Source organism: Tympanuchus pallidicinctus, unplaced genomic scaffold, assembly GCF_026119805.1.
Source record: "Tympanuchus pallidicinctus isolate F22 unplaced genomic scaffold, pur_lepc_1.0 scaffold8, whole genome shotgun sequence".
Taxonomy (NCBI): Eukaryota; Metazoa; Chordata; class Aves; order Galliformes; family Phasianidae; genus Tympanuchus; species Tympanuchus pallidicinctus.
Window position 1 is genome coordinate 27,347,323 of NW_026294802.1, and position 280,954 is coordinate 27,628,276.

Sequence of the window (280,954 nt, forward strand, 5' to 3'; positions counted from 1 at the left end):
AGGATGCTTCCAGGGTGGCTGTGCAGCTTGTCTCACCTGCTTCAACTCCCCTAGAGAGGTCTATATAGTAGAAAAGGGAAGGACGAGGCCCCTTTTGGAGGCAGCACACCCTAGCCTTCCATTGTTCATTCAACATACCAGGATCCCATCTTAATGTCAAGCCTCCATACCAGCTTCCAAGCCAGCTCTTCGGATGTCCTGTATTTCTGTGTCAGAACTGAAGTCAGGAGAAAGACATGAAGGATACATTTCCATAGTTCAAAGACAGGTGCACATAGAAGGTCACAATTCTAGCCTCACCATAACCCTGTGAAGTGCTCTATGGGTAGGATGCTATGTGCTCAGGTAGGACCCAGCTCTGCTTACCCGCGCTCAAACTACCCGTTGTGCTTTGCAAAATCAGGACCATACAGATTCTTATTTATTTTTTTTCAGCACGCTAAGGTGTGCAAACACAGAAGAAAACATCTTTAATGTAAAAGAAAGACATTCTGTTCTTGAAAAGTGTATTCTGAAAAATACAGTGTTGGCTTTTACTGCCAGTGATGTCAATGTCAAAGCTCCAATTGAATTCAGTGAGAACATGATTTGATCCAATGGGTAAATAATTGCACATATTTCACATCTCATTGTTACCGAAAACTGTTCTTCAAAAAAGGAAAATAATCAACTGAATTCAAGCACTCTATTAAAAAATCATTTGATTTGCATTCCAGTTGAAATCACTTTTAGCAATGAAAAGATCTTTTTGCTTATTCAAAATTTACATAATTAGAAAACCACAAAAGACAGGCACTGCTCTCTATTCTGGTCTCAGCTTAAAAATATTTCCAAGCCCAAATTTTGTATTTTCTTAGGATCTTTGCTTTTTACTAGTCTCAGCATTATAATGCTTTGAAAAATTCCTCTTGTCAAAAAAATACATTTTCTTGCACGTTTTGCTTTGTAAAACCTCAGTGTATCTATTCAGCATTATTAAACTGTTATCTCAACTGAAATGGGAACATAATCAAAAGGCTGGGTATTATTTATCTTAGTTGTGTCTCCACGTCAGAAAATTAAGACAGTGATGAATTACACATTCCTGTACAAAATTTTATTATCAGAGACAAAATTCAGATTTGTTCTGCTAAAAATACAGAAGATAAAGCTTCTCATTAAAAAAAAAAAAAAAAAGAAAAAAAAAAGACCCATTTAGTCAGTTCTTGATGTGAAATAAAATTTTATGTTGAGAGTTGTTTATGGAGTCATTTTTGAAGGCATATCATAGAAGAACACTGTTCTGATAAACTGTAACATAAATTCATATATTGTATCTTGTTAGTGGTTTAATTTGCTGATTAGCGTTGTATATTCATTAACTAACATTGTAAGAATAATTTTGTTCATATTCCCAAATCCTAGGATGTTTCAAACACTAAATGAATAACGCTGTTAAAATTGGCATTTTTAGATAACTGAGAATCAATATCTTCTCTTTATATGCAAAATATGTTTTCCTACAAAAAATGAAAAGACAAGAAAAGCTCAGTAAAAAGAAACTAACGACTCTAAATTGAGCAAAACCACATCATTATATTCTGAGCTTGAAACCAGTAACTACATCACTTGCCAGCTTTACATAATTTGAATCACATGATTAACTCCACAGAAATTAGGGGTACTGCCTAGCTGCCTACATACATGGCTGAGCTGTGGTCAACTGCTTTGCTGAGCTGACACTTTTAAGTGAGAGGTCTAAGTTTTAATATGCAATAATAGCTTTGTCAAAGCAAATGATCCAGAATTAGAAGCTGTATATGCATGTACAACTGGTACATAGAGACAAAACTGACATAATGCAGTGATCTGTGTTTCCTATAAATGAAAATGGCATTCTGATCTTGCAAACACTTATTTGTGTGAAACCACCAGTGAACTGTATCTCAGCTGAACGAGCTCCACCTCTTACTTGACAAAGAACTGAATTCCATAAGAGTACAGATTTGAGAAGTAATGCGAAAATATGTTCTTCTAATTACAGTATTCAGAATTAATCTAAGGGTGAGACAGAATTAATAAAGGGATTCATCTATTATAACCAGCATTAATAGCTGCCGGACTTTTTCTTTCTTCTTAAGGTATCAAAAGATCTTACGTGTGGAGTCTCTTGGGAAAAATTGCAATTTATTACCAAGCCTTTATTTTCAATATTATAGTCCATTATGTCATTGAAGCATATGTAGTGGAATAGATCATTACTTTTCAGGGAAATAGTTTATGTATGTGTTTATCTTCTTCAAAAATAGAGCAACAAACACCTTTCAGTAAAACATCAGACAGAAACTGCACTCTCTGTTTTTATAAGGCTATATGTCTCACCCATACCAAAGTCTATTGTCCCTTGAACATAAAAACAACATAGCAAAATTACATTTACACATATAATAAAGCTGTCTTTGTACAGGATAGTTATACAGTAGTTACAATGATGTTTCCGTTAGGAACTGCTCGGAATGTTTCTCCACAGAACGTCCAGGGAACTTCATCGTTGCTGAAATCTACTGTTTGCAGGAAAGAGAGGGTCATTGCCACACTCTTCACAATACAGTATTCCGCAGTTCTCCAAACATCTTATTATAAAGCTTTATCACACTGGAATCAATCGCAAAGTATTACTCTAATTTAAAAAAAAAAAAAAAAAAAAAAAGCAAAGGAAAGACTAAACAAAAAAATCTGCCATCAAACACGTGCTACTGAAGCGTACACACAAACATGTGAATCAGTCTGTACACCAGCCTAGCAGGCACCTCAGGGCTGCTCTGACAGCAAAGGGTTAGATCCTCAGCTGCAGTTCACATTGGTTACTTCAAGGGATCTATCTCATGCTGCGCTGTCTGAGGAGCCATGGCCACACGTGTGCCATCAGTTCAGTGAGACTTCATTTTGAAATTACAGAGATGAACAAATTACCTGTATCAAAACGGATTGCACAGAACAGATACTGCATCTCAACTCTTGGCCTCCTCCATTGCATCAGGGACATCCTTATCAGGCAAACCCACACAATGCTGAGCAAGAAACATTAGGGCCTTGTGGCTCACACCCCGGCTGCACTGCATACTCTTACAGTGCTGCCCACCCACGTGCTGTCCAACATCACTCCATTATAAACAGTGTACATAAAATAAGCAAAGTATTCAGCAATACTTCTTTACCACTCCACACTTAATCACTCAATACGAATCAGGAAAGTATAAATGCTGTTTTCAGAGAAAGGACACCAGCTCCGAATCCACAGAACTTGTGCATATGGGTGGTTCTCCTTAAACACAAAGTCACACTGAAACCATTCCACATAGAAAGTGTTTTATACAAGCCGACCTCAACTGTGTTACAATGTAGGGTATACTGTAGTGAAGCTGCCTTCCACTGCCAGCATGAAGACATAAGATGCACTCCAGATCCACCAGATTCTTCAAAATACACTTGACATTAAAATTCTGCTCCAACCAGGGCATATGGCCTTACTTCAGTAAAAAATCTTCATGCACAACACTGCCTTCCTCTCCTTCATTCTCTTTGAAAAATGAATTCCTTATGTCAGGAGGGACCGCTCACTCAAGTCAAGGTGGTTTTATTGGATTTCAGAAGATAGGCAGAGGCTCCTGAAGTTGCATGAAAAATAAAATGGCTCATTTTTTAAAGTTTTACATGTAAAAAGGGAACTGCACAGACACCAGTGTCACACGTTTGTACAGAATTTTTTGGTGGTATTAGTACAGTAAGTACTATTACAAGCACAAAGAATTTGTAGTGACATCTTTCCAAATCCTATGTTAGAAAATGGGCTGAACTCATGGCACATTCTCAATATTAACAAAAAATATCATAAAGATTGTCTGCATTCTTATGCATATTTGAAAATTTAATGTATTTTTTGACTGTTTGAAATGATTTCTCAACAACAGACACTACAATATTTGAGATCTTTACAAAGATTTTGGTCAACAATTTCCGGCTGCGGTGGCTGCAGTGCAGGGATTTGGATTTTTCCATTCAATGCAGACTCACTAGCTGGACCTGTTTCCAAGGTCACACAAGGCAATGATGCAAATCTCCGAAGACCATCCACAACCCATAGCCAGCAGAGACCTTCTTTCCCTGCCATCTAGCTGACAGAAACTTGGATTGAGATTCTTTGCACTCCAGCTGCCCTCCTGATGCAGGCAGGCTCATGGGCAGTGGATGATACAGCCTGCAGTTTTCAGGCTGCTCGATGTAAGGCTGGGAGAACAGTCTGTATTCAGGATGCTTAGCAACAGGACAGTGTTTTTACTCCCTCACACTCATACTGACACTGTGGCTATAAGCCCTGCTTTAGGACAGGTGGCCTGATATGCTAAGTACTTGTATCAGAAGTTACATACATAAACAGTTTCCAAAGACACGTTGCTTTTCCTCAAAGAGAAAGTTTCACATTTGACTCAGTCTATTTTCTCTGACTGCAGTATTGACTATGGTCATGTGGAAAACAAAGATCTTATTACACAGGTACTTAAACAAAGCCACCCTCTTCATCAAATATTCACTCTATTCTATCCAAAGAATTAGACTGATTAACATTTTATGGGAAAATTATCTCTACAGAGGACCTTTCACACACATATACATACATACACATGACATTTTCTTCTTTTATTTTTTGCTATTTAGATTTAGGTTTAGTTGTATGGTTTAAGATCCTTGCTGTGAAAAGTCCTCTCTGCATCACTGGTGATATTTCCTTTGACACTCTAAAACCCAATGAAATCAATGAAATATCCACAACAGCCAAAAAGCTACGTAAAATTCACCTGCAGTTCCCATCATAGTATCAGAGTTCTTGCTATATTCAGTGAAAAGATCATCAAAGGTCACAAATTTGAAAGAACTTAATACATACGAAGTTTTTCCATCTAAATCAGTCAAACTTAGTGTTCAAAGTACTCTCAGTAATGGCAGAAGTGACATTTCATTTCAGAAGCAAACTTCCTCATTGTTCTGCTCCAGCCACAATTAGCAAAAACTATCGTTTCAATAGCTGTCAGCAGAGGATATAAGAATAGTATTTCTACCAGCTACAAAGTAGTAAGTTGAGAATTTTTGTAGTGGACAGTGTTAAAGAAGTACAAAGGTTGCCATATTATTATGACAGCATAACATCGTGTCATGCCTTCGTATATGATTTAGTAAGCTATAAGAATTAGTAAGTGCAAGGAATCTCAAGTCTTGCAAAGGCCTCATCAAATCTCTATAAAATGACTTCTAAGCTTGAATAAGGGACACATCCACACTGGTTTCACATTTTGCAGCATCTCCTCTCACAAAAAAGAACAGATTTACATACTGTATTTGAAAATGCTAAGAAGTTTGGGGTATTTGGTTTATTAATCCTAATCCAAACCATAAAAATGTGCCCATCTTTAAATGAGGACAAAGGAAGAAAAGGACTGGTAAAGGAGAAAAAATATCAATCAGATAAATAGATATATATATTTTTTTTTAAGAGGACTATTAGTTTCCCATGAGGTATCAACTATCCTTTTAACACATAGCTGTGTGAAACTTCCTACAGAAAAAAAATTCTTAAGAAATATAATTAAATACAGGGGGATTGAATATTGTAAAAAACTTAAAAAAAAAAAAAGCTATAATTTTGTTGGATTTAGTCCATTTAAACTTCATCCTGATTCAGTGTGAAACAGTTTAAATAAAAAATATAAAAAGAATAGAATCAATCAATACAATGGAAAGACTAAGTCAACCTTAATTAGATCTGTAATACAAACATCATTATAATACAACAATTATAAGCAATACATCAATAGGTATGTATAATACATACATGTAGGGCTTAAAATTTGTGATAGACCAGTTGTTCAAGGCCACTACAATATTAATTTGCATCCAAAACTAGATAAATGTGTAAGAACTTAAATTCTAATGAACAACAATGGAAATTTCTGCGCACTGTGCAGAATACACAGGCTGAATTAAATTTTCAACTTTGAAATGCATTGTTAGTTTGCCCTTTATCAGTGGAAAGGCCTAAAACTTCTATGTGCAGTCTGGAGGTATGTGGCTTAGTCTGTGGTGATGAAAAACAAAAGTCATCAAAGACAATCTTGAACAGAATTTGAAATGGGAAAACCATTATTCAACTTTCTTTTCTCTGAAATCCCCAAAGTAACTCATGTTTGAGTGCTTGGCTTTCTGTGCACTCTTTGGAGATTATAACTTCGGGCTTCATTACAAATATAAAGAGTATTTGGCTTGCTTTTTTATAATAATAAATCCACATACAATTTCATTCAGTAGAAATTAAAAGTGTGACAGCTACATAGTGGCACTGAGGCTGAGTTTGGTCAACCACATAAAATAATACTCAGCACTTTTAAATGCCTTTCTTTAGAGGATATTCAAGAACTTTGCTAACATTAGTCAAGCCTCACAACATGCCTGTGAGGTAGGTAAAATACATAGGAGGAGGAAGAGGATTTAATTCAACATGGACACAATAATGCCTCTGGGCACTAGGTTCACTAGTACTGCAACACAGCACAGAGGTTTAGGGATTACTATAAGGCAAAGAGTTAACAGTACAAGAGAACAGGATTACCCCTTCTTTTCATTGTATGTGGTCAAGCTAACGTACCCTGGAGCAGATGACCACCCAAGCGTTTTATACACTTAGTCTGCAAAGAGTACCCTGGTAATAACACAAAATAAGAGGCTCAAAATGGGTGATAGGCCCATGATAGTGGTAGGACAGCTTAGTTACGAGATATTTACCAGTTCTTGAGGGAGAGAGTGGCATGGGAATGTGAGCCCAGAAATCAATACTGTCTCCACACAACTTAATAAATCTAATAAATGAAGATGCTGGGTTTTGGTTCTTTTTTGCAATAATATTTCAATTCACAAACAACTCACTAGAGTTAAGAAACTGATAGTGTAAAAACATTTTGATAATTTCCATGCCCTGTGAAGGAAACAGCATGATAAAACGTGCGTCTTCTAATTTGTCTGACCACATGTTTCCAGTATACAGGCAATGATGTGACCAGATGGTTGTAATGGACTGGGCTGTGATAAAGAAACACTTTTATACATCTATAACCACCCTCTGAAATTGCTGCAACCTGCCTCCTGTAAACTCAGTAGCTTTATTAATTTTCTGCTTGTTCATCTTCCTCCATGGCGGAGAGGAGAGCATTCAACCCTAAGATGAATCAGTTTTGTCCTCATCAAATAGCACCAATGGTGCAGATGGGCACTGTGCAACTAATTTCCAATTCATCACTGACCACTCAAATTAAAAACTGAGAAAAAAGAAACAAGCAAGTAAGAAAAGTATCACCCATTTAGAACACTTCTATGTGAAATACAAGGAAAGAGAAAAACCGTGTTTGTGTGGTACTATCTTATACGAATACACACACACACACACATTTCTTTCTCCATATTTCAGTTTTCTAAGTTGGCATAAATGGCACAATCCATATTTGCAAAGACACTGCCCACATAGAGCACAGGATTTGTCTGTTAGTAAATCACTACCGAGGCTGGTCTACTGCATGGAGACAGCTGTTGGTTAATTTTGTGTCTTTGAATGGAAGATATTCTCCTCTTTTCCTAATTTCCATTTAAATCCTATGTCGACTTATAATATTTGTGCATTATCAGCTGTGTAAGTTATTACTGCACAGGTTAGGTGACCCATCATGAATATCTCTGCCTTGTAAATTTGCTCAGAAGAAGTGATTCATGGATTCTATAAAATCAATGCAAAGTTCTCCTCATAGAAACTGACTATGTTCACAGCTAAAGTTACACAGTTTCACTGATCAGCAGTGAATAAATTTATAATTATAGCGCATGAATGAATGAATGACGTCCTTCTCTCTCATTTTCTCTCTCTCTTCCCCTCCAAGATGACAATTTAAATGCAGGAATATGGAAACTGCAGCTACAACAACTAGCAACTCAAAAAATGAGCTGGCACCTTTGTGACAATCAAAAGACAGTCTAAATGGTGGAGTAATTGGCAGCTAGTGGGAAAGCTGAATTTATATCTCATACTGCCCTAAGATGGAATCCTTCTGCATTTCCTCTTCCTTCCCTTCTTTTTGTTCATTGCAACACTGATTGTCGTAGAGAAGTCTTTGTGCTTTGTACAATGCCCATCTTTGACGTAACTGGAATTCACATATAAAATGTGGCTGTTATACATAAGCATGCTAGAATACAGGCAGAGACGGTAAAAGCATGCACAAAATAGTCTTTGAAGGGTTTTTTGTTTGCTAGTTTTTCTTTAACATTTACATGCACCACTTAATATCATGTTTGGTTGTGTACACTTAGGATCAGATTTCACAAGCACTCATGACCTTTTCTTCTGAAAAGCTTATTGACAGTTTCAAAACAGCCCGGTGTAAAAAATAAACAAACAAACAAAACAACCCATAATTAAAAAAAAAAGGAAAAAGAAAACTCCCTGCAATTTGATCTTGTCTTCATGATTTTAATGCTGATCACTTCTTAAACTTCTTTTCCTTTTGTAGTGCTTCTGGTTAAAAGTTCAGCTGGAAAGACAGATTAGTGTGTCAAGGATTTTCTTAACCACTGGAATAGTTCTTCCTTATAAAGTCTTTGCCACCGCACATTGGCTTCCACTGTTTCCACAGCACGAGAGAAAGAGGCAGCAGCTCCCTCCTCATAACTCTTTATAAAGTTCTTTAGCTGGAAATACAATTTAACAAGTTAAATTTGCAAGAACTAAAGAAAGCAAAGATTTCCAGTTCACATAAACAAGTCAAGCATTTAGGACAAATCTACGTAATCACTACTGAAGTATATGTACTATTACATAAAAGGATTTAATAGGAAATGTAATAAGACAGTAGATTATCAATTATGTATGAAGTAAATGCTTCAAATGGCACTGGAAGGTATTGACATGTCAGTGTTGGATCACAACATTATTTCCTCTTTCTCTCCTATAGCCCAGTTGCTGCACTGCACAGACAGCTGGTCCGCTCTGAACTTATATTTTTACCTAGAAAACTTAGCTGGAAGCACTGTAAAAGACTCTAACCCAGATTTATTTGTAAATGTCAGTAGAATGCAGCCTTGATGTTCTTTGGTTTAACCAAATTTTATACCAAATTTCTTTCAAGAGTTTATTTACCAAATTGATTTGCAGAATCCTTTTGATGATATAATGTAAATTGGTTGTTTAGAAAAGGAGTGGCTGGTTACAGAGGGAAGCGAATGGCAACAAAGCAAGTAGTGTGCATTTGATGAAAGCCTGAAACAGATTCTTTCCCTTATGATAAAACTTTGATCTTTTTTCAACAATGTGGAAAGGTCTCTACTCTGTTCTCATGTATACTCAAATTATAACCCTAGCCTCTGGGCTATTTTAGCCGATGGCACTGGTGTGCTTTGCATTACTGTTCTTTTTAAGTGAGAGCTGCAAGGCTGTTCTGCACAGTACACTGCCAGTTATACTGACTTGTACAAAATCAGGTAGGTTTAGCCACTGTTATTCACAATTAGTAAACCTTTGTTTCCTGATGATGCCAAATTCACCTTGTGTATTTAAATCTTAGTTTCAACAGCTTTTCTATGGGTTAAAAAGTGAAAAAGCCAGTCCTTTTCAGCTTCTCTGACCTTAGCAGCTGCTAACACATTCTTGCTCCTGCCCTGCTTTATCCTTAAAATAAGAACAGCCTCGTGGTCTGGAAGTCATTCAAAAATTACCTCTCTTAGTTCTTCTTCGGTATTAAGGAATTCTGTGACTCCACTGATAAGCTTTGAATTCATAAATAATGCTTCTCCATACCTGCAAGGGCAAAGAAGATGCATGAAGTCAGTGCAAAAGTCAGGCCAGATGAAATTGAGAAAGTAGTCTTCTGTTACGCAAGGGAGAGGACATGGGATCAATTCTGGAGATCCAATACAATAGTAGATAACTTTTAGTCAGCCACTATTAAGCAGAATGGGCTTAACCCAGCCACAGATGAGATTTCCAAAGGAAGGAGAGGACCAAATTGGAAAAAAATCCCAGGTTTAACAAAACAGCCTTCCACATCATGACACCAAGCAGCTCAAAATACAAGCACTATTGAAGAAGAAGAGCAGCATCGATGGAGAAATATTCTGAGGAGCCCTCCTAGCTCTACCATCACAAAAGACTTTTGAAGTGCTGCAGCTAAATGTATTTTCCATTTATCCATGTCATCTGCATTACAATTAACCACTGGTAAGTGAACTGAATCAAATCCTCTTGTTCCAGTACCAGATAATTAAAATAAACAATGTTGATAGAAAATAATAGTGCTAAAATAATCCCCTGGGCTATCATGTAGCATCTTCAAAGAATCAACTTGTCAATGAAAATTCAAAAGTTTGGGCAATGAATATTTAAAAGCTGATTTGTAGCTGGGTAGGATGTTCAATAACAATCAGCAATGGCATTCTGTGGGCAGCTGCTTTGAAACTGGCCATTCAAATACTATCCTTCCATCTTGTTCTCCACAAGCTTTTTTCAGCTTCTCAAACAAAGCAACTCAAATGGTATTACACCTGAAGTTTTGCATCACGTGTTGGAATAGTCTGTGGGTTGTTGTTTTTTTTTTTTTTTTCTAATGTCTTCAGTATGGTGTATGCAATTTCATTGTAAACCAAAAGCAATTCTTTTCAAGTTAGCTGTCATTCAGCACAGCAAGAAGCACTTCACAAATAGTTATCTTTATCTTTATCTGCGCATATATCCGAAGAAATATGTAGCTAATTTGAACATGACTGTTTTGAAGATATGGAATTCAGCTCTCCTGTCAGACATGCAGAAATAATGCCAATAGACCTCACTGCAATTAAGTTTCTCTGAGAGAATAATTCAGTTCACACCTTGCTTTTACAAAATGACTGAGGAATTCAAAGTTCAAAATGAAATGAACTAGCACAGTCACAGCTTTCTGTTCTGCTTCTATTAGCCTGAAATTAATTACTCTTACATACCTGGCTACTGTAAGCCGGACAGTCCTTCCAAAACGGAAGAGAGAAAGGGAAAGGGACAGCATGGGGAGAGGATTAAGAGAGGGAGAGAGAAGGGAAATGCTATTTTCTGAGAAATTTCTGTTTTGAGGAAGGCATGTACCTTGTTTCTCTCTATCTTGAGCTTGTGTGAAGGGAAACACTGGTGCAGGGATCAAAAATCCTATTCTATGAGCACTAATAATTGAATTACTCATGGATATTTCAGAAAGTACCCGTTTCTTTTTAAAACCTCAGCCACACTAGTGTATAGAGTCATCCAGAGGCAAACACCTCTTATGGGAAGTATGGATTTCATGGTCCTTTAAGCAAGTTTAGGCTTCCTAACAAAGGAAAAGCCTTTATTATTAGGTTCTCAGTTTAGAATCATAATTGACTGCTTGGAAAATTGGAACCTCCTTTTGATGGAGTCTTTTGACAAGGTTACCAATCCACTTTACAGAAGTGACCTCATAAAAACCATTTGGGGGGGTTTATTTTTCTTCAATTCTCTACTGAATCCACAGTGTGAACAAAAAGTAGCAAAATTCCTTCCACTGAAAACTATAACTTCATGTAGAACTGACCATTATGTATATTTGTTACAAAGTCAGTCACTAATAGCAATTATAAAATGGGCTCTAATGGCAAAAATTACAGTAAAGCTACAGCCTAAGATGACATCTTGCAAGTGTGATACAAAAATACACACATGTATGTGAGAAATCTTGCAAATATCAGTCTTTCTACTTTTCATGGAAAAAACAACAGCACTGTAGAAGCAAAACCTTAAAGCATTTCAGCTCCCGAGTCAGGGGCTCTCCACATGCTCCTTTACTTCTGCAGAAGCAATCCTCTGACTCCTTACAATTGTAAAGGCTCTGTGTTTGTCTGAACTGAAACTGAGAAGTAGCATATTCCATCCACTTTGGACAGACGTAAATGGTTTCCCAATTATTGACAAATTTCCCAAAATTGAGAAATGACTCACGAAGGAAAGGAGGAATTCCTATAGGTGGCTGTCAATTTTTCACACACAGACAGTATGTGCATGCATGATCAAAATAATTTAGAAGTCCAATTGCTCAGGTAATAGGAACTTGAGCATAATGTTTTCAGTTCTCTTTTTCAGAATTTTTTAAATCCTTACAGACTTACTCCCTTACTAACTTCTCACAAAGACTGGGCACCTTAATTTGTAGGTAGCCTATGTAAAAGCAACGAGTGCTTTTTAAGACTTCAGACATTACTGATATCTTCCGTGCAATGTGAATACAAGCATGATGTATAAATAAGAAGGGATGACATTATCAAAGAGTTGGAATGACAGCCAGATATGTGGTGTTTTAAAGTTAAAGGAAATATCATTATAGCATAATTCTATTGCCCTCAGCTATTTCTTATTATCTCATACATCAACATCTTCTCTAGTAAATTCAATGGAAAATACCATAGAGATATCACCTTATTAAATTAATGTTTATTACAGAGTATTATAGTTTTACATAAAATTAAATGATTAATTATAATGGTAGAAAAAAAATGTCTTGAGACAGAGTACACTTGAGCTATAATTCAGCAATAAAGCTTGCATTTTAAAAATGTAGTAGTGTAGCAAGCTTAAATCAGAAGCCTAATTCTGCATTTTATTATGTGTTTCACTGGATATTTTAAGGAATAAAGCATTAGAACAATTCCTCATTCTGAAATACTTTCATGGAAGATTTTAATCTGTAATTACAAATTGAAGTTATTTTCAATAAACACTGTGTAAGTGCAGCTTGTATGAAGCATTTCACACCACTGCATTGAATCCTTCGGCAATTATAGAAACGCCATTGGATGTCCCTGACAGAAAAAAATGCACAGGGCGAAGGGCAACTGTTACAATCCTTTTGTTGATTCTGAACAGTGTTTGGAGATCAAACTCTTTATGAAATACAAAGTCAGTGTTGGGCAAAGAGATAGACTTTGTTATTTTCTCATTAAAAAAAAAAAAAAGGCCATTAAAAGGTTTTCAATGAGGCCTTGCTGATTGCTATGAGCTCAGAAAAAAGCAATGCTTACCAAGAGAGATAAGTAAAATTACAATTTTAAGCACAGATAAGCTATCAAAAATTAAAACACACTAAAAAAAAAAAAAAATCTGGCATCAAACTTTGTTTTCTAAATCCATTTGTCTACACCATCTAACTCTGACCATGGCTAATACCACAGCTGTTAGCTAGGTTGTCAGATGAGCGTACCCAATACAAATTTTGACAAATTTATGCCCAAATAGTTTAGACATAAATCCCTATACGAATCCCTGAAGGAAGAAAAAATACAAGCTGCTACTCTGAGCATATTAAATTGCACTGGGTTGCATAATAATAATGGTTTTGCCATGAACTTTCTGAGTAAAAGTCCAGTTCTAGAATAATCAAACCAGCAGTGGAGGACTATTAATTTTTAAACTCTTAGTAGTCTTACAGCTTTCACAAAATATCCTCCTGCAATGTAAATTCCCCAAACCAAATTTCAGCTTAAACCTGCTTTCCTAGCCAAACTTCCTCTACAACCTATAAAATATCATCCAAAACAGCATGAACAAGTTTTTTAATTTTTGGGGAAGTTGCATAGTTTCTGAGTTTCCTTCGCTCTTCTTTTGATTATATGAAACATTGGAAGTTTGTGCATGTAGTTAGTAAGGAGAAGGATTTAGTTAATAAAAAACAGCATTTTAAATGCATCATTTAAAATACTCTGTGGTACAACAGAAGGCTTCCCATGGGTCCAGAATAGAACAGTTCTCCTGTTTCGTCTGGCAATATCTACCAAAACCATGAGGGTGGCCTAGCCTGAGGTCCTAATTTCTTGGACATCTGCTTTTGAGATCTTCAGCTTCATCTGAGCTACGGTCCTTTCTAGTCTGTCAGCATGAGTTGTGAAATCTTTCAGACCATCTGGCTGTTCATAAATAACTAAATAAACTTCTTATTCATTGAATTAATATCAAAATCTTCATCAAAAAATGAATTTCAAACATTCACTACGCATCTGAGTAGGAGCATGTTGCACATATTCAAAGGATTCACAGTGCTCATGGTATAAGGAGCAAACCTATCTTCTTCCTGCTCATTTATATTTAATTCCAAATGTTGCTCTTCAGTTACTTAGAACTCAACTGAAACACAGCACGGAAGGAAAGCATCAGAAATCCTTTTGAAAACAGAAAACAGTTTGGCTTTGTTCCCTACCCTCCACGTCCTCAATGGCAGTTGAACTACTGTGCTTGAAAAGATTTTTTTCTATCAGACTTAAAACCAGCTAAATTCCTTTGGGAACTCCTGCTTTTTTATCTATGTAGAAGTAAAATTGCAGCAATTTGACACACAGGCAGAATTCATTATCTTAAGCACAGACACAGTACAGTAATAGATGTACAGATGATCATTAAGGGAGAAATGTTTCTAGCTGTGATAAGAATAAATGTATTTGTCACTTACATGTATGTATTTCATATTTACATACATTTCTATACATAGAAAAAGAGAATGGATTTGGTTCAGGAACATACATACATAAATATATACACATACAATACTTACATAGACTACATAAAAACAAGAAAATGAACATAATTTTTTTTTTTTTTTTTTTAATATTTACCTGGCATTTAATATTTTCCATTTTTCTCGGAAAAACTTCCAAGCAAGGTCTCTTCCATGTGGATTTCGAGCAACATGGATTATCACATCAATTGCATCCTGATCCAGGACAACTTCTGAGTTGAGAGACAAATTCAAAAGTCTGGTAGGAAAAAAAATGAAAAAACATCCTATTTAGTTCAGTCAACACATACTCTAAAAACAGCATATCTAAAAGCTCTGAAAATAAATAGCCACTGTCAAATGATTTGTTTAAGTCTCCAAGCAAGTTTTGTGGTTTATTTCTGAAGACCAGACACATCTATGAATCAGATGCATCTTGAGTTTTGGTACTCAATGTCGGTACTTCTAAAGGTAGCATAATTGGAGGGATGCAAAATATTTCAGTAAAAGCTGAGTAGAATCTTCCATGTATAGCTTTACGAAATCAATAAGATCAGACTGGTCAATACATTCACAAAAAGAGTATACCAACAAAATTAGAAAAAAATTATAAGATTTCAAACATTGCTAATGAACATAAGACAATTCAGAAATGAAATATTTTATTTTTTATATTTATTAATAAAATAACATGAAAATTTAAATAGAAATCTGTACATAATTTTTTGTACCTGTTAAGCAAGTTTCTGTCATCACTGCAAGTTAAGGCTTCTAATAATATTTTCTTCTCAGAAACTGCTAGTGTAGAATGAAATTTCATCCAAATGAACTCCCATACATCTTCATCCATCAGTGAAACTCCTGTACAGTAGACAATGTCTCTCACATTAAGTGGGATTCTGAAAAAGAAATCAGCAATTGTACTCTGATAAATAAGCAGCCTCCTGATATTGGAAACTAAGGAAGAACATCACTACTTTTAGGAGATTCCACCTGTTTTTGTGCAAAACTGCATTTATATCTACTAAATGCCCAAAAATTTTCTTAGACATCCTGATGGATTTTCTAATAGATAATGCATGTTTGCTAATCCTTTCATAACTCTGTCATAGTGACAGAAGAACATAACTGATGAACTGTCCAGTTCATCAACGTGTAATGCATCATGTAACCTGCAGGACAGGTAACATAAGCTCTGCAAATTAATATGGGATCTTATCAGCCTGCTGCTGGGCTCTGTGCCAGAACTCCTCCTTCTTTCCTTAGTACAGAGGTTTTAAAATGAGAGATGACCAGTTCTCATTGCTTGTGCTGCAAACTGCTTCATCTTCATACAGTAACATATAAGTCCAGAAAAAATTATATCCAAAAAATGATGTTTTCAGGAGTAAAGAGATGTAGAGATCTGGTCATTTACTCAGCTTATTAACACTAATACAAAAACCACTGTGCTATAGGATGGCAGTAAAACAATATGTTACTCCAATAATATAAACTCAGACTACAGTTCAATGAAACAGCCTCTTGAAGCCAAATTCAGAACTTACATCAGATGTCCATTTATACCATTTTCTCCTAACAAGATCTCAGCTGAGCTTTCAATTTCCTACTCTGCTTATGCTTCCTATACAAGCATAGAAGTTAAAACAATTGCAACTGAAGGGTGTTCCTACAAGTAAAGCTAGCCTGTTCTCAGCCTTCATTTCCTGGTAAAAATTGTACCAAAATACCATTCTCTAGTTACTAATAGCTAATCACTTCTAGAAGTTCACATGCAAGACCTCTTCAGAGAATCTAGAAGTACAAAACACTGCTGTCATCATCTGGGCACTAATATAGTCAGATAGAGAATTAAGTTTCCACTGTAAAATTTGATGTCAAATCTTACACAGCACAGAAAGAAGGTTTCATCACAATTTTAAGACTTTTGCCAATGTCTCATACCATGGAGTACACCACATCACTCAAGAACCAAAAAAGTTCTTTAACTCTGGTCTATTTGACCTCCAGAAAAAAACCTTCCCACTGAAACTTTCTATTGTCAGCCTTCTTTAGTGGTGCTTTTGTAAAAATAAAAATAAAAAGCTTCAGCTGATCCTTTCAATCATGCTTGAATCCATGGAGAATGAGAACAACCTTGTTTTTAACATTTTGAAGCTTTGGCTGCTCATCACTTCTGGAGGCAGGAGGCCATATAACAATGATTGTGAAGGGATGAAGACTGTTGTTGCCTCTAAGGAGTTAACCAGTCCCAACAGCTATGACCACTCTTGAGAAAAAAAATAAGAAGAATATGAAGCTAAATAAAAGCAAAATGGAAAGAAAAAGTGGACCCCCTTCTCCTCCTGGATGAAGACCCTTGGGTAATCAATGCCCACTGCTTTTCTGCTATGCTTTTTTGGAGAAGCTACATTTTGAGGTTTTATTCTTGTTCTCTGGTAAGCAGTCATCAGATCTGCAGATGCACCTGCAGGTTCAGATGCAGACTGCCACATGAATTTTGCTTATGCAGAATGGACAAAGCTCATGATACAGCTGTTTTTTGGAGAATTTTTCCTCACAGGGCTTACTGTTATTGTATTACTGTTACTTGTATTACTGTTGAGGTATTTTGCATTTTACACAGACAAACTCAAATACTTATTCAAGAGAAAACTCTCCAAAGACAAGCTAAAAGAGTAAGCAAGAGAAATGGAATCGATTATAAAATTCCTAGTAATATGAAACATCTAATTATACTTACCACATACTCCCAATTTTGCCTTCTAAGGAAAAATTAGAGGTGCAATGGCTAACCTTTGTAATGAACTTCTGCCACGTAGCCAAGGCAGATTGGTGTTATACTATAAATCCTGACATGGCTCAAGATCTGTTTGTTTCCTCTTCTCCCACCACCAAATCACTGTGAAAACAGTCCCACCCCCAGCTGTCCCACATAATCACCATCGTTGGGATATTTCAAACATTAATGATTCTCAACAGAACAACTTACTTACCATCTAATATCTTTTTTTTTTTTTCCTTTTAATTTGGGATTTAGGTGTTAATACATTGGAAAGAAACATAAGAGTAGATGACAAATTAAAGAAAGTAGGGCACCAACAACTGGTTGTCCCAACTCCGTCTTAACAGGTGGTATCCTATATGAAGAACAACTGAACCCAGCCAATCCTTACTTCACTGCCAGATGGGCTTTATATCTTGACACACAAACACTAAATCATTTTTTAAAAGCACATGTAGTTTTTGCTGAGCTTTGCCAGAAGAAATACTTTCATTTGCTGCAAGAGATGCAATTTAGCCAACAGATACTCTAAGGAACCATTAGGCACCTGGAAAAGGCAATTCTTTTTAGGCTGATTGTGCCATTAATTCAGGTAGGAAGGAAGTGTATGCTGAAGGGACCGTATGCTGGAGGGTCACTCTGTTTTTGGGTACAGTCAGCAACAAAGGTAACTCAAAGCAGAGGCTTTGAACCCCAGAAAAGTTGGCATTCCTCACTCATGAGGTTTATATTGTTTCAATTTGCAACAAAACATATCAAATCCACAGGCTTTTCCAGCAAGGCCATACTAAGGGATGCCCCTTATGTCTGAAGGGATTAAAGTCAGGGAACATATGCTCAGTTGCATGCTCTGAGAAGGAGGAAGGACTTAGACAAGTGATGGCTCTGATTCCACGCTTGCAATCTGGTCTCCAGGCTTCACGCTAAAAAAACTCTACTGTGACTGCAACTGAATTTGGTCATCATATTCTCAGCTCTGCAGTCACTCCAGGGAAAATTTTAGGTCTCCATGAATAAGTTACTAGGACAGTACAAAAAAAAAAATAAAAATCAATCCCCCACAAGCCATGATATCAAAAAACAAATATTGATTTTAAAAGTGCTATCTTTAGAAATCATGAAACTTACAACTATGAAAAGCTACAAATTACTCCTCTGAGAGTTCTGTAATCAGATCCATAGACAGTGAGTTCTTTTTTGTGGAAATGAAAATTGTTTATGAAAATGTGAATATCCCCAAAGTAATTTCTCTTTAACTATTGCCTCAACAGAGAGCCTTCTAATTGAATTTTCTCCATTTGTAGAGATTTTTGCTCTTTCTCCTCTGAAATCATTATGGGCCAGTATTTCATCATCATATTTCAACGTGCGAAACCTCCCTAGTCTATAGTCTTTTTAAACTATATAGCTTAATGGAAAATGTTTTTCCAAAATTGCAGTTCCATGCCATTGGATCAGCACATGGAACGTTAGCCCACTGTTTTAACTGAATCAAGTGGATAAAATTAACTATTGTTTCAATACTGCTTAGGAAATAACACTGCAGAACGTATCCCCTTGTTACATTAAACCTAATCTGGGCCTTCAAGAATGCTTTCATTTTTAAAGAACTAACATGATTGATGGATGCTTCAGAAGAATAAAAATAAAGATTAACTTTTGAAAGCATCACTTTAAATGGCTTTTATTTGAACACTGATTCAATTTACTTAACTTTATTTTTCTTGCTTAACAGATATGAGTCTGAGAATGAAATATGTGGCTAGCAGAGCTCATGTTTAAAAATTAAATACTTTGGGAAAAAATTGAAAATTTAAACAGCTAGAAAAAAATTAATTAAAATCGTGCTGTGCCTTTACAGGGATTTTTTTCAACAGCAAATAATAAGGCTCTACAATGAACTAAGAATAATCTTCTAAGTTATAATTAATTGGTACATACTTGCTCCCATTTAAAGTATGTTCTAACAATTGGAGATACATTTATAAAATTGAACCATTTATCTTCTGGGCAAACTGTGTTCTAATTTTTTAAAGTGTAATTGCACACATTTTAGACTTCTTTGATTAAGAGACAAATTTCAATACCATTTAGGGTAATATTTGACAAAGAAAATTAATCAGAAACATTCTTCTTTATTTTTGGAACTGTTTAACATCTAACTTACGTCTATTTTTCTTGATGACTGTATTTATAGTTTTGTTTAATAGGCTACAATGCTCAGATAAGAACGGAACAATGGAATATTATTTCTTTGCACGCAGATAGTTAATCCAGATTCTGTTACAAGTAGTAGCACCACACAAATTCTATTTTCTGTTAGGGCAACCCCAAAGTTTGTACTTTTACTCGCTATTACAGACTCTGGGAGTACCACTGTGCACACAAAGGAGAGGAATGCTCTCTGCCACAGAACACCTTCAGCCAGATAACTGAGGATACAACTTTCCCTTGAAAACCAAAGCAGAGTTGTGATGAACTTGATATTTAATTGCTATTCTGACACAGAATCCCTGGGATATTAACTGACAACTCCACTTTGTCTGCGATACATTGCCTAGAGATGTTGTGGAGTCTCCCTCTTTAGAAACATTCAAGAGCCACCTGGACATAGTCCTGCGTAATCTGCTCCAGGTGGCCCTGCTTGGGCAGAGGTTGGACCAGATGACCTCCAGACATCTCTTCTAACCTAACACTCTGTGATTCTGTTGTTACGTGGCTGCTCAGGGTGGCAATGCTATGAATACCGTATCTCCTCATTCCCAGTGTGCTTCAGACCTTCAGGCATCATGTGGGTCTGACTGACGCCTGCAGAGAACACAATTCCTCAGGTGATGCTTACTGCTATTGGTCCTTTCCCTTCCTGCAGCAGAAATCCCACAACTGAACATGGTGCTAGCACACCGAATATATTCAAGACCAATTTAGTGAGTTAGTGGTGAGTTAAGCACTTCATTGTGAGACTGAGCAAAAAATAGACAATTCTTCCTTTGTCCTTTATGAATGTTTATTGCAACAAAAACTATGGTCCTTTCTGTTCAATTTTTTTACCAAGTTGTGAAGAGCTCATTCCTGAAAAGTTGGAGGAGAAACAATATAGTTTCTAAAGATCTCAGGCTAGTTATTGCTAATCCATAATTGCTACATATAGGTTTTTTGTTTGGTTGGTTAGTTGGTCTTTTTGTGATCACATACAGAAGTAAGCAGATAAAAATGTTACCTGAACCCCAGAAAACCCAGTTCTGCCTTTCACAAGACTAAATCCTCCCACTTTTCAGGCATACTACCCAGATGGTCTTTCAGAGTGTTAACTTCTTGATTAACTTGCACACTCAGCACTGCTTTCTTCCTCCTTAAACAGTTTTATTGATTGGATTGCAAGATTCTACTCAAATGTAGCAACAACCTATTAATTAGCTAAATCATTTCAGCAACATCAGCTGACATTAGCTGGAAAAGCTCCAATAACATTTCAAAATGCATGAATAGCTGTGCCTGATTTTTTTTTCAGTAATTAAAACTTCTAAGGGTTGAGAACACAACAAGGGATGCATTTTATTGTTTTATATTTATCAGACATTCATGTGTGAAAAAAAAAAATAAAATAACTCTCATTTTTTTTCATGTTTGCTACTAATGATATCCAAAAATAACTGGTGGGTATCAAACCTGTAAAAAAAAGTTAGTCGCTTTTCCAAGCAACTAACAAAAATAATTAACTTGCTGGCCACATTTCTACAAATATTTATGTAGGTTGCTAAACTCTGGTACATTTATAAGTTGTTGCAAGATGGTAGCACTAAAGCACACCTGTGAAACAAAGCAACACAACTGCATGTCTCAAACCATTAGAGAGGGAAATAAGGCAGGAGGAATAGGAAAGAAAAAATGCTTTGTTTGGGAAAACATTTGATTTTCTACCACTTAAGCCAGGCTTCATTGAAATTGATCTCAATTAATGACTGGTAATTTGCGTTATTTACCATTCCCTCAGATCTATGCACAGTATCATTTATAGACATGTTGCAAACTCTCCTGCAGTGTAATTTGCTTTTTTTTTGGTGGCATTTCCATTGAGCAGTTAAAGGTCCATCCAAGTAAGTAGACTGTCAATTTAGGCAGCTGGATTAACGTGAATCCATTGTCCCTAGCAGAGTAAATACAAATTCTGCACAGCAAGTGTGGGGATTTAGTCAAATAAGGCTCATTGGTTACTTCTGCCTTTGTTCAAATTATGTGAGGGAAGTCATCTTACTTCATTACTTCCATCCTTCTTATGACTGATAAAGAATTAACTAGTGTTCCAAACAGTCACAGCCATGTTTAATGATTAAAGTCCTAAAAATGGCAAACATAAAAGCTCACACATGCATTATTACACTTAAAAAGATAAAATGAGGTAGTTGAGTTGCAGAATGCAATGATCCAAGACCCTGATTTTATTTTACTAGTAACCAAAACCAAAACAGGTTGATCTAATCTAAGTAAAGACACTTACATTTTTCCTGACTTATAACTCAAAGACGGAACAAGAAAATTCATGGCATATTCTCATTCCGTATCTCTGGCCCATATCAGTACCTTAGAAGTCCTCAGAACTGATTAAAGACCAGAACAGATTTGAAACATCTGGATTTGCATTCAGCATTTTCTGGCTCACTCAGTTTTTTCCTCAATCATTAAGATAGAAGAATGCAACTTTAATTGACTAATGGGGAACAGAATGGATGCTGACTTCAGTTCACTCCAGTACAGCAGTCAGTACTCTTCCACAAACATTATCTATTCATGTAAGCACTGCTTTTATTAAAAAAAAAAAGAAAAAAGAAAACTAATACCTTCTTATCTCTTGTTAGAAAGAGTATACTGAAAGTATACTCAGAACTGCAAAAAAAGAAAAAAACATATTAAAAATAAGTATTTTACGTTACCTCTGCTTATGAAATAACACAGTAAAGCTTAGTTCTGTTGATTAACAACTAGTAGATTGTTATCAATCTAAAACCAGCCCAGCAGGTCCAAGGACAAGAGATACCAAATATGCAAACATCAGAATTTCTCTCAATTTATGCAAGGTTAAAATATTAAATCTTCCCATTGTTTTCCACTGATCTGCAAGGCAGTATTCTTATGTTTAAAAAAAAAAAAAAATCTGATCATAGCACTTGTGACAAAATAATTGAAAAACATGTAAAAACTGCATTAAATCTAAAATCTCTCCAGAATGACATAAAGTCCAAATAAAAAATTGAATCTATTAGAAGTTTTCAAGGTATTGAGGAACCATGGCAATTAATTATGGTAATTTGTTTGTATTCAGAAGACAGCAACTAGTAAATAGTATTTTTATAGCAAATTTGTAACAAAGAAAATATAAGAGCAGATCAAAGTTGCACTGAATAGATATGGGCCTTCCAATGACTTGAGTAGTGTCTTAGAGAAACATCAACACACAATTCAGTCTGTTGCAATACAGTAATCTCCTACTGCTCACTGCTGCACATTAGCAAAACAATAGCATCATCATAGCCCTAGCAGAAAAAGAATACAAGGAGGTCTTTAATTGCTGAAAGCAAAATCAGACATCTCAGTTCAAAGCAGCTTTTTCACTTGTTCACATATTCACACTAACCTGTCTATCACTAGTATAGCATATCTCCACAGTCCATTTTGCAAGCAGAAATACATCTGTGGCAACTTGCAGCTAATGGACAGTAACAGCAACTGGATGAAAATCAAACCTGCAACTCACAGACAGTTCTGCAAAAGCACACTTGCATCTATGGATAAGTTATTATTTGAGACCTCCTACTGCGTATCAGCATGTTAACCATTGTTCTGATACCTCCTGTCAGGAGTTTACAGATTTTACAGTTCCCCCATACATTCTTGCCTGAACCTCAGAAATACACATTTACTCAGTCTACCCAAGGCAGAAAGTCTGAAAATGCTAATCCTCTTAGAAATGTGTTTTTCTTTCAGAATAGAAATGCAGTGAAGGTTAAAGGGGTTAACAAGGATGATTCTCAAGCTCAGGCAGGCATTGTATGGTAATTTTGTTAATTTTTTAGGCTGAACCACAACGCTGTTATATCTAAGGAGTGTGAATAATGTATTTCTTCACACATGAAAGAGCTTCACAGGGATGAGCCCCATTAAATGAAGGTAAAAGCAAACATCTTAATTGTCAGCCAACAGTAGATTCTCTTGTATAGCATTCTGCTGTTGACTAAATTCCAGTAACCTTATGTTCTCAAACTACCAGGGAAATTTTAATGTGCTTACATGTTTTGAACTGAGCTTATATTCTTCTAAACACCAGCAAAGAAGCTTCAATTGTCTGTAGTGCATCAGTATAAGATTGGCATATATCCCAAGCTGGCAGAGCAAAAATGTTGGTCTTTGTATTAAGTCAGAAGTCAACGCAGGCTTTCAAGCAAAACATTTCAGAGTGTTCAGCCATTTCAGAAGAGAAAAATTCTTAAATTCCATGACTAAAAAGACAATAGATCATAACCTCAAGTCTAACCTCAGATTTTCAGCTAAAAGAAATAACTGCATCTTTTTAACTGTAGGGATTAAAATATAAAGATAGACCGGTACAACCAGATGTCTTGTCCTATTAGAACTACTTAAATGACATGTCTTTGGATTGCTGCTTCTATCTCGAGCTACAGTTTTTTATGTTTCTTATTTTTTCTTCTAAAAATGGTAGTGAGTAATACCACCTCAAATCCTTTACATAATAAGTAATCTTGATATTTCAGGTGTTCAAGCCCTCTTCTTTCAGATGAACACTCTCATTTTTAGGCAGGAGAGATGAATTATTTCTCTTGCTAACTAAATAAGACACAGTAACAGAGCTTCAGTTAGAGGAGTAAAGTGTGCTGCGATGCCTTAAGCCAGCCCCAGACATCAACAGATAAAAAGCTTGAGATGAGTCAGCACCATGTGCTTGTAGCTGGGAAGGCCAACTGTATGGTGAGCTGAATGTTGCAGATCACTATTATTCATTAATTCCTTAAGAAAATCTGAACTGCTATGGTTGGAATGGAAATTTAATGGCTTTTTCCAAATAATGCTGGAAATACAAAGAGGATTTTTGGCTTTGTGTTATGAATGACCACTATTTTACTTCATGAACAGTGGTAAATTATTTGCACAGTAAAGACCATGTAATTACAAAGTACAAACAGTAACTGATAATTATGATTATTTCAGTACCCTACAGTGAAGAGTAGCTGGTAATTAATTTTTGGACCTACCAGACTAAATATAATTACTAGGAACAACAGAAACTGCAGGCAAATGCTGATAAAACAGAGTTAGACATCACTGTGTTTTTCTATATTACGTAACACTTTATCCACAATTAAATTATACCAGTAAAATAGAGACTCATTTCATAAGAACTTCTAAAAATCTATAGATCAAAAACATGGCAAAAAGTTATGAATTTTAGCATTTATACGGCATTAATAATTAGGCATTCTGTTATGCTCGTTCAAAATTTGACTGAAGTAGCTGCCAGAGAGTCAACAACCCCCTTTACATGGTTTACTGCCTGTACACTTTCATGAACATTTACACTCAATATTACACTGATTTTGTATTGATTAAGATCGTGGGACACAAGCCTAATTCACTAGTCTCATTCCAGAGTCTGTTGCTTGTGAATTACTTCATAGTATGAAGTTTGGATTACCAAACCTCATGAAGCCCTTCTGGGCCCACTGCTCAAGCCTGCCTAGGTCCCAGTAGATGGATTTCCATTCCCATGAGTGCCAAATGCACCCCACAGGTTGGTGTCATCAGCAAACTTGCTGAGGGTGCACTTGATCCCACAGTCAATGTCATCGATGAAGATATTTAAGAGTATTGGACCCAGTACTGAACCCTGAGAGACAACACTTGTCACTGATCTCCATCCAGATGTGGGGCCATTGACCACAATTCTCTGGATACTACTAACCTTTTCAATGTGAGTAGATACTAAATGAATCTGCTCATTTGTTAGTTACATTCAGCATGTGAAACTGCTCTGAGAATAGAATTTGGGTGAGGAATAGAACAAATACTATAATCTTTATAAATAAACAAAAATGTATTTCTGTCTTCTTTGCAGACAGTATCTCTATTTATCAGCTGAGTGTCAATCCATATTCTATAATTACATTACTTGTTGCAGCTATTTTTCAAAAGCATGCAGTTCCTTTGGAGAAATGTACCGCTTTAGCTTAGTAGCTATTCTCTTCCTCTGCCCTGCTGTGATGCTTTTATCATAATACTAGTCATATGCTGGCAGCCACAATCTTGTGCTCCTGAGAATGGCCTCATAGAAAGTCTAAGATGAATCTTCAGACGGCTCCTTAAATTTATGCCTTTCCTCTCTTGCTATTGTTAGCAAAGCAATAAGGTGTTTTTTTTTTTTTTTTTTCCTTTTTCTTATGACTCCTTCAATTCTTTTGGAAGGAATGAAGACACAGGCTAGGAGAAAGCTTTGCTGGGTGGCAGCATCTTAACACTGAATAATATACCACTGTGCATACTAATAAATGGTGTTAGGTTTGATTATACAATTTTGTAAATGAATATCTAAGTAAATTACTTTTCCAGATTGTTTTCAATCATTATTTCTCCACAATTTCCTTTTTGAACAGTTTAATACATATCATTGCAGCCTAAGGGTATATATAACTTAGGGCATATATTTCACTGTGAATGTATCTGAAATCATCTTACACAAGAAAATTTTAACCCAATCATACAATATTTAAAGGTACATAGTCATACACAGGGCTGAGGTCCTCAATGCCCTCTTTACATCTGCCTTTAATAGCCAGATCAGCTATCCCCTGGGCTTTTTATGCCCTGATCTGGAAGTCTGGGACGCTACTCAGAATATGCCCCCAGTGATTCAGGTGGAGACAGTCAGAGAGCTCCTCCTCCATCTGGATTGTCACAAGTCCATGGGACCGGATGGGCTACACCCGGTGCTGAGGGAGCTGGTGGAGGTGATTGCCGAGCCGCTCTCAGCCAACTATCAGCGCTCCTGGTTAACTGGTGAGGTCCCAGAGGATTGGAGGGTTGCTGATGTGACTCCCATCTTCAAGAAGGGCCGTAAAGAGGATCTGGGGAACTACAGGCCTGTCAGCCTGACCTCGGTACCAGGAAAAGTTATGGAGTAAATAATCTTGGATGAGATTTCATGGCATGTGCGTGGTGTCCAGGGGATCAGACCCAGCCAGCACAGGTTTGTGAAAGGCAGGTCATGCTTGACCAACCTCATCTCCTTCTATGACTGCGTGACCAGACTGGTAGATGAGGGAAGAGCTGTTGATGTAGTCTACCTAGACTTCAGCAAAGCTTTTGACATGGTCTCTCACAGTATTCTGGGGAGACTGGCTGCCTGTAGTCTGAACAGGTATACCCTTCTTTAGGTAAGGAACTGGCTAGAGGGCTGTGCCCAACAGGTAGTGGAGAATGGAGTTAAGTCCAGCTGGCAACCCGTAACAAGCGCTGTCCCCCAGGGGTCAGTACTGGGACCCATCTTGTTTAATACCTTTATTGATGACCTAGATGAAGGAGACTGAGTGTACCCTCAGTAAGTTTGCAGATGACGCCAAGTTGGGAGGTGGTGTCGATCTGTCTGAGGATAGGGAGGCCCTTCAGAGGGATTTAGACAAGCTGGATCACTGGGCTGAGGTGAATGGGCTGAGGTTCAACAAGGCCAAGTGTCAGGTCCTGCACTTTGGGCACAACGACCCCATGCAGCATTATAAGCTTGGGGATGAGTGGCTGGATGACTGTGAAGAAGAGAGGGACCTGAGGGTGTTGGTTGATGCTCGGCTGAACGTGAGCCGACAGTGTGCCCAGGTGGCCAAGAGGGCCAATGCCATCTTGGTCTGCATTAGAAATAATGTGGCCAGCAGGAGCAGGGAGGTGATCATCCCCCTGTACTCAGCACTGGTGAGGCCGCACCTCAAGTACTGTGTTCAGTTTTGGGCCCTTCACTACAAGAAAGATGTTGAGGCCCTGGAGCGTGTCCAGAGAAGGGCAACAAAACTGGTGAGGGGTCTGGAGCACAGGTCTTATGAGGAGCGGCTGAGGGAGCTCGGATTGTTTAGTCTGGAGAAGAGGAGGTTCAGGGGAGACCTCATTGCACTCTACAACCTCCTGAAGGGGGGTTGTGGTGAAGACAGATTTGGCCTCTTCTCCTAGGCAACGAGCAGGACACGGGTAATGGCCGCAAGTTGTATCAGAGGAGGTTTAGATTGGACATAAGGAAGAACTTTTTCTCTCAGAGAGTGGTCAGGCACTGGAATGGCTGCCCAGAGAGGTGATGGAGTCGCTGTCCCTGGCAGTGTTCAAGAGGCGTCTGGATGAGGAGGTGCTTGTGGTGGCAATGGTGATGAGGAGACGGTTGGACTAGATGATCTTGTAGGTCGTTTCCAATCTTGTGATTCTATGATTCTATGATTCTAATTCCAAGATATCTGTGGATGTTTCAAGTTCTTATGGAAATACAATTTCCAGTCATTCCTATTTTGATGGTTGTTTTTTAAAAAACACTGAGGTACTATCAAGTACTATGTAATTGGATATGCCTGCAAAGGATTTTTAAAGATTACAAAGGGAGAGAGAGAGACATATTTCAACTGCAAATAAACACCTGATGGGCTGAGATGTCTTTGATAAATCCTAAATGCCTGTATGTCTACAGAGATCTGATCCTTTTGAAGTTCTAACACAAGATTAGGACTAAAAAAATAACACTTTTTTTCTCATTTTTATGAAAGGCTATTTTAAACCAAATTGTCATATTTACACAAATGCATACCTCTACACCCATATGCTACAGAATGAGAAAATCCATTGTTCTTTCTCATGAACTCGTAGTCTTAATCTACAGTCTGTACTTATCTCACTGTCTACTGATTGCTACTTGTATTTTCAGTAATTTAAAAGTATTTGTTTTTTCACACTTAAAAGATAAATTTCATATGCTGACCATGGCCTGTGTTCCCTTCTCAAGCTGTATAACCCCGTGCCAGGACAGCCTAACAAATTTTCTGTCAGACAAGCTCTATGCTGTTATTGCTCAATACATCAGTTATCATCCTACCCTCTGTGAAACCCTATGTGAGCTTTTCCATCTATTTCTGAATCACATTTAACTTCCAACTCTTCCCCTTTAAGTACAGTATAGTATTTCCCTTACATATGTTGTTCCAACTCCTTCTTACTCCTCAGTCCTTCTGCCTCTAGCCTCCCTCACTTTTCCTATCATTTGGCACATTCTGCTCTCTGGATTAGACAGACCTGTATTTGTCTGCTGATGCAATGCTCTTTTATCTTTCTTCCTTTCAACTCCTCCTGAAAACTCTGGTTTTTTGCCCTCTAGCATATCATTATTTGACGGCAAGTTATCAGGAGTGAGCAGAGGCTGCATTGGTGTCCCCTCCACTCAGTCATACATGTGAATAAAATTATTCATTTTGAAGCCCCACAGACTTTTAATAATGGCTGATGACCTCTTCTTCATCCCATATCACTCTGCAGAGTTGGCCACTATGGGGGGTCATGAAAGGAAGAGGAGGCCAGCTATACTGACTCTGAGTAGGAAAAGAGGAGTAATAACATTTATTTTCCACTTACCGGTTTCTATTGCTAGAAATCCAATCTGAAATTAATGTTGCAGCCTGCTGGTGACAGTGTTTGTTACCAAAGCTGCAGGCCAACATGATGACTTCCCGGCGCAACTCTCTGCCCAAATTAAAGAAAGCAATAAGGTTCCATTAATAAATGCAGTAAAAAATTTACAAATATGCATTTCTTATAACATAGTGGCAGCAGATAGTTGTGTAACAAATCAAAGATAATAATCTAGTTACAAAAGCAAGCCTATAGCTGCTGCAACAGTAAAAGAAAGGTTATGCATCAAAATTAGATTTCATTTACATTTATTCAGTCTTCAGATCTCTTGTGGTCAAGAGTCCAAGTTCTTAAATATCCAGTGCAGACAAATATTAAATTAATGCTTAATGAATAGTGTTCTTCAAACTAAGGAAGACAGAATTCATCTCACAGCATCTCACTGCTCTCTTTTTAACCCCAAAAGAAAAAACAGAAGGAAGAGAGAGCTAGGAAAGTATGACATGCTGAAGATCATTTTGTGCAATATTACACCTACATTCTGTAAGAAAACAAACAAATAAAAAAAAAACAATAACAAAGAAATATAACAGTACTCATGTTGGTAGGATGCTTGAACAAGCGATTTGTTTAAATTATTCGTTGGCCATCCAAGCTTGAGATACATTGATGCGACTTGTCTTAAAATATACTCCTGAAGAGGAAAAGAATATTCAGTGTTAACATTTAGTTTTGGTCTTTGTTTCAAACTTGAAATACAATCAACAGTAAGCAAAGTCCACATAAAATTTTCCTTCATTGGTGTAGTGAGAAACAATCTGTAGAAAAGCTAATTGATCAGATGCCTCATATTAGCCAGCTTACTGTCATAATAAATATAACAATTTAGGGTTTCCTACATGCTATTTTGAACTCACAGTATATGGCTGGGAAGTTGCAAGAATGCCAACAGCTTTACATCTAATCTACAGTTAATCTCAACTATACCGCGTATGTTCATTTTTAAAAGAATATTGTTTTGATAGTCACAGCCAGGGCAAAAATGGTCCATAGGCACAGTCAATTGACCTCAGAATATTGAATAACGTGGCTGCAAATGAGCTTTGTACCATTTAATTACACTATATTTTAAGCAACAAACCCAGCACAAGATGTATTTTAGCTTATTTTATTTTTTACACAGGAGATGTATTTACATATTCTGACCAGTTGTAAAGAAAACAACTGTCGTATTCAGCATAATCTTCTGCCAGTAAAATTCACCAATTTGAAAAACAGAACCGAAATATAAAGAACTGCACAGAATAGCATCTGCTTTATTATTATAGATGCATGGGCACGTATATGTGATGTTAGGACAAAAGGAGATTCATAGCGCCACTTTCTCTAGCAGATATGTTATTCTGTGACTAAAATTACTTTTTATTTCCTCTGCTATCACCTCTGCTTTCAAAGCTCTCATCAGTAGTGATAAAACACAAGCCAGCTGTGAATTTTACTGTTTTTATTTATTAAAATTGTCTTTTCTTTACACAGGTATGTTTAAAAGTGAAATACCAATGGCAGTCTGGTAAGAATTTTTCTGTGTAGTTAACAACAGACTGCAAATGCAAATTAATTCAACATCATTTCATGATACAGCTCTGGTTTGCATGAAAGCCTACAATGCAGAGAGCAGGTAGCTCTGCATATATATTTATGTGTGTATGGATTTATATATACATAGTCACCTCTAGCTTCCTGCTTTCTGAGCATGTGTGTATAAACACATGTACACACACAGAAACAAATACACATCTAAGAAGAAAAAAACACATCTAAACATTTCAAGCTTTAGGGTGTTCTCACTCAAATATCTTTATTAAATTACACAACATTCAAAATATGTAAACTACATAAAATTCACTGTACTTTCATTAAACACATTTCAGCATAGCTAGGATTTTCTTTTTTTCCCTTGGTAAGATATTTGTCATGTCCATCTTAATTACCTATTGCTAGTTGCTACTGCTGTCCCTTCGGACCCAATTATGAATGGGCTTCTGATTCAATGGTGATCTAATCCTTGTTAATTAAGGTAACTGAATCGAATTCACAATGGCTTTTTGGAGAAAATAATGACTACAAATCTTTACTTCAGTGGCATGCATCCTGTGTAAGTTGTGCCTGCATTTGATGTTCTTGCTGAGCTTGGGTATCAATCCAAATACAGCTGAGGGGCTCCACAACAGATAAAAATCTGCAAATAGATTACTTTGGCTCTTTTAAGTAGAATACTTTGTTTGTTGTAGTATTCTGTAGGAGAAATAATTACTTGTCCTTCCATTTATCATATGCGTCTCAAACAAGTCATTACTGTTCAAAAGCAAATGAACCAAAGCTTGACAACTGGTATGTTTAAAAAGGGAACAATTAGGAAGGAAGTTAGTATCCCTAGGTCACTTACAGAATCTAACTGGAGGATAGTTCAATTCTTGGTAATAAAAGGGAGTGAGGGAAGAGAAAAAGAGATAGGGAGACTATGCATCTCTTACACTGAAGATGTTGTAGTTTTCTGTGCGGTCCAGTAATTTATCTAGAGGATAAAGAGCTTGGCTGGCTGCATGCCAAGGTAGAAAATCCTTCTCCTCTGAAAGGTATCTGATAATCTCCAAAGGAATATTCTGAGGCAAATAACCAGCTCTGCGCAATAAATGAAGTTAGTATTAAATTGATTTTGCAGGAGATACATTATAAAGCAAAAATGACTTTTTTTTTTTTTCCCAAAAGACATTAAAAGGCAGACAAACGTGATAAACTCATCACACTATAATGACATAAAAGACAACTGTATAAAAAGCAGAACACACCGTCTCTCTCAACACATGGGAAAACCTACATACTGGATGAAGGAAGGTATGAAAAAAACATGAAAGAAGACTAAACAAGCTATCCTTAATACATATAGATTTTAGCAGCTATAGAAAATACAAACAATGAAGTAAAGTTGTCTGCATAAAATCAACAAGTCAAGGTATATTGTTTCAGAGATCATTTCAAATGGCCTCAGTCATCTCGGAAGAACTAATAGTGAGTAGGGTTCCTTTAGTTTCATAGTTTTCCTCCCCACACTTTTCTCTCTCCTTCATAGCTGCCTTGTCTTCTAACTGTAAGCCATTTTAGAACAACTTACTGTATTAAACTGAAGTAGCATCCAATGACATATTTTGGTTAAGAGTTTTTCAGCACCTTCCATGAAAGCAATTTTTTTTCCATAGGTTTATCAATCAATCAATCAGGTAGAATTTTGCCCTGCTCTTCAACTGACATAAAAAATCTCTCCCCGAAAGGAAGAGTTTAGTAGGGTTTCAAGAACTTTTTTTTTTATATATTTAGTTTTAGATTTGCAAGTAAAGTGCTATACAGCATTTGGAAGCTGCTTTTTAGAACTCAGTACTGGAAACATCACATTTTAGGATTTGTACTCATTTTCTTTTTCAAAACAGTATTTTTTCTTAACTACCCAGATTGCAAAAACAAGGTGTAACACTGTGGGTGTGAACTTGCCAGAACACACAAGTCTGTTCTTCTGCTGATGCATGTATTTAAATCCCACAGGAGTTCTCTACCTGCCTAGAAAGGAGATAATGATTTCATTTTCATTAAACACTTAAACTCAGGAAGCTGGAGTCCACAAGTTTCAGTTTAACATAGGCTTCAGTATGATACATATGTTTTGTCCTTGTTGGTCACCAATGGTTCTCTTAATTTCCATCACATGGAAAAGATGCATACGTGACTGCTTGTTATAGCAAATAAAGACAATTACAGATACATACATACATACATAAATTGTGATCTCAATTGTAACAACAGTTCTTTTAAGAACTACTTTGCTTAAATCTTTGAAATAGACTGATCCAAAACCAGTTTTCTTGTAAAGTGCAGCATATCCATGTAAGTCTTTGTGTTTCATAATCCTTTTCCTTTCAAATTCTTGTGGAAGAAGAGAGTTCATACATGATATTTCAAAATTATCTATGCCACATGCTCATAATATGCTTTCCACTATGCTGTCATCTTTGTCTCCATATTGTCAGCAAGGTCCTGTTCTCAGCTCATTACAGAGCAGACTCAAGCAAGGAAAGTTGAGATTACTTGAGTTCACTAAGTCACTCAGCCACTTAACAGATGTGAAAGGAGAATGGGCCTCTCAGAGTGGATAGTGACAGAGTTCAGTACATCTGAAAACTGAGAAAGTAAGCTGAATAGGAATTACTTCATCTTTACAAGCCTTTCTTATTTCTGAAGCAGTATGAATTTTAGGTCTCAACACTTTGTAAAGATGTGTAACTATAATAATGTGAGCAGAAGCAAGCTTGATTGACTGCAGAGTTAAACATCTTGGAGGTAATATTAGCAAAGAGGTAAACTTGCTCAAAGTTCCACATATATAATTAGATCCCAGTGGGATTTGTGATTATTGTACTGATAATTTGATTGACATGAGAAAGGTGGATCAAAGAACAAGAAGAATGGCTCAGAAAACATGCTGCATAAAAAATAAACACATGAATGTTTATTGTAGCTGCACTAATGGACATTTAGGATCATGACTAAATTGAGTCTCTCTATGCTAATCACAAAAGGGAAATCATCACTGCAAAACAGATTATTTCCTTTTCTTTGTAAGTTTAACTTCTCCATAACAAAACAAAATCACTGAATTCCGAGATCTATTACTTATTCATGAGCTTCTGGCTTTCCTAATCAGTTTTAGAATTGTGATTTTAAGCTGATGCTACTCATTCTGTTCACAATGGAAACTGCTGCTCTCATCATCTCACCATTTTAAACTTCCATAATCTGGAGAAGAGAAAGCTGTTGGAGGACCATATGGTGGCCTTCCAGTACTTGAAGGGGACCTACAGGAAAGCTCGGGAGATACTTTTCAGAAGGGCAGGTAGTGACAGAACAAGCAAAATTGGTTTTAAACTGGAAGAGGGTAGATTCAGCCAAGGTATCAGGAAGGAATTCTTTACTGTGAGAGTGGTGAAACCCAGTGAAGTAGTGGATGCTCTCTCCTTGGAAGCATTCAAGGCCAGGCTGGTTGAGGCTTGGAGCAACCCGGTCTAGAGGGAGGTGTGCCTGCCTATAGCAGGGGGTTGGAATCAGAGGATCATCCAATCCAAACCATTCTGTGATTTTATTATTCTGCATCTTCACAAAACCAAGCAGCTATTTCTCAAGCTTTGCATTTTTTGTATAATCACATTATTTACATTAAAAGTTTGTCCAGCACTGATTTCAAGACTCCCCCTGGAGACACTGAATCCAGGAAGACTTACTGGCTCACTTGAGCAGTGGCAAATTCATCTATTAGCCAACGTGTCCTGTTGTGCACCTAGGATTCTCCTTCACTGTCTGTGAATAGTGAATAGTGAAATAGTTTCAAAAATGGTTATGTAGAATCCAGTCAGCAAAAGCAAAATATTTGTCCCTAGTAAAATAGGAAGGAATGGTCAAAGGAATGAAAGTCAAAGGACTTGTGACAAAGAAATACCATCAGTTGGCTGACAACTGCTAATTGAAACCACTTGTCTCATTTATGGAGCAGGATAACAACTAAGATGAAGAAAGAAGGCAGAATACAGAATGAGCCTGTTCTACATTTCTCTGCAAACTCATATTCAGACCTCTATAAATTTTTAACAAAATGTTTAACAATTATCATTACAACGAAAGGAAAAGTAATAGTAGCAACTTTCCCATCAAGGGGAAAAACATAAAATAATTTCCCTGTCATATAATTGTCTGGTATTATTTATTCAAAGGTACAAATATCCTATGTTAAGTTTTTCACTCTACACATGCAGCTTGATTTGCAATCTTTTCCATCAGTGTCAGTGGAACATCAGTGACAAAAATCCGTATTATTCTTGTGTGCTTTTAGCTATCATATTTCTGTCCTTAAAGCCCAGCAGAACTACCATCAGATATTGCCTACCAAATGCACCAGAGCAAAGAAATGAGGTTCTTTTCCAGTCTATCCATGTTAGAAGAAAACTGAGAAATCATCTGTCTTACAGGAAATAATTGATTATAAGCTATACCAAAGCCATGTAACAAACAGAAACACCACAGGCATACTGTGATGTGAAATCATATGACTGGTCTGAGACATCATACTGTTTCTCCAGGTGTCTCAAGCAGCACAAATCTACAACCTAGAAGCACTACAGTTTTGGCACTCCTTTTCCCAAGGGCACAGTGATATTTTAATTCTGGTCCTTCTCCCAGTAACTCTTCAAGGAAGAGTATTAGCAGACCCATGTACATGTTCTAAAATGAAATGTTATTTAAGTAACTTCACTGCAAAACATAAAAAGCTGGAGTCTTTACTGCATTCTAGATTAGAAGTTTTTGACTGGAATCACTGGTCACACAGAGAAGAAACTGTTTAGTAAAAAACCTCTTCAAGTTCTAAGCCAGCCTTCTTTGTACTGTAAACTTTGGACTGAATGTAAAAAACATGCCAATGAAAGCAAAATTTGACCAAAACAATTACATTTGAGATGATTGATTGTTTTATTACTCTTTATGTAACTGTCCTAATCAAACAGCTTTACCAGCATGTAAACCTTTCCTGTTGCAAAAAAAACTTTAGCATCAGTCAGAAACAGGGCAAAACATTATGTTTGTCTTATCATCCATGTTCCTGGATTTCACTTTTTCCTAATGAACTAAAGAGGAGAACAAGAACACAGGCAAGCAAAGAAATCTGTTTTAGCCATTAGACAAATTATTTCTAGAAAAGAATTCTGACTAAGCAGGTTTTTCATGCCTAAAGAGGCTGCTGACAAATTGTAGTAAAAAGGTTGTTCCTATTTTTATGACAAGAGCAGAGACAGACAAAGACCTCTCAAAAGTAATATGAATATAAAGTTGTGTAGGACATTACATAATATCATAAGCACCGACCCTTGAACAAGCTACTATTCTGCTTACACTGAAGAAACTGCTACAGTGACCATTGCTATAAAGAAAAAAAGACAATAAATAGAAAGCAATGAATGAGGTAATGAAATATTCATCACAAAAATATCCCACTAAAAATCCTTTACCAATCCAAAATAATCTTTATGTTACATGAGCTCTTAACAAGTCAGATAAAAGCTAGAGATCTAGACTATATTATGAAACATCAGTGTGTATTCAGCTGCATTTTGACCTTGATTTGTTCTTTACACTGAGCCACTGAACTTATGGACAGATCCCAGCACATTCGTTTTCCCCTTAGGGACAAAATACCAAATGGTAGTGTAATTGCCAAGGGAAAATTATTACTCTGTTCTGAATTATTTCTATCATAAATCCAGCACCAGTCAAACAGACTCTGTCACGAAAACGACAGTGTTGCCTTACAGTGATGAGAATCCCACATACACGTGTACCATCAATCCCTTAGTCCCATTGCCAAACAAAGCCATTATAAATCTTGTGCTTAAATCAAAATTAGAAAATCCAAGCTGGCAGCAAACTGGTCAACATTGTTGAAACAATGGAAATGAAGTGATTTACTTGCCACTGGTTTAAAACTCACCCTGCATCATCTGTTTCCTATGAAATAACATATGACTAGCTTTCTGTTTAAATAATTCTAAAGAGGAAAAAAATGCAGCTCTTCAGAACATAGATGTGCAACTCAGATTAACTTCAATTACATTTCTGTGCATACGCAATGTATGAATAACTGGATATATTCATTAACCCACAATGGGGTATTTTAAAATAAGTCAGACTCTCATTCACTGACTCATTCTTTTACCTTTAAGGTCAAGCGTCTGGATTAGTTTATGTATTCAGGATATATTTTCCCACATTGCTTTAACAGCAATTCTGTGGCAGCTTAGTAGAAGCAGTAGGTTGAACACTGGCATGGAAAAAAAGCTTTGAGCAAGACAACCTGTGCAAGAGTGAAATGAACTCCTGAATTCACGTAAGTCACCTTACACTTCTAAAAGTCTAAATATTCGAATAATAAAACCTTAGAGACATCTGTCATCCATATTCAGGAAAGGAAGCTGGAAAGTAATGCTTTTGTGTAGAAAGCTGATGAGCAACCTGTAAAATGGGCTCAAGGACCTTGAGAATAAAAGCACCATTTTCCACTCCCAGCGGTGGGCTGACTTAGGTACAGATGACGACTTTGCTTTTCTAAGACATCCGAAGTGGCATAATGGAGGCATTATGATTTGTACCAGCTGTGGACTTCCACATAAACAGGACAAGAATGCACATCTGCTCTTTGATAAGTACAGCAGCACCATTTGGCTTATAAGCTCACTGTAAGTGCTAAATTTAATCAGCATTCAACCTCTCTAACATCAAAAGATTCACAAAGTATGACAACGTTAAGTGAAGTATGCTTATTATTGTTTTCTTACATGCATAATATTTGAGGACTTTTCAAGTGACGTTCAACTCCACACAAGAGCATTTTAAGCATCCTGCACAGAACAGCTCAAATTCAATGCAATTATCAGTATAATCACATGATTTAAATTATCTTTCATAGATTCTGAGTTGCTACATAAGTGAAGGCTAGTGTTAATTTTAATTAATCACCTTTGTCAAAAAGAGAAAAAAAAAAAAAAAAAAAGCAAACAAACAAAAAAAACCACCTTTGAAATCCAGCATTTGTAAAAATAAAACAACAAAACATCCTCAGATTGGGCTTAATATCTCTTCTTTCCTCTTTTTTTCCATATGAAAAAAAAAAAAAATTAAAACAAAAGCAGAGGAGTACAAGATAAAAAGGAATGATCTTACAGCTGAAAATCAACACTTAGCAGCAAGTTGGATAATGTAATGTTTTTCATCACTGCCAAAACCTGATTTTGTAGGTGTGTCTGTCACTTAAATTAACTGATGAAATTTGAATATATTTCAGGAGCTGATGGAGGTCATTTTCTGATGGCTAGGTTAAAAAAAGTGTTACTTATTTTATTTCACAATGATTTTTTTGGGGGGTAGAATGAAACAGCCCTTCTACTCCTAAAGTTGTCAATGAGCAATGATACCTATGAAAGCATGTTTGAGCACATTCAGAATTGGATTCATTTATTATTATGCACCAAACTTTTTCATATCTCTCTTTCCTTTCCTGTTCTAATGTTTACAATTCATGCATCAATCAGCCAAGTGAAATTTGTGTTTAAAAGCCAGGAACTTCACATGGAAAGTACAAAAGTGTGATCTTGAAAACAAGCATACAATCTGAATTTTGTTTGCCAGAATATCTACACAGTTGTGTATTATGTCTGTAAAAGCAATTATCTAAAAACATATTTATAATAAAAGAGTCTGTGAAATTCTTATAACCCCTCACCTATTCTCTTATCTTCATTTTACAGAGAGAAAACTGACACACAAACAGTTTAAGTGATTTTACCAAGGTCACCGAACAATTCCATAGCAGAAACAGCACCTGAGATTTCTCTAGTCTCTATCCAGCATACTATTCCTTACACAGTTCTTCCATTTACTGCTTCACTTAGAGAAAAATACCATTCTAGCCAAATATGATGAAGACAAATTCATAAAACATTAATTCTGAAGAATTACATTTCACTGAGAAAAGAGACCTTACTCTTCTATGTGAAACACCAATAAATCCTAGCATACACTTTTGAAAGCTGCTTTATAAAATCACCAAATGATAACAAAAAAACTTGAAAGCACAACCTGCACTTTCAGTTCAGAAATGTATCCTGGCAGGTAGTTGGGTATGTTCTGCCAAGCAGACAGAGCATATACTGCCAAAGATCAAATCTCTTCCAGATGATAACAATCCTGGCATAGCGTAACTGGGTGAGCCCAGAAAGTAGCATAGTTTCTGAGCTCCAAACTGCAGGCAAAGCAGTCAGCAACCTAAGGTGGCAGATTTTCGTTTACTGATGATAGTCCTCTCTAGCTAGAAAAATTAGTCCTAATTCATATGCCTTTGTTGGTGCTGTTAAAAAGGGAAAAGACGGGATATTTAGAGTGGCACTTCCAGCCTCCCTGCCACAAAGAGAAGCAGGGTCTCTTGCTTTCTGCTCTGGTCAGAAAGTAATGGCATTCTAGAAGGAAAAAAAGCTACTTATTATAAGAGCAGAAGTGAAGGAGATGGGGAAAGGCAGTGAACACACTTGCAGGAAAGAAAAAGGGTGTTATAGATAAGAGCAGAGCACACAGAACAAACACAACTAAGAAGGAGACAGCAGACCTCCCATACAGTGGCAGAAGTTGTGAGGATGGGCAAAGACTTGAACTGCATCACAAACACACAAGTTATATTTGCATTTTTCAGCCCCCTTTCCACTACCCAAAGTTGCTAAGAAGCCTTCAAGAAGCTCCACTCACAGCACCTTTCTCATTCAACTCGAAACACCAAGCTGAGCATTCTCTCAAAGTACAATTCAGAACTGTTCTGATTAACCCTCCCAGAGCGGATTCCACAGACTGTTCCTTTCTGCTATCATTATGCAACAGTCCATAGCATCTGCACTGCAACATGAATACACCCATATCAAACTAATTTCGGCAAGCATCTTGAACAGACCATAAGCATGAGTTGAAAAGACAACAGGCAGACAGCCAGCTGCTAAAAATAATTCTTGCACTCCCTTGAAACTACTGTCATGTTTTCTTGAAAGCATTTGCTCTGCTCTTCTGTTAAGGTCAGAGTTAACATAGGTTACAGAACAAAAATATTGCTATAATTGTACAAGTAATGAACAATGCATAAGAATTTTGTGGGAATGTGGATTAACAACATCACCCACTTCTACAAGATAGATGCACGCTACACCCATACCTACCGACGGCACTAAACTCTCTGCAAAGAACTGAGACCTCCAGCTTCTCTTTTGTGCATGCCGAAGACTCTTATTCAACTTCTTCAGCTGCTCTCACTAGGTTTTTCTATTCTCCAGAACGCTCTTGTAGTGCCAGTGATTCCCTGAAATGTGTTGTACAATTTGCTGCATTGCTCTTATCTACACAAGAAAATCAGATGCAAAAATGATACATAACTCCAACAACAGAACTGACTTTTAGAATGCTTACTGTCAAGAATTAGTTTGATTCTTCTTTTATGAACATATGTAAATGTAAGCTGAAAAGTGTATCTCCATGTAAAGCAGATACCAAGGCTGTGATATGTCAAAGAACATATGGATGGATACAGAGTATAAGGAATGAATGAAGGCTACCTTAAAGTATTTGTGGCTATTATCTCTAGGAAAGGTACAACTGCTGTGATTCACCGAGAGAGTATTTATATCAAAGGAAAACAAAAAACTCTTCTAGGAAAACGTATCTAAATCAAGCTCACGTGTAGAACCATCACTAAAATTTTCGACACTGAAAAGTTACTATAGTATCTGCTGAAATAATTTTAATGAGGCCTTATTTATTAAAATACTAAGTCCATACCACTATTAATCAAGCATGAGCAAACTATCTATCTAATACTTGCTCCATTAGCTAGTTACTAACTCAGAGGCATTAATTAAAGGAGCTACTTAACATATCTGTTGTTTTTCTCTGTTGAATTACCAGCAAATGGTATCAGGAATAGTAATGAGGGCTAGAGTTAAACTTTACAGTTTATTCATTTAAATGAACTCTCTATGATTGTTTATGAATGACCCAAGTCAAACAAGGTCAATAACCCCGGATAGGGCTGCTAAAATTTGGAAACAATCTGAAATTCAGTACTTAGCCTAGATGAGAACTTCTATCTTTGTTGCCTACTTGTTATCTAGACACAGAGTTTTAAATGGGGCCTCAAATGCCTTGACTTTTCCTGACACTACACTGAACAGGACTCTAAGTAACATAATCAAGTGTAACATGGAACTAATTATCCTAGACATGCTGGAAGACTTGCAACAAATGCTACCGTAAATGACATCTTCAGCTGTGGAAAATGACAATGAATATCACTTCATTAATTTTGATATGTACATATTTCATAGAATCATAGAATCAAGAATATCTTGAGTTGGAAGAGATCCACAAGGAACATAAAATCCAACCCCTTGTTCCACAGAGATTGATAGTTTGTATCATGCTTTTCCCTATGTCTGAGAGCATTGTTCAAATGCTCCTTGATCTCTGGAAGCTTGGGGCTGTGTGCACTGCCCTGGCAGCCCATGCCCACTGCCCTCTGGTGAAGAACTCTTCCCTTACACCCAACCTGACCCGACCCTCACACAGCTCCACACTGTTCCCTCTGGCCCTGTTGCTGTCACAAAGAGAGAAGCTCAGTGCTGCCCCTCTGCTCCCTGTGTGCAGCTGCAGGACACCATGAGGCCTTCCTTCAGCTCTGTGCTGAGGTGACATGAAGGGACTTCAGCTGTCACTCGTACATCTTGCCTTCCAGACCATCTCTGTAGCGCTCCTTTGGACATTCCCCAATACTTTACGTCCTTATAGTACTGGGGTGCCCAAACTGCACACAGTGTTCAAGAAGATGTCAAATCAGTACAATGTAGAGAGGGACAATCACCTCCTTCTTCAAGAAAATATTCTTCAAATTTATCAGTAAGCATTGTGGATTCGTAAGCTTTCATACGAATTAGATCATACAAATTAGAGATTAAGTTACATGATAACTACAGTCAGGAATTCCATTGGTCAGCAGTTGCTTCTGTGTGAATGTTGGTCATATTGTTGTAGCTTATTTCTGAATTTTACTTTTGGAACCAACCTTGTAGTCAAACCTCATGTGTTAAAGACAAATTTGTGTCAAGTTAGAGAATTGGATTTTGATCTGAAAGTCAGGTTGACACTGTCCTTTCCCTTACCTTCAGAATTTGATTTTCTAGAGCTAGCAGAACTCAGAACTTCGAACAAAGCAAGCCAAGAACTGATTAAAGGCAGGAAAACAATTAGCGTAACTTATTACCTGCCTGCATCAGGCTCCTGATTTTGGTCTGGTGTGTAAGATTATAAGAGGAACTTTCATGAAAGCTAACAAAAAGGAAAGCTCTTTAGTTCACAGCTAATTCTGAAAGTGTGCTTTTTTTCTCATTGCTTATTTCCGACGTCATTCTCTGTATCTGTGAAGTCTACAGGAGCAGGCTTGCTGTCCTAAAAAGAACTTATACCGGATAGACAACAGCTCCCTCTCTTCATAAGCTGTCAAATAGGCAACACTGCAGTATGGTCAAGCTGTTTCTTATTCTGCCAGTAAGAACAGCCTTTCCTCACTTTTACTAATTTACTCATCTACTTCTGCAAACACTGAGTGACTGTCACACCATTTATTATCCCTCAGTTACATAGTTTCTAGGTTTTGTTTTCCTCTGCTCTATGTTGATCAAGGACATACAGGTTTTCTCTGCTGTTCTCTAATGCTCAAAAAGGGCTCTCAGAAACACAGACTTCCATGGACAGCGAAGAAACCCCGCAGCAGAAAAACAATTAGTTAACAACACCACTTCATGATTTTTCATGAATCCACTTAAGGAGTAGTGGTAAGAAATACTCAAAATGTACCACCAAATTTTATCTCTGGCCTTTATTAATGTGTAATCAATGAGTTTAGTCTTGGCATATTCCACACTGTCACTAGGCAATTTGAACTGTCAGTATCCAAAGAACCACACAATCTCTTCAGTGACAGAAGGCAAGATATTGATCAGTAGTAAGGCAGACTGTCAGTATCAGAAGCTCATTCCTGAGAAACTGTCCTGCAAGCCAAGCACCTATCACTTTAACATGACTGTAAGTGAAAGCAGGAAAGAGGGGTATTAGATACATTTTGGGTTTCAAGAGAAATACAGGTGGCTTCTTCCAAACAGGAAGGAACAATATTTTAATTGAGAGTAAAATAGGTATCCACATTCACATCTGATCATCTGATTAAACACTGATTAGCAATGAATAAAACCAGATATTTTTCTTTGACATAACAATGGATTAATTCAACCAGCTTAATGAGTGGAAGTGAATATGAAACTTTAGGGCTCTGCAAATAAGAACTAGAGGTGGCACAATGCTGTGGACATCAGGAGGGTAATTTATTTAGGTCTGTATTAAGTGGCTTCAAGAAGTCAAGTGCACATTTCTCTCCATTATCTGTCAGTGCAGTCCAGGATGATGAGCTCAGATTTACAGGTCTACCTTTGGGATGTCTAAAGTAAAGTGAGAAGCATCCCATCTCACATATTCACCAATACCCTACTCCAAGGAAAGAGAAAGAATGAACAACCTGACAGCATTATTCACACTCTCAAGCAACTCTTTCTTCCTGTTATACTACCTTTGTTCAATCAAAGCTCAGAGGAAATACACAGTTCCATTTGTCTTCTCTTGTCTATCTCAGTCTATTATCAACACATCCAGCTCATTTAATACTATCAGCATTATTTCAAATTGTTCTGAAATCTCACAAAAAAGCATTCTAAAAAGATCACAGAATCACAGAACTGTAGGGGTTGGAAGAGACCTCCAGAGATCATCAAGTCCAACCCCCCTGCCAATGCAGGTTCCCTACAGCAGGTCGCACAGGTAGGCATCCAGGCAGGTCTTGAACATCTCCAGAGAAGGAGACTCCACCACCTCCCTGGGCAGCCTGTTCCAGTGCTCCGTCACCTCACTGTAAAGAAGTTCTTGCGCACATTTGTGTGGAACTTCCTATGCTGCAGTTTCCAGCCGTTTCCTTGATAAATAAGGCCGATATTTTTCCTTGATAAATAACAGCCAATAAGGATCATCAATGAGATGGAAAGACAGAGCACTAAGGTTCTGTTCCAGCTCAAGAATTTTGGGCATATATTTCCCTAAGTGATGTTACCGCCAAAGCTACAGCACTTGAGATCCTCAGGGTGCACATATGCACTACAGCTGAGAACAAAATAATGCTTAAAAATTTCAAAAAAACAAACAAGTTTGTGAGAATTCAAACACAGTGGGCAAGCTGTAGCTTTCCTTTATTGTTATTATTCAGTTCAATTCTGCTTGATTGATTTTATGGAACCAAAATACACAAAGAAGAAGGAATATATTTACATAGAAAATGCGCAAAGGTTTAGGAAGTTAAATTTATAGAGCTTAAAATATTCCTTGAAGTTATCAATTCATTTATACTTATTTTTGAGAAATCATTATACTGGACAATAAAAGGATAAACATTTTGGAGCAATAAAATCAAACACTTCTTCTGAAAAAAAGAATTTAAATATGTGCTCAAAATAAATGATATTTTTCAGCTTTCTTCAGATCTCAATGTTTTCCTAACAATAAGACATGTACATGTTTCAGAAACAAAATCAGTTTGCATTAATAGTATATAGAAATACCACATTATGACTTATCATACTAGGACACTGGAAAATTAGAGTTGAATCTTTCTGCTGTGGAGAGGACATTATCAAGTTCAACAGCACACTAGGGGGTACTTCAGAAATCTCTAAGTACAGGGCATTTTAAAGAAATACAGTATTTAATACAGTAAAAAAGCTGCTTGCATTGGAAATTGTTTTAAAAGGAACATGCACAGATTTAAGAAGTTATGTTTTCATTTATATATTATTTTATCATAGAAAATAATATCTAGGGATTAATATAAAAGTATATGTTTCAGAGCTGTGTCCTCACTCAAAATGTCTATGTTCATAGAGGTAGACAAGAAGATAATATATCTGTACCACCAGGGACTACATCAGAGGACAGAATTAGCCTTAAAAACAGCAGTTTTCCCCAAAGTCAGGTCTGAACTACCAATTACTACCTCTGTGCTTGGTCAATAAGGTTACTCACCTTTTCACATGTTGCAGTCAAAGACAATTGTCTGTGTTTAATCTCCTTATCACATAACATTATATGGAGAGGGAGAAACACAGTCTGTGCATCAGACATTAGATTGAATCAGTGCTGCATCCACAAGGCAGGTAACATCCAAAGCATGGCTCTGCTCTGATAAAAAGCAAAGCAACTTTCTGCAGAGTCCCTTGCAGCCAAGAGTAAAAGCTAGGCTGCTCTTAGGCTAATGATGGCCTTCTGAACATGGACTTTTGAGAAAACTGAGAACGTCAGTGTCATCTAGATAGTCCTCAGAGCTTGTTTTGGAACACTGCTGAGCATCTGAAACAGCAAGACCACTGCATTGTACTGTAGCGCAGTGTGCAAGTCCCCACCACTTGCCCCCACAAGAACTTCCACACATGCTTTCATATTCCCAGAGGTGCTCAGCTATGTAGGCCTGTCCCAAAACACTCCTAACTCTCTCAGTGCCTCACTAGTCCTGCTCACGATAAGGCAAGGAGTAGGTCTGTCCCTGGTCTTTATTTGTCTCAGAGAGGGGAAATGAGAACAAAAAATACCAAAGTCTTCTTACAAAGCTATACCAGACAGCCAGCTAGCCAGTAAGAGTATTTTAAGCATGACTATAATCAATTGTGGATTTTTTTTTCTTTAGAAAAGTGATAGATAAATGAAGCAAGAAAAGATTAACAGTAAAGCCTACATGCCAAGTTTAGCCAGGTCTATGTAACTTATTGCTACCCTTTGAATACTGCCTATAAATTTACTAGTTGCAAACATGCGCATCTCTACATCTCTATTTCAGCCAATTCTGTCACAGCAAGACTGGCTTGTGAGTTGTATATTCAAAGTAGCATTAGTGACATGAGTCTGTCAAAAAATTTCAAAGAAGCAGGAATCTATATGTGTGTCCCTGTTAAAAGAGCATTACCACTTAAGTACAGATACATATGAGTATACAGTGCAAATATTTAGCACAACTGATATTTTTTCCATTGTGCATGATTAGCAAATGCAGTAGATGACCACTGCAGCTCAACATTAAAAACAAAATGTTAAGATTTTACAACACAAAATCTTGTGAACAAACTCACAGTGTTCTCACAAAACTACTTGTAGAAAAAACACCTTGATCCAGTATTATCATCAACATGCTTTGGAAAGCAGGTTGGGAATGAGCTTCTTGTCTATGTCTGGGTGTTTTTTAGGTAGGAAAATTCGGCCAGATTATGCAGGTTGCAACATTAATCAAGACCTTGTCCTTATGTTTCATGAAGATGACATTCTAGAGCATTGGCTCAGGATGAAGAAAAACCACAACCTACAAGAATCAGCTTCAGAAACAGGCTTTTTTCAGTGCTTAGATTTTCAGTAAAGTAAAATCACGTCTGAATGCATTCAGTTCATGGAAAAAGAGAAAAGCCACACACTGATTCCGTACAACCATAAATTACTTCAGCTTTATTAGATAAAAACCAGCTCAGAGGTGCCAAAAAGTCAAAAATTAAAAAATAAAAAACAAATGAAAAAAACTGGAAGAGACTGTTACATTGCTAAGCACACATCAGTTTTTGCAGTAGTTTACGTATTTTGGAACATTCTGTAGTATTCTTCTGGCCAAGGAGTACATGGGTCACAGTCCACTGAAAAACTGAAATGGCAACCTACTTCTAATCATGCAGCATTCATGAAGAAGCTAGAAGACAAGAATGAAGAGCAGTGCAAGAACAAAAAGGGTGCTCATCTTCTCCCTGCGATGCCTTCTTCTCTGCTACATTGTTGGACTGTTAAATAAGGGCTAATACTAGTTTATGTGATGTGTATGGGTTAGACTGGCTGCAAGAATTGAGTGATAGGGTACACAGCTATTCTTTACTGCAAAGAAGCTGGAACAACACAGCCATAATTTGTGTGACATTGTGCCTGAATCTCAAAAATTTCTGATGACCATTTCTACTGAAATGTACCTCCATCCTGCCAATGCTTTCAAGCTATAAATACATTGGGTAAACATAAAATCCAGTCATATCAGGAATTCTTCTCACACAGACTTTGACATCACAGCGTTTCATTGATGCAGTGTTCCCAGGAATCTCTAAAATCTCAAAGTTTGAAAAGTTGCTCTACTTTTCTCTCATTTTTCACTTTGACTACCAATGTACTGAACATTTTGAGTTCAAAACGAGGATGATCCAATTGTCTCAGTTCATAAAGAAAGCATTAACCAGCACTGAGTGCGTTAATTTACATAACTCTAGTCATACTAAAACACAAAAAAGCTGTATAAATTCCAGAAACAATCAACAAAACTCAAACTTTCTATTCCAAGTGAAAAACATAATACAGAAAAATAGTCTCTTTTAACAGATTACAAGAAAAGAAAGATATTGGAAAAATGATATAACACCGTAAGTCAGAGCAAAAAAAAAAACTCCTGGAGCTTGAAGGTGCTTTCCAACACAAATAAAATATAGCAAAAGGGTCACTTATAAGAAGAAAAAAAAAGAACAAGGAGAAGGAGGGAGGGAGTTTTAGGGAGAAAAAGAAGAAAAAAAAGAATTCATTCCTTGTACATCTGAGAAAGTGGAAGGTGATTATTTACTTCCAAAGTGTTAAATTGAACTAGGTGCAAAATTGATCAGACCTCTCCAGACTGGAAAATACCCTACAGCAATTATTGATCAAGAGCAGTGAATGTGCTAGAGACCACATTTATGCACTACACACACACACACACACACACACACACACACACACAAAAAAAAAAAAAAAAAAAAAAAGTGCATTTAAGACATATTTAACTTCAAAACACACTCTACTGCTGAGTTAGTGATTGCATGACTTGTGTATGAAGATAGATCATCTGCAAGCAAACATACCTGGCTAGATTGAATGCATCATCTATCAAGCCTGCTCGATCGCTGACAGAGATAACCTATGAGGAGCAACCAGAAAAATGGAACCATTTAGGGTGATAAAGTAATGAAAGTTCACATATCAAAGCAGGTTTTAGGGTTGAGAAGAAGAGCTTACCTCATGGTTCCTTGTCAGCTGATTAATCAGCAGCCTCCAATTCCTAATATCATAATTAACTCTGAAGTAGCCAGTCTGGTTGATGTTCCCCAGCAACCAACTTGCCTCTTCCAAAGCAGGAATTCTGTGGTGTTCTGGAAAGAGAGAAGAACATGGGAATGGGACTTAGTTTTATCTTTAAAAATTCTAAAGATGTATTTGTTAAATTCTGTCCTTTTTTAAATACTCATAAGTTAGGAAGACAAATTTACTAAGCTAGTAAGATAAAACTAACAAAATCATTGGGGTTAATCATTTTTTTTTATCTGTACTCATATAGAGACAGTAGTTGAGGCTCCTACAGAGATCCCCACAAAAATCTGCAAGGGCTCCTTTTTCTGGCTACTAATATTTATCAAAGACATGCCCATTTAAATCTGGTACCTGATGCTAGCCATGCTACAATACTTTATACAGTTCTAGTCATTCAATGGATTTGCTACATCAAGAGATTAAACCTGTGATTCAAAACAAAAACAAAAACAAAAAAAAACCCTTAACTCTTTCTGCATGTAGTCAATGACACTTTTGTTATTGGATTTTCCAGTTGTGTAGTTTCTAGCTAACTAATCACTGAGAGGCTCTCTTCTAGAACTATACCAATTAACCTTGCATTTATTAACCTGCTCTTCATCTTTCCCCTCTTTTTAAGTAATCACCTAGGGACTGAAAGCATATATCCCAGTACTTTTACAAGCAAGAATGTAGCCAGTCCATCACTATTTGCACTATTTGCACTATTTGCACTATTTGCACTATTTGCACTATTTGCACTATGACGAAGGATGCCCACAACAAAAATACGCTGAAATCACATCACATGCTTCTTTCACTACAGGACGAATCATCATGGGCTGAAGTGTCAGACATCTATGTCTCTTGAATAATCTCTCAATTCAGTACATTAATCTGATATAACTGATTATGAAACAGCTCGAAAAATTCAGCAACACCTTTTTTCTGCTATAATACAGAATCACACAGAATCACACACAGAATCACAAGGTTGGAAACAACCTGCAAGATCATCTAGTCCAACCACCCTCCCATTTCTGTTAGTACCACTAATACCAAGTACTAGTACCAATAAAACTAGTATGCATGCTTCTGACAAAAGGAATGGTCTTCTCATGAATTTCAAAAGCAAGCAAAAACACACAAACAAACAAAACAAAAAACAAAAAGCCAAATTTGTTTCAAATGTAATTCCAAAAGGAAATTGTTTTGAATGCTTCAATTCTTTGAAAGTAACAAATGAAAAAAGACAAGCTTGCAATATAGTCTTAACAATTCAAATACACTATCTCATACCTAGACCTACTAAAGAAATGAAATTGTTTACAGCCTTTCTTGGAAAAAAAAAAAAAAGTAATTTCTGAGGAAATAATAGATGATTAGAACTACAGATAAAAGTTATGGTTCTCTCTTGGCTAAATAACAGCATCGAAAAGAAACAGCTATGGTATAAAGGTGCAAAAAAATGCAGAAAGCAATGAGATCCAATTCTAAACACACCAAATAATCTGTTTATCCTTAAATTCATGGAGCAGTTTTTCACATGTGAATTCAGAGTAAAGGCTGAGGGATTAAAAATGGAAGTCTTCTTCTCATCTAGGTGGTCCTAACATCATTAATATTTCTTCAAAATACCCTGCTTTGAAATATTATACCTAGAAAACTCAGTTGTTGCCTATTCAATTTAATTTGTTACTGTTCTTTTAGGGTTTGTCTAACTGATTTGCACTAGCTCAGTCTAATTATGCAAATGATTGAGAAAAAAAATAAACATTCTTTTATTTAGTTAAGATATTTACTTTATCCACTTAGTTACCTTAGATAAAGTACCAACATAGTCTTCATATGCTGAAATAAGAGTAGTTGAAAAAAACAAACAGAACTAAGTCATAGAATGGCTTGGGTTGGGTTAAATCTCATCTACTTTCAATCCTTATACCACCTCCCACTAGCCCAGGTTGCTTATAGACCAGCCTTGAAAAAGGCAAGCCCAGCGTTAGGTGGAGAGACATAGCTAGCTAAGACTAGCAGGTACAGGGTAACTAAACTGTAGGAGGATCTGTAAGAACTCATTATCGGGGTATGCCAAGCTCTAGCCTTCCAGGAGTAACAGGGCATCTAAACTGTACATATATAGCTCTCCAGCTCACAATTTACAACCTGTGCCCTGCAGACTCCCGGCTTCCAGCATACCCAGTGTATAAATACTAAGCTGCTACTGCCACAACCTGATTTGGGAGAGGATTTAACATCAGGTGCCTTCTCTTCCACAGAGGTTTGTTAAACACTGGGCTGCAGCTCAGTTCTAAAAAAAAAACTCTCTAAGACTGTTCAACTGAGGTTGTTCTACTTAAGTACACTGAATACTGAACCTGAAATCATAATCACCAGCTGTTCACATCTAGCCTCCTCACAAAAGACTCAAATCCTGGTTCCTGGTTTGATTGCATAAGATTCAATTATTTTATACAAAGAAAAACACATGTAGACAAATAAAAAATAAAAATAGTAACGATTTACACCACAGTGCTAAGAGCACTTCCTTATAGAGGATTTGGCTCATACAACTGCTATAAAACAGAGAGAGAAAAAGGAATTTGAATCTGGATCTACCCCTATCCTATTTATTATACCCAGAATGGTGCTGTGAATAAAGTCTATCACTGTTAAATCTCAGCTATGTCTTGAATCAAACTATTGGATTTCTTAAAAGCAACAGCAAAAATACCCACTTCTTTATCTTGGAGAGGCTGCTGAGGGAAACAAAAACTTTTAGAATATCCCTAGGTCTTCAGGGATGTACTGTCTTGTAGAGTCAAGAGGAAACTGTTTTTACATGGCAGAAATTCATCCTGTGCTAATGTTGTGCTGCTTTCTGTCCATGTTTTTCTATTGCAAACTAGCCTTTAAATGCCACCGTAGCTGGAAAGAGCTACTTGTAACTGGATGATCCCAGCACTTCTCTGACACCTAAAAACCTATCAAAACAGCAATGGGCACACAGTAATCCATTCTGGGTAAAAAGAAAACCAAAAAACAATGAATAGAAATTTTCAAGATCAGATGAAACACATACTTGTATTTTTTCTCATTTCAGTATGTGCATTGTTGTGCACTCTGTAGTGAGGAAATCACTTTTACTTTAATACAGTACTGAACGATACTTGTCAGTCAAACAAGAAAACTTAAAAAAAAACCTATCTTGTAAATAACAGCTGAGGAACTCCTCCAACACATAGAGCTTTAATGGAGAATGGTATCATTTCAAAGCCTGATGGCATTATTGTTATTTTGGTCAGTTTAAATCCAACCGTTACCACTTGCTATTATTTTTTGATAAGACCACTCAAGTGTTGACCTCCTCCTGAAATATGGAACAGAAATCATTCATGCCTTTCTAGTTCATGTAAGCAGGTGGTTATTTTAAGGGACTGCAGTCGGCATGTGGTTCTTATAGTTCTATATAATTTACTGGAATTTGATGTTTGAATCTGCCAATCCTCATGCCTTCTTATTAAAAAAAAAATCTTTCTTTAGGTTATTAAGGCACAGAAAACTTCTATCCACCTGGGCAATTTCTCCATTTATCACAAACACATTTGTTTCCCATTTAAAGTATCACAGTTAGGGAAAAGGTGGTCATTCAGCATTAAACCCTAAATTAAACCATTCATCACTTCCTAAACAGTGACAAAGATTTCATTTGGGAAGAAATCTATCTTTGATGGCTTTAGTTCGCCTTTTAAAATTAAATCTGGAATATATATACAGTATATCAGTTTAAAGGGATTTGGTTTTAATCTTCTTCCTCAAAAAGTGTTTTCCCATTGCCATGTTTTGCGTGGATACCTCAGAAAACAGCACTGCTCTGAAACTTTCAGTTTTGCCTCATATATACATGAAATATTGAGATGGAAAGAGTTAATTTTTATAACATTTCTTTTTGAAGTTAAAAAAAGAAAATCAGTTAGGGTTTGATTCTCATTTTCTCTGCTCTGGAAGTGTGAGGCAATCCTCCAGCTGGTGCTAACTTCAAGTGGCTTGGAGTTCGAGTTCTCACAGCCCTCCAACAACTTCCACTCCACTAAAACAAGCAGGCATGATGGAAGCCTGCTCCTCCAAACAGCAACACGAGGCAGCTCTGGGTGAAGGGCACCCTTCTGCAAGAAATTTCTCCCGTGCTGACAAGAGCGTGGGCTAAACACTACCACTTCAAGTGTTTAGACTCACAGTTGTTATTTTCTTTTAACTTTTCATTTTATACAACTCTTAGCACACTGGGAAATTGGCTTGGTAGAATCACTATTGATGGAACAGACTCCATTTTCTCGTAAAAATAACTACAGAAGAATAACACAATTTCATGCCAAGAACAGCAAGTGAAAATTTTCTGAGAAAATGTTCCATAAGGAATTTCATCACAATAACATTGTTTTTTTGTTTTTGTTTTTGTTTTCTTTGTGTAAAGATACTGATATTAACTAAAATCTGCAAAACTTTTTGCAGAATTCATACAGAGATTCATAGAGAATTCAACTTTTCATACTCAGAAAAGGCAAACCAGAACAAAATATGCTTTCCATCTCACTTGCCATGTTGCCTTAGTTCCACATTGAAAAAAACAGTATAGCGAACTCTATAGTAACTTGATCATATCAGCAAATACAATCATGTTCTGTTTCACATAGTCTTACTGCAGACTACCCTACCATAATTTAACATTCCTACCTACTGGAACAGCTAACACCTAAGGTGATGTAACACAAGTGTAAGCAGCAGTTTCCTGTTAGGATCTTCCATGTGATAAAGGAATAAAAGTTGGGACAAAGGGATTAAGTTTTTCCTCATCTTGTCAAAATTGTGCCAGTACTGTAGGTAAGTTGATACTTGCTGATGGGAAGGTAATTGTCCTGCAGAAAATTCTTTCCTCCATCTCCTGGCAATCCTGCACAGATAATCAGAGGCGTCTGAATGACTAATTTTACCAGAGGCAGAGAGGTCCATCAGAGAACTGCCTCCCTCGGACATTACAAATGAGTCAAGGTACAGGAGGTGAGAATGGAAACTTCAGTCAGCAGCATCTCCCAAGTCTTATTTCCTAGCTGGAACCTGACTGCCAGAAACTCATGCCTAGGAAACAGCAAGTATGCCTTAGTCCACAGCTTGGCTTTCCTAATTGAAATGGATACTAGCTAAGCCTCCTTACTTAAGACATGTCTATGCTTCTCTTGGATATGCAGAAATGTAATGAGTAGAACTGTTCTTTCACACTAAGTACTCTTTCAAGAGGATGGCCTGAATCTTCCCTCAAGCCCTGTGATACATTTGTCTTGTGGAGACAAGATGAAAGCTGATTCTTGATTTTTTACCTTCTGTACATCATCACAGAGAATAGGAAAAAGGGCACATACTTAGAGGAAACAGAAACAGGTCCTGGATCTATGACAGAGCACAAGTTCATAACAATTATAATTTCCACTTTAAACTTCAGTGTCAAAGGACTGTTTTATTTCTCTTACAATACTGGATCTTGAACAAGGTCTGATAAATTTGATCTGAGTGTCTGTATTCAATTACACTCACTTGAAGAGCACTGTGATTGATTCCAATCTTCCAAATGCTCTCTGGAATGCTTTGTTCCACTTGAATGGCTATTCTTTGGCTGCTCTTTGGAATAATACAAAAACACGTACGCTCAACGTAACAGAAATTCTACAGGAATATTCCTTCCCAAACAAATCAGTCCTGATAACTGCCCTTTCCAGTCTCACAGTCTCCTCCAGATCCTCACGAAAGAAACATACAAGCTGCAGAAATCTCCAGGAGTGCAACAAAAGAATCTATAGCTTTCCCAGCATATAGTAGCATACACAATGAATCAGATACTGAGCAGATGTAGAGACATACTTACTTATAATTTTAATGTTGAGAAACCCTTCAAGTGAACTAGACAACAACAAATATAAGCAAGAGAAGTACATCCTTGCTATACTCATCAGCTTACAGTCTCATTTTAATGAGATGCAGCAAGTAAGTGAGAAAGTAATGACTAAGAACATGGATAATGGCAACAGATCACAATGACATTGACCTGCTACATTGGAAACTGATGACTTAGAAAAGTTCCTCTTTGATTTCTATATAGCAGCCATACCAAAATGATTGCTCACACTGGCCATCACAAATTGTTTATTTCTTGAACACACTCCAGTAGGAGTAAGTAGATCTTAAAAGAGTGGGTAGAGGTTTTATTATCTTGTTCCTTCACAGCACTCTGCAAGCAAAAGGCAACTGTGCAGATAATAGTGATATACTGAACTTTCAAGGCAGGAGTGAAGGGAAAGAGGCATCAAGGAGGGACCAGGAGTATGATCTAATGAGATGAGTTGAGAAGATCAACCCTCTCTGAAGTCAATGGGAATCTTTCTATTAACTTCAAGTGAGTTCAGTTAAGTCCTAAAGGACAAGAATGGAGCAGGTCATTGAGGCAGACTGTGAAAGATCAAAGAGATTTTCAAGTATTCCAAAGGTGTTCACACAAAGAAATACAGCCAATGCAACATACTTCTGCAAAGCAGGACAGCACCTTATTACACTTTAACTAGAGTATGTTTCCCAGTTAAGAAAAGCACCCTGGTCCCAGGCACATTTTGAGACCATTACATCAACATGCTACATTCTAATGGGCTGCAAATGATCAGGGCAGAGGAGCACATACTTGATACCACTAGAAAGTTGGTTTATTCAGATTTTTACTAATCTTACACCATTCATCTCTGCTTCTTCTTGTTGCTAAGCACTATGTGACTACTACCTTTTGGTGACTTATAAAAGAGAAAAAGGAAAAGCACAGACACACACAGGTTTGACACATTCCTCGTTCCAGTTAAATATCTGTTGGAGGGAAGGCTTTACAGCCTTTTAATTTTACAAGAAGGGGTAAGTTCACCCTTTATAATTCATTGGGGACATATGGCTATTTCTTTTCCCACCCTTACACTCATTTTACTTAAGTCTCCACATTTGTTTCCTCATTCACTTCAACACCAGTCCAAAACTGTCAGCTGATTACTATGAACTACTAAGGAAATAAATACGTCATGAAATTTTTACAGTGGGATTCCTTTTTTCAGATGACAAAAAAAACACTGATATCCAGCCCTAGCTGTTCTCAGGACAGTAGCTATTATGATCACGTAAGAATTGAGAAGGGAGAGAATAAGCTGTAAGCTGAATGCAATTTCAAGGTCCCACATCTGGTTATTTAATAAGCATACAAAATATTTTGGCAGATCAATATGAAAATGTTTTAGTGACAGTAAATATTTCTTAGGCCTGGTTCAGACCACGATTGGAGTTACAAAATGACAGAAAGGTAAATGCTTTGCATTTACTATGCCATACTTATCAGATACTTTGCTACAAGAATATTACATTTAACTTTCACAAATCAATAAATTGAATTGCATTCATCAATAATTTGATATGTATTGCTAAATACAAAATATTTAGCACTGAAGTACACAGTACTATATAAAAACTTTTCACTATACTGTCTAATTTCTGTGATAATATAAAACTTGCTTGCTGCTTATCCTTCATTCCTCCTCTCTCCCTTCCCAATACTTCCTTAGTAATTCATTTCAGGTAGCTGAAAGTGGGTGCAGAGCAACTAAACAATTATCTAGGATCAATTCCAAAGAAACAGTTGAGGAAAACACAAGTATGCTTTATGAGATTCCACTGGGAGGAAAGTTTAGCTTTACCTGATTTGTTAGACACCCATATAATTGCCTCTGATGAGATGTGGCTCGTATTTCCTACTGCAATTGTTAATGGAATCTGCCACAAGTAGCTGCAAGACAAAGGAGGGGGAATCTAAGAACAAAAATACTGAACTGATTCTTCTCACAGCAATCAGGGATCATGTCAAAGAAATCAAAACACAATTTCAGTAGCAGTGTAAAGATGTGGATTCTAACAAGTTATTTTGATTTTGAAATGCATTTGCTAATAGCAGTAAAACAATGAAAAAGTCATTCTTTTTTTTTTAAAAAGATATTTTACATTTTTTACACACTATCATTATATGAGACTTTTTTTGCAAGGCTTTCCTAATTTAACAAAAGAATTCACAGAAGAGGAAATAATGATATCCTATAGAATGAAGAAACCTTGTTATATTTGCTTAGAAAGAGAGAACTCCCAGATAAAACATCCTTGGATTTACAGGGACTTCAAAGTTTAAAAATAACATACATATTTAGCAACTTCTTAAATAAGTATGATGGGTTTTTATAGCTGCTGGTTTCCAAAAAAAATGAACAAAATCGATTCTCTGCTTCTGTGCACTGTTTGTTATCACTGATGTGTTTACAATCTGGACAAAACATGCTAAATGTGGATTTGGAGATAAGCTGGTATAATCACAACTACAACTTCCATCCAGGGTATCAAATTTTTTCTCATTTGGAATAAATGTTATAATTTACCTAAGTTTTTTGTAACATATTTATCTCAACAAACAGAAATTGACTGTATGAAGCCAATCTTTTAAGGCAGATGGAAAAGAGGAACCCTTGCGTGTCTTCATCATTATCTCTACTCCCAAACTACTGTGAAAGAACAAACACCTCCCTTACAGGGCTGCTTTGTCATTTGGTGTACTGAAGGAAGACACTCAGTAATGGTTTGTGTGATCCCTGTATGCAGGGAGTACATCTCCATTAGCAAGGCAGCACAGCAAGAAAATTGCTCCAACTCAGATATCACTGTAGATTACTGCTTAGATACCAAGTAAGTACATCACTTTAGACTGACAATTAAAATGGTGCAAAGATGAATGGGGGCAAGTTCTTGATGTCTACATCAGCTTCCCTCTTGCCATTACTGCAGATGGCATACAGTACCTAAAAAATTAACTTTGCCCACATCTGTTCCACTGAACTGTAAACACTGCCCAGCTGTGCCATAACTGGAGTCAGAGTGTGCTGGTCTGCAAGGATTGTGCCTGAAAGAACACCTGTCATTCAGTACAGGAAATCACATGCAACACTGAACTTCTTCTGTGCAGATTCAAAGATAAACAGTAGGCTTCTACAGCAATTGCTATTCTCTCCCAGATTTCATCAATACCACAATGATTGTTCACTTTTGTTATTTCAAAGGCCATATCCAGCATGAACTTCCATAAATGGGTAACTGCACATTTCATGTGCACACTGTAAGAGCAGCCTTGTTCTCGGAGCTTTGGCTCCCAGATCTTGGGGTCATGTCCCAGCCTGACATCATCTCCAAGGACCTGACCAGTGATCTGGACTCCAGGCTGTCTTGCTGCCACTCCATGCCTGTCTTGCTGTCTTGCTGGGGTCTTGGCTTGCAGTGCGTTCACAAAGAGCCACCCCTCACTGTGCCCTGATTCTTGACTCCTCAAGCACAGAGTTTTGCAGCATGCAAAAAACTGGACTGTACATGTTGAGAAGCAGTTTTAAGTGATTCAGCAGAGAGGGGGAGATATTTGGAAAACTGCACAGCTGAAAGAGATATGAGTGACAACGGAAAGAAAACATGGCATTTATTGCCATATGGGAGAAGAAAATATCTCAAGTGATTCTGGGTTATATGAATATAAGTATCATGACACACTGGGAAAACTAATAGATTGATTGATGCACCAAATAAATGCTTTATATGAGCACATGCTCTGGCAGATACTTTCTGGATAATTAAGCTATGGCATCTGAAGTTGCTACTGTCCATCCGTCTCTTCTGCTGGAGATTACCAACCCTTATAGCACAGCCAGCAGAAAAGAATGTCCACTTCTGCATTCTCTTCTCCAATTCTCGGTCTAAAGTCTTTACACAAAATTAGCTTCATTGTTGACCTAACAACTATTTTGGACTCAGAACTGGGCTAATTAGGCAAAAAAATGTACTCTGTTCTGATGCTTCTGTTACAGTAGTAATAAGTTCTAGGTTCAATAAGTGAAGGCAGTCAGAAGATGTTGTAAAATGATGCACTGGAGAATATGCACTTCTCTCTTAAGCAGCTTATACCTTACTAGACACCTATAGTATATTAAGACTCCATCTTTCCTAGAAGTATTTTAGGAAATATATCATATTTAAAAGCACACAACAGTTAGGTCTCCAGAATGAAAAAGACACTAGCAGACTTTGATCAAGAAAAATGAGGGAAAAATGAGCACAAAGCCAATAACTCATGTGAAAGGAAAGAACTTTGGTATATGAGAAATTTGAAAGAACTGCATTTGCACAGTATTTTTATGACTCTTGAGATAAAGACCTACTGAAAAATTGTATATTACCAAATAAAAGATACCGAGAATTGCCTACATTGCTGATTTAAACACATATAAACATATACAGATACATGCATACGAGTATATATACAGACACTCATAATTTTGAGAAGAAACATCATAAAAAGATATTTTTTGTACACTGCAATAAATATACTGAGAACTTTAGACTACTTTAGATTACTGTGTTACCTCCAATTAATGATACTCCCACAGCAATCTCTGAAAGGAGATTTTGCTATGGAACTGGAGTCATACAGGACACATCTTCTCAGAAAATGTGTGGGTTTAGTTGGCAAGATCAGGATTGGTAGATTTAACTTTTATATGCACCTCATCAAGATTTGGGTCTCCTAATATTCTTGACACTCCCCAGAACATCCAGATCTCATCTTCTTGGTTACTGATTTACCAGGGAACCACAGATTTCCTTCCAATGGATCTCTCCAGAAGCCCATTTTTTCCTCCTGTAGTGCTGCTGTTCTCTACATGTTTACCCGCTTTTTCCTTCCACTCTCAGAGAAACTTCTACTACTGCTGCAAAACAACACTTACGAACTATTTTATTTATATGTCACAGAGACGTATCTGGCTCACCTGTCAAGTATTTTTATTAGCATAATTTCTATATGCCATCTCTGAATGATCTGTGTGGACTATGTTCTCCAAGTGTGACTTGGAAAAAGAAAACTTTTTTTGCAGATTTACATTGGTATTCTTCTAATTTAAAGAGGGAAAAGGTCCATTCACCTCTTCTCTTGTTTTGACTATGAGTAGTAAACATCTTTTGATTACTCTGTTACATTCCAAGAGCAACACCACTGTCCTCTATGTATGTAGAAAGGCTGGTCTGAAAGCAATGCCTCGTATTTTATTACATTGGCCGAGAGGCAGATCTTAGTGGTATGGCAGCAGAGGGGCAGACTGACCGAATGGAGTCTGACATGAAGTGTATATAAAGCAAAGGTGAGGAACTGAATTCCTCCATCAGGAAAAAAACTGCATTCGCTGACTTTCATTGATACTTCACAACACTTATGGAGGCCAAACATGGGATGCGAGGACAGTGAGGTGTGGGTGGTGTGTTTCAGCAGTGGCAACAGCAATGTGAAAGACAAGCCATGTTCTGGACAGCTATGCATATTTTTATGAGTGCAGCATGCAGATCATTGTTGGTGAAAATGCATTGCTAATGGTGTTTATGTTTAAAAATAGTACTTTGTAGCTGAGAATGTGCTCTATCAAATAGTTTTATTTTGCTCTTTGTATCTGTCATAGTTTTCAAGGAAATAAATAGGAGGCATTACTTTCAGAGTAAGTGACAAGGGGAAAAAATGATCAGTGTTCTTCATTTTGCTGTCTGCTGCCTGCTCTGACAAACCAATTCCAGTGAAAATAAGAATCCAGTCTTGAAGTAGTGGGATTGGAAAAATCCATGAGGTCTTCCTATCCTCAAAAGTACATCTGCAAGAATTGGATGTCTGTCAAAGTAGCACACAGTGCCTGGGTGAAATGAAGTTAAGAAATGATGCATCCAAACTGCCTGAGACGCTGCAGGGCTTCAGAGACATCTGTATATAATGTCCCTCAGGATAAAAACTGGATTGCCTGAACAGGGAACTCAGTGCAGATTTCCCAAATTTTGAGGAGTTATGGGTTATTTCAGAAAATTAAGGAATTACTTCTAAGGGTGAAGGAGGCATTTAAAATTTGAATAGATACTTTATATGAACTGTGTTGTACATAATACTATTCAGTCATACAGGAAGAGATGGAGGAGAGGGGAATGCTGTTAAAAGGTAGTATAAAAATGGACACAGGATAACATTCACAATTAAAGAGAAAGCATTGGTACCTTTTGTATTTTTGGTAGCATCATATCAATACATCTAAGTGTGTTAGTATTTTGTTAGTATTTTCATTTAGCTTACACAATAATTCTGGGCAACTTGCTTCATTTAGCAATAAAAACTTGCAGATGCCAAGATGCACATAATACCAGAGGGTAAATAATTATGCACTGCTTGGATTACACAGATTTTTTTTCTTTAGCCTTACATTGTGTCTAGATAGCCTGTATTGAGGTATTCTTTCTTCTTCAAAAAACGATCATATCTGTGACAAGTTCCTGCTTATGCCTTGACTTTCAACTGATAAGAACTGGGATCCTTTTGTGGGTAAATCTTGAGACCATGACAAGTATGTTTCAGACTCCTGCCTGTGATAACTGGCAAATTTGGATTTTCAGTGGAACATTTAGTTGGCTTATTTGTAAAGAGCTATGCAAAGCTTAAGTTCACTTCATCAGCTGACAAAACAAAGATCCTAGGTCATTAAAGAAGAAAACAAAAAGTTCCTGGAGTTTCAGATTTTACACATCTCTTCAACTACTTTTCCACATTAACAAACAATTTTGCTGAGATGCAAGCACATATGCTTTCAAGAGACATCTTCCCAGTAGAACATCTCCACCCACTGCCTGTAATGAACGCTGCATTTTTCTGATGACATTTCTTCTGCTTCCCCCAGACTTAAAGCTAACCAAAGAAGTTCAGTTGCTCCTAATCATTACTCACAGAAAAATAAAGTATCCTCTCAATATTCAGAAACCTATTATCATTGGCTGTACTATAAAGAGTATACAAGTAATATAATTGTTTTACATAAGCAGAACTTTGTATGATCTAAAATAGAATCAAAGAATCATAGAATCATAGAATCACCAAGGTTGGAAAAGACCTAAAAGATCATCCAGTCCAACCGTTCACCTATTCCCAATAGCTCCCACTAAACCATGTCCCTCAACACAACATCCAGTCTTTCCTTGAACACCCCCAGGCTTGGTGACTCCACCACCTCCCTGGGCAGTCCATTCCAGGGCCTGGCCACCCTATCTGAAAACTAATACTTCCTCATGTCCAGCCTGAATCTCCCCTGCCATAGCTTGAAACCATTCCCTCTGCTCCTATCACTAATGACACGAGAGAAGAGGCCGACCCCCAGCTCACTACAACCTCCCTTCAGGAAGCTATAGAGAGCAATGAGGTCTCCCCTGAGCCTCCTCTTCTCCAGGCTGAACATTCCCAGCTCCTCTCCTCATACGGCCTGTGTTCCAGACCCCTCACCAGCTTTGTTGCCCTCCTTTGAACCAATGTCTTTCTTGCAGAGAGGGGTCCAAAACTGGACACAGTACTCGAGGTGTACTGCCTTGAGTACTACCACAGAGTTTAACTAACCTGCTTTCTGAATGGGAGAGAAAGTGAAAAATCACATCTTGAGCTTTTACAGACTTATACTCCCTAAAGTCATCTCTTTTTCTGGATTAAAGACTCTAGGTTAAAGTCTATTCTATTGTCCTATATACAGCAACTGTACTTAACGCCTTTTGTTGACCATCTCTTTCTTTTTTTCTACCTATTACACTCTTTTCCAGTTTAGAAAATCAGACTTGTCATCAGTGTTTTGAAGGCAGGTCTACCATGCAATCAGCGTGTCATAATTCTTTACTCTTCTAACCTAGCATTTCTTATACACTCCTTTCCTGGAGGCATTCAAGGTCAGGCTTTATGAGGCTCTGAGCAACCTGATCTAGTGGGTGGCAACCCTGCCCAAAGTAGGGGGCTAGGAAACAAACAGCTCATCTTTAAGATCCATTCCAACCCAAGCCATTCTATGATTCTATAATTCTACAATTCTGTTTCTACAAGTCTACAGCAATAGTTATCACTGTTCTATGTAGTTGCTTGATAGTGTCTACTACAACTTCTTGATCTCCTCCTTGATAAAGAACAGTTTATTTTGAATTCATCTTCGAGCATCTAAGTTAGGACTGTTTTTCTCATGTGTATCATTGCTATGCTCGTCAACATTATTTCACCTGTCATTTTATCACCATGTCAACCAGCACTGAGCGATGCTTCTTCAATCTTAGTAATTGCCTCTTGTTTTCACTCTCCTCACAAACCCCATATTACCGGAAAATTGGCAGCTTATTCTTCCATGGCCTTTATCAATTAACAGCGCCAACTGGTTTTCTCAAGAATTTCATGTGTTATTGCCCTCCACTGATAAATTTCAACATTTAATTTCTCACTTTTTGCATTTTTTTCATAACGGGGATCTTTCCTCTTATTCCAGAACAGATTACTTTCTCCAGGATTCTTTAATGAGAAAATTGGACTTCCAAAAATAAATAAAGAACAGTTAAAATTACAAGAAGCCCAGATCTATCTAGAAATAGAAGACACCTATTAATAGTTTTTGATTATATACTTAGTTAGAGAACCAAAGGAAAAGAACCATGACAAGGTAGAAAAACAGAACAATGTATGGACTTCAGAAAAAACACTTTTTTAATAAATCTAACAACAGAAGAACAAGGGACAAAATGAAAATCTTACACACGAAAGTATGTAATGTGAGCTTCCTCCTAGCAGGATATAGTAAGCATAATTATTTTAAAGAGCAAAGACAATCAGGAAATTTAAACACAGGATGATGTAGGTGGAAAGGGACCTTAGGAAATCCAACCTTCTGCTCAAATGTGCTAACAGCACAGGAAAGCAGAGTTTCACTGCAGCTAGAACATATGATCAAAGGAGAATACAAAGGCTATACTTTCAGCTGCACAGCATGAAGTCAGTGAGGTCCAAATTTTCAGATGTGGCAAATGAGTTACCATCTGCTTTTTTTCCTAATCCTTCCTATTGTGAAGCACATATAGAATGATGTTTAAAACAAGCTGGACATCAAAATCTGTATGTACCTTCAAACAGCTTATTAAGCTGAGAAACAAAATTCTGAATTGTCCAAACTATCTGAGATCAGTAAAACACAAATCATCCATCTTCCATCAGCTGTCCTAGTGAAATCTCAGCCATCATTCTGCTGTGGCTTAGTTTCTCTGGGTTAAATTGAGTTGTGAAAGGTAATATTACTGAGTCGCTGAAGCATACCTGAGCTGCCAGGGGATGTGCAAGAAGGCACAGCATCTAAGGATGGTCCTGCCCATGTAAGATGCAGTACAGCTTCAAATGAAGTACCTCAGGGTACCTCCAATGGCACCAGTTACCTGCACAAGCAACTGAACAGACCTGTCCATCTGCTCAATGTTGGCAACTTCACCTTCCACAATTAAATGTAAGTTTCCCCGAAAATGGCAGATTTTTCAAAACAAAGCATTTCATGAGAAAAAAAAAATTCTTAAACATATATTTTCAGTGATAACACTTAAAATAGACATTGATTAAACATAATCACTGTTTTAAATAAAAATTACCAGTTTACCGATTCAAAATCTTGGCTTGAAATGACACATTAAAGGAGCAAGATAAAATAAAACTGAAATGTAAGGTACTGACATTACAGAATTGAGATGAATGTTCTAAACCATTTTCCCACAATCTTTGCTTTGATTTTTGTCCTGATTCAGTACAGGGAAATGTTTTGATATACTGAAAATTTCTGTGGGATGGGAATCCATTTCTTGCTCATCTACAACACTAACTAATCTTTGTATTTTGAGAACATAACAATCTAAGACTGAAAGATACGATTAAAGCTATTTAACACAGAGATAAAGCAAGGCATACAAATAATTTAGAAGTATAAAGGATAAAAAGAATATCTGAGAGTAAAACAGGCTGCTTAAGATTCCTGTTTCCTTACTTTAATAACCAAATCTTATTACCCAAAATGCCTACCCTGTCTCTTCAGTTAAAGACAGAACTGGTACATCCAAAGTGGCTGAAGCTGAGAAATAAGGAGCAAGGTCTACTCAGCATTTGTTTCTCATTCTCATCTCTCCAAATGAAGAGTGCTCAGATTTCATATGCGCAAAGACACAATACTTGGGTAAGCAGCATTGAGTCTGAGAGGGCAACACCTTCCAGAGTGGTCTTTGCCAATGGTCACAACTCTTGGAGTATATTACGATGCTGACAGGGGCATTTCCTACAGAGGGAATACCTTTATAGCCATCCACATGAACTGTTAGTATTTCAGAAACAAAAGAATACAAAAGCAAAGAAATGAGAAAATGTGACATTTTGAAAGCAAACAAGTCTTACAGAACAAATGGAAATCCAAGACTTAAAGATTGGTATTTGTACATCAGTTGCATATTTGGCTTATTTGCAAGACAGGCACAGATAACGGCAGGAAGAAGAAGCATCCAACTGCAAAGCTGCAGAAGTTTCTGACTAATAATCTGGAAGCCTATTGCAAAAATAAGGATCAGGGAAAGTTGACAACTTGTGAACTAAAAGATAGTGTGTAGTTTGAACATTACACTGGGATAGTAAAAACAGAGTAGACAGCTCTTTTTTTTCCCTTTTCCTACTACTGTTTCTATTCCCAAGGCAAAAGAAGGCCACAGTATTATGCAAATTTTGAATATTAAGATAATGGAAAGTTGAAAGAAAAACTGTTTAAGGAAAACCTGAACGTGCATTCAAGTAACCTGTGAAATTAGGAGCCTTGTTGCTGTGATATCTGGAAGCATTTATTACTAGGCTGAGAGCACAAATAGAGGCAAGGTGGTAAGTGAGAAATAACTAAAGTTGTTCAACAGCATAACAGCTTTAGAGCTTCTGTATAGAGAAAGAGATCACACATGAAGTAGAATTCAGCAGTACTGAGGTAAAATTTTGTAAAGCACTCATTCTAGACAGATAGTTTTGGGAAAGGCAATTTAAAACATCACAGAGATTTTTCAGATTGTTTATACAGTAGAACATCTAATTCAGTAAAGAGAATTTCAGGTTTCAGGGGAATCTCATGTGAATATCACGTAATTTTCCTAACCGTGATTCTATAGTGCGTTTGTTCTGTTTAATGGAAAACGAGCTGATGATACATTCACACTGTGAATACCATTCTCATAAGAATGTAAAGATTTCATTAGATTTAATACGTGCCAGCAAAGTAATTGTAGCTGTGCCCAGAGGCACAACACAACAGAAAAGGATTTTATACCCACTCACACAAACATTACACATCCTACGCTGTGCCAGAGTGTCAAGGGATTCCAAGAACTCAGCACGGATGACAGCAGATAGGAAGGGAAGGTAGCACTAACTTTGTAGGAAAGACAAATAAAAGATGAAAAATGGATAAAGGATAACAATTTGAAATAACTGAGTACAGCTTGGAGCTTATTTATCTGTCATCTGGACATGCCCAGTGTTAAGTCTTACATTCACAGCAACAAGAAGTGAAAAACAAGTGAAAAATAAGAAGTCATAATTAGTTATTTTGAATTTTGAAAGTACATAGGTTTTACTAACAGAAGAAAGCCTGCCTGTGTCCGAATTGAACAGGACTTCCATAATTCCAGTGGATGAAAAGCTTCTGTTTGAAATGACATCAATGAGGAAATGAAGACACCACGACATGGTAATGGTGCCACATTAACTGTGGGATGCATATCAATAATTTTATGGACTTGAACAAAATTGGGAAAATGTGGTGCTAAGTTTGGGATTCTTTTTGAATTAGAAAAAGATTGCAATAAAAAGATTGGGGAAGAGTTCATTCCAAAATTATCCTGGCCAATGCTAGGCAGACGCAATTCCATCTCCTTAACAAAAGCAAAGGATACTTGCTGCAAATCATAGGACTGAAGGATCTCAGTGGACTCACCCACTTTCTGAGTTCAGAAGAGTTACAGACCTCAGTTTTTGCAGAGTACCATGAGCTATGAATTTTATTAGATGTGGAATTCACTGATGCTTCACAGATGACCAGAAATCAGTACTGGGTCCAACTACTTTTTCCATTTCAGATGGAAGTAAAACTTGAGGATTTGGAAGGTATTCAAAAATGTGGGCCTGTTATCATTTGAATATAAATTATACTTATCTCCATGCACAATAGTGACTACGGATCATATTTGTAAGCTGGAGAAATACTTAAAATTGCATGACAGAATGAATAAGAAGTTTATATTCTAGTCTTGAAAGATGCTAGCACTTTCTGATGGTGAGCCTCTTTATTTGCACTTCTGCCTCAATCCAGCTGCTAATTTTATATATTCTTCTATTATGTATGATTTCATTTAGAAATTCATGTTTAAAAATGCAATCATATTGGTATAATGTAAAATAAGGCTTGATTGTTGTTTCTAAGAGAAACTATTTCTATGATAGACAATGGATTGTGTGCTTTTTTTTTTCCCCTGTATTTCTAAATACAAAAATATGGAAGGAAAATGATTTTCAGTGTCAATATGCTATTTCTGAAAGCATCAAACAGATCATGTATTTTAATACTATCATCGACACTAGAATTAATCTGTAGAGCAGTAATTACTATGTTTAACAGCAACATATTAGAGATGGAGATTTTGTGGTTCTCCTTCACATTGCCATAGACATAATTATTTCTGGATTTTACAAGAATCTATGGAATACTTTTCAGCTATAAGCAAGTACTACATTTGGAACAGGGAAAACAGTCTACATTCTTCAGCATATTTAAGCCAAATATACCTCCCTTATTAGTGCAGTGAAACCAGTAATTCCCACACATAAATGTTTCAGTGCCCTTAGCACTATCTTGAAAGAACTCATGTGCGCTTCTCTGCTTTGAGATCATCTTGTGATGAAAGCACATGTACTCTGTTAGAAAACAGAGCTGTGCGTCTTTGGCCACCCTAGATAAACCCTACTCTCCCTTGATAACTATTTAAGGGTCAAGGTAATTTAAATGAGTTTCTTTCAATTAAATTATTCAATCTGAAAAGAATTATGTTGTCTGAAAATAATATACTACTATCTTATAATTACAATTATTGAATCAAAGAATCACCAGTTGGCCTGGTTTGGAAAGGATCTTAAAGACCATCCAGTTCTAACCCCTTGCCATAGGTTGTTTGACACCCACTGGACCAGGCTGCCCAGGGTCCCATTCATCCTGGTCTTGAATGTCTCCAGGGATGGGGCATCCATAGCTTCCCTGGACAGCCTATGCCAGTATCTCACCACACTGAGTAAAACATTTCCACCTAACATTTAACCTAGATCTCCTCTCTTCTAGTTTAAAACCATTTCCCCTAAACCTATCACTAGCAGACTGTGTCAGTCTCTCCACTAGTACTAGATGGCCACAGTGAGATCTCCCCAGAGCCTTCTCCAGGCAGAACAAGCTCAACTCCCTCAATCTGTCTGCATAGGAGAGGTACTCTGGCCCTTTGATCATCTTTGTGGTTCTCCTCTAGACCCTCTCCGACAACTCCACATCCTTCTTGTGCTAGGGGCCCAGGCTTCGATGCAGTATTGCAGATAAGGCCTCATGAGGACAGAGTAGAGGGGGGACAATCTTCTTGCTGAACCTTTACAAACTTTGGTGAAGTTTTAGCTTAACGTTTCATACCAAAACAAATTACAAACAAAATGGTTATAAATGTTAAGGGGCTCTTTAAAACTGACTCATTTCAGTGTCAGCACAAGTACAGTACCTTACTGAATTTAGAAAAATGCTGTGGGCAAAGAACAAATACTACAAATTCTTTCTTCTCCCTACGTAACCTTTTTACATCAGAACACAAAAGACTTCATTTTTGAAAGTGACAAGCAATTTTGGGTGCTGAGTCAGAGACAGAAAGAAGCTGGTTTTAAGGAGTTTTAAGTGTGTACTCCAACAGCTGCCTCTTTACTCTCCAGTAAAAGCTCTTCAACTCTCTCTGCAGCACGCCATGTAAGGTCTTGCTCCAGTGTAAAATGTCCTTGCAGAATTGCACACGTGGTGCTGACCACGCAACCCGCTGTCTCTGTGCTGTACTTTACTCAAGAGCATACAGAGCACAGATCTGAGACATCTGAACATTATGATGAGCGGAAGGATGTTTTATGGGATGAGTACGAACTAGTACTTGCCTGTGATACCCTTGTCAGCTACAGGAATATGAGTAGCATTGTATCTATGTCTATCGTGCTCCAACACATTTTCAGAAACTCAGATCCAAGCATTTTTTAGTGTATTCAAATGTCTGATTTTGATTTTTCCCCAGAACATTATGAGTTTAACCAAGATTAAAATATAATTCCTATGGCAGCTTCTGCTTCCTCGGTAAATTTCCCTAACAGCCTCCAACCAAAGTATCTTCTCAATAAAATCTGAGATTTGATATTGATATTGATGCCGAAGTCTCAAATGCAAAGGTAAGTTCCCAATAAGAGATTTTTTTCCCCTTAAGACTGCAACAGGAAGAAGTGGTAAATAATGAAGCATACAAGTTACTTCATCAAACCCAAAAACATATGACATTCATCCACCTTCATCATTCCCATTACCCTTCTGTCATCCAACTGCCGTCAGTGCTTTCCTCAACCTTTCTTTACTTCAGTAAGCCGCTATCTTGACTGCCTTCATTTCCCTGGTTCTCTGCATTTGCCTAGTGCAACTCCACTATTTTAATGCTCCAGGCTGTGCCTTGCCTTGCCACACTGTATTCCCTTTTCTTCTCCTTGAATGTTGGGCAGCTCTCCACTAACACTGTCACCCCAATTCTTCGATTCACCTCCTCATCTTGCTCTGAATTAAAATACATTGCTTGCACTCAAGTACACACTCCTTTTCTCACCATGAAACTGATCTAATTAATGTGTGTTAATTAACTTGTTTGGGTATCTAGCAATTCCCAAGAGTCAATATAAGCAAATAAGATGAGGATAGGGACATAGTCCGCAGTGATAATAAAATACACCAGCAGCTTTTCATTGTCAGCCTAACTTCTGCCAGGATACGAGTGTAGCCACCACAAAGGAAGCAATGACACAGTATCCCATTTTTATCTTTTCTAGCATTCAGCAAATTATAACACTGAATGCTGCCTATATCCTGCGCATTAGAGCAGCTTGGATGTTTGCCTAATGAAAGTGTTTCTCATAAACAGAAGCTGTGAAATAGTTTTGGAAATAAAGTGTTAAATTAAAATTGGCATTTCTGAGATCTTTGCTAGCAGCAAAATCTTCCTTAAGATACATCAGCACACAAAAATGCATGAACAAATTTTAAAAGCACTCTCTATTCTGATTTAATAATACTGCTACAATAAGAAGAGGCTTCCAGAAACAAAGGGTCATGACACAAGACTTCACTGTCTTCCAAATGAAAATAAATAAACAAACAAATAAATAAACAAATGAAATTTTGCAGCAGGCTAAATGTGAGCTACAACTATTGGGCTAGCAACTGCAATCATCCAACAGTAAGAACAATGTTCCCACAGGTACCCGAGGCAGGCAGGGTTCCTCTGGGTCCCTCACAGAAGCTATGTCTGCTGATTTTGAGAAGGACTCTGCAAGCACTATGCTCTGTCAGGCTGCTGGGATTAAGGTCCCTAAACATACTGAAGGATAAAATCTGCTAGTGTCATAGAGTCGTACCCTACACTAGAGTACACATAAAAAGAAGGAGCTCCCCATGCTTTTTCATTCTTCTGTAAGAATAAATATTTTCAAGTACCTGCTTGATCATAAAAAAAATTGGTTAAATCAGTATCTGGCTGTGTTCACACACAGTGCTGTGCTTCACTAAGGCCTGCTGATTTTTAATTGTTTTTTGATTATTCAATTTCCTCTGTCTCTACTACGTAAAGTACCTTCTTCTCCCAGAGCCCCATTCCCTTCATTGTTACCATAGCTGATAAAGAGACATTCAGGTTAGACAAGATGACCCAGAGTACCACAACTACTCCCTAGGTAGCAACACACAAGTGGTTTCTAGCGTAAATGCTGATGTAAGCTTATTCTTTCAGGTGTAGCAAAAAGGAAAGGCTCAACAAGAAAACACTCAAAGAACATGAGAAAATGGAAGATTAGAGAATATTTCCCCAAAATGGGAAGTCTTTCCACTATAAGAAAATATTTGGTAAATAAATCCTCTGCTTATAAAACAATATGGTCCGTATTTCTGTTCCTTTTTAATCACATTATAAATACTACATATGATACATTATTCCATGATTGCTATAAGATATTTACGTTTAACCAACCCCTCAGATGATAAGTGGACAGTGTATTTTTCCCATTTCTGTTCATTATAATGTTATGCCAACAAGTAAGAATACTCACAGTAATATCTAAACACAGCTAGGCTTTCACTATTCAAATAATCACCTGTAAAGGGACAAGCACAGACTTTTTCTGCAAAGCCTGCATATATGAGCTTTGTGTAAGAAATTCAGAAGAGAATTGAAGGGAAATAATTCTGCAGTTTGTCATTCATCTTCGAGTGACTGCTAAGCATCTCTGCTGCCACTTGTAATTCCTTTCATTTGTTATTACTACATGGTGCAAGATGCAGGAGTCCAGTTTTGTTGGTCATGTCCCTGTCTAGGGGACATTCCACTAAATTTTCCCTTGACCAACCACATGGAGAAAGGCACCAAGGATTACTGCACTTCAGCACATATGAATATGTTGTCCATATCCCAGTTTGTACCTTTTTCTTTTTTCTCTTTCCTCACAGCTAGCTTTATTCAGTGTGTAGCAAGACATTTCCCCTTGGTACCTTATCTCGAACAAACAACTTGGCTACAGAAGTAGTGTGCATGATAAGAACTCTATACAAGTTAATATTAGCTCAGTAATGTGAACTTAATTATACTGATAATATTGAAAAAGTTATTTCTCATCTTTTGAAGAGACAAGCTCTTCATATTTTTAAAATACAAAACATATTCATAACCAAAAAGCTCTTGTCTACCCTTCTATACAGCGTATAAATGGCTTATGGATTTCATCAAAGCTGATTAGTTCATTGTCTAGACCACAGATTATTTTTCATAAGATTTCTTGTCATATCTGTGAGCCATTCTTGTAATGATGGATGAGTCTGGTGTCTTAAAATCATAACTTTGTCTGTCAGGAGGGAAAACCACTGAACCCTGTCAGATGGAATATCACCTCATCCCCTGCAGCCTCAAATGATGTAAGTGAATAATCCATGCTCAGAGAGGTTTACATGAGTGCAGGATGGAACCTACACATACCAAAAGGATTGTTACTCAGGAGAAGAATATGAACTACATATCTGTTACTGGAATTTTAAATTTTTGCTTGGATAAAATGAAATTGCAACTGAACTGTTCTACTGCAGACTTTGATGTTTAAAATAAAGCTCACTGACTTTGCCCCTGCTGAGTAATGTTATTCCTAGAAATGGTGTCTGTCATTATTAGCTTTTTTCTTCACAAAATAAAAATGCTTATGATGTAAAGGTATGATTGTCAAGAAAAATATATGCCCATTTTGCAAAAAACTGAAACTGTGTACCTTCTGTAATTCCAAGCTTAGCATTAGTGCTTGGAATGCCATACAGTCAATTCTAGGCATACAAATAAATCACAGTAGATATATATGTGTGTATCTTGAGGCATACTTTTTTGCAGTTTCAGAGAAATGACAATTTCAATTATATACAATGTGGAAAAATCAACTATTTTTAAAATTAACTATAATTATTCATTCTCTTCCACAGTAAAATTAAAGACACTTACAGTAATGGATTAGAGGTGAGACACTGTCAAAGGTATCAACAGTTTTTATTTTAACTATTTCTCATTCAGAAAAAAATGCCTGCTTGTGAGCATGCCTCTGTAAGATTTTAGGGAAAAAAATGGAATGTGCTACTTTGAATTTCATTTTAATAGTTAACTGCTGCATAAATATATAGCATGCATAGAAGCACAGAGATTTTATAGAAGTTATATAATTCTGAATATTCATGTACCTCTTTATTTCCATTTCTTATGCAAATCCCTCTGAAAAATCTACTCTAAACCAACTCTTTCAGAGAATCGGAGTCACAGAACAACCTGAGTTGGAAGGGATCCACAAGGATCATTGAGTCCAATTTCAGGCTTCACACAGGATCTCCCAAAATTCAAATCCTATGCCAAGAAGTGTTCTCCAAATACTCCAGCAGCTTAGGGCCATGCTCACCACCCTCTGGTGCAGACCCAGTCCCCAGTCTCTCCCAAACCTCTCTGAGCAGCCTGTTCCAGTGCTCCGTTACCATGACTGTAAAGAAGTTCTGTATTTTAGTACAAAACTTCCTATGTTCAAGCTTTAGGCCACAACAACTTGTCCTATTGCCACGCATCATCAAGAAGAGCCTGGCCTCATCTATTTACCTCCCTCCCCCTTTCATTATTTATAAACATTTATCAGATCCCCTCTCAGTCTTCATTTCTCTATGCTGAACAGATCCAGGTATCAGATCCAGCCTTTCCTCATATCAGAGATGCTCCAGGCCCTTTATCATCTTTGTTGCCCTCTGCTGGACTCCTTCTAGAAGATTCCAGTCATTTTTGAACTGGGGAGCCCAGAACTGGACACAGTATTCTAAATGTAACCTCATCAGGGCAAGGAGAGGGGGAGGATCACCTCCCTCCATCTGCTGTCCATGCTCTTCTTAATGCACCCGTTTATTGCTGTGCCATGCTAAACTACAGCCCCACCTCTGGATAATTTATGACTGTGAGGCAGATATATGCTTTAAGAGCCTTCCCTTGAGCCTTCCAGTATATACTGTGTTGTGTATTTAGATGATAAACGCCTGGAAAGGCGTTTATCATCTAAATACAGTACCAGTACATTTTGCTGTGTTTTGTACAGTCCTACTATTTACAGTGTTTAAAATTATAATCATGATTAATTGAGAGACAAACTATCCTAACAAAGTCAATGTCACGTGCTCTGCAAGAGCAGGGCCCCAAATATGGCATAAATGCAATCTGCTCCCCACTGTTTGTAGTGACTATTATGGTTTCCCAGGAAGCCATCCATCTAAGGCTGAATTCATGGGTCACACAAGGAGTCTGAACACTGACTTTACTGCACTAAGAGATAGGCTACTGACACATAACCCACAAGCCTTCAGCCTCATGTTATGTACATTTCTGTGCCTCCCATAAGACCTATCTGAGCTATCTGGTTCCAACAAACCCTTGCAATTCCCTGGCCATAATGACCAGCAGACTCAGGACACTGCTCCAAGTGTCCATCAGAGTCTTTCTTCAATTCCAGTTATTGCCCCACATTGTGCATTTGCAGAAAAACTAGCCCCTTTTATCATTTCACACAAGATCCAGTTCTTGCAAAGTCAAAAAAACAACGGGAGCAATATATCATGAATTATCAAATGACATCCCATTAGTGTGATTTTCCCTATCTACCGCTTTCACAAGAATTGAAAAAAAGTGACTTTTTCAATGAAAAAAATAAAAAAAGAACAACAGCAACAAAAAGAACTGCTGACAGAAAGATTAAATTTATTTTCAGTCTGTCAATCTTGTTTTTCTACTTAATTCGATGGCAGGAAAGGACATTTAATGACATGAGGGCATTGTGCATATCAAAATTCATGCACAGCAGTGAATGGTAAGCTCATTTTTCTAACACCTTAGACTCTTATTTATAACTAAGTCATAGGACTTTAATATAAAATGGTGAGTGACTTTTTGAAAGATGAATGGAATAGGAAAGTTTCATCTTTTGCTAAAAGCATATGGCTCCCACTCTTTGCTATTTATGTTTACATAAAATGACTTTCAAATAACTAACTGGGAGGTAGCAAACTAGCTCCATCATTTAACTTTCTGGAGTAAACATTTCATCTGCAAAGCCTTCCCTAGGCTAGGGACCTCTCTCATTTGAGGTTACAATACCATGGAAGCACAGAGAAAAACAAATGTGAGACAGTAAGAAGAAGACAGTAAACAGACTTGCCAAAGAAGATACACATATGTACTATATTGTCTATTTGGACAATAAACTCCTGACAGAGTCTATTCTGATACCTTCTTTTTCTGTGCTCTACATTGAACAGAATTTCACATTGTTTAGAACTTACAATTATAGTAAAATGTTTATGCAAAATCACTTAAGAAACTCAGCATATTTTTCTCTGTTGGTGCAGAACACTACCCATCCACATTATCTCCAAATAATGGATTGAAGTTTCATAAAAAGAAGTGCCAGGTGCTTGTGGTGGGTCACTTTTAAAAGTGACCAAGGTTCCCCTCTGCCAGCCTGATAGGTAGTCTCAAGATGTCTACTGCCTCCCGGAACCAAGATTCGAAACACTGATGAAAGGGTGCCACAGTTCACCAAGAGCACAGACTACTATCCCCTGTTGCTGTTCCATGTAGGTACAAACAGTGCTGGAAGGCAGAACGTGAGAAGAATCAAAGAGGACTATAAAGCCCTGGGAGGGCAACTGAAAAACACTGGAGCACAGGTTATCTTCTCCTCCATTTTACCAGTCGGAAGAAGGAGGGAAGCCAGGAATAGATGCATAATACACATAAGTCCTACCTATGTGGCTGGTGCCATCGTAAAGGTTTGGGGTTTTATGATAATGGAACCTTCTACGAAGATTATATACTGTTAGGGAGGATTGAATCAGCCTGTCTAGAAGGCAAAAGGCAATTTATGAGAACGGGCTGACTAACTTAGTGAAGCGTGCTTTAAACTGAAGGAATTGAGAGGCAGGGTACGTAACGGCAATGCCATTGCAACAGACTGAGGAATGAGCCAAGACAACAGTAACAAATGTTTCTTAGCTGCCTCTAATGACAAAAGCCAGAAGGTCATCTACCCCAAGAGTGAGTATGCCTACATGAAATCTTCTAGTATCCCTCTAGGGACACCTGCAGCCACTTCCCTAAAGTGCCTGTATACTAATGCAGACAGCATGAGAAATGAACAGGAAGATTTAGAGATGTGTGCAATCATAGAGCCATGATCTTGTGATCATGGAGACATGGTGGGACAGCATGACTAGAATGCTGTCACGATGGCCACATCCTTTTTAGGGAAGGACAGGTTGGTGACAGGCTACCTAGACTTCAGCAAAGCCTTTGACATTGCCCTCCCCAGTATTCTCCTAGAAAAGCTGGCAGACCATGACTTGGACAGGTGCACTCTCTGCTGGGTAAAGAACTGGCTGGATGACCAGGCCCAGAGAGTGGTAGTGCATGGAGTTAAATCCAGCTGACAACTGCTCACCAGTGGTGTTCCCCAGGGGTCAGTATTGTGGCCTCTTCTGCTGAGTCACCATTGACTGGCTAGTTGACTGGCATAGCTCCGAGAGTTGTGATCAGTGGCATAGTCTAGTTGAAGACCTGTACCTAGTGGTGTGCCCAAGGGGTTGGTGCTGGGTCCAGTCTTGTTCAACTTCTTCATCAAGGACCTGGATGATGGGATGGAGTCCACTCTCAGCCATTTTGCTGATGATACAAAGCTGGGAGGAGTGGCTGACATGCCAGCAGGCTGTGCTGCTATTCAACAGGACCTAAAGAGTCTGGAGAGTTGAGCAGAGAGGAATCTTAGGAGTTCAACAACAGCAAGTGAAGAGTCCTGAACCTAGAGAGGAACAACCACATGCACCAGTACAGGTTAGAGAATGACTTGCTGGACAGGTAGTCTGCAGAGAAGGACATAGGGGTCCTGGTGGATAACAGGCTGGTCATTAGCCAGCAGCGTCCCATTGTGGCCAAAAAGGCCAATGGTATCTTGGGGTGCATTAAAAAGAGTGTAGCCAGCAGAGGGAGGGAGGTGATCCTCCCCCTCTACTTTGCTCTGGTAAGGCTACTGGAATACCGTGCAGAGTTCTGGGCTTCTCAATTCAAAAAAAGATAGGGATCTCCTAGAAGGACTCTAGTGGAGGGCCACAAAAATGATAAACGGCCTGAAGCATCTCTCATATGAAGAAAGGCTGAGAGACCTGGGTCTGCTCAGCATGGAGAAAAGAAAACTGAGAGGGGATCTGATAAATATTTATACATATCTAAAGTGCGGAGGGTAATCTGATGAGGCCAGAGTTTTCAGTGGTGTGTAGTGACAGGACAAGGTACAATGACCAAAAACTTGAACATAGGAATATCCACACAAATACACGGAAGAATTTCGTTACAGTGAGGGTGATGGAGCACTGGAACAGGTTGCTGGAGTCTCTTACTTTGAAGGTATTTAAGACCCATCTGGATGCTTACCTGTACAATCCACTGTAGGGAACCAGCTTTAGCAGGGAATTGCACTCAATGATCTCTAGAGGTCCCTTCAACCCCTGCAATTCTGTGATTCTGTGAATTCTGAATTAATGTCATGTGTGAAAATAAAACTATTAAGAGTCTACTTCTCCTAATATTCTATCGTACAAAATGTTTTCATGCCCAGTAGTCTTTACTCATGAATTACAGTAGCAGTTAATACAATCAATGCTGACTACCCGACAAATCTGTTTAACATCTCCACAATACTTAGAAGGTTTAACATCTCTGTTTTAAGCAATCAAAAAATATTAATATCGGTTTTCTGAGTAATAAATCCACTAATATTTTATATGGAAATACATGGGTGCAGAAATCAAATGCTTAATACCATACTAGATTGTTCCAATGCAGCCAGGAAAAAAAAAATAATTACTGTGTCATGTTTGAGTTCTACAGTATTTGTTTTATAAAAAGACAATGAGTTAGTTATAAATATTTCTCAGTATATGTAATTATATTTTATATTTTTAGCCAGGAATATTCTATAAGCTTCAGATGCATCAAGCAAAATTCAGTATTAATTATTTAAATCTATGGGACAAACATGGAGAACTCAAGGTTCAGAGTATGCCTTCTTTCACACTAAGCAAGAAGCAGTGAATGTGGAAGCTTCTAAGGATGAATTGTAATTCCCTACAAACAGCTCTAACTGCTTGGCACTAAAATATCACAGCAGAATTGTTTTGAACAAGATGAGGATTCCCTAGTGTGATCAAGGAACATCAGTTTGTTCCTGGGACAAAGGAATGGGGTGGAGTCACCTGAGATTGGCAAGGAATCAATATGAGAAGTCAAAAAAGGACAGAGGTGGAGATGTGTCAGTGCTTCTTGATTTTGGTCAGTGGACCTGCAAACCTGCTGATTTAAAAATTGGAACAACGGGAACTCCCTGTCATGTATAGCAGTCCAGTATATCTCTTGACTGCTTTCCAGGTCAAGTGATATACCTAGCCAATATGTGGTAACATCTCCTCCTTAACCTAGAAGCATGGACAAAGTCTAATCCAAGCAATTCTTAAAAAAATATCAGACCTTCCAAGCACATTCCAAGTTATTTCATGAAGTGTGACATCAAAAAAGATGAAGAGGAAACAGAAGCATGACATAAGACAGCATAGAAGTCAGAAATAGAGCTGTCAGAATGCAAATGGACACATTAAAGCTTTATCTTGTTCTATCACTCTAATGATTTTGGTCAACTCTTTTAACTAGTCTAATCTTCAATAAAATTCAAATGGAAGTGCCACAACATGCTACTAATTCCATGCAAAGCACAGCTTCCTGCAGAGGCAACTCTACAAAAATACACCGAAAAGCACGTAAAGTACTACAGACTCTTAAAAGATATTCATTGAGAAATATAAGTACCTGTTGTCTCCAAGGCCAGAATCCTTGGTTTTAGTATCACTATCATAAACAAAACGCTCTTGGGAGATTACTATGACATTGTCCGTAGTTTCATTTCCCAAGATGGTGATAACAGGATAACCCATCTGTAGCGTCCATTGATCCATTACTTCTTGGATATTTACAGATTTTCCAACCCTTTTTAAAGCCTTCAAGAAAAAAGAAAAGTTTTGGTATGCTGAAGCAGAACCAGAATCCAACGTGTAGAACTTTTTTTTTTTTTTCATCCTAGATGAATATAATTAATTTCAGTGGTTTCATAAATATCACACATACGCACACACCCACGTTTATAATCAGTAAATATACACAAACTGCAAAATTACACCAACACTGTCTGTGTATCTTAAATGTCGAGCAATCTTCCATAGAGAAAAGTCAACATTTTTACAAATCATTAGAGCACTTTTGCTGGAAAGGAAGAAATAATCCACTTTATAGGGTGTTTACAAGCACCACAGAAGTACTGGTTGTCTATTTCCAGAAGATATTATTGACCAAACAATGTTAAAAAAACCCACATATTTTTAACAGTATTTGTGCAGGTATTTGCAGTAAGGCACATTTCAAAAGTGTTTGATTTCTGAAAATATAGAGCTTCTCTGTTCTGAAAATCAAATGTCTGCCCTTATTTGAAAATACTATCCCTCCTGTCCAAAGTGAGACCATGCATACAACAATATCCCCAGCTCCTTCAAAAACTCTATGTCATAACACTGTAGGATTAATGTGTTCATATTTGATAGAGCGTGAATGAACTGTTGTTTTACAGTTAGACTTTCATCTGAAATAAAAAGAGATGCTATAGTTTCATGGGAGATGAGTCTGGATATGAGAATGACAGGCATCAGTAGCTATGCAGTGACAGAAATATGTCTAACTGCTGAGTAGCCCTTGATCACAGACAAATTAACATCTGATGAATATGAGCAGAAATCAGCAAGAAGTCTTCTGAACTGGAGAAGCAATATCAGAAAAAAAGAGGCTGACAACAAACATGGTTATATGTGTGAGAAAGAAGTAATTATTAGGCTTAACAATAGAATTAAGCATACAATGTAACCCTGGTATTTGGGGTCCAGAATGAAGTCTTGTTTTTGTTCTATTAGTTGTGGGTTCTTCTGCTCTTTCAAGAGTATGATGATCCCCCTCCCCTCCCATCGCCCAGCATTTCCCCAAAGGCTTTACTAGAGGAAGATACCAGGGCTCATCTTAAAGCACCTAGAGGTTCAGTTTCATCATCTAGTGACTAGTCAATTGAATCACTGTCTATACCTTGCTGATTATATTGCTGATTATATTGAGTAGGCTTTTGGAACTCTAGTTGTTCTTATTTAACAAATGTCAGTTGAGATGTTCTACAGTATTCAATGCATCTTCACAGAACTGGTAGAGACAGAGCAGCTATGGATATCTCTTGTGGTAGCTGGAAGATTCATAGATACCTGCTAATCTAGATAAACATATATGTCTTAAACTCCAGCTGGATGCTAGTTATGGTGTCAATAGTTACTAGACAGCCATGTTTATGTACGGCTTGAGTTGGCACTTGTGCCCAAACTTTCTTTCTGTCCTCTACATTCTCTTACACTCTGTTTCTCTTCTGAGGTGTCCAGAGTAGCTCTGTACGCAAGTAATCTAGGCATGGTTGGCTCCCTCTTTTGAAATGCAAGCTCTGCCCTTAAATACATACTGGAACTGAGACTAGAAACCAAGTGTGGATGCAGCAGTGAAAGGAACGTGGACATAGAAACTAGAATCCTCTGCAGGACACCTAATATTATAGTAAATAGTTACCTGTTTAGAGTAAACTTTAAAGCTTCAGTAATTTTTTCTTTCACACCAATCATAACTCCATACAAAAATAAAAAACACAGCTGATGTAAATGCCAAGGTGCAACATTTTCACGCACTTCCCAGCTTATGGGCCTCACCCTGCTACCACTAAAGGCAATGACAGTAGGTTCCACAAACTAGCTTTTACTGCACATCAGTGACACAGCACAAGCAAAGAAATACATTCTGACGTAATAAAGAACTAAAATACTGAAGAAAGCATATTTCAGTGTTGCCAGTGTTGTTCTGCTAACTCTAATGGAATTTCTTTGCATCGATTTTTAAATTTGCTCTGGGGTCTGAAGATCTCATTATGCTCTATTCAGTCCTAAGCTGAACCAAGAGAAATACCACAGTATATTCCTGCTTCATCCTCAGTGCAATAGTTTAAAGCATTTTACCTTTGACAATGTGTTCCAGAGATCATTTCTGGCTGCATTGCCATACTTGTGAATGGTTAAATAGTCCTACAGAAACAAAATAAAAATACAAATCAGTATTACTATACACAAGCCAAACAACTAGAGCCATGAATCACTGCTAGTATAAGTTAAATCACATTAATGTTTTCATTTGTCAGAAAACTAGAAATATACAATATGTTTATCCTAAGGGAGAAAATAAACAGTTTCTTAAGCTAGTTTACAATGCAAAAATTGTTGCTAAGAATTTCATTTACAACATTCAATGTTCTTCTTTTTCTTTGTAAGTCATTCTATAAACTAACAATTTTGAATACATTTTTTAAATAATTGTCTGTTCTCAGAATGGATTCCTGGGCAATTGTCACAATGAAAAGGAGAAGCTTCTAAAACTTAGTTCCAATCACTATTTGAGATGGAGACATTCTGTGTCTAGTATTAACAATATGCTCACTCTGATGATTGCTAGAGTTGTAGCAAAAGACTTAACTGAGCAACAGGTTATCATCAAAACTGCAAACTCTTACATAGAGAGATTCTGGTACTTCAGCATCTAAATACCTAACGTTGGTAATGTAGGATATCACATTTTATCACAGAGGTACTCCGCCTTCACAGTGGAAGGATACAGTGGAAAAGGGCTGGCTGGAACAAAGCACAGGTATGTTTTCACTGCATATATAACTGAATGTTTGAGAGGGATAAAAATTGAATGCTTTCACTTATTAACAGTTCCTGCGGCTGAGAGTCCATTCTTCTCCCACAGCAACCAGAAATATAATGTTTGATAAGCTATAATCATAACAAATTAACATCTAAAATTAATAGTTGAAGCATATCACTAAGTTGAGTCTGGGCTATTCAGGCACAACATGCTTCTATTTTTTTTACAGTCACCTGGAGAAACAACACTGTTTCCTACCTTGTTCTGTCACTAGACAACAGCTCATTCATATGCAGTAGTGAAATTCAGCAGTGACTGTTTGAATAACATATATTTCCAGCATTTTGATTGGAAGAATTAAATGGAAAAAAAACACCACATAACAGAGGTGGTGGATCAATAGATTTTGCTGCACTTGAATTTTCACCATCTTCTCTTTACACAATGGTAAGAGACAAACCCTAATTTACAACACAATGATAAAACTGAGATAAATTTGCTGACTCTGTTATCTGTGCTTTGTGTGCAGTAAAATACTTTGGGAATAATTAGTGTTTGGGAAGCAAATTTTCTGATATACATACTGTAGCACCTGTCACAGGTTTAGTTTTTGTCACACGACTCATAGTACAACAGGCAGCAACTCCCACTTAATCACAAGCTAGGAAGGCTAAAAAAGAACACTGACTCTCTAAATGCAGTGCCTAGTCTTCACAATGTCATGAGAATAACTTGGAAGAAAGACAATACAGTACAGGCTGCACCTACAGCACACTGTGCTTCCATTTTGTCTAAAAATACAGTAATCTGAGATCAGTGAAATATTCAATACCTTTCAAAGCTGAAGAAGTTGAATTCCAAATTAAAAAGCTAAAATAGGAACAAACAAAAGTAGGGCAAGATAAAGAACTAACACCAAATGTACATGTGCACTCTAAATTGCGCTAGAAAATGCAGCATGTATCGGTTCTTCTGAGTTGTTTTCAGAACTGTTACACAGCAAAATAAAAGGAGTGGGACACTTGAGGATTTATGCGATACAGGCAATCAACCTTTTTACCATTCAGACTTTTGCTTTTTTGCATCCAGAGAAACTACAAATTTATTAAATGCTTCTTTCCTTTTATCTTTTTAGCTATCAAAACACACATTGGTAGGTTTAGATATAGATCATCACTGACTTATAAAAATTCATTATCCTCCAATCTAACATGTTCATTATATTATGGAAAACAAAAATAAGTATAACATTTATCAAGAAATAAAATACAATGAACACAACATAAGAATACACAGTCTTAACAAAACACAACTTGATTGTAGGTATTTTAATTATTTCAATAAAGATACATTTAGACCACATGCATAACGCCAACCTAGGAGTGGTACCTAACACATACTATACAAACAGCAACCTTAAAGTGAAAATATGCATAAACCTCGATTACAGTGGGCAGTTTTGGGTGACACAGCATAAGGACATAAAACTATCAGAGAGCATCTAAAGGAGGGCTATGAAGAAGGTGAAGGGTCTGAAGGGCAATATGTATGAGAAGCGGTTGAGGTACCAGAGAAGAGGAAGCTGAGAAGAGGCCTTATGGTGGCTCCTGAAGAGGGGACCAGAGGGGCAGCTCTCTGGTGACAGTTACACACCTGAGTGAACAGCAAGAACTGCATCAGTGGAGGGTCAGATTGGGGATTAGGAGAAGTTTCATCACCATAGGGGAAGCTGGGCACTGGAACAGGCTCCCCATGGCAGCAGTCATGACCACAAGCTGCTAGAGTTCAAGGAGCATTTAGACAATGCTCTCAGACATAGGGTTTAGATTTTGGGGGCTCCTGTGTGGAACTAGGTTGTCTTTGTGAGTCTCTTCCAAATCAGGATATTCTGTAACTCTATGATTCATTGATTTTGCAAAGATACTGAAATAAGTCAAATTGAAAGTCCTCAGCTATTAGTGTTCTGTTTTCAATAATAACCAGTAGCAGACACCAAGAAAGGGTATAAAACTGGGCAAACATCCCCACTACGCTCCGCCAGCATCTAGTAAATCATAGCACAATGAATCCTGAGCAGATTAATCTTTGCTTTCAGAATCATCTTCCATGAATTTGGCTAATCACTTCCTGAACCCATATAAATGTTGAACATTTCCAACACATTATAAAAAAATGTCACTCTGTAGTGAACTATTATGTGAAGGTAGCTTTGTTTCAACCATCTGTCAGTCTGCTGGTTTCATCTGCTGCTGTCTAGCTCTGACACCAGAAGAGACAATGAACTGCTGTCCTATTCCATTCTCTCCAAATCATCGTTGCTTTTACAGATCTCTACTGTCAGTGTCCTCATACCAGAGTCTGATTTTAAACTGAGGACTCCATCAGAACTCTCCACTACACTGCCAATTCACAATTCAAGCTAATGACTTCCAGCGTAGAGAGGGTTACCATGACCCAGTCTTAACAAATTGATAGTTCCTTTTGCAGTACCTATCATGGACAGTCCCTCAACATAAAATAAGAAGAAGCTTCTACACATCTACATCAAATACATTCCACAAAGTATTAAAACTGCAATCAAAATCCAGACCCTACTTCTTAGTTCTAAGGATGGAACAAGCAGGAACATAATCCATTGTTCCTTCTGGGGATCCATACCTAAGCCTTACGTAGCTTGCAAAGGGACAGAAAACATTCTCATTCACTGTAATTCTCAAGGGCAGGAATACTTGCCATACCTTCAACTCTACATTGAATAATAAAAAAGAACTAAAGCAAACAGGAGACGCAATCCACAGAACATAAAAGAAAGAGGACACTAAAACCATTGCTGCCTGAATATAAGCTGTGCTCAGCACTGCTCCAAAGGTGGTAAAGTGACTTAAAGCAGCTTTCTTATAACCACGTATGTCCAGAACTATCTGGCTGCATCACAAAATTGCTTGTCTAGCATCTACAAAAGCTGTTCTATCAACTGGAGCATGCTGGAGTATGGAGAGATGCCTTAGCCACTTTCCTATAACCCTAGGGTATGTAAGGAGAAAAGGTGGCATGAAAGCCACTTTCAAGATTCAAAGCAGCTCTTCTACACATCCACCTTTCTCTCTCATTTTAATGTCACCTTTAAATGTTTTCTTTGACAAGGGGAAAGTAGAAAGTTTCTAGACCCTGAATGGTGTTACTTAATATGAAAATTAATCACACACCCCACGATGCTTTCACCTCTGTCAATAAAATATGTAATCAGACAATGTGGTTTCGTGACACTTATTTTAGTACTTTTAATAAAAGATACCAAGAAGAAATCCAAAATCTGTTGTGCCATGAAAACAAATTCCAACTATCACACAAGCAGAATCAAAGATCTAGCAAAAAAATCCCAAGCTTTGGATTATTATGTAATGTTTTGTCAAAGAGTAATCTTAATCTTTCCCAAAAAATAATTCAAAACTATTTTATTACTAGAATTTAGTACTTGAATATTGAAATAGATGGCTTGAACAGCAGTAAAAATGAGAACATACTGAAAAGTGCTGAAGGATTTTGAAAGATGTTTTCAGTAATATTGTATTGATTAAACCTGTAGGACCTTCCTTGCATTAGACTTCTTTTAAGAAAGGAAGACTATTTTAAAGGAAGAAGTCTTTTATCCCTTTGCAATCTTAGTTCCCTCAGTACTGCTAGCGTTGAGCTTGGTTTCGAGGAAATGAACTACTCGACCATCCAAATACGATAACACTCACAACTAATAAAAGGGAGTTACTGATAAATGTGAAGATGTCACAAAAGTGGAAGGGGAAATAAGCCTCCAAACATATATCTTACTTTCAGGAAAACTTCAGATCTATAACTGGGACCAAATTCCTTTCTCAGTTTATCTGTATAAAGCTGACTAGTTCACTGAACCAATCAATGGATCCTGACTTACATGAGCAGAGCTGAGATCTAAATCAGATTAACATTGAATAACTTTTTCTCCAAAAAATAACTGGGAGAATTCTGCTTTAGGAGACAGAAGAGGAAAAACTAGAAACATATTTCATGGAAACATTCTTCTGAATGTCTGTGTTTTTCAGGGCTGAGGAAACAGTAGTCCTGCCTCTCTCTCCCTCGTTTGTCTTTCATGCCTACTCCTGGATCCTATTCTCTTTCCTTCAATTTACTATGTGTTCTTGTTGTTCTTGAACATTTTTATATCTAACTGCTGTATCTGATCAAAGATTTAGAGTAAAGAATAAAAATATTTAGCTCAGGCAGAAATCAGCCTCTAACATTCTGGCTATCAAATCCAGTGCGTTAGTTTTCTAGGAATTTCTGTACTTAATCTTAGGCTACCAGATGTTACCTAGCAGACACTGACAATTAGATGCTGCTTTTTTTTGCCCTTGATCTCAGGCCGCTAACATCAAAATGTAGGAGGAGAATCACGTTTAAAACACCTTATGTATCAGCAACATCTTAGCTAACTTCCAGATACAAATGCAGAATTGGTTAAAAATTGCAGCCTAAAAGCATACTTCAGATCTATCATGCAAGTTCTCACTTCGGCTGTGTTTTGCGCTCTCTTTGGGATAGTATCTTAGGCAACGCATAAAATCCTGGAGATGGAAATCAGTAGAACCCCATCAATGTACACCAGCTGAAATCCCAGACCTTCATTTTTTCCACACATAACAGTGATAGAATGCTCACAATCATCAGCAGTGGACAGTGGAAAATATCTACTGTCAACACATCATATATACAATTAAATCATTATATGTGAACAGTAAGCTGTAACTACTAATCAGGAAGAGTGATACTGGACCCACATCCAGAAATAAATCTTAATTTTCTCTAGAACCAATGATGCTGAATATACAAGCATAATTATAGAATCCTTTTTCTTTGTAATTCATTACTTCTATGTGTTATAACAATCATCAGATCAGCAGAACTGACATTTTTGGAGCTATAGATTAGTCGGACTTTTACCATTAATTTCAGTGGGAATGGAATTAGGGCAATGCTGAGAATATTTCATCCATGTTATTGCAAATGTGACATTCATTTAAAGGATTGAGCCCTGTCCTAAACAGCTCTCTATTCAGCCTGAGACTCAAGAAAAATTAGTAAGAGAAAGGAGGAACAGAAAGCCATCTTTAAGTCATTGGGACTATTTGCTTTGCACTGCTTCTTTTTGATAAGAAGAGAGCAGAATTGTAATCAGAAGTAACCCAACTGAAATCAATGTAGCCTTGTCATTTTCATTCCAACATAAGAGAAGAATCAAGTCTCCAAATACTTTCAAGACACACGGTTTTATAATTAATAAATCTCCTGCCTTACAACTCAGTGAATTCAATGTGAATGGGGCATCTAAATAAAAGATTCAAAATTTGTATTCAGGCAATTTTTCAGAGTCAAAATTTATCCTGCCTTGCTTGGGATCCATATTGAAAGATCAAGAATTATTATACTGAGAGCTTCATTTGCCTTTCTGAATTCAGCCTCACCTATTAGCTATTAACACGAAGAAGGAGGTTCTATTTTGAAATATGACAATAGCAATCACAGGTTGGTGGCAGAACAATTTGCATTAGAAGTCCAAAGGGAACTGTTGGAAGGATTGCAGAGTTATTTGCCAAGCAGACTCTGATGGTGTCTGCTATGCAGTGAGACACTTGCTAGTATATTAAGCTTGGCTTTAAGGGGAAATGTATTTGATGTATTATTTGGTAGTGGCACTAAACTACTGAACTAAGAAAAAACCTTACAGGAATAAAGTACTCTTTGAAATTGAACTGCATATATTTGACTGAAATTGTTCATTCATTTTAGTTCTGCCTTGTTTGGTTGCACAACATATTTGAGCCTAAAGCCAGATATTGCTCAATAAATATATTTGCAACAAAGACAAAAAGTGATGGGACTTTTTCCAGAGATATTTGGACAGCACCTGTTAATTGTGACAAGTTGGCTGCTCATTTCTCTGCATTAACTTGAAATATGCCCAGAGATTGCTAACAATCCAAATCGTCTGTGCTTTTTATTCCACAATACTCTTTTCTGTAGAAACCGCAAAATCAGAAAGAAATCACTACTACTTACTGTGAAGAGGTCACCATAAATCTTTAAGAAAACATATATAAACATGATTTGCATGTCACTGTGTCTAGATCACAAGAGCCTGCAACATTTTTACATTAACAGTGAGTAACAGATGGAGAAGCAGTAACAGCAGAGCTTCAACTTTGCTATGTTTTATGTTGGTTATGTTGATCTAACAAACACGGTGCAAAAGACTATCCTGCAGTACAGTGACAAAAGCTGCATTTAATTTTGCAAAAATTAAAAATCATTCTCATTTACATACGTCTACAAGCTACTATGTCTACCTAATTCTATTTGCTTCTTTAACAATCCACTTGGTAATCCTCATTGTTTAAGTAGATTGCGCTATAACAAGTAGTAAAATCTTGTAAAAACTGATACATTATATTGTCATATTTTAAGTCTGGGGCCTCATTATTTCAATTTACCTCAACAGATTTCGTCCTCAAAATATAGTCAAAGCACACCTATAAATGAATCTCTTTTCCAGCTCAAGCCTGTGGGGATCCTCAGCTAGACAGATAGACAATACAAGTACACTGAACTGAAGCCTTCTTTTTGGGACACTGCTGAGGACAATCTGCTTAAGATGCTAAAGAAAACAGCAAGATCCTGACAGGAAGACTGCCTTTGCTTTTTCTCAAAAGTGATCAAATCAAAATTCAACAAATGACAATGAGGGTGGAACATGAGTATGGAGCAGCACAGGAACTCATAGGAAGGCACTGAGGGTACTTTCTGGTATGCTTTGGAGCTATGTCCTTCCCATAGTGCTTACACTGGTTGGACTATAGAAATTCCACCTAAGACTCATCTCTACATTTCGCTTGCTGTGGATATATTACTGGGCTGCTACAGTAACTTAACTTTGAGTGTAGAGAAAGAGATTTCCAATTACAGCCTCTTTTCTCCAGTAGGGATTCAGCTTTATTTTGTACATCCTCCATCAGGTTAAACAGAAGTAGACTTATTTCTTTTCTTATGTGTACTAAATATTAACTTGGAGTTCAATCCTGCAATCTTTGTGCTGGAAATATTCCCACTGACTTCTGAAGAGCTAATGGAAATTTTGATTGCACAAGGATGGCAGAATCACAGTAAAACACGTACTTCCAGCACTGTGTAAATTCCATTGTGCTGCTTCATAGCAACAGAGAAGTTGCTAGTAAGCTTGTACTGGGAAAACAGTATAATTTTATTCCAAAAGAAAGCATTTTCTTAAATAGCCACTCAGCCTGCTGATGTTATCTGAGAATTCATACCTGCAATTCCTTCTCTTAATAATTCCTATAATAAAAATGGAGAAAATAGCCATAATTGAATTCTCCATGCAGCAAAATAAGGAAATAAAGCTTATTGAAAGCATACCGAATGGATACGTATGCATTATATGTAATATGGTTGACTGTAATGTTGTAAAAGGTGATCATGTTCTGAAGAAACACATTTAACAACTTAAGCTGTGTTTATAATAATTGTCTTACTTTTTGGAAGAAGTTCTAACAATGGAGAAATAAACCAACATTTTATGGTAGCTGAGTAACAGCATGAACATGACACTGACTGTAAACTTTGCTCTGACATTTGGCACTGGGAACTTCATCTGCTTCTGAGGTTTAGCAGCATTTGCCATTACAACTCCTTACATATAGCACTCCCTGTTGTGACTTCCAATTTGGCCAGAATCACAGAATCACAGATTGTAGGGGTTGGAAGGGACCTCCAGAGATCATCGAGTCCAACCCCCCTGCCAAAGCAGGTTCCCAAGGTCTCACACGTAGGTGTCCAGGCAGATCTTTAATATCTCCAGAGAAGGAGACTCCACCACCTCCCTGGGCAGCCTGTTCCAGTGCTCCGTCACCTCACTGGAAAGAAGTTCTTGAGCACATTTGTGCAGAACTTCCTATGCTGCAGTTTCCAGCCGTTTCCCCTTGTCCTGTCTCCACTCACCACTGAAAACAGTCCAGCCTCGCCATTCTGCCCCCCACACCTTAGATATTTATAGACCTGGATCAGGTCCCCTCTCAGTCTCCTTTTCTCAAGGCTGAACAGATCCAGTTCACTCAGCCTTTCCTCATAGGAGAGATGCTCCAGGCCCTTCACCATCTTCGTGGCCCTCCCCTGGACTCTTTCCAAGAGATCCTTGTCTTTTTTGTACTGGGGAGCCCAGAACTGGACGCAGTGCTCCAGATGAGGCCTTATCAGGGCAGAGTAGAGGGGGAGGATCACCTCCTTCGACCTGCTGGACACGCTCTTTTTAATGCACCCCAGGATGCCATTGGCCTTTTTGGCCACAAGGGCACACTGCTGGCTCATGGCCAACCTGTCATCCACCCAGGACGCCCAGGTCCCTCTCTGCAGAGCTCCTCTCCAGCAGCTCATCCCCCAACCTGTACCGGTGCATGCAATTATTCTTCCCCAGATGCAAGGCTCTACACTTGCTTTTGTTAAACTTCATCTGGTTTCTTTCTGCCCAGTTCTCCAGCCTGTCCAGGTCTCGCTGAATGGCAGCACGGCCTTCAGGTGTGTCAGCCAATCCTCCCAACTTCGTATCATCAGCAAACTTGCTGAGGGTGGCCATTATCCCCTCATCAAGGTCATTGATGAAGATGTTGAACAAGATCGGACCCAGCATAGACCCCTGGGGGACACCACTGGTTACTGGTCTCCAACCAGACTCTGCACCACCTCTGCACTCTGCCAGTCAGCCAGTTCTCAACCCACCTCACTGAGATGAAATCCTATCTTCAAAATGTTTGTCCCAGACTGAATATTCAAAATTTTATTCAACAGAATAAAAGCATGGAGAAATAATAAGTTTTGCCTTTTCTTGGCACTCTTTTCTTTGAAAAGCTCTACCATCTTCATGCACTGCAATGGAGATCTAAAGGCAAGAAGGAAAATGATCTTACTTTACAGATGTGATTTTTCTTAACACAATCAACTTTAGATGGTCTAGTTCACAGTTCTTTCAGCTTAGGATGAGGTCAGAACCTTTAAACAGAAATCAAAGAGCCCAGTTCCCCCATCTTTCATCTATTCTATGGACCAAAGGCACTCTGATAGCCTGGGAAGAAAAACACGTGACTCAAATACACGGGAAACAAAAAGAAGATCAGAGAGTGGGGAAATAATTTAATATAATCAAATGGGAATATTTCTATAATGCAGCAATTTAGGAAGAATTTTTCTCTGCACTGCTTCTATACAATACCTCTACAGGCTGAGCTGCAACCATGTTGAGTCCCAGCAACTGAAGATGACACCAGTGAAAGAAGCACTTCTGAACACATAAACTGCTCTGATCTGTAAGTGATGAGAAACATGACAGAAAAAATGCTGTACTGGTTATCTCTTATTGTATATTCCACAGATATGTACCTTTTAACTTCCATTTCTTATCTCCTTTATAAATAAGTGCCTAGCATCACTGCTACCCTTTGTAGGAGGCTGATGTCTTCTATCCACTGAATTTAGTAATATGTTCTGAAACCATGCTGGTTGGCAACTAAGAAAATCATATGCAGTAGTTACAAACAGGGACTACAAAATTAGTGAAAATTATTACGGTTTAGTGCTTGTGGTGGCAATAGTGATGAGGAGACTAGATGATCTTATAGGTCATTTCCAACCTTGTGATTTTATGACTCTATGAATCTATTAGAGGAAAAAAAGGCAAAGTACAATTAAGTTAGCATGGTCCACTTTGTGAGTTGTATCAGACATTGCCATGTGTAGAAAATACTTGGGCAATTGCGTAAACAGAAGACCAGGCTAAGATGTATGAAAAAGAGGAAGCAATTAACTTTAAATTACCTTGAGCATTTCTCAATAACTCTACATGTAATTATGCACCCTCAACCATAATTTTTCTTTAAACAGAAGTATTTTGCTGTGTATGAGGAATACTCCAAATCCACGTGAGGAAGAACAATTTTCTACAGAGATACTGGCCTGGCCCTTACTCTGTTGCACATCTTAACACTTTCAATGGAAAAAAAAAACCAACATGGAGACCTGCAACATACAAAAGATTCATTAGGTAAACTTTTACTGAGCTATTTAACTCGTGGTGCAAAAAGCTACAGGAAAACTTCATAGTACTGAATTCATTTAAAAATGTAAACCTAAAATCCAGAATGATGTAAAAAGGAAGAACAATAAATGCTGAGAGGCCAGAAAGGACAAAAGATGTTGTCAGTCTCGTATGACATGCAGTGCAGAAAACAGTGATGTCAGCTCCTATGAGACTTCCTATGAATTCCTATGTTCTGCTTTTAACAAACTCAAGCTGTTCTGTTGACAACTGTCAGTAAAAGTGGAAGAGTTTAAAAAATAAAGGGATCAGTAGCTCTAAAGTACAGGTCACAGCCAGTATGACCCATGATGTTTGTCAAAGTCATATACTCTGCACTCTTCTAAGCCCAAGCAAACGGATGCTGAATTAGCAGAAAAGCACTTCACTCAGCATATACTAAATGCACCAGACAGCAGAACTGCAACATCAGAAGACTGCCATCTGTGAAGGTGCTACTGCCTGCTAGCAAAAGTTTGTGTCTTCTCACTGAGCTGAGGAAGACCCAAGAGAGTTCCATATTCACTGTTGTTCTAGGGAGAGCATCACAGAAGACTACTTCATTAAGCCTAATCCTAAGGCTTAATGAAGTAAGCCTTTTGTTTTTACAGAAAACTCCATTGACAAGTCTTTAATGACGTTCAATTTTTAACAGTATACACCTGAAATGGGAATAAAGATATAATAAATAGGTAAGATAAAATGGGTATATTTAAGTCTGTTTAATAAAATGTATAAAAGTAGTAGGCTTTTGGATAGAAGCTGTGAACAATAGAGAAGATAGCACATTAGAGCTCTATTTTAAATCTAGAAAGTTTTAGATAGATCTCCACATTAAGTGTTGCAACAATTCAGAGAGCATAGGTATGCAGAGATGTCTAAAAAGTAGGAAATACTAAGCAGTGTAAATGAAAGAAGCTCAGTCTAACTAGCCAGCTTTATGAGAGTAAGAAGTGTCTGAAATTTGAACCTTGCTCTATTTAACAGCCTGCATGCCAGATTTCCCCAGTCAGATCTTCTGAAAGGTTGACCAATTTGTTTCAATATGGTGACCACAGCACCAAAAAAAGACAGTGTCTATCTGAAGAACTGTATGGAAATTTTTCTTCACAATGTGAAGCCTAAAGTACAAAAGCAGTTAATTTATCACAGGGAAGCAGGGATTCCTTTGGTAACTAATTCAAACTGCTGATGATGCACTAAATCAGAGTGAGTGATGAACACATACATAGCAGCAAGTGAAGTTCAAAAGGATACAGATCTGTGTGATCAATGAGCTGCCACGTGGCAAATGAAATGCAGTGTTGACAGATACAGAGTAATAGAGATGAATCTCCAAAATAATCAACCAAATATAAGAAAAATGTAAATTAACCACTGCAGAATGGTCTCTTTACAGAGTTGAAGGTGTTTCTTTACACACATCTAAATACCAGACCTTCAAATCTCTAGGCTTTTTTCTCTGATATGAGAAAAAAATAAAAACACTGATAACTTTAAGAGATGTCTTGTAGTAAACCTATAAAACTTTCCTAGAAAAGTAATACAGTAACAGAAGTTAAGTAGCAATAATTCATTCCAAGCACACAGATTAAGAATAACAACCCACAGGTGAAAATCTCATACAAATCTAAAATTATATTGCATATTACTAAATGATAAGGCCAATTTTGGTGCCTTCTGCTGACCAAGCCTCTCCATACTCCCAACTGATGTTCTACCAGATTAATGGAATTTTGACTGAAAAGCAACACTTTGTAATTAGAGTACTGGTATTTAGTGACGTTCACCCTTTCAGCTTTCCTGGAGCAAATTAAATTTGGCACATCAAGAAAGAAGTCAGGACTATTAACAAGAAACGTATCATCCAGTATGAGAAGGAAAGTGTCTCTAGACTTTTTTCTACAGGAAGAATAGCTGTGACTTTTTTGTATCCAACAGTTATCAGCTGTGGTAACAGTTACTGTTGTTATTCAGTCATTAAACATAAGTGGATTCCCCCTTGGATTTGTCTGTGACATGCCATCTGAAAACAGTGAAAAAAGATCTGTCTTTGTTACTAAATCTTGTGCTTGATACTGTCACATGATTCGAGACATCTTTTCTTCAGGGGTTCCAGAAAATCGTATCTTCATTAGGAATTCTCTTGGCCGCACTTTTACAATGGAAGTTCTACACTATATATCCACCTTATATTTACTGTGATAGAAATGGGCCAGTTACCCTCAGTAGATATGAATCTGTCCAAACCACGTATTCTATAAAACTGCCACGGTTCCTATTTTATATCTTCACAGACTCATCAATAAAATGGTTTGCTGAATTCTGGGCATCATGGGCACCTTTGTACACATTCTTCAGTTTACATTAATTATCAAATAATATCCAGCATTGAGCCATGTTTCCCTTCACCAACTTTTTAGTTTCATTTTTAACACAACTGATTGTTTTCTTTGACAGGCTATCTTGACTTCTTCATAATATCCACCTGCCAGGTGATAGCATGCAATTAGATTCAGAAAATGTAAGTGGCAAGAGACAAAAAAGGTAGACATGCCACTAGGCTTCTTGCTTTAAAATTTATCCTTTCCTCTCTTTAAGCCAAAGGCTTGTTAGCATTGTATAAAAGCTCTAATTTTGCAACTCTTAATAAGATGATGAATCATACCTTGACTTCAATGAAATCACAAGCATTCCATGCAAATGCATATAAAAGGTTACTCATTTTGATCTATGGTGGTGCAATAAAACTACACAAATACTCTTTTTTGTCATCTGTGAAACACTAAGGACATAACTCATAAAAAGAACTGAAATAATGATCATATTAACACTGATGCGTTTTACATACTGGAGGCTAATAACAAATAAGGCCAGTAAGATAAAGCAAAGGTCTTTCAGAACTCAGTTTCTCAGAAAGCCATTAGAATGAGCAGGAATGAACCAGCAAGTACACTTTTGTACTTTTGTATTTGTTACTTGAAGAGATTTCTAAATAATAGTAATGATGCTTTACTTTTGCAGCAATATGTGAAAAAAGCCACTTAGCTACTAACACTGGAATTCTGTAATAAAACTGGATGCAAGGGAACTTCATGCTAAATCCCAAGTAACAGTACTGGGGCTAAAGAGCTAAAATGATAGAAAGGGTGAATCAGTTATATCATTTCCCACATCATTAGCAAAGCTAGCATCCCAGCTCTACAGAACATAGTCAATGTTATTTTGTTACATTCACAAAGAATCAAAAGAATTAAATGAATGACAGCCACTTCCAATTACATAACTTGTAGCTTATGAACAAGCTCATGAACACCGTGCTTTATTTTGTTCAACATGGAGTCAGACATACAGAAAATCTCCATCTGGATTTCAAATAGTTTTTTATAAGCAGAAGCAGAATCCACAAGTTAGATTTTCACAGATTTTTCACTGGCTTTGATAAAGGAAGAGTTTCTATTAGAGCAGAAACAGTGAAAAGGAAAAATAAAAGGAAAATATTAGGAACACCAACTCTACTGCAACTTTGATTTTTTAGATTATAATTATTTTGTTTGATTTAAAGTATTTTTCTTTAACTTATTCCACGACAACTTTAACTCTGTTCAAGGCAAACAGAAAAAGGAGGTTTGATATATATGTATAAAAATGTTCCCTTTCTCCAATTCTCAGTGAAATGCACTTTTAGCAAAACTGAATTTCCTTATGAAATGTAGTTGAAATATAGACTGCTGGACTAACGACAGAAATCTTCTTGGCTTAAATGAGATGAGGATTTCAATATCTACATATACAAGATCTTAGGAAAAAGAAATCAGATGAAATTAACTAAGTGATCAGACCAAATGTTATAGCTAAGGAAAAGATTTAAATGGGTCCCACACAAAACACAAATGTCCTATAAACCCTCCAAAAAAGTCACGTTTTCCCTCTTTCCTTACATTGCCTACTGCATGGAATACACTTCTCTGCAATATAACTAAAGCATTTATGGAACTTTGTTTTATATTTTTGTCTTTCAATTCATTGTGGTTAGAAGTAGAATTATTGTGTTAAAAAATGACCTGATCCGAGACATAGTTTATTTAAATTTCAAAATGAAAAGCTTACTAAGAACAGATAAGATTGATTGCTCTTTCCATCTTAGCATAATTGTATTTCAGGTGAACATCAATTTACTTTAAAGGACACTTCTAAGTAGCAAGCTGCATCATACATAATTCATCAATCACAGCTGCCTGTAACATGATTTACTCAAGCAGAATTCCATGGAATAGAGGGAGTTGCATTGTTTTTTATGCTTTGGCCTGTTTGTTTTTAAATAGTTTATGAAGCAGTCATTTGCACTGAATTATTGCTGAAAAGAGTTCGTCCTTAATAATCAGCATGTTGAATTTCTTCATACAGAATTGCTACCTCCTCAGATTTCTTTTAAAAGGTAAAGTGAGTTTTGAAGACATTGTTAAGGTAGAGAGCTCTCCATGTTTATCAAAGGCAGAAATAAAGCTTGAGGAATTTTATGTGGAGGGCAGGGAAAGGCAAAAGTATTTATCTGAAAAGCAGTTACTAGTTTCTAGGGCTATGTATTTTCTAGCTGCCTTGACTTTCATATCAGCATGCAAATGTAATTGAACAGAAGCAGCTCCTTCCTCAGCTAGTCCTGCACACAGCTGTCATATGGCTAAACAGCCACTACCTGGCAATGTGCACAAACCAGACACAAAACAGTGTGTCAGCTAAAGCCCAATATCTATGTACACCAAGAGATAGAGGTGAAGCTTTCATTTACAGGGGCACCACCCTGTGTGCTACACTGCCCGGTGTTTTCTATCAAAGTCAGCTTCAAGGATATGTTGGTGCCTCGACAATCCTGAATTAAAGAAACATTTTCACAAATATATGATAGTTTAAAAAGAAAAAACGTACAAGTGAGACAAGCTGCTAGAAATACGCACTTGGACAAAGACAGAAATATCTTACTTACTTGCAAGCCCATTTGAAACACAGAGTGACCCATAAAATTAGCAAGCATTCGAATTAAAGCTGCGCCCTGCGGGAAATAATTCAGAAAAGTAAGTTGTTATTGTTAAATATTGATGTGCAAAACTAATAACAATTTGAAGTATGCAGTTGTATCCAACAATATAATCTTGGAAAATTGTTAAAGATTATTAAATAATTTTTAATTGCACTGAAATTAAAAAATGAGATAAAAGATAAGACAAAGGTTTACCAGGAAAAATGATCAAGTTGTTCCCAGCCTCATGTGCACTCAGCACTATTGTGCAATTTTCAGTGAGGCAAAATATGACATCCATGATAAAATATACAGCAATAATTATTCATAATATTCTTCTATTAATTATATTATTGTAAATCAGGATTTAGTGATAACATTTTCCTTCAGAAAAGCCTTCAAGACGTGGTGATCTAGAAGTGGATCATTTCATTTTCATTTTTAAGATGTTGATATCCATACTTGACTTCATTAACAGTCAGTTTAACTCCCACAGTCTTCCAAAGATCTAAGTATTTGTATAATATACTTACTGTACATACATCAGTTCTATCCTCTTGTCCCTTCAGGCAAAGGATTGAGATCTAAAAAATTTCTTTTGTTTTACAAATGATTCCAATTGTCAGTACTTACATCAAGAACCACAGACACACTAGCTTTCTTTAAGGCACCCCATGGGCTTTCTTACTCCCTCTCAGTATGACCATAACTTCTGTATATTTTCCACTTGTACAAGTGCTCTATTTCAAGCAAAAATACATTTGCAGAACAGATTATCTAGTCATAATGTCTTACTCTGCAGTCAAATCAGGAAAATCAGCCTCCCAGTCCCATTGATCAAATGTTACACTTAGTAATGATCTCTGTATGAGAGGGAGGACATTTCTGATTTAAAAACAGTGAATCAAAGGCTGCAAAAAAACAAGACGTTGGAATTCAACAACCTCTGCTACAGATGTAGGTTCAGGAATTAGACTAATGCTAATTAGGGGAGAAAAAAAGTTACATTACACAGATTCAAAAATTATCAGGTACTAAAGCCAAAAGGACATAAATAGCAAAAAATAATATATAGTTCATAAAGAAGAGAAAGTTATAAATGAATAAAGTTCATAAATGAAGAGAAAAAAAAAAAGAATGAATTGAGGAAATGCTTGTAATTGCTTACAAGAAATGAACACTGCATAAAGCAAAAAAGAAAAAAAGAAAAAAAGAAAAAAGATGCTTGCATTATTAACACTGTGCTGTGTTTTTATGGTAGTACCTTATCTTACTGAGAGCCCAATCATATCAGGTACACACTGCAGTATGGAAAATTCTTCCTGTCCACGCAGATTATTACCTGAGCAGTCAAGACTATAGGTCAGGAAGTGTTATTACCCTCATTTTACCAGAGGAACTGAGTGAGTAAAGTTCTCTGAGATGCTTAAGCAGATAAATTGCAGATAAATCTATGTAAGCAGATAAACAGCAGACAGAAAAGAATCTAATAAGCAGATAAATCCAATTTATTTGGTAAGTAACTTAGGCAGTGCAACCAAAAATATGTGAAGCAGAACCAAAAAAAAGCCATACATAAAATGTATCTGTCCAAACCCTTGACAACAAACATATTTTTTTTGCCACTCATTTGTCCGTATTCCCTCTTTCATTTATCAGTATCTAAATTTCAAATATTAATAATGGATGCATATTCATATAGGTACCTTAGCTCTACCAATTTCTGTGAGAAGTAAGCAAACAAATACCTGTGATCTTTCCCATACAGTCTTTTCTATCCAGGGACCAAGAACTATCAGAAACACATGAAATAAATATAAAATTGCTCTCATAGCTCTCATTTAGTCACATCGTGGATGGAACTTTGGCCTTTACACAGCAGACAAAATAAAAAAAGCAAATAAAGATTGAATAGGAGCTCTAAGATACAAAGGCAGGAATACTCTCTCCAGATCTATTCATTTTCACAGATACTTTAGAATTTCTTTCTAATTACCTTCAGGAAACCCAGAAGTCCATTTATAACATCCAGAACAACAATGTGTTTGTCCCAGTTCTGCTATCTTCCCCACACAGCTTGCCTATCTGGATGACTTATTTGCTGAAAAAATAGTATAGGAAACAAGAGAGAGAGAAAGGAAAGGGATTCTAAAGAAAAGAAGAAAAAGAGAAAACCAGACAACCAGAGAAGGGGCAAGAAACAGAAGAGCAAATGCAGCCCCTTGGTGTGAAGTGAAAAGAGATGGGGGAAGGAATGGAAGAAAACCACGTATTTCACTACTTTATTTTTTTTTTTTTACCTTGAAAGGAGGCAGAAGAGAGAATAGAAATACATTCCAAAGAAGATGCAATTGATACATCCCCAGCTCTGAGAGGGAAAGGAAAAGACAAGAAACACTGATACTGACTGGATACAAAGAGAAATAAATTTACAGAGAGAAGGATTAAAAGATCAGAGTAAGTGAAATAAAGAAGGAGGACTTCCTAAAAGATAGGCATGAAGGATGACCCTAATGATTCTAAGGAGGGAAAGAAGGTATGTACAGTATCTTCAGTTACAGGAGCAATTGAATACATACCTTTTGGATTATCTGAATGGCCCAAATGCTGGCATTTTCACTGTATATGCACCTAGCAAGCAGTCAACTATACGGAATCCAGAGAACTTCTGCTTTCTGAAACTTATACTTCTGAAAGCTTCTCTGACATAGACCTAAACCTACATATGTATAAATCCTAAATCACAACAAACCTCCCCTACTGCAGAGGATGATCTTTGGAACCTGTCAACATTATTCCTTGAATGCCCTGACACGCAACTGATCTGCTTCCCACTTCACTCTCAGGGCTACTTCTGCTCTGCCAGCACTTGTCCAACTGAGGAATGATGTATGGAGTCTTGAGAAGTGAATCTGGCTCCCTCACAGGGCACCATGACCACTTACAGATGATTTAAGTGCTTTCCTCAAGGCAGTAGATGACTCAGTACTCTGTCAAGAGGTAAAGTGTATTGGTTTTAACAGGTCTAGTGGAAAGTAATTATTTCCTATTCACTCAATGTATCTATGTTCCTGACAATACAAAAGCTTACTCAAGCTAGGGAAAAGCTATGTACTGTGCTTTAATAATAGTTCACTCAGTGCCAATGAGTAATGGCACTACCTGGTTCTGGTGAAATATCTACCCTTCATTAGCAGATTTCAAAGTGCTTCGTGAGACACTGATATCAATATACTTGCCATTACATAAATGGAAACTGAGCAACATGACAGTGAAGTCATACAGTGAGGATCACCTAGTATGTTCATCTTACAGACTGTGAACAGCTGGAGCTTCCTCAGCTTCAGCAGTGAGACAGATGCTTTAGGGAAGGAAGGCAGAAAATCAGCTATCCCATGGAAATTAACTGCATGTGCACTCCTTCCCTCTGCAAAGCACTCCTGGGAAAGCTGGACAATTAGCCAACAGTGGCTAACCTGCTGTACATTTATGGAGTGAACGTTATATAGATTTCTTTCTCTGAACAAACTCACACCTACACTACAGTAAAGATCATCCATTATTAAAATGAGGATCAACGTTCCTTTTTATGTGAGCTGAATTTGTCTTTGATATCCACAAAATGCAGAGGCATTTTAAGTTAAGGCATTCAGTCTAATTCCCACGCATAAAAAATAATAATGAGATTGTAACTTTGATCTCAGATTAAATGAATTTAATTTTTAAAGACTCACTCACTCCTACATTTTGTGATTCTGTGACATCACTACAGGTTCACAAATACTGTAAGTTAATTCAATTCTCTAATTAGTTGATCTGATTTTACAATATCTGAATTCTTAAACTAATTATTTCACTTGCAATTTACATCTTGTAATCACTTCTTATACAAAAGAAAATACTAAATGGAATTTTCATCAGTGGGAAAAAAAAAAAAAACAACCAACAACAACCATGTTTTAAGTTTGAAACCACGAAAATATCACAACTGCTTACTACAAAGTATTGTTACACAGCCACACAGCATGGGATACCAAATACAGGTATCTGTGGCATCTCTGTCTACAGGTAGTTTAGTTGTTTAGACTTTTAGATGCTGTCAATGGACAGAATCAGTCAATCCTGCATGCACTTTATCTCAAAACAGATGAGTTGTGCCCTAAATGCACCTATCACTTACATTTGGCTCCAAAATGACCCTTGGATGACTAGCTTATATGCACCAATCTGCACTGCAGTCATCTAAAGTTAGGTGAGATTAATTCAACTGCACTGCTCAAAAAGGCCATATGCAGATTGATTCCCCACTGTTACAGGAGTTCTATACTAGTAGGTAGTTCCCAAGAATTTCTGAAGAATTAAGACACAAAACTGGTGGGATACCATCTTCTCATATACAGAGAGGCAAATAACAAATCATACCTCAGTTTATTATATTTTCTCATGAAAAAACCACAGCCAGGTACTCAAGACAGTGTCCTGAAGATATGGCAGTGCGCTTTGTAGATGGAGGCAGATGTTCTGTACCAAACAGGTAGTAAATAAAAATACTAAAAATAACGAATGAAGTCATTTTGGAGAAGCAGATACTGTGACAATCAGCAAATCAGTACACAGAACTATGCAGAAGCTAGGCAAGGACAAGGGGCCACACGTGAAGAGATACAGTTGACTTGTAAACACATCCAGCCTTATTATTTTAAACTTCAAAAATTATGTCAGTACTCCAAAAAGTGCTCACGAGAGAAAAATGTCAACAACACAGAAAAGAAGCTGTGAACTACAGTTGACACTCAGAAGAGTAAAATAATCTATCATTTTGTAAATGAGCTGGAGTAGGGAAAGACAGAGAGCGTAAAAGGCTAACTAGCATAGTTTTTCCATCCGCATTCCCATCAAATTTTGTCATTTTTTTCTCTAGAATATCATCTCTTTTTTTCTTCTTTCTCCTTCTGCTTTGTGAGTTTTGCTGTTTCTTTTAACCGTAGGATGGAGGTTCATGTGACTGAATGCAGATGCCTACACTGTAACTACCCTCATGCTTACTCAGTTTTACACAGCTGAGCCAGCTGCACAGATTCCTTTTAAAGGCAATTGAAAGAACAGCAAACACTTCAGCTAGTCTTGATTCATCTCATCTGAAGAAATATATCTGAAATAGCACAGATAAAGTGTAAACAGTGCAAAAACACCTCCCTGAGTTCATAAAGTCTGGGAAAGTATCTTGCAGTCTCACTTACAAATTTATTTGAAGTAACAACAAATATCAGGAATAACAATCATGCAGATCTCAGAATAAGTTTTTCTCACAAATGTTCACTTGCTGCACTTGTTTAGGGATAAAATCCGATTGCTTTGACATAAAAACTCAAATCGGGAAGTATCTTGTTGTGGAAACCACCACCATGGTACCCAAGGTAAAAGAGCAGAGTGAGATACTGAGGAGAAGAGGATTGCCAACAAAAATTACGTAACTGTATTTCAAAGAAAAAATCGAATACCTCAATTTTCTACAAGACTTCCAATGACCCACTTTGCTTTTGCTTCTCTCATTAAAAAATAAAAATAAAAATAAAATAAATCACATTATTGTTAGAGCTTTTATTACCAAAAATAATTTCTTTTACTCACCTTTATCTGAAGTGATAAATCTCAGATCACATATAAGCACTAACGAATGCTCCATTTTTTCCTAAAGCTATTGATTTAAGATTAGAATCAATACACAGTTTGATTACTACTAACCTATATCTAGTATATGCCAGTACTTTTTTTACATCAATCAGTTATGTTAAACATACATGAACACTTCCCTCCTTAAACTATTCTGTGCCATGCTACAACTGAATATAACTTAAAAATTTTTTAGAAGAAAGATTTGAAGGAATAGCATGGAAAGGCCCATCACATTTTGGAGAAAATATTCCATGGGCAAGTAGAGACAGGTGGGAGACAAGGCCATAAACTTTATTTGTTCCAGATCATTTGCTCATTTCATTTCCAGTCTGTAAAAGGACCTTCCTCTAGTCTGAGCAATACTAGATGCTTTACACCTCCATGTATGAGAATCAAAAGCCTGTGGCATGGTGACCTGTCAAAGGATTTCTGAAAAGCCAGTGTCACCTAACTACTTATAAAGACCAGAGCTGGACAGGGAGACAAAATCTCCTTTTGCAGAAGTTAACATTAAAGCAACTTGGTTATACATGTACTGAGTTATTTATCCTTCACACACTTTATAGACTGCACCTTGCTGAAGCGAGAAGCTGAACTCATCAGACTGTAGAGAATGGGCTCTAGGAGAAATTCTAGGAACTAAACTGCCCCCAGCAACTCTCCGACAGAGCCTGTTTGCAAGCACAGTCTACACCCCATTTCCAGAAGCTCTGCACTCCATACTTGGGTACTTCCAGAACATGCAGATGGATGCAGCTCCGATGCAGCTTCACACTTTCTAACAACTGAGTTATTTTTATTAGTATCTCCCATACATCTACCACAAATTGATAGTTCCTGCAACCTGTTCCCTCACCATTGGAATCAAGCAAGTCTAATACAACCAATTCATCTTAAAATTCTGAGTTCCCCTTCTCACATATTGGCCATCAAGTGGCCCCTCACCCAGTAACCCCAAGGTATGATTCCTATCTGCATTCAAGGCATGAACAACCTTAACAAAATCAATGAAGATCACACACTGAAGAGGACACTTCCAAATTCTGACTAAAATGTTCTGAATACTGACTGAAATGCATCTCTTCTTCATTAAACATGCTGAAGAAAGAGATTTTTTTAGAACTCCAAATGTAATAAAAGCAGCATTTCTTTTTCTTAAGAATGTTGAACATATTTTTACGCTGTTCTGTCAAGTGAAAGCCTAAGGATATCCACAATGAAATAGGTTTTTAAGAAAATGAGTATGATTTCATTTCACCTCAAAGTTCCTGAATTCATACACTATTCTGTATATTTTAAAATACAGGATAGATAATTCCATGATTCAAGGTTCATTCAAAATATTAAAAGAGCATGTTACAAAGCACTCATACAAAGAAAGTACATTTGCACATTATTTTTGCAATCTGAACGTTAGCCAACATGTAGTATCCAAGCCACGTTTTTTAAAACAATCATTCTTTGTTGGTACTAAGCGACCACAGCTGGATGCTCTATGAAATTTAGCTTATTGGGAAAAACACAGCATGAATTAAACTGGAAGAACAATGTACATCAGACATGTAACAAGAATGTGACATTTAAAAAAGAACCTTTACATAAAATTAGGAACCAAAATGAAGTCTGTCAAATCTTGCAGAAAATCTGACACAAAAAATATGTTTTGACTAAGTCACATCTGCAGAATTTATTCCTCTACAGATAGAGAACAGTGCGTATTCGTGTAAACAACTTCTTAAAAACTTGTTTGACTGAATCATTGTGTTACACCACAAGTACTGCACTGAATTAACTTGACTACCACTAACAGCATTTTAAAGAAGAGGACTGAGAGATGTGAGTAACTTGGTGCAATGTCTGTTGAGCAACTGGTGTGACCTTAAATAAATCAACTGACATCTCTTCAGTTCCCCTTTGAGTGCAACTAACAGTTAGGCCATCAAATCCAGGTTGTTGAATTTAAATTGTGCTTTCTAAAGCAAACATGTTCACTTCTTTTTCCATAAAAGAAGTCCAATCATTCCTCATCTCCCCCCCAGAAGATCAAGCTGAAATGAGCTCTGCCTTCCTATTTTTGTAATTTGCACCAACTTTCTTGGTTGACAGCCTCACTGATAGTCTTGGAACAAGTGCCCTGTTCACACTTGCCATTCCAGTATGGTACTATGGGCAGCAACAGACACATCTGTTGAAACTCTTCCATGGAGCAGAGATCACTGCAAAGCCTTCTCTGGAGTTCTTGAAGTGTTTTTGTACCTCATCTCTGAAAACTTCAGAAGTACTCACAGACAAATTCTTTTCAGGGAATGAATTAGACCACAACATAAGGCACCAGCACCAACTCTTTCATTTTCAGAAACTGATCACCACAGTACACCAGTGTGACTAATTTTCTGTATTCTCCAACAGTACATCAAAATACTACAAGAAAAATGAAGCTTAATGCAAATGAATTTCATGAACGTGAATGTTTCCTTATTAGATTACAATAATATAATGTTATCCTAATATATATAACATGGCAAAAACATAACATGTTTGAATGAATTCCTAGAGGCTTTCACTTTGGAAAATCCACATAAGAGCCTTGAAAAAACTGAGGAAGACTGGTGTATGCAGACTATGCATACAAGTACAAGATGTGACACCATGAGCCCAATAGTTAAATTCTTAGTCCAGGCCATCATTTAGTGACACAATGAATCACCTTAAAAACACAAGTAATTTAACTTAAATTCCACAGCTTACACACATAGAATTAAACAAGTAACGACACAATCAGCTGAATTTGAGTCTGACTGATTTCCATGATTTCAATAATGAATTATTAAAAAGTGGCTACCCACACTAAAAGGAGTTAAAAAACTACCTTTTTATTTTTTATTATACAGATAGAGGGGAAAAAAAAACAAACAGAAATTTTTGTCTTCTTTACTTTATAAAATATAATTTCCAATTGATACTTGCTTATCAAGCTATGCATACCCACAAGTTAACATGCTGCTGATATTCGACAATAAAACCAGGATAAATTTTAATAAACAAATTAATCTTACTTTGTTCTTAAAACTTTACTTGCAGTCCAGTTGAATCAATATTTTTAAAACCAGCAAGTATACCTATAAACCTGTAATTTACTGTGCTAAATCATCTAAGATGCATAACAGCATCTTATGTTGTTTTTATAGACTGTAAGGCCATTTACCCGATGCCAAAACATCACTGAAAAAGCAACATTATATTCAAGGAGAGCTTTTCACAGAGAAATCATAATCATTTTCTATTCTGACAAACACAGCTGTTCTAGGCTTGGATAATATCAGAATGGTCAGATGGCAAGATGAGCTTTGGTGAAATGTTTGTCTTAGACAAAAATGCTCTTGTAAATTTTAGGAACATGACACAACGAACAAAATTCAGGAGTAAAAGAGCATCGTGTTCTTCAGGTGTTCTCATACCACTTTCTTTGAATAATGAAATGCTTCAGTCTCCTAGACTGAGAGTCTGCACTGGGACAACTGCACTTCTATTTAGCCTGGCCACCAAAATCTGTTATATGTGCTGACACCACCACCAAGGAAAAAGCACTTTATACTTCTTCATTATGAATGAGAAAAGTCTCAAGAAATTATAAGCAAAAAAGGTTGATTACATTATTTACACAGATGAGCCATCACCATAATGCAAGTAAGCAGCGAATAAACCAGTGTGTCTTAAAATCCACTGTCTTAAGGATCTCTTCTAATGATAAAACTAGCTCCACAATTCCACGTCTTCCATTAGAAGTAATAGATGAAGATTTTCCCTTTTATGATGGAACATTTACTAAAGTGTTTCCATGATCACTGTTGCTTTACTTTAAAGAAGAAACATATCACCATTTTGTCAACCAACTCCACTGGGAATCTAAAAGCAAATTAAGTAAAGTAAAACTAAAAATTTGTGATGATTCTCCAACAGTTACTACTGTGAAGATCGGTATTATGAGATAGCTATCTATTAATCCAGTCAGTGTGTTCTGTAGTGATACCAGGTAGCACTATTTTTCTAATAGAGTATTTTGCCATAATAGAACAAAATTTAGAAGTCTATGTTTCTACACAATTTCTCTTTACCAACCACACAATCTCATCAAAGACTGAAATCAGATCTGTTTGACCACATTCATTTTTATGAAGCACGAAGAATAACATTCCTTTATATTTTTAGTTAAGTAAACACCACCATCTCAAACCATTTGTCTAAAACTGATTTATTTGCAACTAACTATAATTAGGCATGCCATTCTACTTCTTCTCTTTCAATACATCTTTTAGGCTTCAGAATTCAAATATTCCTTTAAAATAACAAGAACGATAGAGTATTGCTAAGATTGTTCCAGACAGCTACATCCTGAATGGGGGTCCTCTAGGCCTGCAAAATCTACGAGTAGTCTGTTATACATAGGCTGCTCCAATAGTAATTTCTTCCCATGGAAATTACAACAGATACAAAGAACACAATAACGCTATTTGATAGAGCAAATTCTCAGCTACAAATCACTGTTTCTCAATACAGACACCACCATTAGGTATGCATTCTTGCCAGCAAGGAATGACCACCCACATGCTGCACCTGTAGAGGTCTGCATGGTGTTCAGAACGTGACTTGTCTTTCACGTCATTGCCATCACTGCTGAGATACACACCCACTACCTCACTGTGCTCACATCCTCTATTGGGTCTCCACAGATGTTCAGCAAGCATCAATGCATGTCAGTGGGTGCCATTTTTCTGCATGGAGAAACTCAATGACACACAATTTCTTCACACACACTTCCATGTTAGACACCATTCTGTCAGACTGCCCCACTGCTGCCATCTGTCACATGGCAACAAAATCTAATAGGATACCGATGGGAAGGTTCAACCTCTTCTTTCACACTACTAACATCTGCTTCTGATGCTGTGAGACAACATAATAACATAACATAATATTTTCAGACAGCCCTCATATTTTTGGTTGAGTTTTTTTTCTTTTGCTCTATGTAAGTTACCTACAATTTATTTTCTATTTCCAATTCTTATAATTTGTACACAATTACTTCAACATTTGTAATTGTTGCCCTTCTTTAATCAATGTGAACTTGGGTATCTGCAAAAGTTATCCCTCATCTTCACTATGGAATCGTTGTTTTTTTTCTTTTTTGTCACTGTTAGGGAAAAACAGAAACTACTCTTGAAGGTTTAAGAAGGTACCACACTAAGCTTTCTGTTTTGTCCTTTGCTAAAAATTACCATTACAAAGTAGAATTGGGGAGACAGAAAATGTAAGTACACTTCAGGAACTCCAGTGCATAGGTATGTACATGGAGCTAGCCCACCTTCATCAACACTTATGCCATGAAAACATCTGAGCCACAGCCAAACAATTCTGCTTCTTAACTCCCCATTGGGGACAGAAGCATAACAAAGGATGGCAGCACTCATCTTGAGGCACTGATGCAATTTTTTGCTTTGATCACCTGCTCTAAGCCTAGAGAGCTGTCATTTGCCATTGCCTTTGAGAAGGAACAAGCAGAAGATAATCACAGCTGGCTCTTCCTGATTGTTCTGCCTTGCATTGGCCTGACCAAGCATTCTAGTCTAATGCACTCCTCTTTAAAATAGTGTTTTGATTAACATTTGTTTTCCATTGTTATTACTTTTTTCTATGCATAATTTTCTCCAGCACGGGAAAACTAGTACTCCCAAATCATTCTAGGCGTGCAGCTGTTTATACATCTCACAGAGATGTTTCTATGATTCCTCTTCAGAAAACGCTACACAACCATACGTTTAGCAGTGCAGTATGTTACTGACTGTTTTGAGTCAGGAAGGTGATCAGATGTACCTGCTTGGCTTTATACACTAGCACCCCATGGGCTGGAGCAGGATTTCCTGCATTCTTGAAGTCAGGCACTCTTGGGACTGCTCTGAACCTAAAAATTTCACCAACTTCACGTTCCAATGGCTTTCATACCGGAAGCTGTGAAGATCTAAAACATTCTTATCTGAACAGGAATTGTTTTCATTATAAGATACATCCTCTGATAAAATGCATTACTCTCAAATGGGTCTTGAAAGCATCTTCTACAATCTGAGCACTGACCTTCCGTGTTATCAAGTCAAAGAACAGACACCACTATCAGACGCACTCAGATAGCTTCATGACATTCACGGGTGACATCACAGCTAAATTAGACAGGAAGAACAAACCTTTACACTGTAGAGAGGGAACGGGTTGCACAGTGACCTGAAATGTATTGTAAGAATTTTAACTAGCTAGCCGGATGTCATCTCAACGTTCCTGATTTAGTTAAGTGATTAATTAAAAATATAATCAGCTTTACTTTATTTTATTAGTTGTTAGTGTTTCTCTAGTATTTCTTATAGTGTTCACTCATGAGCTGCTCTCACTTTCAAGTGGTCACTGCACACAACCATTTTGTTAGGAAAAGATTGTCACAATATCTTTACACTTATGAAATTGAGTGGATTTCATACTAATACTAATATTGGTTTCACTGGTCAAAATAGATGTTTTGGTTTTTGTTTATTTCAGCGTTAGGATCCGGCCAGTTTTCTGACAAAAAGAAGTAAAAAGAATGAAAATTTTAGAGAGCCTTTGCACTGACTGTTCTTGCAAAACATGATACACTGTGAATTTTCAGAGAGAACTATAGAGAGAGAGTCACTACTTCCAGTGTCTTAAATCCTCTTTTGCCAGAACTGTTTCTTGTGACAAACGGGAAACTGATCATTTTTCTTTGTGTGTATTTTTAGTTGTATAGTCCTTCCAACAATGGCCTTGGGGGGTTTGCCTCCCCCTTCCTTTATAACTATGAGAAATACATCCTCCTTCCATCAGACTGTTGCAGAAAGCAGGAAAAAGCTTTTCTAAAGAAGCGGCACAGAGTTACAATGAAAAACAAATTATGCAGACAAATGTTTAGAAAATAATTACTTGGGTTGCAAAGTCTGGGCCAGTATCACTACAGAAACTCGTTTTGCTTACAGGAAGGAAAAATTGAATATTCTTCTCTATTCCAGCCACACCCTTCCTTACTTTGATTGTACTTGTGCTTGCCGAGACATATTCTACTGGTCGTACACTTTGATAGCTACACTCCAGCCTACTGAACTTGCCTGCTCTGACTGCTACCAGGATCTGCAACCAGCACACTTTAAAGTATTCAGAAGCATGATGGAAACAACTTCAGATATTATCTAACTCTCTATTCTGTATTTGGTGCCCTTTCACATCTTCTGTTATCTGGCTGTGACTGCTCATGTATGGTATGACTTCTTTACTTCTATCTGGGATATCTCTCTAACACTGTTCTGGGTCTGGTTGCTCCCTCTATGATGCAGCTGTCTTGTTTCTCTGTTTCATTACAGCTGGTTCTTCCTTGCTGATTGTTGCTCCTCATGTTATCCTTGCTGCACTCTCTCCTCTGTTGATGTAGCTTTCCAGGGCTGATTCCCGCTGTCAGTTATTTCTGGTGTGGAAAGGCTGTCACGCTTTTTGCCTTGATTTAATAATTCTCAGATCCACTTGAGTGTTCAACAGGGTATATTTCCCACTGCATTGGGATACAACCACTTTTCCTGTCATTGTGGGAGGACACTCACTCACTTCCAGCTGCACTAGGAAAATATATCCACTCTCTGATGTGAACTGAGAGCCTTGAATCATCTACCACTATTGTTTGCTTATTAATGTGCTATCATGGCTTCTTGTTTATTTCTACATATTTGTGGCCTTAGTGGAAGATGACATGACATGCTTTTATGTGAAGGACTGCTATGATAGTGTTTGGCTTTCAAAAGAGGCAAGCACCACTGTCAACAGCATAAGTGGAAATACTGTGTGCTGCAGTGCCTGTTTCACTCTGTTAATGGGATTACCTGAATACCATATTTCGGGAGTTTAGTCATGAACCTTTTAACACATGCAACCACTGGGGACAAGAAAGTGGAAATGAAAAGTATATTCAGCTCCAAGGCATTTAAATATCACAGTTTCAATGGTTACCTCTGAAATGTATAGGAAGAGTAATGACAGCTGAATGTCTAGCAGACACAGGCATTTTAATGGTTTCTAATTGATTTATGCCATATTGATGACAGTAAAGATAATGAAATGACAACGACAATCTATGACTGTCATTTCACTGCAGAAAAATGAGATGGAAGAAAGTTTCACAATTTCAATTTCAGGTAGAAGACACAGAGAGAAAAGAGATCACATGACAACCTAAGGTCCCAGGGAATATCAGGTGGATATTTTGAATAAAAATTAAAAGAGAATGAAAAAAAAAAAAAAAACCAAGGTTGAGAGGTTGAGAAAAGATACTGCATGTAGTCCTAGACTTTTTAAAAATTAACATTTTAATAAAGACAGTAGAAAAGACCTCACTAATGGTCCTGACCAAAAGTTTACTAGAGTCAAAAGCAAGAAATTCTCAAGAACTTGGTATTCTTCAGTAATTTAAAAAATAAGTCAGCAATCAACTAAAAAGCCATCCATGAAATACCAGCAATAAAATCCCTTGCTCAGGGCTCACAGTGTAAGGAGGGCTTTGAGGCACTGGAAAATATTTGAACAAACACCCGACAAGGTACATTTCAGATTTTATTAACATACTATTCGTCACAGTATTGATATTGGCAGAGATTAGAGAGCTAGAAGGATAGGCAAAAGTTCTAGCTATCTCATAAAAGAGTTCATTTCATCAACAAGCGAATTGATTTTAAGTGCAAATCGTGCATGCTTGCATACAAGATTACACAGAAATGAAACAAGAATGCAAGATCTACAAAACGTTAAGTTTGTTCTAACTTATTCTCAAAAGGAAACAGAAGCTTAGAGGAAAGTACAGAAACAGGGAAAAAAGCAGCTATGAAGTCACTGGTAAAGTTTCTTCTGATGAAAGACCGTATTCAAAACAAAAGGATGAATGGCTTGACAGAAAGGCAGATAACTTATTAGACAGCAAAAAAAGAATTTATGGTTGAAAGTGTTTTAGTCTCCTCCCCTTAGAAAGCGCAAAAGTAAATTCTTTCATTGCCATTTCTCAGGTTGGATTGCTAGATCAGATAAACGAGTTAAAATTTACAGGTACAGGCCCTGATATGAACTCACTCAACATCACTCAGGGCTCTGGGAGAGCCAACCATCAGAGAAGCTGACTGGAAATGCTGACTTCATCCACTGAACATGGCCAACGAACCCTTAAATAAACAGACAGATACAATGCGCAGATTGTACTCTAATTCACAAACAAAACACAGTGATGCTATTGGCATGTATAAAATAGCTAACAGTATACAGATGTGTCTTAGAATCCTATTTATCATTTCAATGTAAATAAAAAATTCTTTGTGTTTGTAAAACGTTCATACGATGAAAAGATTAGTGCTAAGTATTACAGAGTACTGTATGATACAACTATTATAGTATTAATTAGAAAAAATCATTAGCTTGAGATATTAAGATACTATGTGAGATAAACCTTTGAATCAGCTGAGGTTCAGCTATCACCAGCAAAGATGATTAAATTATTAAAACAATGAGAACACTTCAATAATCAAAAACCTGCTGTTTATTATCACTTAATTGACCAAGAATAATATTTTCAAAGGCAGCAAAAATTTTATTGAAAATGTTATTTGGGCTCTTGATCTACTCCAGTATTTTAGAATATTTTCCTAGGTATTTTATGTTCAAATATTACATTCTATATCTATTAAGCATTTTTACACAGACGCTCTCATTTGTCCACCCCTAAAGGAATAAGAACCTCTAACAGAAGATGAACATCTTGAATTTGTTGCTGATGGGAATAACTGGCGACTGCAAGAGAGGATACACTCTCTTTTAGCCCTAAATATCTGCTAGATAAACTGGAAGCTCAGCAGGCAAGTCAGCGCTACGCTGCAGCTGTCTTGTTTCAGTCTGATGCTAGGCAGCTAATGGTGCAGAAGGAAAATATTATCCAGTACAAGGGTAACAGTCAAAAGACTTATTGTCTGGAGCAGAGAGTTCCAGTACAACCTTCCTAGTGGAAAGCTGCAGGAAACAACATCTGCATCAGGCATCAAGCACATTTAGTCATGAAATTAAAGCACAGTACTGGACACCACACCACAAAGCAAAGAATAATGCGGTGTGATGGAAACCTCCAGTTTTTGGGTCATAGGCTAACAGCAAGCCCTATCATGAAGAAGGTGGAATTATACATTACTCCCACTCTTCCATGGAAGTCCCAAAGTTGGTTGAATCATTCTTATCACTAAAATGCAATTTGAAATTGCCTGAATTAATACATACTCCTTCTCCAGAACAGAATTCCGTTCCTCTGCTCTTGCTCTTCTGCAATGACCTGAGTTTTCATTGGTTGATAGAAAAAAACATCTCATATATTAAAAAAAAAAAAAAAAAAAGGAAAAAAAATATTAAATTCAGTACTTGAGAAATCTTCTTGAGAGTTTCAAAAGGGTAAAGACTATGTATCCTTTTGCTTTTAAAGCATTTAACACTTTTCAGACACTGCCACAAAATGAATAGTAATTAAAAGAACATTAACACTGTTATGTTGAATGTCATGGGATAAAATTACTGTAGTGACATGCTGTAGTATATCACAAACATATTCCACACAAATTAAAGTTTACCACCTAGTAACAATTATGAATGTATTCTTGAGCATTTGTTCTACAGACAGAACATAATCTTCTAATAGTAGTGACAAATCTCATAGAAATAGATAAGTTTAATTAGTCCCACCTTTTTATATGCAATCCAGTCAAACACCCTGTCAATGTCTGTGGCTTGCTGCACCTCCTGGGATACTGGATGTGAACTGGTCAAACCGTCTAGCAACATCACTTCATGTAGAACATCTGTCAGAAATCTCTGCTTTTCCTGAAATATAGCATAAGCAATAGTATCACATACACATTTACAATAAGGTAGAAATGATGCATGGTTACCAGAGGCAGCCTCTATATGACAGTTAACTAAAATGTGACCTTCTGGTCTGAATGTAAGCCACTATCACACCTTAAAATCTTGAACAGTTCTACAGAACAGACAGGAACTAACTCTAGCATCAGAGACCCCTCTGACTTGAGATCATTTGCTGAAATGTCAGTTGAAATATTACAGACTATTATGGAGTCAAAATGTATCTACATTAGAGACATTAATTTAGCTACATTATATTGTAGACTGCAATTCTGATTACCATAACTATTCACTCCCAGTTACTCAGGCTGGAGACAAAAGAGAAAGTGGCATAGTCTTCAATCACAAAAACTTATGTATGGTACAGATTAGCACTCAATGAGCTCCTTGCATACACAGGTACAAACGCTTTTGACAAAGATGACTAAACACAATCATTATTGTTTTATTGTGTAGATAAAAGGCATAGTAAGGCTTAAGTCACTTGACTCTTAGAATCAAATTCATAGAGCAGGTCAACATGGGATAGAATGATGAACAGAGCCCAAAGTGTCACAGCAAATATGTGCATCATCTTTCTTAAATCCTGTAAAGAAATCATTTCTCCACATGATCTCATTTGCTCTAAAAACATTATCTCCATTATTTCATAATTTCTGTGCCAGAGAAAACCACTATTATGTCTGTTTACGAGTGAGACTACCACTACATGTAGAAGTCAAATGACATAGTCAAAGTCACAGCTTCATCAGAGGCAGGTGCAAACCCAAACAATATCTAACATACTACTAATTTATTCCTATATCCTCTATAAATATGGATTGCAGAGGTATGTCAAAACTGCTGCATATTTACTCTGGCAGCAACATTAATTAAATGTTCAGATATACTCCATGAACTGTGGCGCATTCACTCTTAGAGTACAAGTAGGTATGACTTTTTCAGTTGAGAAATGACATACTGTAAAATGTCCTCATATTGCATTCATATAGATGTATCTACTCCAACATGCTGTGTCAGGAAAGAAGAGCTTCATTTCCTTGGTTTTCAAGTCACAAATAAATGCAAAGAGTGAATTAAAAATTATGGAAGATTTTTTTCCCCCTGAAATGACATATCTCAAACTTTCTGTAAGTACAAGATTTCCTGCATTAATGCTCCTCTAGTGCCATAGTTTACTCTAGAGAGTGATGCATTTTTTTTTCCAAAAGCTATTTTGATGTCCATAGATAAACTAGTCACACAATTACGTAATAAATTCTATATTTAATTTCTTGGGTGGTAAGGTTTTGGTATCAATGTGTTAATCTAAATCATATTTATAAGAAGCTGAAGAGCTGTTTCAATGCTGATCCATCTGGAAATAAACCTCTACGTTAAAATTCATTAGAGCACAAGAAATGTACCTTGAGTTGATTGTATATTCAGGCAATTAAAAACATTGGATGCAGGGAAGCCAATTACCCAACACACATTTAGTGTTCTCAGCTGGCTGCATGAGGTAAGGTTTGTGAAGGGAAAAGTAATGTTTTGTTCATATTATTGTTTGTTACCAAATTTTCTCAGGCATGCACAGTTAGTAACTGTCCTTCTTTTATGGGAAAACAAGAAGCATAGGGAAACAAGTATTATGACAGTCCCACTCAAGGGAAAACTACTGAGGTAGAAAGGACTGCAGATGCTTTGGTTATATCTCAGTCACGTTCTCTATTAGTAGCAGAAAATCTATTTCATCAGAAGTATGATATGCAACTCATACAGGTATAAACACACATAGGTATAGATCCGCCTCCAAAATTCATGTCTGAATATCACAGCTAATGAAAAGGTGTGGGAGTGGATTGTTACTGTTCAAAATTTACTCTTTCTCAATATCAAATATCAAAAGGATATTGCTAATTATACGGGAAGACTTAAAGTATAGAAAACAGAATCAAGAAAATGAACATCATAAAATGAAGCTATAAAGAATATAAAAAATATTCAAAAACAAAGGCTATACTTCGGTTTTCTGTAGTGTCATGTTTTGTTTTGTTTTGTTTTTTTCCTTATGTTAGCCTTTGACGAGCAGGAAAGGAGCATTTTAAATTCATCACAGTTCACTTGAGTTACCATATCTGGAAAGTTTTCATTAAAATTTATGGCAGACCATAACACTGACATACAACAAGAATATCTATTATGTCGTCAAACACGTTTGCATGCATTTTAGAGAGAATTAAGGTGGCTTTTGAGCTATAAAGCTGATTTCTTTAAAACAAAAGAATTTCCAAAGTATTCCCACCTTTTCCCTTCAAAATACAGTCTCTGAGAGTAGATTTCAAAACAAGACTCTGGTATCTGCAGAACTCTAGGGAGATACTGAGAGAAGAATTTCCCAGTTGAGAGCAGCCATTCAGTGTGAAGAGACAATAGAAAACTGAATTGCAGAAAGAAACTAAAACCACCTTAATTATTTTGTTAAAGAAACAACCACTTCAGCTATTAGAGTCATAGCTGAACATTAAGGGGAAAAGGGCAACACATGCGACCAAATTGCTTATAATGACAGAAGAGGGGTCTTTTATTCCCTAGTTATTTTACCTGATGTAGTACACTGGAATTGATCTGATTTAGCATGATATCTACCGGACTAAAGAAACACACAGCTGAGAAAAGAAAATCAATTTTGGAATGCATTTAATGAGGCCACTGAGCTGTTAAACTGGTAGGTGACAGCTTTGCAGCTAACATGAAACAATTACAAAATGTTGTTGGAGATCGCTCTCCTGCAAGGGAGTTCAGCTGCAAGAGAAAAGCCAAAGACTGTGATTCACCTGTAAAGAAAAGGAGGCTTCAGATAAGTCTCTGGGTTTTGCCTGGAAACTGTTAGTAGGTGTATATAAGCACAAGGCAGTGCACTGAGCAAGAGCTGGTATGATGACAGCAGAAGCCTACTCTGAAATAAGACTGAAATAAGGGCAGAAATGCTTCCACTCAAACCTATGCCTTTCTTTAAAGGCAAGCAGGAAGTTACTCCATTTCTTATCTTCCTACTACCCACTTGGCATCCATCCTCTTCTTTTCTTCTCCTTAGTACCACCCTGGATCTGACAGTAGTCAAGTCTGGAAGGCCAGGCTCTCTAGCATTAAGAAAGATATGCTATTACTTTCTGTTGCTTTCCTTCTTGTAGTTCCAGACTAAGAGACTGAAGTATTTTTATCAGGTTAGCATATCTTTTGAACATTTACATGTTCAGATTATTGCCCAAACACCAGTGGTCAGTAGATTCACGTACATGTCTCTTCACAGCAATTATTTGTACTCTTGGCTGGTAAGACTTTCTTTTTTGGTACATGGTCATCTTGAAATGCCTAGTCCTTCTCTGAGCTTTCCCTTCCTTAGCCAACTTTTAAACAATATAAATATTCAAATTTCACTGCTATGGGTGAAAATGATATGGATAACAGGGTCAGAAACTGTACCTGTAGCAATTCTTTCACACAATGGAAAAAATCTGTAGATTTTTAAATGTGGATCTATAAATCATTCCATAGCAATAAGAACGAGGAATAAGAAACCAGCTACCCTCCAACATGCTGACCACCATTCAAGTAGTCTATCTCTAAATGGAAAGAATAACTTGTGAAATAACATTTTTTTACACAAAAGACTCTATCTTCAAGAGCCAATAAAAATGTAATAGGATAACAATGACGTAATGGAAAGAGACTGAGATACCATATTGAGACATAATGTGCAAGCTAGATAGCATGACAACAACGTAATACTTTTTAGCCACATGATTTCTAAAAATTAATATGAAGTAGCAGGGAAAATAATTAAAAGAAAAAAAAGAAAAAAGAAAGAAAGAAAAAAAAAAAAAGAAAAAAAAAATCCAAGCGTGAAACAAAATGAATAACACAATAAAAGCCAAAACTGATAATTAGTACGCAGAAGAGATCAAAGGCCTCAATATTAAAGGTACTACTTTCTTCTGGGGCTGCTATTCAAATGGTTCATGGACTGAGAAATCTACATGAATAAAGCTTAATATTGGTGAGCAAACTGCAAATGATTTCCCTGACAAACCTGCTGGAAATATCTTATCCAAATTTTACTAGCCATCAGCAATACAAAGGAGATGAGTGATCTCTCATGCCTGACAAAAATCAGCATTTGCAATATGTGGTACTTCAGTTTATAGGGAAAGCACACCCCAGGGAAAAAGAAATAGGGGCAGATTTTGAAAGCAATCAAAGAATTCTAGTATACACAATACCAGGAAGTTGCAGTTCAAACACAGTACATTTTCAGGTGAAACTTAACAAACTGCAAGGGAATATAATCTGTGAGGAAACCACAGGTTCAAAAAAATAAAAATACCTTAAGGAAAGGAAAAATCCAATGGGAGCCAAAATAAAGTCCTTCCTGTCTATATATTTAAAAATACTACATTGTCATAGTGTGGGACGTCTCCTGAGTACTCGCAAATGAATACAGCATTTTTCTCTCTTTCTCCTCCCAACTGTATTTTGAGAAGATTACAGACAACTTTTTTAATTTATATCTCTGCATGTGTGCCTCAATTATGTGCATAGTTTGTTGAAGGAGGCCTGCAGCAGATTCTACTTTTATCAACTATGAATGTCACGATTCCCACGTCTACCTCCATAACTCTCTTATATCAGGAAAGAGAATTTGAAATGTATATTCTCTTGAATGAAATGCCAAACCAGATAAACCATGACCCCCCCAGGTGATATAACAGGTGATATATTTATAGTATACTATTTGTAGCATAAATAGCATATATATCACCTACGAGTTTTTGTGAAATTTCACCAGCTACTTCAACTGCGGTTTCCTGTCACCGCTCTGTTTTTCAAGTGTAACTTTCGTTTGGTTGTATACCAGACTCATTTTGCCAAATATGGACCTACAGAAACAAAGGACACATTACAAAACAGTGAACATTATGAAAGGAAACATCCTCTACCTCCCCAAAATGCTTCAAGGAAAACTAATTTTAGTCTTTCACTCAGAGAATATGCTTTGCTATCTTGTATGCAATTGCCTTCAAAGAAATAAGAGTTGAACAAAAATAAGAGATTAACACAGACCTACATTATCTTCATATATTTGACCCCAAAACATTTTTAAAAGTTTGGCAACAAGGTACAAAGTTTGTCTTCCAATGCATCCACTGTAGAGGAAAATCTTCTCACCCTTAAGAAGCAGTAAATATTGTCTAAATAAAGTCACTTTGAGATATGTTTGGTACACTGAGGCAACTTCCAGCTACAACTGGAAAATGCAATTACTATTTAGAGTATTTTTCAGGTGCTCTAACATTTGTATGCCTAGATTCTACCATCCTGAAAGCAATGAGGCTCAGCGAGCTGAGCTTTGAAGGCACCAAATATGTTTTGCAGAAACTTCAAAAATTATCAGTTTATGTTTCAAGTAACTGCATGTTGCACACAATTTTAAAACTAATGAGTAGCACATTCGCAACACATGAAAATACAAAAAGCAGTCTTTCAGTAAGGAAGCCTCTCATTATACTTCTAATTGCTTATCCGCTGAACTTCCCACCTATATTTCCTGAAGCGTGTATCTTTCTTTCACTAGGGTTGCCCTAAATTGAGTCCATGCCTTGGTCTTCCTCCTATATGGAAGTCAAAAGTTGTCATAAATATTCTTTCTCAAATTTGATGACAAATTGCTTTAAAAAAAATCAAAATTATGTGAAATTCAGCAAGTTCAATGAAGTTTCTTTCTGAAATATTAATATAAACCTTGAACTCAGAAGAATGAAAATCATATGACTGAAAAGCTTTCATAATAATGCAATTTCAACTGCTTTCTCAAGATGAGCCTATGATGACATGAAAAAAGAAGAGGCATTGACATTCTCCAAACCTGTACTCAACCTCTTGAATAAATGTTTCATCTAAATGTTGATATTCATTTGTCTGATCTCTAAACGTTAAGAGTTTAACTATTTAAAACCAAGAATTCCAACTAATGCACCTTGCCAGAGCATATAAAGTGCAATGCAAGTCAAAGCACATTAAAGATAAGCATGTGTTTAATGGCAATATTCACTTCTATTACTTCAATCCTGTCAATAAGAAGGATAGGAAATTAGGATTAATCAAGGATCTGGGCAGAGTGTTCCACAGTGTTCAAAGTACTTAATGTAATGAAGTTTAGTTAAACCGCTTTCTATTAACTTTCCAGGCACAGATAATTTCTTGCATTTTAAAAACAGAAATGTTGATATGTAACATCATAATTATTTTCAGCTGCCTGTACTAATAACAGATCCACCTGGAGTATGGAACCTCAGAGTGTGAACAAAGTACAATTCACTTTAAGAAAGGTGAAGGATGTCCTTCCAGGAAGACACAAAAAATTTTACTGCAAATATTTTAATCACAGCTGTTGAATAATAAGAAAATCTCTGACAAACACAACCTTCCTTGTCTGTAAAAATAGTAAGCACACAAGAAAGTGGGAGATCTTATCCCAGAATTTTAACTGACAAAAAAGGCAGGGGATTCAAAGCAATCACAGATGTACCACACCTTGACTTATCCAATAAAGTTTTCACCAAAGCCAACTTTCATTTAGTAAAAAAGGGGGAGAAGGCAGTGAGGCTTTGTGAAGTGCTTTCTCAGCATCAAACAAGGTACTGACTGCTAGAGTATTTGACACTCATTAATGGATGAAAGGGAAAATTACATGTCAGTAATTCCTGCTGTCACAGTCCTCAATACCTAACCCTGTGCCAGAGACTTTCAAGGACAAACATGATGTTCCTTCCACTAGTAAATAAGGAGGAGAAAGATCAATCAATAAATTCATGGATCTGAAAGTCTGTGTTGAACTCCTTCTTTTACACAACCCTATACAAAGGAGTTCAAGATAACACCTAAAACAAGCAGAGAGAAAGAAGGAATATATAGTTGCTGTTGGACTTCTGAAAGGAGTAAACTGGATGAGAAATGACAGGGCTATGAAGAGCAAATTAGCAGTACGTACTTTTTAATTTCAATTTTCTCCTTTCTGTGATCTTAAAAAAAAAAGCAGAAACAATTTTCACAAAGGGAGGATTTCCTTTATTGTACCAGTCAGAGGATCTCACACCTCAAGAAATTATATTCAGCTGCTGCTGCTCTTCATGGCATGAAGAGATAACCAAAACGTTATATGGTATGCTCTAATACAGAAACCTCATCTCTGAATTTCAAAGTCATGAAACAGCGACTGTCAAGGCACTTGCATACATATGGTTAATTGGAGTACACATCATTAAGCAATATTCTCTGATCTTTGGGGAAAACTGCTTGCAGCACAAAACACTTAATTTGGGGTGCAGGCAAGGTAAAAGCCTGAAACGGGAAGACTATTGTAAATGTCTAATGAGTAGCCAGTCGCGATATATCTCTTAGAAAATCAAAGGTAGCTTCACCTTCGAGAAGTAAAAAATAACATGCAGGGCCTTAAGTTCTAGCTGAGGGAACTAAGTGAGACTTTCGCTTTGACCTGAATTAACTTCAATTTTAATTTTAAAAGGACGTTAAAAAACCAAGGGTGAGATCATTAAAGCTCACCTTCCTGTTTTGAAACTAGAAAAACTTTGTCCATTCTTCAGGAGAGTTCTGATGAACCTTACATTAACTGCAACAGATAACAGAAGCCTCTGTCAGAATGACTCTTCTCATTCTGTTCTTGAAGCTGTTTATCCAAATTTCAACATAGCATAAGAATGAATAGAGTTTCTTAAAAATTGGACTTCCTTTCTCATTAAGTTTACACATCCCAGTGAACTATGTAAATGCCTTGTGCACAACAAGAAACTAAACTTTCTGGAAGACTCAATAAGGTGTAATAGTTCATGTTTCGTGGCATTTTCAGTAATCCTGATATCTAATCATCTATCCTCTGGTAAAAGAAGAGTTAATAAAACAACTGAGGGAAAACTGATGAGATAAAAAAAAAAATTAGAAGAGGAAGAAATGTTTAAGCAAGCTAAGGAATGTAGAGAAGAAAACGATACCAAATCTATGAATTCCACATAAAATGCACGCTGCAAAAAATACACAGCTTCACTAAGGGGTAGCATCTCTAGACAAGTAGCAGCAAAATATTAGGAGCTTATGTCATTTCAACAGTAAAAGCTAGTAAATCTCCTACAATTTAGACAGGAAGCTGCAGATATTTGTTTCAGATGTACCCATACTGTCCAGGTTTCTAAACAAAAGCCCTTTTCCAGGAATCTACTTGCAGTCTTTAGTGAAAATATGATAAATATTCTTTAATAAACTGAAATCAAACTCAATTTGACATTTTAGTTCATGGACTTCTTAAAGATTTAAGTTCCAAGAGTAAAATTTCGAAACTGCAAGACAAAGAAATGAACTAACTTTTCCCATTCTTTAGAAAGAAGGAGAATTTCGGCATAGCACAATCCATTTTCTTGAAGCAAAGAGCTCTATGATCATATATCACAGTATCTTTTATTTTTATTTCACAATAACTGCTGACAAAACACCAACGAGAATGTTGCAGTATATTCCTCTTTAACCAACATTATAGAAAATAAGATTTGTAGTTCTTGATTTTACTATTGATCCATGAAGCTTGTATCCTTCATTTTTGAAAAAAAATCTAAGTTGTTTGGAACAACTTTTCATTTTATAAAGGCTCATTTTTTGTTTGTCCAACTTAATAAATGTCTCTATGATCTAAACAGGAAATGCTCTTTTATATCAATTACAACGATATCCAGCAAGCCAAATTCCAGTTACTTTTGTTTCCTCTTCTTACAATCTGTATAAGGCTGAAGAGTCAAAATATTGATTTCTACAGTAGTCTACAAAAGAATGCAGCATGCTTAAATGTTTAACTCAACAAGTGTTTCATCTTATAACCATTTTTTCTAAGAATTTCTAATTATTATTAACCGAATGTTTATGAAAAGTTTATTTCTACCTTCTTTTTAATATAGGGGAAAAAAAACTGACAGAACAGTATTTTTCCAGACACAGACATACTACTTCAGCTAATTCTAATTTATGCAGCATGTGTCTGATTTCCAAGCTTAACACTCATACCTTGTTCAATCCATTTGTTTTGCCTGTATTCTGCTAAGACATGAGGAGTTCACATGATGGGCATGTCATTTGCATAACACTGAATATTATATTCATTCCACAGAAATCTCAAGCAAGCATTCTATATTCCAAATGACTTCTAAAACAAAGTTATTCCACATTTGTTGAACTGATTATGTGAAGAACAAATGATAGATGATTTGAAGATAAAATTCAGTGTATAAACATTGTCATCTACAGCATTTCACTATGCTAATATCATAAAAGACTGCCAGATTCTATTGCATTCATAATTAGAATGATTACATTGTAATTCAGGATGTGTTTTTCATAAAGATTAAGAGAATGAGTTTTAATACAACCAAAGCCACGTATACCAAGTAAGTTTACCTATACAAGACAGATGTCAGTTCAGATGAAGATTTGTTTTTCTACTTCAATTATAAATTTTGCTTCTGCAATTATAAATCTAAACTTACACCTACAACAAAATATTAAAATGCTACAAAGAATTTGAACTGCACAAGAAGCATACGTAAACAAGATTACCCATACAACAATAAGGGTAAACTTGGAAAGAAAAGAACAGAATACTCTAAGAAAATATTTTCAAGTTCACAGTATGTTTTAATCAAACATCTCTTTTACATTTTTGATCTGGATTAAATTCAATGTTCTGTCTATTTTCATAGACGGTCCATGTTAAATCATAACAGCTGTAATCCAAAATGTTTTTCAGCAAAGAGACAGCAGTTATTTTAATACTGGGTTATGATAGACATGACCTTACTTCTTTTGTAATAAATTGCAGATTACACTTTTGGAATGCTTTCAAATTATTTCACACCTTGTGAGTTTGCTTTATTAAACATCTGATACTTTCATGCATCATTTCTTATTTTTCAGCAGTCCCCGTCTATATCAGAAGCAGGAGTATACCAGGAAAAAAACCTTGCTGCGGAGTTTCAGTATAAATGAAATAAAACAAACTTACCATGTTCCATCCTGGGTAGAGGTAGTCTGTCCCAATAAATTCAAAATAGTGAGCAAAACCCTCTTTCAACCACACATCCTCCCACCAAACTGGAGTCACGAGGTCACCAAACCACTGCAAAGGAAGTTTAAATAAAAAAAAAAAAACAATTTTTAGAAAATCATGCTTGCATATATCACGTTTTTGAGAGCAGATTCTTCACAAGTTTCAATAAAAGCAGTAGCTTATAGCATTCAGAGGACAAGCAGATTTTTTTCATATACTATTGAATTAAGCCTTTTTACAGGATGCACATAAATTACTTCACTAAAATATTAGAAAAGAACTAGTATGCACAGCATTGCTTTACTTATCTAAAGAAGATGCTCACCTCTGTTTAAAGAAGTAACCAATACAACAAGAGAAAAATGTGAAACCAGCTTATTTGAGCTAGGAACACATGGAAACTTCACTATGTATAGTGTGAATATTTAAGAACAGGAAACATAAGCTCTCTCTCTATTCTAGGCTCTCTCTCTATTCTAGGCCTATATTTCAGCATTTCTTCCTCTGTAAGGTCTGCCTGTTAAGATTTACAACAATACTGACATTCATTGGCCCCTTTCCTAAGGAAAGCTGTTTCATGCAACCCCCCCTGTGAGTAAGCCTCAGCACTCCCAAAACAGGGAGTTGATCTGGGTTGTAGCCACAAACCTATCATGGCAGAGGACATGTAGACGCCACAAGGATTTTAGCCAAAGATAGGATTATCGCCAGAAAAGGAATGGGGACAAACAAATACAAGAAATCTGGCTTCATCAATTCTACTGCTCACGAATCACGCCGTATAAATGATTGTAATGACTCTGGGCAACCTGGGAATATCTTAACATAAGTGACAAGAGCAGAAACACACGCATTATTACAGAAAGTTATTTCACAGTCTCTGTAAAATCCTTTGCCAAAAAACAAACTTTGGCTCCTGGAAACAAACCTATTTTTAATGTGCTCAGAAGAGAGTCATTAATAATCAACAGGGATAATTTTGAGTTTTCGTATAGTTTTAAACTGATAGTAAACAGAAAGGGAGCAAATAAGTATTCCAGAGGGAGGCAACACACACAGACAGGTGCTGCTGCCGACACAAGTGAGAGAAGAAAATGAAGGAACATGGGGTTGGCCAAGTAAGCAGTTTCTTTTTAGGATGATTGGCATATCTGAAGGCTTTGTCCAGCATCTCAATGAAAGATCTTGCTTCTGTGCACGTCTTTGTTGAGGGAGAATAGCGCACGGGGAGGATCAATGCCATGACTACGATCCTTCATGAAATGAACACAGGAGCTCCAAAGAACAGATGACAGAAACAGAGATTAACAGATTGCCCCACAGTGTTCAGTAAATAGGATTTGAAAGAAAAATGAAGCAAAATGCGAAATTGAACATTAGCGTCAATGAACTGAAGAATTTCAGGGTAAAAGATGGGGTTGACAAAAGTCTTATTCACATGCTAAGTGAAACAAACTTACTGGATAGTTGAACATAACATAGCTAAGAGTTATTAAATTAACTCTCTACAGGATCAACAGAGATAAAGATCGATCTTAAGAATATTTATCTGAAAAGGTAAAGAATTACTGAAAATCTTTTTGTGTATATAATGCACAATTTTAAAAATTAGAGTAATATGTTACCAAAGTAGTACAAAAATTATACTTATTCTAGAATACGTTGACTAAATGATTTCTAACGCTAAAAAGGTTAAACACAGCATCGCAGTGCTTATGTCTTGAAATACAAGACTGCTGAACAGATTAGAAACCAGTAACAGTCAGGGTATACTACAACTACTCAGAAAGAAGTTTAAACAGTAAAACGTCTCAAATTTGTAATATATATTCTTGCAACTCAAAAGAATTTGTAAAATTATTTGTTAAAGTAGAACAGTGAAATACTTTAAAGTTAGATTTAAAAAAAAAAAAAGACTTAAGAAGAAGCCTAGCTTTATCATCTTAGCTGAAAAGTGGAAAATATGAATTTTGCTGCATTCCCAATATTTTTTGTCAGAATCAATATTTCATTTATTCCTCTAGGAGATTAATGTGCTTATTTAGTAATGACAAAATTAAAAGTTTTCATTGTCATTTAATCATCCAGGAAGAAAACTATTTAACAGGAATTAAAACAGCATATAATATCAGTATGAAACCATCACGAATTTGCCTAACTAGTCTTGAATATCATAGAGAATATTACTGTTAGAGAAAGCAGTCCCAGAGAATGCAATTAATGAAGACCAATATTCAAGAAGAATTGTACGATTATCTTTATAGGTGTTACATGTCTGAAAGGGAAACATTAAGTAAAGCATTTCATTTAAGTAATTGCTCATGTATTTATTTATTTGTGTGTTTGAAGAGGGATGCTATTTGCCCTGAGTGACAATGTTATTTTTTTTTTTCATTTTCAGAAAGAAAAACGAATTGAAATACATTGCTTACATAAATTGCTTGTTTCCCTCAGTTATTTGTGTTCATCCTGACGCAAAAGGCACTTACCTTCATTACAGACACACTGAAAAGGTACTCCTTCCCATGCACTTTTCTTACAGATTATTAAAAAAAAAAAAAAAAAAACAGTGGCTTAGGGTTTTTTAATTTTCCTTCTGCATTCATGCATGTTTAACTCAAGTTTTGTGCTCAGGGGGGAGAACTAACAAAAAATTATGGTGATTAAATTCAAACAACTTTTTCTTCAAAGGCTGTAAGTGGGGTTGATCTGTGATATGCAAATAAAATGGATTGCTAATTTAACAGAATTATTTTAATACATTATGGTAATTATTTTGAGCTATTAACTTAAGATGCTATAAATATGTGTGTATTGACTAATATATCATTTGTGTTCTGGGGCTCGGAGGGAAAGCTTTAATGCAGAAATACTCCACATTCTGCCATTTATTAATTTTTTTTAAAATACTTGAAGTGTTCTAAAACATTCAAGCTGTAATATCAAGCACTAGAAGCCTAAAAATGATGAAACTAAAGCTAGCTGCATTAAATACGTCCTTCCTAAAACTTGTATCTAAAATAAGAATCTAGTCAAGCATTACAAAGTCACCTGTGAAGAAATCAGGCATAAAATTCTCTCTTGAATTCTTTGCACGTGTACTTTGAGGACCACAGAATTTCTCTGTAATTCTGCAATGATGCCTCTGTGTTCTAAAAACTGCAGTTCACGACCAAATGCATATAAAATGCTCAATTGGTTTAGGAATTCCAATCTTGAACAGTCACACCTAGTTTACAATCCCAATTCTTAATTTTATCAATTTATTTGAATCGCAGGTATATCATTTGCTGTGTTACTGTAAGGGACAAAGGCATCATATGGCACAGTTCCATACTGTACTAAAATATGCTGTGTATGTATTCAAGTAGACTTTAAAATCAAGGAGCACTATATGATGAAACAGGACAACGACACAGTTCTTCTTTAATAACAAAAAGAAAAACAAACAAACAAACAAACAGATTTTAAGGCAGTTCCCTTTCATCTTATTGGAAATCTTCAAAATTACATTAAATATAAAGTAAAGCTGTAGATATAGAATCTACTTGTGGCAATGTCAGTAGCGATTTTCATTAGTCCTTGTTTTTCAATGTATAAAAATCAGTGAAGAGATATTCTTGAACCACTACAGTTTAGAAGACTAGGCTATGAACAAGAGAATGAAAAATACATTGAATAATTAACAATTAAATAGCAGAGGCAAGAGATCTTGGACCCAATCTGATCGCAGTTCAACACAGAGAAAAGACACTATCATTTATGCTCCTGACCAACATGAGCCAGAGTTATAGTTTCCTTAAGGAAACTGCAGTAGAAAACTCTGGTTACAGAATAAACAATACTGTCTTGGCAATATCAGTGTTTTGTATTATGTATTTTTGGAGGGCTTCTGTCTTTAAATTTTATTTGCAGTTCAATGATCTGTATTCTATGTGACTCAATTCTGCACTTAAAAAGTAGAGTATTAACTATTGTATCAGTACACCCACTAAGCCGAGCAAGGCCTTGATATGTATAACACTAAAACAGAAACTGCAGCAACAAGAATGAAGATACTTCTGATTAAGTGAACATTCCTGGAGTAAAATGAGAACAGACACCAAATAAGTTTCTCATTCGCACTTTTAAGGCTACTTAAGAGCACACAGCTACCATAAAATAAATTCACATATAGTCTTCTCCAACTTTGATATTGTCTGAAGTTCCCAAAATAATAAATTGACAGAGAGGTTCAATGAGAATCAGTTCCAATGAGAATCAAACAAATAAACTTTGCAAGCTATTGATGTTATAATTGCTCACATATTACATATAAACTGCTTTGGAAGGAGAGGAAATTATTTCAGCAGCGAAAAAAATAACTGGAAGCAATGAAATGACTTCAGAAAAAGGAAGACCTGAGCAGAATGCAAAGAAAAAGTTATCAATTGTTGGATTTAAAGAGTTACAGAAAAGGTTCTGAAGGAGACTGCAAAAAACCCTGTACTCAGGAACATTGAACCCCACACTAGAAAAAAACCACTATGTGGCAGAACATAATACTAACCAGAGTTGGGATTTGGTGATCTAATATGTGTTTTCCACATCTTAATCCTCAGGCACCATGATTTTTCTAGCTGAACAGTGTGCTACTCTACTGTACTGCACAATAAAGAGCATATAACAAAATAAGATGATCACACTGAGAACAAAACAGCAATAACTTTCAATTAAAATGTCATGTTTTAGCTGAGGATTTAATATTCATCTACAGATTTAATGTGAAACATGAATACGAACCAAGCATTATTATTTCCAGGTTCATCTACCGTAAGTCTATTATGAAGGCTCCCTTTTATATGGTACTTATATTTGCAGAAAGTGTTAAGAATATGCATTGCATTTTAAAGAATACTGTGTAAAGTCACAGATGTAAGCCATGCTGATTACACAGTTGGATTTTAACCTGAGGGCTATGATTATGCCTGTTATGAGTATAAGAAAGGGTTTCCTGGCCCTCAAGCACATTTCTTCAATAACATTTGCATTCCACTCAATATTACTGAACAGTCATAATGTGTTTAGTTGGAGATAAGATGGAAGAAATATGAAACAAATTGTAATATGGATTTATTACAAAGTTTTTTTATTGATAAAAATGTTTTTGTACATATAAAGACTCGATTGTCCATCATGAGTGAACAGAGGGTTAATACCAAACTTAAAAAAGGAAAAGAGAAGTGCATGTGTATGTGAGAGGAGATGAGTAAGACTATCAAGTTGATTTCAGCCAAAGCATTTTTTGACATGAACATGCAACTCAGTATGAATCTGCTATGGTTCTGCAATAAATTCTTTTCTACCATTATCAATGCGTATAATCTTCTGAACAACACACAAAACACATATGTTAAAATCATACAGAAGATAAGTAAGTTCTTTGTTACTGATTTTCTTCTTTACCCCCATAATGACTCTTGTTTTTGCATTCTAGTTATGTGTCTTATAGATCCTCCTCTTATTTGGACCACACTCACAATAAAAGCTGTAACTTTGTGCAAATTCATTTTCAGTTTTGAAAAGGAATGCATGGTTTCTGATATAAGTACTATGTATCTGAAGACTTTGAATACCTGATGACATAGCTCATGTACAATGACCATGGTGACATCCAGCAGGTATGATATAGAAGAAATGCTTGGATCCAGTAGTATCCTTTGCTCCACAAAAACACTCAGTCCCCAGTTCTCCATAGCAGCATAGGGATGTTTAGGCACAGCTAGCAGATCTGAAAACAAAGAAAAAAATGAACTTAACTTCCTTTGAAAGATATTTTACTGAAGAGCTATTGTAGATAAAGCCATAAACAATCATTAAAAACATTTTAAATAACATAAACATAAAAACAGGACTGTTAATTTCAGCTCTCCAGCATTTCTACTTAGGAAACATTAATAAAATATCAATTTTTGTTCTTATATCACTACCTGTTAATGATAGTTATGGTATTTATGTAACAGTATTTAGTATTTTTAATTGAAGAAATTACCTATGTAGAGTATAGATTATTTTAAAATATCTTGATGTGGATTTACTGATGAGTTTGATGCTACTTCTCATGTTTACTACACCACAATGAAAGCAGTAGCATAGATTTTAACAAAAGTATTGTGTATCTTTTCATTAAAGTGAACTTCTTTCAAGTCAAACTATATGTAAGGATATACATTAGGGGAAGAATGAAGAAATCTTGTTTCATAACAATTAGAAAGAATCATAGAATCATCACAGAATCATAGAATCACAAGTTTGGAAACAACCTGCAAGATCATCTAGTCCGACCATCTTCTCATTACCACTGCTACCACAAGCACTAACCCATATCTTGAAGCTCCTCATCCAGACGCCTCTTGAACCCTGCCATGGACGGCGACTCCACCTCCTCCCTGGGCAGCCATTCCAGTGCCTGACCACTCTCTAAGAGAAATAGTTTTTTCTCATGTCTAACCTAAACATCCTCTGGTACAATTTGCGGCCATTTCTCCGGGTCCTGTTTGTTGCCTGGGATAAGAGGCCAAACCCCTCCTCACCTCAACCTCCCTTCGGGAAGTTATAGAGTGCAATGAGGTCTCCCCTGAGCCTCCTCTTCTCCAGAATGAACAATCCGAGCTCCCTCAGCTGCTACTCATAAGCACTGTGCTCCAGACCCCTCACCCCCCTTCTCTGGACACGCTCCAGGGCCTCAACATCTTTCTTGTAGTGAGGGGCCCAAAACTGAACTCAAGATGCAGCCTCACCAGTGCTGAGTACAGAGGGATGATCACCTCTCTCCTCCTGCAGGCCATATATTTCTAATGCAGGCCAGACGCCATTGGTCCTCTTGGCCACCTGGGCACACTGCTGGCTCATGTTCAGCCGAGCATCAACCAACACCCTCAGGTCCCTCTCTTCTTCACAGTCATCCAGCCACTCATCCCCAAGCTTATAATGCTGCATGGGGTCGTTGTGCCCAAAATGCAGGACCCGACACTTGGCCTTGTTGAACCTCAGCCCATTCACCTCAGCCCAGCGATCCAGCTTGTCTAAATCCCTCTGAAGGGCCTCCCTACCCTCAGACAGATCGACACCACCTCCCAGCTTGGTGACATTTGCAAACTTAATGAGGGTACACTCAATCCCCTCATCTAGGTCATCAATAAAGATATTAAACAAGATGGGTCCCAGTACCGACCCCTGGGGGACACCACTTGTCACGGGTTGCCAGATGGACTTAACTCCATTCACCACTACCTGCTGGGCACAGCCCTCTAGCCAGTTCCTATCCAAAAAAGGGTAGACCTGTCCAGTCCACAGGCAGACAGTTTCTCCAGAAGAAGCCTGTGAGGAACCATGTCAAAGGCTTTGCTGAAGTCTAGGTAGTCTACATCAACAGCCCTTCCCTCATCTACCAGTTTGGTCACCCAGTCGTAGAAGGAGAAGTTAACAAGCTGTTCAGAAGTTCACAAACTCTTCAGAATCTCCTTGCCAAAACAAGGCATCTTTCAGTACATAGTATTGCTAGGAGCCGCTCTGACGATGGACCTATTGACAGCCCTGTTTCAGTTCCACAGGCTGGAACAATGGTGCCAGATGCAATCAAAGATGAATTACTTCAGCTTAGTACCCAGTAAGAGATAAAACAGTATGAAGAAGATGGGAATTCCATCTTATTTAAAAAAAAATATTAAAATGAGTGACAGGAAATTTCTCTCAGTGGCAAGAGGTTCAAGAAGACACTATTACAATGGCTATCCAGATGCTAGTAAGATCTTACAGAAAGTGGCTGAGAAGAAATTCAAATTGACCAGTCTGGAAATAGAATTAGAGTAAACTGACATAAGGAATAAACAAATATGCAGTGCTGCTCCACTGCAAAAATATCTGAAAGAGTCTAGAAACAGCTTCTAAGTCTACAAGAAGGCCAGTGCAAATCAGCCAGGCTTTTGGAAGCTATACTGTCACGTCAGCATGGTGCTCTTTTCTAGTTGAATTAATTAGCCTGGCTTCTTAATTAATTAGCCTGGCTAATGTACTCCTCTCATTTGGCTATATTACTTCTGGTTTCAAAGCCAGTTCATTCCTAATCAACACACATAGATTTAGGCAGTGGGATGAATGATCTCTGGATTGACTCCTCTTAAAGAAGTGAAATTATTACTTGCTTACAGACAGCAATTCTATTACAGCACACACATCTCCTACATTTTCCTATTTTGGTTTCCTTATCTACATGGTAGAATTGGCTTGAAGAACAACCTGACAGCAGGAGCTCTACTTCAGGATTCATAGAAAGAAGCCACAGAAATATCAGGAGTAGATAAAGAACTCAGATATATTTCAGTATTCCCCAAAAGGGGATTAAAAAAAAAATTTTTTTTGCAAGTAGTAAATAAAACACAGACCTCAAGTGGAAGCGCAGAGAGAGCATAGCAGCTACTTCCAAATACAAAAAAAAAACAAACCTTGAAAATAGCCAAATTGCAGAGGAACTACAAAGGATAAATAACAAATATTCATATAAAGGCAAACATTAGAACAAGAACTTAATTAAGGAGAGCAAAGCAAAAATCCAAAGCATGGTGTTCAAGAGGAGACTGCCAGTTAATGCAGATTTACATGCTTTAATTTTCTTCTTCAGTTGAAACTTGAAACATACTACTTTTATAGAATAACTGCAATTTGTTATTACGAACATGAAAAAACTCCCGTCTGCTATACAAAGGAAAGATAAGCATTAAAAGATGACACAAAGGCTACAGGGTGAAATCACTGAACTTAATGGCAAATATTCATTAAATTTAAACAGGGACCTTTCCTATTCTTAGCTGTGTAAAGAAAGCTGTAACTTTTCCTGCAGTGATTAAACTTTCATTTAAAAAGTATCTTCAGAAGAACATAGAAAGAATGATTCTAATTTACTCCCAGTTTTCAACAACTCCTTTCAAATCAGCAAAGTGATATCAAAATAAAACTATCACAAAAGAAAAACTATTTCATACTTGCACTGATTGTTTTGCTTCCTTTCTCTCTTTTGCATTCATTTGAATTTTCTGGTCTTTCTTGTCAGTCATAGCAGACACATTTTGTTAGTGTCAGCAAATAACAAAGTGAAATAACTCTGTGGCACTGGGAAACTGAGGTCTCATGTTGTTCAGGAAAGGAGTTCACCCCCACCTAAATACAAAGGTATTTATTTAGCTTATTACTGACTGTTTCAGTATTTGTTCCATTGGCAATGGTCTGGTGGCTTAGATGGACGGATGGTAGCACTGACATACCAGTAAAACCCTCCAGTCTGACTGATGGCCAGCTGCCTTCCAGGCAGACAACAGCAGAGAAATACTCTAAATCACTTTCTTACTGTGCAATGCCATTGCTCTGCAAGCCTTGATATTCCTTTCACTCATCAACTAATGCACTGTAATGCCAAGAAGACAACTTCCTTAATCTCCAGCAACTGACAAACTGGACTCTGAATGTAATTGTTACGACAACAGGACAAATTCTTTTTCTTCTCATTGTCCATGTCTAAAATCAGAATTCCCAGTCTTGCTGTTAATTCAGAAACAAAATTCTTCAGAAGTCAATCTTGATTGATCCCCAGATTTCTACCACCTTTAAACAAAATCCCCAATTCGGGTCCAAGACAATCATCTGCTCTATTATCCAAGGAGCAAAAATATTTCATTTCAGAGAAACAATGTTTGATGTTCAAGTCTCATCTGAGGAATTTGCATTTTCCTCTGCCTACTACACCACAAAAGAACTGAGGAAGGTCTCTAATGGTCCTCAAGGTGACACCGACTAAGGCTTAAAGATAATTTTTGAGGAGCAAGGTACAAAAGGAGGGGTAATTATGAACATTTTGATACAAACATTATTCACCCATTGTATTGCTCAAAAGCATTCTATACTAACTGCAAAAATATGAACTACTGAATATATAACAGCTTGTGCACATGCTGTATTCAGTTACTCTGCACAGTATTTAATTAAATTCTTTCTAAAGCACTCGTGACTGTTTGATTATGTAGATATTGCAGGGGAAATAGAAGTACTTGTTATTGCTTGCAGAGAATAATATCCCCATGCATCATAAAAGTGTTACTTGAGATTTCCTGATACAGCAGGCAGAGGTCTTCCCCATGCATCATAAAAGTGTTACTTGAGATCTCCTGATACAGCAGGCAGAGGTCTGTGCACCACTGGAATAGAACTCCACTTCTTGGCCTTCACAGAGACTAAATTCATGACTGAATAAAATCACCACAGCTAAAATAAAATCATCACAAAAGCCATTCAAACTAAAAGGCGTTGGAACATCACATTAATGTATGACAGTGGTACAATTACTCAGATTCAAATTACTCAAATACATACAGATATTTCTGAAATATGGCCCTATGCAAACCTCATTTTTCAGCAGTTCAGGTTACAAGAACTGTAAATAGCTCAGCAGCTCCTTTTACTTCCAAACATTCAATTAAGGCATCATAACTATGTGAGCTTAAATCAAAATATAATTGTCCAACATTATTAGCAAGTATCATCATCATACAAAATAGAAATTAGCAATTCATCACCCAACTTGGTCACAAAGAGAATCCACTTTCAACATGACTACCTATTAATTTAGCATTGGTGTAATTCGAAGATGTGACACTGTTTTTTCTCTTTTTCTACTCATTTATAGTAGTGAATTCCCCAATTGTGAACATCATTCTAACTTTAAATGAGAGCAGAATTAGAATTAAATATGATTAAATGCAAAACAAGACGCAAGTGTCACAGAGTACCCTGAATTTGAAGTATTTTCTTTCACTTCTTCATCTTCTCCACACCTATCATAACAATATGTTTAACCATCTTTGTTTTAAATGTTTGAACACACATCCTTACTATACATGAGTATGACTGTGTGCACAAAGTTATCTACACGAATGAAGATATTTACTAGTAGATACACTGTGATCTTGTATTAGCTGCTCGATTAAATGTAATCAAGGGATAGATCCTGCAGGACACAGAGCATTAAATTTCTTGTAATCAAGGAGAAAGAAAAAGCAACTACTGAGGAAAAAAGAATATATATAGGGAAAAAATACAAATTTTCTGTTATCAGATATGGTAAGTATCCCAAATGAATGTAAGAATCCTAAAACTCTGCAACTTTATACAAGAACATACAGTGAGAAAAACTAATTTTCTGACAAACATCTTTACGCATTTCCTTAATAAAATTAGGAAGCATACAGAGATAAACTGTTCATTGTGTGAACTCCACGTTTTTCTTTTCTAATCCTCATATCTATTTCAAAATTTAGACTAAAAATCTGAATTTACCCACCTGCCTCTTAGAACATTGTTTTCACACTTTTCTTCAGAGAGGCTTTCTTCAACATTTCAAATATAGATTTCTTGATATTAGGGACTTCATTTTTTGGTAGTGACTTTGACTAATTAAGGGAAAGTTTGTCTAGTATCAGGTAATTTTAATCTTGACAAATGAAAATCTCAAGTATGTTTTTGCCCTTTCACAATGCTGCATAATGCAATCAATATTTATTAAATCTCCCTAAAGGTCTTGTGCAAATGAATGCTGTTGAACAAAAATACAAACTATTTACTAAAAGAGTTTATAATTTATGCCACTCAGATGTCTTAATCAAAGGTATTTCTTTATCAACAGTAAGTAGAATGTGCTTTTCTGAAACAGAATACTATCCAATGATTTAAGGAAATTCAATGATTTTAAAGAAAAAGCTACCAGAAGTGGCAGCATGGGTTAAAAATCATTATGCCAAATGGTAGGTACTGTAAGGAAACACACAGATCGGTGACTCAGAAAGAACTGATAATAGCCTTCATAAGAAGCGCCAAAATTTGCCACTCAAAAGCTTTCTTTCCTGCACTGTTTTCTTGGTATAACAGAGAAATATGTACCAGAGAAAGCAGGTTTTCCTGATATATGTACTTTCACTCCTTTAAAAGGTCTTTAGGGGAAGAAAAAAAAAAACCATCCCAGGCCTAAAAGAAATAATTCTGAAGCCAATAGGAGAGTCTCCACCTTCAACTGCAGAACAAAGTACAACTAATGGATTCAAATGCATACTTTGAGATGAGTTAAGGAGATTGATTTCAAGAAATACTAAGAATATGTTTCCTGAAAACTAAATCACTTGTATTACCTGACTTTGAGCACTTAGCAGCTGGGTATCCTAAATTAGCTGTCTCTTTAACTTGTATTTTTATTTAAACCACTACTAAAGAGTATTTTGGTACTATCTGTACATGAATTATTCAAACACACAGAAGCTGCAGACCACCTGGATGACAGGTGACATGGGAACTTTTTGAGTAACACTTCTGTTTGCCCAAATGCTTTTCCTGGCACCGATTTTATCTTTAGGGCTACAGCACTGATGTCCTTCTACAAGCATGACACTTAGCAGGTGCACATGGATGCGAGCCTGCAGAGTTAATGCAAAGGTCTAAACCTGTTTGCCATTATTTCAGTTAAATCAAATGGCTTGTTGCAGACCCTGAGGAGAAATCACTGACACACAGCAGTTTATTGCTGTTATTTCTCCTGCTTCTTACTGTTGTACAAAATATTACTTAACATTAAGTGACATAAACAATGGATGGATTTCCAGAGTGGTTGATGTGAATAGAGGATGGTTAATAAAACGAGAATACCAAAGGCTCCAAGAGAGAAAAATAATGTGGGAGAGAAGGGAAGAATAAGCAGAAATATAAAAAGAAAACTGCTATTTTTCAAGCGATGTAGCCTTGACTCTGGGTGATGGCTGGTATATAGTTTAAGAAAATAGAATGGAAACCCGTTGATTTTATTTGACATGCATATTATTAAATTGCTTTCAATTTTCATAATCCCAATCTATAGATCATTGCTTTGTTATTTCAAAGTGTATCAAATGGTTCAGTGTTGAAATGAAATATGAATGCAATAGCCCATTGAGGCTGAATTATGTATCATCTTGGTTGTATCGATCTCTACATGAACAGTGCCTTTCGTCTAAATAATACCTAGACAGATCATTATGAATTGCTGCACAATAACAAACAGGGACAAAAAAACATCTTTCACAGAATTTCTAGGAAGGAACAACACTACAGCGTGTCATAGAAACCTTTTTTTCCTCAGCTCTCAGGCAGATGTGGGTACTCTAAACTCTTTTCATACACACCAGGAAAAAAAAGTGTTACACAGAACTAAGACACAGACTGAATCAAACTCAGTGTTCTGTTTCTCTAAGTCACAGTTCCAGATACAGAACATATACCACATATGAAGAGAGAAAATGCATTCCCATTCTCAATGCCAAAATATTTGGAGAGAGGAAAAGATGAGAGTGGCTTCTGTTGCCTTCATAAATACCATTTCTAACGTAAATACTCAAAGCATTGACATGATGGAAAATTGCCAACAGCCATTTTCCTAACACCACAGTTAATAGAGCATGAGAACTCCATAGCTGAAAACAACACACTGCTGATTACTGAACACTTACAGTATGCATAGTGCTGCAAAGAAAATGACGAAGGGCCTCTGCTTTATTCTTGTCACTGCAAAACAAAGGTGCAAATACACAGAAAAACTTCCAGAAATTCTTATTACTTGAGAATTACAACACAATACAATAATTTCTTTTTCTGCCACAAATGACATAAAACTGATTTGCATCACAATGGTAAGGACACATATTTTATTAGAAACATACACTGTATACTTAGATTTACCTCTCCTGTTTGCTTTCAAGTGAGATTATATTCATAGACAATGTGCAAATTTTAACAGTGACAAAAAAAGTATGAATAGGGATTTGGAGAAGATAAGTAGAAGTACTGCATTACCATTGTCTCACAATACGTATCACAATATTCCACTCAGAGAGCAAATTACACTGTAGCTGATCATATTCACTACATCTGAAGGCAATGTTTTTGTGGATAATGTGTATCATTTCTCCTCTCCTCTCCTCAAGAAGATGAAGGAAGAATGGACTGACAAAATCTCAAGGATAGCTCCTCAGATACTGATTTTGATCTTGTTGCTTACAGTAAGCTCTAAAATAAAATTTGCCTTATATTTCTACATAAATTCTTCAAACAATAGATCATCAGGAGAGATTTTCACAGTATGAGCTACTCATGCTCTACTCTTGCTGAATAGTTAAAGTTTTAAACATTTTATTAGAAAACTTTTCTTATTAAAGCGAGCACGTATCTACCCTAATCACAGGTTTAATACAAGAATAACTTTCTGTGACATATCACACAAAAACATTATTCGGAAGACTAAAGAAATACCAGTAACAGAGGACATAATCATTCTGTTCCCATGCAAATCCACACCATTCCCTTCTTTCTTGTGCCTGAGGATGTAATAACTTCCATTAAGTCTTGGAGTAGAGTTGATACTCATCCTGACATACCTGAAGGCTGTGCTGCCATTCAGCGAGACCTGGACAGGCTGGAGAGCTGGGCAGAAAGAAACCAGATGAGGTTTAACAAAAGCAAGTGTAGAGCCTTGCATCTGGGGAAGAATAATTGCATGCACCGGTACAGGTTGGGGGATGAGCTGCTGGAGGGGAGCTCTGCAGAGAGGGACCTGGGTGTCCTGGTGGATGACAGGTTGGCCATGAGCCAGCAGTGTGCCCTTGTGGCCAAGAGGGCCAATGGCATCCTGGGGTGCATTAAAAAGAGCGTGTCCAGCAGGTCGAAGGAGGTGATCCTCCCCCTCTACTCTGCCCTGGTGAGGCCTCATCCTGGAGCACTGCGTCCAGTTCTGGGCTCCCCAGTACAAAAAAGACAGGGATCTCTTGGAAAGAGTCCAGGGGAGGGCCACAAAGATGGTGAAGGGCCTGGAGCATCTCTCCTATGAGGAAAGGCTGAGTGAACTGGGTCTGTTCAGCCTTGAGAAAAGAAGACTGAGAGGGGACCTGATCCAGGTCTATAAATATCTAAGGTGTGGGGGGCAGAGTGGCAAGGCCAGAATGTTTTCAGCAGTGTGTGGAGACAGGACAAGGGGAAACGGCTGGAAACTGCAGCATAGGAAGTTCTGCACCAATGTGCGCAAGAACTTCTTTACAGTGAGGTGACGGAGCACTGGAACAGGCTGCCCAGGCAGGGTGTGGAGTCTCCTTCTCTGGAGATATTAAAGATCTGCCTGGACACCTACATGTGAGACCTTGGGAACCTGCTTTGGCAGGGGGGTCGGACTCGATTTCTGGAGGTCCCTTCCAACCCCTTCAATTCTGTGATCCTTACAAGTTGTTCACAGGGACGCTCCAGTGAGCCAGCAGGGACAAACTATGAAAGTCGAAGCTAAATTTCTCAATGAATTTAGATATCCTGAATGCATTTACTCATCCATTCCCTTGCAGATCAGCATGAACACAGGCTACCAGCGAGATGCTATGCACACCGTTACCCGTCACATATGCAAAATCACATTAAAAAGCAGGAGTGCAAGAGTCTAACAGAAAAAAGAACATTCTCCACGCAGTTATTCGGGATACCTCACAGCTCTTGAAGGGCTAGAGCCTGAACTTCTCTGATGCAACAAAGGCAAAGAAATAAACAGAATGGAAAAGCACCTGAACTACCCATTGGGCCTGAAAATCTAAGAATGAAAACAGTGGTAAGAGATTTAAATGGTGCCTCATTCCGTACCTGGAATCAACAGTTGAACAGAAAGGTAGTTGAGGTAGTTGTGGTTTCAGATATACGTGACATGTTTCACATGTTTCAGTTATCTCACAGTAGAACCCAAATGTGAAAATCCAATACAAAAAATGGAAGGATGCTGCAATCCACATAAAAACTAAACTCTAGAAGGAGCTCATTTTAATCCGAAGTTCTAGAAGAAAATATACCGTAGAGAAGTTGGTGACTAATGCAAACTTAAGCATACTAATGAAGTGTGGCAAGGAGCTAATAACAGCTGAGAACAGAAGAGGCTGTAGCAGAACTTGGAACAAGGACACAGAAATAAAGAAAAGTTGAGTCTGCTATCAACAGGAATCTCTGAATTAAGTATACAGAGATGAGAGATTTCTGACACTGCGAATAAGACTGATAACCCAATATCCCACCAGAAAAGAAATCCAAGAAAGAAAATCATGCAGAGGTCAGAGAACATAGGAATTGCACACATAGTGACAATCAGGACTGTCAGCGACAAGTGTGAGGAAAGAAACACTGGAAAAATTATAGGTTAAATCACTTTGTGGATGAAATGAGTATATGCTGTTGACAAAAGTAATCATGACAGCAACACCAACTATCATTCCCTGGGTATTTCTTTGATACCTAAATGCCCTAGGGTATGGAATTGTTACACCTCAGCATAAAATACACCTTGTTAGTTCCATTAAATCACATTTAAGCCAAATTAAGATCAAAAGCAGGTAAAATTTTTCAGTAATTTTCAAAACAGACAGCACTGTAACAAGACAGGTTCAGGTCTGTTATTTTCAATACCATTATTGATGATCCGGATGAGGGCATTGAGTGCACCCTCAGTTAAGTTTGCAAATGACACCAAGTTGGCAGGAAGCATCGATCAGCCTGGGGGTAGCGAGGCCCTACAGAAGGATGTGGACAGGCTGGATTGCTGGACTGAGGCCACTGGGATGAAGTTCAACAAGACCAAGCGGCAGGTCCTGCACTTTGGTCACGTCAACCCTGGGCAATGCTACAGGCTTGGGGCAGAGTGGCTGAAAGACTGTGTAGAAGAAACCGACCTGGGGGTATTAGTTGATGGTTGGCTGAACATGAGCCAGCAGCATGCCCCAGGTCGCCAAGAAGGTCGAAGGCATCCTAACTTGTATCAGAAATAGTGTTGCCAGCAGGAGCAGGAAAGTGATCATCTCTCTTTACTCAGCTGTAATGATGCCACATCTCAAGTACTGTGTTCAGTTTTGGGCCCCTCACTACAAGAAAGACATTGAGGTCCTGGAATATGTTAAGAGAAGGGCAACAAAGCTGGTGGGGAGTCTGGAGCACGGGTCTTATGAGGAGTGGCTGAGGGAGCTGAGACTGTTCAGTCTGGAGAAGAGAAGGCTAAGGGGTGACTTTATTCCTCCCTACAACTACCTGAAAGGAGGTTGTGGTGAGGTGGAAGTCAACCTCTTCACACACGTAAATAGTAATAGGACTAGAGGGAAAGGCCTCAAGTTGTGTCAGGGGAGATTCACGTTGGACATTAGGAAGTGTTGCTCTCCAAGATAGTGGTCAGGCACCGGAATGGGCTGCACAGGGAGGCAGTGGAGTCATTGTCCCTGGAGATGTTCAACATTTAGATGTTGTACTGAGGGACATGGTTTAGTAGGAAATATTGCAGACAGGTGGACGGTTGGACTGGATGATCTTACAGGTCTTTTCCAAACTTGGTGATTCTATGAAAATTACCACCAGATAAAAGAAAAAAATCTATACTTAATGTATTTACAGTAATCCATATTCTCATCTGTCCTCAATGAGCAGGCAATCATGGTTTCAGTCCTTGTGTATTTCTTTTGTTTCATGTTTTTACTTGCATTGAAAAATGATTCAGAAGTCCTGGTCTGAAAACTCATCTGCAAGAGACAAACTCGAAGACTGCTTTCAGGTGCACTCCTCCCATCATCACTCTCAGATCTTCACATTCCTCTACATCTTTCGGTTGAATGGCAACAGGCTTTTAGCTAATTTTATATTTGAAATGTTCCTGGGACTCAAAAGGACAATGCTTTATCTCAACTTCTTCTACTTCTCAAATTTTCAAGACACAATCCGTCCATACTTCTTAAACTTACTTGTTTACTTCCAGAGATATGCAAAATACCTGTTTGTTAGACTAAAAATTATTTTCCGTATTAAACTGGCTAGTAAGTAGCTTTTTAGATCAGCCACTTCAATGAAGGGATAAAAACATTACATCCTTCATTTCCTAATTCACATGCATTATTCAGGTTATAATATGATTTTCAGTGGAACCAACATTCTGCATCTATCTCCATATTATGCAAAGATCTAAAAAGAACAAAATGTATGCAGCTCATTACTGACTGCTAAGTGAGACCATATACAACAGTAATGAATAACTTTGGGACAGCAGTGGGCTTGCAGCAACTATCCCCAAGCAAGCTCACTGCTCTCAAAATCAGAGAGTAGAGTGAGAAAACTACAGGATCTAACAAGATAACAAAAAAAATCACGTCTTCCTTCACGCATAATCCACAGAAAATATACTTTTATTCTTTAGAATGATGTCATAGCTGACCAAATTTGTGCAAAATTTAGCTTTTTTAATAAGTGATTACTGTAAGTAATACCAGGAAATTCCATTTATGAACTTCAGAGAAGTCTAAGGAAAGGCAACAAGAATTGAAAGTACTAAACAAAGGTCAACCTGTATTCCAACAGCCAATTCAGAAGCAGTATGACAGGAAACATAGTGTTTGAGTACACTTAAGTAATAACAGTAAAATGCTCTAATAAAATGTCTGAGGTTGGAAAGGACCTTTGGAGGTTCATCAGGCCCAAGCTCTTGTCGTAACTCTGAGCTCCACTGAAAAAAAAGTCTTAGCCATTCCTTGTATGCAAGACACCCTAACCTATTGATCTCAGAGGCCCCTTACTGAACACTCTCCAATAGTTCCATATCTATCATGCACTGGGAAGCCCAGAACTGAACACAGCACTCCAGGTACAGTCAGGTGCAGGGCTTTGCGCTTCGCTCTTCCTGAACTGCATGAGGTTCCTGTCAGTCCACTTCCTGTACCTAGAATTTTGTCCCCAGAATTTTATCTGTAAGTGGATCTGCTTCCCAAATAAAATTAATACAAAAAAGCATTCAGACAATGCCAATTTTCTGGTCAGAAGAGGAAGTTTCAGACACACCTATGAAGGTAAGACATCCTAAATTTAACACAATTCACACAACAGATACTTTCAAACTTCAACTTGTAGACAAAGTTCTTCCTCTAACACATCTTTCGAATCATAGGTAAGGTTCTTCCTGTAACACATCTTTTGGTTAACAGATACTGGAGGCTAATTAGTTGAAAAAGCAAATACTAGCTCACTAGGACACTCGCATGTTTTTAATCACCAGTGGTTTATCTGTTATTCTAGCAAGCCAAGGTGCATTTTCTGAATTTTTATAGCTTTAACCTTTGGAAGGAGAGACAGTGAGCAAGGGAGTGGCAGGGATGAAATTTACCTGAAGCATGAAAGAGGAAATGAAGGCAGAAGACATGAGAGTGCCTGAAGTATTTTTCTGCAAGTTGTCTTGCAAGCTTGGGTTTCTCAGGGCAATTGCCTCCCCAAAGTGGTATTGCTTTTAGCTAACAAAGAGAATACATTTGCAGTATGTATAACATACAGACATACAGTGAAGAGATTACAGGACAGACTCCTGTCCTATCACTGCAATTCCCATTAGCATTACAAGTTCAAGAGGCTGTACTTTCACATTTTTAAGGAGCATCCACAAAGAGGAAGTTGTACAGTTTCTCTGCTCAAATCAAACCTAGCTGTATCCATACTTTACCTAAAAATTTTGTAGCTTGAGAAACATCTATTCAAATATCATTTTTTTTTTGAAGTGTAATTATGTAAGAAATGCTGAATAAAATTTATTATTTACCAGATGACACACTACTAATTATTTTAGTTATGTTTTCAATTTAATTGGTATTAAGTGGAGTTTGGAATAAAAAGTTAAAATGCAGGAAAACAGTATTTTTAACATGAGTTTAATAAAACAATTTAGCAAGATATGGGCATGGAGAAAAAAATAACACTGTTCATTCAGTTAAAATGCACTCATTTATTATCTAAAGTACTACCTATTAGAGATGTGTAATGACATCTCAAACTTTAATCATATTGAGAATTTTAAAAGGATCACAATGCTATTAAATAATTTGAGGAAGCAAAAAAGATGTTTGAACAAGGCTATGAACAGAGCCAGAGTCTTCTCCTTACTTAGAAGACTTTTTCTTCTCTGCAACCTCAAGTTCCCACAGCTGAGACCTGACCCACAGGAAATCCACCCATGCTAGAGACTTCAGTACAAGTTTACACTGCAATCTGTGGCTGCAGTCCTCTTCTCCTGACCTCTTTCTTCCAGCAAAATTACCAAACACTCCCTTTTTGGGGAACTGATTCCAGAACACAGTACAGATCAGCTCTTGTCAGGGAAACAGACTTGGAGAAAGGTCAAATAAGGCACAATTATAAAGACACAGAGATAAGACCATTATAAAAAATACAGCAATATTTAGCTTCAGCATCTATGAATAATAATTTGGAATATAGGATCATCTACATTCAGAGATGCAGTACAGTCACACTATTGATGAATCACCCATCACTGCTACCTGCAGGATACAAATTAAACAGGTTTCTTCAGTCAGCATGTCCTCCTTGATTTCCGAACTAATAAATCTCACCTTCTCATAATTTTGTTCTCCAACATAAATTGAAAAAGGAGAGTCAGCTTTCATGTTTTTTCAGCTCCAAGTTGAACAAGTCATTGAGCAGAGTAAATCAACACAAATAAAACTTTATTTTTCCAATACTACCAAAAACTGATATAGCACATCAACAATCCCTATTTTATGGAGTTCAACAAACTATCTTTCCATATTTAGTCATCCAATATTCTTTAAAATGTCAAAAGATTAAGCAGTTATTATTGCATAATTAATATACTTCTAATTTAAAAGAGCATGAAAGAACAAGTCAGGCATGGAAAAAAGAAAAACAATAACTTACAATCAGTTAAAATGTCAAGAGAATTCTTTCTTTGAAATTTAAAATCTGAAAACTATTATTTAAATGTAATGCTTTAGATTATAGTACTGTATTCACTTGTACTGCATCTTTGCTGGAAAACATACTTCTCTTGCTGAGCATGTTTTGTTCTTGTTACTTTGGATGGTACCAAGAAACTTCTGTAAGGTTCATATTATCTTTTTCTGTACTCAACATCCATAAGAACTGCAAAAAGGTTATTCCTGCATCTTCTCCAGCCAATCTGTGTTTCAAAAATTTTAAAGCAATAATCATAGAGCTGAGAAGGTAGCTTGGAACACCAGAAAAACACCATTTTGAGCTTAAGTTGTTTAGTTATTAACAAGAGATGTAAACACTTCAGATATTCTTGCATTTTCCCTCTCTTAAAATCTTTACACAGAATTGCCACAGAGAAATCCTCAGGAACTCTGGGAATCAACAAAACCCTTGGAAGGATGGTAACTTGAGGATTACTAAAGGAAAAGATTTACATGGTGAAGTCGTATTTGAGAGTAAATTATACACACAAAAGGCAGTGACAGAGAATGCAACAATCACATGAACATCAAAGATGTCAAAGAAAAAACTGGCAATTAAATAAGCATGACTGGCAGAAGAAGCCATTAAAAAAAAAAAAAAGTTAAAGTGACGGAGACTGAAATTTGATACAATCAACTGCATCTACCCAATAACAGAAATGGAAAACCTTTCTTATCAGTCCTTCTATTGGGTACAAGAAAGACACTAAAATAGCATGTTACTCCCCTGAAAGACCATTCCAAGTTCAATCTTGTATATGTCCAGTGTTATACTGCTGAGTTACAAAGTCTTGGAGATAAATACCTTCCCTCTGTACCAGTAGCCCAGTGAATACATAAACGTTCCCAAGTGTACAGAAATCACAATGGTTTCCAGAATAGAATTTCATTCCCTGCATCATAGATTTAAACATTAGAGTTATATTAAAATTATATTAAAGAACCATGACAAAACTAGGTACGCAAACCTCATCTAGACTTGATAACCTATGAATAATTTACATGAAAATAATACAGTTTTCATTTTAAAGTGTTTCCTTTATAAATATGTTTCTATTTCAAAATCACAGTATTTCCATACCATCTTGGTTCAGTATTACTTACAGAAAAGATAGTTTCAACATTCCACTTAAAAGAAAAATAATCCAATTAAAGATTTTGCTGCTTCAGCAGTATTTGAATGAAGGCTATAAAAGACCATAGGTGTCTTTATTTTCAGAAAATATAAGAATAACTTGCATGACGAAATTACTGTAAAATCCATTAGGAGATAGAGAACAACCTGCTAGATCTTTAATAAAATGACATTAGGCAGGTCACTGCCCATTTAAAGTGTGATCCCAAGTCTTCAGATGAGTGTCACACATACAAGTGTTCAAACAGGATATCTGTAAGTAGGCATAATCTCTTGAAAGCCACTTGCATTCCCAGACAGCCACAATATTTATAATTAATATTTACGTTAACACAAAATAATATTATGATCATAGTATCACTAGTAAGGCTATTCTGAAACTATAAATTCCATTTGTCAGCACAGCCACGGCGCCTTCTGACATACAACACAGAGTAGAAGAATGACAACAGCAAAATATAACAACAGAAGCCACCAGAGAACACAAAAGTAAACTTTAAGAACTAATAGCAAGCTTTCCACCTAATTCATCACAGGAAGTCAGCTAATAAAATGTTTTTAGATTTCAGCAACGTTGAAGATTTCAATACCATTTCTGACAGTATTCTCCTGGACAAAATGTCCAGCATGCAGCTAGACAAAAAAACAACACAGTGGATGAAAAATTGGCTGGCAGCTCAAATGCAAAGAGTAATAATAAATGAGGCTGGCAGTCATTTGCTAGTGGGGTTCCATGGGGCTGCATTATAGGGTCAGTTCTCTTCAATGTTTTCATCAGTAACTCGAATACAGGCGGAAGGTATATCAAGTAAGTTTTTGGACAGTGCAAAACTGTGAGGATGACACCTTCAAGACAGGAGTTGCAGAGAATTCTTAAAAAACTGGAGTTCTGGGCAATTACCAGACATATGAACTTCAACAAGAGCCGGTACCAGATTCTGCACCTTGGATGGAGCAACTCTGGCTCTATATACAGATTGTGGAGCAATAAACTGCAGAGAATCCCTGCAGAAAGGACTCTAGGGGTTCAGGTTGAAAGCAAGTTGAACATGAGTCGGTAGTTTTCCCTGGCAGTCGAAAGGGCCAATCATACCCAGGGGTGCAGCAGGCTCAGCACTGCCAACCGGGGGAGGGAAGGGGTTGTCCTGCTGTGCGCTGTGTGGCCCCACTTTGAGCACCGCATGCAGTCTGAGTGCCACAATATTAGAATGACAGAAAATACTACAGAGTGTCCAAAGGAGGGGTACAAACATGATGTTCTGGAGGACAAGATGTGTGAGGAGCAGCTGAGGTCCCTGGATGTGCTCAGCGCAGAGCAGAGGAGCTGAGGGGAGGCCTGATGGTGGCTGCAGCTCCTTGCAGGGAGCAGAGGGGCAGCGCTGAGCTCTGCTCTGTGTGACAGTGACAGTGCCCAAGGGAACGGCATGGAGCTGTGCAGGGGAGGGAGCTGGGGATTGGGGATAGGGTCTGCACCAGAGGGTGGACGGATACTGGAACAGTCTGCCCAGGCCAGTGGACATGGCACCAAGCTGCCAGAGTGCAAGAAGAATTGGGACAATGCTCTGGAAATGGTTTGAATTTGGGGTGATCCTGTAATAGTCAGGAGTAGGACTCAATGATCTTATGGATCTCTTCTATCACAAGATTTTCTATGATTCTATGACTTACTGATAAAGAAGAGTCTTTCTTCCTATCTTGCTTGAATTTATGAGTGTAATGGCACATCAGCCCTAGCAGGAAGAACATGAGGAGCTTCAGAGAAGTCAATGTTACCGCTCACTCAGTTCAGTTATTCAAAAACTAGGAACATCAAAGATGTGAATGAAGGAAGATGATGGAGAATAAGGAAGGACAAACATAAGATAAAAACCTAACTCATTTGCTATCATGTAATTCCCTCAGCATATCTTCCAATTTTAGTCCTATTGTTCCAGAAATGCCTGAACATATTTGACTCACGCCAAACATTCCTCAAAGGAGCAGAGATTAATGCAATAGGTAGCTCAAATAACTTGATACCTAAAAGCCAAATTTGCATAAGACAAATTTATTCACTCCACAATAACTTAAGAAAACAAGTAAAGTGTAACATATTCAAGAAACTGTTGCCTTGAGATTTTTTTTTTAAATGAAGGAAATGTTAGCTAAATAATTTATCTTGATTTAAAATGAAATCACAAAAGAACAACTGGTATGGGATGAGTATTCTGGCTCCTATCAACACAGTTCAAACTATACTGACAATTCAGTGGGCACCATGAAAGTGTTCTTAAAGACCTCAATACCATGCAAAGAGTTCTCACAGTCCTCTAGTGAATTTAGTCAGCTAGCAATCTAAGTCATCACATTATCCACACTGCACATATGCAAAATTCACACAGAAGTCTACAAATCAAGTTCTCCTTTACACTGAAGACATCATCTTCACTTTCTAAAAGACAGTCCTATAAAATAGCCACATAATGAAACAGTGGTTTTATGTTCTTCCTGGTTCCTTTTCAGTGTTGGAACAGCACTTACCAGTATTGGTTCAAATGTTACTCACATTTAATAAAACTAAGAACTTACTTAAATCAAATGATTAAGTATATGGAAGATCAAAGCCTAGTACTTTACTAGGAATACAAATAAACTAAACAAAGATTGATGAAGACAAAGGACAAACCCGGGATACTTTCCTATGAATCTACATGCTTAAAATATAACAATTATATGTTGTGAATATAAGGAGTCACCTCCTTATCTCAGTTTTATTTGATGAAAGTCGCAATACAGAATTTCTACAGGAGGAGAGTTTGTTCCAGTTTTTTTCTGCTATTATTTAGGTGCTCCCCAAGAAGATATTTTACTCTTAAAGTCAATTTTGTTCTCTCTCATTTAGCAAATATTGATTTTTTTTTTCCCTGTTTGCATTTCAGTCAGAGCTAAAACAAGAAGGGCTTGTTTTGTTTACTACTTTCAAAGACATTGAAACTTCTCTAGCTATGTGACATACAAATCCATAACTGTAACTAGTTCTTTATGGGTATCCCAATTTCATATTTTTTTTTTTTTCCATCTATAATGCTTCCATAGCTATTTAAAAGAAGTGTGACGCATTCTTCTTCAAAGACAATAGAAATGGTACTTCACTTTGCATTACCATACATGGCCTCACTACATTCCTTGCTGTCTACTCTGACGAGGAGTTCAGCTATATGTCAGCTCACAGATATTACAATGATGACCAAAGATAGTCATCCAGAGAGATAAATTACCAGAGACTTCAAGAAAACCAGCTACTCTGCCGGAACAAAATAAACAATAAATAAATTTAATTCAGTGAAAGGTACTTTTATCTCTTGCCAGAGCTATTTCATTTACCAGCAAATATTTGTGTACAGTAATAACACAAATTTCAGTGGATTTGATTATATGCCTGACAATGTTGAAAAATAAGTTATAACTTGCTCTTTCAAACTTCAGCACTTGAAGTTACAAGTAAAAAACTTCAGAAGCTTCAGACAAAAGATGAACAGTCTCTACCATCACTCCCTAAAGATCACATTCATTCATTCATTTAGTATTCAATGTTATAGATATTCACCTTTCTCCAGATAGGTTTTCTCACAAATTCCAATCTAATCTATACAGTTTCAGTAAGCATACCAAGTAGCTTCATTTGAAAACAAATGTTCAAATACAACAAATTAATTGCACACGTTCTATAATCCTCTGAAACACATGGTGTAACATGATGGAAAGTGCAGCAATAACAGCAGAGCAGCAAGGTCCTAGGCTGCAGCAAGCGAGGAGTTGCTTAAATGCAACAGCCACAGGTGCAGAAAGAAAAGAAAGAAGCTGCTTACCTTCAGAAGGCCTCAGGTATACAGAATCTTCAACAAGCTACTCTTACCTCCACTGCCAACTTAGTTGAGGTCTGGGAAGGGATTCATCCTGGCTCCACCCCTTCTGGTCACATAGCATGCACCTGAGCTCCCCTGGGTTGGCCCTGCCTTCCCACCAAGTATTCAATTATTGTTTCAAGCAACAACTAAGTATGAAGACAAGGAACCCTCATAGTAACAAAAGTTATCAGAACAACTTGCTACTTAGGCAGTACAATAGTATTCTCTCAATAGTGATAAAAGCTCCTATAGATTCTACCAATTCAAATGCTTTTTTCTGACTCAAAGAAATGTCTTGACTTATCTACAGACACCTAGATTTTCCTACTAGGTCTGCAGAAAATCCAAGCTTTTCTGGATATTCTGGCCTCCTCACAATTCTCATTGTCAATTCCAAAGTCTCTCTTCCAGCTTACCTTCTTATTTTTTCCTCCCATATTCTCTGTTGATCAGAATCCTTTATTCCCTTTTTGTCTGCTACATTTTACATCCTCAGATGTATTTCCACTATTCCAATTTGCTATGTTTGGATGCTGGCAGAGAATGAAGAGAAAAATGAAGGAATAATTGCACCTTGTGTTCTTCTACAAGAAAGGAAAGTAGTGGGACCATCAACCCTCAGAAGGCTTTCTCCTACCAAGTTGAATTTTCCTGTGCTGCCATGAGGTGTCACCACCTATTTGATGACAATTCTTGTTGAGGGAGAGATCCGTACACAAAGCCTTAGCACATGTAAGGGATTCTTTTGTAACAAAACAACATGGCATTGTCTCTGTGAATCTGCCATCAGCTAAGATATAGGATGTATACACTCAGGATTGATGAATGAACTTATCTTCTTAAATAGTTTCTTGGATCAAGTTTCAATTGAGGTAAGGAAGAAAGAGCTGGAGGTCATCTGTCCTTAATTCCAGCCACATGTATATAATCATACACATGAAATAATCTCCTCTGTAACAGCTTAATCAGCCTTTCCTCCACAGCATCAGCAATTACATCTTTTTTGCTGCCCTGCTAACACATCATACTTGCAGCCCTGTTGGTGTATCATGTTGACATGCCAGGAACTTCTGCTTAGGTCAGACTGGCACAGATCAATAGTAACGTTTTCTGATTCAGTCTATAAGATGAACCATGAGAAGACTACCAGGCTTAACTGGGAAATTTTTTAATATATTTCCAGCTACAAAGAAGATTTTCAGTCCTCCCACTTTCTACACAACCTTTGAGGCTTCAGCATTTTGTACTGAAAGTTTTAAGTATGCTGTAAGCGGTTGGGAGGTATTTTGTGGTTTCTTACAGATTAAACAACTATTAAGTAGTTGCCTATAATTGAAGATGACTAAATTCATTCACTCATTTGGTCTTTTTAGGACCTGATAATTTTTTAACCCTTCCTCTTTTTCCAGTGAAGATATGAAAAAAACACAGATATATATATGATGACATTCAAGGTTGAAGGTCATACACTGACATCAACGTAAGACTGTAATTGTCTGCCACTTCCTTGGCTCCGTACCCACTCAAGGTCTGCTTTTTTCACTGGGATACCAGATTCGCTGGAGTCTGTGTGTTCTTTCAGTTGATACAGGACCATGGCAAATCTAAAAGAGCCACTCAATTGCAAAGTGCTTATTCCTGACTCTTTATGTCAAGGCTCTGTATAGGTACATGAACAAAGACCTTGTTGGTGAAGTAGAAGTGATTAAGCCAAGGTTCTTGGGGAATGCACCAATTTAGCACATACTTGAAGCAGCATTTGCCTGCACAGTTTCAGGCTGTATCTATCCTTCCCTTGGCAGTGAAGCCACTTGATGCAGAAATGTCTGCCAGCCCACATATAAAATGTGTTGGAGGTGATTGAATGGCTCACCCAAATATGCTGAACTGGCAGGCATTGCCATCTCATTGTAATTTTGCATCAATAAATCAACAGTTAAAAGGCATATAATATGAGATGTTTTGAAGTGGTGGTCATTAATTATGTTCTACCTTTTGCTTAGTAACCACCACAAGCCAGTCTTCAATAAAACTAATCCTAATGACAGTTTGACAAGTTTCCCAAATTATGTTTATGATTTATTTTGCCATGACAATTTTGGAGACTGTAAGAGCTGTTCACTCCTTTTTTATTTCATAAGTGTATTGAGGAGAGTTACAGTCAGAGATAAACAAAAACATAATAAGTGCTGTTTGAACTTCCAGCAACCAGCAAAATCAATGTTTGAAGACACTAGTATACCACGAAAATGTTAAAAATAAAATTTGTATAACTCCAATCACAGTTTCAGAAACTAATAAAAAAAGTGACATGAGAAGACTTACTTCTGAATTCATATTGGAGTAAATTAATCAAAAATTCTTTCATTATTTACTAGCAATTTTGTAAGCAAGTATTTTATCAGTTTTAAACCAATCTCTAATCACTTTCAATGACTATCGCAAGTAATAACGTTCCATGTAGGACCTGAGGAACAATAGCTCTGCACGACTTCTTTTATAGCTTTATTTTTCCCTTTAATATACTCTGTAAAGGGCCCTTCTTAAATATACAAATATTCATACTCTCAAAGACAAAACAGTTTTGGATAAAATTAGGGAAGACTAAAAGAATGGAGAAATAGAACTTAAGGTGTTTTGTGATTTTTAATTCCACCCTAGAATAATTCTTAATTCGTAACACTTTCCTCCTCAAAAAAAAAAAAAAAAAAAAAAAAAAAAAAAGGAGGTTCAGTAGTCAGTGCTGAAAGCTGCAGCCCAATTTGGAATTCTGTGTTTATGTGACACAGCTTTCCAAATCCTGAATAGTCAGCATATCAACTAGTCTTCTAAAGTCACACAAGCAGGAAAGAAATCTTCATTCTCTAAAGTGGCTTTGCAGAATAAAAGTAGTCAGACTAAAAACATTAGATACATGTGCTACATGAGGAAGTTCATAATCACACTAAATTCTTGAATATGTAGCTAATGAAGGAAGTGAAACATCTCTCCTACTCTCTGGTCACTCATATCTGGTACTGCTCCTGCACCTTCAATTCACCCATACCTCTCAATTGAGAGCTCTTCTGCTCTCAATTTTGTTAGAAAATGACTTAATTTAAAAAAAAAAAAAAAAAAAAAAAAAAAAGATTCTTTCTGAAATTCCGTGTATACACACAACGCTTTTTTCCATCATGTTAGTCTTTAGCCTGGCATTTGTCCTACTGTGGAATATATCAGGGGGGAAAAGAATTTTAATTCAAAACTTCAACTCAAAAATTGAGTGCTATGGGCCTCAGAGAACACTGATATTCTTAATGCCTTACAAGGAGCTTGTGAGAAAGTTGTAGGATCAGTTTCTTTTCTCAGCAGCCTGCTCACATCAGTGCAGTGACTCTGAGACTCAGTTTTCTCCGCGCTGCTTGCATTGATCCTCTGCTGCTACATCATTTGGGATATCACAGATAACGCCTCAGACTCCTGCAGCATTTGTTGAAAAGCCTTTGTTTGATCTCACTCCCAGCACCAGAAGGCCGGCACACCTTGTGATCCAGAGTGAAGCAACAGACAGGAAGGAGGGGAGAAGAAACAGAATCAAAACTGTTCCATGTTGTTTGCTCAGTGGTTCCCAAAACAGGCACTGACAAGTAGCCACAGGGAACAGAGGATAACCTAAGTTCTATGTTCTCAGCAAGTACAATGCACAGAGACAGCATTTGAAAACACCCCTCTAGGAAATCCTCCATTTTTCCCCTTTCCATTCCTTTTTTTCCCCTTTCTTCTTAAACAATTTCAGACCCTGACAAAATTGCCAGAGGCTTTCAACTTACAGTAGGAACCTAGGGGCAACAAATGAGTACTCTGTCAACAAAACTAATCCATAAGCTAAAGAAAAAATACTTCCATTTACAGTTGCTATTGTTGTTCATTGTTTTGGGAGTTTTTGTATTGTTTTTTTGTTATTGTTGTTTTGTGGGGTTTTTTTTAAGTAGCTGTTTTCCCTGCAAATGGAAATGTGCAAACAGATGCACTCAGGCCTCTAAGGTCTACAAGAACCTGGACTTCTACATTTGCTCCAGTACTGCAAATATGTATCTTTGTCTTACTCTGTCCCCCATGTATACACATTGTGCTTGGCACATATCTCACAAAGATCAGAGAATCACTCTGTGTGCAGACATCCTCCCTCATTATCACTCATCAGTGGTGGGTACTTCTCCTAAATCAGTGATTCAAAATTACCCAATGTATTTAAGGGAAGAAACAGTTATTCAGTGCCCTTGAATATGGAAGATAGATATTTTATTGATAGGGTATTCCAGTATCTGATTTTTAAGAAAAACTATAAGCAGTAGGAAGCGGTATCTCAATATTAACTGTTTTAAAGATAGCTAGTTAAAGAAGTTAAAAGAAAATAAAAATACTAGTTTTCTAGATTCAAGCATCAGTTTGCAGTTTATATGTATTTTTTCAGACATACATATATAAAAAATGATACCTTAGAGGAAGCAGGCTCAGCTCTGCTTCACATTTTAACCATCTTGAGTTTTCCCCACACTATGATTTGGTTAGTAAGCCAACATCTTCTCAGTGTGAATTCTATGGCTTTCATATGCGTCCCATTTTCTAGAGTGGCCTTCATCCCTCTCGAGAAAAGAGCCCAAAAACAAGATCCATTCATATCTCTGTAACAGAAATTTAACTCCAGAATCACAACCATTCTAGATCCTTCTCTCAACTTCTCTTTTTGCCAGAAAACATCTTACTTGTACAGTTCAAGCCAGGCAGGAAGAAACTTAGTATCTCCTCTCCTCCTCTTGCTATATCCTGCCTTGGAAGTTGTACATGTAAACTGACAAATCGTGTGACCTGCCTGGACTGTCAGTGAGTGAACTCTGCACAAGTAATTTGGTTTGAGGAGTAAGACTACTTCCACTTGAGCAGGAACCATTCCATCCTCACACCCTGACACTAACAGAAACATATTGATCTCTTATTTTAAGGAAATAGATGCACAGGAGACATCTATTGCCTACACAAAAAGCAATGCTGTCTTCTTATTGAGAATAGCTACGGCTGTAGCAAGTTCCTTTCAGATGATAATGAGCTTAGGATGTACGGATCCTAATTCTGCCAAAAAGGGCACAATAATACCCTAAAAATGTCTTAAGCTGATTTTGCTCCCAAACTGCAATCAGTCATCAGTGGAGGTGACTATGTAACTCCTGCATCTTGCTTTACCCAAATGCTTCAGTGAGTAACATCACTGGGAACGAATCATTGTGAAAAACACATAGTAAAAAAACTTTTTCTCTTTTTGTAATTACCATCCTCTCTCTCCTTTCTGCCCTTTCTTCCCTGTCAGTCAGCAGAGTTGCGTTATGAGGTGAAGCAAGAGGGTTTACATCTCCTACAAAGCCTCAGATAGTCTACTGTAAATTAATGCTTTTATTCATCTGACTTCCTTTTCACAGTGCCTGCAAGGTTCTGGCCTTGCTGAGAACTGGAAGCACCAGGTTTTATATATAAGTCTCTAGATAGAGCATGATTTTTTCTAAGACCCAGCTCTGGGAAAGAAATGCCTGTAGTAATGCTTGCCATGGCCCCAACCAGAACATAAGGAAGGAAAAACTGAATGGATTTGGAAAAGATATAGAACTTTCATAGCTTGAAAAGGAGAAAGAATATAGTACCTAGAGAATATACACTTAAATCAGTGTTCTAGTATTCCACAAAACAGAAAAACATCACTGATACAGTTACTACTACTTCTGGACCTGAGTTGCAACATCTAATTGAAATGCCAAAAGTAGGACATCTGGATTTTGTCTTTGTTTTTTAAGCAGCTAGCAGGCCCAGGAAGAAGTAGGCTACAATATCATGCCTATATTCCCAGACTTTTCTTTGATTAACAGCCATCCTTTTTCACAGACTTAGTTCTCCTTTTAGCTCCTGTGAGTCAAAATGACTCACTTCAAATCAGTGAATTACCACATCAGGACTCGGTTCAGTCTTTCCCACTCCTTACAAATTAGTGATGGCTATTGATTCTAAATACTAAACCATTTGTTTGCACACAGTTCTGCCATTCCTTTAACAAGTCAGGATACATTTTATATGGTAGGAAAATATTACCTTTTCAAATATATATACATTGGTTCAAAGTAAAATGTTTAAATTTTCTCCCAAGAAGTACTGTAAAATTAAACATTTAAGATCATAATGAATTTGAAGAAACCAGATAAAAAAAAAAATCTTATCGGCCAGGCCAGTGCAACTAGAATTTAAACTCCACAGTATTCACTTCTGTCAAGCAATTTTAAATCCACTATGTTCCTCCAGTGAGATTATTAGAAGCAGAAAACTCATAGAAGTCATATGTAAAGTGGAGTTTGATGAGTTGCTGAAATGTATTTTGCAGTTAGACACAAAAATAGGACTGCACTCACTGAGCCAAGAGGTCCGTTTCCAAACTCTACCTATATTACGCCATTTATCAGCCTGGTCTTCACAATCCCTGCATGTTCTCTGCTATTTGAGGTGGTCTCACAGCAAGTCCATTTCCACTGCTTTGAAAATAAGCCTATTTAATTACTCCAGATGTACAAGTTATCTCTCTGGGGCTGTTGCCCAGAAGAATAAGAAAAGGAAAGGGAAGGAGAAGAAGGAAAAGAGGAAAAAAAAATAAGAAAGGAAAAAAATGCAACCACAGTTGTACGCAGAGATAAAAAGCTATTTCTCTATTTCTGTTTGCTTATGCACTCTTCCCGGTCACTTACCTGATGGATGCCAATAGTACATATATGCCAAGAAGAGCCAACTGAAGTCATCTGTAGCTTGTTGGGAAATCTGATACCAAAAGGTCTGTTTTACTTGATTCTCAAGATTCTGACCCATAAATTCGCCACTATGTAAAAGTCACTTTTCTACACGGAAAGCAGACAAACATTATTAAAATTGTTTCCATCGCTTGACATTTCCCACAGTTAGCAAGGGGAACAGACACCATCCCCCATCCTTGACAGATGTAGTCTAGATGCTTACACAAACACTGTAAAAATGATATATTAACAGGTGATGTGAACTGTACTTTGATCTTTTTCAGTTCCTTTTTTTAAAGTCTTCTGAAAGGATACTGCACTAGAGAACACGAACATACTACTTGATGTTCAGAAGGAAGTGACAGATGGGAGGAAGCACTCACTCAGCATTTCCCCAGATAAAATAACCTTTGACCAAAGAATCTACTTCTAGAAATACCAATTCACAGAGTGGGATGACAATTTAGCAAAAGCAGCAGCAATGTACGTATGGCACTGCCTTTGTATCATAGTTCAAGAAGGCTCTTGTCATTTTTGCTCACAGTAGCTTGACAGCAGCACCCAAACAGTAAACAGTCTGTCCTGCGATGAGATTTCTAAGCATATACTCTCCACTCTGCAGTCCATGGAGAAATCCCTAAGTTACTTTCCCAGTCCAGAAAGGAATTCACATTCACTGCTACCATGTACAAAAGTAAAGCTGGAGCCAAATTTGCAGTAAAGTAGGACTCAGAGATGTGTGGAGAGGCTTCGAGCTGTATGACATGTGGTCTCTCCATGTTCTGCATACTGCCTCTATCAATGTTTAGAAGTACAGTACTAGTGTTCCCTGAGCAGTCCATCGGGCACCCCATTTTCACAATGCCCAGCAGCCCATTTAGAACACAAAGGTACAGTAGAGTTATTGCACATGAACAAAACACAAGCAGCTGAGGAGAGGCCTATCTACCAGGAGCCCAGCATAGGGACCTGCTTACACAGCAGGACATATTTTCAGCTATCACACAGACACTCTGCGGTCTTAAGAATCCTATTCCCTGGCCTAACACAGGAAGTAAAAACAAAAAATCACTAATTACACAAAATAGTTTATTTCTAGAGATTTTTTGTAATGTAGTGCAGTAGTGTTTTTAGCCATAGAAAAAGTAACAAAGGCAAAGCAACATTCTTTGGTCCAAAACCGTATTTTCTGCTTGTGAAGAAATTCTGAATTTGAAACATTGCTTAATGGAAGAAGAGTGTGAGTTTTTTCACAGCAGAGCTGTTGCAAGAAATTGGCTTCTTTCATCTGCCAGCCTAAAGCTTTGAAACCATGTCTGTGGACTCCATTTCAGGATTTTCCCGTTGACTCCACTGGGCATGCAATCACACGTCAAACAGCCTGTATAGCTAAAGCTCTAATTATCTGGCTGTACCTGAAGATTATCCCTTGGGCTTTTCTCTGCAATTGTTTCCTCCAGATGCTTTTATTCTACCCTGGAAATCATTTAACAAAATAACACAAATTCTCCACAACACTACAGAAAAGACAATTTGCTTTCTCAGACAGTAAAAAGTCAATGGCAAATCATTCTCTCTCTTTTCACATAGATTACTTGGCATGCAGTAACTTTTGATGTACAGGGGAATATAGCAATTCTCCAGGGGACTACAGCCGTATCCTTCTCAACAACCTTTCTCACTGTTATCTTGTCAACACCAGCTTGAAGAAAGATCTTGCAAACAGAGGGGAAAAAAAAAAAATCACAGAGAAAGAACATTTCTCAGCTGATAACAACTCTGTACCAACTAACATATCCCATTCCTTCCCTAAGTACTTTAACATCATCTCAGACACATGGGAAAGAAGTGACTCACTTCAGGCTAATTTGCAAAAGGAAACAGAACTTTTACTTCTAATTTCTTTGGGAAAAAAAAAAAAAAAGCCAACAAATTACCTTTTTTGGCAGAAAATAAAATTCACAGGAAAAAAGCTGACCTGTAGAAAAAGGGCTGTCAAAGAACCCAACGTATTTATATAAGCAGTCTGTATAAAAGCTGAGTTCTGTCCATTCCTTTTGCATTTTGAAATAACAGACTGCAGACACTCCTTCATGAAATATTGGTCCATGTTAATGTGCAAATTATTGGGGGAGGTTAATTATTTCCTCTGAGGTAATTTTTTCTTCATGTATCTCCTAAAAGCAAAGATGGAAATGTATCTTTTAAAAAATGCAAATGTCAAAGGGAATCTTTCCAGACAGCTTATTTTAACCTGTGTCATTTCAACATGCTGATTTACAGCAATATCCAATTAACAGTTTTAATAGCCCACGTGGGGAAAAAGCAGCAAACAGTAATGGGCTAAACAGTTCCGCAAGCCAAATTCAATCCTGAAGCCAATACATGACAGTAACACAATTTGAAATAAACTCAGAGGACACAACAGGGAAGGTTTCCCGGTCAATGGTAAAAAGTCTTTCAGCCTGGAAATTAAACTGATTTTTAATTAATGATCATCTGTATTTGACAAACATAAGATTTGGTCCTCAAGCCAGTAATTTCAAGGAAATCCAAGTAAGCAGCACTGAAAAGGTTTGCTGGTCTGTTACTCATGCAGCTAATATATGTATTTCTAGGAAGGGAAAATCCTGACAGCCAGAGTGTTGTAAGAGCCATGAAACATAGGATAAGCCTCAATGCGGCTGGAGCCAAGGAAGGCAAACACATCCATTTCTTCAAAAATGAAATCTCTTGCAAGTAAATAAATGTTCTGTTTCAATTTCCTCTTCATTTACACTTTATTTCATGAATTTTAAACATTTCTTCTTGACATCTGTTAGCTACCAAACTTATGTAAATGTAATACCGCTGCAGATAGAAATCACCTATTGGCTTCTAACAGCTACACGTTTGAAAGCTTAGGGCACTGACATTTTTGAACATGTTATGTTTTAGTAAAAATAACCATCTACTTATTATATTCAGTCAAATACATGTTGAAATAGCCCCCAAAATGAAACTTCCATTGGCAAATTATTCAATTGAATGTGCAGCACAACACAACTCCTTTTCTTCTATTACTAACAAAAGTAGCTATTTTATATGTGCAGTGAGGGTATGCCTGTTAACTGGTCCAAAGAAAACTGGATACATTTTAAAACTGCTTTTCTTAAAAAAAAAAAAAAAAAAAAAAAAAAAAAAAAAAAAGTTTTATTGACAGCTGAAAAACTAAAATTAACAGTATTATTTTCATATTTTCAATTATAAGGTACAAGAATATTTATTCAGGAATGCTTTTAATATATTTGGATATCAATCTTTGCTTTGTTATCCATCCCAGAAAATCACTTAAATCACTTGTTATAAATCAAATTTACAAGCTATAAAATCTTATAAAAATTACAACCTCAAAGTCATCACACTTCTTTGTGATCCTGTATCAGAAATATCTGACATTATGAAGTTCTTCCAGAATTACCCATAACTATATGAAAATTATATGGGGTATAATTTTTTCTGGCAATTTTAGTATGACATAAGACTCTCATTTTGTAAATATGTACTCTATACATTCAGTAGATAATATACAGAAAAAAATCTGTGAGTCCAATTATACAATTCCACTGAAGAAAAAACAAGCACAAATTAAATTCTATGCAAACTATAAAACTTAGCTCAGGTAATAGTGAGTTATGACAGATTTTATGACGATTCAGTGCTGACTTAATCATTTCACTTACTATTTTGAAGCCACTTTGGATTAGACTGGTTTTAAAAGTTGAAGATTTATATATAATACAAACACAATTTACAGTATGTTGGAATTTGACCAACGTAAGCATCCATTTTAATTCCTCCCAAAGTGTACAATTATTTTAAGGCCTGATGTGTTAAAGGATTTATTTATTTCACTTGCACTTCATCCAACAGCAACAGAATAATTGAGCTGATCAGAAGCAGAACATCAGCTACTGAAATAAGAAGACTGTCTTGCCAATAGGACAGCCTCCATGCAAATTTTGATCTTCCTAGTCCTGTTTGATTTATAATAGCTGATGGGATTACAGTCTAGCTGAGGAAACCCACAATACATAAATGTGCTGCTAGTAGCTATGGTACATTAATCAATGGTGGTGACTGTAAAAGTATAAAATACTCCAATGTTATGTTTTTGCTCAGTTTCAGTACGCAGTAACGAGCAATTTAAGCACAAAACCAAACACACCAATCATGTATCTCACATGTACTGCAATACAGCAATTCAGAACTCTTCTTCACAAAGTTCTGTATCTACATAAATACAGGAAATGAATGCTCCCCAATCTCATCTCCTAAAACTGTATAGTATTCTGGCTTTGGATAGTACATAAAAGCATAAGAAATTAACTTTTAATAGTAATATCAAGAATAAAAAAAACAAAACAAAACACATAAAGGATGCAAATGAAGTCTCACCAAATTGAATAGAGACTCTTAAATGAAAACATCCTAAATATGTTTGATAACCCCAAAGCCTAAATGAGATATCATATTTTAAAGATTAAGCAGAAAGAACAGTGACTTCATATCAGAAGCCATCTAAGCTTTTGTACAATCCCATTTAAAAACACCCACCAGGTGTATATATATGAAGGACAACCAGCTGGCAGACAACAAGCAAAATTAGGTGTTTCATATTGATTCCCAAACCTGCAAGCTGCTGGCAGCTCTCCAGCCATGTGCTGAATTCCTAGTTTAGCCTCACCTGGGATTCCAATCTCACTACTGATCACCACGCATAAAAAAACAAAGGGAAGAAATCAAGTAAAAATGGCTGCCATGGAGAAGAGCTGCACACTCAAGTTTAAGGACAGACAGATGTGTTTGACACTAAACCAGCTCCAGTTGACACAGAGGTAACACTGAGAGAAGAAAAGGTAAACAAAAGGTTATTTATATGCTGTTAAGTTTTTCAGCTATACTGCCTTCACAGTCAAGTTGGTGGGGATGCAAAACTTCACACAATAATACAGAGAAGCTAGTTTTATCCACCAACCCTTCAGTCTATCTGAAACAATCTAAGCATTCAGGGTAAGAATCAAGTAAGTCCATAAACCTACATGTCAAAAGCTAGGATTTCAGGCAAAATAAATAATAAATAAATAAATAAGATTTAAAAACAAAACAAAACAAAAACACAACTTTTTCAATTATATTTTAACTACTAAAGAAAAATATCTTTCTAATAAATAAAAATAATCTGCTGTAATCAATCAAAATGTTATTACATTTTGTGCCAATACAAATTCTAAATTTCAAGTAAATCTCAGATTATAGTTTCAACAACTGAGAAAAGAATTCAGATTCAACTTCCCGTTAGCAGATTTTAGAAGCCATAGTACACCATAGGAACCTATCACATACAAATGAGAAAAAAATTCAACTCAGAGCTGATTACCATTCTGAAATGTCACTCATGGAAAGACCAGAGAAAGAAGAGGCAATAAAGATACTCGGCAACAAGTCTCTACAGTCAGTCCTTCCCAGGAAAGCGAAGAGGGAAAAACTAAAATACTTAAAGAAACAAAAATGTAAGCTGAGAGTCTAATATTTATTATAAAACCCAATTTGTGCATCTAATTTTCACTACCTCTGTTAAGGAAAGAATCTTCGTGGGTACGACTCTGTAATGTGAATGATAACAAATATGTAATCAACTCAGACTGAAAGAAATGGATCACAGTCTTCATTTGAGAATGTATCCCTTTTTAACTGATATGTGAGAGAATGAAGAAGATACCTTCCCCTTACTGGGGAACTTTATTTACACATCTGGGGAATGTCATCAGAAGACTCAAAAGAAATGCATCTGAAGTGAATGCACAATGCATCACCTCCCTCACAGCGAGAGAGAGAGAAGCTACTGACCAAACTGTCAGAAACTTGAAGAAATGCTACCAGCAAATTAAACTTGCTACACTTCCATGCCACAGCATGCTTAATTTGAGGAAGAACACAGTGCGAGAGTACTAGGAAAGAGAAAAGAGATTCCTGAAAGGACCACATTTGCAATATGCATTGAGTATTTATTGAAATCCTATTTTATAATGGTTGATCTGAGAAACGAGGTTTTAGCAACCGGAAGACAAGAAAAGCACTGTTCCATATAAGTGGCAATAGACAGACAAAGACATTTAAAAAGCCTTTAAATAAATCTACATGCAGTTTTACATTTTAATCCCATTAACTAATTCAGATGTTACAAATATTTCCATCTTCACCCAAAGAAAGAGCAATACTGCAGTGTCTGGACTTGTTTATAATCCTCAGGTCAAAATGCCTTGATCCTGGATGTGCAGCAAAGGCAAATTCCTAGGTAGGAGTGTTAAAATGAGTTTCAGCAAAGCTCACCAGTCTCACAGATCAAAGAACATGCTGTCACAAAACTGGTTCTACATGGAATTACCTTCCAAAATATAAAATAGCTTGGTTGTCAAGTCAAAAGTTTTGATATGGAAAGAGACATTTATATTATCTCCAGTCCTACTATCTCTCTGTAGGAACTCTCTTTGTAAACATGATCACTGAAGTGAAACAATTTTACAGCTTCTGCATCTGTTGGCTTTTACTTACAGGCTACCCCAAATAATGGAAGCAAACTGGTGGTATGGTATGAGACGGTTCTTCGGGTGAGTTGATTCTGCCATCTTTACTCTGTTTACAGGTAGCAAATAGGGAGTTTGCTGGTGAGGTTTCCTGATTTTTCTAACACAGATATCACTCATGTATACTTTACATATGAACTGAGTTACTTTAGAATTAAACTTATTATTAGAGGACTCCATCTGTGGCCATAATCTTCCTGAGGTTACAATTTCATCAGTAATGACAGGAAAGCTGTTTTAAGAATTTCCAGATTACACCCTCAGCAGTGCAGTTTAAACTGATGGACCAGCCTAAAAAACAGATCTCTGGAATGTGTTAGTTAAAAATAACCTTGCAAAAATAAGAGGGAAGAAGATAAATTATACCACTGAAGTGGTTGGCTCATGAAACTCTCCATGTAAGATATGGATTGCGTGTCTCATCTTTCTTGGATCTGATGAAGCAATACTCCAAGGAGGACCTGTAAGTGGAAGAGGCAGCTAGAAAAAGGTCACCAGAAAAGTAAAGACAACAGCCACAGCTGCAAACAGGCTCCATCTTCCTCACAAGACCTTCAGACAAGGACCTGCAAGAGATTACTCTCACTAATGACTCAGTTCTTAATTATCCACAGATCCTAACTCATCTAATGACTGAAAGTGAGATTCTATGTTCCCAAACTCCCTGCTCTGCTGTGCAACCACGTTTGGCTGTGGGATGTCTAATCCTTTCCCCCCTTCCCCCCCCATACAATCTATTTTATCACATGACAGCAGAAAGATGGGAACTATGACCTGAGAGAGCCTCCAGAAACGTGTGGTACCTGTTGGTTGGGATATAATCAACAGAACAGTATTTATAAAATCTTAATTAACAGGATTAATCATATTATAAATAAACAGAGCCAAGATACTGAATATATGTTTGCATGTGTCTATCTATATGTACATAAGCATGGTTGGAAAGATAGATTAATGCTGAAATAGCACTCAGACAAATATATACACAGTTCTGAAAGGCAAGAAACTACTTATAGGGATAGTTTTGTTGTTTAAAATTGCATTATATTCATCTGTACTGTTTTACTTCTTCACAGTTGTAACATTAAATTTTCCTTTGGCTAAGTACTTGGATTTTACTATTCTATATTCCATATTCATAATGGCATTTTGACTATGGAGAAAGAGACCCTTATATTTTTACAATATTTTTCTTTTACTTAAGAAATGGGCTGGTGAAAATATAATAGTGTGAATTTTGGGATTGGACCTTCATCCAACTGCCTTCAAATGCAATAAGGGCTTTAGAGGAAGCTATCTGATAACTGCTACTCTGATCGATTTGCAGAAACTCCTGCTATCCTTTGGTGTCATCTGATAACATTTGTACCTTTGGAAGGTTTGGTAAGAGCCACATTATAACATTCTGTTATTAATCATAGTGTATACAATTCACATCCTCTTAATCATTTGGAAACTTGTAGAATTTCTACAGAAAGAGCTGGAGATACGCCATGCAGCATAAAACTGCATTCTTGGTGTATCTGGTTGTTACTGAGTAACAGTTACGCTTCCTCACAAAACTGTTATTCGTGATTACCTTAAGACAGAACCAAAACTTACACTGTTTCAAGAATATGGATAAGAAATACCTAGGAAACCATTTTAAATTAACAGTTAAAAGCCATATAATGTATTTTTCTATGCATCTCAGTTGCAGTTCTGACAGTCATGAAATTTTATGTATTTCCACACCTGACAGTTAGCACCCTACAAAGAAGAACTCTCAGACTAGTTCAAAGTAGGAAATGTTGGAGCAACATTTATGTCCCTCTCATGCCACTGAATAATCAATACTTAATTATTAAAAAATATTCCAACTGACTTCTGTTTCTTTTCTCTTACACTATACACTTACATCTCATATGACAAGTGAACTCTATGCAGATCTTATAAACAAAGCGTCTCCTCTCAGTACTACTACTTTCCACTGCACCTCTGAATAGTACAACTGAGCCCCAGTAGTTCTTCATTTTTGAGATGCATTACGTGTAAACAGACAACAGTGATTATAAAATGCTTAGGTACTATGACAATTATGAAAACATCTGACATGATTTCATATGGGAAATTCAACCACTGACTTGTATTGCTGTTTTAGGAGGCACCTGTCATTACAGAGCTGAGGGATCGGTGACAACGCCACAGACTCAGGAGTCATTCTGACAAGGTTTCCAAAGGTTTATCTATGCCATCAGAGAGATAGCAGTAACTGCAGACACTTGTGACAGAGGTCTTCAGAATACATTTTTTAAGCACTTGTCTTTCATGTGTCTTTGTGTAACTTTCCCTCCCCCCTCCCACTTGCTCTAGGATCCAACCGCCCCATAATGAAAAATAGGACAAGTGTGCACAGCCATGCCAAAGTGGAGCACACCATGAGAAAAAAGTGACTCAACCTCTCCAGTCTAAAATATTTTCTAAGTTTAATTTCAGCGAGTAGTAGCATATGACAAGGAACATATTTTTGAGCTGAACAGTGGGAGTTGGTTTAGCTTAATACACTTTCTGAAGTGTGCTATCACTATGATAAATATATATCTTCATGAGGACAGCTTCACTAGAAAGTATTACTGATAAGAATCACAGAGAGAGGGAAGGAAAATGCAGCTTTCGCAGACCTGATCCTGGATCTGGAAATTTTATGTTTTAAATACACAAGCAGATTGCATTTGAATATATTAGATGCAAAGAAAGGGGGGAATTATATGCTCAGCCAGGGAGAACAGGAAAAGTAAGTTTAGCAATATCTGCCAGATACCTCCACAGTTTTTTGTGCTTTTTTTTTTTTTTTTTTCCCTCAAGTGATTCTCTTAATGTCCAGATACTATTTCAAGAAACTTTCCAGCATGCATTAAAAAAAAAAATATCTACAGCGACAGTTCACTTGTTTTAATGAAAGTTGTTCAGCCATATTAATATTTTCATCTTTATGCTGAAAATCATTGGTTTCTTTAATGCGAAAATGAAGTTGCTTCAGGCAAGGTGCTGCAAACGCAGCATACTTGATTGCGTTAGGATGTCTTTTCAGTTACAATATCCTTAGCGAAAGCAATAAAAGGTGAGCACGTACATCCCTTTGAATTTCAGTAACTTACAGAAACTACCTAGTACAGGTGGAAGGTTTATAACTAAGCCAACAGAATCTAGGCAGCAGCAATAGGTTTATTCAGCTTGCTAGTTATACAATTCTTCACATCTTTTGTACAGACAGAAATCTCTGGCCTATTTAAGTCCCACTTTAATGTGTTATAATCTTTTCGTGACACTGTCATAATCTCTTGAAAGAAACTCCTCATGCCCTTTGATGATATATGAAAATATCTGCTTTATGTCTGTATCCATGGTTTTTTTTACAGCACAGAAGGAAGATGTGAAGGCTCATTTTATACATCTGCATACAGACTTTTATATGTCTGTGCACAGACTTTTATCTATTTCTAATATTCAGAATGCTGATTACTTTCCTGTGTGTCTCACAGCACTAGTACTGCATAACTCTTAAAAAAATAAAAGTAATAATTGTATAGAATGTTTTTGTGAGCACCTCTCACTTATTTTTTGCAGTGCATAGTATTCTCCTCAGTGAAGAAGAATAATTGTTCTTGGTAGGACATTAAGGACAATTAAGGACCTTCGTGTTACAGTAAGAGTGAATAACATCAAGATTTTAAGATATACAAGCAAATTTCTAGCTAGACATTAAAAAAAGAAGAACAAAAGCAAATGCAAGTCAGCTTAAGTAAGTCAATGGACAAAGTGCTTTCTTATCAGTTTTGCCTAGTGAAACTCATTTCTCTAAGTGGTAAGTTTAATGCCTTCAAACCAGCATCTAATGGAAAGCAAACTTTGTCACATGGAGAGCATTACAAGCTATACCAAGGAAGACCAATTCTTCTAACACTGAAAACCTGGAGAGCTACTAGGAATGCTTCTCTGGTGCTGCAGAAAAAAAAGAAAAAAAAATCCAATTAACTTGTTTATTTTCATTTCTAAACGATATTGATTTTAAAAACAATTAAAATCACACATTCTTACAAATTCTAATCAGCATGAAATGATGGTAGTCTTCGCAAAATTGCTGTGGAATCAATCGTAACCTCTGGGAAAAAAAAAATACAAATGAATACAGTGCAAGTATTGTTGAAATCTCCTTTTGCTCTTATCTTTTAGTCTTTCTGCACGGAAGCTGTCATTCCAGCCACTAAGGCGTCTGAATAAGTAGAAGTTACAGAGCATCTTTTAAAATACAGCAAAGCCTTAAAACACACATCTAATGACTCTTCAAATGTCAGATCTACCTAGGGGAAGGAAAACAGGGAGCTAAGCAAACTATTAACAGCTCTAAGTACTGGGAGTGAGGGGAAAAGACAAGAGAAAACTCCTCAAAGCCTCTCTAGCCTGTGTGAAATGAGAAAGTAGGCTATACTGGTGTTCCTCTGTGAGTTTTAATGTAAATAAGTCATGCATCTTAAATAAGGTTCTGAACAGGCTTTGGCATGGCATTAACTCTTTCAGGTTTGGAGAGCCAGTGCAGGAACCTACAGCATTCAGCAACTGTTGACACCAGGCAGAGCTGAAACAAGTATGGAACAAACCTGTTTAGACAAGACTGAAAGAAAGAGTTCATTGCAACCCCATTTATAACTCCTGGTAAACTCATTTGAACTTGCTTCCTGGCCTGAAACTTGGTCTTCTCCACCTTCCAAATGAAATGCAAGAGGCCTGATAACTGTTACCACAATTTTGAAAGACAAGACAATGCCACTAGACATACTGCTGTTCTCTTAAGTACAGTTACTCATTTAAATCAATCATAACAAAAAGGTTTGTCAAAAGCTTAGCAAAAAAATAAAATTGTCTGCACTAAAACTGAAGATGTTTGTCTGACTGAGCTATTTTAGTGTATGAAGCAGCATTTTTTTTTTTTTCCCCTTTTGGCAAAATACCTTGATATTATTGAGCTTTGTTTCTGATGGAGGAAAGACTCCACTTTACACACAGTGTAGAAAAACCCCAATTTGTCAGAACTCAGCCTACTACCCTTGGTTTATCCCGTTTATATGTAAACTAGAACTTTTCTTACAATAAATTATTTTTATTTTAAATTTATCATACAATTTTTCAAAGTTACAGCAAGTGAGGTAATTCCTCACATGCTTATTCAAATATGCCTTTATGACCATGCTTCTGTTAGTCTCTTAGCTGTGTTATACTGTTATTCTGTTGTGGATATACAGCCATCTTGATGGGGCTTTTTAAACACCATTCACTGCAAAAGACTGAAGAAGTGAACCATTTGTTTCATCATGTAAGCAGTCTTTTTCCTTTTCCATCAGCAGACAATACACTCAAACACACTGTATAACACTGCTAAAATATATTCCACATGTAGAGACTGTCATGTTTCTAACCCTCACACCAGCCTAATCCCGAGAAAATAGACCATGTTCTTTTATGTTCTCCTTAGTGCTTTAATTAACTGACTTAGACCAACTGCGCTACCTACTTCTATTCAATCTTAACATTATAGCTATGATTATTAAAAGGAAATTCCTAGTTTAGCAATTGCTACCGCAAATCCAGTCTTCCTGCATACTGACCAGGAATCCATATGCAAACCTTCATGAATGTCATCTAATTCCATCACATCCCTGTTCTATCATTTTCTCTTTCTTCTATACTTGTTTTTTCCTCCACAAAGCTCTAATCTCCACATCGTAATTTCTGAAGTCCCATGCTATGTACATCAAACAGCTCTCCCAATATTCTAGGAACATACAGCCCCATCCCATCATAGAAACTGCAGTACCCAATGCCTACGCAAACACGAAACTCATTGTGGGGCCATGGACAAAGCTTCTTTTCTAAAAGTTTCTTTAAAAATATAGGAAGATACTATAGTAACTTTATAGTAAAGTTATAGTAAAAAAAGGTTGTAGTTGCTAGTGAAAGTATGATGAACTCTCTCAACTCCCAGATGTAGAGTTATTAACACTCTTCAGTGGGCTCTTATTTAAAAAAAAAAAAATCTTGTGTTGGCCATGGTCAAGAAGGATCCTGTTCCAACAATACTGTTTTACAGCAGAGATCACAATTCTGATTCTTGAAAATCTGATATTCATAAGTGAGCAACTCTGGAGAAGAACAGAATGATTAAGTTAATAAACAATCATTTGCAGCCCTGGAGAAGACAATCACAGATGACAGCTCTGCTGTAGCAGAGTGAAAAGAGCTATAATGAAAACTACTTTAGCCATGGCTATCTGAAAATTATTTTATATTCCTGCATTTTTAGATGGTTAAGTCTCTCTTACCAAGCAGAAGTTCACACATTTTCCTGGGAGTTGCCATAATTTCTGTAGAGTTTCTGCATCTATCAAACACTTTTATAACTTCCACGAAAGAATTCATCCTATCTGATTTTTAGATGGCTGAAAGATGTCAAATTTAAACTAGCCAGATTTCTTCTCTCTGCAGTTAGCAGAGATACCTCCACCGGTACCTCTGTGCAGATGATTCATTTCTGCTAATTGTGGGGGAAAAAATAGCATTTTTTTCTGAAGGCACCTACATTTCTCACAAGGTAATGTACTTTGAGTAGACACTGCTTTCAGACTGCTAAAGTTCAGTGCATCCATTTCTACATTGTTGCCAACTGCTCAAATGCTTTACTTATGAGAAACGCAGGAAAAAGCCTCTTTAAATGCACAGGAAAGAATGAGCACAGCACATTCTCATGACTCAAATAGCTCTGGCATTTTCATGAAGTCTCCAACAATGCCACATTCTGTAGCAATCTCATAACAGCATCACTCTCTCCCATTTTCTTAATTAATCATCTAAAAGCCAACTGGTGTCATAAGATGATTTATCTGAGTAGCCAATGGGGATGCTGTCAGATTTGGTCACCTTTTTTACTATAGGCTGACTAAACAGTATTACTGGCTATAATACTACCTCTGAGCATTTTCCTTGCTCGAGAGGTTTGGATTTTATTCATGGCCTAATTAAGAGGGGAGGGCAATATCTACATAACGAAAAGAAAGCATTTCACTAGAAGAGGATTATTTCCACCAGTGCCTATTCATTTTATTCTATATAAACCTGCTTTATTTCTCTATGTCATTTTTCTTGTCTCCTGCAAACCGTATCAGATTGAAGCTTGCATCATGCCAAGTCATGGAAGGGAAATCAGCTTCCTCTCAATAAACTTCTGAAGCCATTTTCAGTGCCCATCACAATCTGCTGTACTAATCACTGAAAAGCATCAGCTTACCATTTATCATAGTTTATAGCAATACATTAAGACAAAGTCCTATGTGAATACTATTTTTTCCCTTTTTTCCTTAACATCATGCTATGGTGATGTTTGTTTGTTTCAGTTTAGTAACTCACAGCTCCTTTTCATACTTCAAAGCACTGTTCAGAGAAAAACATTGTCTCTTGCTAAGGCTGGAGCAGGAATTTTTCCCTCTGGAGAGCTGACTAGTTGCTGTTTTGAAGCGCTCAGATTTTAGAAATGTTAAAAGAGAAAAGCAGTCTCAAAACAGAAGCTGCAAAGGTCAAGGTAAATGCAACATAGTTTGTTCTGTGTATGAATGCTCTATGTCAACCAAAATGTGTGCAGAGTCACCAGACACATTTCAAATAGCCAGTCAAAGAAGATTCTGCCTGTACTGCTTAAACGTGGATGATAGGCCCATTTGAGATGCTTCAGGTTATTAAAAATATCCATGTGGAGCTGTCAGGCATGAAATTGCCCCAGACCAAAAGCATCTCACTTGGAGGCCATAAGGAGCAGGAACTAGAAGTATTCAGGATATTCCAAGGCATTTTAAACATTACCAGATAACCATGTTTACGCACGCGAATCAAGTCCTAAGTGCCTGCCCTCCCACCTTTCTCATTCCAGAAGTCAAATGCCCCACTTCCAGAGCATCACTCTTGTTGCAGTTCTTCCTTCAAGATTCAGAACACTGTTAATACACCACTCATTCAGACTTTATTAAGTTTAGTGTTCCTTTCCCTTTCTCCTACAGGGTTGAGATGGATTGTCTCTCAGTAAAAGACTGGAAATATTTCAAAAAGATTATGTGCAGCTCATAGAAATTGTAACCCTGATCTCATAAGAATGCCATGAAACTCTAGAAGCCCTTGGCTAGAGGTTAGATCAGATCAGCATCTCGTAAATTTTCAGGCTGGCAACCTCTCCATCAAAAGGGAACCAAGAAAAAACTCACAATCACTTTCAACTACTGTTAAAACAAGACCATAAAAGTATTGCTTACTGTTTTCATTTTATAGATAGGAAAAGAAAAATGAGCTACCTTTCTTGGTATAATACAGCAATTCCACACCAGAGCTGGACAGATGGCTACCTTTTCAGGGATAAAGACCAAGGACAAGGGTAGGAATTGTGAAACTCAGTAGAACTAAAAGAATGCAGGCAAGAACATGGAGTTATGTTCATTCAAAAAGGAGCTAGAGATGGGAGGAAGGACAACCAAAGGAAAGTCAGAAAATAGTAACAGCTGAAAAGAGTGCAGATGTAGGGATAGCAGGTCAGAAAGCAATATTCCAATGAACAGGTTGGGAAAGTGTCAGAGTTAAGGTAATAGTAAAGTAATCAGATAAAAATTATCAGCAAATCATTCAACCACCACAGAGCATCAACCCAACATTTCATTCTGGACCTCCAATGTGACAGACAAAGGCAACACCACTTTCACTCATCAATGTACTCACTGTCAACAATCAGGAAACATGCGAGTTTCCTCTGAAAATCAGAACAGTTCCCCTTTAAGCCTTTTTCTTACATGGTTGACCAATTTCTTACACTGTAAGAAACAGTATAAACTTCTCTATAATACACTTCAAAATTTGAACTCTGTTCTTCAAAAATATTCTAAGAGTAAATGTTAAGGGCTCAATCTCGTCTTCCATTGTGCAGCATACTCACTGAACATCTTGGAAAAACACTTTCTGAGACTGCATTCAAAACTTCAAAGTGTTTTGTGCTGTATAATGAAAACAAGACCATATCATTTTTGCATAAACAAGGTAATTAGTACCTTGCATACACCCATAAAAAAAAAACATCAATAAATTATCCTAAATAACCTTAGAGCTGCCATGTACTAATCCTGCAGAGAAGATTCCCTCAAATCCTGAAAAATATATCATTTTTTTACGCTATATTTTAACTCACACACCACATTATAGCATTCATAGATTAAATATTGATTCATTTCTACAACCCTCAAGACAGAACAGCAAAAGTATTCACCTTCTTCTATCCTTTTTCTGTATCTAAAACTCAATTCATCAACTGTTCATTCTTCCACTTGTCAGGACTCTTTCAAGGGCTGCTCTGAAAGTAATGCTTCCTATGTTATTATGTTGGCCTATGATGTCAGAGGTGGATGTTGGAGGTATGGCAGTTGAGGTTGGACCTCCCACCAGTGTTCCACTGCACTTTGTTGCTGTGTGACAGATGGCAGCAGAGGAGCAGTCAGGCAGAATAGCATCTGACATGGAGCGCGCAGGAAGCAAAGGTGTATCACTGAATTCCTCCAAGTAGAAAAAATGGCATTCACTGACATTCACTGATGACTCCTGAACATCTATGGAGACCAAACAGTGAATGTGAGCACAGTGAGGTGGTGGGTGATGCGTTACAGCAGTGGCAACAGTAACATGAAGGAGGAGCCATGCAGACCGATAGCAGTGCAGATTTTTACCAGTGTGGCACATCGGCTCTTGTTCACTGCTGGCAAAAATGCATAGGCTAATGGTAGTGGCCATGTTCAAAAATAGTGCTTCATAGCTCAGAATTTGCTATACCAAATAGATTTTCTGTCCTCTTTGCACCTGTTGTAGTTTGCATTGAAATAAGTAGGAGGCATTACTTACGGAGCAACCTATGCATTTGTTCACATTTTCCTTTGGACCTATGGATTGCATCTACAACCTCTTTTGACAAGTTTCACAAATCTACCACCTGCCTCAGTAGCTGCAATCTTTTTGTGCTCTCTGCACCTGCCTCCTGCCAACCTCACAGCATGGCTCTTTATTCTTCTCTGGAAGAGACAGTCAGCCCCTCCACTCCATATCATTCACAGCTTAAAGAGTCACAACTGTCCAAGCATGAAAAGCTTTTGCTTACCTAATCATTCCCCACAGGAAAACTATTCCAGACTCAAAGATTCCTGCAAGAAAAAGCTCTGCACATATGAAGAAAAGGTTTTGTGTACTGCAAACTGGATTAAAACTAAGTATGTGACACAAATACAGAAATGTATTTTATATTCAATATCCATAGAAACACAATTAAAAACCCTACAGCATATCTTTTCAGAATTAAGTAAAATCCAATGCCTTATCCACCCCTCATTTTAACTAGTGTTTATAATGATATTATATTGGAAAATGTGGGTTTTTTAAAGACTTGAATCATTTTTCAGAAATGAAATTCAAACAAGAGCTATTAGTTTAAAACCTTACATGATCATCTTCAAGTTCATAGTATGATATGGAAGAAAACTGCATATCTACAAGCTAAGTAGAACTTTTAAATGTGGAAATTGGTTATTCAAATGAGAAAAATCCCCATTTCTCATTCATTACCAGAATTCACATCAATTGGCAAACGATTCTACTATCCCAGCATATTCAGAAGTCAGCAGAGTTCAGAGAAGTCGAAGTCAGTCAGACTCTTAAAAATGTTTGCCACTGGATGACAAAATGGTTCCCCCAGATTCTCCACAGTTCCTGATAACCATAAACACTGTAAAGATCTCAGAGAAGCTCACAACAGGCAACAGCAACCACAGAAATCTGACAGCAAATAAGGACAGCAAAAAAAAAAAAAAAAAAAGCCTTGTCAAAGGACAGGCAAGTAGTCAAAACTGTCAGGACAGAGTGGTTCCTGTACAGAATCCTAGCTAGTTTACTACAATCTCAGATGACGATCAATAACTTGATATGCCAAGTGTTTGTGGAAAGGGATGTCAACAACACAAATTTACAAGTGAGCTCAGGTCCCTCTGATAAAGCAACATTTTCCAAACCTAAATGCCCTCACATATGCCCCATAGACAGAAACCTTAATGAAGTACACAATGCTCTGCAATGAGGACAGAAGCACACCAGGTAACATCCCTGAAGTTCTTTGCCTCAGAAAGTACAGGCACGTTTTCTGTATCAAAGCATTCTCACAATGAGCACTCCCTCAACATCTGTAGACAATGCTTTTCTTTTTGTCACTCATTAGACCCCTCAGATAGACTTAATACTACTGCAAAATCTCAACTGTAGAAATACTGCAGTATTTTCATCTTCTATTCATCAGCCACACTATTGTCTCCAATCTTCTATTTTCCAGTAAAAGTAAGTAATTAAATATCAGCACTCAACTGTATTACAGGCAATAGCATATTCTTAAGCTTAGTGATCTTAGCATTCTCTTGAACTAGGAACAAAGTACTTCACATTCAATTCAAATTTTCAAAAATATTTACAATCACAAATGTTAAAATTTTCTGTATTTTACATTTCTTTACACTAAATAAATTCAACTCTGCTATAGCATAATAAATTTTGCAAACTATTTTGTAGTGATACTATAGGAAAGCTCAAGTTTTCAAGCAGTACTTCCTATTAACACCAGTTTCCTACGAACACTTGATGGAAAAAAAAAATATATATTCACTTGTGATTACTACTCCCCTATTCTGTTGCAAAGGGATGCAAACTTGAACATACTAATTTCCAATAAGATAGTTTTAAAAGAAATGCAACAGTGTAATGATAACCTATAAATCATGTTGAGTTGAAAGGACGTATGTTGCTATTGTGAAAGATATTCTGAAACAGAAACAGCTACTACTGCCTGCTGTTACCTGGCATCCACAGTAAACTATCTGAAGTAATGATCGGAGTCCCACTGCTCTTCATTTATATTCAGAGAAAAGTTTTTGATTATACTTTTCCTTCTAAATTTTCACTACCAGTAAGTCTGTAACTTACAGTATGAAGACACCATTACATACCTGAAACTGTGCATCAAAGGGTACATGGGAAATCTAATGCACATGCCATGTTTAAATCTGTTTGCATATATCACCAGGAGAACACTGCCTGTAACCCACCATTTAAAGAGAACAAGAAACAAATGCCAAAGCATCCCTATAAAATATTCATGCAACACCCTCATCTAGCAACATCAATTACTTTATCTATCTCCTGCATCGTTAGTTGTAAGTCTAATAACACTACTCAGCAGGCAAAGGATTTAATGAAATAGACCCTGAGCTCCTGGGAGGATCACCTGTGGTTCCAACTCTAACACTTCTGATCAAATACAAGTTTCCTTCCTGCTGTTGAGCAATAGGCTTTCCTGGATCTTGATCAAACATGCCCCTAAGTAGGGAAGGTGTAGTAATACAGTGTAAAATATTCAAGCGTATCAGGGAATAAATGATTGTAGTGAAAGGGAAGAAGAAACTATTTCAAAAATAAGAGAAATTGACAGCTTCTACTTTAGGTAACTTGAGCTGCAAAAACCAGTATACACTTATTATTTCAGCAAGCTACAACACAATTAAACATATGTTAACCATCAAAAATTAACCACATGAACAAACACCAGATACTTCTTTACACTGTTAGAGGCTCCCATTTACTACAAATACTCTCAATTCTGTTCCCTATCTAAACCAAAGACATCAAGACATAAATATTACAGAATAAACGCTTCTCAATGGCTTCCTAATGAAAGCAAGGCTCAAAATAAACAGCATTCAAAAAAGAAAAAAGAAACTCATCAGTGAAAGCTGCCAAGTTCTCTCCCCAGTGTTTCACTGACTAACAAGTCCAAGTGCTGTCTGCTTCCTGCTCCTTCCAGTGCAAGACTGTAGAGGGGACAATTTGACTTCCTTTCCTCTCCAGAAGAGAGAAAAAAATTCCTTATTTACCCTTTTAAGTTAGCCTAAATATCTTTACTTTGAAGTCTTGTGCATTCCAGTCAGGAATTTCCTTTAAACAAGTAGGCATTTTCCTGGACTCTGCGTGAACTTCACATTCTAGGGAAAATCTTACCTAATTTTGGCAGGGAATAGGGCACTTTAAAATAATCTTCATAAAATTCAATGAGTCTTCTTGTAATATTTAGGGCATAGTCTCCTGATCCTCTTCGGATTGCATCAGGCCTTGCGTACAATCGTACCTGTTAAAGAACAAAGTGAAAGACTGATCATTTCAGTGCCTACATAGGAAAGTTAAGCTACCTGCAGAGGTGAAGCATTCTAAAGTTATTGTGAGGTGGCAGGTTTATTTGCCTTTCCTCCAAATGTTACTGTCATACATTTGTCAAAACACGCTGCAGCTGAAAATCATAACGTAGACAACTAAGGTTAAAAAGTTGAGAAGTCAAAGTCTCCTGCTTGTTTATGTTGCCAAATCAAAGAATTAACACCGCTTGCATCAAAATTCTTAAAGAAAACACATGTGTTTGCTAGAGATATGATGGTAGAGTGGATTAGTATAATGGTTCTCTGCCTACACTGAATGTAGGCAAGATGCAGTGGCTCAGTAGGAGAGAAGTTCATGGTTTGTTAAAGGCACATTATAGCAAACTGAAAGTATTAGCACTCTGTGAAGAAAAAAATAAAAGAACATTCTCCTTTCTTTTCTCTGGCAGGACACAGCTACCCTCAATGAGCCACGTAAGACTGCAAAAACAACTATTTATAAGCTCATTCGTGTTCACGAACAATTAACATTCCCCAATCTTACACAACTGCTTCAGGTCTCTGCTTTTGGAGTGCAATAAGTTAAAGCTGTTTATACAAGCTGCTGTGTTCAGAACAGAAAAGCTCACACATCTGACTACATTGAGTGCCAAATGTGCTGACCAGCTCATGTTCAATGAACAAGGTAACACAATGCATCATGAGGCTATCCATTATTCCCAGTCTTTCTGTTCTTTAATGCTTCCTTATGACAAAGACAACATACAGCTTATGACAACCGTTAACCACAAAGGCTCAGAAAGGAGGGCATCTTTCAATACTCCTCCCTCACACACAGCCTGATGGTCTCAGCAGGGATGGGGAGAAGTGTGCTCTGTCTGTGGTGGCTGGGGCAGAAGACCTCTCCCTGCAGCTCATAATGACCAGTTCAAAATGATTCTCTATAAAACGACAGTTCTAATAATAATACAAGTCTCTATTACTTCCCATGGCAGGATTAAATCCCACCCAGGGATCCAAGGAAAGCAGCAGGGCAGAAATCAGAAAATACCAGTGCAAACATGAATTGGAAATATCAGTTTTGAAATATTTCTAAATGCTCTGTTCTGGACCAAGAAAAACCCATGGGATTTTCAGCTTCAGTGAAAGCATTGCTAAACAGTGCTTTACTGCTCATTTTCTGAACCAACATTCAGTTAGCCAAGTAGAAATCAGATGTCAAACCTCAATTCTGCTTTAATCCATTCTCTCTTTCTAGGGGGTAGTTAGCAGCAAAGAATGATGACTGAGTATCTCCATCATTATATCTTTGTATTCCATTACAGAGCCAGTGCACAATCAGCCATACATAGTTAGGATTTGTAAGGTAAAATGGATAACACTGTGTAACTTAATGAGACATGTAATAATGCAGAGTTCTCATAATCACCACCTGAAAGCACATAAAACCTCACCAGAACTCCTCCAAGTCACTACTTCCATTTATTGCTTCCTTCCAAACTTCACAGTGGCTTTATTTTACACATTTTCTGTCTGCCAAATTAAGCATATTTTCTAAAACCAGAGATTAACCACAGTTACAAATTAAAACTTCTTGAAACCTTTAGTTTATGAAAAGATGGTAAGAACTGCAATTAGATTTGTGATGAACACTGCCATGTATCATTAAACCTTTACACACAATTTTGCATAATTGTTTTACTGGCACAGTTGACTGTATCGGTGTATTAAAAAAGAAGACTTGGTCAACCAAGTATGCAAAAATCATTCAGTTTGACAGTGGCCAAATATGTCTGTTATGAAAAATTGGACAACAGAAGGGACTCAAATAAGGACGTAGAAGAAAAGTCAAAGTTCACCATACTGTATTACAACGTGTGCCTTCTAGCAAACACAGAAAAGGTATTTAAAGATGTTTAAGATTGGAGCCAGATACCAAAACTCAAATAACACAACGCTGCAAATTTTCATTTTCTATCTACTTAATGTTGAGCACAGTTTTATTTTTCCAGTACACTTTCCCTGGTGCCTCTCTGCCTGCCTTGCACAGCTCCAGACTGACAGTGCTTCACTTCTGAACACAGAGATCACACTTAAGCTTGAACACAGTTCAGAAATTATCTGTGTCTTTGCCCAGGTCTCTCATGGGCATTCCCAAGGCATGCCAGCAATCTTCAAATGCCAGAAAAGCTCCACACAAAATGCAGTTAATGTTGATACCTCCCTGCACAACACATCTTCTTTGGCTGTTTCACAGGATAGTTATTAGTTTGTTTGCCTAAAACCAGGAAAGGTCTTTTAGATTTTAACTTCTCTCATTTTCTTAAAAAAAAAAAAAAATTCAATATTGCATATTCCAAAAATGTACCTTCTTTATGGGCATTTCTGAATAACAGTGGTTGCATAATGGTGTAGTCTTCATCTAACACATCTGATGGATGACACTACCCAGAAAATAATTCAGAATTATGTCCAGAAAGAGTGTGAAAGAAAATGGGAGTGAAAAGTAACCAGGCAGTGGGGATACTCATGCTAGAAGGGCACTCACTCTACCAGGAGCTGCCTTCCACCTGAACAGCCTCAGAACATAATATGCATGAAGGAACCCTAGACTCAGAAAATTACCCCTGGGTTAGCAGAGGGAATACAGACGTTCTGGAGCATTAAGTGATACAGACTGTAGAGTGTTCAGACAGTGCTCTAACAAGAAGTGTCAGCAGATAAAACAGAATGAAGATTGAGACACGAGATTTGTGTTTAGCATTTTTTTTTGTTTGTTTGTTTACTGCTTTCACTTCAGAAGGCAGATAAGCTGCATTACTTTATAGGTATGTTGGACTGAACAACAATGCATAATTATTACATATTTTCCCACAGGCTGTTTGATCATTATGCTAAGAATTTGATTTTACATTAATTTAAATAATAAACAAGAAGAATTTTTTCTGCAGGGTCAGACCTAAATATAAATAAAAGTACTATGTGTCCTGCTAGGAAAGAAAGAGGCCTCTGACTAGTTGCAAAATTCATCAAATACTGCAATGGCACAAGTAAGAAAGAGTATAAGGACTATTCAGAAAGAAAGGATTCACAGCATTGATATTCACTTAAAAATAATGTTATTTTCTGATTTCTTTAGCTTTCTTCCATATTTTTGCTCCATTAACCAGATCTCACACACATTCCTACACATGTAAATCTGAACACCCTTTAGAACTTGATAGAAAGTCATCTAATAATCTGTTTTACAACCTGAGCTAGTGCTTTGGATGCATGCTCTATTTTTCCTACCAAAGAGTACATGTTCACTCTGTGAGTCGAGAGAGAAAGGTGCCCTATAAGACTCGTGCCCTAGAAGACTTGCAAAGCTTCTTCCACAGTACGAGTGGTTATCTAAACAAATAAAGTCTCTTCTTGAATGCTTCAAAGGCATCCTTTTATCTTCCTAGCCTATAATACAAACTTAATCACTCCCTTTAGAAGCCCATTTTGGTAGAGACCTAAGACAAAGATATCAATTAGCTGCCTGTGCCAAATGTACTCGCATCCAGTTCATGACCTTGTCTTCCATCAAAATCAGTATAATTACTTGCTTATGTCTGGCTGTGTATCATAATGAATGTTTACACAGTGGTACAAGATCAGTGCTCACAGTTTTCCGGAGCTTGGAACTGTATGGGCAATGTTAGAAATAATTCTTCATGCCATTAATAACTACAAAACATAACTACAGAAAGCTACAGCCACCAAGTTAAGGATTTAAACAAGTTTATAAAGGTTCATTGTAAGACAACCCACACAACTCATATCCTTTTACATACCTGTGCAGTCCTTGATTACATCATCGCATGATGTCTTTTACTACATGACATTTGGCTCTTTCAACAATAGACAGTTATTTGATTTTCTTTATTAGCCTTTTTATATGGTAACCTCTGAGCATGCTGCAGCCTTGACAATATTACTGAAGCTCTTTTCCACAAGCTTTGAAAGATTAAGTGATATTATTACTTTCATGTAAGAAAGTGGAGAACAAAGGAAGACAGAGTTATTATGGGTACCTGCCTTGACACCTCACCATGTCAAGTATACTTAACATTTTTATTGCACGCACTTAAAGCACTGTTCTCATCACATCTTAGTGCAGTAGTGAACCCTACACAGCCTTGAGTTTGGTCACAGATGTCTTAGTTCACGTATTAAGAGAATTAATAACACATGATTGGTGACTAAATGAGACTGTGTCAGTTTATATAACTTGCTCAGAGGCAGAGACAGTGAGGAAATTCAAAGAAGGTACTCAGCCTCACAACCACCTAAAAGCCTGCACCAACCTCCTCCCAAGGGTGGTGAAGAGCAAGGTGGGGACCATTGATATAACAGGCATATTCACTACACAGTGGTGCTGTCCTGATGCTGCATTGCTCCTCTTGTGTCTGAATGAGGTAAACACAGGAAAGATTTTATGGGGGATCATCCTAGCAATTACCACAGTATTGTGAGTACATGGACAAACCAAAGTTCGTACAAAGTAAATTCTGCTTTTCCTTAGCTTTTCTCCCCCTTTATTTGACACCATTAGCAATTTTCTAACTGAACTTGACTATTATGAAAAAAATCCAACCCCCTTATAAATCTCTTAAATGGAATCACCCCTTCCTAACACTAGTTTGAATAACTAGATTTGCATCCTCAGCCCTATGCACTTTCTGGCATTTATTTGTTGTTGTTTTTAAGTAGCACAGCCCCAGATAGAAGACATGACACATTTTCACTTTTGTGAATAGCAGAGCAAGTAGTTAAGAGTTTATAAATGAAATTGCTGCATCGCACATTTTCTCCTACTTTTCTAGCATACGCAAAACAACACTGCTTTCCCTAGTTTCCTTTCCAGCAGCTCTTGGCTAATTTCATTACAACTTCAGATAATGACAATACAACAGCCACAATCAGATACCACCATGGAAAAGTCATCTTTGAAGATTAATTTTAAAATATCAGTTACCTAACGCAGATTCTTTGAATGACTTTGGCAGTATTATCAGTGAAAACATAAAACATTCCCCAAACTTGTGTGGCAAGTTTCACATACCTGTTGTAAGCACTCAACAGCCTCCACCTCTAATTTTATTCAAAAGTACTTGTACAAAAACTTCAGTTTCAGAAATTATTTCTATATGTTATGACAGCTTACACAGTGTCTTTTAATATTTCAACATTTTATACTTAAAATATATCAAAGCAGTTTAAGAATCTGTAACGTCAGGTCATCAAATTAGACAAATTTGGTCAAGAGCTGTTTCCCAGAATGATGGGCTGTTGTGATATATGCTAAGAAACATGTAGCAGATTTAGAACAAACCACATCTAACCAAACGTAGGCTATTAAATGCTGTGTACAAGAAAAGTCTTCCTGTCTGCTGCAAAAATTATTCATCAACAAGAAAGGCAGCACTTAAAGACTTGTTCTTATTACTTCATAGAGTTTCAAAGAAAATGTGAATTAGTAACTATATACAAAGTACAATGGACAAATTCTGACAAGTAGCAATTGCAATAGCAATGAAAATTATTCTGGTGAACAGTTTGTTCACTAAAAATGTTTCCAATGTACCAAAGACTAGTGATAACTTCAGTACATAATAAACAGAGGAAGGTGTTAAGATGAAGTGGAACTGTTCTGTTTTGACATTTTAAAAATGCAACTCTGCTTCTTTTTCATTACAATTGAAGTATGTTAAAAAAGAAAAGGATGAAAGGGATGAAGGGTGGTAAGAAAAAAAAATCATTTTTTCCTCATTCTGTGAAATATTTTGGGTCAAACTGAAGCCTTTTTTCAACAAGGAATACATTCCACATTTTCGCCATGCAAACAGAGAATCAGAATATATTATTTACAGATATCTAATTCTAAAAGGGACTATTGTTCAACCTCCTGCCTTTGTAGGAATCACCAAAAATGAAGGATGATCAAAGAGAATGTACGTATGTTTCCCCTCTGGTACACTTCCCCTCTGGCACAAGGGGAAGACACAACCAACCTTTGCTGGATGTGCCAAAAGTCTGAATCTGCTCCCTCAGGGAATTAAGGAAGCTTGGCAGAAGTCAGGATGTTACAGGATGACGCCTGCAGGCCTGAAGCACGCCACATACCAAAGCCTACTGCTTACTTTAGAACTAAGTATTTTACAATTAAAGCTTTCTCTTAAAGACATCATTCGCTATGCCATCGTTTTGTTTTGTTTTGTTTCCTTTTGAAAAACTTTCACACTTGCAGTGGCATTATTCCATAGTGGAGGGGCACCTTGCTTGATTTCAAGGTGATTTGGTTTGTTTGTTTTTGTTTGTTTGTTTGTTCCCCCCCCCCCCCCGTTGAAATAAATTAAACTGTGCCACAAGGAAAACAGTTCTCTGCTGTTTGTAAGCATCTTCAAATACAATTTACATAGCAATGACCATTGTTACATCTCTGCCGTAACACAGAGTACAAGTTTACCAATCACAATAATCCCACATATTAGTTGCTCCAAGAGTTTCTAGATTCAGTTTTCAAGATCTACAAACTCTGAAATAATTCCAAAATTGATCTTTTCTTTAAATCATGGAAAAGATGGACTAAAAATTTAAAGCTCCGATTGCCATTACTGCCTTCACTGATGCCCTGGGGGGAAGTTGTAGCTCACTCAATGAGAAGCACTGCTCCAAGGGAACAAAACGCACCTCTGTTTTAACAAGGGAAGGCTTGTGAGAACAGATGGCTCATTGGGCTGCAGTGACCTAACACAGTGCCTGTTGAACTCAATGGAATGACTCTCATTAACTACTGAGGTTTTAAATCTGGAGGAGACAAGGCATGACCAACTCAATCTCTGGGGTATGGATGCTTTCTCCAAGACAACTCCCACCAACAGCAGATGCCCTGTTTCCAGTTCATGTTTTCAGACCACCTCTTCAGTAGTCCTTATGCATGGGAAAGAAGGAGGAGGAAGAAAAAATAATAATAATTAAAAAAATGCATCTTTGAAATGCCAGAATGCCAGAGATCATTTAGGCAAACTTGACATGCACAAATCCATGGACCCCAATGGGATGCATCCAGGAGTGCTGCAGGAGCTGGTGGACGTTACTGCTGGGCCGCTCTACATTACCCTTGAAAGGTAATGGAGAAGACAAGAGATACCCAATGACTGGAAGGAAGCCCGTGTCACTTCAGCCTTCAAAAAAGGGCAAGAAGGAGGAAACTGAAGGCCAGCCAGCCTTACCTCCATCCCTGGAAATGTGACAGAACAGCTCACTTTGGATGTCATGCTTAAGCATGTGGAGGAAAATAAGGTCATCAGGAGTAGTCAGCATAGATTCACCAAGAGGAAGCCATGCTTAACCAACCTAATAGCCTTCTATGATGGAATGACCAGCTGGAAAGATGAGGAGAGAGCAGTAGAAACTGCCTGTATTGACTTCAGAGAGACTTTTGACATCATCCTTGTTAACATCCTCATAGACAAGATCAGGAAATGTGGGTTAAATGAGTGGATCCTGCACAGTATTCTCTAGGTGACTCTGCTTGGGCAAGGTGGTTAGATCTAATGGCCTTCAGAGGTCCCTGCCAACCCCAACAATCCTGTGTGTGCATCTGAATGTCTGTTTGCTAGTTTTCTGATCATGACCACTGATTATTCAGATGATGGGAAACACAATCACTGACTGGATCTTATGTTCATATCGCACATCACATGAGGAAAATAGCTCTCCGCTGCTTAAAAGCATCCTGACATAGACTTACAAGTGGCCATTCATTTGTCTCTGCCACAGCATCAGGAACAAGAAGACTGGCCTTGATGCCAGGAAGGGGAGAAAAAGCATCTACAATTCCATCCCTCAGCTCACCACCTAAGACCATAGACTTTCCCACACAACAGACTATGCAAAAACACTTCCCGAAGTACTCTCACCCAGAGTGCTTTTGCCTGCATCACACCACATAGAGCTATGGGACCACAAGTGATCCAAATTTCGCTCTCTCCTTTAACTTGGCAACGCAGCTTTCCAAGTGAATGTGGCCGATGTTCCAAGGATGGAACCTACTTCACCATCATGTATCATTCTCCCATTTTTCTTTGTTCTGAATGGACTGAAAACAAAAGAAAGTACAGAAACTGATCAAAGGTCAGATGAAAGCCTTAAATCTTGTTTTCTCAGACATAGATTAGGTAACATGGTATCAACACGGAAATCCACAATTAAGGATAGTTTCCCCTCCCATTAACTTCAAGCAGAATTAAAAGTAACCTTGTCAGGTGCTTTAAGCAGTTCAGAGTGCTCTCACATTACAAAACAGATGTTTCTGCACATCAGCTGGTATCAGCAATACCATCCTGGGAATAATGTTTGTTCTTTAATCTCTTCCTCAAAGCTAGCATAAAGCATAAAGCATACACATAAAGCAGAGCTTCTTGGAAGGCCTCTCCAGACTCATTCTCGTCATCTGTGTGGCTATACCCACAGGCTCAGCCCAGCACTTGTACATCTGGGGTCCAACTCACAGTGATTTAAAAAAAAAATATCTCAGTTCAGTAAAGTACTTACGCATACCTTAAACTTTAAATGCATCTTTAACCTTAAGCATGTACTTAAGTATTTCAGCAGGTTCTAACATTTCAATAGAGAAGCAGCTTACGAATTTTACAGAGGGGGAGAAAATAGTTCTTTATTCGAAAATCTGCAGTACTCCTGTAGCAAGTGAAAGCTGCAAACACATACAATTACTCTGTACTTAAAAGTCTTCGTTACTTCCTAATTTGATTGTACTTCAGGTGCAGGTATTGTTTTTACTAACGCTACAGAGATAAATGTTCAAATTTATGCATTTAATATAATAGATTTCCCTGTTTTCCCTGCTACCTCCTTCACTGGGTCACTTCTGCAAACTCAGCATTGCATCTCAAGGCGAGTTTTAAAATCTGATAAATTCAGAAGAATTAACACATTGACATCATATTCTCTATATAAGTAAATAAGCTACAAGCCAAGCTCCACTGAGAAAGAGTATTAGTTATTTCACTTGTGTGCCTAACACCATGAGTTTTGTGTGCTCAAACACAATGAATTTTACAATGGAGCAAGGAAAAAGAAAATGGATAGAGGAGAAAATGAGAGAAGTAGCTGTAGTGAAATATCGAATCTGCTGTACTAAACATATTTAAATTTGATAATGAAAAAAATACCAAAAAATGCCTTGTTTCAATCTCCCATTCATTATTCATCATGGACAATACCCAAAAGAGTCTGTACAGTAATGAAATGTGCTCACTGAATACCAAAGAGACAGCTCATCTTTACAAGGAGATTTTCCTCCAAACTCAGAGTAGACACACACATAACTACTCTGAGCCTTCTCAGATAAAATATTCGTGGTTATAAGCATATTACCTCTATGGTTTTTTAATTTTATTTTTTAAAGCTAGGTGGAAACCATAACCCATTGCTTTCTAAGGAAATACCATTTTACTGGAGATTGGGTGCAACCTTTTTGAAGTAAACAAACACCATCTCTGTATCCTCATCCAAGGCAGCTTTAAATGGCTTAATAAGCCAGTTGAAATAACAGAATTGATCACTAAAAGTAATGTTTGTAGAAAAGAAGCAGTCAATGGATGGAGTTATAGCAAAGAGGTTTCTCTGGAAACTAAATGCAAACACAGAGGTCCCTGAGCATTGCTGCAGGACAAAAGGAAAGAGGCTTAGAGCAAACGTGACCCTGAAACAGAAAGAAGTGAAAGAAACTTCTGGAACAGCTCTGCTACCAGTGAGAAAATGTGGACAATCAAAGAAATTGTCAGAAATTTTATAGTAGAAAAAACTTTGCATCTCATTTCCAAATAAACGTGTATGAGAGAAGCATCTAGTTACCTCATCAATTTGTCATCTGAACAGAACAAATCCTGGTGTTTGCTGACTGCTGGAGCCAAAGGTGCAACAATACATTCCCCTAGAAGGCAAAACTGTCATGCAGACATGCTACAATTTCTAACTTGAGAGGAGATCATAAAATACTTTCAGAAGTTAATGAGCTGCACTCGTATATAAATCCAACCAATGCTCAACTGGCATAAAATAAAATACTGACTATATCACTGACCATAGTTTCATTACATTAATTCAGAGCACTCAGGATCTGTATCATACTGCTGAAATGACTCAAGGACAGAAAATTAACATGTTAACAACTAACATGCAGCAAATTTAATTAAAGGTGCCATTTAAGAGTCATTTAAGTCAACCAGGACTGCCACTATCCCACCCCTCAACAGTCATTCAGCTTTGACTCTTCCTACGTATATATCAGCATTCATTTCATCACAGAGTAAGCTTTCAGCCAAAAATGGAGTAAAAACATCAAGGTAGTATCTAGGCAGTCCTGCTTCCCTGCTCAAACAGCCTTGACATGTTGGTGCCTGATGATGGCAGAATGGCTTTTTCCTCCAAGAAGGCCTTTTGCAGTAGACATATCCCAAAGCTTTACATCAGTTTCCACATCCTTTGGGTTGACTGGGATTGGAATTTAAAAGAATTCTCTCATTCAGAGAAGTTTTCATTGGCTATTTTATACTCAAACAGTTAACATCATACATCATTCATAAATAATTTTTCATCTGCCTTCGGATTAAAAAAGTAACAGTTAGAAAAGCACACAAGTTAAGCAAAAGTACTAAAAAGTGACCTATAACATTCAACAAACTAGATAGCATAGCCAGTTTCACTTGTCCAGAGAATGCAATTCCATCTGGAATTACAATCTGCAACTATTGTAACTGATTATTTGTATTCTGGCATTGTCTTAAGGCCATCAACACAACAGCAAGGTCTATTGCACTAATCTAGTTACATATATAAGAGCAAGGGTTGACTTATTCTCTAAAGAGAGGGTCCTTAAGTTCACTCATGTCTAAGAGCAACCATTCCACATCCATAACATCTTTTGTTAAGTGACTACTGTTCAGAGACTATTTAGCTTTAAAGGGAAAGGATATTTTCTTACTGACTTGAAAGAATTACTTTAAGAGTTTTCAGCTAAGTGGTCCCCCACAAAATAGCCACTAAGAAACACACAGCAATCGTCTTTGGGCTGCAAAGAAAGTGGAGTAGAGGCAAGACTGTCCTCAACAACAGGAAAGATAATGGCAAAGGCATGTCAGTACTTTCATGTTCTTCATTAATTCGGGAAAACCTCACTGTAAGTCTGGTGAAGATAAACTTTGCCATACTCATCATATATTTACAGTAAACCCTAATCAGTATAATAATAATCTGTGATAAACAAAACATGACACAGCACGGCCCTAAGAAAATGCATTTACTCAATGCATAGCTAATAATAACAGAAATGAGCCAAAGGAATACAGGGAATTATTTTGTGAGTTAAAGCAAAACTTAAAAGAAAAACTGTTTGCAAAGTAAACAGCACTGTAAAGCACTCTATACTTTGAAACTTGTTGGCTCTGAGAAAACTCAGCACTTCATCAACAGGTCTTTGCATTGTGCTGGAGTCAGCCCATAACACTTTTCCAAAAACTGGCCCTTAAGAGGGAAAAAAATACGAGTGATTTTGTGCTCTACTTGGTATAAAATCCACCACAAAAGCAAAAACAATTAACATCAATAACAGCAACCATATTAACTGCAAGAAGTTCCTCAGGCTAAAAACTTGTCAGAGCAGAGACACAGCATTTGCCCAGTAAAAGCAAAATCTACAAATCATGAAATAGGGAAAGAAAAAAAATCATTCTTTTTTCATATGGATATCTACTAAAATTCAAATTTAAAAAAATAATAATGAAAAACTCTCCAAAAACTCTCCATATCTATGGAAAAATATAAAAACTTTAAAAAAAAAAAAAGCTGGCTGTGTTAGTAACATCCAAATATTTTTGCACATCTAGCCTCTGACAAAGCCACAGGCAGAACAAGCACTTCAGCCAGAGAAGATAAATTGGTGGAGGTGGTTATCTATTAATGTCCCAACTCACAGCTAGAAGGATTCCAGCCCTATTCTGGGCACACCAATCTCAGGATAACACATGGGAATAGGGGGGAGGGGAAAGCAGGGAAAGCCAATTACAATTGTAAATAGAAAAAGCAAAATAGAAAGTCTGAATCAATTAGAATACTACTACAATTTGAGGACTCCCATCTGAGAAAGATCAAGGCCACAACCAGGAATCAAAGTGCTTAACCACCTAGCCAGCAGAGACTCAGATAAGAAGCAGCAGATTGTACGTACGCAAAGAACGTGAATTGGCAAATAGATGAACTTTGCTGCTTAAGAGAGAAGCTGCAAAATTCAAGTATTCTGACATATGCAAACTTGGACCAAGATGATGAAGATAGCTAAGATCTACAGAACACATAAAAGCACACTGTTTACAAAAAAACGAAAATAATATAAAATATTTAACTGCAGAGTTAATCAAATCCCTTCCAGAATACAAAAAGGTCAGATATTTATGACTATGAAATATCACTTTTGAAAATTGTGTCATTCAAGTCATATTCTCAATCTTAAGATGTCCACTATTTGAACAGTATATTTCCTATTAAAAAGTGGCTAATTAATCAGGGTTATTACTTGCACATCTATGGAAAAAAATTGATTACTGATTTCCTAACAATTTCTGATTATAGCTCAAATGCCACACCTGGCTTACATCTGGACAGCTACCAGTCAGCTCACCAGCTGACATCTTTACTTATAGTGAACTGCTAGAATGCATTAGATGAATGAAGTTGTAAATAAACAGGATACTGACTAAGAAAAAGAAAACAGAATTAGAACCACTTTTTTTAGTTTAAAAAAGAAAAAAATGGCGTGACTCCAGAGCAATTCCTAACTTGCACAAAATGCAACACGGAATCATAGAATGGTTTGGGTTGGAAGGGACCCTTAAGATCACCTAGCTCTAACTTCCCTGCTATAGGCAGGGACACATCCCTCTACACCACGTTGCTCACAGCCCCATCCAGCCTCACCTTGAATGCTTCCAGGGATGGGTCATCCACAAACTCACTGGGCAACCTGTTCCAATGTCTCACCACCCTCACAGTAAATTTCTTTTTGAAACATGCAAGTCCAACAGATCATAGTAAGACAGAAAGAAAAAGATTTCTGAAACCAGGCTTTCCAAACTTGCTGCAAGCTGTACTTTAGTACTGACCAAACTTGCACTAAAGTTTTAAGCGTTAAAGAGTCAATCAGGCAAACAGGAAGCCAGAATTTTGTGGAATTTTTGCCACAATCATTCCCTTACTTACTTCTTCATCAAAACAGACTGCACAGATATGTTCCTTTGCTGACACTGAAGCAGATTGCTGTTGTTTAGTCCTTCCTTCCCTTTTCTCAGTTGCGGCAGAAAGCTATTCCCCTGCTTAGCTTCCAGCTGACACTCATGTCAATGCAACAGCTTCATTAGTCTTTCTTTTTAACAGGCTTTGAGCCTAAGATAACATTCCCTCTCATGAGACATACCCTAACCACACAGTACAAAGCAAACCTTTAAAATGGCAGGCTTTGTTTGTTCTCATATCCGCACCCACAGAATAAACAGTGTTTACAGCCAGAGGATTTGCACCTCCAGGTATCCATATTAAAAAACATTGAAGTTATTACAGGCAATATCAAAAGCACATGAGCAGAAAGCAAAAGCATTTCCACACTTGACCAACTATTGGCATGGACAAACGTAAAATCATTTGAAAACCTTCATGGAATGTAAGTACTGTAAAGGATAAAGTGGGCACTTCCTAAGAAAGCTTTCTCCAGGTTCAGTATAATTTAGAGTAGATCTCTGGCAGGAATTTTTTTCCTGAGTTTCTGGTGCTTGGCTGCTGCTGGCAGGACAGCCAGTGAGGACAAATGGTCTGACCTACACCTCAAACTCCATACTGTAATCAGTGAGAAGCAAGAGTTTGTTCTTGAAAATTTGATTTCGCTAAGACTCAAACTGCAACTAATGCACCAGGATGGGGGAGGGTTATTAAAAAGAGAACAGGGACTGAAGGAGCTCAGGAGAGAAAGTATGAACTAATATGCAATTGAGAGTCTTCAGATCAGCCTCTGAAGTGAAGGAAACTGTGACCAGAAGCTTCTAAGGAAAACATCTGCCTAAATACCACTGACTAATATTCTGCTGCCAGTGTTGCCTACAGCTCTCAAGCATTTTAGAGGCAGTAACAACTGTGCTTTTCCCATGAGGGTCTTTGAAGCCAGAGTCTCCTATTAGACAGAGCAACGAAAAAAAAAAAAAAAATGATGAGGAAGCAAGAATGAAATCCCAGGGAGAAGCATCACTGCTGGTTTCTGTGCTCATAGTGCTGACTGATTCCTTCTTAAACGAAAGGGCAAAGTGGAAAGTCCTCCCTGGTTCAAAAACCCAAACAATCTCATTGTGAATGCCCCAAAAGGATGAAGCCTAGGAGTTCAATGCTGCAGTAAGCGTCCAGCTGCGGTACTTCAGGGACTGCCAGCCAGATGCTGCTCCCAAACAGCTCTGTGCATTACCCTTACAAATCCAAGCAGGTCTTCAGACTTTTTCTGCATTTGATCTTTGCCCAGCTTACTCATAAAAAATAAATAAATAAAAAATAAAAAATCAGCAGGTTAGTAGGTCAGAGATAATGTTAAATAACTGCCTGGATATTTCACCTCTGGTTTTCTTCTCAGCAAAATGAAAAGGCCTCGTTAATGGGAGAGAGGAAAAAAAAAAAAAAAAAAAAAAAAGCAACCCACAAGTCACTATGGGTCTGTAGAGTGAGCTTGGTCTCAGAAACCAATAAGCTTTTTGAAGAGAGGATACATGGAGACAAGAGTGACTGCTGTAGAGCAGTGTGCAGAGGAGCAAGCAGGCAGGCAGGCATTGCTGCACCACACAGCCCTGCATGGCACAGACGCAGATCTGCATCGAAGCTAATGAGCCTCGACACACAGTACAGCAAATGGCCTAGGATGTGACGCTCTGCTGACATTGTTATCCCACTCTGTTTCAGAGGCAGCTATATCAGTGCCAATTAAGGGATCACTGTGCTGTACTTGAGCTGTACTCTGCTGAGGATTACTCATCTTCCCCTACAAGAACAGATGTGCGTTATTCATTTCACACCAACGCAAGAATGGGGTCAAATATGAGCTGTACAACAGCTGCAAGTCAGCTCAACAGCCATCATTCTCCACATTCATTTCCATCACTTTCAGCATCTCTACACCATATCACAAGCCCTGAAGCATCAGAAAACACTGCTCCATTGGTCTTTCCCAAATCAAGTTTCACTGATGCACTTGTACACTTTACCAAGCACACTCACATCAGACTCTAAGAAGCAACTCTGAATTATGATTTTTACTTGGTCATTACAGTCAAGATTGCTAAGAGTTTTTCAAATTCTCAAGAAATAGGCATCCTGAGATCTCTAGGATGGTATGAAATGGAAATAAACCAGTTTGATAGCTGGCCTTTGAGCTCATAAAAAAAGTAGTATCTTCGTACACTAGAAAAAAAAAAAAAAAAAGGTATTTTGGAAGCAACTTCTAAGTTGCGAATTACAGAAACAGATCAAGTTACCAGGTCACTCACATAAATGAGCCAGTAAGCATAGCAATGAAAGATTTTATATCCTTCATTCACTTTTAGTCTTACAGCTTAGAAAGATGAGCCAGAAAAGCAAGTAAGAGATGAAGGAATTGCCTACACTGGATTCCTGGTGGTTTAAATACCAATAGCTCTCCTAGCCATACTTTGCACTGCATTCATACAGCTGTATTCAAAGTTCTAAAATCTAGAACAATCATTATCAATTCAAGTATTTAAGAAGGACAGGAAAGGATAGAAGAATGTGACAAGTCTTCCTCCCCTAACTTCCATGACAGACTTAGTAGTATCCTCAGTTCATTCTGAGGTAATGGTATGAATGCCCCTGACAGGTTTGTACATTTGTTTTTTTTTCTTAACAGAGTAGATTAAAAAGAAAGAAAAAACAGCATCTGGTTCAGAAGTTTCTTGCACACTTGTTGATTCTGGGATTTGTTTACTAAAATGAGGAAGCTGGAAGGGAGCAACTCAGCAAACAAGCATATTTCTAGATGTAGATGGGACTTGAAAGCCATTCACAGTCTTATGTGAGCAATAATAAACAATACAGTACATTATAATACTATGAAATGCTATCCAGAACACTGAATTTTAACTGGGAAGGGATCTTATTATTGCTATTATTATGATTATTATATTACTATTTTGCAAATAGGTACTGTGGAGACACAGCATCAGTGATTACAGAGTCCGATTCCACAGTCAGCTATTCAAATAGAAAATCCCAGCTTGCAAACAGTTTGCAGATGTTCAACACTACGTCCATTAAAAATACACAGTCAGATTCAATCTGGAACAAAATGCAACTTTGCAAAACTCTTTCAAAGTTGTTAAGGATTCCTTCTTGTGTTTTGATTCCAGTATAACCACACTCTAGAACGAATTATGTTTCCACTGTGCATTTCCTACAAACAGTGTAGCACTATGCCAATGCATAATAATTTGAAATATGAAAATTTTTTACAAGTAACAAACATTATTTTGATAAAAATAAAATTGATAGTAAATCTGTTTGAATTATTTTTCCACTACTTTCAATTACAGATGTAGCTTGATGATGTGAATACTACCACTATAACCCTCATCAGTAACTACTTCCACCGTCCAGGTGTTAAGCAGCCTACATGCCATGGTCCAGCTCTGATACTGCTTGCCTGAGTAACTAACGAAGAGCAGCTACACGAAAGTCTGTAGGCAGATAAAAACCATGAAACTTACAGACAGAGGTAAGACTATCCAGATGACATTATTAGTAGCTGAGGGACTCATGAAGAAAACACGAACACGTGATGGCATAAAACCATAAGAGGAAAAATGAGAGAGGATAGCTGGCCCCATTGGGAATCAATACCTCTAGACTGCAGTGCCATCAGAGATGGGAGAGGATGGCAGCTCAGCAACACTGAATGTCTGCTGAAAGGAGCAATACAAGACAACTCTTCCTACTCCTTGCTGCTGCATGGCCCGCAAAGACTTGTTATGTATCTGTCAGCAATGGCGAGCACACTAATGCTGAGCTATTGTAATAGATCATTAGCTCTTAAGTATCTCCTTCGTGCTTTCTCAAATTAATAATTCTTCTACATTTTGAAGATATTGCCTGTTTGCAGAATACCCAGTTAACCATGTCTAAAGAAACCAAAGAGGGGCTGTAATAGGCCTTATATTTACAACAACAAATTCCATTATTCACAAAACCAAAAACTGAACAGACACTAAACACTGTCACATATTTTCTCAATACTTTACAGAATCAGGACCTCTATTTTCACTGCTATCAACTAATAAAAAAAGTCATTTATCTTTGTATGAATATGAGAATAAAATATGAAATACATATATTTCACTTAAAACCTTGTCTGGGGTTAGCCATACTGGGCAACTGCACATTGCCAAGCACTGATTTGATTTTCATTATGCTGCACTGACAGGAAAGTCATTTATCTTTTTTCAGCTCCCAGTCTGCTTTTATCTCTCTTTCTTATGTTTCTGTATTTTTCCTCTATCCTGCAGGGTTGCTGAATGCTGATGAGCAGAAAATGGTACAAAACCACAGACAGTCTCTTTCAGATGAAAAGTTCAGGTATGGAAGGTCCAACTTTTTTCCATTTTGGAGCTCTCACAGAGGCTACATATTTGGCATTGTCCAGATACATAGGGATTGGTTAAATACTTCACTAGCTGTCCTACTCCAGACTAGAAAGACTTTCAGACAAAGACATGATGTTTCTTTTATGGTTCTAATACGCTCTCTGTTAAGAAAAGAAAATAGAAAGCTTCCTCGCTGTTTAGTCCTGGATGTTGTAACCCAAAAAAAAAAAAAAAAAAAAAAAAAGGGGGGGGGGGGAAATGGAGAGGGGAACTGGGGAATCAATACAAAAATTTCCCACACATCAAAAACATACTTTTTTTTCCTGCATTCTACTTGATATATTTGCAGATCACCAGAATTTTCTAAAATTGTGAAAATAAAAAATTATAAGAATCTTCCCAACGTGAGAGCATCTCACTAGGGATGAGCAGACAACTAATTTTTCAATTTACCAACCACACCTGCCATTCTTAATTTGTCATGACTGAATTCATATTACCATAATGCTGCTTCCTACTAAAACAAAGGCAAAATACATCACATCAGGCAATGCCTTCTGGAAACAAAGGAGATATTTCATTTCTTAGCATTTGTTCAAAAAACAAACGTAACACAATTATAGTCACAACACCACGACTTATGGTTAAAGTGATGCTTCACAAAGCAGAACCCTCAGATGTCTTTCAGGTCGGAAAGGTCTCTGTGGTGTTTGCATACGAGACAGTGTTTGTACCATTACAATACATCAACAGAGATCTGTTCAACAGAAGCAGAAGAGGAAAAAAATTGATTCTGAATATTCCAAAACAGACACATCTACATCTGGGCAGCTGAATATGGCCAAAATTCACTCAAAATACTACAGATTTCAGTCACAGCAATTGTCTTGCAATCGCTAATGTTACTACCCTTGTAACAAGGCAGCGATGTGAACCAACGACTTCCAGTAGCAAACTTCATATTCTCCATTCACTTTTTCACGGTTACATAGTATTACACTGTCAAAATCTTTTTCAGCAAAACTTCTCAGTACGGCTGTCTGAAAGCTTCCTGTCACAAAACAGACTTCACAACTAGCATTTTCTTGCTAGTCACAAACTCTTCTGCCACACCATCAGAGATAAGAATAAGGAATGCATCCAGAATTGACTCAGACGTATAATCAGAGAAGTGTGCAGTTTGTACAGAATTACTTAGAACAGTCACAGGTACAAAATGCTACAGGTGGATCTCATGATACTGAGTGACTGGCTGATAAAACAGCATATGAAATTCAACACTGGTAAGTGCAGAGAAATGCAAATGGGGACAAAATAGCCATAACTGTACATACACAATAGTGGAGTCTAAATTAGCTATAATTCAGGAAGGAATTCTTGGAGTAACTCCCTGAAAATGTCAGCTCAGTGCTCAGCAGATATGCAGTAGGCAAACAGACTGTTACAAATGATTAAGAAAAGAATAAAAAACAAAACATCATTATGCCACAGTACAAACTTAGATCTATAAAACTCAAGCACTGCAGGCAGTTGTGGCACCACCCCCTCTCTCTTGCTCAGCATATCAAAACAGACAGTGTAGAACTTAAAAGGCAAAGAGAAGAAATGATAAGAATAAGAAGAGATGGGAAATGAATTCCATACGAGGCCAGATTAAGTATTTCTGAGATCTGAGAAAGGACAGCTAAGCCATCTATAAAATCAGGACTGGTACACAAGAAGCAAATGAAGACCAACCAGTCATAGATCCTCACAATGAAAAAAAGTGGGTAGCCAAGGGACAGGTAGAATAAATGCACTTAAGTAAATGAGACATGTATGTAAATTACAGATCTCATTGCCACCAGCTGTCACAGAGAGTAAAGTGCAACAGCTTCCAAAACATGTAACATACATTCATAGAAAGCAGTTCCTTTAGCAGCCCATATATAACACCATCAGGCCAAGACCAATGATAGCTGGGATCTACTCAACTGGTTGTTATCTCTAAACTGGCCTCCACACAGAGCATGACAAAACACAATCCTGTGTAGCTGTTTTTAAAACAGGCATGCTTTTGAAAAGACTGAAAACAATCTGTGTGATCTAATACACGACTTGAAGACCAGCTCTGTCTGTGGACCCTTGCACAATACCTCCCTGTAGTGAAGAATGCTAACTTTTTTTTCCCCCAGCTACGAAGACCAAGGCAACTATACTCCAGGAAATAACTGTAGAGGGCTTTTAACAAACAGGAAAATGAGATACAAGCAAAGAAAATGGAAGAAACACTCCTTTGGAGGGTCTCAGCTGTATTCAATGCACACCAAGCATCTAGCATTAACTTCTTGACTTGAATAATAACAAGAGCAGCCTGAATGTGAAAGGATGACATGCCAAGTCAGACTCCCCAAATAACTGTATAAGTAGTTTTATGCTGCAATTACCCACCAGTTATGATAGCATATCACTAAAAAAGATATTCATGCATTTCCACCTCTTCTTCTCTGTTGGCTACCTACACACTGAGGGTTAAGTCAAAAGGTTATCAAATTTTATGGCTAGTTCCCCTTGCATTACTGAGCAGAACAACCTCACTGTTTAGCCACTAATCATTAGATCCAATACAAACTGTACAATAAAAGTGTCCAGAGTAACGTAAGGACAACACCTCATTGCATTACATACAGCATAAAGCTGCAACTTAAGGTTCAACAACATTAATTGAACTTGTTCTACTTTGTGGAAAACACAGGAGTACTTGGACTTGCAGGTCAGAGAAGCTGAAGTAACTAGATACTACAAGGCAGACACAGAAGAAAAAAGACAAGTGAATACCTGTGGTTAAGGGTTAGATATGTGGTTAAGGGTTGGATAGTAGAAGGCAGCCTGTCTAAGTTTAGCTAAAAAAGTTCAACAATTGCAGAAAAAACACTTCAACTTGTAAATGTTTACCCTAACTGTTGTAGTAATTCAGTTTTATGAAAACACCCCAGCATTAATAAATATCCTGTGAATTTGAGAAGAAGCATTTTTCAGAGCAGATCGATTTTCTACAGAAATTAGTTTTGTTCCTTTTCGGACTTCCTCACATAGATATTTCAAGGTACTGTTGACTTCAATTACAGAGTAGACTGAATAATTAAACACATTTAAATATGTCAAATGCTGCTGAAGCACATGTGAATGTACAAAACAGTACTCAAGATATTTCTTCTCACCCATCAACCCCTGAATAACAGAACTATGAAACTATGCAACTCTACCAGCTGCACTGTGATTCACTGATCCTTTTTATCCTCACAGTACTTCATGGTAGCATAATCATTTCCAGTCATGTGTGACTCATCAAAGTATTTTGTAGTAAAGACAAGTGTTAATAATATGCCCTATTGTAACCACACAAATTACAAATCTTCATTTCCATACCTAAATTGTGCTTTCTCTGAATTTTTTCTGCTGCTCAAGCAGCTCTTAGGTACAAGCTAGTCAGGTGCTTTGAAATCCTTTCATAGCAAGGAGTCTCAAGCTTTCTCAGCTTCTTTCTCAGAGTACTCTATCCTTCTTCACTTTTTCAAGTCTTGTCATGCTAGCCACTGAAGTTCTGAAAAGGTTCATACTAGGTTCTTAACTCCAAGCTACCACCTCATCTCCTCTTTATGCCTTACAAACTTCTCATGCCGGAAGTCAATGCAACTTCACTTGGCAGACAACTTGCATAATACATCTCATATCAACCCAAAATAATTCTGTGGATCAACACAAGCTATAAAAGACAGACATAAGAAAAAGAATAAAATATTAAATGTTGGTGCACTTGTTTTATTGATTCTTTTAAATTTTTTTTATCTTATTTGTTTTCATTCTGTTTGTTTTTATTTTGTATTTTATATTGTATTTTTAAACTAAACATAAAAAGCAAATAGTATTCCACATCCTGTGAGGGGTGAAACAGCTGATACCAATAAATCATACTACTAATGACCACAGCCCCATGAGTAACACTAACTAAACTTCAGAGGATTTGAAAAGTCTTTGAAAGTAGATAACAAATGTATGCATGAACACGATTTTCATACAATCTGAGCATGGGATCACAGGAAGACTTTGAAATTTGGGCAGACTGTACTATTACCTTTGCTGGTGTCTATTTCAAAATGGTATCCAGTAAAAGTTCCGCAGCCTGAAACGTACCAGAAATTAACTGCCAGTTCTCTGTTGTCTTGCTCTAGAACTGCATTCTTAACACATTTTAAACACATGGAGGTGCCAAGGAATACAAAGTAAAGATTAATGAAGAAAGGAATGCCATGGCTGGCCATCACTCTTTCCATCATCAGAATTCAGTTAGTAAAACTGCATTAAGATGAAGAAAATTATTCTTTTAGTCTGGGGGAAAAAAAAAAAAAAGTCTGACAGCAGCAGCAGCCAAAAATGTAAGTATTTGTTTCATGAATTTACATATACTCATACACGTGAGTTTACATAAAGCAGTACATGTTACATTCCCACTTACATAGTCTATCTGAATTATTCAGATAAGACCAAAAAAGAAAGCTACAAAGTTTTCTCACCACATATAGATCAGTCTTCCTTTTTTTTTTTTCCTATGGTATTTAAAAGGAAACAATGAATTTACTGCAAAACAACATTATCAAATATTTAGCACTTAAGAACAATCTTCAGTAAAAAACTCAGCATGATCTACTGCTGTTCTTCTGCTGTTCACCCATGAACTGTGATCTAATTAGCCAGAGGAATGGAGAACTACAAAAAACACAAAGCATGCAAATGATTCAGTAAGTATACTTTTTATATATATATTGGATTATATATATATATATATATATATAATTTCATAGGAATCCAATTCCTTTCTTCTTCTTCCACCTTTTATTCCCTTCTTTAATCTTTACTAACCAAGGTATTGCTTGCCGTCATAGGGAGACCAGCTGTAATTGAGGTTGCAAGCTGCTGTGACTTGTGACTACCAAACTATTCACTGCTCTTGGGAAAGGGGGATGGGAGGGGAGAAAGTGCTAGTATTTCCAGAGGTGCCCAATGAATGCTAATAACTACCTTTTGCTTCTTTGCTTTTGCTTCTTAGGCCCTCCCTAACTGCAGTCATTTCAAATAATGCATTAGCCTTCACGTCCTGTCCTAAACAGCCATACAGCTCTGCTGCACGCTGTTAAACAAAACGTGCCGCTAAATATTTTTCAGGATAATCCACTGTGGGATAACTTTTTTAATACACATTAGGTCACTTACCCTTCAAAGAGAAATATAATCTGCTTTCAAATTATGCTGTTCCAAGTAAGAAGATAACGGACTCAGTTTTCATCTCTCACTGCTCTTGCTATGTCTCAACAGCACAGAGCAGCCAGAAAGCTGCCAGAAAGGAGCAATCGAGGATTTCCTAAGGGCATCATTTGATGGAACCAAGCCAATGCAGCTGGTTCTCTGCCACCTGTCCTCATCCCACTGTTCAAGAACAGTGCCAGGGGAAGGGGCTGCATGCTGTACTCTACCTATTCAGCAGCCACGAGATGTAACAGACTCAAGAATTAAACCAACCATCTACAAGGCAGGCAGGAGTCACCACAGCTATTCCCACAGTGGCAGAGCTCAGCCCATGCAAATGACTCCCTTAGAAAATAGCAAGGGAAAAAAACACAAACCACTGCAGCCAGCCTGCTCCAACTCTGCTCTCACTATGAAGCCCTGCCACTGTGGCATCTGATAAAAATCCTCCAAACAGGTATCAGAATTGTCAAAGTACCCAACTGGAAGAATCAAAGAGTTCTGTTAACACTACGGACACCTTTATGTAAAATCAAATTTACTGACTGGGTCCTTTATGGGCATAACATCACAAACCAGAGAGATTTTTCCACACTCCAGGCAGCAAAGGGGGGGAGGGGGAGGGGGGAAGAAAAAAAAAAAAAAAAGCAGGTAGAAGGCAAACCTAGAAAGTAAACATCGCAGACACTTGACTGTCAGAAAATTAGAGGTTAGACTGGCAAGAGTTATCAATCTCTGAAATGAGTGGTTATTTTCCCACCACTGGCTATAAAAACTGGAAATAAATAGGCTAAATTTCTGGTTTCTATATGAAAAAAATACATTTAAAACTTAGCTAAACCCTGGAGGAGAGTCTGGTCTATAAATAAATAAAAGTACACATCACTCTCCTCCTTCACAAATGCTGTATATGTCACTCAACAAGATGTCAACTAAGACACCTGCCTCAGTAATCCATTTTCACTCCAGAGAACAGCTACTATGGTGAGTATACAGGATAACACTGGCTTGACTGACAGATGCTCAGGCTGAAGCTGGAATGCATGCACCTTTATGCCGTCCTGCAGTGAGATCCTACAGATTATTTGGACCTTCATTTTTGCATCTCCAGAAAGATTATGACTCTTAGAACGACACACTAACAGTCTTACTGCTTTGATGGATGTCAGAAGAATTCATGCTGACGACAAGAACAGAGACCTTAATGAATAAGTTAATGAAGTCACATATGACAGCAGAATATAAGAGGCATAAGGAGACATGGAAAAAACTCATACAGAGCAAAGAACAGCTAGAGTGCTCAGGCTTCACACAGTACCTGCTACCAAGCATATGCTCATGAGGACATGAAAAGAAAATGGTCTTTCCTCCTCCATCTCCTTGCTTCTCTTGTTTATAATTTGGGAAATGTAAGGAACCACAGAAACTTTGGACTATTCCTATAAGCAAGGGACAGCAGTGGAAAGTACCGAGAGTCCTCAACATTTCCTTCCATTAGCCAGAACAGACCCTAGATAAAGCAATGCTCTTGAAGGTACTGAATTGCAATCAAGCTCCTAGGATGATGCCTGTTACAAGAGCAATCACATGAACTACTTCTCCCTCCTCTCCTTATTACTGCAAGGCTATGAATTAGCCATGAATTAAGAAACTAATTTGTGCTTTTCAATTAAGTCTTTTTGCTGTACATACGAAGTACAACACTACCACAAGATACCTGATCTTCTTAGCAAAAAATTAAAATTAAAAAGTTAAAAAATTCCAAACTCAAGCTTTGCAACTCAATAATATTATTTGTGGCATGTAGCTGAATTTGTTAATGAAATAAATATCACATTTAAATATTGCATGTACTACAAGTGCTGACCATGAGTTGTTTTTTTTAGAGCAGTAAGCACTATATATACATATATAAATATATATATACACACAGTATTTTCCTAGGGCATTCGACTTGCAAATTAAACAGAAATCAATAACAATGGACTGCAAGTTTGCAATTTATGTTTTTAACAGATTGCCTGGCACAGATGCTGATTACATAGGTTTTTGTTTGTTTGTGGCATATTTTGTAGCTACAGTACTTAAAAATTAATAAACCAAAGTCATTTTCAATATGCAAAAAGGAGAATAGGCAAACATATTGATGTGATGAACCTGGAAAGGCTACAGTTTCTGTGGATTCCTATTGTACTAGAGCTTCCCAACTAACTAAAACAATTCACAGTAATAAGCACTGAACTGAGTAGAAAAGCATGTGCAGAACTAACCTTTACTGATGTTACTACAGAGAAAATTTCATACAAGTAAAAGAGAGCACAAAGTATCTGTTCATATCTGTGTGTTTTTCTAGCTCAAGACTCCTACCTCCAAACACATTTTTTGTGACTTGCTTTACTGTGATGCTTTACTTTTTTTTTTTTTTAACCTGTTGATGAAAGCTATTTGAGGGATACAAGGGTAGGATATTAGTAATGACAAAAAAAAAATAATGAATGAGTATCATGATATCACTATCATATCAGCATTTCAGGGCATACAAAGATTAAACACAGAGTCAGCGTCAGGCTTTAGAAATATGTCCAGTGCTCTCTGCATTAGCTGCTATCTGTTTATCAGATACATGTGTGGCCTCCCAGTGGTGAGTGGTGGGCTAACAAAAGTTACTTTTTACACATAGGTAGGTTCAGAAAATAAGGCTCAACTCTGAAGCCAGGCGAATCTCAGGCTGCAGAGAAAGAAAACTTAAATGTAATTGAGAACTAATTCTATTTTTGATAGCTAAATCAGTCTGCTGTAACCAATTTGCTCATTCACAAAGAACTATCTGGTGTATAATTGCATCAATACTGATTAATAAATAATAACTGATGTAGAGACTGTTTGCTGGTAGTTAATAACCAGCAGCAGAAGAGAGGGCCTAAGGCAAAGCCTCAGGCCTTTAACCCAGGCAGTCATTAACTGACAGAAAATGCCTGGTCTTGAGGTCATTACTGCTATTATATACAGGCATTAATACATTTTTCAAATGCAGAATAATCTGCTGAAATCTACAGGCTAGGATGTACAATAAGCATGAATTTATTTTAGAGAGAACTGATGGGGGTTTTTTTTAGCATCTAACAAATGACAGAATCCGCTGGGGAGAAAGTTATTCAACCTGATTTTCCTATTTTTTTCTGACTATTAATGAAAGTCAGCTCTCCGGTCTTACCAGACTGATCGCCCAGACTGCAGGTACTGCAGATAAGGAAATACCCAGCCTAGCTCTCCAGCATCTCATGAATGGTCAGAAGCGTGACTGTGATTCCAACCCTCCTGACACAAGCATGAGTACAGAGTTATATCATGTGGAGCTGAACCTAAACTAACAATCCTCGTGTGATGCTGGCTGACTATAACCTATATCTACTGATGCAACTCCATTCACTAACCCTTCCCAGGTAAAAATTACTTTTTACATCAGCAGAACCAAGTGACTATCAGTGCACTGATCCCATTTTAAGATCTCTCTCTGTATTTAAGTGATGCCAAGTCAAATCGAGGGAGTCCCGCAAACACAATCCTTACAGAATTCAGTGCAGAGACATTGATTCAGGTTCTCTGGAAGCTAGTTAGCACTATGGAAGCAGTAATTATCTTATTTTTCCTTTAGCCAAATTTTTCACAGCTCCTTTCCACTGGTCAGGCTAAGACTAAGCTACACAAAAGCACAGAATTAAGATCTGTAGTAACCCAGAGCTTGTGATCTGATTATGCCTTAGAAAAAGTAATAACAAAATAACATCAGTGCAATAACAGTTGCCCTTATTCTGGTATAACTCTTCTCATAAGATCTTTCTTAGCTTCAAGGTCTTTCTCAGTATCATGACAAAATACTCAGCCCTAATGACTGTGCAGTAATGTTTAATAAAAATAAAACCAAGACCAACCCAGAACTATAGCTTTCCTCAAGATGTATTGTGTATGGATTCAGATACCCAGTGAAGGTCTTGTCCCACACAGCTGACCAACCTCTGGGTTGTCTCACATGCTGCCAATCCTGCTGCCAAACCCACACTGCCACCATTTTGGAAGAGGAGCAGCCAAAGAGAAACCACACAAAATTCTTACAGCACTGTCCTCCATCAACATTCTTCCTCCCATTCATCACCACATTTTCAGCTAGCCGCTTTCTAATACTATTCCTCATTCTCACCACCTCCAGCACTGCCTGCAACATTCTTCTAACCTGCTCACCTAGATCTTTTCCTGAAACCACTCCTTTCCACATACTTTTCCTTTCTAGCAGATATTTGCTCTGACAAGAGATACACTTGATACACTTTAAAGCTGCAAGTTGTTTCTTCATTTCTGTAGTTATCTCCACATCCCATCCACACTGAGAGAATGATAGAAGATGAATCTCCATGAAACATCTCTTCCCAGCAATGCATTCATCTCCACTGATAGACTTTGTCCCTGAGCGTTCACTCCTTCTACTAACTGAAAGAATAAGCAAAGAAAAGCAAGGAAGAAAAATAACCTGAGACAGAGGTGAAGGAGATAGTAAGTTTCCATGTCCACCTGACAAAGGAACAATGAGAAACAGAGGGTTTGAAGAATAGAAGCACTGCTAAACATGAAGTAGAGTAAATACCAATCCAGATAGGGGAAAAATGAGGCAAAGGCCTGATGAATGGGAAAGACAAATAGAGACAACAGAGAAGGAAAGAGACACAGAGGCGGTGTGACAGATGTTACAATACAGCCAGCAATATATTGCTTTTAAGAATTACTGACAAAGAACATACGTATGAGGTATGATAAGGAAACACAGTGTATGAGTAAAAGCTAGCAATCACGTGAAGGTATGTGAATTCCTTGGGATTATTTTACTGTGCAAAAGTAACAATAAACAGATTCCACGAGTTTCACTGACTACAGCTGGCACAGATGCCGTGCAGTACAGAGCCATCAGAGATCAGCTAAACCTGCTTGTAAGGATATTCCTGCTCCCTCAACATAAGATTACCTCAGGGAGCATCCTGGTAGAACTGCTCTGCTTCTTAGTCCACAGCAGCACAGGTACGTACACCACAGTCTCTTCTACAGGAATCAAGCTGTGCTCAAACACAAAGGCAGTTCCAACGATTTGAATCATCCCCTGTAATCCCAGATGAATCTGAGCAACAAATTATAGTCTTGTAATGCACATAAGAAGGCAATTCTGCTTTTAAATTACCTGCTCTGGAAGGGATTGTGATCAGACCCATACAGTCTAAAGAGTTATGGGAATGATTCACAGCCACTGAACTGTGCTCCTACAAAAGCACTACTTGTCTTAATTCCTCTTTCAAATTAATAGTAGAGCATGAAATATAAGTCTCCATGTCTGCAAGAATAATATAGGATATATCAATATTATTATTTGATTGGCTAGCTCAGTTTTCCAAGTCAGTTTCTACTTTTAACTTGGTATGTATTTGAATATCATGCATGAATTAAAATTAATTTTGAGGTCAATGCCATTCTTTGAGAAAAACTGAACAGCCAGAAGTTAATCTTTTTTAAGAACAAACCTGCTTTTAAACTCACTGTTTTGTTTACTCCTTAAAAAGTTTATCCACCCTTGACCACAGCAGTTTACTAAGAGTGGTCACCCAGGAGAGAGAGAAGATTTTAAGCATTAGAGTACTGTCAAAATCTGAAAGGATACTTCCCCTGAGCCCCTCTAAACCTTGTGAACCAAAATCAAATTTGTGAAAGTACAAAAAACAGAAGTACACACAAGCTGCAGTCTTTCAGAGATCCATAAAGTAATATACATCCCATTAATAGAAGAAAGGCCCCTTAACCGTAGAGTGATATAGATTGGAGGGTACCTCTCCATCTAGTTCTAACCCCCCTGCCATAGTCAGGATTGCCAACCTCTAGATCAGGCTGTCCAGGATTCCGTCCAACCTGGCCTTGAACACCTCCAGGAATGTGAGCATCCAGAACCTCTCAGAGCAACCTGTTCTAGCGCTTCACTACCTTCTGAGTAAAAAATTTATTCCTAACATCTAACCTAAATCTCCCCTCTTTCAGTTTAAAGTCATTCCCCCTTGACCTATCACTATCAGATCATGTTAAAAAGTTGTCCTTCTCCTGCCTGTAAACTCCCTACAGCTACTGGAAGGCTGAAATGGTATCTCCCCAAAGCTTTCTCTTCTTCGAGTTAAATAAGTCCAAATCCCTCAACCTCTCTTCATAGGAGAGGTACTCCAGTCACTTGATTATCTCTGTGGCCTTCTCTGGACCTGCTCCAATAGCTCCGCATTCTTACTGTGCCTGGGGTGCCAGACCTAAATGCAGTATTCCTGCTAAGACTTCAGAAGGGCAAAGCAGAGTGGGACAATCACCTCCCTCACCTTGCTGGCCACCCCTCTTTCGATGCATCCTAAGATACTGTTGGCCTCCCAGGCTGCAAGAGCACACTGCTGGCTCATGTCCAGCTTTTTGACCATCAAGACCCATAAGACCTTCTCTGCAGGGATGCTCTCCGTGTCTTCTTCTCCCAGTCTGTACTCACATCTGGAATTGCCTAGACCCAAGTGCAACACCTTACATTTGGTCTTGTTAAACTTTATTATTTATTACTAACTTTTGAGCCTGTCCAGGTCTATCTAGATGACGTCCTTTCCTCCTGTTGTGTCAGCCACACCCCTCTGCTTGGTGTCATTATCAAACTTGCTGAAGGTGCACTTGATTCCACTGTCTATGCTTCTGATAAAGATGTTGAAGAGCACAGGTCATGCAGTGTGTCTGGGGGACACCATTCATGACTATCCTCCACCTGGACATAGAGCTATTGACCACAATCCTGTGGCTATGACCATCCAATCAATACACATCAAAATGTTTCACCACAGAGGTTGGGTTAATTTTCTTGAACATTCATTTATTTTTAGAAGCTAACTTTGTTTCATCATATATTTATGTTCACTTGCCAAGAATACTGGAACAAGTGAATTTTAGCGCCCAAACAGCTTCAGAGGGGACCAAGAAGTTTAGACTTGCCTGCACCAGGAGGTCAAATTTCAAAAATTTACCTAGATAATAGACACAGACACCTGGGGTTACAGTATAAAAGCCACAAAGTGATGGCTTACCTCAGCAATTCATATCAACAAAGCCAGCTCTAAGCTGTTCACCATATGTTAACACAAGGTATTCTTTCAACAAATCTGAGCAAAGATACGAGATTATCTCAATCTATACAGGCTTCTAGTTTTCATGTCTTTGCCAAAAACTGCCTACTGATTTGCAGCAACTGCTGACAAAGTTCTGTGCGGTGGTACGCTCAAGGTCGTAGAGTAAACATGTCCTAAATTTGCTGAGCAAGAGACTCAAACATAACTAAGACCACTGCAGTCATCATGAAATAAATACTTGGATGTTGTCTTTGAGACCATAAGAAAGTAATAGTTAGTGTCTATATCACATGAGTATGCTTCTGTCTTCAAGATATTATACATGCTCAAGTAGCAGAAGCTTACAAGTTATGAGCTGTGAACACCATAAGAAAATAAAGAGGAAATAGGATGTATCTTTCAAATTGATGGTCCTGAAGCTCATTCTTCACATTGCACATATTTGTTTACGTGCTGAAAATTGAACAGCTTACAACTGTTTTGTTTTTTCTTAAAGATGTGTAGAGGACATGCCAGAGATAATACAGTAGTACATGCTGAACTTGCAAATAATACATTGTATTAGAGAACAAGGAACATAAGACAGCATATATCAAAAACTTCCATCTTAGAGAAGTTACAGGAGAAACACAAGTAACTGCTGTTTTCTGAAGCAGAAAAATATGACATTGTTCTGAGCTTAAAACCAAATCCTTCACCAGGAAGGATTACAATGAAGATCATCAACTCCAACCTGGACAGAAGTCTGTTTCAGTACTGATTGATAAGGAGAAAGAAATGGCCTGAAATCTCAGCCTGTTCTACTTAGGTCAGTCTTGCAACTATTACAACAGCCTGAGGCAACCAATTACTCATCCCAAGAGCAATGCTTCTTCTACAGACAATCAATCTGAAGGTAGCAGCACTAAGAAGCAGGCATCAGCTCCACCATTCTGCCTTCTTACATTTTTTTTTTGCACGGGCACTTATGCAATCTTTTTCTAGATTAACTCACTGAACTGACAGAGAAATATCCTTGCTAAAAAAGAAGGAAAAAAAAATAGAGAGAGAGAGAGAGAGAGAAGTTTCATTTCTTCAAGCTTGTAAGTGAAATCAACTCAACTAATTGTTCGGCTAGCACAGAGCTGTTGCACAGGGAGGAGCAGCTGGTCCCAGCCTGAAGAAGCAGAGCTAGGAGCCTTCCTCTTTCAGTAACATTGAGCTACACAAGCAGTGCAGCCATCACAAGCAACCAGTGGAACTGTAAGTACAGGCTCTGAATTTCCAACATCATTACATTACTCAGACAAAATAATCTCAGATGCTGATTTCCTCATGATTTCAGTATGACCCAAGTGAAAGCCACCAACAAAGAGGGCTGGGTCTAAACTCCTTCATCTTACCACAGCCTTGAATCCTAGATCTCAGGCAGTCACACAAAAAGATGGATCAAAGAACTGATCTGCCTGAAAACACATTCACACATTTTCATTTATCTTTTCAGGTCAGTTCTCAGAACTGCATCGGGCTGTGCAGAGGTGAGCACTGGCACAAGAAAGTAAAGAAAACTTCTGGCTGAGAGGAGGTGAGATCAGCTCCCTCTGCAGCAGCTCAAAGCTCAAACTTGCTAAAAGCAATTATGGATACATTCCATGTCTCGATCAACAACAGTAAGGAGGCAGGCAGTTCTTCTTTATGGCACCAAACTACAGCACAAGTAATTGAGCATTTGTAGAAGCATAAAGGTAAAAATGCACTTTGCTCAGGCACAAAGCTAGAACTCCAGCCTAGCCCTCAGCTTCCAAAAGTAGATCAATTTTGTTATTCACAGAAACTAAAAAGGAAGTGTTTCTCTGAACATACACCTGAAAAATCAAGATGACAGCACTGTGAAATATTCTATTAAGCTGACAGCATTTCTCATGTATGTTTTAGCTTGTTATACAGTTCTGTGCTTGATATTTGTAAACAAAAACAAAACTGATATAAATAAAGGATTTCCCTTTTTTCTTTTTTTTTCCCCCCCCTCCACAGCATAACTGGAATCATGCTGAACTTGGAAACAACAGCTCCAGAAAGTCAGTGCTTCCACAAACATGGAACTGCACTTCATGAAGCTGATAGGACATAAAGTTCTGCTTCTAAACAAGTTCTGAGATAAAATACGTAAGCAGCCTCTCAAGCTAGCACACAGCACACCACGGGAATGTCAATATTAAAAGAAGGAGACTAACCACCCTTCCATATTACTGCACCACAAACACTGGTATTGAAGCAAGAGAAAACATACTAAGGAAATAAAAGTGAATTGAAAAGGATACCTGAAAGTTTAAAATTTCAACAGACAACAAAACTTAATAAACTTAACAATTAAAAAAGCATTAGGGAGTGTATAATCAATGGATATCAAGACGTTACAACCACAAAACAAACAAGAGAGTTAGGAGAAGTGGACTATGATAACAAAAGACAATAAATGGAAGGCTTACCCTTATGCTGGGTTCACCCACAGAACACCAGAAGGAGGGATCTCCAAACGAGATCCTTCCCCACTGGCAGTCAGCTCTTCAATAGGTCTAGGAGGGGTGCAGCCAGGCTCCACCCCTTCCGGCAGCACAGCTGAATTGCCTTCACCTGTGCTCCTCTGGCTGGCTCATGGCTCACCTCAGGTGGTCAATCAGAGGTTCAGGCTGTGACTCAGCAGTTCCCATACAGGGAGAAATTAAAAAAAAATAATAAAAATCAGGTAAACTTTTAGAAAATGCTCCAAACAATGCACACTAACATTGAATGAGCTGGCAAATTTTAGGAACGCTAAGCAAGAAACTCTTTAAGTACTTGATGTTATGATCCCTTGCAAAAAAAAGAGATTTTCAAAGTAGCAAAACGTGTCTGGTACAACATCAGAAATACTTACAACTACTCCACTCTTGGTGATGGTTTCCCGGTATGTAAAATTGCACACTGCCCAAGCCAGGTAATATGTGGACATCAGAGGGGTTTGTGAAAAGTGATCTGTAACCCACCCGTCTTCTTCAAAAACAGATGTTTCAACTGGCATGTTGGACAAAGATATATAAGTTGCCTGATGCTTGATGCTGATTTTGAAAGTGGCCTTGTAGATGGGCTCATCAAAGCAAGGAAAGGCTTTTCTGGCATGAGTAGGAGAGAACTGTGTAACACCAAGAAACCTGGAAAAGAAGCAAACAAAAGACATCGCGGCAGTTACTGTCTGTGACCAGCACTCTATTAATGGGCATAGTAAATCAGACATTGCTTGACTATTGTGGTTTAACAACAACAAATGTAACAGTACAAGCATACAGCACTGAACACTGCTTTATCATTGTGGCCTTTCTTGATGTGAATTCTTACTACCTGTACTGTAACACAATCAATATAAAGTAATGGCCTATAAATTTTGTACAAATTTGCTGGCATCACGCCGAGGTTAAATAATCTCCTTCTATCAGACTTCCGGATCTCACAGAAGTTTTGTTCTGTATGTGAAAAAAAGTTTGCCAATATCGGTCAGAAACAAGCACGGCCTCAGTTAAAGCCAGGATTTAGTAGCCTTTGGGGAGCTCACTCTGCCCTGAGATACTGACAGCACACACTGCCTTTCGTTGGACATTAGAACTTACACCCACACAGTGTACTCAGGGGGGTTGTTGTTTTCCACTGCCGATTACTTCTCTGCAAGTGGACAGGTCTCAGACACGCTGTGCTAAAACACAGCAGTATTGCTATTGCATATAGTCACAAAAAAAATATATATATATTCAGGGATCTTTGCAAAATCACAAATACAACCAAATAATTACACAAGCATGGAGTAGTTTACCTTTTTTCAAAGGTGCCTTTCTTATGTGGTATATTTTATTGAGAACAAATACGTATCAGTTCACACGGCAAAATACTCAAAGATTTCTGAAGACACCAAGCCATTGTATAAAATGGGAAAGCTCAATAGTTTAATTTAATTATAATAACAATTATTATTAATAACAGCGATCATTTTCTTTGGAACTAAGCAGATGTTAATGCAGATACTGAAAAGGAAACTTTGCAAGTAGAGACTTTCTCCAAACTTACACCATTCTGACAAAACCCCACATATGATGATCACTATGCAGAAAGGAGCTGCATTTAAAAGGCTGAAGTGCAGTGTTCAATAGGAATATTCTCTGAAGCACAGAGGGCAAGAAAATGACTACAGCTAAACTACATAACCAAATATGAAGGCTTTTGGAGAAGTATTGAATCATGTCTCAATTTTTAAGATTTCATCAGTGGAAATCACCATGCAATTTTAGATAGCTGGTAAACATTTGCCACAATTTTAGAGGTCGAATAATCATCTGTTACTCCTCTGGAGGAAGAGAGCAGGTGGACACATTTGATAAAAATGAAAGTGGTGGCACTCATTATTCATCAGTCCACGAGCATTACTCTACAGTACAAATAATGGTATCATATTCTGTATTCAGTAATATCTGATGCTCTCAAACCCTGAGGGAGAAATATAAGTAAATAATCAGGAAACCTTTAAGGATAATTATTTTTTTCTAAAACTTCTTGGGTTTTAGAAATATTGCTAGCATTATTTTATAAAATTCATGAAGAAAAACTTCTTGAAATGTTGCATTTATCTCGCTATAGAGCATCCATGCTCGAGACAACCAGATATGGTTTTAAGTGAAACAACCACCTCTTTCATAAATCTATTCAAAGGAAAAAAAAAAAAAAAAAGGATTTTTTTTTCCCACCACTGAAGGTTTTACCATTGTATTTTTTTTTTTTTTTTGTCTAAAACAAAAGGCTTTATTAGGCAAATCATCATTGAAGGAATTCATCATACTGCATTTGTCTTGCTTCACTATAAAATACAGATTAGTTACATCATATTCCTGAATAAGGTTGTTCAATATAAGGTAAAAAGTTGATGGCAGGTATTCCAGTGTTAATCCAGGAAAATTCCATTATTGTCAGTGGATTTGCACTAGTGCAACAACGCCAAATCAGCCAATTAAATGAAGCAAAGCAACTTAATTTATATGCAAAGTATTTCGAGTGGTCCTGATTCTGCATTCTAGGCACACGCTAAAGAGCTATAGACACCAACAGCAGCTTCAAGTGAACTCGGAAACTTGTACCAGCCTGTTATTAATAAAGCCAGAATGATGAACTTTCAGCTGCAATTAACAGTTTTAATGAGCTCAGATTATACACATAAATGCATAAATAGCGAATACTGTTTTTATGCTGTTACCCTCTAAAAAAACGGGAGCATTTTCCCCACTTTTTCAGGGTCCTATCTGCAGTCTTGTTAGGTGTTAGGCCACTGAAACAATCTCTTCACCAGTGACCTCTGCATCCTCTGTATTCACACAGAGGAATAGATAACATCCACACAGACGTAACTGGGCAAACACTGGATGGTCAATATTCCATACTAAAAATACACCAGCTACCAGTAACAGTTTTGTTTGTAACACACACATTACTATCAAATACCAATTTGCTTATTGTGGCATAAAGTAAAACAAAAAGAAAGTTTAAAACTTCTTCCCGAAGACTAAACTGCTTGGAGTAAAATAGTCTGTGCTTCAAGGCCAGGCTGGATGTGGCTCTAGGCAGCCTCGTCTAGTGGCTGGCAACTCTGCACACAGCAGGGGGGTTGGAACTAGATGATCATTGTGGTCCTTTTCAACCCAGGCCATTCTCTGATTTTTATCTATTCCCTTAAGTGTTAGGAAGAACAACAAGCAAAACTTCTACCCCATACCAAAAATGAAGAGCAGGTTGAGTAATTCATCCTCTAGATCCTTCTCTGGGCACTGACATTTTTATCTCCGATTCCCAAGTATATCACCACAAAAGTTGTACTTCTGGGAATGACAGCCTTGCAGCCTGTCTGCTCAGCATCCCCACAGCAGTAATTTGCAGGTATTTTAATTCCACCTCATCTGTTAAAGGAAGACGTGTGTTTCCTCAACAAGCTATCTATTTTGACATCTTAGTAGTGATAAGATGGAAGAATATGTCTGTTTGTTTTGTCTGAATAATATAGGATTCTCTTCTCTTTTTCATTTATGCCCAAGGTGGATGTTCATTTAAATTATGTGTGCATATTACTATGGTACTCTACAGGAGCTGTGTATTAAATGTCTGTTGATTCAGTAATCAGCAAATTCTAGCACATAATGAAGAATAAGTTTGTGGCTTATCACTTGAATTTCAGCTTTCAATTAAAGTAGCACAGATTGCAGTAAGAAAATAAGTACTTCACGCTACTGTGAACACTTTAGGCTAATTTATGGCTTTCACCTATGAAGACCACAGTAAATGGACTAACTTTATGAACAAAAGAATTATGAAATGAAGGCGCTGTTACATTTGGAAAGCTTCACAGTTAACCCATTACTCACTCCTGACGTATCACAAAAGTGAAAAATGATGTTTTAGACCCTTTTACAACAACTACTCCTCCAGCAATGTCTCTGTATTTTAATCGAATATAAAGACGTCAGAAAGCTGAAATTCTGCTGGAAAATCAAGGTCCCTGGGAGCAGAAGAGAAGCCTTGCTGTCTGTCACAGCAGAAATCATCCACGTTTCAGGACGACAAACGGTTACATGAGTTACATTAAAATCAGGCCACTAATCAAAATGCAAATCACAAGAGGGCACTTCTAATGAAAAAGTTTCGTAGTTTAGAATGTGCATTACTTATTTTATATCTCAGGGAGTCTTTAACTTTTTGATAGTTCAAGGGGAAAAACAATGCTCATGGTAAACATCTGAAACCGTAACCCTGAACTGATGCAGATTTTAAAAAACAGCATTTTACCAAAATAAACACGTGAGCTGGTGCAAAGAAAAACCACCACCATTGATTTCAACACCACACTACCGTACAGTAAGGATCATGCTGAATATAACTATATTCGACTGCACTGAAAGCAAAATGCCTCATTTCTCAGAAGTGATACAGAAAGTTGTGGGAAGGGCATTTCACCACTGCCTTCCACTCCTGTGCCTTAAACTCTCCTGATGGCTATGAAAACAGACTTTTTTCTCTTTCTTTTTCAACCTCCAAATCATAACAGGAGCACTGGCATAGAACACAGAACAGTAACTTTGAAGAAACGTCACAGCAGAAGCAGCTACCAGGCAGCTCAACTATTTCCACAGGAAGCTTAGACAGGCAGGAGCAGTAACTGCTTAAACAACTTCTTGCTGCCTTTGTAAAGCGAATTATCCCCCCTGCTGTCTGCAGCCTTGTCTTACTGCGTGCCCATTTCTACACAGGTCTGCAGAAACGCCTGATTGCCCCACTCGCTCACTTCTCTGCGATAAAGGCGTTTTATCTGCATCCTTTCCTACAGCCGTGCATTTCCAAATTTTCATTTTATTTCAGTGGCAATGACAAACGGCTCAGGCAATTTCAATCCCACTTGCAATTCCAACATCAGACTGGTGAAAACTGCCAATAACCACATTGCGCAAGAGTACGCTCTAACGCAGGGGCTGTGGATTTGGACCGGCGAGCGTTCTTTTCCTGACTGACTTACTTTGTTTGGCTAATTTTCAGCCTCCCTCTCGGCCGCATCGACCGATAAAGGTTCACTTTGGGAGCGAAGAAACCCCTTCGGCCCCAAGTGCCACCACCACCTTGCCTCAGCCCTAGCCCCTCTCCCGTCCCGGCCGCAGAAACTCCGGCAGCTCCTCCCCTTCAAGCACCGGCCCTCGGCGCCTCCCCGACTCGCAGCGCCGCCCCGCGCCGCCCGAAGTTGTGCACGGGCCGCCGCCGAGGGGCGCGGATTGAGGCGTGCCGCCCGCCGGGCTCCTCCCGCCGTACCTGCGCTCGCCGTGCAGGACGTAGGAGCTGCGGAAGAAGCCCAGCAGCTCGTTCTCGATGAGCGCGTTGTAGATGATCTTGAGGTTGTAACTCCGCTGCACTTCCAAGCTGCGGTTGAGGACGACGACCAGGACCTGGGTCTGGGGGTAGAGGAAGGACCGTGCCACCCGCACGGCGCCCGCCAGCTTGTCCTCGGCCACGCGCACCGCCTCGATGTGCATGCGGTGGGCGTGCAGCACGATGTAGCGGCTGGCGTTGCGCACCTCCAGCTGCACGTTCACCTCCCCGCAGAAGGTGAAGTTCTCCATGAAGGCGCTCAGCATCAGGTTGTAGTGCAGCGGTCTCAGGTGCCGCGGCAGCCGTGGCCGGGCCCAGGGCGGCAGCTCCCGCCGCCGCTGCCACTCCTCCTCCTCCTCCTCCTCCTGCTGTTGCTGCTGCTCCGCCGCCTCCTCCCCGCCCCGCGTCTCCTCCCGCGGCTCGGCCCGGCCGCGGGGCTGCCCAGCCGCGAGTCCCGGCAGGCTCCCGTTGTTGGCGGCCCGCGGGGGTCCGTCGGCGGCGGCGCCGCACTCCTCGAAGCGGACGCTGAGCAGCACGGCCACCATGGTCACGGCCAGCAGCGCCAGGATGGAGACGGCGAAGCCCAGCACCAGGCGCTTGTGCACGGCGATGTGCCGCTCCGTCGTGCGGGGTCGCGGCCCCGCCGCCTCGGCCCAGGGCCCCGGCGGCAGTCCACGGCTGCCGTTGCGCAGGGCTGCCTCCTCCTCGATCATCATGGGGGTGACGGGTGGTCGCTTCTCCCGCTTCTCCTCCAGGGCCATTACGGCAGCGCCGCCTCCGCCTCCCGCGGGGCCGCCGCCCCCCGAGGGGGCCCCGAAGACATGGGAGGCAGCGAGCCGGGGGAGCCCGGGCGGCGCCGCTCACATCGCCCTCAGCCCCGGCCGGGGTGACGGGACGGGCTCGGGGGTGCGGCTGCGGGCTCTCCGCGCCGTCCGGCCGCTCCGTCAACTTGTGCGGCTGCTGCGGGGCACTTCAGCACATGCCGGGCAGCTCCCCCTAGCGCCGCCGTTCGCACGGAGCTCTCCTTCCCGCGCAGCCCGAGCCGCCGGGGCCGGGGTCGGGCTCCGCGCCCGGCCCCGGCAGCGCCTGAGCCATGCGCGCCCCGCGCCGCCGCGCAGGGAGGGCGGTGGGGGATGGAAGGGAGATCGGGAGGGCCGCCCCCGCGGGGCTCGGCCGGCACCGGGGGCGGCGGCACCGGACGGCGGCGCCCCCGCCTCCTCTTCCTCCCTCCGGCCCTGGAGAGTCGCTCCTCGCCGCTCCGCTCTTATTTTGTCTTTTCTGTCTCTTGCAGGTACAGAGCGCTCTCCCGGCTGGCTCGGGCAGAGGCAGCTATATATAGGCACCGGGGAGAGGCTGAGGGAAGGGAAGGGATGGGAAGGGGGAGAGGCGGGCAAGCCCCGCCGCCCCTCGGCTCAGCGGCTGCTCCGGCTGCCGGCGGTGACGGCGGCGCCCCGGGGGAGCGGGCGGGGGCGGGAGGAGGGGGCGGCGCGGGGACGGGGGAGGCGTCCCGCCGGGTGACACGGCGGCTCCGGGGGGGCTGCGGGCGGGGGGAGCCCCGGCCGAGGCGGGAGGAGGACGATGCGCTGGGCGACCACAGCCTCCCCCTTCCCCGAGCCTTGGGGTTCCCCGCGATCGTGCGCTTGAGAGCGCGCTCGCCCCGTAAATATTGAACGCGGTGCTGGGTCGTATTTATATAGACTTAATAAAGAGCCGCCTAACGCACGTTTGGACGACAATAGCGCTGTCATCCGAACGCGGGGATGGAGCCGAGATAAAGGATAAATATCCTACTTATATCGAAGGGATTAATATGCCGAGAAGAATCAGCCCTTAAGAGCTGGCTGGCGCTTCCCGAGAGCCTCATGTCGCCGATCCGCGGCCCCAGGACGGCTCCCACCCTCCCCCCCCGGCCCTGCACACCCGCGACCCGCGCCGCATCCCCGCTCACAGCTGCAGCATTCGGGGATTATGTCAGCGCGGCCAGGGGTGAGCACCGCCACGCGGCTTAACCCCGGCCGGGAGCATGGAGAGCCTCGGTCTGAGCCCGCTTCTCCCACGTTCTCCCCCACCCCCAAACTTTTGCGGATAGGGATTGTGAAAATGCAGAATTAATCTGGAAAGCGGAGATCCAGATCGATGTATGAAAGCATCGCTCCTGTTCTCCTTACTTTGCTCACATGCTTCAAAAACTATCTCCATGCCTTTTTTTTTTTTTTTTTTTTTTTTTTTTCTTTATCTCTTTATCTCCGATCTCATGAGCAGTTGCCTGTTTATCTACAGCATTCAGTCCTGTGGAATACACTATGTACTTCCGTACGTTAGTTTGACGAATAAGGGCCTTACTTTCCATGGGGAAAATGCAATAACAAAGTCCTACACTTCTTTTGTAAGTGTAGCAAATCAGCACGGTTTGATGAAATGGGATGTATTCATTTTCCCTTCTGAAGGGATGCCTGATCTCTGCCTGCCACAAATCTCCTGCATCCTTTAGAAATGCTATCTGACTTTGTACGCAGTTGCAGAATATGAATAATCACTCACGGACCTTCAAACCGGTATAAAACAGGACAGAACATAGGACGCTCTCCCCAGAAGGATCTTAGTCTTTGTTTCATCCTGCAGCTCAGTCTAACAAAGGCTGATGGTTTCAAGTAGCCTTAATGGTAAGTGCTCTGATGCTTTTGCTAATGGTGTTTGCATGTCCAAAGAGGGCCAACAGTGCCCCTTAAATTGCACCTGCCACAGTTACTGTGCTGTTATTTAGCTGCCCACCTGTTACAACAGGCCGATGAACAGAAATATGTTATTATCTGTAGATAGCCTTTGTGATTCGTTGACTGAAGTTTGAGGCAGAAAGGCAGGAAACTATTGTTATGTGATTTGGAGAAGGAAAAAGAAAGAAAGAAACAAACTGACATCCAAAGCTACGGGTTTTCAAATATCGCTTTCTGTATGTTTCATTAAACTCTTTAAAAGTGGGCACAAAAGAAGTGCCTGAGATTTTGTATGCAGCTGTCAGCATCAGGCACGAGCAGAGAAGGCAGTGTTTCCCTCTATCGCTTTCTGCAATGGGTTTTAAGTTGTGTTTGTTCCCATCAGGGAGACAGTCAGTCAAAGATGTGCTTCAAGAATAGGAGCGGACTAGAATGAAACGGAACAGTGTGAGTGTCACTTATAAATATTTTTAATCATATTTTTTAATTAAATACAAGTGAAGAGTTACAAATCTCACAGAGGAAGGGTTTTGTGAAGCTGTCTCAGCGAATTGCTGAGCTGTGTGCCTGGCAATGGGGCTGTGCTTGTTTGCCAGCTCTGCCGATGTAAGGAGGGATCCACGCTGCCTGTGGCAGCATGGGAGCATCACTCTGGCCTTCTTGCTGTACAGATAACAAGCACAGAACTCTCTGGGCTGAGATCTTCCAGCACCAGCTGAGGGATTCAGTCACACAGCTCTGCTTTGACAAGAGCTGTCTATAAACTGAAGAGCTGGTGTCAGAGAGACTGTAAAAGATTTAAGGTGCATGGTAGTAAGAAACCACAAGGCTAATTCCTTTTAAGCCTAGTTAAAATAGCACTCGCAAAATACTGAAGCAAGGCATGGGTGAGCAGAGTTAAGGCTGCTTATATTCACCTCCAACTTTGGTCCCATTACTCAAAGAGAGTGGCGAGAGGTTCACAGCCCCGTGGGATCCTTGTCAGTCCGGAGACTTATGCTGAGAAGGTGCCACACGGTGCTGTGCTAAATAGCTCCAGTGCTTCGACTCATCTATCACTCTAAAACTGCACATTACCAGATTAACCTCTCCTTCATATTAGTAATGACGGGTTTCTAAAATTCAGCTTGATGAGATACAGGTCAAGGGAGGTATTAACTTACTAATTTGTTCTCAAATGCTGCTCTCTGCAAGCAGTTCCATGTACAGGTTGTTATGTATAGCCATCCTGATGAGACATTACAGAAGATGACAAAAGCATTGAGCCCTTGCAAAACAGTTTGTGCACATTTGGGAAGGATTCTTGTTTTTTCATTTCTGCACAGTTGTAAGTGCACGCATGGATTTCCAGGGTAGTGCTCTGAAGCTTGCAGTTCCTTTGGTCTTTCTGAGAAAAGTGTTGGAAAACACAGCAGATCATGGATCATTTTTGCAGCAAAATCGTGGTAATGACTCCCAGTTGTTCAGAACTTCCCCTAGGCCATCAACATCTTGTATGCAATCACATTTTATGAGCTTATAGAAGAGGGTTTCAGGTACTCGTACAAAATAAAAGAGCATGTCTTACTTTAACCAAATTGCTGTGGAGATGGCCCTCCCTAAATAATTATCAGGAGAAACATGGATAAACTTCACACAGTGCAGTTTCCAATTCTGTACCGGCTTATACCATGGCCAGCAAAGATCTGATGAGGGTTCCCAATAAAGATGTGTTTTATGTTATGTTAAGATCACACATAAACACCAGTCGGTATTCACAATGCTACTTTACAGTCTGGGCAGAAAAGCCCTATAAACGAGAACCATACTGTATATCATGCAGCTGGGTACAGTTTTTCCAAAGAGAGAGGCAGCACGTTACAGCTTTCAGAGGCTGCGTAACTTTTTCTGGTTTTTTTTACCTGGTTGATCCATCCTTCATTCATCCGGGCACATCAGAGCTTTACTGACAGATTTTATCTTACTGATCCCCCTTTAAAAAAAAAAATATATATATATGGTCTCAGAAAATGTCATGCTGTGCAAAGTCCAGAAAAAACTGCCCTCTGGAATGTATAGAGGGAAGCATTTCAGGGGAAAAAGGCTGAGTCAGCCCACATCAGTCAGTGTAGTCAGTGTTCCACTGACCCTTTCAGCTTCAGTCAGGCATTTCTGTGGTCATAGCTGGGTTCTCCTTGCATACTTCAAAGTTGAGGCTATCCACAGCTCTTCCTCCCTTCTGTCTAAGTGCCAAAGCAGACTGCTAACATGTTGGTCAAAAAGACATCAATAAGGTGATTTCCTGAAATACTGTGGACTACTTACTCACTTCCCACAGACCCAGATTCCAGGCGGTAGTGATTTCTTACTGTATTTGGGACTGAATGGTAGTTAGGAGATGGCTGTTTCCAAGCACAACAGGCTGTCTACAATCTGCTGGCTTTGCAAGTTACTCACTCTTCCCAAAAGAAGCACCACTGCCAAACAAGTGGACCAAAAGGAGCAAACTGGGACAGTGCTCCTTCCTTCCTGGATCCTTTATGTTTTTCCAGAAGACATTTTCAGCAAGTTGGCTTCTTTAATGTATTGTATTGCCCTGTGAATATACTTCTGTTTGTTTAAAAATTGCCACTAAGAAAAATGCTAAGAGAAAAACGTTCTAATTAAAAGCCTAAAGAGCCAAAATTCTGGGTTGTAAAACAAGCTGACACATGGTTTGTTCTGGCTTAAAAGCACAAAGAAATCAAGCTTTTTCTTCTATTGTTCTCCTCTGCTCCTTCACAGCTGTACCCTAGCCTTCCCCACACCACCTGTTTAAATAGCCTTGCTTACTTGAATCCAGTGGCATTAAGCAGAATTTATCTTTAGTTTATAATTAGAGATGGCCAGATGACTAGTTACAACTTCAGCTTGGGAACATTTTATTTTCCCCTTTCTAAAGGAACAGACAGAAAAGGAAAAAGCATGGAATTGCACTATGCTGTGGCTAAAGCCCTGTATCGCGAGAAACTGGGAGTTTGCCACAAGGCAAACAAGGCATCCCTGAATCCCTCTCCTCCTCTCTCCTTTTCCTGTCATCAGCTCTTGCACTTCAGTTGCCCCCTGAGTGAGAAGGAACAGCTGAGGAGGCACTGATGAAGCGTTGCCCACGTACCAGCACCACACACTAGCAGCCCCAGTGACCCCTTGCTGCTTCCCTTTCTCTCTGTTCTTTGACATATTACCATCACCATCCTCTTCTGTGCAATTCTTTTTCTTTCAATCATTTTGATCCTATTCAGTACTATCCTACTGAGTCCTGAAATATTTTTTACTTAAAAGCCAATGTTTTTAACCTTAAGTTCTATGATAAAAATATCTACTTCCATATGGGAATTGAATATTATTTTAAATTTTCGTATTATATGGCTGAGATGCTTTATTTTACCCAGATGTTCAGTTTTCTTATTTACTCATGTCTATTCAGCAACTGATTCTTCTTTTTCTTCCATTCATTTCCTTTTCCTCATCTAAGTAGCAATTTAAGATGGAAAACAACTGTCCTCATTCTTCACTAGCAAGTTTTAGTTAAATATATTTCAATTCATTTTGTTTTCTCGCTGTTTTAAACACAGCTTCTTGAAGAGTTGTTTTTTTTCCAACTATGACCATTTCCGTTTCACCCATTCAATAAAGATATGTTGCTAGTAGTAGGGTACAGAGTATAGAAATAAGAGTTTATTTTTTTCATTCATTACACTTACAGCTGGTAAATTCAAATTAATTAACAGTAAGAATCATAGAATCATAGAATGGCCTGAGTTGAAAAGGACAACATGATCATCCAGTTTCAACCCCCTGCTGTGTGCAGGGTCACCAGTCACCAGACCAGGCTGCCCAGAGCCACATCCAGCCTGGCCTTGAATGCCTCCAGGGATGGGGCATCCACAGCCTCCTTCAGCAACCTGTTTCAGCATATCACCACTCACTGAGGGGAAAACTTCCACCTATTATCCCCCCTGTCTCAGTTTCAAACCATTCCCCTTAGTCTCAAGGATCTGTGGATATTCCATATTAACTTAGGAACCAATATTTCTCCACCTAGATCATATCTGACCTGGTTGTTCAGCACCATTCACTGAAAAATACAAGGAATATGGTAGAAGGCAAGTCAAGGGTATGTTTCAATTAAAACATATTTCAGAACACTGAAGTATGTATAGATTGACAGATAGGTAGGTAGGTAAGTTCTTTGTCCATTTACTCTGCAATACATGTTCAGATTTCTGGTATCAGGTGCGAACAGTTGAATGTGTTTTGTAAAGCATTATAAGCATGCTGAACTCTTGTTTCTCTCAGTATTTAGTGTGCTTTGTAAAACATTATAAGCATGCTGAAGTCTTTTGTTTCTCTCAGTATTCCATTTTCCATTTAACAAGGAAAGAATATGGAGGCCAAGTTAGATGTTCTCCTGACTCAGCCAAGCTGAGAACCCACTCATCATGCAAGAACCCTCCTTGTACTTTTCCATGTCCTGCCTCAGATCATCTTCTGTGTCCAGCTGACACAGTGTGAGTACACAGATGTATTCATTTAGCCCCTCCATCACCACCCATAGCCCATTACAGGCTCCCAGGGTTACTGGGAGGATGCACACACTGATCCTCACTTTCCCACTCCGAATGCCATGGGGGTCTTTGGCTTGCCAAATGTCCTGTACAAGTAAGAGACAATTTTGGAAGAAGTGAATAAATTTAACGACTGAGGGGAATGCACTTTGCAACTGTCCTTCAAGAAGAATGGGCTGTTAAAGAAATAACAGACTTCTGCAGGATCACTGGGAGTTTCCTAAGCCAAATTTCTGATTGATCCCAAATGCTCTCTGTACAAGGGCTCCATGAAGCAGGTCGGTACATGCTTATAGCTGCCATGCTTTTATCATTGATTCCAACAAAGCGCTTTGGTGCATGCTGAGATGTGGCTCTCTTCTGGCTAGCCTTGAAAATGGAGCTCATGCTGAAGAGGTGTCCTAGAGGGGGAGGTATTACAACAGGGAGGGGATTGGCTGGGCAGGCAGAAGGCTTTTCTCTGCTGCTCTTGGCCAGAGTTTGCTTTTACTGGGATTCTGAGGAATAGATGCTTGTATTTTCTCATCCGGTGAATAATGTGAACCAATCGAACGAGGTCTTTGAATGTAGAGCACCAGCTATTGATTGTTTTAAAAAAATCTTATCTGTTTCCAGTGAGAGGTCTATTCTTAATGCATCAGCAGCATGTAAACTTTAACCAATGTTTAAAATCCCTCGTAATTCTAGGTTCCAGTCTTTCAAGCTACACGTGGGTCACTTTGATTCCCAAAGGCTCTTAAATTTCATGAAGCAACAAAATACAATGACAACACATCGGATCATTTGGTGGCTCCAGTAGTGGCACAGTATTCAATAATGCTGCTCACCTCACAGAAAAACAGCTTTGAAACATTTTGAGGATTTTTTTCTTAATACATTGCTACCATGTTCTGTACGTATCTGCAAGTGAACTCCTGCCCCCTATCGCCCTTGCAAGCACTAATCCCATTGGCATACATCTCAGAAGGAATAAAAATACAGTAGCCAGTCTGTCTGGGAATTTATTAATGTAGCAAGCTTCAGCTATCTACGGAGCGGCCCTGGCTGGGGACGGCTGTTGCTTTCTTGTCAGATAAGTTCTAATCTGGGTGCTCACTTAAACTCTGAGCTCAACAGAACTTTCACGATTAAGATGTTTTCAGTGCAAATCCTTACTTGTTATCCAACCAGCAAGATTTAACTTCTATCAGTAGAAAATTCACGATCACAGAGCCATGTTATTTCAGATACTTGGTTTATAAAATGAGCCCAGAGCACTCAAGGACAGAATCATAAAAATTAAACAATCAAAACTTTCCCATAGAAAACGCATTGCTACAGCAGATGACAAATAACTGCTGGTGCCGTATCTCTAACCAACATGACTAATGACTGAAAAGAAGATTTCAGCTTTTAGCTCATTTGAATTCCTTTCTTCCTTAGAGAAGAAAATTAATTAACTAAATTTTGATCACTATTATCCTCCTCCAGATTCCGGAGCTGTGATAAGTCGATGGCCTGGGTCTCATTCGTTCTCATTAAAACTTAACTTTTGATGTGGGATGGGGGCAATGAACCATTTTTGCCGCCTTCTGGCTTTAAGGCTTTTTCACGAAATAAAAATTTGACTGACAATAAAGGAAGCGTGCTCTTAATTAAAATAATATTGATTCAGCATATGGTATTTTGCCGTTGGTTTTCATTTTTTATTAGGCAAGTTGTCACTTTTCTCTTTAGTGCCACCTTGTGGGTCGGCCGGCCATAAAGCACAGCGATGGCTCCCCGGAGCCCGGAGTCGGGCTGTGGAAGGGGGAGGCGTTGGGTCGGGGGCTTCTTAAAGAGAAAGAACAACGGGAAAAACGTTTGCGATACATTTATAACAGGTATGCGAGGAGACAAAACAATCTCTCTGAGATTGAAAGTAATGGGATCTGCAGAAAAAAAAATCAATGCTAATTTACAGGATAATCATCAAACTTATCTCGGAAAATGTAAGTGGCAAGCTCTGGCTTGTGTGATTTTTGCCGCAAGAGAAATGCTCCTGTATCTCACTGCCATTAGTTTTGCAACAGCTTTCCGTGAGAAGCAAAGCTAGATAATTGTAAACTCCCACTAATCCCACTTTCAGAAGAGATGGATGGTCAGATTCGATACCGCAGGACACTTGCCTGTGAAATTCAGGGTGGATTTCCACACAGAAGCTTCAGATTCAGCCGATGATACTCTCAAAAACATATACAAACTAAAGAGCCAGGGGATGTAGGCAGTGGCACAGAAAATGTTTCTGATATTCCTAATTTTTTTTTTCTTTTACTAACCTGTTTTGTCACTTTTCTTAACTTAGAAAGCTGCAATAAAGCAGCTCTTTTACATTATTATCCCCAAACAAAACATTCTATGTTTTATTCTACATATGCATTAAAAGCAGCAAACCACTTTAAGGTTACAGATTCTATACTTTAGCTGGCTGCCTCCTCTATCTTCTCTCTTCCTAAATATAAACTTATAAAGGAAATAAGTCATCCTTGAAAATCTCTGGAACTAAATCAACTTGTCTTATATCAGTACTCTTGCTGGTAAGGATGGGGTCATTTTAAATGGTAGCTCTTTGGTTTTACTGAAATTAGATTTCATCCCTAAGACATACGATCAGGATGAGTGAAGGAATATAAGACAGCACAAACGCAGTTTCCCATGATCAGGTGTAGCCATTATTTAGATGGAAAGGGAGCAGGGAGCTGCATGGGCACTCATGCCACAACTGAAGCTGCTCAATGAGCTTCAGGGAATTTCCCCAAAGATGAACAGCCCCGTGTTCTCTTGAGCTGCTCTTACCACACCTTCCCCACCCAAACCCTCAAATACACCGGGCTAGCATCAGTAATCAGCTAAGCCTATGTATTTCCTGGCACCAGAAGGCATGGAGAGGCTATCTGTCTCTCTGAAAGTCACATTGAGGAATGGCCACGTGCCTAAAAATGGACCACTGTTCAAGCAGAACAGGTCCTTGTGCTGGCTTTGGTGAAATACATAACAGATAAGGGTCTGCTTTCTATGAGGTTGTTTTAGGTTCTGCTGCATTAGAAACAGCATGTATACACCTACCTACACTCTGACTAACCCACAGGCCAGCTGGATGGCAGAGCCCGGAGCCACCACTCCTCAGGGTCTGACCACCTTCCTGCCCCACTGCTCAGACAGACTCCCACTCAAGTACCTCCCTTGCTAAAGAAACTGCACAGTGCAGTTTTCTGAAAAAAATTATACATGTAAATAATTTTACCTGTCCAGAGTTTTGTTCCTCTTCAAAACACAAGGCTCTCCAAAGCTTAGAAAATTCCAATTTTACCAATATGTGTTTATGCAGGTGGCAAACTTAAGTTTGCAGAATAGAAAAGACTTCTTCAGTAAACACCTGAGCCTTTCTTTTGGATTGTTTTTGTTAACTCTGAGTGGTAAATATCTGCATATCTGTGATGTAACATTACCTGGAAAAGCTGTGATCCAGATGGGCACAGGGGGCTTAGCTGCTTTAAATCCTGTGATTTTTCATGCTGCTCCAATGTGTTTTTCAGCAAGACCATGTGTGAGACCAAGTGACACAGTGCTGCCACACAGTGCTGCCTTTAGAGACAGCCCCAGGGGCTCTGTACAGCCCCAAGGTGAATTCCAAGGCAGCAAAAGCATGTTGCACACATTTGCAGTGAAGTCAAGCATGTCCATCCCATACAGCCCCCTCCAACCACATGCTTTCAGGGAGGTAATCCCCACATACAAAGAAGGGCTTAGTGTCACCTGCTGTGGGTGCAAGGGTTTGAACCTTCTCACATGCCACTACCCCAACCTCAGGCACCCTTGTCTCACCCATTTGGTTGAGGCAGAGATGACCAGGGTTGCTCTTTCCTGCCAGCTGCAAAACAAGCAACAGCAGAGCATCTCTCCCTGTCCTCCTGTCTTCCTTTGCAGCTTCCTAGCTCCCTCCTTGGCAGTTTTCCTGCCCACATTACTTTTTCCACCACTCCTGTCAGCCTGTGTCTCACCACCTCTGCAGGACAGCCTGCAGCCTCACCACCTGCTGCCCCACGATGCCATCTATCACAGCAGCTGGTGCAGAGCTGCTGCCTGATCTCAACTGGAGGAGGTAACTAAGGCTCTCTTTAACTCTCCCAGGGCTGTGGGTAGGCACAGTGCATTCACACCATCCCAGAAATTACTGGATGCTGTAAATTATCACCCTGTGTATGAACTTGCTGTAAAGCTGAAGCGCCAGCGGGCTCCACAAACACATCTTTATCAGGAGCAGAAGGAGGGTTAAATCTGGTGAGGCTTTGGAACGAATGTGCTTTCTTTACGAATATCCTTTTGTCCTTCATTCTCCCCAGAGCTGACACTTTTTGCTCCAACCACTTCATCCTGCTTAAACTCCCCTGTCAGTCCCCTGATATCTCACCTCGGTTGTAGTCTCCATCCCTCAGGCTCCTCAGTGCAGCATCAATCTCCTGGAACACTTTGCCGCTGAAAATCATGACATGACATTTACAAATAAGATTTTTATATGAGATTTCCAATAAGTTCTCAGATCTCACCATGAGAGCCTAAGTCTTTGCACAGCTAAAATGTACCAAAACAAATTTTGCCCCTGTAGTTTGATTCTGAAATGCATCACAGCAAAGGACAGTTTAAATATAGGCAGAAAACATTACTGTGTTATAAAGCCTCTCAGAATTAACTTTCTCAAAAAATGATCTTAAGGCTGACAAATCATGTGCAAGGTCTTTTCCCAAAGGAGAATTTTTCTTGGATTCATTTAGTAGTTGAAGGTTGTGTCATATGTCACTGGAAAGGTAATTTTTCCTACTTTATGAAAAATGCCTTGAATTTGGCTTTGCTGTCACAAGGGTATAATGATATCTATACAGGTAATAAACTGGCACACAGAGATTGTTGTTCACAGCTTTGCAGGATGTTTACAATTTCATAGAGGATGATAGGAAGTAACAGAGCAAATTAATATCAAATATGCAATTTATTTATACAGTGTCTACCTGACTCAGATTTCCAGCATTTTTAATACTCTTTTAAATATTAATAGTTAAAGCAAAGGAAATACAAGATCATTTTAGAAGAGCTAATGTAGGGCTCTGTAAACTCGGTAAGCAACAGCTATTATTGTTCTCTTCTGTCTTCCAGACAGAAAATCAAAGCTATTTAAATTAAAGGATGCATATGAAATCAATGTATGTTGATAAGGTGTGCACATTAACATTAATGTTTGCAAACATTCTATAGAACTTGTGTATATGATCTTCTTTTTCTGCATAGATGGGTACATTAGCTGAGAACATGCGAAGAACTCCCTAAATTATTTTTTTTCCTTTGTTTTATTTAAATTATTAATTTCTAAGCCCGTAGAGCAGAAGCTTTGGGCAGGCTGTAGCAGTGCAGCACTACAGCAGCGTGGCCATGTGCACATTCAGGGCAGTGTGTTGCACTCAGGCAGTGCGCTTGGTGCGGGCTGGGGTCAGCAGCTGAGAAACCTCCTGGTCGTTGTTGCTGTGGCAAAATTCAGGGGCTGTTGTACCCATCCTACAGCCTCGGGGTGGATCTCCTCTTGGCTGCAGCATGAGATGGCCGTAGGACAGCCAGACACCTGTACAGCACACACTTCACGAGGCAAGAGCACCGGAAAGCCATTTTCTGGAGCTGCCCATGGTTAGAGAACCAAGCGTAAGGTGGTGGTAGAGTGAAAGACAGACGAGCGAAAGCACAGACTGTGACTCCTATCAAGCATGCAGTGTAGGCTCAGCTTAGGAAGTGATTATCAAAATCCTATATGATTCACTGAAGGCACAAATCTGACTCATGACAGCTGCGTTAGAGATTTAACAATCTGGAAAGAAAGAAAAATAAACTGGTGATTTATTTATTTATTTATTTGTTTATTTATTTATTTGTAGCATTGATTCATTCAGCACATCCACACTTGCACCCACCTTGTCTACTACCAAGTGAAGGATTAGCCATGTAACCACTGCTCATCCCAGGAGCAGCTGCTTAGCTACACTTTGTGTCTGGCTCTGCAAGCCTCAGCCCCAGCATTTATCACATTTAGCTGTGCTCTGTCTAGGTGGAAAATTCCCCACACTCAGCTTGCAACCAATCTTCATTCAGAAGAGCCCAGATACTTGCTTCTGATGCAGAGCATTTGTCCTTAGCCTCCTTCCTACCAAAAATACCCTGGAAGGGAGGAGGAGAGAGTGAGATGGCTCCTGCCAGCTGGTAAACCATTGAGTCAGAGGGAAGCTTAACCACCTTGAGAAACCACTGCAAGAGAATGTGAATAAAGGATGGGAAGGTTTGGTCGTCTAGGGAAACGTTTTCCAAAGAAAAAATATCATATTGACTCTCCTGAACAGCCAGTTTCCTATGAACAACTCCAGCATAAGAAAAACATTGAAGTTCTATTTATCTGTGATAACGAGTAGTCAACTGTTATTGAAAATATCTGAAATACAATATTTGTCTTTCAATGAGATGTGCAGGACATAAGAAAAGTTTTAATCTGTTTAAATGTCATCACAAAACCTTAAAAATTTTATCTCTGGGGCAACCAGGAATGCTCCACCATCTCCCAAACTTCAGCCCCGTTACAGCAGCAGAATACCAAATCTCACTTTAGAAAGTGCCAATTTAAAAGATACAGTCTGACAGAAGAGTTGAATCAGCCTTCCTGTCCTTGGCAAGAAGCCTAATGAGGTACAGAGAAAAGGGATACACCTGTTTAGAGGCCAGCTGAGCCAAAAGGCTTTTTGCAGAAATAGAAGGGGATGCTCAGTAAGAATGAGAACCCGAATCGTTGTTGTCAGGAACCTGTCTGGGTGCCAGGAACAGGGGCACAATGGGAAAGTCACAGCCGCATCTACTGCGCACCACGGACTGCGGTTTGTTTTATTGTTATCTTCTCATACTGCCTCCCAAAACTGAAGATAAACGTAATAACCATCATCTAAAAGAGTATTTTATCCAGTGCCAAGTATTGAAAATAATTTCTTGTAAATGGCTTCTTGCTCAATAAAACTTAATTAAGGAAATGATGTAAAAACCATCTTCTCAGGCAGAATATGATCGATATGATGAAAACCAAGCGTCCTTCTGGAGGGAGTCTGTTGAGGATAATCCTGAACTCCACATCTTGCAGCCAATGTAAGAGGTGTCACTTACACAACAGTGCCAGTATTAACTTGCACAAGTTCCCTGCAGCCCAGGAGCGGCGCCTGGGAGGCAGGCCATCTCCTGCAGCCCATGGGTACCAGACAGAGCAGTAGTGTATTTTGTTTGCTTTTAGTTCTCACTGCTTTAGGGTATCAGAAATAGGTAATAAATTATATTAGTCTCCCTTATATAAAGTCTGTTTTGCCTATGACGCTAATTAGTGACTGATCTCCCTGTCCTCATCTGAACCCTCAAGTCGTTGTTCATTGTATTTTCTTTTTTTTTTTTCCACCTTTTCACCCCACACCATGTTAGTACATATAACTATGGCAGAGTAAAATTTCAAAATCAATTTGAGCTTTACCAGCAGCTTCGATATGAGCAGCCATGCACAGAACTTAATATAATGACATTTAAAGTATGCACAGATGATCTCATCCTACATACATTTTAAATCTTTTATTTAAAAGGAAATAAGTAAAAGTATGAACTATTTAACAGTTCTTTTTCCAAGAGCGCTTTAGGAAATAGAGAATAATTTATAGTGAAAACAAAATTATTATATGTCCTTCTTCACAAAACAGGAAACAATTCACCACGAACCTCTCTCTGAAACCGAATTTGTTACAATTGCTGTAATGATATTTGTGTCTAGCATTCAGTTACAATTTGCATGCTTCTTACTCTAAGAAAATATAAATGGATGCTTTCATGGAGGAGGGAGGAAGAAGGGAGAGCCAAAGCATATCAGAGTTAGTATATAAAAAGGATGTGTTATAAAATAGTTGCAGACTTGATTAGGGCTTCTTGGAGCTGCAGTATGCATGTATATAAGTTAATAATACTAAGGAAAAAGAAATCAAACCAATAGTAAAATTCACTTTTATCTTCATGAATTGAAGTATTTCCTCTCCTGTGCTTTTGTATTCAGTCCTTCATGCATTTTTTTTCACGAATATCTGAGTGGATTATCCATTTCCATTAATTTTCTAATTTTATCTGTCAAATATACTCTTCAATTTCCTTAACTTTTTAATAAGTCAATGCATGAAAATACATCTCACTGGAAATTGCTTCTGCGGAATGCTATAATAGATGCTTGTCAGGTATATTGTATGAAAAAGGTTTTATTTCTCAGTGTAAACTGACACAATTAGGATACTACAAATTAGAATGTAATTCATGTTTTGTGCAGAGGTCCTCTGAAGGAGGAGAACTCTGTGTAACTCCTTACTATACAACATGGTATCTGACTTTTTTCTTCCTCTGGATCAAGTTTATATATGTTGATTACTGAAAAACATTTTCTAAAACAAGTATTTTCCACTCAACAGGGTTAAACTTTATTAGCCTTTGGTAATGGTCTTTTCTGAAGGATAATTAATATGTGACCAGCAACTGCTCCAAGGAAACTGGACATCATTTTTAATGTCTAACTGAATTACATAAATTAGCCTTTATCTTTGTGAGCAGGCTTCTCATCAGCACGTTTCATTAGCTGTCTGCATCCCTTACATGTCAGCTGGCCATTGATCACCCTCTGGAAAGGACCATTGGAATCGTTTAAGATGGGTTACTTCTCAAGTGAGATGGTTCTGAAATTGAAAATAGAGAATATGCAATTCTCCAGATTTCAGAAGTGACGAAGTGCCAGGAACCAGACTGAACTACCCTTGAGTAGTAGAAGGGACAAGTGACGCTAATTGAGAAACCTTTCTATGTAGGTACCTGGTCCAAAACCTTGCTAGAGGCTAGAGGAGAATAACTGTGAATTGAGCACTGTGGTGTTCCCCTGAGAAATAGCTTTGTGGATCTGGTCCAATTCTAAGAGTGTAAGCATGACCCCTGCAACTAAACCCACTGAGATGCACAAGAAGTTCACCCGGCTCAGTGCTGAGTCTGGTCAATGAGGAGTGAACAGCAAAACTATCCTCAGCATGACTGAGTGCCAGGCCAGAAGTTCTGAAGAGGAACAACATTCCATACCTATAAACACAAAATTAAAGCAAAGAATAAGCCCGTATGCTTATATATTTTCATTTCTCCAATCCACTGAGCTAGCAAAAAAAAAAAAAAATTGGTGGTAAATTTCTTTTGTTCTCTCAGAATTTTCAGAAGAAAAGTCCACGTAATTACATTGGCATCCTCTAAAAATAATACTTCAGAGTTATAAACCACTTCAGAAATCTGAGGATCTGAGCCAATTCCCATATTGGACTTTTACAACACCCACACACACCTACCCTTGCCACTGCTCGATACAGTGGCTCCAAGGCAGTGTAGGAAGATAGAAACAATCGCTATTTACTCGGTATACTTTTAATTGTGATGGTTTTTTTTTTTCCCCCTTTTCTCTCTTTCAAATGAGCCTTTTATGATTCTGGGATACGATAAGCCACTTTTACAACTTTAAACTATCTCGTTAGTTCATTCCTTTTTTCTCCTCGTGGTAATACACATTATGCAAGTAATATGCATCACAGAATATTAGGCAGATCTTTATTTCTTTGTTAGGTTCAAGAATGATATACATTTTCAATTTCTTTTGAATGAATGTTAGAAAATGACAGCTATGTTTGTTTTTCACTATGTAAAGTGAATGATAACGGTTCACAGCCTGATTTATTTCTTTCGGTTCTTTCCATACTAGGCTATTTCAGTTCTAAAATATTGGCCTGCTTTAGCTTGGGTGAACTATACTTGACTAGAACAAGTCTTCTGCCTTTGACATTTTAAAATAAATAATGGTAATGTTAGAGGAAGAAACTTTTACAAGAGGTTTAAATCTCGACAGGTTTACCCAAACTACCCCTTACAGATCTCTAGGAGTAAAGATACAAGGAATTGGATGCTTTACAGGACTGCCAGGATTGCAGAGATGTTAGTCTTTCTTCAGAGAATTAAACATTGTTAAAAGTAAAAAAATAGTGTCTTTTTTGTTTAAGAAAGGTTTTAAAGTTGTTCTCTACTAGTGCCTCCATTTCAATCGAAATGGTATCAGAAGTTTTAGTCATAAGATGTTTGAAATATATAAACTACTCTAATAATACATGAGGTGAGAGAAGAGGGTGTGATGAGAGTGAGGAGGGGCATTACAATTACTTGTCAAAAGCTCTTCCTGCATAAACAGTTATATTTGTGCCTCTCATATGACAAGACCAAAAGCTACTCCTCCACAGCAGCTTTTTCAGAAGACTTGTTGATATCAAAGGAGTTAAGATAACTAAACTAAGGTTAAAACCATACTGACTGAATGTTGATATAAGAAAAATTCACTCGGTGTGAACAGGTGTTATGTAGTCATAGGCTAAGGAAGTCTCTAACATAAACAGCAATCGAACAAAATCTCTCCCAACTCATTTCCCTTAAAACAGGAAGAAGGATTAAAAAAAAAAAAAAAGGCTGAATTTGTATGAAGCTTTTTTCTGAAGTGCATGATAGGATATATTGTTTCCATATAAACATTACAGACCAGCAGTTCTAACAATAGATATTTTTTCCATTAATACTGTACTATCAACTCTACAACTTCTGCATCAGTGGAATTCTGATCTAGGTACCCATTTCACTCACAAAAAAAAAACCAAAAAACACCAGTTTCTGATAAGTTCCTGGCAATGCTAGACATAATAGTCATAGGTAGGCTACTAGCCACATACAGAAAGGAGAACTGAACACAACTAGCTGGTGAAATGGCTCTCTAGCTATACAACAGACCCTCTATAAAAAGCAGCCATGGTCCAAAAGATACCTCCCCTTCACTGGTTAGCCCTTACATGAGCCCAGTGTGACTCTACCCTGCATCCACCCCTCTGGTCACAGGGGGAACACAGGTGCAAACATTCTGTCTGTGCTCCCTGGGCCAGCAGCACGTCTTCACCAGGTGCTCAATCACCAGTTCAAGCCATGACCTAACAGTACCCATAGAGTACCCAAAAGTTAATTCGGGCGCAACATACATGCTTTAATCTAAAGCTGTGATGTTAAAGCCTCACTGTCACAGGTCATTTCCTGAAGAAGATTCAGAACCACATCTCCCAAAATGAATTATAACATAGCACTCTTTCCTGGCATACGGAGATGTAGTTCTGAAGGAGGCCCAAACTTTGTGTTTTCAACTTTTCAGTTACAGCCCTACCCACTGGACTGCAAAATGCAGAGCAGACCTTCTGGTCTGAATAAGAATAGCGATATGAAGAGTGCTGTAATGTAAAATGTGTGCTGTTTGAACTCCTAACCACTACATTTTCCTTAACAGCTAACCTTACTTTCTAACCTGTTTCTCAAGTCTGCTGCAGATTTCAAGAGTTTACCCTGTTTTTACAGTAGAGTAGTCCAAGCATCTATTCAGAGCATTCATATAGATAGTCATTAGCAAAGAGAGAGGTATTAACTGTCATGTATTAGATTAGAGGCAATTTCCAGTCATATGTTAATATTTTTTTCTTGCCTGTTTGTTGCTTACCACCAAGTGGCTACACCTAAATTTATGTCAATTCCTCAGCACTTCCATTAAACTCAGTGAGCAATGCTGATCCCTGCTTGCCAACAAAGTTTCATTAGTCTTCCCCTCAGCCAGCTGACAATGGCCCAGCATAAGAATGTGAAAAGGGCTCAGTGCTGAATGTAAAGAATAGTCTGAACAACAAATGCTTGGTGCTTGGGCTTCTCAAATATTTATTTTCAGGCTTAAATGGAAATCTAAGCTAAATACTCACAATCATTCCCAAATGTGTAAACAAAGCACAAGGATTACTCTGCAAGGAGGAGGCCATGTCAACACACTCTGAGTGATGATGTAAACATCATTTGTGTGATATGATAACATGCAAGACGCATATTAGTAGGATCCAGCAAACATGCCTGTCACTGAAGCAGCATGTGTCACTGATTAAACTGAAGCTAACTTTTTAGAACTTCTATTATAAAGGCTCTACATACACATCCCGTGTGTTGACAACTGTCAAATCTGATCTGCTTAAGCCACAAAGAAACTTATCGCCTGCTTATAGGCAACCCTGCAAAGTCAGTCTGGGAGCAGAAAACTGGCTTCCCACATCCACCTTCACGCATCACCAGCAATGAGAGCACTGCAGCCTCTCCGCTAATGAAGCTCAAACTGCAGATTTTTTCCCTCCTTCTATGGTAATGGTGGCTTTTCAGAGCTAACAGAAGGAGAAAGTAGCAAATGTATTTTAGTCAGGAGTCATCATTTACATCTGAATTTACAGAGGGGGAAGTTGAGCTCCTTATATTACCTGCATCATTCCCAGTGACCTTTCACAGCTGAGGCTAAGCGTTTAAGCGTTTATGGAGCCTACTCATGTTTTTGAGTCTGTTTATTGAGGAGCCGCTCATAGAAACCCAGAGCTACACCACAGAAGGCTGGACTGCCAAGAGCATGGCTTGAAGAATGGGACAGGCTGCCTGACAGCAGCTGGAGCCATGGCTGCATGCAACCAGGCCCACTCTCCCCATCACTGTCTGACAGGAGCTTCCCTTGCTCCTGGACATCCTCTCCTGGGAATCTGCATGTTGCTGAGGGCAGTGAGGCTTTGGATCCAGTCCTGCCACATAATCTGAGATTCACTGGGCCTGACAGGGCTGAATGGCTCAGCTGCTGCCAGAAAGATGTGCACTACCAGTTGCTGAAGGCTGTTTAGGATGCCACAGTTCCTTTTGTTGTGGTGTGAAAATCAAGACCCGCCTGTGGGAGGAGAGCCAGCTCCACAGGTTTCAGCTTCTTAAGCCAAAGAATGGATATAAACCAAGTATGGATCAGAGCTAAACAAGAGCCACAACAGCCTGATTCTCATAAATATTTAAGAATACTTTGTACCACTCTGTCAGCATAAAAAGGCCTTGTAGACTTAGTCAACTATTTTTGTATTTACTGTAAGTGCTTCTGGTATTGCTTATATGGAATAAAGCAGCATTCAAATAAATAAGAGTTAAGACCTAAAACACAGTCTCTCAAAATTTCTACAGAGCGAATACAAGTTTTAACAATGATTCTGTCCCACAGCATAATTTCACATCTTTTGGAATTACCTTACTGCCTACGGTAAAAAATGCTACCAACATTGTAGCAATAATTAATACATCAAAAAATACAGTATATTCAAGAGTCATTAGTATGTGTATGTGGTGCAAAGGTTGGCTTGATTTTATCTTTAGTAAATTTTGAGTTTATATTTAGTAAATTTAAACATTATAGGGTATTTGCCTACATTAATTTTTTAAGTAAGAAACAGTAAACAAAAGGGAAAGCTGTGAAGTTAACTGATTTTGTTGAATACAGGTACTTCAAATGCTCTGAGATGCACATCTATCTCTATTTATAGCCATGTTTTGTTCTTTCAGCTTTGGAGGACATGTCCTCTGTAGTAGGGACACAGAGATTTTTTTTTATTATTATTATTTTTTTTTTTTTTGCTGGGCAGCAGCACACAAAAAATTCAATCAGCCATTATCAACAGTAAGTCAACAGTGTGTTTTGACTGGTGGGATTCTCACAAAAATATTAGATGTCACTCAAGAAATATATGCCAGAAACCATGCTAGAAAAAAACCCTTTTTCACCACTGCAGGATTGATTCATATTTCTTCGGGAACAGGTACAAAATCAGTATGAGTTGTGATGCAAAAGTAGGAAGAGGAGAACAAGGAGGGCTCAAGGAGTGTACAAAAAGAGAGCAAGTTTGTATGTATCTCTTTCACGTTTCCTTTACATCCTCAAAACTGAGTAGGAAGGACTTCAGCTGCCAATGTTGTTCTCTCTCACTGGACTCAGCAGACCTTGGAGAGAGTAGAGTAGCTCCTCTGCTCCCCAATGACTGGTGCTGGCTCTGGCTTGCCCTCTGGAGCAGACACATAAACCTTGAGAAAGAGCTGGGGTGATCACCTTCGGCAGGCTGACACTGACTTCCACCATTTGCCCACGTCAATGAATTTCAAACCAGAGAATCAGACTGGAGATCTGATTTCCAGTCATGCTTCCAGTCCAAATTAAACAGCCACTCTGCTGTTGTAATAATTGAAGAATAGGCTGCAAAAACATAAAGGTGTGTAATTTTTATATATGTCATTTTAAAATCCAGCAGTAGTCACACACCGAGGAAAATGCTGCATTTTATGAGTCATCAGCCCTCTTTATGAGACACATTTTGGACTGTGTATCACTGTATTGCAAGGGGAAGTATTTCAATAAGATTAATTAGTGGGTGTTTGCAAAACGTTTTGAATCTGGGAAGCACCATATAAATGCGAGCTATTATTATTGTTATTTATTATAAGGGAGATGCAAATCCTTTCTAAATGTTGACTAAAGCCTTGCAATTTTTATGGTCACAACTTTGTCAAAAAGATTTTTATCTTCCTAGCAGCAATGTGCTACCAAAGATGTTGAGCCTTAAATCAACAGCTGTTATACCTCAAGCAAGTTATGAATTTTCCTTGATTTACAGCAGTTGTGTTTTTTTATTTTTCTTCTTGGGGGCTGGGGGGGAGAAGTGTATGCTCTTGCAAGCATGTAACATAAGGCCAAGAATTCCTCAGAGAAAAGCCACGTTGGCCTCCCATGAGGCTGCGAAGTCCACATTTAGGCACTCAGCAAATGACCTGGTTTTCATCACACAGAGAAGCAATTCCCACTGAATATGCCAGGAGCTGCTCTGTGAGCTTACATCCTCACAACTTTGCTTATTTGCTCATCTCATTGTAGCTGGAAGATCCCTTCAGGTATCTGCTAGCTTGTTTTTGTTTGGTTTTGTCTGATTTAAGCTACCTGCTTGTTTGCTTCAAATCCCAGTTCATCACCCAGTGAGAGCAGTGTGAATAGTAAAGGAGCTTGAGTTATTCAATCAAGTCCCTGTTGAGGAAAGGAAGCTGCCTCCTGCTTTCCCCAGAGCCCTGCCAATTACCCTCATCATAAACAGAATCCCTAAGGATAGCTGCTAGCAGCAGTTCTATACCCTCTTAACCCAATGCAAACAGTGACACATGTGAAAGCTGAGGATGGGTAGATAACCTTGGACTTGAATATAAACAATATTAGGACCCCATTTCTTTCAGACTCTTCTGAGTTCCAGCATGCATAAAATGGTGACTGGAAACTGAGGCTGCTCAGCAATACTGAAAAATCACCTGGAAGAAGCAGAAGAAATGTGTGATATTCATCCATTCAGATCACTTGGAGAGTAGCTTTGGAAAGCCCAGACTGTTAAAGAGCGTGTTCACATTTTTCACATGCATGCACACAGACTATCCTTGCAGTTCTGCACTTTAATTGATAATGTTTAAAAACACTGGCTTCTCCTGCCCCTGCAGTGTGGCATTGTTTGACAGGGAAGAAAGCGTGTATCACAACTGTCCTCTATCCAGGATGTTCTGTGGAACATTTCCAGCCAGCTGTTCACTTTATAGGACATCAGCAGAGAACTCATCCAGATTATTGTTATAAAAGCTTTACTCGCTGAGAGTACCACATCTGTTCCCAAAGCCAGTAAATCCCACCATCTTATCAATGAAACATCTATTTTCTTCTCTTAGGACACACAGCCTTGGGAGCATGTTCACAGCTCTGCCTGCCTTCTTATGATCACATGGGTTGGGACCTATGAGAGAGTTTTGTCCAACTAAGGGAATCCTCAGCAAACCCATTCTCAATTCAATCCTAACACAAAGCTCCATGAACCCTCACAGGGCTCCTGCCAAAACAGCTGAGTACAAGTTTCAGTAACCTAACCACATAGTGGCAGTTTAGGGCAAGGATTGTCTGGGGCCATAACCAGCCAATTTTTTTATATGGTTGGCTCCAACTCAGCAGGCATTGAAGTGCACTTTCAGGGCAGGGCAGAAAATGTTTGAAAAGCTGGCAATTTGTGATTAAGGCTGTACAACTGTATGGAAAAACCAACCATGCCCCAGGGAGGAAAGGAAGGTGACAGTAAGGGATACATGGAGATCCTGCTTACTTCTCCTAACACTGCACCAACTCTTCTCCTACAGAGACTGCAAACTACAGGTTCTTGAATTTGGCCCATAAGCAGGACTTAAAAGCACTCATGAAATAAATGTGCACTTCAAAATTGTGTTTTCTCATTTCTTTTGCCTGCATGCTGTAGCACAGATATTTCAGGACAGATGCATTATTTTTTGTCTAAAATAGGCAACTTTTAATTAAATCCTGCAGTAAATGATGATATTTGTGCTTCAGGATTGTCAAATATTTCATTAAAAATCAACCCAAAATAAATACTTGCATTAAAAATGTTGTATTTTTTCTTCACTCCAGTTTGAATCTACAGCCATACAGAAAGACGTGAATATTTCTCTCTGACACACATTTGGCTAGGAGGGTAATATTTTGCTCTAAGTGTTTCTCACTAAACACTGTGACAAAGTTATGTTGATGTTGCTCAGCAATTTGATATTTAAACTGAAATTTTAAAGCTGCTTGTACATGCATATCTTTATGATTCACTGGATTATGCCATGAAAGCTTCTTTATCTCAGTATTCTGTGGAATCCACAACTGCATGAATTTGTAGACATTGCTTTTCTTGTGTGAGAATCACCCAGTAAATTGGAATGATTGAAGACCTTTATGCTGAGTATGGTTCTGGAAGCCCTACAGGAAAGCAGCCACTCCAGCACAATTTAAGGGACAGGGTATGCGGCTCCAGACATGAAAACTTGGCTGCACTGTCCAGTGGAAGAGGCAGTTGATAACTGAGCCACTTCTTCAGTTTCTCTCCATTCCTTTTGCACCATTCAGGTTTAGGGTTGTTTAAAGAATGGAAATGAGTCTGGCAGAATCAAAACCTCGTCTCTGAACCTAAACTCTCATCTGATATCATCGGATGTATGTAAAGGCATAGCAATGCAGTAGCTGGAAGAATGGTTTGTTGCACTGGATGGGCACGGGTGACTAGCTGATCTGTGCAGACAGCCTGCCTCACTGAATCCAGCCTTGTCAGGGGTGCAGTGAATGAGTACTTGCATCACTGCTGCACATCTCTTTGATTGGTATCTGCTTTATGCATCTTAGTGTGGCCTTGCAGGTGGGAAAGTACAAATGAAGGCTACAATAAAATCTTTTAAAACCTTCTTTAAATTATTCTTAAAATATCTGTGGTGAATATAAACAGCACCTGCACATGAGGTATCACTTGATCAAAGCTTTTATTGGGTGTCTGCTGCTGCAACAGCAGAGAAATTTCATAAGGGAGGCACCAGCTCTATTCTCAAATCAGTTCTCAGGCCCAAAACAGAATGATCTTCATACATAATCTCCCTAACTGGTCACTTTCCATAACGTTTAGGCTTGCAGGTTAGTTTTATAGCATTCACAGATAGGGGCCCCAGCAGAATGATTACATTCACATCCACCGGAGTATACTCTCTCTGCCCCATGACTCTTGACCTTCAGTATCAGCACCAAAACCTAATCTGAGCACCAGGAACTTCTGGAAGAGGGAAGGAAAAGCTGGGAAGAGTCCTTGTGCCCCACCTTGCTCTTCCTAGACCTCAGCAGGGGTCAGGAGGACACCGTGTACAAAGTAAGGCTGTCAGACTAATTTATGCAATCTTAAGAAATTTTTGAATCTTCTTGCTGTCTTCAGTGAACAAATAGAATTGCATAGAGAAGGCACAAACAGACTATTCTTAAAGATAGAATAAGAGGCAAGATGCACAAGCTGCAAAATGAAAAATTCCAATTAGAAATTAGGAGAAAAAATATTCACTGGGAGGACAGTCAAGATTGACCAGATGGGATATAGGCTCTTCATTAACTGAGAAACTAACAAGTTGACTGGATAAGACTCTAAGCAGTCTGATTCCAGTGATCCTAATTCAAGCCAAGGGTTGGACCTGATGACCTCCAGAAGTCCATTCCTCACTTTTCTGCTCTACAGTTCTAGAATTTGGGGTGTCCTACCTGCCACACACAGTGATTTCCTAATGACTTTCTCTTATTTCAATTCAGAAGTGAACCTAACCTCCCTGTTGCGCTCTGATCCCCAGGAGAGCTGGACTAAATGTTCATGTTGCTTACTTTGGGGAGCTTTAAAAATTCTGAGTTTCAAGCCTCAGAGCTGAGTTCTCACCTGGGTTTAATAACTGGTGAAGATACACCTCACCATGCACCCTAAGCGTATGCTGATAAAGGTTTGCATGCATTTGTTCTGGAGCTGCCTACTGAAAGAGTTATGTGGCAATATGATGCTTTATGGCAAGTGCTTGATTATAAATGTTGCAATCAAAACGAGCAGAATATTCAGCTAGGCAGTATCAGGGAAGAATTACCAGGGTCATATGTGTCGTTATTCCCTTCACTGATTCTTTGGGAGTGATTTCAAACATTTCTGTCTCCACAGCACAAACATTGTCCTCTTCCTACTCTTCACTCTTTCAGATTTTATTGCGCTTTCACAGCTCTTGAATGTAACAAAATTAGAAAAGCAACCTTGTTCCCTTGAATGAGGCAGTACTAGTGCAGCCTCCTTCTGCAGAGAAAACTAACCTCACTTCCTATTCTTGTGATCTTAAAGTCAGCAAAGCATGCAGAGATAAGTCACTGTTTCCTTTCAATGACACATCATGGGAACAAGAGACCAACAATTGGTTATTCATTGTAGGAAATGCACCTATCCATGATGAAATAAACAGTAATTTACACAATAGATTACGTGGATTAATGGAAAACCTCAGAACAAATGCAACCAGTCCTGACTTGGCAACAATAATCTGGAAATCACATTACTTTTGACATTGCAAATCAATGAGCATCAATTGAAAAACATATGCAAATATCACTAGAGTAAATTCCTCCTTCTCCACTAAAAACTGTCAATCACAACAACACTGAATATCACTGGACAGCTAAATGTTGAATGCTCAGTACATTTTGTACTAATTATAGTATTTTATTATGTCATCAAGTAGAGGAAAACTGTCAGTGTTCTCAATAACTGTGTACACAATAAGCGCTTGAGAGATTGTTGCCATGAGCATTATCTGTCAAGCAAATACCAGTGCCTCAATTATTGTTTTCTTTCAGGAAATACACAGTCAACCCACAAAGAATGACAGTGGAACAGCATTGGCACCCTTATACCTCTGTAACTCTGCCAGGGAGTGATTTAGCCAAACACCCAGATGGTGGGAATCAACACAGCTCCATTGACTTCTGCAGAATTAACCCCTGTTAGACCATGTGAAGAGTTTGCCTATGGAAATGACCAGTAAGTCATTTTCTGCACTTACACACCAGTGCAGAGCTGTGTGTGCTGTAGTTTTGGTATTTCCCATGCAGTGCCAACACTGATAGGGAATCTCATGTGGAGCAAAGAATACTTAGTTTCTAGAGTAAGCGCTTGAAGAGAAAATCCTAGTACCAGAAATTTAATAAGTAAATTAATTAATTAAGAAGAAGAAGAGAAGTCTGAAAGTAAAAATTTGTTTCTTTTTTTATCTCCTAATTTCCAAACCACATCTCCTGATATTTTGGCACAACACTGTCCTGCTATGCTGTTTTGATTACTTAAGAATTAAAGACAAAAAATGAGTGCATCTCATTTAATTTCATCCTATTTTCTGCAAGAAGCCAACATGCACTTTAAGCCATTTCAATCTTCAGGGTGTTTTTCATGGCACTTTTTGCCACATTTCTTCTTCGTATTTTCTCTAAGCAGCTGGGAGTGGAATTTCTGATTTCAGGGACTTGATCTGTTTGGGCTTCTCATCCAGAAGTTGATTGCTGTGCAGTTATCAGGGAAAAATAAAGACACAAGAGAAACTGCATTCAGGAAAGAAAAAAAAACACATCTTGAGTTCTGCAGATATAAAATACATCATCCTTACAGACATAGAAATTAATCCTCAGGAAGGTAGTAGCTGGTAGCACTGATGTGGCTTTAAGTTGCACCCAATTTTTCATTGCTTTGGGGCTTTGTTATGTGTGCAATTCCTTCTTTCACAAAGTCTTTAGTTTTGATCAAGTTGTACTTGTGAAAAGAGAGATGGCTTCTAAATTTATTTATTTATTTATTCAGTTATTTAGCAATGCTCCTCTGTCTTTTGTGTATGTAGACTAATGTAGAATAAACCAGCCTTAGCTGAGTGACTCCTGAACTACGTTGGTTAAAGGGAATCTCAGACCCCTTCCTGCTCTAAGCACTAAAAGGACTTGGTGAACTTCTGATAAGTGTTGCCCACAAAAGTTTGGACAAATTTGTCAGATGGCTCTGAAATGGTCTGAGTAATTAGGTATCTGTTGAAGAACCACCATTGTCTGTTTCTGTGGCTTTCTGCCATTTTATAATTAAAGAATTTTTGTGCTGATTAATTTTTTCTGTGTTCATTAAAATGATACAATCAAGTAATTTGGGCCAAACGCTTAATAAGGGCTTTTAATTGGGAATATAGTCTTTAATTTTCTTTCTACTGAATAATTATTGAGAAAAGTCAAATGAGATCTTGTTTACATAGAAAAAATAATACCTGTTTTACTTTAAATCACGTCCTTCCTTAATCCTAAATAACACTCAAAAAGACCCAATACAGTGAGTAGGTAGAACAATGGCATTTCACCTAGGTAAATTTTATTCTTAGGACCCAACTCAAGTGATTCCATTAGTTTTCTTTATTTTAATGCCTTAATAATGATGAAGGGGCATATATTCCCACCCGGGTGTAGGCCCATCCCATCAGCATATTCCAGCGCCATTAACAGACACTGTCAATCCAGTTTTCACATGCTGTGTGTATGGATGTACAGATGTGAGGGCATACACAATACTTTCGGATCAGACACCTAATGTTAACTTTATGTAGCTGAGTGCTGCCAGTTACCGGTCTCCGTGCTACGACAACTAATCAAGATTTTTTCCTTGGCCAAGTGGTTTTACTTCTACAGTGTAAGGTTTTTCATTGTATTCAACACCATACGTATCTTAATGAAAGATTCTGTTACAACATTTCAAGGTTTTTCAAGGATTCACTGGAATACCTTTGCACTGTCTTGCTCCCTTTAATGTATTTAAATTTCAGTCCTGAATGATTCAGGAGTTAACCCAATTCAATTTCATCCTCTCAGATCTTTCCCACTTGATTTCCAGTCCTGCCTGAGGTCAAGTTCCAGTAACAGTGCCCACAGCAACCTTATGAAATTCAACAAGGACAAATGCAAAGCCATGCCGCTGGAAAGAAAGAAGACATTTCAGCTGAGGAGCAGCTCTGGGGAGGAGATCCTGGGAGTGCTGGAGTGCCCCGACCTAGGGATGGGCCAGCAGTGAGCTCTGGCAGTGATGAATGCAGCAGGACCCTGAGCAGTGTCAGCAGGCACACCCAGCAGAGCAGGCAAAGTGGTTTTTCTCCGCACTCAGCAGCTGTTAAATCGCATTGAGAGCACTGCAGCTGATTTGGGACTACCCCATCCAGGAAAGGCACTGATTTACTGGAGTAAGATGGTGCAGAGCCACCACAATAATGGTGCCTTTTGCACATGCCCTGTGAGGATGGGCTGAGGGATTTTTCTCCAGTAGAAAGAACAGCTCTGAGCGGACCCAACAGCATCCCCTCAGCGCCTGTGGGGAGGTGGAAACAGGTTCCTCATAGCAGTGCATGTCCAGAGACTAAGAGGCAATGGATGTAAGCTGAAACCAGAGAAATTTAGTCTGGACAGAGGAAATGTTTTCTCCAGGGGAACAGTCCAGCAGTAGAGCAGGCTGCTAACACTGTTCAGGTACAGTCTCCACCAACATTATTTAGACATCAAGCCCATGCTGTGGTACAGCCCCGAGCAACCTGCTCTGACCTTACAGTGGACTATGCTGTGAGCTCACTGTAGGGCTAGAGGCCTCCTGAATATCCTTCCTGCCCAAATTATCCCATAATCCTATATATGTCAGAGGAGAATTCAGCCAGGCAATAAGATCCCTTTTTGACTGTGGCAATATGAAATGTCACCGATGCCCTCCAATCCCTTAATATGTGTGTTGTTTTTAGAAACCTTGCAGCAACGTCACAAAGCTTATCTAAGCAAATGTTGGAAATAAGATGAACAAAAATCTTATTTTGCTTCTGAAAGTTATGAAATGCAGGCCCAAGATGAAATAATACTTCACTAAAAGCAGAATAATTTACAGCAGCATTTATCTAGCTAGGTTAGGAGGAAATAAAGCCCCAGTATGAATTTATGCTAAGTGCAAGGAGTCAAACCAAGTTTGGGTGCAATTCTTTGGGGGTTTTGATTAAATCATTTGAGAAATGAACAGAATACAATAATACTTTTGAATTCTCCTACCACATACCAGATGCAGCTCTGTCTTGAAAGGGAGAAGTTGAAGGACTTCAAAGAATTTTGATTGTGGAGGAATTGAGCTAACAGATGCTTTTACATCCTGATATGCCTAAAGTTAAATATCTAGTCCAAACACTCAGAAAAAAAGAGGACATTGAATTCAGTGCAAATGTCCTACCTGCTTGCCTTGGATATTTTGACTATAAATTTCTGGTACAGAATTTAGCACAGCCACTGATTTTTATTGGATTTCCGAAGAACTATCACCATTAAATTTAATTATTACTTTTTAACATTATTAGAATTCTTCAATATTAGTACAATTTATGATCCACTGATTTTTAGCTTTATCTTACCTGAATCCAGCAAGAATCCTGAATCTCAACATCACCAGCTTTTGAGGAGTGGAATCTGTAATTGTAGTGCAAGAGCATCTTGTTATTCGCCTAACAAAATAACTATTCAGTATAAGCTATTGGATACAAAGATCTTTTCATGCTAGCTAATATTAGCATTCTCATTACTTAGCAAAAAATATTAAAACAAATATAAAAGTGAAGTGAGAAAAAACAGTATGTAGCAAAACCAATCTTCTGGACCTGTCAAAATAGTTAAGTGCTCAGCAATCCCAGCCCTTACTGCTAATGGGATAAATCTAAAACCTCATTGTCAATTAATTAACTTATCCTTGCTTCTCAAAATTAAGAGATCAAGTAAAGATAAACGTGCAATTTTCTTTCCTTCCACGCTTCCAATTCTCAAAAGTGCTGCGTATAGGTTTTCTATGAACAGCCTCAAATGAAGCAGAGGGTACAGTAGATAAATACACTGAGAGACAAACCTTTAAATAATGTTTTCTGTTTGTGTGATAGGAGAAAAAGGAAGTGTCGAAACACAGAGGTATAAAAAAGAAAGTGAATATACTCTGTCCCAGACAACTATGACCACAGATTTCCCATTGACATTATTACTGCACACAGGGAGGTACAGATGGCACCTTTCAGCATTCACTCAATAAGAAGTCAAATGATGCTTCCCTGCCTCTCAATTCCAGCAAAAATATAAAAATGAGAATGGTGGTGCCCTTCTATCAACTTCAGTATGTTGGTCCACAACATCAGAGGTGGATGTTTGTGGTATGGTTGTAGAGGCTAAATCTTCTCATAGATACTCTATTACATGTTGTTGCCACGTGACAGATGGCAGCAGAGGGGTAGTATGGCAAAATAGTGTCTGACATGAAAGTGCATATGAAATAAAGGTGTGTCATTGAATTTCTTCATGAGGAAAGCACTGCACCCACTGACATTCATCTATTCTTGTTGAATGGTTATGGAAACCAGAGCACAGTGAGGTGGTAGATGGTATGTTTCAGCATTAGTGATGGTGACAGTGACAGTGGGTCACCACTGCTGGTGCAGATTTTGGCAAGCATGGCATGTAAGTTCTAGTTCATCACTGGCGAAAATGCACAGCTAATGATGGTGACTATGCTGAAAAATAATGTTTTGTAGCTGAGAAAATGCTCTGTCAAATATTGTTGACAGTAACTTTCTGTGCTTTCTGTAACTGTTGCAGTTTCCACGGAAATAACCAGGAGGCATTACTTTCAGAGCAATCTACCTACATCTTTCAATGTGTTCTTGTTCAGTAACTGCTTGGACTGATTCCTGTTAGTAACTATGCTTCCTTTTCCACTTTGGTGTAGGGAAACGTTGTGTGGGGGTCCTGAGCTTTTCAGTTCAGGAATGGGGAGCCAGATATTTGAACATTAGCCATGTGGCACCCCACCTTTCACTACTCATGTCCATTATTGACAAGTAATTTATATACTCGCAGAGAATTCTGTACCTAAAACACAGGAATACCAATATGGCACAGAGGAGTACAAGTATTGTGATATTTTCATTTTATTTTATTTTCTGAGGAGACAGAAAGGAAGATTATGGGGGAATAGTATCTGCTTATGCATGGATAAATAATCAGAATCGGTTTAAATGTGAAAATCCAACTGAGGGAATAAATCCTTAATCTATCTAATTTTGACAAGATATTGGCAAGTATTGTAGAATTCTTATTCGGGCACTCCATTTGCCATTTCTTTCCCTCACCAGAAACCTCTATGTAACAGTGGTTATCCTTAAGGTATATCCCTATCTTAGAGAGATCTAACATTGCCATTTAAGCTATCTTCCTGTCTATCATACAGAGGACAAATCTAACGCATGATTTTGTTTGCCTGAAGCTAAAAGCCCTTTACTTTTCAGCTTAAGGTGAATATATAACCAATACACATCAGCAGTTACAATATGGAACAGAAATTATTTCGCATTCTTTTAGGAATTCTTTAAACCTAAGCCTATCAGCCCAGCAAGATATTTGGACAATATAGTGTGAAGCATATGAACTATGCTAGGATTTCATATGATTTAGGTAACTTCAGTTTACTTATTAAATCTGGCTGGCATAAAATTCTAATCCTGCTCTTGCCTCCCTCTAACTTGTACTACTGTGACCAACAGTACTCTGTTTCAGAACTGCAACAGTAGTTACGCTTTTCAAAGAAATCGTCTAAAAAATGATGCTTGGTAATCATTTTACCTGTTGCTACACTTAAAAATGTGACATAAAATTATACAATTAATACCTCATATAAAACTACAGATTCATTGCTTTCCTGGGAGATTGCTGCCTTTCCAGCTCACCTGGGACAGGTCTCAGGTTGGGACAAAAGTGCTGAGAAAAGGTGCAGTTAAGCAGATATTTATTTGTTTATTTATTTATTTATTCATTTATTTACTTATTTATTTTGCAGGGATGAGTAAATCTCGTTTATCACTAGACACAGGCTCCTGTTTCTACACAAATTATTTTTGGGCTGTAGCCTCTGCATTAGTAATGGTGTGTGATCTGTATTCGTAATGTCATCATGACTAGATTAGCTTTTGTCCACCTGTACCTACTTCTCAGCCACTGGGTACTACTGTGTTGTTGCAGATTTGGAAGACATGCCAACTAACATTCTTTGCATACAATGTCTTTTTAATGTGTTTATCACGATGTCAGTAAACTAGATGAAACAATACTGAAAAAAACGAGGAAGAATCTTAGTATACCCGCTCAATCTCTCTTTGTGCACTGAAATATAAGAACAGTACCCCTGAAAAGGCAAACTGTCACTGACACATACATCTCTGCTCACAGCCATCTCCAGTCTGTATGGAAGGCCTCTTCTGCCACAATTGCTGAATCTGCCCTGATTTTGTCCCTTCTCTTGCGACACTGAATTGTTTGGCCAGTCTTGCTGCCCTCTTTCCCTGTAGTCCCACAGCATATCTGATGACTGTTCAGAAATCTAATCAACATTCTTATCTTAAAATCCTTGACCTGCCATAGGGGACTCACTCACACACTCAAGTCCTCGGCTGAGGACTTGAATATGATTGGATTATTCATAGAATGCCATGACCAAGCCCCACAGAAATAGATGTACATATCAGCCTCTCCAGCCTTCCTTGTCCTCTCGTGTCTCCTCAGAAAAGCACCTGCATATTTGCACCACATTTGGAGGGGACATTTCTTTTTATCGATGAAAATGGAACCGAGCAGAATTCTACGTAAATCACATCACTGTCTTAATAAGAGCTGACCACTTAAGGAGAAAATTTAAAAGATGAAGTAAATGAAGTTAACATATTAAAGCAAAGGCACAGAAATTTCAATTAAAGATGTTTGACATCTTACAAATTGTTCATTTTCTGAAATACATATTAAAAAGTGCCTTCAAAGAAATTATTTGACAGTTTCATTTGAAAGTTTCTAAAATTATTGCCCCCAAACTTATCTCTCAACCTTTATTTCCATACACAAAAAAAAGGCTGCAGAATTTTTATTTTTTGCAAAGGAACAGAGTTTATACCTCAGAGGTTGTTTGTTTTTTTTTTACAAAATGAGAATCAGGGAGATTTTAATAAACAGTGCAGAAGAGCCCAGGTTTCTGTCCACAGAAGGGGAGGAGGTACTACTTGCTAAAAAGTGACACCTATACTCTGCATGAATACACTGACATTAAACACATTGCGTGATGTACTTCCTCCCTGTCAGGTATGAGAAAGTGCCAGCTTCTTCATGCACATGCAAATACTAATATATTCACTTCTTGCTTCCAAAGCAGGAGAGCAATGGTAGTCCTAAAGTAATTAGTAAAGCAGAAAATGTTCCACTATTAAGTTTTCTGTTATTTCATGCATGTGCATGGTTTACAATATGTGGTAAGTGCATAAATATTTATTATAGTTTTATAATTGCACATTTACTGTGTGGTTCACTGACAGAGGGCTTGGAAGCTTTCTCTGTTTTTCAGCTTTTCATTTAATAAAATGTACAGCAAAACACTATCCTCACATTGAATGATGCTGAATGAACTGAGATGTACAGACACTTATGCCTGGCTCTCCACGCATTGCATAAAATTGCCATGGAGTATTTACAAGGCAGAAAGAGAGCATCTCAAAGGAAGTATTCTGCCACATTTCCTAACAACACTGCACACTTGTTTCAAAACCTTCAGCATTTGATACTTGCTGAAGAACTGTAAATATAAGCAAACAAGTTCAGTTAATGACAAATGCTGCCTTCCAAATTCCAATCAAATCTGTTCTTAGTTACAGCTAATTTCTTAAATAAAGAAGTAAATAAATAAATAAATCCTCAAACCTTTTGGAGCTATTTAGACAGTTATCATCTTTAAGACTTCAAAATACAGAACTGGAGTAAAGCCAAGCACTTGAATTGTGGAGATGTCCCTTCTGAGTATATCTTTTATAGTGAGCATTGCTGACTTGTCAACAAGATCTATTGGCCTTCTCTAGTTTCTTTACTGCTGAAAAATAATTTTTTTTTTCAGTATTTATCCTGATCCTTTTATAAGCTTTCTGCTTTTGTTCACGCTAATATTTAACTTGTTCTCCTAAATACATCTGAAGGAACCTTAGCACCCAAAACACAGGTGATGATTGTATCTCCTTTGCTATCTTTTCAGCTGGAATAACTGATTTCAGACCCACTGAACCAAATTCCCAAGTTCCTTGCAACATACTGAACCATAAGTTCTTAATGAATCTCTTTGCCAAAATGTGAAGAAAATGCTCTAATGTAATCTTCTCTGATATGTATTCAGAGACAGAAGCTCGCCCAGCTAAGAATTGGTCTGAAAAGGGAACATGAAAATCATTAAGCAGTTCCTAATCTTTGTATCTGAGTCCAATTGTACATGATTAATGACCAGTTGCAAAAAGGCCCCTGCTTTGCATCAGTGAAATGACAGTGAGCAGAGAGGTGTCCCAGCACCCGGCTGCTGCTGCAGTAGCAAAACGCCTGTCTTCATGTGCAGGCTCTAAATGGCTGGACAGTTAAGTCCAAAAATAACCTCAGTGAACAAGAAAAATTGTGAGGAAATGTGAGCGGATGCTGTGGCAGAGGATTGATGTAGATTGGGACTCCTAGAATGTGGATTCCATGTGGATGTTTACAAATGAAAGTCTTAAGTTGCTGTAAGGCAAACCTGTTCTCAGAAATTGCTGTTTGCCAAATACAGAGAATATCCATATATCTTCAACTTCTGCCTTGATTTTCTGTTAAATTAATAGAATACATTAAGAAAAAAAATTAAAGAAGTAAAGTCTTAGGGGCAAAATGCATATACTGCATCCAGAATGCTCTTAAAATTTAAAGATATGTGAAAAACAAAACCATAGCAAAGCACAGCAGCAAAAACTCTTAATTTGTTTTAGGAAAAGAATTTCAGCCACAGTACCTCCTTCCAAGCATGCACACCCACTCCTTCCAATAGCCAGATGTGGGTCACTGAGCTGGACCAACCCTTTGAGCAGTGCTGGTGAAGGAGCCATCATCTTTGACAAACCAGATCTACTTTTGACAGTAGTATCTCGATGAATATAATCTCTTCATGCTACTTTGAACTTTTCTATATCTTGTTTTATATATAGGCACTGCATAACTAGTGCAAGTGAATGACTCCTCTGCAGGGAGATGCTGTGGAACTCTCACATCAGCTGCAGATCTGGAGGAGTGTGCTGAAAACAGCACTTACAGATCTGATAGACCCTCTGCCAAGTCATTATGAGTGCAGCTGGATGTGTCCTTAACCTAGTACCATGGAAACTGTCCCCACTTCAAGCATCCCAAGTTAGGCCGGCTGATGCTGCATGCCTCTTGCTCCTGACATCACCCTGGGGGATGTCTGAGTAGCTTCAAGGCAGCTCTCAAGACCAAACACCTGCTCTTCAACAATGAGAAGATGCAAAGGCAGGCCCAGGTGCAGTGAGGCCATATGACCAGCTAGGGTGGACAAGGCTGTCTGTGGAGTGCCTGTGGGGACCACAGTGCACTCACTGTGCCCACCACGGATGGTAAAGCACAGCCATTCTGTTTCACCTTCACAGCAATAACCTCATCTTCCAGCTCCAGCTTGCCACAGACACCTGATCAACCCATGCTTTTGGGGCTACAGAGCCTTCTCTGTAGGTTTCACTGAAGGTTTCAAGAAGCAGGAAAAAATTGGAGGTTGAGATAGGTGAGGGGCTAGAAGAGTGGGCAGTCATAGTACTAGAAGTAGCATCACCTTTTGCTCCACAGCCCCAAATCCACTGATTTCACAGGAGGAAACTGAACAGTGCAAGCATGTAACTGTTATGCTATCCACAGCCTAGAAAAATCAAGTATTTCTAATGAGTGAACAGATGCTCTGGATAACATGAGGTCTGCTGGGCCAGACAGATGGTGCAAGATGGAGTGTGAGAGCGGAGCCATGCAATGAGGCCACTGCAGGAGGAAATACTTGGGTTTTGTGGGCTCCCACACTTCCCACTTCACCCTGTCTTTGGGTGGAGGGCAACACACAGCAGCTGCTGTCTTTCTTTATGACTATAGCTCAAGTTAGTTTTAATTTTGCTATACTAAATTCCTGCTGATTAACCTTAATTTTATCAGCCTTTATATTTTCCTCCAATAAACACTTTTTAATTTATTTCTGCCACTAACATTACGATTTGCAGCAAGTTTTGTTTTGATCTTCGGATTTCTTACAGTCTTAACTTCTCATGCTTCCTCAAATACAGATTTAATTCTACACTTGAATAAACATACAAGAAGTGCAGCATGCAGTTTGGTGATGGTATTGTCACAAAACTCTTTTTGAACAGCAGCAGTCATTTAAATAATCTTTTTGCTTTCAGTTCTGCTCAACCCAGCGGAGAAGGCATTTTATTTAGCAAAGTATACACAGACAGCATGACCTGCCCAAGCTAACTATATTTTTCACCAGTGTGATTATAGAGGGCACTCCATCCCTTCCTCCTTTCCTTCATGCTCTTTAACGCTCTTCCTCAACGACTAGCACCAGCTTTACTTTCAGTAATGCTTACTGCATTGGGAAGTACATGAGAGTTGCACTCAGCTGTAGAAAATCGATGTAAAATACCATCTGACATGTTTATAGCAGCATTTAATTATTTAATAAATTTAATAACAGAATATTTAAACCAGCATCAAAAAAGAATCACAGTGCATAACCAATTCCGTCTATAAATCAGACATTTTGCTCTTCTATTTTCATTCTTCAATTACATTCTGTGAACTAATCGGCAACACTTGATAGGAGTATAGGTTGTAGACAGACCATAACAGGTGGAGCAATCAGATCTTCACAAGAAAATTAATTTTTGCAGCCCCTATTACCCTCTCAAAAGCACACATTGAGATATGCACACACAGCCAATCAAATATCCCTGAATATTGCTAACTGTGATAACAGCCAAATGTCATTTTAAAAATCATAGTCTTCACACCCATTTTTTATTCTTTTTGTCCCTTTCTTTCCTTTTTGACATTATCTTCAAAATTTCCAGAAAAGCTTTTCTTTGGCTTTCTTCTTCTGAGCAAAAAGTTGTCTTGCACATCAGTATTCACTCTGAGCTTATTTTAACTTCATGAAAGCCACTCTGTTAATTTCTGAATTGAATAAAAACTATGTCAAATGTCTAATGATGGTTCTCATGAGACTGAATAAGACACTGTAGTGCAAAAAGCAATAATAAAATGTTTAAAGAATATTCCATCAAGACTAATTTTCTCCCATCATGCATCTTCAATTCAGCCACCTAAAATACTTACTTTTAGAATCAACTCCAATTCTTGTCTCCAATTTGTCATCTTTGTACAAGAAAGAATGAGGCATTTACTTTGTCATTGGCTGATGGAAAACAAGCAGCCATATCATTCATCAGTTTGGTAATTTGTACAAGGGCTGCTCCTAAAGTAAAGTCTCCTATTTTATTATGTTGGCTCACAAAACCATCACTTCTGACTGTTAGATTGCAAAGCTGACTAAGTTCAGTGCTTGACCTTCTAGAGTCAGGCCAAAGGAGATGACAACCTTTCTATTGCAATGCAATAACTCTTGGTCCCATGCCATTTTGAAGACTGTGGAGCGCACTACCAGTCTTGACTGGACTGTCCTGCCACACCCACAGTACTGTTCAGATTTGGCTCCGTCTGACTTTCATCAGGGCTGATTAAAGATGGACGGCTTGGGCAACACTTCCTTAGCTTAGCTGTAACTTCAAAGTTACAGCAGCTGTGAAACAGCAGATCACCTCCCATGGTGCGTATTTTTGCCTGGCGTGCAGACGTTGTTGCTCATTGCTGGCAAAATTGCATAGCTAATGGTGGTGAGACTGATGAAAAAATAGTGTCTGGTAGCTGAGAATTTGCTCTGTCAAATAGTATTATTTGACATCTCTGTATCTTAGTTTCCACATATAGATAGGAGGCATTACTTTCAGAGTGACCTATGTACTTTTCATTCCATCGTGATTTGAGTTGCAAGAAAACCAATTACCTTGACACTTCTGTGTCTGTTTTTACTGGGGTACAGCTTTTATACTATCTGTCATTAAGAAAAACATTATGTGTGAGTAATCTAATGTCCTGCGACTAGAAGGGAAAAAGAAGGAAGAGACAGAAGATGACAATACATCAGGAAGAACAGGAATTCATTCCCAACAGAGCTGACAAAAAATAGCTCTTTTCTCATAAATATGTGTCTATTCAAGTTTCCAATTCCCCACAGAGTGGGACTGTGGAACAAATAGATGCGCTGCCAGGAAAGTTGTGTAAAGAGGTGTATTATCCACTCAACACGGAAAGCTGTGTGGGTAGGTAGTAGTAACTCACATTTGGCAGCAAATTTGTTTTTGCCATAGCTCAGCAAGATGCTCTGTCTTCCTTGTTCATGAGCCTCTCATTTTGGTTGACATTATTGACATTTCCAAAGCAGTCAGAGTACTAGACAGAGCCTGGCTGGAAGTTGGCTGCAATTCCAAGAAATACCTGCATTGCTGAGCATTGTCTCTCAGGGGTACTTCCAGGCAGCCTTTCCCAGCATCCAGCATCACTCTCCCATACTTTGGTAGTCAATAGTTTGTTGTCCTCCAAAACTCAAATGGGAGGCTGTTAAGGTCACTGTCAAGGGGAAAAAATGACAGAATTCTCTTGTAATGCCATGCAGATCACATGCATCCTCATGGCTGTGTAAAAATTCATGCAGATTATTTGTTAGGAGGTAATCAGTTTTTACAACCACATTTATAACAAGTGTTGGAGCACCTACAGCAAAGAATCAAAGCTACTTTTTTTATTATTTTATTTTATGAGTGTAAAAATGTGAAAGAATGCATTTGGAACTTGAATTTACAGCTGCTGCAATAAAAGCCTTTTGTTTCAGTTTTATCTAAGCTCAGAAGGGGATGCAACACCACCAACCTAACTTACTAAAATAACTTTTCTACTTAATTAATGGCAGACAGAACGGCTGCAAGTGATAAATCATCCAAAGCCAGGAACACAGAATGAAGTCTGACATGGTGTCTCTGCTTCACACCATTAAGTTTTTGTCACAGATTTGAGGGTTAGAGACAGAGCATCAGTCTTCACTTTAGAATAGGAAATATGTCTCATCTTTCACATTATTTCAGCTTAGCCTTTGTGTTTAATTGCAGATTGCCCTTCTTACGCAGAGCGCTTGTAACGGTTTTCATTTTCTCTTTGTTTATATTTTTATATCTTTTTTTTTTCCTACCAATCTGCTATTTAGAGGCTGCTCAATGACACTAATGTTAACAGCATATATTACGCTTCTGTTCCACAACACTGCTTATTTTTTAAAAACATAAAGTGCCCATTTTGCAGATGCTCTGGCAATCAGACTCTTATCCCTTTCTCCACTTTGCAGCAATACAGAACCTTGACTTATCCAACAGGGATGTCACGAGACCAAAAATATCTTAATGAATCCCATCCTAGGTCTTCTGTCACTGTCTACAGCTCAGATGGAGGGTGGTTATCCATAGTCCTGTTGATGCAAACAAACAGCATCCAAAAAGCTAAACAAATGTGGGAGAGCAGATGTTGACAAGAGGAATTATTCCCTAATTTATCATTGGGTAACTATCCAGCGTCATGATGTCACTGGGGCTGTGGAGGGGATAAGCTGCAGGGTTGTCTTCAGCGCTTAATATTCCAGCAACACTAGGCAGGGAAAGCTGCAGCGTTATCAAGAATAAGGAGCTTTGGATCTCCCCTCCTCAACCTGAGCTGAGTGATTTTCCTCAGCAAGCCTGGGAACACACACAGCTGGCAATCCCACTGCGCTTTATATACCAGCACGAGGGCTTTGTCAGGCACTCACAAAGCTTTTCTCAGAATTTGCAGAAGTCATTTCAGAAAAGATCCTCATTTCATGCTTTTTTTTTTTTTTTTTTTTTTTTTTTTTCTGCCCCAAATCTCTGTAGGAGGCCAATACAAAGGGTCTACATGTTGCTTGCTACAGCGAGGACAAGTGCTGAGCTGTCGTGCTACCAAAAATGGGAGCTTTTAAATGGGAGAGCTTTTGCTGCTCAGTCTGCAGAGCTGCAGGACTGGGTCTGGCCACAGTGGGAAAGCATTCAGGAGCCATTATAAAGGAAACAGATGTTTGTCTTTGTTGTTCTTTTCCTGGAAAAACAACTTTCTCCAGCAGGAGTAGATACAGCTTTTTGTAAATATTTGTTCCTTTACAGAAGCTTGAACTTTCAAATAGCTGGTGTAAAAGGGTGTGGGAGTGAAGGGCTGCTGAGGGGTGAAATATACAGTATTTCTACAAAATTGTTTTTCAGTAGAAAATTAAATCCCTAAAATTTCGTATATTTTTTCTTAACCATTAAAATTAAAAGTCCATTCTTATGCTTAATAATTACTGAAGCCCATCTTTCAGGAGTGTCTCTATTTTGTCTAATCTTCTCAGTATAGACTACATAGATCCCTCTCCTTCTTCCCTTGTGATGCCTGTTAGAAGGAGTGGGCCCACAAATAACAGATTTACCCTACAGCAGGGAAGGTGGGATTCAGTTTTCCCACTGCCAGATTTTGGAAGCAGTCACTTGTGCACATCACTGCTACTGTGGGGCAATTTGGCTCTGCTCCTAAAAATATTCATTTTTTCCTCTTATGAAGAAACCATTGGACTGGATCAGTGCTTCAAACTACAATGTAAAATAACATAGTGGAGAAAGGAATGCAGGTGCATGGACTGACCAAATGTTCTCCAAAGACTTGGTCTCACCTCCCGTGAAAGAAAAGCAAAATTCCAGCTGTGCCAGCACTGATCAGGTCAAGCAGGAGAAATGTTATTTACTGCTTTATTGGTTCAACTGCACATTTTTCATAATGTTGCTCAAAGTATGAACAGTTGTCTATGTACATTTGCAGAGGGCTTGACTCCGTTTCTCAGTTTTCACAGCTACCTGCAGCTGAGGAACACAAAATTACTGATTTATCAGTGATTTGCACCAAATTGCCCTCTGCTCTAAACAAGCTGATTCTCCCTCTTATTTATTTATTTATTTATTTTTAATTAGTTTTGAGCTTCAGTGACACTCATTAGAAGCAATATTCTAAGAGAACCTCTGTTTAAGGTTGATCCAGATAAGGGTAGCTGGCTGGTTTTTCTTTCTTTCAAAATGCAATTAAACTACTACCCCTATTACAGTAAAACAAACAAACAAACAAACAACAATTTGCTGCCCCACAATTTTCCAATCCTCCATATTTTTTTACAAAACTAGCAAAGACAAAGACAGGAGAGTGATATAAACGGGTCCACCCACTACAGCAAGACATAAACACTTGATGGTGTCCTACAGACAGGGTTATTTTAGGTTTTAATTATAAGAGTTGTCCTTGCTCATTAACGATATACTGCTGAAGTGCAACAAAAGTAAGTGATTCATTGCTGACACATGGCATTTCATGAGCAGCCATTAATTAGTGAAGTAGCACTTGGATATAAATTGGTGAAGAGCATCAGTAAATGGAACTTTAATCAGGATCTCCCTTAACCCTCCAATTCTTGTGCATCTCAAAGGATTTCAGTGGCTTAGCTTCCATGGAAACACAACATGTCCCCGCAGCAGCAGAGCAGTCAGCACCAGTGAACACCAGCACCACCAGTGGTGTCTCAGGAGCTGCAAATGGGACTGTGCTGGTTTGACATTAGCCAGAGTTAAAAACCCATTGGAAAGATAAAAATTCCCAAGCAGGAATCAGTGATTTCTCAAAATCCAGAAAAGAAGAGGAAATTTGTTCCTAGTTTGACCACCCCATCAAATGCTTTCATGTCAGTGAAGTTTGCAGGCTGGGGAGGAAGGGTTGTAATGTGTTCACCTGCTGCAAGCAGTCCTTTGCTTCACCCCAAACTATCTGATAACTAGCAAATATTTTCTTTCCATGACCCTCGGTGTATTTGCAACTTTGACATAAAGCACTCTGAGTTCAATGGAAGGAAGCAAGCAGAAACCTTCATGTTCTACTGCTCCATATTATTTACCATGTACACAACATGTTTTAAAAAATACAAGATCAAAGTGTAGAATCAAGAGCACAGGCAGAGAACTTCCCATGCCATTGTATGCAATCTTTGCTAATACAAATGGATTTTGATTTGATACATTTCTGTGCTTTGGGAATCGGTGGTTTGTCAATTCTGCCACAAAACTAGAATCATAGAAAGGCCTGGGTTGAAAAGGATTTCAGAGATCATCTAGTTTCAACACCACTGCCACAGGCAGGATCACTAACCACTAGACCAGGCTGCCAAGAGCCACATCCAGCCTGGCCTTCAATGCATCCAGGGACAGGGACAAGTCCATATTTTGGTCTCCAGTCCCAAGAACTGGAAATTCAAACTTTTGCAACAACTGAACTTCGCGACCCCCTCCCAGCTGGTAAATCAGGCTTTTATCCACATAACAGATTGCAAAACCAAAGCATGTCATGTTTCTGAACGCACAACCCTTTAAGGTACGCTCTTGGAGCACACTGTAAATTCATGCAGTGACTTCTGTGTGCTGCCATAGATCATGTACCCATCTCAGGAGCTGTATTTACAAGAGATACGTGAAACCTGTGCTGGTTTCAGCACAGGCTGATTACGCATTCAGGATATATTTGTAGATACCCAAGGCTGCTGGTTATTAAACCAGAAAAGTATAAAAATCAAATTCTCTTTCAAAAGTTACTGTTATTTTTCTCAGCTGGAACATCAATTTAACATTTTAGGGGGAACTGCTTTCTTTTTAAAGTGATGCTGTGAGGAGAAATTTCCACCAGTAGGTGACTGAGAGCAATTTATTCATTCGGTAATGGCTATGCTAAGTTATAGTACAGATCAGGAGTTATTAGACAGCAGATCCAGGGGACACGCTTCCTGGAATGGCCCTGCAGTCTCTACAGGAATATGCCTGAAATGCTGAACTCACATTGCTTATGAAGGTATTTTAGAGACATCTTATCACATAGAGAATCTGAGGGAGATTTTTGAGACGAGTTGTGAAGAGCAGGCATTCCTTTGGAAGGATCTACAAAAACAGAAAAGAGTTCCTCATCTGAGCAGGGATTTTTGGTGATTCCTGCCCCAAGTCCCCCTGTACATACCACTGTATTACTCTGAACTCACAGGGGAAAGCAGAAAATATTTACAAATGTCACAGTGTACTAAAGGCAAAGACAGCTTTCCTATTTGAGAATTGTACTATAAATGTAAGATGGTGGCTTTAAAACAGGAATACTTAGAGGGGTATGCAGTGAGCTGTGACTCATGGGCTACAGAATGGAGCCCCTGGTGCATCTGGGAGAGGAGTGCCAAGTCCAGGGTGACATGGAGGAGAAGAAAGGGGTGGAGGTGGCGGTACAGATCAGTTCAGATCCAAAGCAATTCAGTATTTACCATGAGTTGCAGGTGGGTTTTTTAATCAAGTGGCCCAATCCATAAACAAATGCAAAACCCTTTCCCTTCAGGCAATCAGTTAGGTTCTTGTTTCAAACACTGCCATCAGCGTCTTTCCTTTGCCTTCTGAGAGAGTGGCTTGAAGTCAGCTTCACAAACAGCAACATCAAGGCTGAAGACCCTTTATGGCACTTTTAAGTTTGAAGCCAAAGTTTTGATAACCATAGCGTTCACTTTTAATAGTAAATAATGGAGGATAAAAGTGAAGTTAAGCAGCCAGGAGTTGATTCAAACTGAGTTTTCTTACACTGTTATCCTTCTTTCCTTAATTGCTGCAGTATAATTCCTCTTCATGGTTAAAGAGAACAAACTGGCCTCCTCCCCAGTAATCCCTACAAAAGCCAATGCTAAATAGAAAACACATGAAAAATGAAGTAAGATTTTTGCTTAAAACAGACAAACTGAAGACTGAATTAAATTACTACATGCACACCAATGACTCATCAAATGGTTGGTATATGCTCCTATACAGGAAATCTTCCTTTTCTTGTGCATCACTAACATTACAATACTAAATAACACACATTAAAAAAAAAAAAAAAAACCAAACATTTTTCCCCAATGTAATGATCAATCCTGTGAAAATCTAGGGAGAGTTATCATGGAAGTATCACATTAAATGAAAGGTGCTCTGCCCTTTGATACAGTCTGAGAGACATTTGAAACATCAATAATGGAAGACATCATTAGTCTCACTGATGGAAAGGACTAGGAGCACTACCAGGTCACTAATTATTTAAGCAAAGTAATAAACAATATAGAATTTAGCTGACATCAGAAGAGATCAATTTGAAAGTTTGCACCAAGATTTTAACTAAGTTTAAACCACTGAGCTTTCAGTCTTGTGAGAAATGCACCATACAGTGAGTAAATTTTTGTGCATGTACATTGTGGAGTCTGTTAGTATATGAATCCATCATTTAAAATCACCCTTGGAATAGCACTAAGAATATTTATACTATTAAGATAAACAAATCAATTCCAGAGCTTTTAGAGGTGACAACTGACTTACTTCCTTCTACTGTGTATGGGCTTCTAATCTATGCTGGTAAATTATATTTGTTTTGTTCTGCTTTATCTATTTCTGCGTGTCAAGAACCAGTATGCATTTTATAAAATAAAGGCCAGAAAAAAAATCAGTACTGTTTAGCGCTGAATTTTTTCCACAGAAAATGTAATCAACCTGTGATTGAGTCTGAGCATACATCACATTTCAAAAGGTATTTTTCTACAAGCGTATAAGGGTTTTGCTGAAGGTACTTAACAAAGAGACATCAAACATCTTGCTTTAAGGCTATGCCAATCTGTATTTGAAAGTGGGGTGAGGCACCGTGTGGGATCCAAGTCCCACAATGTTTGCTTCAGAACCACACATCCTCCTTCCAAGCACAGGAGGCAGAGTACACTGCTGTAAGTCTGCTCTGATGCTCTCATGATCCTATGAAAATCATTAACAGTTTTCATAAGCACACTGGATTATTGTGTCATAAACCAGCCTTCAATCACACACATGCTAAACCACAAACATCCCTCTGTTCGGCCCTTGTTGCTTGCTGGGCTGCTCTGGCAAAGACATGGATAGGAAAGTCTTGCATTTAATGATCTACCAGAAAAGTTCAGTGCAGCTCCTGTTCCTATTGCAGAGATCACATGTGACCTCAGGGAACTCATTTACTCTGCCTGTGCTTAGGTTCTCTATTTGTCAGACAGAACGCAGCATCCCACACTGACACCTGAAGACTGCAGCCACTAAAGCACTGATTATGAATATAAACAAGAAACAGGGAATGTGCAGATTTCAGTATGAGCGAAGCATCCACTGCTTTAAAAACCACAGTATATTTAATAAAATGTATTAGTACTAGACAAACATATTTTAGGCATAACAGGATACGCAAGCACAATCAGCTTGCCTTCTTTTTCTTCTGTATGTTAAACTTTATGATTTTAAGGCTCAAAACATTAATGTCTAACCTAGTACCAGAAGTTTAAATCTACACGTGTGTGTTCTTTCTTGACTATGCACAGTGCCAGCACTGCTTGACAAAGAGTGAGTGGGCTCAGTGGTTACCAGTGCGACGTGTATTTAGGCTGCTGCAGCAGCTGGCTAATGCTTGAAGGTGCCTCCAGCACCTGCCTCCCTTTCAGATTTTTTTTTTGCCCTCCAGGATTTGTGATTTTTTTCAAGAAATATAGTTGGGCAGTCTTAGATCTTAGGTAAATCTGTGTGCTCTGTGCGTCTGTCTACAGCAATCCCAGCACAGCTGAGGAGACTCAGATCTCCATCCACAAACCCCACTGAAGACATTAGTATACAGTGGCTCTGCTTCTCAGAAGACAAATGAAGCAAATAATAAAACTGCCCAAATCTAGATGCAGCACTTATCTAAATACATAAGCCATTACAGCCACACTCCTGAAGATAGCTGAGAATAAATATAAACAGGGAGATAGATAAATGTATCTGTGATAGTCACAGTGATTTCTAGACAAATAGATTTAAAAGGCAATTCCTTCACAGGACACAATGCTTGTGAAGGCACTGAGAATGGCTCACCAGAGAAGAAGACTGGAAATGTAAAACAGGATAACACAACAACGCGGGAGAAAACTGAGCCAAGAGTTTCTTCTCTGAAATTTGCCTGTAGCTACATCTGAGGTAAGAACGGAGAATTTCAAAGGAGAAAGCACAGTGACTATGAAATCACATCAGAGAAGGAAGAAGAAAAATGATCTCCAAATAAAGGAAATGAGACTGGCCCTGATACCTAGTAGATATATCTATTTTATTTCTCTGATGGAAAGCTGCATTCCTTCAGTGCATAAAATATTTTTAAACTCTCCTACAGACAACTGATTTGGATTATACTGAGATCTCAAGGGTACATGTATTGTTTCTCTACTTCATTTTTGATGTTTATATCCTTATTTTCATCGGTGATATAGGAACTGATGTTCTGAGAAGCTAGATTTGCCACTAAGGGTCTATATATTTACTGGCCATATCCTAAGAAACTAGCATCTATTCCCCTAGTCTCCTATTTAAGAGTGATTGAGTATCTGTTGTAATTCATTTGTCCATTTTGTTTTTTCCTTGTTTGTCTATTTTTATGACATTATTTTGTTAATAGAAAGAAAGGAAACCACACTCTTCCAGCACTAAATTATCTGCTTTCTATTTACATATACATAGAATAGTTGCAAATACGTCTTCCTCTTCCTTCTGGGTTTCACGTTTTATCTCCATATAGCATCTGTGCATTCTGAATTCAAGATACAATGTGACCTTTATTTTCTAAGTTCAATGTGACCTCTGGGATAGAACCAATAACCTTTTTTCCATGAAACCAAATTTGGATGTTAACTGAACTGAATACAGCAATTGGACAACTCTCATAAGTGAACTGAAAAGGCATAGCTCTCAATCAGACTCATTTTATGAGTTTATTAAAAAAAAAAAAAAAAAAAGAGAAAAAGTTACACATTATCTGTTAATAAAACTGGAACAGTGCCCATGCAAAAGAGCAAAACAGAGTATATCCTAGGCTTTGGAAAAGCCTATACCCTAAGCCACCAGACATGATGAACTGGAAGCTAGATGCCACTGACAAGTTCTTACCAGTGCCCCACAAAAAAAAACCTGACAGATGCTCATCAGAATCATTACAAAATTTTCTGGCTAATCTCTGCAATTTCAAAACAGATGCTAAAGTCTCTACTTTAATTCGCTCTGAAGTCAACAACTGAGGACATAATAAGGCTGGATCAGGTGGGTGTTTAAAAGCATAAATCATAAGATGGTATGTCAACATGCTGTTTTCCCAGTGGTAAGAGAACAGGAAAATATAATAGCAGATAAATGAGTTGTGTGGAAAGAAGGTACAACACATAGTAGCCAGCTGCCCACAGACATTAAAAATGAAGGACGTGAAATGTAAACGAGAGGCAGCAGAAAATGAGAAAACTCCACATAAAATGGTTTAAAAGGCAGAGGCCAGAGACCATTTCATTAGTGATTTTGAATTTTCCACAGTTTCCTTCTCCAAAGATCAAAAATAATACAAGTCAGTTACAAGACCACTGTTAAAACATTTCAGCTCCTGAAAATTGTTCTTCCTGAGTATCTTTTTTCTTTTTCCTTTTTTATTAGTACATAAATATGTCAATAAAACTTCAGTAGATGCATGTTAAAAGACTTTACCAACAGCAGTGGGAATTGGATTCATTTGAAAATTGGCACAATGAGAACCATAAGTACCCCTTCAGATCCTCCTAATGCCACATCAGGCTTTGGACTCGTCTCCCAAGGAAAAATGCAGATAAAATGAATGGCTTCCCTCACAAAGAGAAGACTGTTAAACAGCTACATGCTTTCTAGAAATAGGGCTTTGACACTGCAGAAAGCTATCCTCTTCTGACTTTGATCATGTTGCATTCATTCCAAAAAGGGGCTCCTTTTTTGGCCGGCCTTGAGATATCTCAAGATCTCTCTTGGCGCTGTCCTTCCAGGGGGTCGCAAGAAAGGCTACCGGGCTGAGTCTTCACATGGGCAAAAGAAAGGGGAGGTCAGTGAAGGACAAGGAAGGACAACAGGACAATGTGTGCCCAATGAAGGACAGTGGCCCCACAGGCAGGCGTACCTAGGCAGAACAGGCCCTCCCTCAGCAGAAGCACAGCCATCAGCACTGGGCGATGACAAGGATTCCTCAGGGCTTGCCCTGTTTCTTTTACTCTCTCCCCAAAGATCATCATGGGCAGAATGTTTGGTGCTCTTTCCTTCTTGCAGCACTGTGAATTAATAAGGTTGACTTTATTTTTTTCCTGCCTTTGATTCCAGGAGCCAAAGGGTGCAGTAAATCAGCTCTGAACTGCAGTTCTAACCAACAGATTCGAAACCATCTATACAGAATCTATTTCAAGAATCTTGTTTTGATCAAAATGCTCTTTAATTCTTGACAAATCATCTCATTTCCTAAACATACTCCTCCCCGGTTCTGCTAGGTCCCAAGGGGAACCATTCTAGGATGTTAAACCACACAGACTAAATCTACAGTATGGATATACTTTTTACTAACAGCATAAGAAAATGACAGAAAAAGAGAGGAACACATATTAATTCACAATTCCCTAAGGAGAAATAGCTCCAGCCCTGGCCTCCCCCATACGTATTATTACCTTGAGGATTGTCTTCATTAAATAGCATTCCCAGTGTAGACAAGAAGGCCTATATTTCTCAGCACTGGAGAACACATTTGAGTTTTGCAGTATGGAAATATTTAGTTAAATTCTTCACCAGAAGACCATTTCTAACTAAGGAAAATCAAATAAGAAAACAGAAAAGAAACAAAACATAATTCTGCACTATACTTCTTCATCTTTCAGGCACCAGATTTTTTAACCTGCCACATCGTTAAACAGCAGAAAAAGTAGTGCAGAATAAGTGTATTTCTAGAGATACATAGCTCAAGAAAAGGTTCCTGAAGAAAAGGTGTTTACGGTGTTTTCTGAAAAACTCCTCGTAAGTGGATAGTCTCTACTACTGTGGCTTCCTGTTTCCCCACTGAGACAGCACAAGCCTCTTCCAAAATAGAATTACTAGGTGCCTGGCAGTGGGACTAACAATAGCTGAGGCTGGCCACAGAGCTCATGCTGACCCATCTTCAGTTTGAACTCCTGCACATCAGAGGGAGGCTGTCTTTGTGTTTGAATTAATTCATGGAAAGAGCAGTTTGGAATGGTTTGGGGCTTCAGTGGAGCCACAAAGATGGTGAGGGGCCTGGAGCATCTCTCCTGTGAGGAAAGGCTGAGCGAACTGGGTCTGTTCAGCCTTGAGAAAAGAAGACTGAGAGGGGACTTGATCCAGGTCTATAAATATCTAAGGTGTGGGGGGCAGAATGGCGAGGCCGGACTCTTTTCAGTGGTGAATGGAGACAGGACAAGGGGAAACGGCCAGAAACTGCAGCATAGGAAGTTCTGCACAAATGTGCGCAAGAACTTCTTTACAGTGAGGTGACGGAGCACTGGAACAGGCTGCCCAGGGAGGTGGTGGAGTCTCCTTCTCTGGAGATGTTCAAGACCTGCCTGGATGCCTACCTGTGCGACCTGCTATAGGGAACCTGCTTTGGCAGGGGGTTGGACTCGATGATCTCTGGAGGTCCCTTCCAACCCCTACAATTCCGTGATTCTGAGATTCCTCTATGAAAGTTTTTTTATTTTCACTTAGTATGAAACATAGAAGAATTGCCTTAGTTCTGGTCAAATTTGCCTGTTCTTTCTCCATGACCTTAAAAGTGGACCTACTTTCAAGAGCTTTTCAGCTCACATGCAGGGTGGATATTATATGCAATCAGAGAGTCCATCTGATGTGCAAGCAAAGAGAGAACATGAGACCATAGATTGCGAGAATTCTTGAGAATTATTGCACAAATGTTTGATAGTGCTGTCAAAATACAGATTAGTCACAATACCGAACTGTGAAGCCTGAAATTTTCCAGTCAAAGCATCTTCCTCTTAATCCAGGACAGTCCTCTGAGATTGGTCATTCCTCTGACTGCTGGCATACCTGCCCCAGGCTGGAGATGCTGGAAGCTGTGGACCAATCCACTGGTGGGTGCCCCGAGAGTCCCATTTGGTGGCAGACGCCAGCAGCTGCTCAGGGAAATTGGCATCTCTGTCTGTTTGTGCTGGACGTAGCAGTAAAAGTGACAAGAGCATCAGTCTCACTGAGCTGAAATGCCCTGTCCTGGGAGCTTGTCATTTGGCAGAAATTTCAAAACCAGAAAAATACTTCCACCCCAAATAACAGTGAGATCAAACCTACAGAGGGAGGGAAGAAGGAAGGGGGGGGCTACTTCATGTTATGGAAGCTTTTTTCTTTCAGGCTAGCTCTTTCTGAGGGTGACAAATGACTCCATGGTGCCTGCAGTCCAACAGCATGCCCTCTGCCTGGCCCCACAACTGCCTCATCATCTCTCAGTTCCACCTGACTTCTCCCTTCCAAGGACTCTAGAATTTTGCAGCCCATCACAAAAACAGTTTGGGCTCTTCTGAGTTAGTTTGGATACAATGCATTTAAATTAAGCAGAGCTTCAAATAATTATTTCAAACACTTTCCATTGAAGACTGCAATGAGTAAGAGTGGCTGGGAAGAATGACACAGATCTGCTTTGGGAATTTCTCCTGCAATAGAAATAAATAGAAGGTTGTTAGATTTTTTTGCACTGTATAATCAGTTCACAGAGTTAGTATCCCTAGATAGAGCAATGTGTTTAGAGGATGCTGCAGCTGGGATCATTCCTCATCACCTGCAGCAGATGCACCAGCATCTTGTTGACTCCAGATTCCTGCAAGAAACCCAAATGAAAGAACAACAGTAGATTACAAAATCTATGAAGTTCCTGTCCTCTCCCCAGAGTCTGACCTTCACAAGTAAAAGCTCTCTCCCCCGGACCTGATGGCACAGTTAATAATCTTCAAGTCACTGTCTTGTTGATAGGAATGCTCTCTTGGAAACTGGGACTTTGCATCCTTCCTCAGCTCTAAGGACCATCCTTAGAGCTGCAACCACTAGTAGGTTACACAAAGACACAGTGGGAGGCAGAACAAGGAGATGCCACCAGCACTGAATCCCCAGCAGTCCTTTCTTCCTGATATATCTTCCTTCTCTGCCACAGACCCACAGGGCATCTCTCTGCTGCCTCCCCCTCATTTCAGTACTAGCTTTGATCCTCCACCTCCCCAGTGTTCTCCTGCACCCCTTGTACTGAACACCTCCAGAGGACAGAAAGAGGCTCTCACAGTGAGCATGTGCATCCTGAGTCCACAGGAGAAGTATCCATATGCTGCAGCTGCAGCACAGACTGAGATTTCAAAGCAGAAGCTTGTCCTGCATCAGAGTTTAATCAAAGTTTAGAAGTGTTCTGTGGGAAAAGATCCCCCACTAACTGCAAAATGCAGAATGAGTAGGAGATGGTCCAAGTCTTTCACCAACATGAAGCATAACTAAACCTCCGCAAAAATATTCCAGATCTGTGATGTCATTTTCCCATATCTGAAAAATACTCCTACTTGATGGCATTTGAATCATATCTGTCTTCATAACACAGATTTTCCCCCTTCCACATCAACGCATTTAATTATTCAGTGTTCTGGTGTCAGTAAGGACATTGTTTAAAATTGTTATGAAACACATCAGTAAAACATATGTCCATTACATAAGCATATATGGATACTGTGGAACTAAAAGCTGTTCCATTAGCTTGGTTCTATTGAGAGCAGGTACATCACATACGTATCTGTGCACACTGTGTGTCTGTGTGTGTGTAACTGTAACAATACAGCAAACATATATGTGAGATCTAGCCCACAGCCTTCAGTAGTAAACTTTGTGAAACCAAAACTACATAGAAATTTATCTTACATATAATAAAGAGATTTATAGGTTTTCTTGATGAGACTCTGAAGACTACCAGAAAGAGCTGACACCCGAATTCCATATGCAATTTCAAAAATACTTCTTCTCCTTTGAAAATCTGTTTGTGTGTAGTCACCATAATTAATCAGTCATAATTTTCAACTGCAGCTTGCTATCAAATTATCATTTATCGATATTTATCAAAATTGTATGTGCACATTTATACAAATCTTATTTACAATCATGCTTTTCCTAAGAAGTACAGCTCTTGGTGCAGATGTACATTTCCCATCCTGATAAAGCAGTCCTCATCTTGTACCTATTGCTTATTCTCACTTAACATAAATAAATTAAATAAAAAAGCCTTCTTTTCCCAGACTTCCCTGGAGCAATATCCAAAATACACTGTTGGTTTCATCCCTGATGAAATCTTGAAATAAAAGAAGCAAACCCCTCATATGAACTCTCCAGGCTTGAGCAGATTTAGTTTAATTTGTCACAGTCCTCTGTGGAGCTGCTGTTCCAGGGAAAGCAGCAGGTCTTGATCTTGGGCTTTAACAGATGGCCCCAACAATATGACAGTAATAGCATCTGACATGTGTTGTTTCAATGATCTCTCTAACTCTGGGAGAAGTATGCAAGCATTACATACCGTGTGCTGCTTCAGATTGTTATTTTTGGCATGCTTCTGTTGGCATATGTTATGATGAACCATTCACAACATCTTACATTTCCATCATAAAATAGAGGGGGAAAAAAGAGAGTAAGTCCATAAGCGTATCATTTAACCTTGTTCCCAAGGTAACATTTCCTTTGCATATGGGTCAGCTCCACAGAAAGCAAAACACAAACTGTATTTTGAGGGATTAGCTGAGTTGCATGGAGTGGAGTCCTGGGGACAGTGGAGAGACAGGTTGATGGAAATATTTATGGCCTGCCTCTCAGAGTGTTTCATGGTGACACATAATCAGTGCTTTCTACAAAATGCAGTAAACAGCAGCGATCTACAACCTGACTGGCACCTGGTGATGAGGTACAGCACCTGTGATTAGAGAGCTGTGGGGAGGGGACCAGAAGGGACGGGGTGCCCCTTCAAGGCGCAGCGTTCCTGCTAACTGCAAGGAAGGTAATGAACATGTCCTCTCTCTCAAACCCAGAGGGTTCTCTTTGGGAACTTGTGATTTTACTCATTGCCAGGTTTAGCGAAATAGGACTTCAGGCAGTGAAATGCTTTCAACTGCAAGTAGCAAAATCTAGCTAAAGTGGGAGCATCGATGATTTTCACTGAGTGCAAGTCATTGAAATGTCTTAGCATCATAAACTACTCTTGATTGCTTTTTTTTTTTCCCACCTCACAAACGAGCCGCTGCCAAATAAAGGACAGACAGCATCAGGGAAACCCATCTCAGCTGCTTTCCTCTTCAATTTGCAGTTACATCTCCTGCCATTTTCTCCCTTAAAAGCTGATCTAGCTCTTCACAAAACTATTTATTGTCATTGCTATGTGGGTTGTTTATCCATGTGATGAAGGACAGACCTGGCAGCCTCCTCTCACAGTCCTTCCAGGCCCCATCTCTCCCTGCATCTCCCCATGCCCTTTTCTCCCCAGCTTGGATTGGCCTTGCTCAGAAAAACAACACCCCCTCCTAAGCCAATCTCCCCTTCACAGCCCATGCCTCCTCAACCATCCCTCATCCAAGGAAGTGGAACCATACTTTGTGACTCTTGAATTTTTCTGTCTGTGAGGAGAGAAATTATGGGCATTCATTACAAAAGTAACAAAGCTCAAGCACAAATGAAGCTGCAGCGTCTGTGCTAGAGGCCTTAGAGTAAAAGCGTTTCACAAGTCACAGTCCCCAGAGCTGCCAGGTCTGTTTCACTTCAGCTATGGAGCATGAGCAGGACTTAGGAAATGTGGAAACTAAAAGTGGGTAGTCTCATCCAGGTATGAAGAAAAGCAGCTGACTGCAATATCTTGAAAACCTGCTGACGGGAAGAGAGGGGCAAGCGAGACCTTCTGCAAGAGAACTACACAGGAAGGGTGCCACTCTGATGGAGATGAAGCCAAAAGCAGATTGGTGCATTTTAGATACAGGACAGAAGTCAGTGCCAACATCAACACCTCCAACTAGCAGCACTCAGGATACTTGCACAGACCCACTCACAGTGCTCTCCATGACAACACAGGTTGGTGCAGCAGAAAGTGGGACAAGGCAGATGGACAAGTAGCAGCTAGATTGCTTTGCAGGACCGACAGTTACAGCTGTTCCAGCGTCAGCAGTAGTGCAACACATGAAGGGCCCTTGAAGGAATTTTCCTGAAGGAGCCAAGCAGATCTTATATTCCCATTTGCTCTGCAGTCATTGAAAGTCTCAGTCCCTCACCCAGATGCAGAGGATGTTTGGTACCTCTAACAGGTCAGTGCCCAACCATGGCACAATGGGGGACAGCAGCAGTCAGAGCTCAGGCACAACACAGCAGGAGGCAGAGGCCAAATCAAGGAGAGGGAAGCCATACAAACATCTCAAGAAAGGTATTTGCAACCACTGTACTTCCTCAGGCCCAGAGCTGATGTGCAGTTGGTCTTCCTCCCAGTGTCCCAGCCCTGACCGTCAGAAAGCTAAGCTAAGAAGTTATATTAAACATATGTAATGCTGTAATGCAATGAAAAGGGAAGCAATGACAGCATAGTAGAAAAGCTCTAGGCTGCAGCAAGTGAGAATATGCTCAAATGCAGCAGCCATAGCCACAGAAACAAAGAAAAGAATCTGCTCACCCATAGAAGGGCTCAGATATGCAGGAATCTACAGCAAGATAACCTTGCCTCCACTTCCAACCTTTAAATGAGGTCTGGGATGGGGGTGAACCCTGGCTCCACCTCTCTGGTTACTGAGGTGCACTGCATGCACCCAAGTTCCCCTGAGTTGGTCCTGCCTTCCCACCAGGTGCTCAATCACTGGTTCAGGCCATGACTTAGCATTTCTGCTACAATGTGCATTCATATCCAAGCACTACAGAATACGTTCACTCTTCACGACTTTCACCGTGAGCCCTCTTTGCACTTTCCATTTGGTAATCATGATTCATATGCTTCCAAGAATTAAGCCTTCCCCTCAAAATACACATAATGCCTCAACAATGAATTTCAAATCATTTGAGGGTATGTTTTACAAAACGCACAACTTATCAGAGATCACATGTGGCAAAGCATTGGACGTGTAGTGCAGGCATCTAAAGAACAAAACATAACTCAAAAAAAAGACCAAAATCTATATGTAATTCCAATCCATTAAGTGTGGCAGAAAGAATTGAGGACCTCCAGTCTTCCAAACTACGTAGAAAGTAGAGAAAACATTTCCATCTTTACAACCAGTGTGTTTTATTTTTCATTTTCAATCTTTTCTTTCTTTCTTTTTCTTTCTTTTTCTTTCTCCTCCTTTCTCTCTCCTTTCTCTCTCCTTTCTCTCCTTTCTCTCTTTTTGATCTTTTTTTTTGTGCTTACCCTTTTCATCATCTCCCAGCACACCTGCCCCTTCCAAACCTTCTGATAAAACACTCAGCAATAAAACAAGTAGCACTGACATTGAGTGAAGCCAAGGAGTGTGAAGTTGGCACTTCACTGAGATGAATGGGGTGGAAGGGTTCATGCTATTCTGTTAAGGCTGTCTGCAGGCTCAGACAGACAACATTACATTAATTAGACTGTGAGAAGGTTTTCTTGGCAAACAAAATGGTTAGAAATGCACTTGTTTTAACAGAAGCTTAGATTTGGTGCTCCATGACTCTATCACAACAGCCTTGTTAACACATCAAATAGCCTGATACCTGGACACGAGGAAGTTATTTTACATACAATTACAGAGAAGAACTGCAGCCTCTCTCTAAGTAAAGGAACTTTTCTGGACAGATCTGATCCATGCTCTTGTTTTTACAGTTTAGTATTCTTTTAAGAGTAGTTCTAGTCTGAGAATTATCTTACCAGGATAAGACAGCAGTTTTAAAGACATTAATTTAGGTTCCCGCTGTACTTCTTGTAGGAAGTCACTCAGAGCAGCGGTTGCTAAGCTAAGGGAGAAAAGGTAAAATTCAGATAACTACGTCCTAACAGTCCAGCTTCATTTGACCCCTCCAATTGCTGACACACAGAGTTATAGCTCTTGGGAAAGATGGAAATGCTCAGCAGTGGCTGGGATGTTCCCCACCCAGGTGAGAGGTGCTGGGCTCTCTTTTTTCGGGCAGAAGACCAAAATCATCATATGGCTTTGGTCAGTTCTGCTTCCAACTGGTATTCTGAGAAAGAGGGAGATGGCTTTCCCTGCCTGAACATTGAATGGAAAAGATCACGCACACCTAATTTTGTGAAATTAGTCCTCTTGATTCCAACTTGATTTTCACTTTCAGAAGACTTGTTCAGGGAAATGTCAGACTTAGGCAGACTCCTAGCCCCAACGAAGGCATTTATGGGTGTTTCCTGAGATTTAGGCATCAGTGAATGCCAGAGTCAGAGCTGATTTCCTGAAAGGAATTCAAATACCTTTAGAGTGTAAGCAGGAAAGGAGCTGGCAATTTCCATGCTTTTGAACTTAGCTTTCTACACTTAGTCTAAATTTGAGAACCTGTTTTTTGGACCTAGCACCTAAATTCAGGGAAAGACCTGTTGAAGCCATGATAATATCCTACCAATTGGCTACTGCTTTAATTAACTCTTACAAGGACAGAAAACTGACAGCCTGACATCATCTCTGATGTTGATGCAGGTGACAATAACATCACCGCTCCACCCCATAGTGAGACTGATACTCTGATTCAGTGCCTAGTAAATGTCAGAGAACAGACAAGAATATGAGGGTGGAAAATGAAAATGTTATTGGGAGAAGCAATCACGGAGTATTATAAACAACTTTTGGGTACAAGGAGCATCACTTTAGTTTGCAACCAGAAGGTCTAGTTAGGTGCCCAGCCCACACCTGATTATCCCATAGCTGCAACAGCTGGCATGGGGTTTTTCAACTCCAGCTGGTCAGGAGCTTTCAGATTTGCTGTCCATTCCATTTATTACTTCCTGATTGTTCTGTTTATAATGCCCTCTACCCAGGGAGCCCATTGGAGCACCCCAGAGAGCAGAATCACCAAATGCAGCTATTGTACTGTGGAAGCCCCTACTGAAAGTACATGCCCTGGTCACTCAAGGATCTCAAGGCAAGCTATTAGTTTTCACCTGTAATTATCAAAATAGTTTGGAGTCTGTCAAAGAGACATTTCTCTCCCCAGATTGTCACGGTGGCACTCAGCAAATGCGCTCATGCTGTCACCTGGCCAATTTAAGAAAGACCTGCTTGCAGTGGTTTTGTTAAAGAGGTCTCCAAGCTCTGAGATACGTTTCTTAGCTTTAACAGGAAAATAAAATTCCCTGGAACTTCTTAACTTTTGCAAGTACCAATAAAATCCAATAAAAATTTTGTAGTGATGATGGCTGTGGTAAAGAGGGGGTGTACAATCAGTATCTGTGAGTCAGATCATTGTTTGTCTACCTTTTGCTTCCCAGTATTACTTTGTAAATTAAAAATATGCTATCGGAGTATGCATCCTATTAGGGAAAAAGGAGGAAATGTATCTTTCTGGAGAACTTTAAGGAGAGTGGGAGATGAAGGGAATATCAGTCTTTGGTGGAAATAAATAAATAGCAACAAAGACTTGCACTGGCAAAGAGATTTTACATTTCAGAGTGCAACAAGGGAGAGCTCTATGTTTTCACTAATAAAAGAATTCCTTACCTACTATTTCCAAAACATCCACTACAGTGCAGAACTATCAACCCTGTGACAGCAACAACAAAAAAGCCCGAACTTAATTTGTTTCATTTTTCCTTTGGAAAACATGACACACCGCCTTAGCTTGAGATTCCTTTTTCCTACAACTCTCTACCTGATTTACATTCACATGCCAATATACCTGCTATCAAATTTGCTCACACCATCTCCTTATAGACCCCAAGAGCTAGCAAAGCAAGTTAATGTTGGTTGTTTAATGCCATGAGAGGAAGAATTAAAAGCTGTTCTCCCGGCATCAAATTAACCTCTAGCTTGTTTGAATATAAAGTATGCAGCAATGGATGCATCCCTTGATCCTTATCAGCAGAGCGAAATGTGCTCACGTGTACACAGATTGAGATAAGCGTGAATTTACATACAAAATTGTGAAAAATACAATCCTGTGTGGAAGAACAGGCTGTGTAAGGAATAAAAGCACATATACTATCCACAGGCAATTACCTGTTCTGTAGGAATGGTCACGTTTGTTCTACATGATGGATGAACATCAGATTAACTGACTGTTTCAACAATAATTTCAGAACAAATCCTTGAGAACAAGTCAAGTCTAAGACAATGAGGTCAAAGAAACAGAAGATATGACCTTACTGATAACAATTTTCTCCATTTTTACCCCATCCACAAAGCCACATCTTTGGTGCATGTTCTACTTCTTACCTCCCACAGAAGTTCAAGAGAACAAGGTACCATGTGTGACTCTCCAGAAGCAATCCTAACCCAAGAGACTTCCATCACCCTCATAGCAGGGCAAAGTGCCCAAGTCTTTGAACTTTCGACTTTGAGACCTAAAACACAAAGAAAATTCTTCTGGTCTTTGTACACAGTGGAAGGATTTTCACAGGACTCCTTCGCTGAGTTGTAGGAGCTGTCAGATTCTGGCTTTGAAGCTGCAGAGATAGAGTGTGCAGCTCACTATGAGATCTGATAGAAATAAACTTACCAACTACACAATCCTCAAACTGCTGGCTTCTTTTGCAGAACTGCATTCCTGCAAACTGCATAAGGAGGACAAAATGTATTTTCTGTTTTGCTTCAAACCATTCGTGGGAGATCAGAAGAGATCCCACTCTGTCAGGAACAGAGCTTACTGACTAATGATCAGTGATATCTCAAGTAAAAGCATGGAAAATGCTTCAAAGAAGAAAACAGTAGACACAGTGGTGTGAATCCTATCACAAAAATCAGACGAAATTTACATTATGTTACATTGGTTTAGAAAGAGATGGTGAAACTTCTGGCGGCACCATTATTAGAATGTACTAGCAGCATTTGTGAAATGCCCCAGACTTGGTGTCACCAAATGGCTGAGACTGGAGCGGACATCTGGAGATTGCCCAATCCTAGCCCACAGCAGCACCTGCTCAATGGGGGTCAGTGAGTGCCAGGAGGTTCACAAGGGAAGACAGAAGAGGGAAGGACTTGTGTCACCCTGCACTTCTGCACTTTCCATGAGGGCCAGACCCTGCACTCCTTCTCCCCTGCCTCACCAGAGCAGGAACTAGCATCACTCCTTTGCTCAGGTACGGCTGAGTTTGACAATTCATGATGGTTTTGTGAGACCAAAGTACAGCACTGCCTCCTCACACTCCTGCACACCTTTCAGCCCAAAGTCTCACTTGGGCAAATGTTTTCCCGGCCTTGCCCCAGGAACTCGCTCCAGGTTACCCATCTGTGCAGATGGGAACACAAATAGCTCGTTGTTGCCAGTAGGGTCCCTGGGTTAACAATCCCCTTTTTATATAATAGCTTTAATTTTTTTCAGGATTATAAAAACAATGCCTGTCTCCTTATCTATTGAAGTTCCAATCCAGCCCCTCATCACCATACTTTCAGTGCTGTAATTATAACATTACTAATGGCTATCCATCCGCTGTGAAGTAAAGCGATCTTGACTACACCAGTTAATCAATACTTGGACAAATGAACTGAGCTTTTCCCTGGGCTAGGACAAGTAATTGTAATTATGAGATGTGATCAGCTGGTGAACTACAGTTACTAATACATCCATCTGGCAGAGAAGTGAAGTTTTAAATATCCATCAAAAGAGTGTTGTTTCACAGAGACAGTGTTTCTTTAAGTCTAGTTAAGCACTTGTCTGAAACCATTAGCTATAGCTAATCAGTTGTCATCCATCTGAGGAATGACAAGTGAGAGTCTAACGGGCTGAATACTGCAGTCTCTTGCTGGCACCACTGTCCATCTGTCCATGAAGCACTGAGCAGAAGGCTCTGCATCCACAACAAGGTCACAGTGCATCAGAGGGAAAACATCAGAAGTCAGGGTGGATGCAAACCTAAGAAAACAGAAATTTCCTACAAGTCTTGGACACTTTGAGGCATCTGGTAGGCAATGTGGGTTAGTTATGTAATGTTTGCTCTGCTTTCTGCATGATAAGCACACGTGCAGCTTCGCAGAACCCTGGGCAGCAGTCACAATGTAGGAGAACATGGAGAAATCTGCCCCGAAAATAATCTCCTGTTACATGTACATACATACACACACTGAAAAATAAAAGTTCAGTTCTATCATCCGAGGAGCCAGACAGAGGATTAATTAGGAGAAATGGCTATTTAAACACAGAAGGGAAGGAGGGCAATAAGATAAATATCAGTTTGATTGTTCGCTTTAATCTTAAATAAAAAAAAAAAATAGATGTTAGGGCTTGGGGCATTACAGATCCCTGTGCTGGAAAATGTCCAATAGTGAAAGATGTGTGCAAGCCGCTTGTGCTTTGGCAAACATGTGAAAGTAGGTGTACTGTCTGTGATCTCATCACAAAACATTTTTCAGAAATCGGCAAGCAATAAAGATCCTTTCTGCAGTAGCAAAGATGAAGTCATATTCTGAAAGAGAAACATGAGTCACCTTTCACCATGCCGTGGTGCCCCAGGCAACTGAAAATAAGGCTGCTAGAAGGCACCACAAGGAATGAAAGCTGTCTGAGACAACTTCTGGGAATGAGAATCCAGGGAGGCTGAATGAGGAGCAGTTATAGAATCACAGCACAATGGAATGGCTTGGGTTGGAAGGGAACTCCAAGATCATTTAGTTCCAACCCTTTGCCATGGGTAGTATTGCCAACCACTAGATCAGACTGCCCAAGACCCCAACAAGCCTGGCCTTGAATGCCTCCAGGGATGGGGCATCCACAGCTTCTCTGGGCAACCTGTGCCAATGCCTTACCATTCTATGAGTGAAGAATTTCTTCCCAACATCTAAACTAAACCTCCCCTCACTCACTCTCCCAAACTTGGTGGTGCTGGAAACAAGAGGCTTCTCTTAGCACCACTTGCCTACCAACAGAGGGAAAACTTTTTTTTTTTTGTCATCTCCAGTTTGTGGTTTCTTTTCCTTTTTCTACGCCCAGAAATACAAGGGAAACCAGAGAAATCTACTGTAAGCTCCCCAGTGGCAGAAATGGCTTTGTGTAAATTCAACCCAGAGTGACTTTAAGGCTGTCATGGGTCCATCATGATCTCTTCTTCTTAGCTCAAAAAGTTACCTAACTGGCTGCAAAGGGTCATCATAGCACAGAAGCTCTTTGGGAAATTCTTTCATCTTTTCAAGACATATGATTAATTCCAGAGCTTAACAAAATGGCAGGACTCAGTTTCAAGCCAATGCCCAGATCTGCCTGGAATTTATTGCAGTCAGAAGGATGTGGTGTGAGATTTATCAGATCGAATGGAGCAACAATGCAGGTTGCTACACACACACTAACTACCCAAGGTTAACTTTACCAAGGAAAGCTCTCACAGATTATACTTCAAGAGTTCCCACTCGGGTCACCAGGAACAATGTGCAAATTGGCTGCGATGAAATTCAAGCTGTGGTTGTGATGGGTACCATCCCCAGATAGATGGGCACCTCTGATGCCCACCACAGAGAGAATCTCCTATTTCAGCACCTACACTGATCGCTGCCACCAATTTAAATGTCTCTCAGGCTAGAGGCATTTTTGAGCAACAATTTCATCCTCACTGTTTATGGTGGGCACTAGGTGTAGACTCAGATACTCCCAGGAACTATCAGTCTCATCACTACGGGGCTGCAACAGGTAATTGCCACCACTGACTTCTACTTTTTGCGTATTTTATCTACGTAATTCGAAATAAGACTCCTAAACCCTTAGCCACACAGACCGTTGCCCTTATTAATAGCTTTCATCACTATCTTTATAACCATCTCCTTCTTCTATTCAATCCACTGAATTTTAAAAGCTCTACTGAATTTATACAGTATATGCTTGGGGAAAGGCACTTTACAATATATTTTTCCAGAATCTCTTGGGAGACAGCCCTGATGAGCTCTAATGCATCATAAATAGTCGATACTAACAAGTGACTAATTACACTCTTCTGGGAAGATGCTCCAAGATTTTCCTTTATTCAAACACTGATCTCACCAGTAAGAAATACATGCAGCCAGGGCAGGCTCGCAAACATTTCCAGATTTAAAACTGGAACTCGTTATAGAGCAAGTGATTTCTGTTCAAAATAAAACTGGGGTTAAAGGCAGAAAAATGTCATCCTGTCTTGTAAAGCAGTTTAGCACATTCACCAAATGCCTCTGGGAGAGACATCCCATTTTTACCAGAGCTTTGTGTGGCCAATTCAGCTGTAACAGTTCTGGCCACTTTACTATTGACAATTTGATGAGGAAACTCAAACAGGAAATGTTTTGTGATTTCCTTTCACAAACGTGAATGGAGAAAACATTAAATAGAAATTGAAAACTGAGTTCCATTGGCAGTTTTTCCTTTGCACCTATTTTCCCAGGAAATTTAACTTCATTTCTAGACAAGAGTTCCAATAAACCATTGGAAAGATAACACTTGCTTCATTTCCCCTCCCTCCAGCCTTAAACAGCCAGGATTTATACCATTATTTTTATTCCTTCCAGATACTGCAGCCTTGCCTGCTTGTAAGATGTAAGAGGTAGACAGATAATTGTACTATTTCACTAGTAAACAGGGAACTGAATATGAAACTGAGCTCAGAATTGGAAACGCTGTCAGAGTGTTGGTGAATCACCGTATGAAACAAATTGTTCACTTTCTGTTCAGTCCATTAGCTACAAGGATGGAAAGAATTGCTCTCACAACACATAATGCTGCAATTTCCTACATTCACTTAGCACTTCCCCTTTCCCTTCTGCAAATCAGAAGCATTACTTTGGAGGTTTAATTCCCTCCCTCTGACCAGGTTTTCATTCCCAACTCAGGCAAACCAAGCTATTGCACCGTGAACAGCTTTTACATCGTATTCATGAACACAGCGCTCTTCCTCTCCTTTGGAAATAAGGTAATGGCAAGAAAACACAGAGAATTATACAGGACTCCGAGCCTATTCAGCTGCAAAGAGTCCTAGTTTTGCTTCTCTAGAGCTATTTGAGAAACGGTGTATCAAAACTGAATTCATAGGAATGCCACGTCCTCAGTATGCCTGATTGTGTGCTCAGATTGTGGTGAGAAAATCAATACTTGCTGACAGTTACCACATGCTTGCTCATGCCCTTTCCTCATGTTTTTAAGTCTGTGGGATCTGTTGATGTTTTTAATAGTCCCCAAGTATTAGGCTTGCTAAGGAATTTAAAGGCATGCTGGCTCTGAAACAAGCTGTATTGCTACAGCTGAGAGCTCTGTGTATGCTGCAGGGCTGTACTCCAGCAGTGGGGCAGGAAGAACTGTATCCTACTGCACCATATACATCCTGAGACCTTCAACAGACTCCCACCTCTGCATGTCAGTGTGCTATGGGGAAATTGTCCCGGGTGAGCCCACAAGCAAATGTGCACATCAGGTCAGCTGCACTTTGGCTGTTACTGAGCTCAGAAAGGAGGGGGCTGTGCTGGATGGCTGAGAATAGCCAAGTGCATGCAGTGGCCTACAGCAGGAGGGGTCTGCAAAGGCTGACTGCATCATCTCTGTCTGGTCTATACAGGGATGGCACTGGTGGGCCTCCATCATGCCTTTTCTCAAGCCAAAGCCAAGCCAGATACTTGCAGGAAAAATATAAAACGAGAGCTATGAAATTATCATTTTTTTATGCCTTCCTACCTCTATTACCTTTCCTGCACATATGTCAGCGTATATTAATTCATCCCACCACACAAACACCCCCAGACAAATCCTGAGGAGGTGCTCTGTAAAAGCAAGTCACAGAAGGCAGATGAATGCTGGGGTGTTTTTTTGAGGCCACGGAGCAGACAGGAGTAGGAGCTCTTTTCTGGGGCTCAGGTGGCTTCTTAACTCCTGCCCCCAGCAATGAGCACGGATCTGAGGAGTCCTCCCTTGGCTGCACTCACTGTGCTGCCTGGCACTGGCAGGAAGCAATGAGAGCTCAGAAAAGATCAGGCCCTGATGCCTCTGCATCTTCTATGTGCTGCATTCCTATTCTGGAGATAACATTGCAAATGAGGTTTTTAAAAAATACCTGCAAATGAAATAAGAAACAGGCCTTGCATGCCTGACTGGCAGCTCTAGCTCCTGCGCTTGCAGACACAGATATATCTCTGAAAACAGATGCCGGGCTGAGACCTGGGAGTAAAATGTAGCCTTTTAATCCAGCAACTATGAAATCTATTTTGAGCTAGGTCTAATTAAACTGACGGGCACTGGCAGCACGACGCCTCTTGAAACATGTGCTGTTTTTGCAGCAGTGGAGATTTTTGACTCCCTGGTCCCCATCTGATGTGAGACGCCTGCTTTTTCGTAACTTTACTCACGATCATCTATCAAGAGTAATCAGCAAAAGGGAATTCAACCAAACCGAGCCTCCCAACAAATTCTTCTAGAGTAGCAAGTCCACTGTGCGCATAGCCTCAAACTCAATTACTGTTGACTGGTCTTGTTAGCATCTCTGACGTCAGCAATCCCAACAGGGAGGGATAGTAAAGGATGGTAATATTTAGGTGTATCCATCAATTGTCAACTCCTGAGAAACCACAGCATCACGTCTTCAGCATTACTCTACTTCCTTGAAAAATGGCAAAAGTCAGTACAGAGTTTGGTGGCACCAAAGAATAGGCAGGATGGCCACATCAGCCATTCCATAATTTTTACATCTCTTTAGAATCCTCATGGAAAAATAAAATGGCAACACAATTCAGAAGGTGTTTTGTAAAAGAAACAGAAAACAGAATTGATTTCATAGGAAATAAAAGTGATTTGATTTGTGCCACGCTGGTCTCAAATCACCCACTTTGTCTCCTATGGGGTAGCCAGGCTGTTTGGCTCTGAAGTGCTTCATTGTCGCTCTGTTATTTTGTTATCAGAATTGTATTCACGCTGGATGCCACGTAAAAGCTGGCAAGGTAGGTGTCATGCAGTTCATATTCCAGGCCATGTGTCAGTTTAACAAAGGCTGAAATCTACCTCCTGCTGCTTTGCAAACTCTTTTCCTCCAAAGGTGGAGTATAACAGCAGCTTCTTTATTATCTTTCTGGACATTAGAAATTTATGACTTCTTTACAAAGAAGTCCATCAAAATACTCATTACCCACCTGCATTTTAAAGCATGTGACTACATAACCCACTTCACATTTACTCCACCTGAACAGTCCACCCTGAGCCAAAATCCCAATAAGTTGCCAGCACCTATTTTTCAGTTCATGCTAACATCTCAACTGTTGGCATAAGAACATGAATTCCTATTGTAAAGTGTTAAAGGAGCTTTTAAATGTAAACTTTGTTGTTGCAAGATGTTCTGAACGGACATCACATTGTCTATGAAAAATCTCCAGAGATTAAGTGGCATTGATACAAAAAAATACTGCCATTATGCAGCAATACTGGAATCATTCTTTTTTCAAATTATTAGAAAATATGATAATGGCTCTTAATGAGATAGAAGGGAACCTGCCATATTTCTAAAAAGGCACAGACCATCCTGCTGAAACAAGAATGTAAGTTACCAGATTGGTGCAGAATGCTGATTTCCTTAATGAAAGGGCACTGCACCCACCCTTACCCAGTCCTTAAAATGCCACTGGGTGAGCAGCAGCAGGCCCCAACTTCCTCAGTCAGCTACATTAGGGGATTGAACCAAAGCTCCCTGATGGACCACACCAGTGGGCTCTTTTTCCTCAGAAATCTGTGGGCACAGTCTTCCTGACAGCCCAAACACAGGCAGAGCTAGGGTGAAATACGCATTTCTTTTTTTTTTTTTTTTGCTTATAATATTGAGCAGCTTTAAACCTTGCTTACAAAAAGGACAAATGGTGGTCGCTGACAATCTGTCTTCTGCCTCTTGGTAGCCATAACTCGCTCACAGGACTCTCTCAAGTGGCCTATGAACTAAAATTCAGCAGCACGGTCACCACTGGAGACTTCACTCAGATTATGGATCCTATTTGTTCCCTGAGGGAAGATGGAAGGACGAAGAACCACTTCAGAGTCGGTCTAAGATGGAAGGAACATGCAGGGGTCCAAATGCTGCTGAGAGGCTCCACAGTGATGGTTTACGACGATTACTGCTGTTGAGAGTCATGTGGAGCCTTTCAATGAGCAGCCTGAACCCTCTTCCAGGCAGCTGCTGTAAGGGACTTCAAGACGCCATGCAGCTTGTTCCCTGATCTCAAATCAGGACCAGCTGTGCCAATAGCAGTCCTGAGAGAAAGTTGTCTAAACTGTTCTCTTTAAAAAATGACAGGTGTCCTGCTGTCTCCCTAGGCAATCTGTCCTCCAGATTCCACTGCCCTCGCCATTAAAGAACTTAATGCTCCTGTCCTGCAATTTAAGCCCATTAGTTCTACAGGCTAGAGAAGTTTTTCCCTTTTATTTTTGCGGCTACTCCTATGTGTTTGAAAAAGGTGATCATGTCTCCCCTCAGTCTCCTCTACTCAAAACGAAACTATCTTAGCTTCCAAGCTCATCACACAGACACCAGGCTGCTGCTGGTGGTGATAGCTCTCAGAAGCTGCTGACTGGGCTGAATTTGTACCAGTAGCCTGTAGGTGAAAGCCTTCACCAGCTTTGGCTCACAGAGTCAGGCTGTTCTCTCAAAGATGTGAAATCTTCTGTAATCCATTATAGAGTGACATTAAATACACATTTCAGTACAGTATGTTTCTGGAGTTTTCTCTATGACTTTAGGAAATCATTACAAGAAGAAATGAGGACATTCTATGTCATGAAAGTGTACTGAAGGCCTAAACTTAAAGCAGGCTTCTAAACAGATCTTGAAGT

General features: G+C 38.4%; 1 protein-coding gene across 1 annotated transcript; it reads right to left on the minus strand.

Annotated features, from left to right (window-relative positions):
• Positions 1 to 1,173: 1,173 nt before the first annotated feature.
• TRHDE (thyrotropin releasing hormone degrading enzyme) lies at positions 1,174 to 214,184 on the minus strand. Its single transcript, XM_052668324.1, has 19 exons — positions 213,268 to 214,184; positions 208,322 to 208,595; positions 175,087 to 175,213; positions 128,241 to 128,395; positions 122,581 to 122,694; positions 112,302 to 112,439; positions 95,784 to 95,849; positions 79,947 to 80,012; positions 77,671 to 77,858; positions 55,686 to 55,774; positions 47,866 to 47,999; positions 47,712 to 47,767; positions 31,569 to 31,716; positions 29,631 to 29,728; positions 29,038 to 29,145; positions 15,326 to 15,493; positions 14,713 to 14,853; positions 9,787 to 9,868; positions 1,174 to 8,763 (listed from the first exon to the last, which is right to left on the minus strand). The coding sequence occupies exons 1-19, from the start codon at positions 214,083 to 214,085 to the stop codon at positions 8,620 to 8,622; spliced, it is 3,114 nt and encodes a 1,037-aa protein (XP_052524284.1). The 5' UTR covers positions 214,086 to 214,184; the 3' UTR covers positions 1,174 to 8,619.
• Between the last annotated feature and the right edge of the window lie 66,770 nt (positions 214,185 to 280,954).

Coding starts and splice junctions, on each gene's coding strand:
- TRHDE (XM_052668324.1), bottom strand. CDS start 214,085: ATGGCCCTGGAGGAGAAGCGGGAGAAGCGACCACCCGTCACCCCCATG. Junction 208,596..213,267: donor GTCCTGCACGGCGAGCGCAG/GTACGGCGGGAG, acceptor CTTCTTTTCCAG/GTTTCTTGGTGTTACACAGT. Junction 31,717..47,711: donor GATGCATTCAATCTAGCCAG/GTATGTTTGCTT, acceptor TTTATTGCGCAG/AGCTGGTTATTTGCCTCAGA.